General features: G+C 43.2%; 1 protein-coding gene across 4 annotated transcripts; it reads right to left on the bottom strand.

Moving 5' to 3' along the window:
• Nucleotides 1-211: 211 nt before the first annotated feature.
• LOC126248485 (UTP--glucose-1-phosphate uridylyltransferase-like) lies at nucleotides 212-214493 on the bottom strand. 4 transcript variants are annotated; one of them, XM_049949508.1, is made up of 11 exons: nucleotides 214459-214493; nucleotides 32677-32913; nucleotides 32384-32566; nucleotides 30795-31000; nucleotides 30645-30720; nucleotides 30406-30549; nucleotides 28408-28546; nucleotides 27724-27861; nucleotides 21717-21883; nucleotides 15696-15800; nucleotides 212-633 (listed from the first exon to the last, which is right to left on the bottom strand). In XM_049949508.1, exons 1-11 carry the CDS (start codon nucleotides 214477-214479, stop codon nucleotides 526-528), a joined length of 1524 nt encoding a protein of 507 aa, XP_049805465.1. In that variant the 5' UTR covers nucleotides 214480-214493; the 3' UTR covers nucleotides 212-525. The 4 variants fall into 4 exon arrangements, with proteins under 4 accessions (XP_049805465.1, XP_049805464.1, XP_049805463.1 ...); XM_049949507.1 differs by lacking the exon at nucleotides 214459-214493 and adding an exon at nucleotides 193191-193290; XM_049949506.1 differs by lacking the exon at nucleotides 214459-214493 and adding an exon at nucleotides 33209-33529.
• Nucleotides 214494-243793: the final 29300 nt, after the last annotated feature.

Genomic DNA, 243793 nt, shown 5'->3' with positions numbered 1-243793 from the left:
CAGTTACTTAAATGGTAAAGTAAAAATCATAAATATTTAGTTGACTCCGTTATGGATCACAACAGCAACAGATAAATAGGCTTCACTTTAAGTTCTTTCTACAACAAAATTCTAGGAAACTCTTAGTTGTTTTTCCAGCTATTGTCTTTCCCTCTTTTCTGTAAAAGAGAAAATACAAGTCTTTGCCTTAAAGTAAAATAGTTGCAAACAATTTTAATAAAATAATGCCCTTATTTTTATTTTGGTCTTCATTTATAAACAACAAAACAACAAATATTCAAAATTATGTATATATCATGAAATACTGTAACACAATATAGCAATTATTTTACTGTTACTGAACTAACAGCAGATTTGTATGTGCTTGGAAAGCATACTAAGACAACAATTTAAGCCACACACACACACGCACACACACACTTTAATTTACATACATCATGCATACTTCAGCCACTTTAAATTCTCTCACATTTTAACAATTATTAAATGAGTCTAATACATGTTTCTAGGTACATATATCTCCATCTAGTGATCTAAAATTCTCATATTTCCTGATACAATTTTATTTTCAAGTAAAGCTCCTGATGGGATATCAATCCTATCACCATGGTTTGCAATGATGATGACAGTGCCCTGAAATCAGACAGGAAAATTTGTTAAGGCAGTTTTAAGTAAATGGATTACAATAAAGAGCTTATACTGTAGTAATTTCAAAAGATAATACTATTAACATAAAATCATTCATAGCATGAATAATTAATTTTTTAACACAGTTGGCTGAAGATGTTCAGTAAAATGTATAAATTTCACATAAACTGCTTAACAGTTTTACTTGCCATCCAATTATGGAAAAGGTAATACACAAGACTGACAGGTAAGAAAAAACAGCTCTCTTCAGAGATCACAGTAATTTTTTAGTGAAAATAACATTGTGTAGGTTCCTAAATGTTCAACACTGCGAATTATTGATGTTCCACAACATCAAACATTAAAAAATTTTGACTGATAGCTGAATACATTAGGATTCCTTCTGTTTTTATAGCTAAATACAAACAAAATTATTTTGGCAAGGATATTAACTGAGGTATTAATATCGTATGGGAAGGGGTGTTGGCATTAGAAACTATGCCAATGTAAAACAGAAAATGCAGCAAAAACATACACAATTAGAGGTCATGATAGTAAAAAACAGGTACTAAAGCACAGACATTTTAGAAATGGAACAGCAACTTGGGATGTACTTTTGAAGCTTTTAGAATCACAAATAGCTAGAACAGAAAATTAACAATCATATGAGTTAAGATAGAATGCTAATCATCACTGACAGCAGGCACTGAGTGGCAGACAGGTGGAGTGTACAGTATTGGATATTACTGAGTGACAAATAAAGTTCTTAATCATATACACACAACTCACATCATATGGCCAACAGTGGCAACTTGTGTGAGAGTTTTTACATCTGATGAAAGACTTCGTCCAATAGCTGAATGATATCCAATAGTCTATTTTTAAATGTGGCTGTCTGTCATTCAACATCTCCTCTGTGTGGTGAGTTGCAATGTATATTAATTCATATTATTATTATTCCATTCAAGATTTTTCACTGTTAGAATAGAGAAGCTTCAGTACTGAATGAGACTGACTATCAAAGCAGAAAAAGAGCATATTATAAGACATTCAACAAGGCAGTTCTGTGATTGGATTTTTGTGTATTTAGTTAACTGTTGTAATATTATGAAAAGGAAAGTTGCCACTCAACCTATAACGGAGATGCTGAGTCACAGACAGGCAGATAGACACAACAAAAAGACTGTCACAATATAAGCTTTCAGCCAACAAGGCCTTTGTTGAAAATACCCTCCCCCCCCCCTCACACACACACACACACACACACACACACACACACACACACACACACACACACACACACACACAATTCACACACATGACTGCAGCCTCTGGCAGCTGAAGCCACGAGGCTGCAGTCACGTGTGTGTGAGTTGCGTTTGCTTGCACACACACGTGTGTGTGTGTGGGGGGGGGGGGGGGGTTGGTTGGTTGGTTGGTTGGTTGGTGGGTGGGTGAGTGGGTGGGTCGGTGGGTGGGCGCGCGTGGTGGGGTGTATGTGTGTGTGCATGTGCATGCGCACGTGCATCTATTTTCGACAAAGGCCTTGTTGGCTGAAAGCTTGTATTTTGATAGTCATTTTGTTGTGCCCATCTGCTATTCAGCAGATCCGCTATATGGTGAGTGGCAACTTTCCTTTTCATAATATTGTTACATTCCATCCTGGATTTTCCATTGTTTAGTTAACTGTTATCCATTACAAACATAGATGGAATTCCAAGACTGGAATACAATTTTAGCTACTAATACAATCACTGAAATCATTCACTTTCAATTTTTTGTTTAGTTACAAAACATAAATGGTTTGAAGTTGGTAACCACTCATATTCAGGTACTCAAAATAAGCATTTTTTTATTTATGTTTGTCCAAAGGGCTCATACTCAAGGTCATCCCACTGTGTTTCATGCACTGGTATGGCCATTAGCATGACCCCTAAACACATGCATATGTAAAACCCACATTTTCCAAACATCTGCAGATGTTTTACTATGAAACATATCCTTAATAGACAGAGTGGTGATAATAAATGGGAGGGGGTTGCATAGAGAGGGGGTTGTGTCAAGGTCCCATTTTGCCATGACACAGCCAAATTTCTAACACAGCCATAAGACTAAAATAAATCTGCTCCATGCAGACACTGATAACACTGTGCTTAATTGAAATACACTTAAGGCTAATAAGCAATTGATCCAACACCAATCTTGGCAAAGTATTTCGCTGTTGAGACAAGCATGAACTTCTAGGAAATGCATCATTCAATCCACAAAAAAACAGAAAATCTCAATTTAAATGCATTTCTATTCTGTAATTCATTATCAAAGATACAAAATATCAAACCTGTCTCATAGGGAATTAGATCACTCCTCTTATATTTGTGACTGCATTATTTGTGGATTCAATCATTCACTAAATTAATTTCACTGGCCAGTATACAAAAGCCACATTGTAGTCATGGAATATTAATAAGCATTGTTCCATGGTTCACATCTGCACCTTTTGCATACAGCTGACTTTACTTTAATAGTAGTATGGCTTGTGTGACACATCAATCCTGTTGCTTCATCATCCCAGTCACACAGATCACTCAGGTGGATAATATATTGTTGATGTGGTTACACTGTTTCAGTGCTGCTCTACTGTTCCTCTAACTTACACAAGTGTGTTGAGAACACTGCACTTCTGTGTGTGAATTACATTAATCATTCCATCTATTAGAATACCATTCAAAAATGGTTTGAAGTTAAAAGCTATTTCATGTCTTCAGTTTAGTAAAAATGCATAATTTATTACAGCACAACTGCTGCATATGTTGGTCGCATTTTTCCTTACTGAATCCACCACAAAGAGTATAATAGTTCTGAGAGAGGATATAAAATAATATTTTCAGTAATCTTCTACAACTTCTGCAAACTAGATTTTATGAAACATTTCTTTTTCTCTACCAGAACTGAAATTCTTGATAGATATATTACTAGGATTCTGATATCAATGAATTTTGTATTTTTTAGAAATTGTTGGAACACATGCCTCACAAACACCCGGGGAGAGCTGTACTATTCCAGAACCAAAAATATCACAATTTCATATTTGAAAAATTCAATGTCTGTTTCTCAATGGTTAACAATATTATGGAAACACACAGGCCACTATTTTATGAATCCCTTATGACTCATAATCAAGTTAAAATAATTTATAAATATCTTCAATGTCTCAAAAGATATCTGAACTGAAGAATTCCAAAGAACAGAGAGACTAGCACTGCCTGTTGCCTAATGGTGCTATACTAAACTACTACGAGAAACAGACAATATTTGCTCATGACCTATTGAACTGCTGTAGATGTCATGTGAATTATGCTATGGATGCTGTAGCTGGCATGCTGCAAAGTGCTGCAGTGAATATCTTAGCTCCGTGTGAACTGTCGCTTTTAGTATGTGCACCTGCCACACTCTCAAAAACAGACTCCTGTGGCCTTGATCTTATTAGGATGTGAGTAATCGAAAAATGGGTAGGATTTTTCAAGAAATAAGCTATTTTCTGGTTGTTTTGTTGTATGAACCATTTTCAGTCATTTCTCCTTGCTGAGATAATCAGAAGTCTGGTACAGACTTAAGTATGCAAATGTTTGACAGCTATGGGTTGCACTGTTTGTTTCTTTACTACATGTGTGACTAAGGTCACATAACTAAAATAGGTGTAGGCAGAAATTGAGCAGAACTGACATACAGAAATTTCTTTATACAACCAGTAGAAAAACTGCAAGAAAGGCAAACAACATTCATACAAAAGAGGACTAACCTATCCAACAGATGCAAGCACTTTAGGACACCAGCTACAGCTTCAAGTGTTTCTAAACAATAGCAATGTGAAGAAAATGTAAATTATACTGTCAATCTTTGTCAGAGTACTTTTTGAGTACTGATTCAAAATAATTTTGGTGCTTTCAAAAGAAAAAAAATTACTGTCCTACTCAGCACAGGTAGCAAAAGTTTACTATCACTCAGCAAGTAGTGATGCAGGAGCAGATAAAGCAAAATACAATCCAAGTGGTTTTTAATGACTATTGTACTGCATGGAACTGGGGACCTAGAAACAACGGAGAGGCTCCGTTTCCGCCGTAGCCCTCAGTGGTTCAGAACTCCACAATAGGCTACAGCAGTCCACTCACCCCACTGCCACCCCACACCAAACCCACGGTTATGGTGCTGTTTGGGCCCCAGTGGAGCAGTGTTGGGGCCACTTCTGTTCCTTATTTATGTAAATGATATTCTCTCTAGCATTACAGGGAGTTATAAGATATTTCTGTTTGCTGATGACACTAGGCTTGGTAGTAAAGGATGTTGTGCACAACATTGGCTCTGTTTCAAATAGTACACTTCATGCCATAAGTTCATGACTTGTAGAAAATAAACTAATGGTAAATGACAGTAAGATTCAGTTTCTACAATTTGTAATACACGATTCAACAAAACCCAACGTTTTAATTTCACAGAATGGACATAAGATAGTGAATCTGAACAGTTCAAATTTCTAGGTGTTCAGATAGATAGTAAACTGTCTTGTTCAAAGACTTAATGCTGCTATTTTTAGTATTCAAAAAGTATCTTAGGTAAGTGATCATTCAACACGAAAATTAGTCTACTTTGCTTATTTTCATTCACACATGTCATATGGTATTATATTTTGGGGTAACTCTTCCCATTCTCAAAGGATACTTTTGGCTCAGAAATGGGTTGGCCTCTCAATATATAAATTCTTTACTGTCATTTCTTGTTAACAGTATCAGTTTATTTCCAAGAGTTAGCAGCTTTAACTCAGTTAACACTAGGCAGAAATCTCACTTCTTTAACTCTTGTGCAGAAAGGTGTGCAGTATACTGCTGCATCCATTTTCAATAAGTTACCACAAGAATTCAAAAATCTTAGCAGTAATCCATGTGCTTTCAAATCGAAGCCGAAGAGTTTCCTCATGAGTCACTCCTTCCATTCTGTTGAGGAGTTGCTTGAAAAATTAAGCTGATTCCTATGTTATATTGTTGATTGTGTTTACTTAAACTTATGGCTTGACTTTTTTGGGTTCATAAACATTTTATTTCATCTGTTATTATTTTTATGTTGTAATTTCATGTACTGAAAGGTTTCATGAACTTGGAGATTTGCTCCTCAATATGGTCCTGCAGAACTAGACATGTAAATAAATAAATAAACAATATGTTACTAAAGCATTCATTACAAAGTCCCTGAATGTACTGCCCTGCAAGAAAGCTGTCACACTCAAATTACACTTGGAACTGAGAGCTGAATGAAACCCAAAGTAGAAAGCTCCAAAATATTTAACAAGGTATGGAATGTATATTGGAAAGACAGATTAGACACCACAGAATGGGGAGTGTTCATTGCAATCGACAAAAATATGGTGTCTATCTAGATTGCAACTTAGCCTGACTGCAAACTAGTGCATGAGTAACTGGCCTAGCAAATTAAAGTTAATCATTGGATCTTTTTAAAAGCCTTCTGACTTCACTGTAAAAGCTGTAGAATCATTTCATTCAAAATAAGTCTATTGTCAGTAGTGCAAAAGTATTCTAATCATGCAATATTAGCTGAAAGCAACTTTAAATCACTGACCAGAGACTGGAATGTCTGTAGATTCATTGTAGGTGGTATGGACAGAGAACATTATGGAGTAGTTCTGAATAAGTTTTCTAAAAACTGCATTGAGCAACTAGTTCAAAACACACACACACACACATAAAGGGAATTTTTCAGGCCTTGTAGCAACAGTCTTGATCTTATCTGCAGTGTCAGTACAGGGATTAGTTATCAACATGTCATCACATAGTGACAAAGGTTACTGAAGTTAATAAATCCATCAAGAATGCAAGAAGAGTATTTATGCCAGAAAAAGCAGATGTGCAGATGTTAGCATCATACTTAAACAATGAATGGACAATATTTAGTTCTGCTATAATGGACATAGAGGAATTACAGGTGAAGTTTGAACCAAATATAAATCATATTCTGGAGAAGTTTGTTTCAAGTAAGTGGATTAAGGCTGGAAGGCCCACTGTGGCTTAATAAGAAAATTTGGAAAAAGCTGAGGAAACAGACACTGTTGCACTATCATCGCAAAAAAGACCAGAGGAATGTCAACAGGCGAAAGTTAGTAGAATTTCATACATCTATGGTCAATCATCAAAGCATACAACAACTTATAGTCCTACATGAAATCACTAAGTGGGTCAAAGGATTCTATTAGTCACTCATTGCCCAGTCTGGTGCAGCAATGGAAGACAGCAAAAGAAAAGCTAATGTACTAAATTTTGTTTAAAAAAATCACTCATGCAGGAGAATCATTCAGGCATACTATTGTTTGACAGTCACACAGATTCCTGTGTGACACACATAGAAATAGGCATCCCTGGCATTAGGAAACACTGAAAGAGTCCATGGGAGTTTGCTGCCTGAGACTGCACTCAGTTCTTCATTGGAGTCAAAACACTGGGAGCCAGGCCAGCTTTTTAGGTGCATGAAGAGGTGAGAAACACTTTAATCCAAGTCTGGGTTGTAGAGGGTATATTAAAAAATGTCCTATTTCAAGTAATACAACAATTCTTGCATGTTAATGTGGCTTCTGCTATCATCATCACCATGTATATTCATACTACCACTTTTAAACAGACACACCAATTAAGCACAAGATCTTCAATCATTACACTCAGTCTGTAAAGGCCATAAATTTTGTGATAAGTGTTAACAGCACTGATATTTCTTGCCTCTAAAAATCATATTAAAAAACGATTTCACAGTTTGCAGGATTTTCAATTGCATTGCTAATTTTGAATGGTAGGCAAAAAAAACCAGCATGCTTTCATAATGACAAGTGAAGTAGTGTCAACAGAGATGACTAGCATGACCCAAAGAACTACACACCAGTTTCTTCAATCTCACTAGCGAACATTATGGCACAACCTATTTTCTGAAAAAAGAAATTTACTGACACTGCTATTAACTAGTCCAACAGAAATTGTTGCTCATGCACAAGAAACTCAACATATACTATGATTCTGAATCTGTCAAAAGATTTTTATACAATCAGCCATATTAGAGTTGCCTTCCCATTTGCGATGAGAAATTATTTGAATCATCACATTTTCAGTCCTGTCTCATTATACGTTGTTCATGGTTTTTAATTAAATTTGTCATATGTGAGGGTCTATTAGAGAGCCCACTTTAAACAACAGCCACATAAATAGTATACACTGAAGTGACAAAAGTCATAGGATACCTCCTAATATCAGACCAGATCTCCTTTTGCCCAGCATATTGCAGCAGTTTGATATGGCATTTACTCAACAACTCATTGGAAGTCCCCTGCAAAAATATTGAGCCATGCTGTCTCTATAACTGTCCATAATTGCAAAACTGTTACCGATGCATGATCCTGTGCATGAACTGATCGCTTGATTATGTTCTATAAATGTTCGGTGGGTGTCTAAATCGTTTGCTCAAATTGTCCAGTGTGTTCTTCAAACCAATTGAAAGCAATTGTGGCCTGGTGACATAGTGCATTATCATCCATAAAAATTCCATCATTGTTTGGAAACATGAGGTCCATGAAAGGCTGCAAATGGCCTCCAACTAGCCAAACATAAACATTTCCAGTCAATGATTGGTTCAGATGGACCAGAGAACCCTGTCCATTCCATGTGAACACAGCCCACACCATTATGGAGCCACCACCATTTTGCACAGTGTCTTGGTGACAACTTGGGTCCATGACTTTGTAGGGTCTGCACCACACTCAAACCCTACCATCAGCTCGTACCAACTGAAATTGGGACTCATCTCACCAGGCTAGGGTTTTCCAGTGACCAAGGGTCCATTTCATATGGTCATGATCCCAGGAAAGGCACTGCAGGCAATGTACTGCTGTTAGCAAAGGCACTCACTTTGGTCGTCTGCTGCCATAGCCCATTAACACCAAATTTCAGAGCAATATCCTGAAATATATGTTCATTGCACATCCCACATTGATTTCTATAGTTATTGCATGCAGTGTTGCTTCTCTGCTAGCACTGACAACTTTGTGCAGACGCCGCTACCCTCGTCCTCTAGGTGAAGGCTGTCGGCTACTGCATTCTCCAAGGTGGGAGGTAATAACTGAAATGTGGTATTCTCGGCACACTCTTGATGCTGGGGATCTCAGAATACTGAATTCCCCAATGATTTCTGAAATAGAATATCCCTTGCATCTAGTTCCAATGGCTGTTTTGTGTTCAAAGTCTGTTAATTTCCGTCATGCGGCCCTGATTATGCCAGAAACCTTTCACGAGAATCACCTGGGTACAAATGACAGTGCATTGCCTTTTTATACCTTACGTACATGATACTACTATCATATATGTATGTGTGTATCACTATCCCATGACTTTTGTCACCTCAGTGTATATTCCAGTATAACTTTCATTTTACAGAAATTGTTAATGTTATTTCACACACTGAGAACCTGTTTTGTGAATATTCTCATTCACATTTTCCTCTTAGTTTTTTTTTTTTTTTTTTTTTTTTTTATATACATGCATTAACAGATTAGGTGCTATAGGAAATACTTTTGCTAATAAAAGCTAATAGAGCCAAGTGTATCCACTGTCATAAATACAGATGTGTCAGCTCCATTTGTCTTCACTTAGCAAGACAAACATAAACTCACAGCTCATTTAAAGATAAGCTGTGGTGTGGCATATTATGGTAGTAAAATATGGAACAATTTGTCTAATTTTGGATACTTAAGCTTCTCCTTCACATCCTTATGCACAATTACTTCTCCTTCAAGGGGAAGATATAATTATAAATAAATCCATGGCACAGCCATGGGCACCCACTTGGCTCCCTCCTATGCCAAGCTGCTTATGGGCCACCTGGAAGAAACCTCCCTAGCGTCCCAAAACACCAAACCCTAGCTGAGGTTCACTATAGCCAACACATTCATCATATGAGAATCAACAAATGTATTGAGATTCAAGATCATTTTGATTTATTGTTCAATATCAGTTACACATGTTTAATTAGACTACATGTTTTGATCCATTAGGATCATCTTCAGATCTAAAACAAAGTAAAACTAAATATGAATTTAGCAGGAGGGATCTCGCTAAAATTATAGAACATATAGTTATGTAAAATTTCTCATTAAAATACTAATAGTGTAGATCAATGTGTATGTAAAATGTAAATGGAATAAAATAGTAAAATAATAAAATGGAGCAAGGGGTCTGAGAGCGGGGAAAGAAGGCAAAGGAAAGGAAGGAGGAATAGTGGCAGGGATGCTATGTGTTTAACAATAGAGGGTCTTATACTAAAATTGCCAAATGTCAATTATGTAAAAAAAGTTCCTGTTAAAATTTCAGACTGGATGTGTAAAACTGTAAAAGGGAATAAAATAGTAGATTATAGGAGTGGAAATAAAGCAGTGGAAACTGAATTAGTATTTTAAGATGAAAAAGTGTGAAACTTTGAAAGTATAAAACCATACGCCCTTGCTTTGAACACACAAAAAATAAAATTGTATAATATTTTTATTAAAATATTAAAAATTAGGCCTAGAACAATGGATGCTTAAATAGTGAAAGGCATAAAGATCATAAAACTAACAGAAGTGAAAGTATGTAGAAGACCTAGAACTTGATGAAGTCATTAACTATTAAAATTTTTAAAAAACATTGAAAGTAAGCTTGATGGTATATTCATGACCTGGACCTAGGAGCAAGGTACCCTATTATCATTCATCCACAGCCTTAACACCTTCACTCTCATTTACTTCACCTTGTCCTCCTACCTGGAGGTTGACCTCCACCTCTCTGATAGCTTCAACCATACATCTGTTCATATCAAGTCCACTCACCATCAACAGTACCTCCATTTTGACAGCTGTTATCCCTTCTGCACCAAAAAATTGCCTTCATATAGTATGTTTAGCCATGGACAGTGTCGCTGTAGTGGTGATAATTCCCTTTCCAAATTTGCTGAAGGTCTCACAAAGACCTTCATTTACAGATACTATCCCTAAAACTGAGCCCACAAATAGGTTTCCAGTGACATATCTTCACAACCACTAATCCTCTGACCACCCCAAGAACCAGCTTCAAAGGAGCACCCCATTTATCACCCAGTATCATCCCAGATGGAGCAACTGAACCTCCTTTGCCTTTGTTTTGACTATCTGTCATCTTGGCCAGAGATGAAGGACATTCTACACACAACCATTCCCATCCCTTCTAAAGCAATATTCTGCCATCTACCCAACCTACACAACATCCTGGCCAATTCCTATATCCTATATCACTTCCACTCTCAACCACTTGCCACAGGGGCCACAGCCTTGAGTTGGCAACACTGCGCCGACGCGGACTCTTCAAATATTTGCTGCACTAAATAATTATAAAAGGCATAGTTATTAAGCTATTTTTAAACGTTTATAGGTGTTATAAATATAATATAAGTGTTGTTAAATTAGTGGAAGTGTTAGTGAAGTGGTAAAGAACATTAAACGGGGTAAGAAGTTTATTTTCCTTCTCATGCCTACAGCACGGATTTTAGGCTTAATTCACGTGCACGTATCGTAAGTAAACAGTGACTTAAACTTATATGTAATCACCAGTTTTTTTATTGAGTACTCTTTCAATTTATTTATATCTGCCTGAATAGTTTCTAGGGTCCTTTGTTTATGTTTTAGTCAGTACTTAAATCAGTTTATATGATTTCTGTTTTTACCATGAGTGAGAAGTGTGTGACATGCCATAGGATCATTAGTTCCGGGGTAGGGTGTGATGGGTGCTGTAGTTTCTTTCATTGGGGCGAATCCAGTGGCGTGGGAAATGGGGACATAAATGAGGCTCACCAGTGGTATTGTAGGATCTGCAGTAGAGATAGGAAAATACTGGAACAGGAAGGGAAAATTGCAGCTCTTCAAGCTGACCTAGACAAGGCAAGGGAGGATCTGGACTGGTTAAAGAAGGAGAAGGGTGAACCGAGGTGGGAAGTGGCAACAGGTAATAGGGGGAACAGGCAAAGGAGAGCACCAGACAGCTTTGTCATAAATCTTGAAAACAGATTTGACCTGTTGCTTCAGTCAGAATCGGATGAGCCTCATGTAGCTGAAGCTGTAGAAAGGGCACAAGAAGCTTTCAAGGACTTGAAAAAGGTACAGAAATTTGTAAAGAGAAAGAAAGTCTGTTGTTAGGTAGTTCCCATGGTAGAGGGGTTGGCCAACTACTGCAGGAAAATCTAGGTCCAGAGTACTAGGTCACTAGTGCAGATCTGGGTCAGGTAACAGAGGATGTAGGTTCTTTATGCAAGGATTTCACAAAGGCAGATGCCATGGTTATAGTGGGTGGTCCGGGAAATAGCATTGGCAGAGACTCTGAATATTCCATAGAGAGTGATCTGGTGAAGATAGCATCAGCAACAAAGTATATGAGTGTGGCATTTGTGTCTGTGTTGAGACGCCATGATCGGCCTCATTTGAACTCTTCTGTAGGGAGGGTGAACTTGGAGTTGGAGTGGCTGCTTAGGACGGATATAGGGTCCCATGTTGGTTTGATTCCTGTGGATGCTATCGATAGGTGGGACTACACTAGGCATGGCCTTCACCTCAATAGGAAAGGTAAGGGAAAACTGTCTGGGTTGATTGCAGAAAACTTAAGGGGGGACACTGTCACGAGTGGTAAAATACCAGTGGTCACAGGTGTCGGAGGCATACCTTTTTTAGGATAGGGAAGGGGGAAAGAAAACGAGTTTTAAGAGAGATTGGGAGACACACTCAGTTTGAGAAAACAGATGAACAGGAGTCAGATTTTAGCATACAGCCTCCATTTAAACAATGTTTACCAGAAAGTAATCAGAAACTGCCAGTTCATCTTCGTCGAAGCAGTATGCAGTATCAGTTATCTTCATTACACCAGAACATTCTGGGACTCAGAAATAAAGTTGATGAACTACTCATTTGTATCGATGAAATGAATTCATCTAACCAAATTGACATAATCTGCCTCTCTGAACATCAAGTGACCACTGGTATAGATATGTTAGACATTTCAGGATTTAAGCTAGCTTCCTACTTCTGCAGAGTAGATGTGGATGGAGGAGGAGTTGCCACACTTATTAAAAACTGCCATAAATTCAAGAATATTGACATTAATAAATTCTGTTTAGAGCAGCATCTAGAAGCATGTGCAACTGAAGTAGAGTTCTATAACAGATCCTATATAATAGTAACTATTTACCGAGCACCTGCAGGAAATTATAATCTATTCATAAATCATCTAGAAGCTCTTTTGGATTATTTAACAGGAAGAAACAAAACAATTTTGATTGCAGATGATGTTAATACAGATTTTCTAATGCAATCTTCCAGTAAATATTCACTGCAGTTTTTATAGACAAATCAAAGGAACAAAATCATATCATAAAACCTGTAATAAATGGACTATCAGATCATGACATGCAGCTCCTTGTTTTAGATGTAAATTCTAAGCAGATTATCAAGACTGCTAAATCTGAGTACAGGAGAGTAGTCAATCAACCAAAAATTGAGTGTTTTAGAAAACTGCTCAAAGATATGAACTGGAAAGATGTTTATAGTGCTCATGACATGAATGAAAAATATAACACATTCATGAACAATGTCGGTACCATGTTTGGAAACTGTTTTCCTCTAAAAGTTACTCAAATTAAACAGAAGTCTATAATAAAACCATGAATCACACAAGGAATAAAGATTTCCTGTAAGACAAAAAGGAAAATGTATCTGTCGACCAAGAATAGCTGAATAGAAGGAATACTGTAAAATATTTAAAAAAAGTAATTCAGACATCTAAACAAATGCACTACGAGAAGATAGCAAAGTCAGGGAACAAAATAAAAACAATATGGGATATAGTGAAAGAGGAGACTGGTAGAACCAGAAACGAACAGGAGCAAATAGCTTTAAGGGTAGATGACACATTAGTAACCGATGGGCATAGTGTGTCTAATCTATTTAACTAGTACTTTATATCCATTACTGATAGAATGGGATTGTCAGGATCAGTAAATAATGCCCTTGAATATCTGAAACTAGCCTTTACAAATAGCTTCAGGTACATGAATATGTCACTCACTTCACCAAAAGAAATAACTTCCATAATAAAATCTTCAAAAACAAAGCATTCTAGTGGTTACAGTGAAATATCAACAAAGTTAATTAAGGCATGTTGTTGTGAGTTTAGTACAATTCTAAGTTACTTGTGTAACCAGTCAATTATAACTGGGACATTTCCTGACCGGCTAAAATATGCAGATGTTAAGCCTCTGTTCAAGAAAGGGGATAAAGAGATACCATCAAACTACAGACCGATTTCACTTTCGCCAGCATTCTCAAAAATTTTAGAAAAAGTAATGTACAGGCAGCTTCTCAACCATCTGACCACAAATAACATATTATCAAGAACACAGTTTGGATTTCTGAAGGGTTCTGATATCAAAAAGGCTATTTACACCTACAGTGAAAATGTACTTAATTCATTAAATAACAAGTTACAAGCAGCAGGTAAAAAAATTGACATGTTCCACATCCACGAGGATCTCCTCAACATGGATCTAGGGAACGAAAAACTAATCTAATCTGTGATTTGTCAAAGGCATTCGATTGTGTGAACCACAACATCCTTTTAAATAAATTAGAATCCTATCGTGTCACGGGGAGTGCTGCAAAATGGTTCAAGTCATACATCGCTAACAGGAAACAAAGGGTGTCAATAGTAGCCAACCCCTTCTACTCCATTGACGAATTTTTTAATAGAAACAAATGATTTATTGTATATATTCATATTATTAGTATTGTTATTTCAGCTTTTTTTTTTTTTTTTTTTTTTTTTTAAAAAGACATGTTCCACATCCATGAGGATCTCCTCAACATGGATCTATGGAACAAAAAACTAATCTAATCTAAAACCAGGAGCAAGACCTGCCTGATTCACCCACCCAAACGTCCAGAATCTACTCCTGTCACAGTCTTATCTCATCCCATTAGAGGCAGTGCATTCTCTGAAAGGAGTCATGTCATATACCAGTTCTGCTGCATTTTCTGCATAGTATTTTCAGTGGGCATGACCAACCAACTATCCATCAGAAGGTATTTCACTGCCTAAATGTGGCCAAGAGCAGAGTTAGCCACCCATTAGTGGAACGCACTGCTGAGGAAAATGTGCCAAAGTTCAATAGCTACTTTACAACCAGTACCATCTGGATCCTTCTGCCAACACCAGCTTTTCTGAACTATGAAGATGGGAGTTATCCATGAAACATATCCTTCATTCCTGGAATCCCCCTGATTTCAATTGCTGCTAACTCCTGCACCGATACCCACTACCTAACAGTCTCACCCCTTGCTCGTGTGTGTGTGTGTGTGTGTGTGTGTGTGTGTGTGTGTGTGTGTGTGTGTGTGTGTGTGTGTCTGTCTAAATTAGTTACATTCTACTGGAACTTTCCTCATCATTTAATTTCTTATGTTGTTAGATTATGATTGCAAATTTCCGTACTTAGGTCTGATTTCCTGTGATAAGGTGGGTGCAAAAAACTATAGTTCTTACAAAAGGCTCCCTTTTCCAACAAATGTTGTTATGTATTTAACAGTTTTAAATAAGCTTTTTGTTGTATAAATAGAATGTGGTGGGGGTTAACCCGACCTAAATCCAAAGGCTGATTTCATCATGACAGTCCTTTGCTAGGTACTATACTGATGGAAGTGTCCTTGTCATACTCTAGCCTTTGAACTGACTTACCCAGCCAGATAAAGGGGGCATATAGTTTAACGTGGACTCCAAAGCACCATGCGACTTGGAATTTTTCACATATACAAATCATCGCTAGAAGTGAAAAGAGTAGTAAGTGACACAAAAAAACCTTCTAACAATTAATTAAGTATTGAAACCAAATGCTATGGGTTTGTAATTTAACACTTACACACTTTTCCAAGGGGCCACAAATGTTTTATGAATTTACATATAAGAGTTTAACATGCATCTCACCTTCAGAGAAACTCCTCTTCCGAAAGTAACATCTCCAGAGACTGTCAAATGGTCCAGTTCAATTAAGTCTGGAATGTTGGCAAATCTTGAAAGAAATTCTTTAACCTGTTAATGAATATGAGATACAGTATAATTTACTATGTCCACCTTGACACAAAATTTGTAGCAAGAATAACTGTATACATATATAGCTCCAAATTAATCTTGTAAAGATGTAAAATATTTATCTAAGCATGAATTCTATCCACAGGTTGACTAGGAGCACAAATTTTATCTTTTTTAATTAAGTGATTAATTCTTGGGCCAATAGGAAAGTGAAACTGTACAAAGATACAATATCTGAAAATGTAGTAGAGTTGAATGTACCTATTTATGACAGTATCATTTGGACTAACCAACCCTGATATGAAATATACAGCTCTTTTCAGAAACTTCTTTTTGTTCTCTATTAATCCTATCTGCAAAGGTTCCCAGATTGGCTGTCAGTACTCAAGAATTATCTGAACAAGGTTTTTTCAAGGCTGAATTATATATCCTTGGGATTCTTATACTGTATTTGAGTCTGCCATCAACCTTTCCTCCATACTGAGGTTGAAGCTCACTCTTGTCTCCAGGTTTGCTTACAAATAAATGTGTTTTTGGATACATTCCACCTTAAGCAAACCCAATTTTTTTTCTTTTTACCCAGACAGTTTTGCTGAAGTTACAGCATCATCTGTGGGTTTTACATTTTCTTGCAATTAAATAACAGGAAAGTTGCACTTTAGCATCTGCACATATAGAATTCCAGTTTTTAAGAAAAGTATTCACAAATTTTAAAACAGACAATTTTTTTATATTTACCTTTTTAACACATGCTGTGGTTTTTATGGCTTTCTGTATTTTATGTTATAGCAGTTTTCTTTCACAGATTGTCATCTGCAACCATACAGAACTTAATGTACAAAACTATTTTTCACATAGGATGAAATAAGGTTAATCACAATGGTGTAACATTCCTTACTGTAAATAACCTTATACATTAAGCTCTCTAAGGTTGCAGATGACATACTGTGAAAGAAGAACAGCTAAAATGCAAACTATGTCACAAAAACCATGCCATGTGCTAACAAGATATACAGGATGTCCCAGGAGAAATGGTCAATATTCAGGAATATGACAGGAACACTCATCCGAAGCAAAAAACTTCATATGGACATATGTCCTATTCTGAATAGTTTCCAAGACAGAACACATTTGTTTTTGGGCTAGTGGCATGCACATATGAGTATGTTTCTTACCCACACAAGCTCTTTGACATTTTATTGTAGAACAATCCACCTCATTGCTTTCAACCTCGCTGCTCAGGATGTCTTTCTGCCATTAAACTAGCCTGTTGAATGAGTCATGAGTGAAGTAGTTTGAGGGACTGAGGGTGAAGCAGAAAGAATCATTGGTTAATTGTCTTTGTACACATGCTGGTGCTGGCTAAAATGTATACAGTGTCTGCTATGGTAGTGCTCCTGCTGCTGTCAAAGAACACTGTTGGTGCTTTCTGATACATTAAATTCCTGATCATAGAGTGTTCAGTAGAATTTTCAGCACATTGTGTGAAACAGGCATTATTTCATGTTCCCATTTTTCTTTTGGACATGTAGTTCAACAGCATGTGCAAGAATAGCAACATACTGTTGAAATGGTGCTGTGTGGTCCTACTACCAGCACATGGTGACTTTCTGTGCTGTATCAGTATCCCATGAACTTCTGTATGGTGAATATTACATGTGGAAAACTTGTACCCATTTCAAATACAGTGTGTCCACAATCTTCACATTGACAACAATGCTACAAGACTTGAATTATGTCACTGGTTAAATGAAAATCATTATTTGGTTCCATTAATAGTATTCACTGGGAAAGTCATGTTTATACAGAATGGAATCAACAAAACATGTTAATCATCAATGTTCATAGGAAAATCCACACTCTACAGTGGAAACCAATTTCCAAGTTAGTTTTTTATCAAAGTTTGGTGTGACATGATGGGAACATGTTCATAGGTCCAGTCAATTTAGAAAAGCAAATGATGGGGCAGAATTACCTTGAGAATGATCCTTTCACCAGGCGGACTACACTGTACTTACAGCATGATGAAACCCCTCCACATTTTACCAGACATGTGTGGGAACATCCCAACCACAATTACGATAACTGCTGCATTGATTGTTGTAGTACAAATCACTGACCATCAAGATCACTATACCTTACACCATATTTGTTTATAGGGGTTGAAGGTGTACAAACAAAAGGTGAATACATGAGATGAACTGCTTGGTCACATTATGGATACTGCTGCCTTCATTAGGGCATGTGCAGAGGCACTCCAACAAGCAACACCATACAGTCTCACAGGAGTTTAAAAATGTATTGTAGTTGATGGTGGGATAGTCGAACATTTATTGTAAACTGTATAATAGCTCTACTGTAACCTGTATGATAACGCTTAGAGGTGAACATGTTAAAAATACATATTTTTCAATTAACTTAATACTTTGTGAAACACATGTTGTAATGTTTACCAACTGTTGTATGTGTTTACATGTGTAAACCTGACAACATATTCAATAACGCAAAAAATAAAAAAAATGTACATTGAATCTGTTCCATCTCAGGAAACATCCAAAATAGGACATGTGTCCATCTGAAGTTTTTCTGCTTCAAATGATTGTTCCTGCCATATCCCTGAATACTGTTCATTCATCCTTAGATACCGTGTGTATAAAAAAGTTTTTTGTGTATTTTAAAATTTGTGAATACTTTTCTTAAAAACTGAAATACTACTGTATGTACAAATAGTAAAGAAAAAAATTATTTAATAGAAACAAAGTAGAAACTCACTGATGATGCTGTAACTTTAGTGGAAGATGTCTAGGTAAAAAGAAGAAAAAATTGTGTGCATGCCAGGAGCAGCCTACCCAAAAGCAAATTTCCTGTAGTTTTATGTGGTTTTAAAGAGGTATCATTGGAGAACATATGATAAATAGGAGGAAAAACATTTGTCAACATGTACACTTTAGCATTTTCTCCTGAAATGCCAGTAGTATATAGATGTTCTCTGACTACTCTGCACAGTCAGCTGGTGCTCTGACATCACAGTAGCAGTCAGCTATTATTCCACCTCCCATCCAAATTGTCTTCCTTCCATAATGCGAAGGAGCACTAAGACTCTTACAGTTGGTGCATCATGTAGCAATTCACTACTTTTACTACAACAGCAGAAAATCCTGCATGCATTACAAATTACAGAAGCAGTAGAGGTAAGCACACACCACATATTTGAGGATTTGACTGATCAACACACACATAAACTCTCTCTCCCTTTCTCAAATTCTTCTTACAATCTTTTACATTTTTTGCATCACAGGATACGTGATCAAGGATGGATGAATATCTCACTCCTCACTGGTGATGCTCCAAAAACGAACAGTAATACTGTGGATTGGCAGTCTGCCGTGGAGAAACATAATGCATTAGGATAACACCATCACAGTTGTACATGAGAACCACCATAACTTTAGACCACTCCATTCGCATCATCAACAGAACAGGCTCTTCTAACAGTATACTATGCCTTCTACATTGCTAGCAATGGGTTCTGCACAATGTTGGTGACTTCTTTTAAGGGCAGTAGCAGGCGCAAACATGTAACTCTTTTGTATTGGTTGTGAATAAATAGTTGCCACTATTTAAGTTCCAATCCTCGTATATCTCCTCTTGCAAGAGGATTTTTTATGTGTTCCTTTTGTATAATTTGTAATAATCCTACACATCCTAAATCCATGTGAATGTCTTGCTGTATTGGATTTATGGAATCTAAATCAAAAAGAAAAGAAAGAAAAACATGCATGGGCATTGATTTGCTTCAGATGAAGAGCTGCACGTCTTGGTACAATCATGGTTCTGTAGGCAACCACAACCATTTTTCCACACAGACATTGACCATCTTGTTTCACAGTGGGAAACAGTTTACTGACTTTTTTCCATCTGTCTCCTTTTCATTTGACTGCCCCTTATACTTTGTACAGTTGCACTAAAATGTTAATCATTTGCATATCAACACAAGAAGTTTACCTCATGCCGATTTGACATTTAGAGCATGACACCTTTGCAGTTCTTCAGTTTTAATGGCCATAAGTCTAAAATTGAATATTGTTACTATTGATACTGACCATACATATTACAAAACCAGCAATTATAGGTCTATAGAGATGGTTGGGCTTCCATATCTTCAGAAAGGAGCCAGAAGGCAGAGTATCTGTCTTGTAGCCTTGGAACATTTTTCACTGGTTGGTCAAACCTTCCAAACAGCTCCTTCATCTATTCAGTTATCCTAATTTTGTAAGAACTCCATAAAATTTTATAACTCTCCAGAAGTAATATCAGTACAGCTTCATACATCACCTTCTTCCTCAGAAACATCAAGCAATTGGCAGATTCCCAGTTGAATACCTTGCCTTAGATTATCACTTAAGTTTATTTAACTTCACAGCAGAATTGGGTATAAAACCTAAATTCCAAAGTGTCTGATCATTTACGACTGAGCTGAAAGTTTGCATCAAAAAAGTCAGTGCTTTCCATAGTTTATTTCTCATAAATACAAGGAGGTGGTTTATAGTTAAATGTTCATCAGTATCAAGGACACTAAAGACCAATACAAGTTTGCACTGGACAAGGATAATGAAGAACTTTTACCGTGGTCTTTTCAAAGGCATGATCCTAGCATTCACCTGAAATGATACTGAGGAATCACAAAATTTAAATCTGGAGGGCTACACAGATTTTAACACTGCTCTTCCTCAGTACACATGAGTTTCCTTAGCCACTCTATCACCTCTTTCAGTTGATATAATAATGTTGCATATGATGGAATGCTACTAACAATTAAAAAAGAAAAATTACATACAAATCACTGAATTCAGAGATGTAGAATTTGTAACAGTCTGTATCAACTTTCACTGTTTATATCAGACATCTAAAAGTTTCTACTGTGTAAAAACAGACTGTGTATAGTGGTTGTATAAAATTGCATGATATTAGCAGAAGGAATCACTCATGAGTTCCAAAGCACTACCAGCAGTCCAGCTAGCACAGTGATTGTGTGTAGGGAGTTAAAAAGAAAGAGGTACAATGGTTGAGCAACTACTCATAAGCAACACATTTCTGCAGCCAGTGGTAAGTGATGCTTGAGGTGGTCTAAGGAGTGACACCACTGGACAGTGGATAACTGGAAACAAGTGATCTGGAATGATAAATCACACTTCACCCTGTGGCATTCCAATGGAAGTATTTGGATTTGGTGATTGCTATAGAACATTACTTGCCATCATTTGTAGCATCTACAGTGAAATGTGGAGGAGATAGTATTATGGTATGGGGGTGTTTTTCATGGTAGGGTGTGTATTGTGTACAGTAGGGGAAGAGTTCAGAGATGAAGAGCGTCTGTATCAGCATGACAGTGCATCCTGTCATAGAGCAGTATATGTGAGGCAATGGTCTGTATACAATGACATTCCTGAAATGGACTAGCATGCCCAGAGTTCAGACGTGAACCCAATGGAACAACTTTGGGATGTGTTAGAATGCCAAGTTTGCTCCAGACTGCAGTGTCTATCACTACCTTCTCTGTCTTTGGCTCTTGAGGAAGAATGGGCTGTCATACCTCCACAGACATTCAGATACATTGTTGAAAGTGTCTGCAGCAGACTTCAAACTGTTATAAAGGCAAAGGGTTGAAACATCCCGTATTAATGTCTACTAATAGGTGTTCTGATACTTGGATCAGATTATGTCCATTCATTTTAGAATAGCTTAGACTGTTTCAGTACATTGAGTTACATGATTCATTATTTCATATTATTAGAAAAAAGTACTGAGGTTATAAGGAACAGACTACTGATTGAGTTTATAAGACAAAGTGTAAAGGAAATTGTATATTTTGTGAAGAGCTAGGTCAAAAAAATCAACATTCATGTATTTATTTACCTTTGCAAAATGATTTTCCCCAAGTTTCACAAGTGGAGTTGTTGGAAACATCCGTTGTGGACTCATCACAAGTGACCCATGATTTAAGCTGTACAGATTACTCATAACAAGCAACAAATCTGATGTTTTCTTCACAGGCAGGAAACGACTTCTGGGCACATTTATCCCTGTAACACACAAGTAAGCATAGACAACTAGATATGAATATTTGCATTAAAACCAATACATATCCAATGTTCTTTAACAATATGTTAAGGTGAGCTACAAGTTCTGTGAATGAAAGGTAGATGTTGCTGAAATATTTCCACTTTGACTTTGTAAGCTACTGCTATGCTGTGAACCAAGAGACATATTTAAATCATCAACTGTTAAAGTGTCTTGTGATCAGAATTTCCTAACATGGCTTTGCATTTGATCAATGGGAGTGGACAATTAAGCATTTATCAAAAGCAAATGAAAGGTGGTAGAATGTTTTTGTTTATGCTTCCATCAATAATTACATGGGCAGTATCAGAATTAAAATACAGCAAAACATTTCTTAAGGATGTTGTGCTAACAAATCTCCCATTTACTACAGGGGATGATCTGACAGGGATGATCCAGAATCTGTACTACCAAATTTTATCATTATGCTAGTTGTTTTGCCTAAGACGTTATACATTGTGAACTTAGATAAACTATAGTATCGTTGATAACTGCACGAGTTCCCTACCCTTTTACTAATGATCCACTAATATAAATCATGAAAGTGGCCTTACTCAAAACTGCTGGCTAAAATGAAGTTTGTTGCCTTCACATACAAAGTTTTAAAACAGGAGCAACCATATATTGGAACCAATGGATTGACTATTCACAATGAGTTAGCAATTAATAATGGTCAAATATACTTACATTCTGTTCATCAATTCATGGCTAGAGATATGTTTATTTCAGTTCAACATCTTCACTGCCAACTAAAATTTAATAAATTTTAGTATTTCTAATATTCATTTGTTTCTGCATAAGGTTTTGAAAACAATGTTTTCAGTTTTAAGTGTGGAAACAAAAAATACAGTGGTACTATAACAGAAATGAAATACATTTTGTGGTATGAGCCAGTCTGTTCTATGATAGTTATCTATCTGTTGACCCTACAAGGGGTGCTCAGTGTGGCTACCACACATTCTTACACATCCTTCGGCATTCCTCCCCAAAGAATCACAAACTCCTGCACATTATTGAGGAGTTCCCATAGACAGAGACCTAAAGGATTAAGGTAATATGAATGAGGAATCCATGTTACTTTACCCCCTTCACTAATACAACACTCATTAAATGTAGCTGTTAGGTACTGTCATACAAGACACAGAAAATGAGATGCCGTACCATAGTGCATAAACACCATCCATTGTCTTTGTGCAATGGTAATGTTTCCCAAAAGTGTAGGTAGCTTGTAGAATTGAAATTGACGATAAAAAGCATCAGTTAATGTGTCTGGTAACATATATGGCCCTATGAGTCTGTCACCCACAATTCTTGCCCACACATTAGTGAACCTCATGCCATGATTTCATGATCACTTAAGAATTTCCATCTTTGTAATAGATTTGGTACTAACTTTTAAATGAAAACAGGTTTCAATTTTTTTACTTGGTCCACTTCTTGGAGGATCATTTAACTTAAAATCTGTGGAAGAAACATTAGGCATATTTTTTCTTTTGTAAATATGCCTTTCATATTTTTGTTTTTATGACAAGTTCTACATCCTTGCAGATTTCCTCATTAGAGCTCTATGGAACAAAAAGTATATCTATCTATTTAGTGCAGTGATGGTTATAGAGGTAATTTGTGTTATATTCTGTACTTCAAAACCCACCACAGATGCTTGAAGCAGTTCAAGTTGGGTGATGGACATGGAATGTGGGGTATTAAAATTCACTTATGAATTCAGCAAATGGTGGCTGGGCATAAATAGTAGGGTGAACTGGGGCAGTGTCATCCAGAACAACAGTGCCCATGTTTGGGACCAATGAAAGTGCCACAGGACATACACCATCACCACAAGGCTGTAGTTCACATTGTAAGAAATCAGTTGTCACTTTTTGGGGACACAAAGGTTGTTGTTGTAGTGGTCTTTAGTCCTGAGACTGGTTTGATGCAGCTCTCCATGCTACTCTACCCAGTGCAAGCTTCTTCATCTCCCAGTACCTACTGCAACCTACATCCTTCTGAATCTGCTTAGTATATTCATCTCTTGGTCTCCCTCTATGATTTTTACCCTCCACGCTGCCCTCCAATACTAAATTGGTGAACCCTTGATACCTCAGAACACGTCCTACCAACGGATCCCTTCTTCTGGTCAAGTTGTGCCACAAATTTCTCTTCTCCCCAATCCTATTCAATACCTCCTCATTAGTTCAGCACTCTTCTGTAGCACCACATTTCAAAAGCTTCTATTCTCTTCTTGACCAAACTCCTTATCGTCCATGTTTCACTTCCATACATGGCTACACTCCATACAAATACTTTCAGAAACGACTTCCTGACACTTCAATCTATACTCAATGTTAACAAATTTCTCTTCTTCAGAAACGCTTTCCTTGCTATTGCCAGTCTACATTCTATATCCTCTCTACTCTGACCATCATCAGTTATTTTGCTCCCCAAATAGCAAAACTCCTTTACTACTTTAAGTGTCTCATTTCCTAACCTAATTCCCTCAGCATCACCCGACTTAATTCGACTACATTCCATGGTCATCGTTTTGCTTTTGTTGATGTTCATCTTATATCCTCCTTTCAAGACACTATCCATTCCATTCAACTGCTCTTCCAAGTCCTTTGCTGTCTCTGACAGAATTACAATGTCATCGGCGAACATCAAAGTTTTTATTTCTTCTCCATGAATTTTAATACCTACTCCGAATTTTTCTTTTGTTTCCTTCACTGCTTGCTCAATATACAGATTGAATAACATCAGGGAGAGGCTACAACCCGGTCTCACTCCCTTCCCAACCACTGCTTCCCTTTCATGTCCCTTGACTCTTATAACTGCCATCTGGTTTCTGTACAAATTGTAAATAGCCATCGCTCCCTGTATTTTACCCCTGACACCTTCAGAATTTGAAAGAGAGTATTCCAGTCAACATTGTCAAAAGCTTTCTGTAAGACTACAAATACTAGAAACATAGGTTTGCCTTTCCTTAATCTTTCTTCTAAGATAAGTCGTAGGGTCAGTATTGCCTCACGTGTTCCAATATTTCTATGGAATCCAAACTGATCTTCCCCAAGGTCGGCTTCTACTAGTTTTTCCATTCGTCTGTAAAGAATTCGCTTTAATATTTTGCAGGCGTGACTTATTACACTGATAGTTCGGTAATTTTCACATCTGTCAACACCTGCTTTCTTTGGGATTGGAATTATTATATTCTCCTTGAAGTCTGAGGGTATTTCACCTGTCTCATATATCTTGCTCACCAGATGGTAGAGTTTTGTCAGAACTGGCTCTCCCAAGGCTGTCAGGAGTTCTAATGGAATGTTGTCTACTCCCGGGTCCTTGTTTCGACTCAGGTCTTTCAGTGCTCTGTCAAACTCTTCACGCAGTATCGTATCTCCCATTTCATCTTCATATACATCCTCTTCCATTTCTATAATATTGTCCTCAAGTACATCGCCCTTGTATAGACCCTCTATACACTACTTCCACCTTTCTGCTTTCCCTTCTTTGCTTAGAACTGGGTTTCCATCTGAGCTCTTGATATTCATACAAGTGGTTCTCTTTTCTCCGAAGGTCTCTTTAATTTTCTTGTAGGCAGTATCTATCTTACCCCTCGTGGGATAATCCTCTACATCCTTACATTTGTCCTCTAGCCATCCCTGCTTAGCCATTTTGCACTTCCTGTCGATCTCATTTTTGAGACGTTTGTATTCTTTTTTGCCTGCTTCATTTACTGCATTTTTGTATTCTCTCTTTTCATCAGTTAAATTCATTATCTCTTCTGTTACCCAAGTATTTCTACTAGCTCTTGTCTTTTTACCTACTTGATCCTCTGCTGCCTTCACTACTTCATCCCTCAAAGCTACCCATTCTTCTTCTACTGTATTTTTCCCCCCATTCCTGTCAATTGTTCCCTTATGCTCTCCTTGAAACTCTGTACAACCTCTGGTTCTTTCAGTTTATCCAGGTCACATCTCCTTAAATTCCCACCTTTTTGCAGTTTCTTCAGTTTTAATCTACACTTCATAACCAATAGACTGTGGTCAGAGTCCACATCTGCCTCTGGAAATGTCTTATAATTTAAAACCTGTTTCCTAAATCTCTGTCTTACCATTATATAATCTATCTGAAACCTGTCAGTATCTCCAGGCTTCTTCCATGTATACAACCTTCTTTTATGATTCTTGAACCAAGTGTTAGCTATGATTAAGTTGTGCTCTGTGCAAAATTCTATCAGGCGGCTTCCTCTTTCATTTCTTCCTGCCAATCCATATCCACCTACTATGTTTCCTTCTCTCCCTTTTCCTACTACCGAATTCCAGTCACCCATGACTATTAAATTTTCGTCACCCTTCACTATCTGAATAATTTCTTTTATTTCATCATACATTTCTTCAATTTCTTCGTCATCTGCAGAGCTAGTTGGCGTATAAACTTGTACTACTGTGGTAGGTATGGGCTTCGTGTCTATGTTGGCCACAATAATGCATTCACTATGCTGTTTGTAGTAGCTTACCTGCACTCCTATTTTTTTATTCATTATTAAACCTGCTCCTGCATTACCCCTATTTGATTTTGTGTTTATAACCCTGTATTCGCCTAACCAAAAGTCTTGTTCCTCCTGCCACCAAACTTCACTAATTCCCACTATATCTAACTTTAACCTATCCATTTCCCTTTTTAAATTTTCGAACCTACCTGCCCGATTAAGGGATCTGACATTCCACGCTCTGATCCGTAGAACGCCAGTTTTCTTTCTCCTGATAACTGCGTCCTCCTGAGTAGTCTCCGCCTGGAGATCCAAATGGGGGACTATTTTACCTCCGGAATATTTTACCCAAGAGGACGCCATCATCATTTAACCATACAGTAAAGCTGCATGCCCTCAGGAAAAATTACGGCCGTAGTTTCCCCTTGCTTTCAGCCGTTCGCAGTACCAGCACAGTAAGGCTGTTTTGGTTAGTGTTACAAGGCCAGATCAGTCAATCATCCAGAATATTGCCCCTGCAACTACTGAGAAGGCTGCTGCCCCTCTTCAGGATCCACAAGTTTGTTTGGCCTCTCAACAGATACCCCTCCATTGTGGTTGCACCTACGGTACGGCTATCTGTATCGCTGAGGCACGCAAGCCTCCCCACTGACGGCAAGGTCCATGGTTCATGGGGGGGGGGGGGGGGGGACAAAGGTATTCTTTGATAAAATTGGTCAAACTGACAACAGTCTAACAATTTGTCCTCATAAAAAGCACGAGATGTCTCCCATTTTGTCTTACATACATTTGCTCATTTGTATAAATGGATAAATAACATACTGCCTAACATGCTGTATATTAACTTCCTTCACTGCGATAACGAAAGGAGAATTCTAGAACCCAATTCTCAGTATTACCACCTCATAAAGAAACAGAGTTCCCTTCATTCCATACTTGTCTGTTGAAGTTCTAAATCTAGCTAGGAGTAGGGCAGATAACTGTGCTTGTTGTGTTAAACTGTAAGTAACAGCAAATCCAGCATATGAACTCATTGATTGAGCAGTCAGTACAAATCACACTGGTATCAGAAAATTAAAGACTATCCAGTAATAATGATGCAAATAGGAGCTTCTGATAATATGAGCTGAATGTCCACTTTTAGCTACAAACTGTTACAAAAGTTATTTTAAACAGGCTTAGAAAGACATTAATACAGTTCACTGTCAAATGAAGATATTTGTCAAAGCATATAGTAGGCATGCAGAAAGTGCAGATTTGTGATAAAACACTGAAGGAGTAGTTGAAGCGTGTTGTACTTAAAAAAGATTAAAAATAAAGTACCTAAACCACCATCGAAGCACTTCATAGCTGCTCCCACAGCTGTTTCAAGCTGTATCACATTTAAACCATTATCTAGAGTTTTGTGATTTACTATAATTTCCATATTTAATGTCTTTTCCTCCACGACTCGGTCAATAGCTGAAAGAAATAAATCAACAAAATAGTATAGCAGTACTGACTTTAAAAAAGTCAACTAGAAGTGATATATACCAAAGATATTATGATGTGCAGGTATCACTTTTTTAAATTAGATATGAATGCTACATTGTATAAACTATTCTACTGCTATCATACTGGAGTTTTGAGCTCCGTTTGCATGCTTGCAGAAAAACAATAATAACTCAACTGTCAATACAGCTGTCATGAAATGTCATTGCAAAATAAACTTTCATAATTTGACGACGACATAAGTAACTATTCCAACAAAAATTTAACATATACTATAGCTCCAACAGCATCAAAGGAACAAACTTATAAAATAATGGCAGTAACTGAAACATCAATGTCACACAGCTATAAAGATCAGCTGATATAACGTGAAGATGGCAGTCATACTGGAATATGCCTAAAGTAATAAACAATGTAATCAAATACAGCAGCAACTTTGGTCTCATAATATAATGTGATAATGTTCTTACATGACACATAAAACGCAGCAGAATCAAACGAGTCCAAATTACATACCATCAAGTTTGATCCAAAGATTGTTTGTGTTAAAGAACTTGAAAGTCTTAACAGACTTAAAGTCATCTACATGCTCCTTTGGCACCTGAGCAATTTCAAGTAGACGCAGTTTGTCTTCATATTGGATCAGTGTACCACCCTACAAGGAAAAAAAAATTTTTTCAATAAATATGTTATCAATATTTCACTTATCACATCTCATTTTGTACAATTAATTTTTGACAGGAGTAAACAGCCATGTTTAATATTAATTAAGTTCCTAACAGTGCTTATTTACGAAACAATAAATCAGTCAATAACAAAAATTGTTGGTTTTGAAGTACATCTGTGCTGCTAACATACATTACAAACAGTCCGCTTATTTTTATATTTATGGCAGTATGTAAATTAAAAAAAGGAAACAGCTTCAGATTATGTTTCTTGTAGTCCACATTTAATAACAGTGGTTTGTAGCAGTATGAAAGTAAGATCATGTAATACATTATCTGGGAAATCAATCCTGTTTTTTAGATCACTCAGGAAACTACATTTCAAGTTAAATGCAGCAACAAATTCTTGCAGTAAAGTAAATAATATTGATGCTGCAAAGACAGTTATTCCTGCAGGTACTGGGATATATGTAAAATGTGTATTATAATACAGAAGTCTAAAATATCCTTTGTAATTTTTCTGTGCTAATGCTAACATGCTAGTTCTGTTTCATGACATCTTCCTTACAAACACTGAAAGACAGGTATTAGACAATAAAAAAAGAAATCTTTGCTTGCAATTAAAGCTGCTCTCTTAATTTTATTCTGAAAAAACTAAAAAGGACTAAAACATGTGATCTTGCCACTGTCTATATTTAAAGGGGGTGGTAAGATAGTGCATGTGATAGGTTAAAACATGAATAAAGTGATGTAATTGCTTACAGTTAATATACAAGTGGTATCAAATGACATCAGTAGTTGTAGGCCTATCTTTTACAACAGTGAAAGTTAGTTATTTGTCTCTGGCACACAGTGTAACTGTGCAGTACTTCAGGATGTCAAGAGAGAACATTAAGAGAATTTTCTCTTAATTCAGCACTTGAGAAATCTTTTCTGCAGAAAAGCAACATTGTAATTAAACAGAGCCATGAAGAAAAGAACCACATTAAAATATTTGATGCAACTATAGAATAATACAAGGAGATGCAAAAAGTAAGTTATACCATTGCACAACAAGAAAGACAAATTGTCAGAAGAGAGTACATGTTCAAGTTTTCCTGCAGAGACAGTTTCTCTGCAATACAGATAACAGGTGCAACACCATGTGGAAGTGAAATGGCATGACAACAGGAAACTTACTTCAAAGTTGACATATGCAGGACAGTATGGTTGTTGTGGGGAAACATACTGCAAGCAGATTAAAACTGAGCATATATGGAGCAAATACTATGCCACATCCAGCCACAGTGAAATAGTGCCAACAGTTAGGCTAAGTCTACACTGACCTAAGTCTGGAGAAGGAAAACCATCAACATTGATGATGGAAAACAATGCCCGAGCCATCAATGAACTGATTGACAGCAGTCTCAGATTTTCTGAGAAAGAGGACATTCACACAGTGGTTCCTGAATGGCTTCATGACCAAGGAGTGAACGTCTATTATCAACTGGTAGAATGTTCTGACTGTTGTTTACATAGACTTGGTGACTAAGTTGAAAAATAGAGCCAAGTATGTGTGTCACTTTTAAGTGTAGTGTAGCATTCAGTAAAAGTTACTTGGCCTGCCATATGTGTAACTTACAGTGTTTGTAAGGAAGATGTCATGAAACGGAACTAGCATGTTAGCATTAGCACAGAAAAATTACAAAGGATATTTTAGACTTCTGTATTATAATACACATTTTACATATATTCCAGATAATGTGCCCACAGAATTCAAAGTTTTCCAAGGGTAGAGACTGGCAGGTCTTTAAACTACATAATGTTCAAATGATGAGCCTGCAATTTCACACCAATTATATTTACATACCTTAACATCAGCTTTTGTTTTGTCTGTTACTTCCATAACAAACTCTGGAGTCTTCTTAGTTGGATGAAGGAGAAGATTCAATATATTGAGGTCTACTGTTGCTCCGAGGTTGTCAATATTTGAAACAAAACAGTACTCCCGACCCTTGCATAAGAAATTAATAGTTAATATGTACGCACTTTAATTTGATGACACATATATTGTTATTGTGGTACTGTATAAGTATACTTTTAAATTACCTGTTCAATAAATTTTTTTAAGAGACCTGAGTTTTTAAAACTTTCATAAAAGTCTCCATGTCCAGGTGGATACCACCTAAAACAAAAATAATTAACTTGTATGTAAATGCTGACACTGTCTGCAGAAATAATATATTGTATAACACTTACGCCTCAATGTCCACTTCTACATCACAGTTTTTTGCAACTGGTAGTAGAGAGTCCCTGTTAATCCGAGGGAAACAACTCTGATTGAATGTATAGATTTCAATTTGTAAGCCTTTGTATTTTCTAATTATTTTCAGAGTATCTTCATCAGTGTTGAAGGAATTCATGAGAACTAGAGGAACATTGGCCTTGTATGTTTTGTTGAGATGCTGAAAAAGGAAGTTTTATTAGGCCTACATTGTACATTCAATGTGTCTTAAAATAACTCTCAGTAAGTATAGTTCATTAACCATAACATTTTTATATATGAAAACATAAAAATCATTTATTTTCTGTGTGCTTATGAAAATTGGAATGAGTTTAACATCACCATATAAAGCCCTAAAGCTTTCTTCAAAAGTTCTGCCAATATTTCTCTCATGTGCAATACACTGAACCACTGCTTCCTACCTACCTAACTGGATTTTATATGTTCCTCCTACATTTTTATTGTATGTTTCTTCAATATAATTTACTATAACTTAGCCTGTAAGAAAGATATATGATTTTCACAACATACAGACACACTGTGTATACTATAATACCATATTAGCTAAGTTTGATCAAAGAAAACAAGAATCTTGTTGGTTATTAAAGTCATTACTTTTCATTTTTATTGGAGTTTATGTGATTTGTGATGACTGTTGCCTTTCAAATATCACTGTTAATGACAACATGCAGTCTACAGACAACCAGCTTATCAGTTATTGAGGAAAATGTAATTAACCACTCTGAACTGGCGTTTAAGGCATGTGAATCACAGACTCCTTCCCCCTCTAATACCCCTCACTAAAATTGGCAGATTAAAACTTTATGCTTTTCAGAGCCAGATATAATATGCTAACATACTTCTATTCTATGAAACATAATCTCTGCAGTCTATCTTCATCTTAGGCCAAAATAGTCTCCATAATCAGGCTATAAATTTAACTCCGAAGAACCAATACTTTCATTTCGTCATTGCATCATTCTTGTAGTTAGTAGTTCACATAGTTCTACGGGCTGTTAGTTATTGTAGTGGCCAAATATTATGGAAAAACAAAGGTAGGAAAAATTTTCAGAACAGTTTTTCCAAGACAACACTGTTATTAAATATGATAATTTTTTTTTCATTTCTTCACTATTGTAATATAACATTACAGTCTAAGGTCATGATTGATCACAGAAAATCCCATGGAAAACAATCATAGAAGAGAAGAAAAAGCTGGTCCTCACTCAATACCAGTGGCAGATAATTCATCACACAGCTCCACTCAAAAGTGTAATATCTGATATCTGTCATATATTAAACAAGCTAACTGTTAGAAAAAACATATGTTGTAACACATTTATTAACAAAGTTGTACACTCACTCATGAGGTAAGCTTCATTTTTTTGAGAAATGCAAATGCCCAAGAGACAAGAGGCAAATTGTGAATATATATATTAGAGAGAGAGAGAGAGAGAGAGAGAGAGAGAGAGAGAGAGATTTTTATAAATGAACAACAGTTACAGATTGTCTAGCAGGAAAATTAAACACAAATAAAAGAACTGGAATATGAAAATAACATTACCTCTATCTGCTGTACAGTCAGGTCAAGAAATGTCAGGTCACTTCTTACTGGAATCACAGATTTTGGTCCATGGCAACCCATTGAAGTACCAAGCCCACCATTCAGTTTGACGACAACCAATTTACCCAGCATATCGTGGACAACATCGGTTGATGGCTGAGATAGTGTGCTGTAGTCTCTAACCTGCAGCAGATAATGTCATTTTAATATTTAATGAATATCACAAGAGTTTTACCAAAACAACATTAAAGGAAACTAGCTACAGAGAAAGTATAACTGTAATACTGATTTACCGCATCTTCTGGCAGCTTTTCAATTCTATTCCAGTCGATTGAAGGGCCCTCTTCACTGAGAAATCTTTCAAAAAGCTTCTCAAACCCACTGAACTGCTTGCTTATGCCTGCTCTCTTGGCTTCAGGGGCAGTGCCGAGGAGCTTCTCAAATTCACTCTGAAGTTGAGTGAGAGCATCTCGTTTCGTCATTTCCTTGAACTCACGAGAGCCTGAGGGAGCTCTCTGGTGACCACGCACCTGTAATAGCAGATCCACGTTAATAAATTACAGCTGACATTAATAATATGCACTTTCCTAAATAACCATTCACTTTTTCTCACAAATTACTGATACAACTGTGTTAAGTTCTTTAATTTACCATAATCAATTTATGTGAAGCATAGTTAAGCCAGTCCTTACATAAAATTCTGTTTTGTGACAAATAATTTTTTGAGTTGTGGGATAAATGTTGAACTACTCTACAGATCATTCAAGTTTGGGGGGGGGGGGGGGGGGGAATTAGTGAAAAGTGTTATACACTTAATGTGAATACCTTGCAGAGTATGACATTATCTGTTACTGTTGATGGCAATGTATTAACTGAGTTCCATCCATTTGTTGCCTCTGGGTGTAAGACCATGGTGTGTCGTATGTCACTGTAATTAAACAATTGCAGGTGCAGTGCTTATTGTTTCACTTATGAAAAGTGAAACAATTACAGGTACAGGTGTTTCAACTGTTGCGAATGTATAAATTTGTTTATAACTCGTCGCGTTGCGCGAATGGAAGTAACGTGTGGTCGTTTCACAGGGGCAACAGCTTTTTAAATCCACCGGCCTTGCGTCTGGAGACGCACTGGAGCCGGAAAGCACCAGATGAGTATATGAGCGCTCCCCTCCACGCAACCTGCCGCCTGTGTTACGTCACAAATGACGATCAACTGCAGACGCGCGCACAAGTTCGTCGGCAAACTGCTTGCAGTTCGGTAGCCACTCATGAACACGTCTGCTGTCATTAATTGGAACAAGTGACAGAAACTAAATTGTTGTTTTCTCCGATTCCTGGCTTCCACAAAATACGTTAGAGTAAAGCAGGAAAACTGTACAGTGAAGTCTTTCACGAAAGATACACGCGCCGAAGTACGACTGGGTAGTCAACGTTTTAATTACTGTGTCGTACAGAAAAAATAAAGTTACCCAATTATTTTTTTGTTTGTTTGTTTGGAGGTACATTTCTGCAGCCCTGGTCAACTGAAATCACCACGCCACAGTACCGCAACAGCCGCTAGAAGAAAAAAATAACACAAGCCAAAGGTATTGATACAGTGTAGTAATTCGTTTTTGGTAGCAGCAGGAATGTTGCAGCTGTGTTAAACCAGTCCAGGCAGCTAAAGAAGTCATCTGGATTGACCTAATACAGTTAGAATATTTCCTGTGCCGCAGTAAACGAATTCTCACAAGAAACTGCACTTTATAAATGGTTTTGGCTAGATGCTTGCTGTGGTACTGTGTACTAGTGCTACAAATATGTATCTGCAGACGCGGTTCTAGGCGCTACAGTCTGGAACCGCGCGACCGCTACGGTCGCAGGTTCGAATCCTGCCTCGGGTATGGATGTGTGTGATGCCCTTAGGTTAGTTAGGTTTAAGTAGTTCTAAGTTCTAGGGGACTGATAACCTGCGAAGTTAAGTCCCGTAGTGCTCAGAGCAATTTTGTACTTGCAGACAACAAAGAATTAATTACGTAGCTTCAATATTTCGAGGTAGTAATTCGAACCTTATGACTACCGTAACTGGGCGGCGTTAACCAAAAAAATTACTTCGCTAATCGTTAATTCGTTACTAAATTAGTTAACTCCGTCAAACATTAAAGTGTTGCTTTACAGGAGACTTATAGGAAGTTAATCGTTAACTCGTCACTGCTAATTCGACAGAACACGTAATAATCTAAAATCTATACTGTTAAAATGATGTCTGCCTGTACATAAGGTTTTAAACGCCCAGTACAAGAAAGACTACACCACACTTCATAAAAATAAAAGATAATCTTATCTTTGTTGTCAAAATCATTGTTTAAAAGTAATGATTCGTACTCTCCAAGTACTCGTAGGTAAGTTAGTTTGAATTTCAATAAAAAAAGTATCTGCTTACCTAATGAGATGTCGTTTCAATCGAGTATGCTCCTCAATGACGCATCTGCCCAATGTTCTCCTCGAAATTGAACTTTTGCTGGTGTTTAAAGTTTTTATCGCCTTCTCAAACGACTTCGACTTGACGATTTGTAAACGGATCATGTTCACAACAAAAAAGTTTACTATGTGTTGGTACACACTAGGTCGATACTCGCCGCTGCTAATTTCTGCAATGCCAAATAGCTTTCCAATACTACTCTGTCGCATTCTTTTGACTGGATTACTGCTACTGCCTCCGCTGCCGATATCCGAATGGCCAAGACTGATTTTTCTTTTTGGCCTTCCTCGACCGGCCCCTGCCTTCATTGTTTCTTCAGGCTGTATACCGCGATTCATGTGCTCGCCTTATGTCTTCTTTCAAATTGTTAAGGCTCAAAGTGTGAACGCTAATTGTTGATATTTTTAGGCAAGCACAGTTTACTGTCGGAAAGTATTTGTTCTCCCTATCTGAATAAAAAATTAACCTAACCACCTAAACACGGCCACGGATTTTCATCAGCCGCAGAGCTAGAATCCGATTCCATGATCGTTTCCACAGTCAGTTCGCTAACAAAAAGTCGTTCTTAACGCGAACTCAGTAAACAAACAACAATAAACAAACAGTGCCTAATTATTCTCGCCCGTATTCGATTGCTTACATCGATCGCACGCATCCCGGCGTAGCCACACACCTACGTCACCCGTACTTGTCAGAACATGCTTTCGACAGGCGGTGCGGCGTCATTTTTGTCATAAATAGTAAGTACCTAATTAACGATTAACGGACTTACAGAATGTTAACGGAAGTTACAGGTTTTGTTAACTTTTTTTTAATTAACTTAAAAGTTAATCCGTTGCTCGAAAAGTTAACTTCGAAATTTAACCATTAACGATTTAACCGTCTTGTGCCCAGCTATGATGACTACCCCGTCGTATACACAGCACTTTTCGACGGAAGAAAGCAAAAAAATATAGCTAGAGCTTTAGAGATTATTGATTCCGATGTCGAAGTCATTGCAGATAGAGTTGGCGAGAGAGCCGCCATGGCCTGTTTATAAAACAATTACGGCATTTGTCTGAATAGGCGAAAGGAAATCACGATAGCCGGACCAATGTCAAAACCACTCCAATGCCACGATGGATGTCTAGAGTAAAAGATTATCAGTCACATACGTGCAAATTTAAAAATATGCCTGTTACTTGGTTTATTTCTTTATTTTTTGCAGATAGACAGAACTCTAATGATTCAAATTTGTAGCTATAGTAATGTATAAAAAGAATTTATTTCATTAAAGTAAATACGGTGGATTGGGAGGGAGGGTAGGACGCACAATCTAGATCTTTAGCTGTGGTCAGATGGTCAGGTCTGAATTAAGCATCAGAGCAAATTAATATTTTTGAAGCTGAAGATGTGATTGTTTTGATATTTGTCATTTTGTACTTATTTTGGGCATTTAATATTATGCAGATAATGTCGAAAGAGAGAGTTCATCTACATCTACATTTATACTCCGTAAGCCACCCAACGGTGTGTGGCGGAGGGCACTTTACGTGCCACTGTCATTGCCCCCCTTTCCTGTTCCAGTCGCGTATGGTTCGCGGGAAGCACGACTGCCGGAAAGCCTCCGTGCGCGCTCGAATCTCTCTAATTTTACATTCGTGATCTCCTCGGGAGTTCTAAGTTCTAGGGGACTGATGACCTAAGCAGTTAAGTCCCATAGTGCTCAGAGCCATTTGAACCAAGCTACACCGCGATGCAGAGCGCCTCTCTTGCAGAGTCTGCCGCTTGAGTTTGCTAAACATCTCCGTAACGCTATCACGCTTACCAAATAACCCTGTGACGAAACGCGCCGCTCTTCTTTGGATCTTCTCTATCTCCTCTGTCAACCCGACCTGGTACGGATCACACACTGATGAGCAATACTCAAGTATAGGTCGAACGAGTGTTTTGTAAGCCACCTCCTTTGTTCATGGACTACATTTTCTAAGGACTCTCACAATGAATCTCAACCTGGCACCCGCCTTACCAACAATTAATTTTATATGATCATTCCACTTCAAATCGTTCCGTACGCATACTCCCAGATATTTCTCAGGAGTAACTGCTACCAGTGTTTGTTCCGCTACCATATAATCATACAATAAAGGATCCTTATTTCTATGTAATCGCAATACATTACATTTGTCTTTGTTAAGGGTCAGTTGCCACTCCCTGTAGTTTGCTAGGTTCCAATAAAATGGAGAGAATGGCAGCCTCGATTCTTCAGTTCAGTGTCTCAACATCCGTGTCACCATGCTTGATTTTGAGAAAAGTAAAATTAGTGCATGTAATAGAGCTCGTCAGTAAACTGAACTTATTAATTTTTCAAAAACACATTTTTACATCGTCACGCTCATACTGGGAATGTCTAAAAATTCTTCTAATGGTTTAGCTAACAAGAAACTGTGCATCGTTTTCTTAAATAATTTGATTTGATGATTTTTTTTTTGGGGGGGGGGGTGTTTAGATAATTTGTTATACATCTACACTGCTGTATGCACATATCTGTTATTAGCTTTTCTAATATGTTTTGTATTAAGAGCAGAAAAATACAGGTTGTTGTATTATAATCATACCTTTGATTTACTGCAATTCATTTAGATGGTTCGGCAAGTGTGTGATTAACACTATCATGAATATGTAAACCAACTGCTGTTAAAATCTTATACTTAATGAACCGTGCCGTTCTAGGGGCTACAGTCTGGAACCGAGCGTCCGCTGCGGTCGCAGGTTCGAATCCTGCCTCGGGCATTGATGTGTGTGATGTCCTTAGGTTAGTTAGATTTAATTAGTTCTAAGTTCTAGGCGACTGATGACCTCAGAAGTTAAGTCGCATAGTGCTCAGAGCCATTTGAACCAACTTAATGAACAAGGGTTTACAGTGTCTTCTGTTGCCTACCTTTGCCATTATGCCCTCTTCTGAATCACAAGAATTCCATTTATTTTCTTGATCTTTTCTCAGAGTCAATCCCTGCCTTAAAACAGACTGAAAAAAGCAAAATACTCTGTGCTTGCCTATTAAAAAGTGATACAGTTCATAAGTTATTTCAGCAAATACATCATTCTTTGGCAACATAACTTTTCGTGTTCAATATGGGTGTTCCGTGGTCGTTTGTCAAGTATAATGTCTAAAAATTTTATATTTTGTTTTTCTATTTTTGCAGAGTTCGACAAACTGTGAGGTATTTAATATCTTATTCAGTTCTAGGTACTCACACACTCGCTGTTACATGATGCTTTGAAAGACTTTGGCCTGCGTTCGGCTAAGTGATGTGACTTGACTGCGGAATCAAGTCCGTCGGTCTACGTGAGTGTACAGTGCCCTTGGGATGCGCAACAGCTCCAGTGTAAGACAAAAAATTCAATAAAATGTAGCGTACAATGTCCAGGACCGAGATAAGAGAAGAAATATCATACACATTCCGGTACTGTTAAATAACCCCCTCTTTTAAAGTTTGCTGATTGCGAGCTTCCCCAACAACAGGGACCTGAGGAAAGTCATTCCCCTGTAATGTAACTTATCTGCCTTACAGCCAGACGTACATGCGTGCGTGGGCAAACAGTTAGTTACGTGTATAAGTTAAGACTTGCCTCAAGCAGAAAGTGAACCACATTCAAGCAACAGACAGTCGAGTGTGAAGGTTCTTTCCCCAACTTTTTCCTAGACTGCGGAATGGACTTTGACTCTCCGGTACAGGTCCCGCTATAGAAGGCGATAAAGTACACACTGAGAAGTGCGTGTCTTCGCCGACTGCTGCCTCAGCTGTGTTCTGACAGTTGATCCAGTGTGCAGCGTGCCGGAAGTGTAAGAGCACACGCCGTCCCGGGCTGCTTTTTCATCGTCCGCCGGCAGAAGTGTGTCATTTAAACATCAGCAGGCCGTCGTACGAGGTCACGTGACCTCTGGTTAAACGCTTCTCAAGATGCATCCTCATTCCTACTCGGCTAACATTTTTCTTCCCTGAAGAATCTTAAGTGCAAACATCAGGACGAGATGCCTCAAATTTGTTACATATGTTGGTTGTAGGTTGCGAGCAATGGGAAGTATGTAGCACGAACTTTTCTCCTTATGCGTCTTCTTATTCGCATATTACAGTATCGTAACTTATCTATGAAGACTAATGAGGGGACTCGTCAGTCTATGGGAAAAAGAAGAAGAAGAAGAAAAACAGAAACTGAAGGTGGCATGCACTAAGAAAATTAATGACGTTATTGAAAAAGATTTGCGGAGCTGGAATTCAGCAGGTGGCAGAATGCATGGCAGACTTAAAGGCATCTGGAAACACGTCACCAAAGAGAAATTACGAGAGAGAGGAAGAGTTTTTACGATTGACAGGAAGTATAGGGCACCCACTTCCATGCATCATCACTAAGAGTATAGTGGCTGTTCCGGTTAAACTTGCTGTTACACAACCTGATCTCAACGGATTCCTTGTTAACAGAATCCTAGTAAGTCTATGTATGGAGCAAGATCTTCGTCCTGTCAAACAAAATTTTATGATTGTTTGTGAGGCTGTGCTGAGCAACGCCCAGTATGTGGAGAGTTGGCGTAGGTTAACTGCAAAATATTGTGACACTGTACGTGTGGACTGACGAAGCCACTGCACTTTCAAGGAACGTTATAAGTGCTAGGAACCCTGACAGCAAGACTTACTTTCGTCGGGAACAGCATATCCTTTACCTTCTTGTATTGTTAAGGTGAGTGCCACGCTCGAGCATTTTAAAAGGACACTACCGATTTTGTTACTTGTCGTTTCCCAATCCGTCCTTGTGCTCCATCTCTGAAGACCTTGTCATCGACTGGACGTTAAACTCTAATCTTCCTACCCCCCCAAAATAATATTTCATTTATTATTCATATTTATGTGCACAACAGTAATATATTTTACTTGCAGAACATGTCTATTACGAGATTTTGAAATTTTATATCATTTTAAATAACACTTTCGTGGATCGAGGTTAGAAAATATTTCCACAAGAAATATTTGAAAGCTCCTCTAATGCTGTGTGACAACATTTGCCTTCTAATCTTTGTGAAAGTCTGAAAGAATTAGTATCTAGATCCTCAATATATGTTTATCATTTCCAAATAATAAGTTCTAGTTCAATACTGTTATCGAAATGAAACAACTACAATACGTACAAGGTGCATTCAAGTTCTAAGGCCTCTGACTTTTTTTCTCCGGACTGGAAAGAGATAGAAACATGCGCATTGTTTTAAAATGAAGCCGCGTTCATTGTCAATACGTCCCAGAGATGGCAGCACCGTACGGCAGATGGAATTTTACCGCCAGCGGCGAGAATGAGAACTGTTTTAAATACTTAAAATGGCGACGTTTTCCTTACTTGAACAGCGTGCAATCATTCGTTTTCTGAATTTGCGTGGTGTGAAACCAACTGAAATTCATCGACAGTTGAAGGAGACATGTGGTGATGGAGTTATGGATGTGTCGAAAGTGCGTTCGTGGGTGCGACAGTTTAATGAAGGCAGAACATCGTGTGACAACAAACCGAAACAACCTTGGGCTCGCACAAGCCAGTCTGACGACATGATCGAGAAAGTGGAGAGAATTGTTTTGGGGCATCGCCGAATGACTGTTGAACAGATCGCCTCCAGAGTTGGCATTTCTGTGGGTTCTGTGCACACAATCCTGCATGACGACCTGAAAATGCGAAAAGTGTCATCCGGGTGGGTGCCACGAATGCTGATGGACGACCACATGGCTGCCCGTGTGGCATGTTGCCAAGCAATGTTGACGCGCAACGACAGCATGAATGGGACTTTCTTTTCGTCGGTTGTGACAATGGATGAGACGTGGATGCCATTTTTCAATCCAGAAACAAAGCGCCAGTCAGCTCAATGGAAGCACACAGATTCACCGCCACCAAAAAAATTTCGGGTAACTGCCAGTGCTGAAAAAATGATGGTGTCCATGTTCTGGGACAGCGAGGGCGTAATCCTTACCCATTGCGTTCCAAAGGGCACTACGGTAACAGGTGCATCCTACGAAAATGTTTTGAAGAGCAAATTCCTTCCTGCACTGCAACAAAAACGTCCGGGAAGGGCTGCGCGTGTGCTGTTTCACCAAGACAACGCACCCACACATCAAGCTAACGTTACGCAACAGTTTCTTCGTGATAACAACTTTGAAGTGATTCCTCATGCTCCCTACTCACCTGACCTGGCTCCTAGTGACTTTTGGCTTTTTCCAACAATGAAAGACACTCTCCGTGGCCGCACATTCACCAGCCGTGCTGCTATTGCCTCAGCGATTTTCCAGTGGTCAAAACAGACTCCTAAAGAAGCCTTCGCCGCTGCCATGGAATCATGGCGTCAGCGTTGTGAAAAATATGTACGTCTGCAGGGCGATTACGTCGAGAAGTAACGCCAGTTTCATCGATTTCAGGTGAGTAGTTAATTAGAAAAAAAATCGGAGGCCTTAGAACTTGAATGCACCTCGTAGTTCTCAGCTAAGTCCAAGCAGAATCTTCCTGAGCATTACACATTTAACCTGAACATTCTAAAATGGAGGACCAACACATGGATTTTTTTCTGAAGAACGTACATTACAACAAATTATTAATAATTTATCATTCAAATGGACACGGAAAACTAGAGATTTCATTTTTTTTTTTTTTTTTTTTTTTTGCATAATCAGATATTAACGAAAGGACTTTTCGAGAAACTGATTCTGATAAATTTTGTATAGTAAAAAACGAACTTTGTGAGCTTTATCAATGGAAGGAATTATGTTGATGCCTATATCTAGTAGTTGTTTGTACACTGAAGAGCCAAAGCAACTGGTACACCTGCCTAATATCGTGTAGGGCACCGGCGAGCACGCAGAAGTGGCGCAACACGACGTGGCATGAACTCGACTAATGCCTGAAGTAGTGCTGGAGGGTATAGATACCATGAACCCTGCAGGGCTGTTCATAAATCCGTAAGAGTATGAGGGGTGGAGATCTCTTCTGAACACCACGTTGCGAGGCATTCGAGATATACTCAATAATGTTTATTTCACTCATCAACAGTCCAATGTCGGTGTTGACGGGCCAAGGCGACGCGTAAAGCTTTGTGTCGTGCAGTCATCAAGGATACACGAGTGGGCGTTCGGGTCTGAAAGCCCATATCGATGAAGTTTCGTTGAAAGGGTTCGCACGCTGACACTTGTTAATGGCCCAGCCTTGAAATCTAAAGCAATTTACGAGAGGGTTGCACTTCTGTCACATTGAACGATTCTCTTCAGTCGTCGTTGGTCCCGTTCTTGCAGGATCTTTTTCCGGCCGCAGCAACGTCGGAGATTTGATATTTTACCGGTCTCCTGATATTCACGTTACACTCGTGAAACGTCGTACGGGAGAATCCCCACTTCATCGATACCTCGGAGATGCTGTGTCGCATCGCTTGTGCGCCAACTATAACACCACGCTCAGACTCAGCTAAATGTTGATAGCCTGCAATTATAACAGCAGTAACCCATCTAACAACTGCGCCAGTAACTTGTTGTCTTATACAGGCGTCGCCGACCGCAGCGCCGTATTCTGCCTGTTTATATATCTCTGTACTTGAATACGCATGCCTATACCTGTTTCTTTGGCGCTTCAGTGTACGTAGGCACTGCAGTGGCCCCTATCGTGTGAAGGAGACCGTCAGGGTTAAGCCGAGAGCAGTCGGCGAAGAAAAAAGGTGGAAACGTGAAAGAAACTGCGATTAAGCCTCGTCAACCTCAAATGGAGCAAAATCAGCATGTGAATTAGTTTGAAAAGAGTGGTAAGTCTCTGGGAAATGGATTTTTCGTAACGTAACATTTCCGCACGTACAAGGCGTGTTATTATGGGAGTGGCGCGTTTGTGACCCCAGTGACAGGCAAGGCTCGTACGCAGTGTACGGGGTAGCAGGTACATACACGGGCCGATTTCTGCGACGGGCCTCGTTCTGCCAGTCCCGCGAGTTTTCGCCGAGCTGGTGGCTGCCGCGCTACTCCGAAAGAACGGCGCGCTCACGTCGGCTACCCCGCAAACATTCTCAAACTGTTTTAAGGAAACTATCCGGTAAAACCTCCCCCCATGAACCATGGACCTTGCCGTTGGTGGGGAGGCTTGCGTGCCTCAGCGATACAGATAGCCGTACCGTAGGTGCAACCACAACGGAGGCGTATCTGTTGAGAGGCCAGACAAACGTGTGGTTCCTGAAGAGGGGCAGCAGCCTTTTCAGTAGTTGCAAGGGCAACAGTCTGGATGATTGACTGATCTGGCCTTGTAACACTAACCAAAACAGCCTTGCTGTGCAGGTACTGCGAACGGCTGAAAGCAAGGGGAAGCTACGGCCGTAATTTTTCCCGAGGGCATGCAGCTTTACTGTATGGTTAAATGATGATGGCGTCCTCTTGGGTAAAATATTCCGGAGGTAAAATAGTCCCCCATTCGGATCTCCGGGCGGGGACTACTCAGGAGGAGGTCGTTATCAGGAAAAAGAAAACTGGCGTTCTACGGATCGGAGCGTGGAATGTCAGATCACTTAATCGGGCAGGTAGGTTAGAAATTTTAAAAAGGGAAATGGATAGGTTAAAGTTAGATATAGTGGGAATTAGTGAAGTTCGGTGGCAGGAGGAGCAAGACTTCTGGTCAGGTGACTACAGGGTTATAAACACAAAATCAAATAGGGGTAATGCAGGAGCAGGTTTAATAATGAATAGGAAAATAGGAATGCGGGAAAGCTACTACAAACAGCATAGCGAACGCATTATTGTTGCCAAGATAGATACGAAGCCCACACCTACTACAGTAGTACAAGTTTATATGCCAACTAGCTCTGCAGATGACGAAGAAATTGAAGAAATGTATGATGAAATAAAAGAAATTATTCAGATAGTGAAGGGTGACGAAAATTTAATAGTCATGGGTGACTGGAATTCGGTAGTAGGAAAAGGGAGAGAAGGAAACGTAGTAGGTGAATATGGATTGGGGCTAAGAAATGAAAGAGGAAGCCGCCTGGTAGAATTTTGCACAGAGCACATCTTAATCATAGCTAACACTTGGTTCAAGAATCATAAAAGAAGGTTGTATACATGGAAGAACCCTGGAGATACTAAAAGGTATCAGATAGATTATATAATGGTAAGACAGAGATTTAGGAACCAGGTTTTAAATTGTAAGACGTTTCCAGGGGCAGATGTGGACTCCGACCACAATCTATTGGTTATGACCTGTAGATTAAAAATGAAGAAACTGCAAAAAAGTGGGAATTTAAGGAGATGGGACCTGGATAAACTGAAAGAACCAGAGGTTGTACAGAGTTTCAAGGAGAGCATAAGGGAACAATTGACAGGAATGGGGGGAAAAATACAGTAGAAGAAGAATGGGTAGCTTTGAGGGATGAAGTAGTGAAGGCAGCAGAGGATCAAGTAGGTAAAAAGACGAGGGCTAGTAGAAATCCTTGGGTAACAGAAGAAATATTGAATTTAATTGATGAAAGGAGAAAATATAAAAATGCAGTAAATGAAGCAGGCAAAAAGGAATACAATCGTCTCAAAAATGAGATCGACAGGAAGTGCAAAATGGCTAAGCAGGGATGGCTAGAGGACAAATGCAAGGATGTAGAGGCTTATATCACTAGGTGTAAGATAGATACTGCCTACAGGAAAATTAAAGAGACCTTTGGAGAAAAGAGAACCACTTGTATGAACATCAAGAGCTCAGATGGAAACCCAGTTCTAAGCAAAGAAGGGAAAGCAGAAGGGTGGAAGGAGTATATAGAGGGTGTATACAAGGGCGATGTACTTGAGGACAATATTATAGAAATGGAAGAGGATGTATATGAAGATGAAATGGGAGATACGATACTGCGTGAAGAGTTTGACAGAGCACTGAAAGACCTGAGTCGAAACAAGGCCCGCGGAGTAGACAACATTCCATTGGAACTACTGACGGCTTTAGGAGAGCCAGTCCTGACAAAACTCTACCATCTGGTGAGGAAGATGTATGAGACAGGCGAAATACCCCCAGACTTCAAGAAGAATATAATAATTCCAATCCCAAAGAAAGCAGGTGTTGACAGATGTGAAAATTACCGAACAATCAGTTTAATAAGCCACAGCTGCAAAATACTAACACGAATTCTTCACAGACGAATGGAAAAACCAGTAGAAGCCGATCTCGGGAAAGATCAGTTTGGATTCCGTAGAAATATTGGAACGCGTGAGGCAATACTGACCTTACGACTTATTTTAGAAGAAAGATTAAGGAAAGGCAAACCTACGTTTCTAGCATTTGTAGACTTAGAGAAAGCTTTTGACAATGTTGACTGGAATACTCTCTTTCAAATTCTAAAGGTGGCAGGGGTAAAATACAGGGAGCGAAAGGCTATTTACAATTTGTGCAGAAACCAGATGGCAGTTATAACAGTCGAGGGACATGAAAGGGAAGCAGTTGTTGGGAAGGGAGTAAGACAGGGTTGTAGCCTCTCCCCGATGTTATTCAATCTGTATATTGAGCAAGCAGTAAAGGAAACAAAAGAAAAATTCAGAGTAGGTATTAAAATCCATGGACAAGAAATAAAAACTTTGAGGTTCGCCGATGACATTGTAATTCTGTCAGAGACAGGAAAGGACTTGGAAGAGCAGTTGAATGGAATGGATAGCGTCTTGAAAGGAGGATATAAGACGAACATCAACAAAAGCAAAACGAGGATAATGGAATGTAGTCGAATTAAGTCGGGTGATGCTGAGGAAATTAGGTTAGGAAATGAGACACTTAAAGTAGTAAAGGAGTTTTGCTATTTGGGGAGCAAAATAACTGATGATGGTCGAAGTAGAGAGGATATAAAATGTAGAATGGCAATGGCAAGGAAAGCGTTTCTGAAGAAGAGAAATTTGTTAACATCGAGTATAGATTTAAGTGTCAGGAAATCATTTCTGAAAGTATTTGTATGGAGTGTAGCCATGTATGGAAGTGAAACATGGACGATAAATAGTTTGGACAAGAAGAGAATAGAAGCTTTCGAAATGTGGTGCTGCAGAAGAATGCTGAAGATTAGATGGGTAGATCACATAACTAATGAGGAAGTATTGAATAGGATTGGGGAGAAGAGAAGTTTGTGGCACAACTTGACCAGAAGAAGGGATCGGTTGGTAGGACATGTTCTGAGGCATCAAGGGATCACCAATTTAGTATTGGAGAGCAGCGTGGAGGGTATAAATCGTAGAGGGAGACCAAGAGATGAATACAGTAAGCAGATTCAGAAGGATGTAGGTTGCAGTAGGTACTGGGAGATGAAGAAGCTTGCACAGGGTAGAGTAGCATGGAGTGCTGCATCAAACCAGTCTCAGGACTGAAGACCACAACAACAACATCCGGTAAAAAAAATGGTTTTTACGTCAGTTATGTCTTTATATGTCAGCTTCATCAGGAATTAAGTGCCTATCATATCCCTGATGGTCATAGTTATTGTGGTATTTCGCATATAAGTAACACACTGCGTAAAATTTGAAAATTTTGCAGTGAAAAATAGAGGCCGCTATGGATTTGTGTTTGGAGCATATTCGATCAAATGTTGCTGAGAGTGAAATTTAGCTAACATATTGAATTTTTCTTTAGACTTGGGAGCAGGTCCATCTATCACCAATCTAGAGAAAATTAATGTTATTATCACACTCATTTGGGACTGCGCACGCCAGCAATAAAGCTGAAATGAAACACTCTTAGCACCCCTCGTATTTCAGAAACGGTTGGAGATATCGAAACGAGATTTTGACAAATGACAGCACACAGAGGGAAGATTATTATGCCATTTGGTAGACAAGCGGAACTTCCTTATCTACAGCGATATACGGTAACTGCAGACATTTGAAATGGAATGATGTAGTTTTTACAAGTCATCGGAAGCAGGTGAAATGAGAATTAGGGTGGTTTTGCAGCAAGGTAAGCGAACAAATTACACGTTTTTATTTATACCGAGAACGTGCTTTTTCATAAGCTTTTGACCTGATTCGTCCTCAGTTCCTCGCATAATAAACCACTATTTCAGGATTCAGTCGCATTTGAAACTTCACTAGGATGTTATCGAGGTGACAGTGTGTCAACTTCGCTTTGTTCTGACGAAAGAAGCGAATTTTAACATGGCAACAAGAGAAATGTAGGTGATACTCAAAATTCGCCGTTGATGAGTGTGTGATTTTCAGGTTACAGAAAGTTGTAGTTGCTACAAGTGTAGTAAAAATTACCACATGGGAAAACTTATACAACACTCCCGTGAAATTCATTGTTTGCGAAAACTGATACATAAACGTTACACAAACTAGAAATTAAACAGTCGTCTGAATACCTTAATTCTTGTTTGTTCGGCAATAATTTTTGTTGCTAATGTAAAATATGGAGTATAAAGAGATGGCCCAAACATTTCTACACAGTATTTAAACCGTAGAACAAAGTGTTGTAGAAACTAACAACATTGCCAAAGAGAGAATATCTCAAAAACATGCACGCAGACACTGTTTACTGACGTGATCGAAAATCGGATAGAATATATCGTAAGTACCATCAACGTCTTTTGTATGGAACTGTTTTAGATGTAGAAAGCGAGCCAGATTGTAAAAACGTTCAATTACAGACCACTGATGAGGCTTTATTTCAATAAAATGGAACGCATTTGGTGAAAAAATACACATTTTCTTGTAGTTGCAAAGACAGATTTAAAACACCTTCAGTAATTTCTGAAATAATCTCAGAAAGGTGTAAGTCTCATGAAAGATGCGCAAAATGGGGGAGGGGGGAATGAGTTGTAAAAAGCAATACTATAGTGAGCGCCAATAAAATTTTGCCTATACCACGTTCATTATTATAGGGCATTACCCATAACTACACTACTGGCCATTAAAATTGCTACACCAAGAAGAAACGCTAATGATAAACGGGTATTCATTGGACAAATATATTATACTATAACAGACATGTGACTACATTTTCACGCAATTTGGGTGCATAGATCCGAAAAATCATTACCCAGAACAACCACCTCTGGCCGTAATAACGGCCTTGATACGTCTGGGCATTGAGTCAAACAGAACTTGGATGGCGTGTACAGGTACAGCTACCCATGCAGCTTCAACACGATACCACAGTTCATCAAGAGTAGTGACTGGCGTATTGTGACGAGCCAGTTGCTCGGCTACCATTGACCAGACGTTTTCAGTTGCTGAGATATCTGGAGAATGTGCTGGCCAGGGCAGTGGTCGACCATTTTCTGCATCCAGAAAGGGTCGTACAGGATCGGCAACATGCAATCGTGCATTATCTTACTGAAATGTATGGTTCCGCAGGGATCGAATGAAGAGGTGGAGCCACGGGTCGTAACACATCTGAAATGTAACGTCCACTGTTCAAAGTGCCGTCAATGTGAACAAGAGGTGACCGAGACGTGTAACCAATGGCACCCCATACCATCACGCCGGGTGATACGCCAGTATGACGATGACGAATACACGCTTCCAATGTGAGTTCACCGCAATGTCACCAAACACGGATGCGACCCTCATGATGCTGTAAACAGAACCTGGATTCATCCGAAAAAATGACGTTTTGCCATTCGTGCACCCAGGTTCGTCGTTGAGTATGCCATCTCAGGCGCTCCTGTCTGTGACGCAGCGTCAAGGGTAACCGCAGCCATGGTCTCCGAGCTGATAGTCCATGCTGCTGCAAACGTCGTCGAACTTTTCGTGGAGATGGTTGTTGTCTTGCAAATATCCCCATCTGTTGACTCAGTGATCGAGACGTGGCTGCACGATCCGTCACAGCCATGCGGATAAGATGCCTGTCATCTCGACTGCTAGTGATACGAGGCCGTTGGGATCCAACACGGCGTTCCGTATTACCGTCCTGAACCCATCGATTCCATATTCTGCTAACAGTCATTGGATCTCGACCAACGCGAGCAGCAGTGTTGCGATACGATAAACCGCAATCGCGATAGGCTACAATCCGACCTTTATCAAAGTCGGAAACGTGATGGTACGCATTTCTCCTCCTTACACGAGGCATCACAACAACGTTTCACCAGGCAACGCCGGTCAACTGCTGATTATGTATGAGAAATCGGTTGGAAAGTTTCCTCATGTCAGCACGTTGTAGGTGTTGCCACCGGCGCCAACCTTGTGTGAATGCTCTGAAAAGCTAATCATTTGCATATCACAGCATCTTCTTCCTGTCGGTTAAATTTCGCGTCTGCAGCACGTCATCTTCGTGGTGTAGCAATTTTAAGGCCAGTAGTGTATTTTATGTTCATTATTTTACTGGTATTACGAATTACTATACTTCCCAAAGACACAAACAGGCAGCGACTGCCACAGTTTTCGTCCTAACATTGTCCATACTCTCTCTCTCGAAGATATAAACAACTTTCAATGTGCGAAGATGTACTACAATAAATAAAACGCCGTTTTTTTGTTCAGAAGGCGAACCAAAGGCTGTGTTTTAGTACGACAACGCATAGAAGATGCAACAGGTCTATTAAAGAGAGCACCTACGCTGTTTGTCCATCCTCTTCTGGAGTACTGCTGCGCGGTATGGGATCCTTACAAGATAGGATTGACGGAGGCTATCGAAAAAGTTCAGAGAGGGCAGCTAGTTTTGTATTATCGCGAAATAGGGGAGAGAGTGTAACGGATGTGATAACCGAGTTGATGTGGCGATCATTAAAACAAAGGCATTTTTCGCTGCGGCCAGATCTTTTCGCAAAATTTCAGTCTACGACTTTCTCTTCCGTATGCGAAACCTAATGCGCCCATCTACATAGGGAGAAATGATAATCGTAATGAAATAAGAAAAATCAGAGATCGCACGGAAAGATTTAATTCATTTTTTCCCGCGCGCTGTTCGAGAGTGGAACGATGGAGAAAATGTCTGTCAGGCGCTTAAAGTATGAATTGCAGAGAAGTCATGTGGATATCGATGTTTTAATATGCCGGTGACATACAACGTATAAAGACATGAAGTAATGTGACGCAGAATTAAGATGACCGCTGGCCGCTGTGACAGAATGGTTCTAGGCACTTCAGCCCGGAACCGCGCTGCTGCTACGGTCGCAGGCTCGAATCCTGCCTCGGGCATGGATGTGTGTGATGCCCTTAGGTCAGTCTGGTTTAAGTAGTTCTAAGTCTGGGGGACTGATGACCTCAGATGTTAAGTCCCATAGTGCTTAGAGCCATTTGATCCATTTTAAGATGACTGTCGTTCGAACTTTTATCCAGCTATTTTGTTTTAATTTCTCCGCGACTATCTTAATCGCTTAGGAAACCGCCAGTATTGCCGACTGCGTTAAGTACTACGCTCGCTTGTAGAGGCAAGCATCCGGTACCGTTTGCTGTTTGAATTAACATACAATGGTGCGGGTTGCTGTCGACTTACTTCTAGTATTTAGCTAATAGTCCTAACATATTTAAGTGAATGTTAGACTGGTTCCGGAGATTGGTTTCAAGCACATGTTACACAAACATATAGAATACGAAAAACATGCGAACTACGATTACGTGACACACTAGAAAAGCTTCCTATCGGAGCTCATATGGTCGTGCTGCAGCAGGCTTGGAAAGTTCGTGACAAAGGGACAGGGGAACTGAATGGCGGAAACTAATTCAGTTAGTTGGTGAATTCGACACAAGTGGAAAAATTAGACCATGCAAGGAAAAAAGAAACGACAAGGAAACACGAGAACCTAACTCTCTCAAGGCAAATGATCAACTGTGTTTGTAGAAAGCTTTGATAAACTCCTTCCTGATATGTTCTGTGGTGTACGTCACCCATTTCATCTTGCCGGCTATGGAGAAACCCAAGCTTTATAGTGGAATTCGAACTGCCGTGTGACTTGCCACCTAACTGTTATTATCTCCATAGATGCGTAGTAATATGCTTCAGGGGATTAAACACTCTTTACATCTGTTGGAAAGTTTTTGTCAAATCAAATTTCGTTATTGTTGTTCATTTATTGATAAAATCAGAGAAATTTAAGAACGGCCCTACATATGGCGCCACGCATATGAAAAACAATCCAGAAATAAGTTGAGACTGATAAGCTTGTATAAGTTATCGGGCTATTATTCACATTTTCAGAATTTCGTAATCGTTTATATGCATAGACTGCCTGAATCGAATCAGCCGAATTTTTGCCTCTGTTACATTTCATTTGCTCTTCCTCGGAGGACGAATCGGTAGGAATGTTTACATTTCTTGGCCACCAAAGTCTTCGAACGTTAAAACCTTTAGATTCTTGCCTGTGGGAATGGTTGAAAGGGGAAGTCTACAATAAGAAAGTGAACAGATTCGGATTGTGAATAGTGTTGCCATCATAAAAGAACGCCAAGACGACTCAGAAGAGCTATACGTGACGTTGTCGAGAGAATTCGAAATTGCACTGAAATTGGAGCTGGAATTTATGAAAATCAACTTTGAAATTAATCACTAGCCTGTAGTAACATCATCTGAATTTCTTTCAGTTACACTATAACAGCTGAATATCTGAAATCAATAAAAACTGGACACATGTTTATGGAATGTTTCATTCGAATTTGTCTGTACTTCCACCGCCTAAAATATTTGCTGTTACTCCTGAAACACCCTACATAACAGCAGAGGAAAGCGTGTTATTAATCGGCTAGTACACATGAAGACGAGTATGTTTTGTCAGACAGACTCTAATTCGAGTGCTGCGCCTTTGTTTTCCTCCAACGTATGAACTGCATCACCCGACCAACCTACTGTCTAGCCCGGAACTGATAACACACACAACATGAACCACACAACCATACAGTTATAATGTTTATTTAGAACACCGAGACATTCCTGTAGTAATATGGTTGGGAGTACAATCTTTGTTGTACACCGTTAAACTAAAAATAAGTTTTAACCTTTTAGGAATACAGGGCAGAGGTCAGTGTGTGATTCCACTTCCGTCTAGGCCTTAAGGTATGTCTCCGGGGTTGGACAGGAATAAGGAAACACAGCGAGAGATGCATGCCTGAGCGTAAACGCAGATACTAGCCAAATCTACAGGTTGTTCACCACGAGCGGCACCTGTGCAATGCCCTCAATACGTTGCCAATGTCAATCGTGGTCAGAACAGTGTTCTGTGTAGTTGTGAATGCATTATGTCGCAGCTAAGTGAATTCGAACATGGGCACATTGTTGGTGCTCGTGTGGTAGGCGCTTCCGTAACCAAGGTAACCACGGTGGTTTTTCACTGTATTGAAGACTTTAAAGTGCACACACGGAAAGTGGAATTCCAAAAGCACTCATCAATGACGCAAATGCCCGTAAAAGGAAAAAGTCGTGCCGAACCTGGACTATGAAGCAATAGAAGACTGTCATTTTGTCGAATGAGTCTTTTTGTACACTGTTTTCAACTTCTGGCCGAGTTTACGTCCAAGAATAAAACATATCGGAGGTTTGGTGATTAATTAGGGAGCCATATCGTTGTAGTTCCTGGGCCCCATGGTTATTCTGCAAGGTCGCATTACTGTCAAGGATTATATGACCATTTTGGCTGTCGGATGCATCCCATGGTACAACGTTGATGCTGTGTTACCAGCTGACGGGGCCCCTGTTCACACAGCTCGCGTCGTCCAGGTCTGGTTGTGTGAACAAGAAGATGAATTCCCGCATCTCACCTGGTCAGCACAGTCACCAGATTACAATATTACTGATTCTTTATGGTCTACTTTGGAGAGAAGGATGCGTGATCATTATCCACCGTCATCATCGTTGCCTGAACTCGCAACGATTTTGCAGGAAGAATGGTAAAAGGTCCCACGTAAACCGTACAGGGCCTGTATTTATCCTTTCCGAAACGAGTGTAAGCTATTCTGAATGCCAAAGAGTTTATTGCACCGTATTAGGCTGGATAATGTGTGTATTTATGGCGTTTCCATATTGTTGTTCAACCCCTGTACATCTCGCTATAGATAGTGCTACGCGCGTGTCATAAAGAGCGTAACATTAACTAGAATTTGTTCCGTTAGCATATGGCAATAGCAGTGTAGCAGATATGAGCGCAGATGACTGACGAGATAAGAGGAGTTGTCGCTCAATAGTAAGCAGCGGTTCATCAATCTCGCTCCACATAGGCGCTGCGAGTTTCAAGTCTGGTTCCTCTGACTAGAATCTATTCGGACCTTACTGAACTGTAAATTGCAGACCCTCCGACAGGCCAGGGCACTGTCTAGCAGATAAAAAATAACTCTATCTGTACTACTTCTTACTGTCAGCGACCATGCCACATCGAATGCATCGGTTCTCGTCGGGTTCCTACTTTCACTAGGAAATGTCAATTTTTAATTTGATGGACTGCAAGAAATTCGTTGACTCGTTAAGGCTCATAAATTGCCACCAATCCGTACGAGCGACAGGATCAAAACATGGGACCGCGCTTTAAGTCGAAGCATTCACTACTTCTGTCGAAGATTTTAATACAATGTTCTTTGTGCAGACGTGCAGCCTCCTGCAACTGACGAAGCAGTCTTGGTAAAGCGGGCGTAGAGTTAAACGCTGAAAAATCATCAGTGAATAAGTAACACCGTCCATGAGCTTTCATTATGAATGACGGACCATTACTTGCTACTGAGAAGTTAAGACACGCCTGGAATACATAAGAGACAGCGCTATTTTGCTGAAATCGATACCTGATAAATGGTAAATACGCTTAGGGAAAATATCCTAAGAGGGCTGTGACATAAACGAAAGATGGTAGGCGTGATTCTACATCCGAAAGATGTCTGCTCATACACTACTGGCCATTAAAATTGCTACACCAAGAAGAAATGCAGATGATAAACGGGTATTCATTGGACAAATATATTATACTAGAACTAACATGTGACTATATTTTCACGCAATTTGGGTGCATAGATCCTGAGAAATCAGTATCCAGAACAACCACCTCTGGCCGTAATAATGGCCTTGATACGCCTGGGCATTGAGTCAAACGGAGCTTGGATGGCGTGTACAGGTACAGTTGCCCATGCAGCATCAACACAATACCACAGTTCATCAAGAGTAGAGACTGGCGTATTGCGACGAGCCAGTTGCTCGGCCACCATTGACTAGACGTTTTCAGTTGCTGAGAGATCTGGAGAATGTGCTGGCCAGGGCAGCACTCGAACATTTTCTGTATCCAGAAAGGCCCGTACAGGACCTGCAACATGCGGTCGTGCATTATCCTGCTGAAATGTAGGGTTTCGCAGGGATCGAATGAAGGGCAGAGCCACGGGTCGTAAGACATCTGAAATGTAACGTCCACTGTTCAAAGTTCCGTCAGTGCGAACAACAGGTGACCGAGAGGTGGAACCAATGGCACCCCCATACCATCGCGCCGGGTGATACACCAGTATGGCGATGACGAATACACGCTTCCAATGTGCGTTCACCGCGATGTCGCCATACACAGATGCGACCATCATGATGCTGTAAACAGAACCTGGATTCATCCGAAAAAATGACGTTTTGCCATTCGTGCACCCAGGTTCGTCATTGAGTACACCATCTCAGGCGCTCCTGTCTGTGATGCAGCGTCAAGGGTAACCGCAGCCATGGTCTCCGAGCTGGTAGTCCATGCTGCTGCAAACGTCGTCGAACTGTTCGTGCAGGTGGTTGTTGTCTTGCAAACGTCCCCATCTGTTGACTCAGGGATCGAGACGTGACTGCACCATCCGTTACAGCCATGCGGATAAGATGCCTGTCATCTCGACTGCTAGAGATACGAGGCCGTTGGGATCCAGCACGGCGTTCCGTATTACCCTCCTGAACCCACCGATTCCATATTCTGCTAATGGTCATTGGATCTCGACCAACGCGAGCAGCAATGTCGCGATACGACAAACCGCAATCGCGATAGGCTACAATCCGACCTTTATCAAAGTCGGAAACGTGATGGTAGGCATTTCTCCTCCTTACACAAGGCATCACGACAACGTTTCACCAGGCAACACCGGTCAACTGCTGTTTGTGTATGAGAAATCGGTTGGAAACTTTCCTCATGTCACCACCGGCGCCAACCTTGTGTGAATACTCTTTTCAGAGTGTCATTTGCATATCACAGCATCTTCTTCCTGTCGGTTAAATTTCACGTCTGTAGCACGTCATCTTCGTGGTGTAGCAATTTTAATGGCCAGTAGTGTATTTCGCGCTATTCACATAAGTGTGGCGCTGGTAGCGCCAATATGAGGATGTAAATCGGCTTTCCGTCAAATAAACGCTGTAACGCTCGTGAGCGTTAGTTGCCTTTGAGATTGGGCGTGGTGAGTTGATGTTAGTCAAGAATGCCTTTAAGGCACAAAGTCGCCATTATCTGAACTTCACTCAGTTTGAACGAGGTCGTGTAATAGGGCTACGAGAAGCTGGATGTTCCTTCTGCGATACTGCAGAAAGACTTGGCAGGAATGTAGCCGTTTTACATTATGCCTGACAGCGGTGGTCACGAGAATGTACGGTCACAAGAAGTCCGGCATCCAGACGGCCACGTGGTACTACCGAGAGAGAAGACCATCGTGTTCGGTGTATGGCCCTGACCCGTCGTATTGCATCTGCAGCAGCAATTTGAGCAGCAGTTGGGGTACAGTGCCACAGCGAACTGTTAGAAATTGATTATTTGAAGGGCAGCTACCAGCTAGACGTTCTGTAGCGAGCATTTAACTGAGCCCAAACTATCACAATTTGGTGTCAAGCGAGAGTTCATTGAAGGGCAGGTTGGAGGTCTGTTGTGTTTTATGGTGAAATCTGGTTCTGCCTGGGTACCAGTGATGGCCGTGTGTTGGTTAGGGGGAGGCCAGTTGAGGGCCTGTAACCAACCGGTCTGGGTGCTAGACACACTGGACCTAACACCTGGAGTTATGGTTTCGGGAGCCATTTCGTAAGACAGAAGCTACTCTAGTGGTTATCCCACGTACCCTATTTGTACATGAATGTGGTGATTCCTGTTGTGCTGCCATTCATTAACAACATTCAGGGAGTATTTTCCAACAGGATAACGCTCGCCCACATGCCACCGCGCGGGATTAGCCGAGCGGTCTGGGGCGCTGCAGTCATGGACTGTGCGGCTGGTCCCGGAGGAGGTTCGAGTCCTCCCTCGGGCATGGGTGTGTGTGTTTGTCCTTAGGATAATTTAGGTTAAGTTGTGTGTAAGCTTAGGGACTGATGACCTTAGCAGTTAAGTCCCATAAGATTTCATACACACACATGCCGCTGTTGTAACCCAACATGCTCTACAGAGTGTCGAGGTGCTGCCTTGGCCTGCTCGATCACCAGATTTGTCTCCAGTCGAGCACATATGGCACATTATCGGACGACAACTTCGGCTCATCCACAAACAACATTAACCGCCCTGACCAAGTGCAACAGGCATGGAACTCCATCCCACAAACTGACATCCGGCAGTTACACAACACAATGCAAGAACATTTTCATGTTTGCATTAAACTTTCTGGCGTTGATATCGGTTATTAATGTACCAGCATTTCACATTTGCAATGTCTTATCTCGAGCTTACATTAACCTGTGATCTTGTGATGTTAATCACTTAAATAAGTTACCTAGACAAATGTATTCTCATAGTTTCATTACACTACATTAATTTTTTTTTTGTTTGATGTTGCGATTTTTTCCGTCAATGTATTATAGAGACAACCGTTCAGTTATGAAATTAAGAGATAACATGATGTCTCCTAATAACGAATTTAGAGGTTTCGTGGAGCTTCTTCATGTCGAAAGAGACTTGATGATGTTTGGTTTGTGGCGGAAAGAGACTTGTCTGATGCTTCTGCATCATGTGAAAGTCTCGTGTAAGGACCATTACCGGGAAGTCAGGCTGTCGGGATGGAATTATACCTACAATACGGCTGTCAAGAACCTTTCCATAATCTAGAAGACAGGTAATATGACAGCTCGTCAAACACTTCCAAATCTTCCCCAGTGAGCTACCGTCAGCGACGCTACGGTAATTGCTGTGGCAAGAGCGCGCTTGCTTGACGTCCGGTTTCTCTGCAGTTAACAAGCACCGGAACTGTCTTGCATCTGCTGTTAATGGCGAGAGCTGGTCTTCGTTTAAAGTAGTACCAGAATCAAGCTATGAATTATGGAATTCGTGCGTTATGAACGGCAAATTATGCTACGTATTTATAATTTTTTTAACAGCGCCGAGATCACGACTTGAAATGTGCCTTTTTCTAGAGAAAGCACTGCTTGTTTCTGGAAGTGATCGACACACAGGAACCTAAACGACAGTATTGGGTGGGTAAAACTATAACGAGTAATCAGAGTGATCCTGGGATGCTCGTTAAAAATGTGAAAAACAAAGTAGAGGGGAAAGGGGACGTAAGGTAAGAGCTTCTAATGATACATATGTCCACGGCCGAAAATTAAGTCTCCTTCGCCATGTTGCTATGGCAGGTAAACAGCAGAACGTGTTTTACTATCTGTGCTGGATCTGTGTGTACAGTATACCATGCCATAATATTTAAGTGAATGATAATGTTGAGAGTACTTTTTCAATCACTTCCTACATATAGCACCGGACGATGTGGCCGAGCGGTTCTAGGCGCTTCAGTCCGGAACCGCGCTGCTGCTACGGTCGCAGGTTCGCATCCTGCCTTGAGCATGGATGCGTGTGATGTCCTAAGGTTAGTTAGGTTTGGATTAGATTGGATTAATTTGGGGGAAGAGACCAAACAGCGAGGTCATCGATCTCATCGGATTAGGGAAGGATGGGGAAGGAAGTCGGCCGTGCCCTGTGAAAGGAACCATCCCGGCATTGCCTGAAGCGACTTAGGGAAATCACGGAAAACCTAAATCAGGACGGCCGGACGCGGGACTGAACCGTCGTCCTCCCGAATGCGAGTCCAGTGTGGTAATCACTGCGCCACCTCGCTCGGTTTAGTTAGGTTTAAGTGGTTCAAAGTCTAGGGGACTGATGACCTTAGATGTTGAGTCCCATAGTACTTAAAGCCATTTTTTGAACCTATATGTAGCACAAGAAATAGGACTAAATAGTTCAGCTGAAAAACGTAAGACAATATATTAAAAATGTCATTCCACAAAACTTTCAGCAACTAGAAGTAGCAACAACACCCTTTAATGAAATTAATAGAATTCTAAAAAGACAAAAGCTGATGTAGTGTTGATGGAATTTCAAACAGAATTCTCAAAAGTTGCTCGAACTTAATAAGTAATGTCCTTCGTGATATATGCAATACATCACGTGGTATTTTTCCAGACAAGTTAAAATATGCAATTGTTAAACCTCTTCATAAGAAAGGTGAGACACAGATTTAAATAATTATCGTCCAGTTTCCTTATGGACATCTTTTTCCAAAATATTCGAAAAAATAATATAGACTATTCAACGATACACCCACACGTAAGTGGAAACAATTTACTTAGCACATCACAGTTTGGATTCCAGAAGGTCTGCTCTACTGAGAATGCTATTTATACATTCACTCATCAAATAGTACAAGTCTTAAATAACAAAATATCGCTATTTTGTATTTTTTGTGATCTTCTGCTTGTTTATATCATGGTACACTCTTAGAAACACTCAAGTTTCATTGAACTGATGGCTTTATGCATAGCTGGTTTGAATCATACTAAACAAACAGAATGCAAAAAGTTGAGCTGAATAATTCAAACAACGGACGGCTGGAAAATTTTGGTGACTTGGGAGAAACCACAAAGGAATTCCCGCAGGGTTCACCCCCCTCCCCCCTCCTTATATACGTGAATGGTCTTCCTCTTAACATTCAATAAGCAGAGTTGGTACTTTTTACAGACATACTAGTGTTGTTATCAATCCCATTAGCTAGAAACGAACAGAAGAGATTGTAAATGATATTTTGCAAATAATTATAAATTGCATCTCAGAAAACAGACTCTCCATAAATTTTGAAAAAAAGGACGTTACATCAATTTCTGTATAAGAAACATAGTAATATAAACTGATATAGCTCATGAGCACGAGTCAGTTAATAGGGTAGAATGCTACAAATTTGTTGAGTGTATATTGATGAAAACTTGAACTGGAAGAAGCATATTAGTGAGCTTCTCAAACAATGAAGTTCGGCTACTTTTGCTCTTCGTATAATTGCTAATTTTGGAAATAAACGAATCAGTCTAGTGATATATTTCGCATATTTCCACTCAATAAAATGATGAGGTATTGAATAGGATTGGGGAGAAGAGAATTTTGTGGCACAAGTTGACTATAAGAAGGGATCGGTTGGTAGGACATGTTCTGAGGCATCAAGGGATCACCAATTTAGTATTGGAGGGCAGCGTGGAGGGAAAAATCGTAGAGCGAGACCAAGAGACGAATACACTAAACAGATTCAGAAGGATGTAGGTTGGAGTAGGTACTGGGAGATGAAGAAGCTTGCACAGGATAGAGTATCATGGAGAGCTGCATCTAACCAGTCTCAGGACTGAAGACAACAACAACAACAACAACAAAGTCTTATGGAAGAATATTCGTAGAAACTCATCAGTTACAAACGAAGTATTGACTGCACAATAGCGCGCTGTAAGAATAACATGTGGTGTTCACCCACGGACGTCACTCTCTTCAAGGAGCTACGCATTTTAACTGCGCCAACGCAGTACACATACAGGATGAACTTTAATAAAACCGACAGACTGCATGGACAGATTCCGACTGGAAATGGAAGTAAAAAGATTCTGTGAATATGTGTCCGGAAATGCACTGTTGCTACGGTAGACGGCGCTGACGAATGACAGTTTATCTGACCACGTGCCGTGTGTTCCTTGTGTGTTGCAGGCTGTGTGACTGACGCAGCGTACAGTAAGCAGCAGAATGGTCCGGTATTCATGTCGGGAACAAGCCGAGATGGTGTTTGTGTACATCCAAGCAGATGAAAACGGTCGAAAGGAAGAACAGCTATACCAAAACAAGTACCCTCACAGACACCAACTACGTCACACAACATTTCAAACCTTTTTTGGACATTTCTGTGATCATGGGTCCTTTGAGACAGCCGAACGTGCAGGGAGGCTGCGGACTGCGCGTTCACCAGATTTGGAGGACCGGCTTCTACAGGATATTGAGACGAGCACTAGTACAAGCTCCAGGCAAGTGGCCTGTCAATATGGTGGAAGCCGAAGTACGATTATGTGTATCCTGCATGACAACCGCTGCTATCCCTATCACCTACAATCCCATGGAGGTCACTTTGAACTTCTGTTGTGACGTGGATGCGATGCAGCTCTGTACTGTGTTTCGGGACGATTTGTTGTCGTTGCACGCACATCGTCCATTTTCGGACACATGTTCATAGGACCTTTTTTCCACCGTTTCCAGTCAGGAATACGTCCCTGCAGTTTGTCGGTTTCATTAATGTTCACCCTATATTTGCTAATGAAATTATCACAATCTGGGAAGAACATTGATGTCCACGTCTATGTCACTAGAGGGAAAAATGAACTTTATCACCCATTATTAAAGCTGTCAGTGGCTCAGAAAGGAATTCAATATGCAGAAACAGACATTTTTATCATTTGCCCAATAACATATAATCTCTCACAGATAGCAGAGCAAGTTTTAAATTCAACTTGAAATCATTTATCCTAGACAACTTCTTCTGTTCCATTGACCAACAGTCGGAACAGCTAAAAGGCTAGGTTGTAGAGTTGCAGTCCTAGAAGTAGCATCAGCCTCCATAGCGCAGCAGTAGCGTTACCGCCTAGCACGCAAGATGGCCCGGGTTCGATTCTCAGCAGGGGACTGGGTGTTGTGTCTCCTTCGTCATCAACATGGGTTTAGAAAACATCGTTCTTGTGAAACACAACTAGCTCTTTATTCGCATTAACTGTTGAGTGCTACTGATCAGGGATTTCCGATCGAGTCCGTATTTCTGGATTTGCAGAAGGCTTTTGACACTGTACCACACAAGCGGCTTATAGTGAAATTGCGTGCTTAAGGAATATCGTCTCAGTTATGTGACTGGATTTGTGACTTCCTGTCAGAGAGGTCACAGTTCGTAGTAACTGACGGAAAGTCATCGAGCAAAACAGAAGTGATTTCTGGCGTTCCCCAGACCATTTGCTGTTCCTTATCTACACTCCTGGAAATTGAAATAAGAACACCGTGAATTCATTGTCCCAGGAAGGGGAAACTTTATTGACACATTCCTGGGGTCAGATACATCACATGATCACACTGACAGAACCACAGGCACATAGACACAGGCAACAGAGCATGCACAATGTCGGCACTAGTACAGTGTATATCCACCTTTCGCAGCAATGCAGGCTGCTATTCTCCCATGGAGACGATCGTAGAGATGCTGGATGTAGTCCTGTGGAACGGCTTGCCATGCCATTTCCACCTGGCGCCTCAGTTGGACCAGCGTTCGTGCTGGACGTGCAGACCGCGTGAGACGACGCTTCATCCAGTCCCAAACATGCTCAATGGGGGACAGATCCGGAGATCTTGCTGGCCAGGGTAGTTGACTTACACCTTCTAGAGCACGTTGGGTGGCACGGGATACATGCGGACGTGCATTGTCCTGTTGGAACAGCAAGTTCCCTTGCCGGTCTAGGAATGGTAGAACGATGGGTTCGATGACGGTTTGGATGTACCGTGCACTATTCAGTGTCCCCTCGACGATCACCAGTGGTGTACGGCCAGTGTAGGAGATCGCTCCCCACACCATGATGCAGGGTGTTGGCCCTGTGTGCCTCGGTCGTATGCAGTCCTGATTGTGGCGCTCACCTGCACGGCGCCAAACACGCATACGACCATCATTGGCACCAAGGCAGAAGCGACTCTCATCGCTGAAGACGACACGTCTCCATTCGTCCCTCCATTCACGCCTGTCGCGACACCACTGGAGGCGGGCTGCACGATGTTGGGGCGTGAGCGGAAGACGGCCTAACGGTGTGCGGGACCGTAGCCCAGCTTCATGGAGACGGTTGCGAATGGTCCTCGCCGATACCCCAGGAGCAACAGTGTCCCTAATTGCTGGGAAGTGGCGGTGCGGTCCCCTACGGCACTGCGTAGGATCCTACGGTCTTGGCGTGCATCCGTGCGTCGCTGCGGTCCGGTCCCAGGTCGACGGGCACTTGCACCTTCCGCCGACCACTGGCGACAACATCGATGTACTGTGGAGACCTCACGCCCCACGTGTTGAGCAATTCGGCGGTACGTCCACCCGGCCTCCCGCATGCCCACTATACGCCCTCGCTCAAAGTCCGTCAACTGCACATACGCTTCACGTCCACGCTGCCGCGGCATGCTACCAGTGTTAAAGACTGCGATGGAGCTCCGTATGCCACGGCAAACTGGCTGACACTGACGGCGGCGGTGCACAAATGCTGCGCAGCTAGCGCCATTCGACGGCCAACACCGCGGTTCCTGGTGTGTCCGCTGTGCCGTGCGTGTGATCATTGCTTGTACAGCCCTCTCGCAGTGTCCGGAGCAAGTATGGTGGGTCTGACACACCGGTGTCAATGTGTTCTTTTTTCCATTTTCAGGAGTGTATATAAACGATTTTAGAGACAATCTGTGCAGCCGTCTTAGGTTGTTTGCAGATGACGCTGTCGTTTATCGACTAATAAAGTCATCAGAAGATAAAAACAAATTGCAAAACGATTTAGAAGAGATGTCTGAACGGTTGCGAAAATGGACAGTTGACCATAAATAACGAAAAGTGTGAAGTCATCCACATGAATGCTAAAAGGAATCCGTTAAATTTCGGTTACACGACAAATCAGCCAAATACAAAGGCCGTAAATTCAACTAAATACCTAGGAATTACAATTACGAACAACTTAAATTGGAAGGAACACATAGAAAATGTTGTGGGGAAAGCTAACCAAACACTGCGTTTTATTGGCAGGAAACTTAGAAAATTTAGCAGATCTACTAAGGAGACTGCCTACACTACGCTTGTCCGGCCTCTTTTAGAATACTGCTGCGCAGTGTGGTATCCTTACCAGATAGGACTGAAGGAGTATATCGAAAAAGTTCAAAGAAGGGTAGCATGTTTTGTATTATCGCGAAATATGGGAGAGAGTGTCACTGAAATGATGCAGGATTTAGGTTGGACATCATTAAAAGAAAGACTTTTTCGTTGCCGCGGAATCTTATGACGAAATTCCAATCATCAACTTTCTCCTCTGAATGCGAAAATATTTTGTTCACACCGACCTACATAAGGAAAAACGATCACCACGATAAAATAAGGGCAATCAGAGCTCGTACAGTAAGATATAGGTGTTCGTTCTTTCCACGCGCTATACGAGATTGGAATAATAGAGAATTGTGAAGGTGGTTCGATGAACCCTCTTACAGGCACTTAAATGTGATTTGCAGAGTATCCATGTAGATGTAGATGTGGATCAGTAGCCTCATGAGTAGGTCTAAACAAACGTGTTCATTAATGTTAACACCAGTCATGTATACATATTCCGTAAACTGACTCGTTCTACATCATTTCGATAAAAGAATCTTTCAAATGATTTATGGAACATGTAACTCACTCGCTGACTTACTAACTAACTCTGCTAAAACCTCCTATAGCTAAGGTGACAAACACACGTAAATTGACATCGGATTAGAAAGTGGTGCACCATCAGTAGTTTACTACAGTGAGAACAAAGTAGTGCGGGTCGCTGCTTTACAGATGACGGTGGCAGAAAATACAGTGCCCAATATGTAGCGTAATTAAAATTATCTCCTCGTGATGAGATGGAGGAAAGGGAGCTGGCCAACACGTAGGGACAGTTTAAATCTATCTGAACTTGTTCCCGCGGAGAGGCGACCATTTTCCTCGTCTGCATGATAGCACTGGTATACGTTGGAACAAACTAAGGTCGTCCGACAGTCGGAATAGCTAAAAGGCTGGGCTGTAGAGTTTCAGTCTTGGCAGTAGCATCAGCAGCCCCATTCCCGACTCACCGACATGTCCAAGTACCCATACGACGCTTCCCAAGTGATACACCCAATTTTGGACCTGTCTCGATGTTCGGAAACAGCCAGTTGCCTATGAACATCCACATCGTCGCGTTGAATGTCCTTTTTACACCACCCTTTAAGAAGCGATTTTGCTTGAAAGATGGATCCAGATAGTGTGATCTTCCAGTCGGACTTCTTATTTCCACAAATTGAAAAGTACCTAAGAAAGAAGGCGAGAACATGAAAGGTCGATGACAGAACGAGACTGTAGGGCATTACGAGTCAAATACTTTAACATGAACTGTGCTTTATAAGGATCGCAACTACTCAGCTCCTGGACGCAATTCTAATTGCTTACGATGAAAAAGGTCCAGGACAACCCGATAGTGTCAGACTATTAGTATCATCAAACGGTGAAAGATTAAAAGAGGTTACTAAAACATAACTATACGTAAACTAAATATCTTTAGAAACCACTTTTTAGTCGCCCTGGTGAAGCCATGTATTTTTTCCTAATGCGTAAGATTCGATACAAATCGTAAACTAAATTACATCATCAAAACATATTTCGCACACCCTTCTCATTTCTTCGATACATACATGTTAACAATGATCCCTGCCCGTGTTTAAGCTGCTTATTTTGGTGATAAGTACCACTTAATGCACTTGTTTTCTCCACCACTGCAACTTTCGCAAGGATCTGCACTCCATTTATATTCACAACTTTCGTTAAGTGACTATCTAGTGATGAACCTGTCTTAGCTTCAGTCTTAGTTGAAATACAAAAGACATTTCACTGACAGCTTTTCCTTCGAGAATCATTTTAAAGTTAATATGAATGTTCAAAGCAGCAGATAACAAAGTCAACACCTTATTGACAAATAAAAGCTTATCGAAGTCAGATTGAGCGTAAGAGCAATGAGAACTATTTCGAAAGTATTATTCTGTCTATTGATATGAAGATATATTCTAAGAAGTTTTGGTTTTATGTTAAGTCAGTAAACTGCTTAAACTCGTCCATCCAATTGTTTGGCGATCATACTGCAAATGAAACGGTGGATGAATTAGAGAATGCCGAAATACCGAATTCGGTCATTCAAAATTGCTGCACTGATGGTGATAATGTTCCTTCTCCCAATCATAACACGAACACCAAAACATCGTATGTTGAGGTAAGTGATCATGGACAGAAAATCAACCAAAATTGCTCAACGGACGAAAGGTGAGTGGGCTTAATGGAGTACCTCTAACATCCTAGACTGCTCCCCTTCCAGTAGCAGTTTGTCATACATCGATGGAGCAATGTAGTGTTTCTAGCTATTGGAAAAAGACGCAGGCCATTCTCCCTTTCAACAAGGGTCGTCGGACAGGTGTGCAGGTAGTGATTTCGAGAAACATGGCTCTATTTGTTCGTCTTAAAAGTCCAGAAAGCAGTAAATAGCACGCTTAGGTTATTGCCATTTTACTTCACTTATGTAAGTCATTCGATACAATTTTGCGCCGTTGTGAAGAAAACACAATTTACGTAATATCTGAGCAGCTTTGTTATTGGATAGAAGAGTTCTATAAAACAAAACTTGGCACATCGTTTTTAACAGAGAGAAATAATACGATGTGAAAATAACTTCGCGCGAACCCCAAAGGAGCGGTGGAGGACAGTTACTCTACATTGTGGATAATGATGGAACTTCAATGAAGCCGTCTGCAAATGACGCTCTTTTATACGGGAAAAGTTGCGGAGCCAGACAATTGTAGCGAAAAATGCGAAGACCAGCAGAGGTTTGACGCTCTTTGTCCAAGGACCGGCTGTAGATCCGTGACAAACAATGGTAGCTGTTGAGCATAGACAGGTGGAAAGATCCGTTACTGTCCGATTAAGCGGTTGGTGATAAATCACAGAAAATAGTGACAGAAGTAAAATATCTATGTATCTGCGTCCGGAATCACCTAAAGTGGAACGATCACAAAAAAATTAGTTGTAGAAAAGGATGATGCTCCACTGAGGCTCATTGGAAGCTTCCTAATGAGATGTAGCTCATCCCCGAAAGAGGTAGTTTGCAAAACCCTCGTTCGGCTAGTGGTTGAGTACTCGTATTAAACGGTAGTCAGGGGCGTCTGTTCGGTACTATTAAAAAAAACGCCTAGTAAGGGTGAAAGTGTTTCTGAGATGCCCATCCTATTCCAGTGACAAACGCTACAAAATAGCGTCGTGTTACGTGTCGAGATTTATTGTTAAAACTTTAAAAGCGCAGAATATTCGAAAGACAGTCAGGCAACGTACTAAGGTCTTCCACATGTATCACGTGAAATGTTTACACTGGCTGACAAAAAGTTAAGCACTCAGAAGGTGAGGAGGAAACGAAATGACACTTCATGGGGTGAGAAACTGTGTGTTGTTATTTCAGTGATTACAAAATCAAGTCAATTTTACAAAGAACTTGGCAGTATGAGCCCACTTGTAAGTATGAGCCTGCTGTCCCTCTGGCCTGGATGTATGCACTGATCCAGTTAGAAAGCAGTTGCATCCTCTCCTGAGGCAAGCTGGCCCACAACAGGTACTTCATATCCTCGACACTACTGCTGGGACGGAGTTGATGTCCGAGCTGGTCCCACGCATCTTCTACTAGGGGCAGATATCCAAATCTCGGTAGCCACTGGAGTACTTCAACATCGTGCAAATAGATAGAGAGATTATACCATATGTGAATGAGCTTGTCCTGTTGTAAATTGGCATCACGGTACCGTAGCAAGAGACGTAGGACACGGGATATCTGTGACGCACCATTGTGCCACCGTAGTTCCCTCAGTCACTACCAGCTGTGACCTGAAGTCATACCCGATTGCTCCCCACATCACGACGCAAAGAGTAAGCCCGCCTTGTCTTTCCGAAACAATGGAAGAATGTGACATTTCTCGGGGTCGCCGTCATACTCACCGACGATGGTCAGCTGCGATTCATCGCTAAACACAATTCGATGTCACAATTTCCAGTCACGATACTACTCTCAAATGTTACACAACCATTTTCCCCAAAACATTCCCTTAACTGATATTAAAAGACAAGTCAAATCGGAATAATTTATCCCCAACAATAAATGAGGTGTCTACCGGTACCAGTGATTGCCAGTACTTAACTAACGTAGATTACATTTCTGTACTGATTAACATGTTGAAGAGGCCACTATGAAAGCATATTGTACTGGGCTGTATGCGAAGGAGCGCACTGCAGGCAGGCCACATTAGCGGGCCCCACCCTTACCTCGCCCGATAATGTGGCCTGCCTGCCTTGCGCTCCTTCGCATACAGCCCAGTACATGGGGAGGGCTCTCCAGGAGAATTCACGGAAGCGGCTCATCAACAGCTTGCTGCAAGACTCGACGCCACGCTGTCACATCAGCCGGTGCTTTGAAGTAGCCACCCCTGGACGCTACATGCCAGGAGTCACAATGCAGTGGTGTAGGGACACCAGTAGACCCTGTTATTAACAATCTGCATGTGGAAGGAGGAGATGTACAACTTTTGGCAAGGGCCAGACGAATGCTTCTGTGAACAGAACCATAGAACGGGGGGGGGGGGGGGGGGGGGGGGGCTGTACGAATCACACCGACCGCGATAGCACACCCTTGAGGGTGTGGGATGCTGCCAAGCTCAGCAGAGCCAGACAAAAATGTTTACCACTATGTAGGAGCCTCAATGACAGGATAATATAAATAATTTGTAAGTTAGAGAGAGAAAAGCACGCGGGCCGGGGAGGCCGAGCGGTTCTAGGCGCTACAGTCTGGAACCGCGCGACCGCTACGGTCGCAGGTTCGAATCCTGCCTCGGGCATGGATGTGTGTGATGTCCTTAGGTTAGTTAGGTTTAAGAAGTTCTAAGTTCTAGAGGAATGATGACCTCAGAAGTCAAGTCCCATAGTCCTCAGAGCAATTTGAGCCATTTAGAGAAAAGCACGGCTGTGCTACAGTGGTCAAACCTCATTGGCCATAGACAGAGAGAGGCAGAAGAGGACACAGCTTTTAGCATCCACTGTTAGGGAGCGTCTTGCTGGTTACCTGCCTGAAAGAGGAGTCACGTATGGAGACCAGCTTCTTTTAAGGCATCTTTTCACGTGTCAGCACTCGGAATATCTGTAGTTCAGCCAATCAAAATGAAGTGACGAACGAAAAGTTCTGAGATGCGAGTGTCGCTTTCAAAAAGCAGATGGTACATCTTCAGCGCAACTCATCAATCAACTATCTCTGCAGCCAGGCGCCTCTTTAAGGAAACTTGATGAGCTATGGACTTAGAAATTTTTCTCGCCGATTTGAACTTAGCCACAGATTCAAGTTGTTGATACGAAACCAATGACCGATTTTGTGGCCACTACAGTCTCCACCCGCAGATTAACATGGTGAGATCTAGTCGAGACAGCCAGACGAACAATAGGGACAGTCAAGTCATTTGCACCGAGTTTCAGTGATTTCAAGCTTCATTCTGAAGACTTGCTTGCAGTTTTACGATCAATATGGTTTGAACAGCGGCCGTAAATATCAACGAACACCCTTCTATAGCGCTATCTGCCTTTTAATACTAACCTTTCAGCAACCACAGTACACTTCACGAGTTTAACTGAGTTATCCTGATACGCATTTATTAGAGTCCGACCTCCAGTTCCTTTATCATACTTGCCAATATATTAGTTTAACATTGTCGATACTCGTCAGATCATTTATCATGCATCTTAATGTAATGAACGGAATTAGTTGTGATTCTTGTTGAAGTTTGTAGATTATGCATTCCTTGTTCATTATTTCGAGGGGCAACGATTTAATCACATCAAATCAACAGGGACACTTCGGATATCTCTATTTAACATCCTCCCAGCGTACAATCACGAAAAGCAGCCGATTGTGTTGTAGTGTTAATGGCAGCCTATGCGGACGGTTATTCCCTACTTTGTCTGCTGCTGGGCTCCGACCATTGGTGCAGGATGTCAAAACTGTTGTAGCACAATGCAGCAATCCTGCCTTAAGATGATAACATGTAGTCAACTGGAAACTTATCTTCACATTCCCATGAACAACTGGGCAACAGTGGTGTCAGCACATTTTGTTAGTGCAGCTTGCATACATTCAGGGGCAAACTTGCTTGATTTATGACTCTCTGACCCTCCCCTTACCTTATTCTGTTAACTGAATTATGACCCCCTGGGGGTTGATTTATGACCCCCTGCGGGTAATCTGCCCTCAGAAAGCCCCCACTCCTCCTCCCCACCCCTCTGGGAACATCCAAACCTCCCCCTTCCCCCTCGCTGACACAAGCACACCTTTCATATCAAATTAATTGACTAATTCATTAAATCAACAAATTAATTACCCATCCCCTCCTGGGAAATCCCCCAGCCCTTCCCCCCCTCCGCCATCTGGAAATTGGCGGGAAAAGGAAGGACCTCATGTCAGGAAATTCAAAACAATATGAATTACATAGCAAAGGATATACTGTTTATTTATAAAATCCAATTCACAGGAGTTGCTTCTCTCTGTTATTTGGTGGGAGGAGATCACCATTCTCTGCAGTTTGAGAAGATGAAGATCTTGTAAAATACTTCAAAAAGGAGTAATTAAATAGATCACATTTTGTTCTGATATCGCAAGGAATACCATCACAAAATTGATGTCAGCATAACTCATTGTACGTAATTACATTCTTAAAAATCTTTCAATCCGGTCTTCTCACCGACTGCTGGGCAGACGTGCTTTGAGCCACACCGGCCAGGACTCTGAGCGCTCAAGTGGCAGCGCCTCATGTATTACCATGCACCAGTATCTGAGAGGCCACACTACAATCCCTCAGGCCCCGTGACCACTATCAGCTGCCGCACTGCAAGACTTCTTGCAGTATTAACACACCCCAAGTCGATACTTCCTGTCATGTGCCACTGCTTGGGAGGATTCCAATCAACCTGTCCAACCCAGCAGACCACAGTGTCTCAGAATACTGTGCTCATTTTTCTTTGGCCATCCAGTAGCCAGGTCACCCCCACAACTACAGTCCCCTTTCTTTGTGGTGGTGTCCATTGTCCTCTCAAGTGGTTACTTCTGGTCCCTCATTCTATCAAATTGCTCGACTAATTAATGAAATCGATGTCCTGTGTGTGCAGCTGGTATTTCCTTGCATCCCATTAGTGGATACTAGAACTGATATATTTGGTGGGATTCAATCCCACAACTGCCCAGTTTACAAACATGTCCAGAATTTTCCCCCTTGCTTTCTGCTGGCGCATAATGACACACTTACGTCATTTTACAGGAGGTCCATTACGTTGGAGGTAGCTGAGAATTTTTAATTTCAGCTCAATTGAGTGCTACGTCCTTAAAAAATCTGCAGAGGGGTTGGATTGGTGAGTATGATCGCAGTACCAATATCAGAAACAATAAATCGATCAATTGGGAATTTTATGTTGTAACTGGAGTTTTGCAGCACTATATAATCCCTAAGTTTGATCTCTCGACTACAGCAGGATGAAGAAGGAGGAGGAAGGCTTAACCGAACGATAGGATAGTCACAATAATAAATACAACTACAGCACAGAGTGCAGTGCAATTTATTGAGAAGCGCTGAACGACAATCCTAGTAGCTGTGATGGCTAGATGCCTGAGATCACTGAAAACACTTGTAAATACTGCCCACTCACATCCCAGATGTCCATACCAAACTCCCCAGGCCAGAGGTCGTGTATTACTAGTTGATGCATTCCAATCACACACACTGGCAATTGCGACGAGCGCGCTGTCCACTGACTGACATGAGCTGCATCAACGCCATCTGTCGCCAGCAGGGACAACGTATCGTCTTGTGGGCACCGGTGAGGAGAGACCCACACCCGCACCAGCCTTGCCAGCAGCTGCATACCCACCCATGAATCCACACGCCTGCTGTACTGATCGCTCAGAAGTTGGAGAGAGACTGTAACCATGAAGTCAATCGATCACTTTACATGGAGGAAATAATCGTCAGGTGCCTTTATTTTGTACCCACTGCTCGCAACAGCCTTAAGCCAGAAATGTCAATTCGTTCTGGTCATCAGCTACTTCCTAGGAAACCAGCCACACATCACTGTAATTACAATTAAATATTACTACTGCACCACCAATCTGGCGACATTAGACAATGAGCAAAGTATCAGAAATACCTCCTCCTGATGACTGTGGCTCTGAAAATGTCAATATCTATATCCTCCTTATGTCTGGACACAATTTTCCACTTAAAATCTTTCATCGATGCGCTGAAATCGCGATGTTACATGTCAGATCCATACCTCCCTTACAACCAGACATATTTTCTTTGCACATGTTGGAACACTGACCACAGTAACAACACATACTTTATAAGCCCACCGTTCACAGCGAATCTACCACACATCCCCTACTAAGTATATTATTTCGCCAATAACTGAATGCTGGTGACACCAAACAGTACTGAGCGAAAATCCGTGATCGATGGACATGCTCCATTTGTTTTTCTTGCGAGCAGTGTTAGTGTGTCTTGGGAAGACAGATTTAATCGCCTTATAAGCGAGCAGATTGAGTAGGTGCTGCAGTCAGAAAAAGCCACTTGAGAGGCAGACGACACCACCACAAACAAAGGGGACCTCAATTGTGAGATGGCATGGGTACTGGATGGCCACAAAAAATGAGTGCTGTATTCTGAGACACTACTTTCTGCTGGTATGAACAGGTTGCTCAGAATTCTTCCAAGCAGTGGCACATGACAGGAAGTAGCCACTTGAGATGTGTTAATACCACGAGATGGCTTGTGGTGCAGTCATCTGGCCCCGAGTGATCGCAGTGTGGCCTCTCTGACACTGGCATGTGGTAATACGTGTGATGGCTCGCATGTGGGCGCTCAATGTCCTCGACAGTGCGGCTCCCGGCATGTCTAACCTGCAGTCAGTGCAATGACAAGATCGAAAGATTTTTAACATTGTAATTACGTGAGGTGAGTTATTTTGATATCGATTTTGTGATGGCTTATTTTCGATGTATTTTATGAGATCTGCATTTTCTCAAAAATAAAAGAACGAAGAGCCTTTCCCACCAAATAAAAGAGAGATCCAACCTCAATGAACCGAATTTTTATGAACAAACAGTATATTCTTTGCCAAGTAATTGACATTGTTTTGAATTTCCTGTCATGAGATCCTACCTCTTCAGCACAGATTGAGTCCTTTCCCCTCGCAGCGGGGAGGAAACTGCTGGGGGATAAACCCAGGAGGGGATAGGTAAATAAGTTATCAATTTAATTAATTAGTCAATTCATTTTGTATGAGAGATGTGATTATTCTGGGGGGGTGGGGAAGGTGGAGGTTTGGTGGTTTCCAGAGGGGTGGTGGAGGAAGGGGGAGGTATGGGGGCTTTCTCAGAAAGACGGATTGTTTCCACGGGTTCATAAATCAACCTCCAGAGGGTCGTAAATCAGTTAACATAAATGGTTAAGGGAAGTGGGAGGGGGTCATAAATCAATCAAGTTTGCCCCTGAACGTATGAAACCCACACTAGCAAATTGTGCTTACGCTGCCATTGCCCTACTACTCCCATGCAGTGCAACATTAGGCCACTGTCACATCCGAATGCTCCACAATTGCACAATTCGACCAGCAAGCCAAATGCAGATGCACAGTGAGCCCCTTTCAAACTCCGTGAGGTGTTGATAACGGTGTCCTTTATAATAATCACGCAAAATCTGATGCTGCTCACGCCACTTGTATATGGTGTCCCAAGAGGAGTAGTGAATATTCAGGGATATGACAGGAACGATCATTCGAAGCAAAAAAGTCTAGTAGATGTTGGCTCTAAAATGCATACTTTAAAAGCTATGAACATTTCTTCTTCTTCTTCTTCTTCTTCTTCTTCTTCTTCGATACAGTGAGACAAATTTCTTCTACAGCAAATTCTTTGCTTTCCATATTTTGAGAGGTGATGATATGGACCAAAACCAGGAGAAAATGTCCAGTAAACGTGGGCTCTAAAGTGCATATCTTAAGAGATGTGAGCATTTCTTCATCTTCACTACTGTGAAACACACGTGTTCTACTAACAAGTGCTAGTAGCTGTTAAGGTATGCGTTTTAGAGCCAAAGTTTACTAGATTTTTTTAATTCTAATTTTCGTTCTTGTCATATTCCTGAATAGTGACCATTCCTCCTCGGACACACTGCATGCCCTACCATTTCTGGTGACAACACTACACACGAAGAACACTAAAGCATTTTGGTGGCCGTTCTATTTGTCACAGGGAATTGTAACTCTAATCATTTACGTATCCGCCTATGGTGTGTACTTGTTCAAAGTTACATTGATGCCCGATCATGTCTTCTGGGTGGTTCACTTCTTTTGTCAAGCAGTAAACGACGGGAAAATCAGATAAATTCGAATCTGTATGAAGGATTACTGATAGTCATTCTTTTCATACACTACTGGTGAATGGAACAGCGACAGAGGTAAATGATAGTGGTGCATGAAGAAATCTCCCCCACACACTGTAAAGTGACCTATGGTGTATAGGTATAGATGCAGATCCAAATAAAGTAGTACCTCTATTCAGTAAAATGACTTTTTAATAGGGTTTTTCAGTTCGCCGGTACAGAATGATGTGACAATATAGTAAAACACTGGACTCACATTCACAGCTCGGTACGGCAGATACCAGACAGAGATTCATACGGAGAATCCAAAGCAAACATTATTCATTTACGAAATAAGCTCCTTATAATTCTTGAGTGCCGCTTATTAGTCGGGGATGCTTACCTGGTTGGATTAATAGAAGAGATAGACAAGATCCAAAGAAAGGATGCAAGTTTCGTCACAGGATCATATAGTAAACGCGAGAGTGTTACGGAAAATTCAACAAACTGACCCCTAGAATAGTAGGGCAATATATTACTTCCTAGCATATGCACTGTCCAGGCACGTTAATGTGATTACCTGTCAGAAGCCTCAATAATCACCTTTTGCAGCCTGGACCGCTGAGTGACGTGCAGGAATCGGTGTGCTGCTGGAGGTTACCGACAGGCATGTGGAGTCATGTGGACTCCAGTCCAGTGGCCACCTGCGCTAGGTTTCTCGGTTGAGAATCCATGGCGTGAAAAGCGCGATCGAGGTGGTCCCACAGATTCTCGCTTGGGTTTAAGTCCGGGGTTTAAATCCAGGGGAGCACGGTAAACACATCTTGATGCCCTTCGAATCACACACATACATTGCCTGCTGGTAGATGCCATCGTGTCAAGAAAAAAACAAATGGCTTGTGGCGGTGGACATGATCCCCAAGGATAGATGTACACTTGTACTGATACATTGTGCCCACTATAATGAAGAGATCACCCAGGGAATGCCACGAAAACACTTCCCAGACCGTAACGCACCCATTGGAAGCCTTTACCCTTCCGATTGTTGCAGGTATTTGCTTTCAGACGTTTCACGCCGTACACGCCAACGGCCCTCTGTCCGATGGAGCGAAAAAGTGATTCATCTGAAAAGGCCACATGTCGCCATTTAGTGGTAGTCCACTTGCGGTACTGGCGTGCAAATTCCAGCCTTCGTAGCCGATAAACAGGAGTCAGTATACGAGGTGCACGAACCAGACGCCTGCTGCGGAGGCCCATACGCAGCAACGTGCCCTGAACGGTCGTTGAGCAGACTGTTGGAAGCCCCTCGGTCCATCTGTGATGTCAACTGCTGCACATCTGTTCGTCCGTACCCATCTCCGCAGCCAACGTCCACCTCTGCACCACAGTTGCCTCGCCGCCCATTTTAGATAGCATCATTTTGCCACAATCACGTCGGCACGCAGAGAAATTACTAACTTAGCTGTTTCGGTAATGCTTCCACCCTTGGCCCAAAAACCCATGGTGATGCACTTTTGAACGTCAGATAAATCGTTCCTTTCCGCATTACGATAACGACTGCACTGATTGCTGCGTCCCCCGTCACGCTTTATATACCCTCCAATGCTAGTGCTGCCACCTGCCGTTGTGAGTGGTTACTGCACACTGACGTCGAACATAGACGGTGGTAACAATGTGACTGCACCGTCGACTTATTAGAGGCGACGTTTAGACAGAAGGAGAGAGTTTAGTGCAATTTTCGAGGGATCAACAACACTTCTTGAAGCCCTTAATAGAAAACTATGTCATCGCATATACTTTACTTAGTTTATATGGATAATAAGAGGAAGTGCTTTAAATGCATCGGATTATCTTGGTGCTCTCCGACTTTCGAGATTTATCCCAAGACTCGGTGTCGCAAAGCGCGAGAGTGCGGCCTGACTTGCAGCAGTGGCTTCGCATCTGGTGTTACGTAACGACGGGGCAGGCTGACGCCTAGCATATCCTGAAGGACGCTGCGCAACTGAGCTCGTAACGTTTAATGTTTGGATTCTCGCAGGCAGTATTTTCGCAGCGAGGACGTCGCCAAGTTCACAAGTTCTGCAAGCTGTCGTCGTAGACAGATCTTAACAACGAGCAACGAAACCACCACGAGGAGACACATACCAACGGAAATGGAAAGTGTTTCACTTTGACCGAACACTACCAAACTGATACTCTAGCATATTCATTCCTGTGGGTTATATTGATTAAACTTTCATCCTTATGAGAGATTATTTTCAATACAGAAAGAAGCATTCTTACAGATGAAGAATGATATGAGTAAATGATAGTTATAGGGTTTATGTGAAATCACTGGAGCTTTTAAGTTGGAGAATGCAACACAGCATGCCAAGAGCATGCAGCTTATCTTCATCTTTCGAATTTTGAGAAAGATCGAATCATCGACATGAGGAACATACAGTATGTCCAGTGTCTATTTTCAAAAGTTCATATCTCGAAAAACTATGATCGATACTCGAGTGTAACAAACGGTATATTTATCGAGAAAGCTGTAAGAATTATATACAGAACTTACAAGGAAGTTTAGAAATAGTATGAGAAACCTGTTAACAGATGGCGCTGTAATCGCAATACATAGTGCGCCGCAGATCAGAGTGGTCAGTTCCACCGTTGAAACGTGAACGGAGGTCGGCATACCGAAGGAAGAGATTGAAATCATATGTTCCATTGAACAACGAATTTTTCTTGTACTGGAAAACCACAGGTTAGAACACAGTCTTACGGCAACCAGGCGCAGTTTTCAGACACGGTTTAATGTTCCAAAAGGATCCGATGCGAAAACCGTTCCCAAACTCTTCGCCAAATTTCAACGGAAATGAAGCGTAGCTGATGATCTAGAGGGGACCTCCCCTCCATCTACCCCTCCTACCAACTTTGATCCTCCCACCCTTCTCCTGTGTTTGCTCCTCTGGGCACCCTCCCTCCCTTCTCTCCCTCTTCCCTCCCTCCTCTATTTCTCCCCACTCCTCCCCCGGGCTTCCCCTCCCCTGTCCCTCTCCTCCTGCCCCCATCTCCTCAGCCATTGGCGTCCTTGTTCTCCCCTCTCCCCCACCTCACCCTTGTTCCTCCCTTGGCAGGTCCCCGGACTCGCGCACGCTAAGTGGACGTTCGCGCGCCGGAGATCATCGCCATCAGTGTCTTGTGTGTGCCGTCGTGTTTAGTGTTCAGTGTTCACCGTCACACTCCATCGTTCACCAGTGCTATCGTCATCTTCAGTGTTTTTGCTTCGTGTCAACAGTTTGTAATGTGGATTGTCATCGAGTGTGAACAGCTTCATGTTTTTTTATGTTCATGTGTCTACTGTTTTTTCCTGCCGTTTTTCCAAGTGATGTATCTTCTCTGTTTATATCATTGTACTCTCTTCGGCTGAAGAGCGGCGTATTGTGCTGCTGCCATCCTACCTGTTTAAAAAAAAAAAAAAACTCTAGAGGGGAATGTTGGCCCCAGGCAAACTGCAGTTACTCATGTAAATGTCACCACGGTTTCTGGAACTACTCAGCAGTACCCAAGGAAATCTGACCGAAGAACTGCTGTAGAGACTGGTTTGAAGCGTTCCAGCGCACATAAAATACCGAGACAGAGCCTACAAATGTTTAGATTCTAAATCCAAAGCCAACAGGCCATACCCGTATGAGCAATGTGATAGAGAGCTGACTTTGCGAAACAAATTCTCATAATGATTGATAATGAAAGATTTGATGTTAGCTGCATCTGGTTCACAGATGTAGCACTCCTCCATCTGAACGGAGTCATGAATAAACAAAATTGGCGATTTTAGGGCTCCTAAAATTTGCATTTGTGTGAAGCAAAACCACTGTATTCTCCAAAGTTATTGTTTGAGCTACGGTATGCAACAGACGCATTACTGACCCTTTCTTAATGTGAGAAATGATCAGTAGTGAACGTTATGTTGCAATTTTGGAACAATTTGTTGTAGGATCGACCAGGCACTGACTGGTCCATGCATCAAACAGGTGGTTGTCTTTCGTCATGAATACTTCTGGTATAGAATAATTGTGATGGAATATTGCAAATTTACTGCCGCAGGTATGAACTGACCTCCATATTCGCCCCATCTGATCCCTTGTGACCACTTTTCGGGGGGCACATTGAAAGAAACCGTTTACCGGAACCGTATCACCACGCCGGACGAGCTTCAATTGGCGATCCGTGTGGCATGTGAATCCATTTCCGTTGAAAAATAGGATGTGATGGAAAACTTTACAGTTCGTTTGTGATGTGATTATAAAGACTGCTTGCAGGAGACGAGTTTAATTATTTATGCACACTGACATTGTATGAGCTGCACAGCATACAGCGCCATCTGCAAGCAGTTTTTAGAACTATTTCGGAACGTCTGTGTAAAATTCTCACAGATTTCACAATGAACATATAATTTTTTGGACTCGTCTATCGATCTTAGTTTTCGAGATATTTAATTTTGAAATCAGGGACTCCTTCGCTGGACACCCCGCACGAACATCATACCGACAGCTCGTACAGACAGTTGGCTGTAGGGCAATGACGAGATAGGTGCAGGTCAATAGTGTGGCAACAACAGTAGGACTGTACCACAAGAAGGTTTACAAATCATTGGACTGATGACGATGAAGAGATTAATGACAACAGCTGTAATCTGGGGAGAGGTTATAAGAAGTTTGTCAACATGCACCGGAACTGGAAACTGGTTTGAGATCTCAATTTGCCATGCGTCATTTACCGCTGACGCCACACCACAAACAACAGAGATTGACATCATATAGAACCAGAATCAACTGGGAACCTGAGTGGCAGTCTGTGATGTTCAGCGATGAGTCGCGCTTCTGTTTGTCATGGTCACATCGACGCCGTGTCCATACAGGATCTGGTGAAACTTGACAAGAAGCAGCGATTCTCAATACCCATATCTACATCTACATCCCTCCACAAGCCACCGTACTCTGCGTAATGGAAGATACCCTACACCTTTACGACTCGTTTCCTCGTCTCTGAACTGCTTCAATGTCTTCCTTCAGTCCGACCTGGTAGTACGGATCCCAAACACTCGAGCAGTACTAAAGAATAGGTCGGACCAGCGAGCGTCCTATATGCGGTCTCCTTTACAGGTGAACCACTCTTTCCTGTAATTCTCCCAATACACCGAAGTGTACCATTCGCCTTACCTATCACAGCAGGCTTCACATGCACGTTCCATTTTATATCGCTTTGCAGCGTTACGTCCAGATATTTAAACGACGTGACAGTGTCTAGCAGGACACTACTAATGCTGTAGCCTAACAATACAGGTATGTTTTTACTACTCATCCGCATAAACTTACATTTTTCTACATGTATGCCAGCTGCCATTCATCACACCAACAAAAAATTTTGTATAAGTCATCTTGTATCATCGTACAGTCACTCATCTCCGACACCTTTCCGTACACCGCAGCACCTTCTCAAAAAACCACAGACTGCTGCCCATCCTGTTCGCCAGATCATTTATGTATATACGAAGTAATAGCGGTCCTATCACACATCCATGGGGCATTCTTTACGATACCCTTGTCTCTGTTGCGCATTCGTCATCGAGAACAACATACTGGGTTCTGTTAACTACTTAACAAGTCTTCGAGCCACTCACATATCTGGGAACCTAATCCGCGTGCTAGTACCTTCGTTAAGAGTCTGCTGTGGGATATCATGTCAAATGCTCTACGGATATGTAGAAATGTGGAGTCTGCCTGCTGCCATTCATCCGTAATTCGCAGTACATCATCTGAGAAATGGGCAAGCTGAGTTTCGCACGAGCGATGCTTTCTAAAACTGTGCTGTTCACCGACATAAGATTTTCGGTCTATAGGAAATTTATTTTATTCGAACTCAGATTATGTCCTAGAATTCTGCAACCAACCGATGTTAAGGATATTGGTCTGTAATTTATCCGTCCAACTCCTCGAATCATGGTAACCCCGTTGGTATATCCTTCATGACAAGCGTACAAGACAGCATGATCCAGCAGGACCATGTATACCACACGATGCAGTACACATCACAGACACCTTGAGAACTGCATGGATCCTTGACTGGCCTGCCCGGACCTCTGATTTGTCACCCATAGAGGATATCTGGGATGGGAAAACATATACTTTGATACCGGACTCCAGCTCGCAGTCTTCATGAACTGACAGCGTGTGTTTCAGGCAGGGAGAGAAATTTCTAGAAAATGACATTAGAAGTCAGTCTGCTTCCATGCCACAGCGAATATAAGAGTGTATTCGAACCCGTGGGGTAATGCTTCATATTGATGTTGATGATATTGAACATCAGTTCCGAATTGTATGAAATCTTAATTACTTATTTAATACCCATTGTATGATCAACGTCTCCACAAAGTTAGATAAATATTGTTTTGGTGCTAGACGGAATAATACCTCCCATTTCCGTGAATTCATCTTCTTACTTGTGTACTTCGTGGTAAAAATACTGTTATAATGAGTGACAGCAAACGAGGCCATTATTAAAATGCAGAAGCCTAGATTTGTCGACAACAGATAAGAAAGGAAGGAAAGAAAGAATGAAGATTAGGGCTTAAAATCCCGTCGACGACACGGTGGTTAGAGGGGGAACACAAGCTCGGACGGGACAAAACACTAGGAAGATAATCGGCCGTCTGGTTTACAAAGGAACCAACCAGCATTCACTTGATCGATTTAGGGAAACTACGGAAAACTTTAATCAAGATAGCTGGACGTAGGTTTTAATCCCGCTACTTGCGACTAATAGTCAATTGTGCTAACCACCGCGCTACCTCACTTGCTGATAATTACAAAGTCATACAGATTACACACCATCACGAAAAATATGGAATCAAATATTGAAGGTACAGTTGATTTATAATGGAGTTCTACACGGACTATGATCTATGATAATTCAGCCACGGAGAAGCTGTCATATGGTTTACAAAATTAATGATCTTTTAAGCTTTTGATGAAGTGCTGGTACGAGGCTAGCCGATCCTAAACTGAAATGCCTTGAAGAGATATGTCTGTAAGAGGACGCTGCATAATGTCTCTAGTCTCACAGAACTTAGCGTCAGAGAATTTTGAAGTCCATCGGTTCGGGCGTCACATATTTATTTCTTTTCATAAATGTAGTAACTACCGATTATTACAAAGAGAACTTACGACGTACAACGGCTTCCCACTTTAACAGCTGAGACTTTTTTCCCAACAACTTGCCATTTTCGAGTAAGTACAAAAATTGTAAAGACTAAATGGTATAAAAGTGATAAATAATACACAGTAAGAAATCACTGTTTACTACAATAAATTCATACAACATGTTTCTGTGCTTGACATTTTACATTCACGCAGAACTTTTTCTTCATCTTGTCGTTTGGTGTTAAGCTGAGCAATGTTACCGTATTCTGGTAATAAACACTTTAGCACTGCTGTCGTCATCTACGGAAATGGAAGTCATCGTCATGTCAAAACATCACAGTGACCAATCTCAGATTTCTCAGAAGTAACACATGAGCCTGAAGATGAGGCATCCAGCCTCCGAGCGTGCTGTAAGAAATTACTGAATTCTGGTGTGAACTGTTACAACATACTGTTTGTTGTTTTACACAGTTGTGGTAGGTATGGCTTCATAAATGTCTGGCTTCCAATACCATTTTTCTGCAACACCCAAGCATAAAGATTTTCGGTTATCAAATAGGGGTGTTACAGACTCAGTGTTGCGAGGTGCTACATGCAGACGTGTACTCCTGTCGTTGAGAAAAACAAACATCATAATTCAACGCTTTATTTACAGTTGTGTACGGAACGTATAACCCATTGTACTGGTTGACAGCCATTGACTACCATCCACCATCCATGCTTCCTGTTCCTGTCGCTGAGTAGTGCACCGTCACGCAATTGTTTTCAACAGCGATGAATTATAATTCAGTGGGACAGCCCAGTGATACGCTGTGTTGTTCCCGAGTCACCTTCGTAACATTGCTGTGGAATATTTCCTAAGCAGTCATCTCACAGCACAAACAACTCTTACTTTCTTGTATGTCCTCGTAAGCAAGAAAGCGAAAATATTGAAATGGTATTTATTTTTTCTAGATTATTTATTTACACCTCTTGCTGTGTAGGATTTTTCGAGTCGAACGTTGATGCACGTGAAATGAGTCAACGCATTACATTACGTTCGCAGAGGTTACACAATAAATTACTCATACATACTTGAATTTCAGAACAGCATAGAATAACATAGCGCTTGATATCTTTCATACTACATTCTAGATTTTTAGGATGTGCTACCCTGGATGCCAGTGTGCATTTTGACCGTGGAAACTTGCACAGTGATTATGGAGAGGACTGGACTTCATCGGGAGAAGAGGGCTTTAGAATAATTCCATTCGAAAGGATACAGATTTTCCTTGATTTCTTTAAAATACTTCATGTTCGTTTAGCAACTAGTGCTTCGGCCCTTTTCATCTATATGTAAATGACACGTTAGCATCTAGATTTTCTTTCTTCCAGAGTACATGCAGTCATTTATTTAAAAGAGGACTTAGGACAGAAAACACAGTAGACTATCAGAACATTGAACACATGGTAGAAAAAGTAACACAGAAGCTATGATTAATCCTCATGTAAAAAAGGAAGTAGCAAAATAAGGTTTCGAGTTTACATGTAAGGGAAAATCCGACGTTCGCAGCTCACATTTTACACTCTAGCAGATACACTATTCAAAAATGGTTCAAATGGCTCTGAGCACTATGGGACTTAACATCTGTGGTCATCAGTCCCCCAGAACTACTTAAACCTAACTAGCCTAATGACATCACACACATTCATGCCCGAGGCAGGATTCGAACCTTCGACCGCAGTGGTCACGCGGTTCCAGACTGAAGCGCCTAGAACCGCACGGCCACACCGGCCGGCGATACACTATTAATAGAAATACGTGTAGCAGAGTAACGAACAATTCAGGCTTTCTCGAAGAGTTTGCCGATTTCGAAGTTCTTGAGTTTGCGGGTGATTTAATGTTGGCATTTAGACGACGATAATTCACCAAGTGACGAAGACAACTAGGGAAGTTGTAGAAATATAGTAAAAGAAAAATGTCAACATTTACTCGGACGCAATCTTAGAAAATTTGGAAGTCAGAATAACGCTGTTATATCAGCTTTGTTAGTTCAGAAAAAAGTAAATTTAAAATGAGCGTTGTTATTCTTTTTTTTATCTTTCGTTAAAAATTAACCATTATAGAAGTAAGTTTCTCAAAATGTACAGAATGTGAAAGTATAGGAAATGGAAATATCAAAATGAGAAAAATTAATACACTTTTATGAGTCGCTTTCACAAAATAATGGAATCGCCAGTTGGCAGAATAAACAGCATACTGTTTCAGCAAAGATTTGTTAATATAGAATGTCAAAAATTTACCAAGTACTTTTAATATGACGAGCCTTACGCATTAAATCTCAGAGAACACTGATCCGTTACATGACACAAAATTGTCACATGGATGTGTGTGATGTCCTTAGGTTAGTTAGGTTTAAGTAGTTCTAAGTTCTAGGGGACTGATGACCTCAGATGTTAAGTCCCATAGTGCTCAGAGCCATTTGAACAGAAGAAATTTGCTGTCAGATATGAGTTTTACGTGAAGGAGGCATCAGTGGTTCATAGGCGGACGTAAATGTTCAGTCCAAGATATACGAATTTTCACGATGAAGTGTGAAATGTGTGCCCGTCAAATGTTACAGAAGTCTGGCGGAAAGTACTGAGATAGTATTTTTGAGATAACACGTGTGCCACTATGACGACACTTACGCTTCCATGAAGATGGCGTAATTGCAGTTGTTGCCCGCTGGTTATCGTCACAGGTAAGAGATCTGCGAGGTGCGAGTATGAAAACGTTCTCCGATAATCGGAAATGGTCCGTGGGAAGAATAATTGTCGGTAAATCTCGGTATACACCATAACTTTCTGATTTATGGTGGTAGCGATTACGCATGCATGTAAAACGTTCTCGGAATTTCAACAGTAAGCAACTATTGTAGCAACTGTCACTTAAGTTTTTTGAGCACCTCCGTAAAGGTCTCGCGCCTACTGAACGATCTTGTGACGAAACGCACAACTCTTCGTCGTAATCTATCTTTTCTGTTAACAGAAATCGGTCGCACAGAAGTTTTATGGGCCGCATATTTCGTGAATGAATCGTATTTCTTTAAGATCCTTGCAACGAATGCCAATCGGGCATCTGTTGCCCTACAATTTGTGTTACGTGGCCAGTCCACTTTAGGTCTGTCCAGATGGTTACTTTTGGGTGTTTTACCGTTTTTACAGTTTCCAGTGATTTGTCACCAACAGTGGAATCGTGACAAATACTTTTCTGCACCAAAAATAAACCACTTACTGATAACGATAATGTAATATACAGGGTGACATTAATAAAATCGACAAACTGCAGGGATGGATTAGTGACTGGAAATGGAGGAAAAATGGTCCTATGAACATGTGTCCGGAAATGCATTGTTGCCATGGTAGATGGCGCTGACGAATGATAGTTCCTCTGACCACTTGCCGTATGCTCCTTGTGTGTTGCAGGTTGTGTGATTGACGCAACGTACTGTAACAACAGAATGGTCCGGTATTCATGTCGGGAACAAGCCGAGATGGTGTTTGTGTCCAGCCAAGTAGATGGAAACCGTCGAGAGGCAGCACGTCTATACCAAAACAAATACCCTCACAGACACCAACTACATCGCACAGCACTTCAAGCACTTTTTGTGCGTTTATGTGATCAAGGATCCTTTCAGACAGACGAACGTGCGGGGAGGCGGTGGACTGTGCGCACACCAGATTTGGATGACCAAGTTCAAAAGGATATTGAGGCGAACTCTAGTTCAGGCTCCATGCAAGTGCCCCGCCAACTTGGTGTAAGCCAAAGTACGATTACGTGTACTCTGCATGACAATTGCTACTATCCCTATCACCTCCAATCTCACGGAGGCCAATTTGAACATCAGTTGTGACGTGGTTGCGATGCAGCTCTGTTCTGTGTTCCGGGACGATTTGTTATCGTTGCACGCACACTGTCCATTTCCGGACACCCGTTCATAGGACCTTTTTCCCTCCATTTCCAGTCAGGGATTCGTCCCTGCAGTTTGTCGGTTTCATTAATTTTCACACTGTGTTGACGAACTGATTACTCAAAATTTACTAAACCATTTACGTGAATTACGCAACAATCCTCAGGCAGAGCATTCGACACAGAACTGTTCTGTTACTCTTCAGAACCGCACCTTTAATGTAGCTTTTAAAAATGTCTTGTCAGCTTGCTCTCGACGGAATGTACAGCGCCGCGTTAAGGACTATCGTCTCCAATGACTCCGTCTTCGATGGCACTATGGCACTGTAACCACTATCCTTCCTTCCTTTTAGCGTAAAGTCCCTGTGAGCTCCAACTATAGTCTCGTAAGTAGGTTTGTTAGATGGTACTAGTATAACTCAATCATAAAACTCGTTTATTTTTATACAGATATGCTACTGCTTCTGGGACCATTTGAAGAGACTATTGACGTTTAATATCCTGTCGAAGACATGGCATTTAGAGACAAATCACATATTCGGATATGACAAGAATTGTTTGGGAAACAGACCATATCCTTTTTAAGCGAACCATATAGCTATGTTTACTCCTCTCTCGCGTCGAACGCGTGTGCACTGGCTTACAAAATGCTCCCGCTGCTACAGTCTACTCAGTCTGTGTCACGAAACTTCGTAGCATATTCAAACTGTGTGCCGGACTGTGGCGCAATCCGAAATCTTGTATTCCGCGGGCACTGATCTTACCAAAGTCGGTAAGAGCATTTCCTGCAAAGATTGCCCCGGTCCGCAAACAGTTTCTGTCTGTCAGGAAGTTTCAAAACAGCGCTACAGATGGAAATGTTGATTCTTGAATCAAATTTTGCCGCTGAGTTCATCACCATGGCTAGTACAAACTCATCTTTCATTAAAATGCAAGCAGTTAAAGCCTGTAGGCAAAGAGGAACACTGAAATTTGTCGACGGCAGTGAATACCAAAAACCCGTGAACAGGTTTTGTCTGAAAACATGACACATATTCCTTGAAAACAGATAAAATGGTATCAGACCAGTGAAATACAGTACTCTGTAACGAGCCACTGAAGACAACAGGTTTCCTAAATTAAACTGCTCACAACTGTCTGAACAACATCTTGAAATTTGTCGCTTGAGTTCACATACCTACTGCACCACAAAACTGAATCGATTTTGAAGATGGCATACAGTACACATTAAAATTTTTGAAAACAAGCGCATGTTGGATACTGAGAATGTACGCTTTTTATCTTCTAAAACGATGCTACGGTATATGAAGTAATATTCCTGTTCGAAGATCTCAAGATCTCTTCGTGACTTCTCTTGAAAACTCAAAAGAGTACCGTATACTGCAAACGAACTGAGGAAAATGAGAAATTTTATTCACATAACAATCGTCTACTCACACCATTACGCACGGGACAAGAAATACTCGGAGCTGCCTACCAACGTAAAAATATAGCTTGCAGAGAAGTCTTTACGGCGTACACGCAATTTTGACTGTCGACAGAGTGCGATAAGCCTTTGTGTGGCGGCATGGAGTGTAGATTCCACGAAAGTGACGCGTACGAGGAAACTCAGTGACGTGTATACACCGCTAAGAGGAAACAACGACATACGCACCGGTGTAATGTTGCGTATAGTGCCTGTGACTGACAATCACTGCTGTAGACGAAAAGAGTCAGAAGATTTCCACTGTAGGCGAACTGAAGTCCCAGCCCGCTGTTCGTTGTCCACTGGCGGAACATGAATTAGTTGTACCGGGTTATTTCGGTGTTCCCACTTCCAGCGATAAAGAGGTTATCGACGAACTGTTCCGTCTAATTCTGTAGCAGACACTCCGTCTTGCCCCGTCTCGGAGATGGAAATTTTAGTACACCCCACTCCAAGCACACAAGCAAACAGGAGGCGTAAAGATCAAGAGTATTTTTAATCAAATTTGTAAGCTTTCAGCATATCTCTCTCTCTCAATGTGTGGCTTGACGCGAACGTCTGCAGCAATAACGTTTTTTAGAAGATGTTGTAAACTGCAAAGCACACTAACTTATTTGTAAAATAACACACTGGGGACGACATGTGATTGAAATAGCCGGCCGTTGTGGACGAGGGGTTCTAGGCGCTTCAGTCCGGAACCGCGCTGCTGCTGCGGTCGCAGGTTCGAATCCTGCCTCGGGCATGGATGTGTGTGATGTCCTTAGGTTAGTTAGGTTCAAGTAGTTCTAAGTCTAGGGGACGAGGGGTTCTAGGCGCTTCAGTCCGGAACCGCGCTGCTGCTGCGGTCGCAGGTTCGAATCCTGCCTCGGGCATGGATGTGTGTGATGTCCTTAGGTTAGTTAGGTTCAAGTAGTTCTAAGTCTATGGGGCTGATGATCTCAGATGTTAAGTCCCGTAGTACTTAGAGCCATTTGAACCATTTGTGATTGAAATAAACGTCATACCCCAAATTATGTACGTGAGAATACACAAAAAATATATAACACAACCGTAGACGATCTATGGCACCCATAATTCAATATGATACGAAGTCCTTCGCGTCCTAGAAAACAAAGTCATTAAATATTTATATGGAATGAAAGAGTCCTGGATACGTTTCTGACGGAACTACCTCCAAGAGTCCAACTTTTTTATCTGTGCATCATAGAGCGAACATACAGTGAGCAGCCAGAACATTTTGACTACCGACCAACTATCGATATAAACTCATCCAGGCAATGGCAGCGTCACCTGGTGAGGAATGACTGCTAGTCATACACACGCACGGTGCATGTAGTAACACTGAGCGTGCTGACCGCGTGTAGAATGGGGAAGGTGCTCGATCTCTCTCAGTCTGACAGACGGCAGATTGTGATTGCCCTGATTCTCGGTACGAGCATTTCGGAAACTGCATGACTTGTCGGGTGTTCGAGGAATGGTGTGGGAAGTGTCTTCAACACGTAACGAAACGAAGGTGAAACCACGTCCAGACGTCGTGGGGTTGGGAGCCCATCCCTCAGTACAGATGTCTGACTTCGTAAGCTGTGCAGACTGGTAAAGCAGGACAGGCAGCAAACTGTGATGGAACTAACATCATACTTTAGTGCTGCGCAGAGTACAAGTGTGTCTGAACACACAATGCACCAAACACTCCTAACTATGGGCCTCCGCAGCCGACGGCCTGACAATTACAACTGAAATGGGCACGTGACCATCGACACTGGACGTTGGCGCAGTGGCAGAGCGTTGCATGGTCTGATGAATCCCGAGATCTTCTTCATCATACCGATAGCAGGGAGCGAATCTGTCATCTTCCAGGGGAACAGCTCCTTGATACCTGTACTGCGGGGCGGAGCCAAAGTGGCGGCGGCTCCATTATGCTCTGGGGAACATTCACTTGAGGATCCATGGGTCCAGTGTAGCTCGTGCAAGGCACTGTGACGACCAAGGAGTATCGTACACTGGTTGCAGACCACGTACACCCCTTCATGACGGTTATGTTTCCCGACGGCAGTGACATTTTTCAACAAGACAATGCGCCCTGTCACGCAAGCACGCGCAAAACTTCCAAAACCACGTACTCTACCAGACTGAGAACTGATAGGAAAAATAAAAGAACGGGGGTAAGGATTAAAATAATACAGAAGAAAGCTGTGTTTGGTTGAACACTGGAATAAATAGGACGAGCACACCCCTGTGCATCACACTAAAATTTCCAGCCTAAAAGCGTAGGCCAGAGTCCAGACACATCATAATACCTTAAAAGCTTTTTTACCACACTCGTCTCCTCAGTAGCTAAAATAGAGGGCAGATCCACACCGAAATTCGTTTCCGTCCTCTCAACAAAATATAAAGTACACTCATTTAAAATGTAGTGAACAGTGATTTCTACGCCACAGGCGTCACAGGGTGAGGATCTTCTCTCCGGACTAAGAAGCCATGAGTAAGCAGACAGTGTCCAATTAGGAGGCATCTCGCCTGAGTGACCAACATGAGGAACGCTACGCCGGATAGTTGGCTTCACCAGATGCAGCTTATTGACCCTCACTGCCAGCCACTTTTGCTTCCACAATTGCACGGATCTCTGACGCAACAGTGAAACGACAGCCTGGAGGAGAAGGGCACACTGTCTCACGGTATATTACCTGCAGGCGACCCTGGCAGCTCTGTCTGCTTGTACATTTCCCAAATTTTCCATACGCCCTGATACCCAGCAGAAGGAAATCTCCTTCCATCGCTGTTGAAAGAAGTACAGTTGGTCATATGTGAGCTGGGCCAATTTCTCTGCAGGGTACAGTGCTACAAAGATTGTAGGGCACTAATGGAATCGGTGCAGATGGCAAACTGTTAGTCATGAAGACGTCTCATCCCCTCCGGTGCGTTCAGGATTTCACAGAGCTCAGGAATCATGCAGCATATCCACGAGTAAGGTGAATCCTGAAGATTCGGTGGTGAAACACTACTGAACAGCCAGTGGAATCACCTTGATTGGACTCATCAGTGAGCACAGCTTTAGAACTGTTATGCCTATCTAAAATGTAAATAAAATAGAGACAAGCATAGAATCTGGAGTGCAACCTTTCTTATACACGGAAGTGCCAAAGAAACTAGTACAGGCATGCGTATTCAAATACAGACATCTATAAACAGGCAGAATAGGAAGCTGCGATCGGCAACGCCTAAATAAGACAACAAGTGTCTGGCGCAGTTGTTAGATCCGTTATTGTTAGATCGGTTACTGCTGCTAAAATGGCAGGTTATCAAGATTTAAGTGAGTTTGAACGTGGTCTTGTAGCCGGCGCACGAGCGATGGGATACAGCATCTCCGAGGTAGCGATGAAGTGGGGATTTTCCCGTGCGACCATTTCACGAGAGTACCGTGAATATCAGGAATCCGGTAAAACATAGAATCTCCGCTGCCGTCGGAAAAAGATCCTGCAAGAACGGGAGCAAAGACGACTGAAGAGAATCGTTCAATATGACAGAAGTGCAAAAAATGGTTCAAATGGCTCTGAGCACTATGGGACGTAACACCTGAGGTCATCAGTCCCCTAGACTTAGAACTACTTAAACCTAACTAACCTAAAGACATCACACACATCCATGCCCGAGGCACGATTCGAAGCTGCGACCGTAGCAGCAGCGCGGTTCCGGGCTGAAGCGCCTAGAACCGCTTGGCCACAGCGGACGGCGACAGAAGTGCAATCAATCCGCAAATTGCTGCAGATTTCAATGCTGGGACATCAACAAGTGTCAGCGAAACATCATCGATACGGGCTTTCTGAGCCGAAGGCCTACTCGTGTACCCTTGATGACTGCAGGACACAAAGCTTTACCCCTCGCCTGGGCCCATCAACACCGACATTGGGTTGTGGATGACTGGAAACATTTTGACTGGTCGGACGAGTCTCGTTTCAAATTGTATGGAGTTGGTAGACATGTACGGGTATGGAAACAACGTCATGAGTCGATGGAACCTGCACGTCAGCAGTGGACTGTTCAAGTTGGTGGAGGGTCTGTAATGCTGTGGGTCGTGAACAGTGGGAGTGATGTGGGACCCCTGATACGTCTAGATACGATTCTAACAGGTGACACGTACTTAAGCATCCTGTCTGGTCACCTGCATGTCCATTGTGCATTCTGATGGACTTGGGCAATTCCAGCAAGACAATGCGTCACCACACACATCCAGAACTATTACAGAGTGGCTACAGGAACATTCTTCCGAGTTTAAACACTTCCGCTGGCCACCAATCTTCCCAGACATGAACATTATTGAACATATCTGGGATACCTTGCAACGTGCTGTTCAGAAGAGATCTCCATCCCCTCGTACTCTTACGGATTTATGGACAGCGCTGCAAGACTCACAGTGTCAATTTCCTCCAGCACTACTTCAGACATTAGAATTATGTTAATACCTTCAGCTGCTGACGGGCGTTGATGTATATCATCGGGAACAGGTGAAAATGTGTGCCCCGACCGGAACTCGAACCCGGGATTTCCTGATTACATGGCAGACGCTCTATCCATCTGAGCCACCGAGGGCACAGAGGACAGTGCGACTGCAGGGACTATCTCGCGCACGCCTCCCGCGAGACCCACATTCTCACCTTGTGTGTCCACACACTACATTCGTAGTGTCCCACCGCAACACACTCATTACTCGTGGAACATTCAGACATTGGTGGAGTTCATGCCACAGCGTGTTGCGGCACTTCTGCGTGCTCGTGGGTGCCCTACACTATATTAGGCAGGTGAGCCGCTCGGGATTAGCCGAGTTAAGTCCCATAAGGTTTCACACATATTTTAACATTTTTTTAGGCAGGTGTACCAGTTTATTTGGCTCTTCAATTTAATTCTTCATGTCTAAAGTAATTATGAGCCTATGGAGGAGCCAAGATGAAGATATGTTCCACCATTGGTATTACGCTTTAAAACCAGCCACATCCAACTCTGAAAGGCAATCTTTCAGAAGACTCCCATAGGGCCTCGTTGCTCGTTGTCGATTATGAAAAAGCCCGAGCAACGGTAGAGATGCAGGTGTGTTTGGTGCGGATATTGATTTATATGCCTGTCACATCATCAGGAGTAGTTGCCTGATGTGAAGCGATGGCTCACCAGCCTCATTCAGCACAGAGGCTGGGTATGAGGCTGGCGCTAAAGACCCTACTGCCCAGCGTAAGTCCTTCAAGGCGTACAATGCCCAGCATATTTAACACGTTCACGCTGGCGTGTTTCTCTCACTGTTTCTCGCCATCGGGTAGAGGTCGTGTGCAAATGCCTTGGGCTACTGTTGTAATATATTGAATTTTTAGTATTGAAACAACGACAGATCACATAAAATAATTTTGCACTAAATTAATCATAAATTATGAGATATTTTTTCAGAAAGCTCTCTCGTTGAAGAGTGACACAAAATTGTATACACAACTGTTCGTTGTACCTGGCTGATAGGTAATACATCATACGTTATTGTGTTGCTGGTAGCATAATTGGTAGAGTCTAGCGTAAGCCACCAGTAGTACACGCCACGCAATGGGAGGATCTAGCGCGAATCACCCGTGGTACACGCCAACACGAATGTGTTAAATAAGAGGGTGTTGCAGATCCATACACCATGCACCCATAATCGAACCGAGAACGCATGGCTCTGTAACACTGGAGCAGATACGTTTGGACTGCTGCCCATAAATTATCACTAAGATCTTTTAACATATTTAGTGCTTGGAGGGGCAGTCTTTTCAGGTCCCTAAGGCGTGACAGGTATGTAAGTTTAGAGTCAAATGTGAATCCCGCAAAGATCACCATGTCTTAAAAATTAATATCAGTGTCCGTCATAATCAACTCAGGAAACTTTAAGACAGACCATGAACGGTTAAAAAGAATGCTCAGACTTTTTCGGTTGAGAATTTTAAATCCCTCTTCTCCGCCCGTTTCTCCAACTGTCAAATAGTCAGTTGCAACTGTAGAGTAGTTGTTGCAAGGCTCGCGGAGGAACACAAGACAGAGAAGTCATCACCTAACACGAAGTAACTATTATTGTGGATATCCGCAGAAATATCTGTGGATACCCGAATCGGCGCAGTATTTAATCGGCAAAGTAACATGGAACCCTGAGCTCCAGCCACAGCGACGTGCGGAAACACACTGTTGCGTCTAACGATGTTGCAGAGTGCAGTGTTGCCACATCAAACGTCACAAATTATGTTGTGACATTTCAGCGGAATTACTACATACGTTTATGGGGCCTATTTCGACGTCCTTTATTACTGCAGATATCCGTGGATATTCGCACCAGCACAAACCTCCTGTTTCAAAACATAGTTACTCCCAGCAGACACGCTTGTTTGAATTTCAGAACAACAGCAGAGGTAATTGAGTATTACAGAAAAAGGACCAAAATCAGCTATTTTACTGATTTCCTTAATACGAGCAGCGTTCACTAAGTAACGCTATACGTGCTTTTTCTGAAAGCGACTTGGTTTTATTCAGGATTCCAATACACAATATTATTACCCTTTCTTTTGGGTCAAAATCGAATTTTTCCACATAATCTCTGTTCAGTGTGACGACCTTGCGCCACCCTACTGGCAGAGGCTGTTTGCCCGCATGGTATCGCTCTACTGATCGACGTCAGAGATAACTTCTAGCTGCTTCAGTAACACTCCCGCCCCCCCCCCCCGCCCCCCCATTGTCCATGTACTGCTTTTAGTGCAGTACATACACTACTGGCCATTAAAATTGCTACACCAAGAAGAAATGCAGATGATAAACGGGTATTTATTGGACAAATATATTATACTAGAACTGACATGTGATTACATTTTCACGCAATGTGGCTGCATAAATCCAGAGAAATCAGTACCCAGAACAACCACCTCTGACCATAATAACGGCCTTGATACGCCTGGGCATTGAGTCAAACAGAGCTTGGATGTCGTGTACAGGTACAGCTGCCCATGCAGGTTCAACACGATACCACAGTTCATCAAGAGTAGTGACAGGCGTATTGTGACGAGCCAGTTGCTCGGCTACCATTGACCAGACGTTTTCAATTGGTGAGAGATCTAGAGAATGTGCTGGCCAGGGCACCGGTCGAACATTTTCTGTATCCAGAAAGGCCCGTACAGGACCTGCAACATGCGGTCGTGCATTATCCTGCTGAAATGTAGGGTTTCGCAGGGATCGAATGAAGGGTAGAGCCACGGGTCGTAACACATCTGAAATGTAACGTCCACTGTTCAAAGTTCCGTCAGTGCGAACTAGAGGTGACCGAGACGTGTAACCAGTGGCACCCCATACCATCACGCCGGGTGATACGCCAGTATGGCTATGACGAATACACGCTTCCAATATGCGTTCACCGCGATGTCGCCAAAAACGGATGCGACCATCATGATGCTGTAAAAAGAGCCTGGATTCATCCGAAAAAATGACGTTTTGCCATTCGTGCACCCAGGTTCGTCGTTGACTACACCATCGCAGGCGCTCCTGTCTGTGATGCAGCGTCAAGGGTAACCGCAGCCATGGTATCCGAGCTGATAGTCCATGCTGCTGCAAACGTCGTCGAACTGTTCGTGCAGATGGTTGTTGTCTTGCAAACGTCCCCATCTGTTGACTCAGTGATCGAGACGTGACTGCACGATCCGTTACAGCCATGCGGATAAGATGCCTGTCATCTCGACTGCTCGTGATGCGAGGGATCCAGCACGGCGTTCCGTATTACCCTACTGAACCCACCGATTCCATATTCTGCTAACAATCATTGGATCTCGGCCAACGCGAGCAGCTATGTCGCGATACGATAAGCCGCAATCGCGATAGGCTGCAATCCGACCTTTATCAAAGTCGGAAACGTGATGGTACGCATATCTCCTCCTCACACGAGGCATCACAACAACGTTTCACCAGGCAACGCCGGTCAACTGCTGTTTGTGTATGAGAAATCGGTTGGAAACTTTCCTCATGTCAGCACGTTGTAGGTGTTGCCACTGGCGCCAACCTTGTATGAATGCTCTGAAAAGCTTATCATTTGCATATCACAGCATCTTCTTCCTGTCGGTTAGATTTCGCGTCTGTAGTAGCGCGTCATCTTCGTGGTGTAGCAATTTTAATGGTCAGTAGTGTACTTTATCGGGCCAAACAGACGGAAGTTGAAAGGTGTGAGATCCGGGCTGTAGGGTGGATGGGGAAGATCAGTCCGATAACGTTTTGTGAGCTCCTCTCGGGTGTGCAGACTTGGCTGAGGTCTCGTGTTACCATGGAGAAGGAGAAGTTCTTTTGCATTTTTTTGGTGACGAACACGCTGAAATTGTTTGTTTAATTTTCTGAGGGTAGCACAATACTCTTCAGAGTTGATAGTTTCAACATGAAGGCAGACGTCAAACAGAAAAACCCTCTCAGAGTCAAAAGAATGTCGGTATGAATCTACCGGCTGAGTACTTTTTCTTCGGAGGAGAGGTGTTGTGGCGACACTCCATGGATTGCCGTTTTGTTTCCAGTTCGAAGTGCTGAATCCACGTTTCATCGCCTGTGACGATGTTCGACAAAAATTGTCACGATCAGCCTCGTAACGCGCAAGCACTTCCGCACAGAGGGTTCTTCGTTACTCTTTATGGGTGGGTGTTAGGGGCGAGAAACCCAGCGGGCACAAGCCTTTGAGTACCCCAACTGGTTGACGAGTATATCAGCACTACCAACAGAGACGTTCAGATGAGCAGCAAGGTGTTTGTGATCTGTCGGTTATCTCGAATGAGAGGGTCCGCACGTTGCCACATTCCAGGAGTAACAGCTGCGTGCGGCCAGTCGGCACGTGGCAGATCGAACAGATCTGCGCGACATTGTTGTGATAATGACAGACGCCTCGCTAACGAAGCACCGTGTTTTTGTTCGCTGCCAGGTCTCCGTAGACATTCTGCAAGCGCCTATGAATATCTGCGATGGTTTTCCGCTATAACAAACTCAGTGACAGCTCTCTGCTTGGGATGCACCTTCATTACAGACGCCATTTTGAAGCTACGCATAGACACCTATCGCAATTTCATGAAACTATAGGGGCTGACGCGGGAATATTCCACGACGACCCACAATAAATTCTGCATTTTTTTAACCGAAACTGGCCGAGAAAAAGAATTGTTGCATTACTTATTGACAGCCCATCGTAGTTGCTCCATGATATTTGATATGACCGATCGAGGTGCAGTAGTGCTTAGCACACTGGACTCCCATTTGGAAGGATGACAGTTCATATTCGCCGCGCGATATTAGCCGAGCGGTCTCAGGCGCTGCAGTCATCGACTGTGCCGCTGGTCCCGGCGGAGGTTCGAGTCCTCCCTTGGGCATGGGTGTGTGTGTTTGTCCTTAGGATAATTTAGGTTAAGTAGTGTGTAAGCTTAGGGACTGATGATCTTAGCAGTTGAGTCCCATAAGATTTCACACACATTTGAACATTTGAACAGTTCATATTCCCGTCCGGACCCCCAGATTTAGGTTTTCCGTGATTTCTCTAAATCGCTCCAGGCAACTGGCGGAATTGCTGCTTTCCTTCCCCAGCCTTGAAACATTCGAAGCTTGTGCTCTGTATCTAATGACCGTGCTGTCGACAGGACGTTAAATTCTACTCTTCTTTCCTTTAACATAATTATCATCACTTTTGATATAGCGGATACCTCCGGCAGAGCAAGATGTATGCGGAAGTTAAAAGAGGACAGTTTAAAGGTGCGGCTAGTGGAGGCTGCTACATGACGCCTGTGGAACTGCAGAGCCACCGTGACTCGGCAACACTCCAGCGGCCGGTGCTCGCTGTTCCTGGAAAGGCTTACTGCGCAGGAGCGCACCGTATCTCCAGCCGATACGCACGAGGAATATTGCGAAATATTTTGAAACATTTGAGTAAAACAATGACAGAAATTACGGACGGCAAGTAAGTGTTGCGAAGTGCGGCACAAAACTAGACTCAATTAATGAAAGTTGCTACAACATTTTTCACATACGATTACTCAAATCATGTTACTGTTACTACTACTATTACTTTAACGCTGTTTTGGGGTTGGGGCCAAGATTGTGGTCATAATACTGCAGCAAACATCGTCATAGGCTATGAAGTTTATCAATTCTACTTCGTTTACTGTTTCTGAAAACGAATACTTCGAAGATTTTACTACAGTAAAATTGTTGAATATTCTTTACGTGATACAGTAAATGTATGTCGTAGATCAGAACACGGTAAATCAACCAGTAATCACTCCATAAAAGGATCGATGAGCTCCAGGCCGTGAAGGCCCAAGTGATGTCCACCGGGTGCCGTGTTATCCTCTGCCATGCGGATGCGGTATGGAGGAGCATCTGGTCAGCAGACCGCTCTCCCGGCCGTTTTGCAGACTTTCCAGACCGTAGAGCCGCTGCTGTTCGGTCAAAAATAGCTCCGCAATGGTCATCATGAGGCTGAGTGCGTCCCGTACCAGTCCTCCCACCGAGCAAAAATCCTTGGCAGTACCGGGAATCGAAACCGGAAACTCCTCAAGGCAGCCCTCTACGCTAGAAAATCAGCTACGGAGGCGAACGTAAGAGGATCAATACGTGGCTTGAACTGAACGATGAAGTCCAACGACTCCTTCAGAACAATTTCCTGAAATCTTACAATAGCGTCAGGAGTTCGCGCTTCCGCATAAACTGGTTATCAGAGGATCAGTGCAGTTATTCTGTATACCAGACGTTCGTCAGTGTGTGTTCCAATCAAAGCAGTGCAGGAACAAATGAGTTTATGGTGAGCTCAGCGACACCGTAACTGCACCAAAAAGGAATGGAGGAGAGTGGCCGGCCGCGGTGGTCTAGTGGTTCTAGGCGCGTAGTCCGGAACCGCGGGACTGCTACGGTCGCAGGTTCGAATCCTGCCTCGGGCATGGATGTGTGTGATGTCCTTAGGTTAGTTAGGTTTAAGTAGTTCTAAGTTCTAGGGGACTGATGACCGCAGATGTTAAGTCCCATAGTGCTCAGAGCCATTTGAACCATTTGGAGGAGAGTGCTCTTCACAGACGTATCGCGCTTCAGTTGACGGAATCATTGTCGCGACACGGTCATCTGAAGGAAAGGTGGTAGCCACTAGAATCACAGAAAAATTGTGGAAAGAGACCAATTGTTAGTGATGAGGGTCCGAGTATGTGGAACCATCACTGGCATATGCAGGTTCACATTTTCCTAGGTGGTCGGTGGAATATTGTTAACACCCACTAACGTACTACTGCGCAAATATGGGCCACTTTTTAGTTGATGGAGCCTTCTTCATCATGAATGACATTTCCCGTCTTCATCGATCTGCTCTGGTGGATGACTGTCTCGCAGGTGAAGCCGTGAAGGTAGTTACAGACTGGTATGTAAGGCCTGTGGCTCTGATTCCTGAGGAGCTTGTGTGGGAAGCAGTGAGGCGACGAACTGTAGCCCTCCAGCCGCCCACAAGGAGTCTATCAGACATCCATACAGCTAATGGGATCAACTACCATTAGAGCAAATGAATCACTTAACAGGAGTAACCACACTTCCTATTACCTTTTTTATCTGCATTGAAGAGGTTTTCGGGTTTTGTTACTTTGTTAAATATACGTATCTTTGGTTCCAGGACATTATCATTAATTGATTAGCACAGCAATGCTTGTTAATCGTGTTTTGAATGAGTTTCATCTTTAAACTTCCTGCCAGAGTTAAAGTATGTGCCAGTATTTGAAACTGTGACCTACACCTTTCGTGAGCAGGTGTTTTACCGACTGAGCTACCCAAGCACGACTCACGACCAGTCCTCACAGTTGTTTCTTCTGCCAGTAACTCATCTCCTACCTTCCTAACTTCACGGAAGTTGAAACATCCCGGACATTAAAACTGTGTGCCGCAAGGGGTCTCGAACCTATAACCCTTGCCTTTCGCGCGCAAGTGTTCTTGCAACTGAGCTACCCAAGTACGACTCAGGATTCGTCCTCACAGCTTTACAGGCCGGTAGAGCACTTGGCTGTGAAACGCAAAGGCCCCACGTTCTAGTACCAGTCCGCCATACAGTGTTAATCTACCATAAAGTTTCAAATCAGCACACACTCCGTTGCAGAGAGAGAGAGAAATTCTTTCTGGAGTTTCATCTTCTCTGAAACTCTACACCATCCTGTATAGGATACATATTCTCACGTTTTAATTAAGTTTATCTTCTGGATACAAATGCTTCCCCTTTTTTTCAATTGCTTTGAAATCTGATGTTCCTTCAGAAGACCTTTTACACACAAAAACAAATATTATGGCAAGTCATTAATCCTCATTTTCTTATGTTACCTTACGAATTGGCACGCCACTCTCTCACTTTAACAACTCTTTCAGTCAGATTAATATTCATATTTTAGGTCATGATCTCGGTGTTCCCCAGTACCGCATTTGGTAAATGTGGTTTATGACTTTTGTACACGAGGAAGTTTTTGGCAGAATATTCGTATAACTGCATGTATAGCCTGTAGAGATCTTGTATTCGAGGGGCCGTAGTGGAGCCGACGGAGAGCAGGGATGGAGATGGATTGAGTCCAGTGAACTAGCTGTGCGAGTGATTCCGGGATTATAACTGCAGAGGGACTTCGGACCGTGGCACTCCCCTCTCCCACATATGGTCGGAGAAGAAGGGCGAAGATTCAGAAAATATTTTACGTGGACCAGATGACAGTCGGTCGTGAAGGTGGCCAGTTCTACATCTACATACATACTCCGCAATCCACCATACGGTGCGTGGCGGAGGGTACCTCGTACCACAACTAGCATCTTCTCTCCCTGTTCCACTCCCAAACAGAACGAGGGAAAAATGACTGCCTGTGTGCTTCTGTACGAGCCCTAACCTCTCTTATCTTATCTTTGTGGTCTTTCGGCGAAATGTAAGTTGGCGGCAGTAAAATTGTACTGCAGTCAGCCTCAAATGCTGGTTCTCTAAATTTCTTCAGGAGCGATTCACGAAAAGAACGCCTCCTTTCCTCCAGAGACTCCCACCAGAGTTCCTGAAGCATTTCCGTAACACTCGCGTGATGATCAAACCTAACAGTAACAAATCTAGCAGCCCGCCTCTGAATTGCTTCTATGTCCTCCCTCAATCCGACCTGATAGGGATCCCAAACGCTCGAGCAGTACTCAAGAATAGGTCGTATTAGTGTTTTATAAGCGGTCTCCTTTACAGATGAACCACATCTTCCCAAAATTCTACCAATGAACCGAAGTCGACTATCCGCCTTCCCCACAACTGCCACTACATGCTTGTCCCACTTCATATCGCTCTGCAATGTTACGCCCAAATATTTAATCGACGTGACTGTGTCAAGCGCTACACTACAAATGGAGTATCCAAACATTACGGGCTTCTTTTTCCTATTCATCTGCATTAATTTACATTTATCTACATTTAGAGTTAGCTGCCATTCTTTACACCAATCACAAATCCTACAGTCATTCAACGACGACACCATCCCGTACACCACAGCATCATCAGCAAACAGCCGCACATTGCTATCCACCCTATCCAAAAGATCATTTATGTAGATAGAAAACAACAGTGCACCTACCACACTTCCCTGGGGCACTCCAGATGATACCCTCACCTCCGATGAACACTCACCATCGAGGACAACGTACTGGGTTCTATTACTTAAGAAGTCTTCGAGCCACCCACATATTTGGGAACCAATCCCATATGCTCGTACCGTAGTTAGGAGCCTGCAGCGGGGCACCGAATCAAACGCTTTCCGGAAGTCAGGGAATATGGCATCCGTCTGATACACTTCATCCATGGTTCGCAAGATATCATGTGAAAAAAGGGCGAGTTGCGTTTCGCAGGAGCGATGCTTTCTAAAGCCCTGCTGATGCATGGACAGCAACTTCTCTGTCTCAAGGAAATTCATTATATTCGAACTGAGAATATGTTCGAGAATCCTGCAACAAACCGATGTTAAGGATATTGGTCTGTAATTTTGAGGATCCGTCCTTCTACCCTTCTTATATACAGGTGGAAAGTGGGTATTGGAAGCCACTTAAGAAAGGCTGCTGTAATCTGAGCTTTTGTGCAAATGGTGGGGAGATCATAAAACACCGAACATTCTCATGTTAGAAGCTGGGACGATACGAACAGAGCGGCTGGTGCATGTGTTTAGTGGAGGCAAGACTGTAACTCACCTGACGCCAGGAAGTCGCCAAATTCTTTTGGCGAGTGGCAAAAACATATATTTCATGGGCACGACTATCTGAGTAGCTTAACAGACTTCTTTCAGAAATTGGAAATGGTCGACTCGGAAAGATTAGATCTTTCATAAATGAGGGACTGTGGTCCCACCCAGGTAGACTTTTTTTTTTTTCGAAACATGGCCTTGCTTACTGTGATAACGACGCCTCCCTAGTCTAAAATATTCTTTTTTCAGACAAGAGAGATTTTGAGTTGCTGACTGGCTCCCCTCAGGATATGCAAAACAGAGGCTTGCTTCCCCAGTGTGCGAACCTCTGTGCTGTGTCTGGATTGGCTACCAGGTCAACAGAACAGTCAAGAGGGAAGATTCTATGTGTAGAGGACAGTCCGATTGGTTTGTACAATGTGGAGGCAGATTCGTTTTTGCTAATTCGGCTCCAGTACCGAGTTACCGAGGCTGGGTGGAGAGTGGTTGTGATTCTTTGCTTTCTTCGTCCTCTGGTCCTCCCCTGGTGCAGAACTTCCGGTCTTTCCCCAGTGGGTGAGACTTGTGGTCTGTAACTTGCGGTGGACTAAGAGCCAGTGGCAATTCCCACTGTACCGACAGTGGAGTTGCATATCATCTCGGACATATCGTGTGTCACGAGGGTGAACTTATTCGGCCATCTGACGTTTGACAATTCAAGCACATGCACCGTCGTGCCTGTGAGTCAAATTGTTTTTCCAGACCAGCGAATTGGTGCACCTCACACTGAAATCTGCTGGGATTTCAGGGCTCTGATATGGAAGTCTCCCGCGTTCTAATGGTCAGAACGCCAGTCCGCGTAGTTTGCAAATTTTCGTGGATGCGTCAGAACCTTACAGCTGTCGCAGCGCGCCGCTCCCCGCCCTCAGCGCGCTTTTTCTGCTGCCGCCAGAATCAAGGTGAAAGGGTAAAATACTGCTGCACCGGCGTAGGGTCGTTAAATGATATTCACAGCTGCCTGTTCTCGGGTGCACCACGGTTTGTGGTGTATTTGGTCGTAGTTGATTCCATTCGAATAGAATTGTGCCTCGCAGTGGATTCACGTAAGCAAAGTCAGATTGTATTATAAAAGGGATTAATTCAGGGGAGAATTTGTATAGCTTCCACCCCAATCAATGCATTGCCAATCAAGCACCATCCCTTTTCTGACAGGTGTTTGACTTTTTTTGTTGTTGTAGTTACCAAAGGATTAATAAAACTTGTAATTATTTTTATAAACTTAAATACGCCACTGTTCTCATTCATACTCCCTCAACTATTCACTGTTTTTATTTTATTGTGGTGATACATGGATACACCAACAATTCAAGGTTCAGTCTTTTTAAATTAGTTAATTTGATTACTAATTTGAGTTCTGAAAGTGACCACAGACATAGGCAACAAAAGTGCCACGAGTAAATTCACTATTTTCCTATATCAAAATTAAGGGTGAAGCTCGCGATTTGAAGATTATTGAGAAAATAATACTTTTCTTGATATAAGGACATATATTTATGATTAAAGCAAGCGACAGCTTGCAAACTCACGGTGACATATCATTTTATATTCATCGTAGCAAACCAATGTGTATTACATGGAATGATTTACTGTGCTTAGGCTCTTCAGAAGCTTGTGCACGAGAACAGCAGAGTCAGGAAAAGTAACTGTTTAGCTGTGATGACAGTTCTAATGCATATGAATCAGACTTTGAGCAAGAAGAAAGCTGCTGAAAAAATGAACAGTGACATGACAGAATGCAAAACAAGTGTAATGCACCAGATGTTCCTGCAGACAGAATATTCAGATTCTTACTCATCTAGATTTACGATGTAGCCGTTTTTCGCTAATCATTTCAGGAAAAAACGCCCACTTGAGTCACATCTCAGTCTGAAAAGACCTAACGCTGTCAAAAACTCAAAGCTAGCAAAATTAATGATTAAAAGACGAGAAACACCGCATGCAGGGGAGAAATCAAGATGATTAGGTACACAGACTAGTCGCCGGCAGACCACACATATTAGAAGGCAGGCCCTCTCGCTAAGATCCCTTGGGTAACAGGAAAAAGCGAGATCGTAACAGACTATTGCCGTACGACAAAAAGCGTAATTCCAAGAAAGTCGGAGAGAACACGTTGTAACTTCGAAAGACAAAGTCGAGTTCCTCTACGCACAATGTTGTTGTCCTTGGCACCAAAACAGTTGGAACTTCACAAACAAAAAAAATGAAAATGGACTGGTTCGACGGCTCTGCGTATCTGCGCCGCATACTCTGACACGCCACAGTTTTGGTACCAAGGTCGCCGTGCGCAATATTGCTTATCGGTGACACGATAGTGATCATAGCTATTTCCGTGTAGAACAGGTGCTACGATATTTTCAAGCTTTGCTGTAGTAGAAACTTTGTTAACATCGATTCAAACACTTCCACAATTATAAGAATGGCACCCATATTTCTACAAATGGACGTATGAACTGCTAAACCAAAGACCATCATTACGAGCAGCACTGTAACTATGTCACATTCCGCTGAAAGGGTACCTCAAGGCTCCGTCCTTCCTTTACTCATCCACACATTCTGTGCGCTGTTGACATGATAGAACCGCTACCTCCCCTTCACCTGCACGAACGTACTAACTCCACTGTTTTCATAGTCATCTATGCTGTACTATCCTACCCTAAGCGCTGTCGGGGTGGGCTAGCACTTGGATGGGTCACCATCCGGTCTGCCCAACGCTGTTGGCAAGCGGGGTGCACTCAGCCCTTGTGAGGCAAACTGAGGAGCTATGGTACTTGATTGAGAAGTAGCGGCTCGGGTTTCGTAAACTGACGTGCTGCCGGGAGAGCGGTGTGTTGACCACATGCCCTTCCATATCCGCATCCAGTGACGCCTGTGGTTGAGGATGACACGGCAGTCGGTCGGTACCGTTGGGCCTTCATGGCCTGTTCTACGGTGTTTAGTTACCCTACCATACAGAAACATTTTCAATATTTCCAGTTAGATATTACTCAGCCTACCTAATGTTTCAACTGATGGCTCGTTAAATTAAACCCTTATGAAACACAAGCAATAATCAGTCACTAGCTGCTCCTGTAATTTTAAGTAGCCGTTTATAGCCACCAATCAAACTAATTAACATACCAAAACCCACTGGACTAACATTAGAATCTAAGCTAATACGAAACAAAAAAGGAGGAGGCAAGGTTAGGTTTAACACTGATGTCTTTCGAGAAGACAAAACCTGTATTTTGGTCAAGAATGGAGCAGGATATCGGTCACGGCTTTTTTCGAAAGAATAGGATATATGTGAAACGATTTCGATGAATAGTGAAAAGCAATCAATGAGGATGGGCCGGCCGCGGTGGTCTTGCGGTTCTAGGCGCGCAGTCCGGAACCGTGCGACTGCTACGGTCGCAGGTTCGAATCCTGCCTCGGGCATGGATGTTTGTGATGTCCTTAGGTTAGTTAGGTTTAAGTAGTTCTAAGTTCTAGGGGACTAATGACCACAGCAGTTGAGTCCCATAGTGCTCAGAGCCATTTGAACCATTTTTGAACCAATGAGGATGGACTATTGACGCAGAATTCTCATCCGCTACCCATCCGGCAGACAGGTTACAATTGACTAATACGGCGGTTAGCTGATCAGGGACTTACGTCCATCATAGATCGTTCATGCTTATAAAATCTTGAACCAATAAATTCTCACCTTCAAAAATTCCTTCTAGATATCAACTCCCACAAAAATTCATTAACTCGATCCCAGCTACTCCATCGTCTTCGTAGAATTTTTAATCCTGATTCACAGTTGCACTTATACTGACCGTACACTTACAATCGTTCCAAATCCTCTCCCAGCACAAACTTTGGGGCCAACATTTCTTCCTGATATTTACGGGTATTCCTCCTTCCCGCTATTACCCTACTGCTATACATCCGCCAGCAATATACACTGAAGAGCCAAAGAAACTGGCACACCTGCCTAATATCGTGTGGGGCCCCCGCGAGCACGCAGAAATGCCGCAACACGACGTGGCATGGACTCGACTAATGTCTGAAGTAGTACTGGAGGGAACTGATACCATGAACCATGCAGGGCTGCTCATAAATACGTAAGAGTACAAGGGGATGGAGATCTCTTCTGAACAGCACGTTGCAAGGCATCTCAGATATGTTCAATAATGTTCATGTCTGGTGAGTTTGATGGCCTGTGAAAGTGTTTAAAGTCAGAAGAGTATTCCTGGAGCCATTCTGTAGCAGTTGTGGACGTGCAGGGTGTCGCATTGTCCTGTTGGAATTGCCCAATGCCCAATTGCACAATGGACATGAATGGATGCAGGTGATCAGACAGGATGCTTACGTACGTTTCACCTGTCAGAGTCGTATCTAGACGTATCAGAGGTCCCTATCACTCCAACTGCATATGCCCCACACAATTACAGAGCCTCCACCAGCTTGAATAGTCCCCTGCTGACATGCAGGCTCCATGGATTCATAAGGTTGTTTCCATACCCGTACACTTCCATCCGTTCGATACAATCTGAAACGAGACTCGTCCGACCTGGCAACATGTTTCCAGTCATCAACAGTCCAATGTCTGTGTTTATGGGCCCAGGCGAGGCGTAAAGCTTTCTGTCCTGCAGTCATCAAGGGTACACGAGTATGTCTTCAGCTCCGAAGGCCCATATCGATGATGTTTCGTTGATGGTTCGCAGGCTGACACTAGTTGATGGCCCAGCATTGAAATCTGTAGCAATTTGTGGAAGGGTTGCATTTCTGTCACGTTGAACGATTTTCTTAAGTCGTCGTTGGTCCCGTTCTTGCAGGATCTACTTCCGGCCGCAGCGATGTCGGAGATTTGATGTTTTTCCGGATTCCTGATATTCACAGTACACTTGTGAAATAGTCGTACGGGGAATTTCCCACTTCATCGCTACCTCGGAGATGCTGTTTCCCATGGCTCGTGCTCCGACTGGAACACCACGTCAAACTCACTTAAATCTTGATAACCTGCCATTGTAGCAGCAGTAACCGATCTAACAACTGCGCCAGACACATGTTGTCTTATAGGCGATGCCGACTGCAGCGCCGTATTCTGCCTAATTACCTTTCTCTGTATTTGAATACGTAGTTTCTTTGGTGCTTCAGTGTAGCACCTCCTCGGTTTCCTTTTCTTTCTTCTGCAAAATAATAGTTGTTGGGGCTTGATGCAGTTACATGTGCTCCCATATTACACGTTTTCGTAACTACAAGCACTTCCAATTACACCCATCTCCACTCATCACGAAGTCCCAGTGCTGTCTCATTCACTACATCTCCAAATAAGTATTTTACTTTCCCGCTATTTAATACTTCTCATCCATTCCATTCGGTGCAGCTCTTTCTCAACCAACTTCACCGTTCAGCATTAGCCTCACGGATTGTATACGATGAAGGAGCAAAAATTCTTGGCCTAAGATAACACACACTGAGTAGCTTCAGACAAGAATCTCTAGCACAACCAAGGAAGAAAGCGGAATTTCCCAAGGAGACTGTGTTATGCGCTGCAGAATAAATATGGGTGCGTACTTGTGTGTGTGTGTGTGTGTGTGTGTGTGTGTGTGTGTGTGTGTGTGTGTGTATGTGTGTGTGTGTGTGTGTGTGTGTTGGGGGAGGGGGGGGGGAGGAAGGTGGGGCTGTGCCCGAAAAGCCTCACTACCGTTGTTTACAGACGATTCCTCAATTTTTAAAAACAGAATAGCAATAATGAAACTAACAAGGTGACTTTATGGATACCCCCTACAACGAACCGCAAAACAAAAGGCGATAAAACAAGCAAGAACGTGGCTTGCGTCACGTACCGCCACTTATAGCCTACTTGCAAGCCTTCCAAAACAGTTAAACAGCGTGAAAGCAGTAACAAACTGGAAGCATTTTATAAGAAGCACCATACGAAGGAAGATAATTAAAATATCTATGGACTCTCAAATTGCTGAGAATAATTCTACCACGTAACTTCAAGGGTCGGTTGAATGATGGGATAGGAGATGCAAGAGGAAGCAACACAGACAGCAACAAAAAGAATAAAAATGTAATTTAATTTTAGCGGAACTCAGTTTTCTGTGGCTGGAAATGAACTACGTAACATCATTAGTACGCTTATAAAACAGTTCAACGAGCCGCTATTTTCACATCGATCTTGTTAGCTGCTCGACTATTTTTTGTTCAGCTATGACCTGAGTCGTTTCTTAAGTGAAAATTTCAATAAATACGGTAAAAACCTGAGCTCTGTGTCTACATGATTTTGTATCTTTTAAATAAATAGGTTGAGCTAATGAAGTATACAGTGGATTTGTGCTCTCTTCAAGGAAGTTACTATAGGTGAGCACAACGCGTATTTCATAAATCCTAAACTAACTTGAGTGACGATTATCACTTTAATCACAAAAATGCACTGAACCGCGTACAGTACAGATCAACACAATGCTGGAGATATCTTCAGTACTGGGAGAACCAATAATCAGTAACCCCTGTTAGTTCCTCAGTAGTGCACAACGTGTTATTTACGATAATGGTAAAGGAAGTCTTCCTCGAAAGCATTGTCACGGAGAATTACATATAAATTGGTGTACGTGAGCCAACATCTGCCCTGAAATCTCAAATGTACAACTAAACCAGTTCAGATGTTTAATTGGTATTCTGAGTTCGCGCTAAGTGAACGGGTGAGATTGAACAATTTCAACGCGCACTTTAAGTACTCATTTACATTTCAGAAGCAAACGATTCTTGTTAGATGAATATTAAAAATGCACTGATGTAGGAGACCACATAAAAAGATTAGGTCGACGCAGACGTTCTTCCACATTCTTTAAACAACTTACAGAATCGCATTTACGTAAACAAGTAAGAAAATTAATTTGAACTGTAAGTTACTAAACACATACAAGATCCATTCGAGGCGACAGGAATATGTGGCACGCAAAAACTCTACGGAAGGCATACACCAGAATGACCAGACTGTCCGAAACCAAATTGTGGAGTACAAATAGCACTGAAGTCGATAGCAAACGTCGAATTCCACCGTTGTCGAACACGTGGTGACCGGAGCTATGAGCGTTTTAGTAACATACGAATTCAAATTAAAGTTAAAACGACCACACTTTTATTGAAAGAGGCCTGAAAATGACAAGCACCACAGCAGCTTTAACGGTCACGTTGTAAATCTAAGGAAACGTGTCCCGGATATAATCACTACATAGTACCAATGTTGAGCAGCACAAACAGCCGTCTCAGCAAAAGCGGACAGTCAATTTCTGAATTTGTAAGACCATTTGTTCTTGCAAACAGTACGAATTTGAACGTGAAGCACACAGGAGCCAAAGCTGCTCGAGGTTGATTACTTATTGATAACGAAGGGTATCTCTGGCGCACACTAACTCCAATAGTGCACTTCATCCTTTAAATATGGAAATTCGACTTTAGTTAGAAAGAAGTTTCAGTAATTTTGCCTCTGCTTCTAAGTTTCTCAGACACCCACCATATACCTGCATATTTATTTCCGTCTTTTGCCAAAACTAATTTCAACACTCGTGCAGCACCCCCCCCCCCCCCCCCACACAACCTCTCTCTCTCTCTCTCTCTCTCTCTCTCTCTCTCTCTGTGTGTGTGTGTGTGTGTGTGTGTGTGTGTAACATGGGTAACATGGCATGTTTATACTACAGCTCGCCGTATTCTCTTGAGCAAAAAGTGATTGTAGGAGAGTGTCTTATATAAAATGAAAGGAAAGCTATAGAGGAGAGGTTACAGCTTGATTCAACAAAGTCAGTAAAGTAAATCGGCCGTGACATTAACGAAAGAACCAATCCAGTATTCCTGAATCATAAAGTGAATCGCTGAAATATGAAAAAAAAACACGAAAAACCACTTTTAGACATGAAAATATTTGTGAAATATTCACGCAGACAGTGTTTTCTGGTGTACACGGGAAACAACCAACATCTGACGACGTTTATTTCGAATAAAATGAAAACCTTAAGAGCAATAAATAAATAATGCAATTTAGAAGCTGCATAGACCTTACAGTAATTCATATTTATGCAGCACCTTCGGATATCACGATCGCAAAAGTGAAGCATTTATGGATCATAAATCTAGAAATGAGGAAGAGAAACTGGAGCTGCTTAGAATATACACATGAAAAACCAAATGGCATTGATAGGTTGTGCTGTAATAGAACATAATAAGTAGGAGAAAGTTTGTAAGCCCAAGAAACGCTTGGAAATGCGCTAATTGGAAGATATAATGAAAGGAAAGGAAAATCGAGAGAACGACACACACACACACACGCACACACACACACACACACACACACACACACACACACACACACACACACACAGAGAGAGAGAGAGAGAGAGAGAGAGAGAGAGAGAGAGAGAGAATAGTTCTTCATACAAAACAGAATAACTGGAGACCATCTGTAAAGGTCCTAGCTTCCACAAAAAGGCCAAAAACTAATCAGGATGGGTGTAGGACAATTTATCAGAACACTCCTTTGTCAACCTGTCAATCGATTGGACCATTAAGCTGCAGAAATTCTTCAAGATCAGTAAAATTTATCAAACTGTGTTAATAGCATTTTGCTTGTAATTGTAAACATTGAATCAAAACGAAAAACAACTTATAGCAATTGACTTCTACTGTCTTGACAGACTTTCAGTACTGCAACGTCAGAGGAACCTGTTGACTATTTATGGATGAGCTCTCATTCGAAGTTTTGTCCTACAGTATTCAGAACATCAGAGGGTTCCGAGTCCCAATATAAACTTGGAGAACAGGAAGCCGTCTGGCCGGCCGAAGTGGTCGAGCGGTTCTAGCCGCTACAGTCTGGAACCGCGCGACCGCTACGGTCGCAGGTTCGAATCCTGTTTCGGGCATGGATGTGTGTGATGTCCTTAGGTTAGTTAGGTTTAAGTAGTTCTCAGTTCTAGGGGACTGATGACCTCAGAAGTTAAGTCCCATAGTGCTCAGAGCCATTTGAACCATTTTGAAGCCGTCTGAATGTTTTCCTTTCGAGCACATCTTTCGCACACACTTCTTTCACTTGTGCCTTAGTCCCTCAGATTTCACAGAGTTGGCATTGTTACAATAGGATTTGGCATGGTTAATTGAAAGGGGTGGCTGGATGCCCTTCCTGCCACCACCCCATACCCCCTGTGATGGAATCAGTGTACCCCAGCTGTCTGCGTCTAGTGTAAGCCATGAAATAGTGTGAACGTGTTTCAAATGTCTGCGAGTCGTGTAACTGAGGCGGAATTTGGGGACCAGCCCGATATTCACCTAGTGGGATGTGGAAAACCGCCTAAAAACAACATCCAGGCGGACTGGCACACTGGCCCACGCTGTTAACCCAGCCGGTAGCTTCGATCCGGGGCCAGGGCACCTACCCGACTCCACGAAGCAGCGCATTAGCGCTCTCTGCTACCCTGGTGGGTCAATCTGTCGCACCCACTAACGTACACAAATCATCTGCTCCATATTGTCGCATTGAATTAGTTCGCGCCTGCAAATAGGCAACCGAACGAATAGATTTGGAAAGCTGTTTGCTGAAGCGCCTTCCGCGGAAGTTCGTGTCAGTGACTTGACGTACTTAGGTTTGCTGCCCATATTGAGGACATGTGATACGAGTTAAAACCTTGGGGAGGTGTATTTGTTTATCGAAAGTCTTGTAGTTTTTGTACAGTCGTATTCTGAAACCCTGGATGTACTTATCAGTAACATTGTGTATGTAGTGTTTCATAGCAGCATTTGTAGGTTAACTGAATGTTCACTGAAGAGTAATACGAAGGTTAAATGAAACTATGGGCTGATGTGAAACACTGAACATCTAAATCCAAGCAACTCGTAAGATAATATTTACATTTAGCAAGTAACCATCATAATAATCATTTCCCTTGTAGGCCACTAACGATGCTTAACACTATCAGGAGAATCCTGTTTCGTTAAAAATGAAACTAAAATTCAGCTGAGTATAGTTATTCGTAACTACTACATAAATAGGATTGAAGAAACAATTTAAGAAAAATGGCCGCAGCTCTGAAGAGTATAATAAATATTTATTTCAAAAAATGGCTCTGAGCACTATGGGACTTAACATCTATGGTCATCAGTCCCCTAGAACTTAGAACTACTTAAACCTAACTAACCTAAGGACAGCACACAACACCCAGCCATCACGAGGCAGAGAAAATCCCTGACCCCGCCGGGAATCGAACCCGGGAACCCGGGCGTGGGAAGCGAGAACGCTACCGTATTTCATTTGTAATCATAAATTACAATAGGTCTGAGTTGCCATACCATGATAAATCCAAGTGATATTATTATGTGTCGTAAACCTGACAGTAACCGATACGTTTCGTTTTAAGAAGTGTAAAAGTGGAACTGATCGCAGGGGAAAAAAGCAGAAACACTAAGCTTTACTGTATCAACCCACAATGGAAGTTCTTCCGCAGTTCTAAACGTGAAAGACAGACCTGGTTAACGTTGCTAGAAACCCACCTTTTGGTTATCAATTATGACGCAAACGAAGCCTACAATAGTATGTTTGTTGGAAATTAGTGTGGACAGTTGAGTGTGAACCAGCTCACGGATTCAAACGGTCTGCCTTTCCAAGTACTTCATTAAATAGTTGGATGTTGTGCGATTTCACATAAGAGACAAACTTTCGTCAAATTCTGCAGGCAAACCTGAACCAGAATCTCCAAATCTGGGGGAGGATGCCTTCATCGTGCGTTCTGCAGCCCACTTTGCAACTGTCAATTATCAGCAGCACTTCAGTGCCACAAAAATGTCTATGTTGATTTTCTGAAAAATTGAGTATAGAGCTAAAAGAGGAGATAGGTAGGGACTGTTTACTTTTGACGACGTTACACGAATATTCAAATGAGGAATAATGTAATAAAATACATGATAGTTATAACTAAACTTTCTGCTACTTAAGACAGTGTTGACGAAAAGCTGTTTATCGTATGGGTATCCATCTTTATAGGAGTGATGCTCAGACTGTGCGCTGCAGAATTTGCGTTGTTAGTAGTGTTAGTGTCATGACTTGCCGTTAGGCGCTGCTACTGGTACGGCGACGTAGGGTTGAAACACAAGCATCACTGTGCAATGTGCATTACAGTTGCAGACAGTCAACATGGCATTGGAGAAGATGAGCAGGCTTTACTTGTAAAGTGTTTTAATCAAAACTTCAGCAAAAGTGCTGCTGCCCTGCGCGAGCATCGACGCATTAAATGAATAGTATGAGGTCCTCTTTCCGCACCGGGGTTGAAGACCATGATTCGGAAGTTCGAATTAACTGGCGATTTGCGAGTTGCTCTCGGGAGAAACCGACGGTCAATTGCACCACAAGTTGTTGAAGAAGTTACTGTTGCCATCTCTGAGAATGCTGGACGCAATGTGAGATCGTCAAGCAGTGCACGAGCTGTGTCAAGATGGCTGAACATTTCATGGTCCACCGTTTGGAAAGTGCCACGAACAGTTGTAAAACGATATCTCTAGTGTGGCTCCAATCAGTCGTGGATGCAGATGGTGGTGGTGGTTAGTGTTTAACGTCCCGTCGACAACGAGGTCATTAGAGACGGAGCGCAAGCTCGGGTTAGGAAAGATTGGGAAGGAAATCGGACGTGCCCTTTCAAAGGAACCATCCCGGCATTTGCCTGAAACGATTTAGGGAAATCACGGAAAACCTAAATCAGGATGGCCGGAGACGGGATTGAACCATCGCCCTCCCGAATGCGAGTCCAGTGTGCTAACCACTGCGCCACCTCGCTCGGTATGATGCAGATGGTCGTCACATAGAGCAACGTTTGTAACCTGGGACGTAAACATGGTACGCAATTAACAAATGTTACTCTCTCATGTGGAAATTAAAATTCTTTCATTTCTTTATTCGTTATTTCTCTTCTGCATGGCCTTGCAAATGTTTCCACAGTCTCATTGTCCTACTGTCAATCGTTTTTCATAGGGGCCCTCTCAAGTTGTGAAAGTTTAATTGTAGTCAACCTGTAACTCTTAATTTTTTGACTGAAGCGTCTCGTAAAAAAGGCGGGAAATGTTACACACGTTGTGGCCAACACCATGGTCAGCACACTGGACTCGCATTCGGGAAGACGACGGTTCAATCCCGCGTCAGGCCATCTTGATTTAGGTTTCCCGTGATTTCCATAAATCGCCTCACACAAGTGCCGGGATGGTTCCTTTGAAAGGGCACCGCCGACTTCCTTCTCCACCCTTCCCTAATCCGATGAGACCGATGACCTCGCAGTTGTCCGCCACTGGTAGCTGAGTGGTCAGGGCGACGGAATATCATACCTAACGGCCCGGGTTCGATTCCCGGCTGGTTCGGAGATTTTCTCTGCTCAGGGACTGGGTGTTGTGCTGTCCTTATCATCAACTGTTCAACTGTGCGTGAAATCTTATGGGACTTAACTGCTAAGGTCATCAGTCCCTAAGCTTACACACTGCTTAACCTAAATTATCCTAAGGACAAACACACACACCCATGCCCGAGGGAGGACTCGAACCTCCGCCGGGACCAGCCGCACAGTCCATGACTGCAGCGCCTAGACCGCTCGGCTAAACCCGCGCGGCTCCTTATCATCATCATCATTTCATCCCCATCGACACGCAAGTCGCCGAAGTGACGTCAACTCGAAAGACTTGCACCAGGCGAACGGTCTACCAGACGGGAGGCCCTAACCACACGGCATTTTCATTTATCTCGCAGTTTGGTCTCCTTCCCCCAAATCAACCCAACACATTGGTCCTCACCCTTCACACGATGTTGTAACAGCAGTAAGGAGTAAAGTATGTTGCACGACCAGCTGTATTTCTCTCGTGCATTTTGTGAAACTTTCTATTACATTAACAAGCGCTGTATCGCAGTAATCATCTTTCCAAGAGTTCGCGAAAGTAGTTACAAAAATACACCACTTCATTTAGAAACAGTAATTGTTTCGGTATCTCAGTCCAAATAAAGTTACGAAAATAAATCATACAGCTGACTACTCGTATCATGACGTACCATCGCTTAACGAAAACCTTGTTTCTATTATTGGGATTGGTGATGGAGTATTAGATACGCCGCAGTTATGCACTTCGTCGTGACAGAACCAAGTTTAAAATCGCGGTTTGTTTATGCCTCCTTTTGCCCACATTTAGAACTGTGAAAATAAGACCACAAGCATTACTCTGCCTTTTGCACAGGAATTTCTCTTCTTAATTTAAGTTTGCTGCTCTATAAGCGAAAAGTCGATTGTAATTTCACTCAATTCTGCCTCCTTCAAAAGCTTAACATCTATTGCATAAATGGGATCTCACGCTGTCAGTCATTTCATTTGAATTCGAAACACATCCTGCATTATTCAGTTCGCTGGCTAGAAGCAAGTGCCAATGTCGCTGCTCACACGCACATCCCATTACTACGCGTGTCACGTCGTCCCAACACTCGCGTCAAATCGGCAGAACGATTTACTAATTATCTTGAGTGTCACACTGTGTGGCTGTTCTCTTCTGTGGCTAGGTCCATTTCGCTTAGCAGCAAGAGCACACACACAACATTTCCTCTCGGCTTTCTATTCATTTAGAGTGCTTTAATTGTTTTTCAGGCCTCATTAGTTTTGTGGCGTAGTATTCATTACGTCCCACAACAGCAGCGGCTATCAGATGAAGAGAGAAAGACACATGGGTCTTTGGTCGTCGACTAAACTGTACTGAAACCATAACTGAAAGGTAGAATTACTGAAAACAGGGGCCGGCCGAAGTGGCCGCGCGGTTCTGGCGCTGCAGTCTGGAACCGCGAGACCGCTACGTCGCAGGTTCGAATCCTGCCTCGGGCATGGATGTGTGTGATGTCCTTAGGTTAGTTAGGTTTAACTAGTTCTAAGTTCTAGGGGACTAATGACCTCAGCAGTTGAGTCCCATAGTGCTCAGAGCCATTTGAACCATTTTGAACTGAAAACAGGTGCAAGTCGGAGAGTTTCTAGCAGGTTAAGAAAGGCTGAGGTCACGTCAAAACGAAGGAACTCGTCAGAAAGAAGGAAATTCTAATGTAGCAGGCGTCTCATCGTGCATGTGTCAGACATTACCTATTAAGGAATCTACGTTGATTGAGACAATATAGAGACCATAAAACTGAAAAGTTGAAAAGACAGTCAGTTGTAGGTAGATAGATTGATTGCCATACTATGAAAACATAAATTGATTGATACAATTCGAAAAAAATATAAAAATGCAAGTTTAGAGAAGGGCCATTTGACCAGCTTAAAGTACTTATATCAAATGTTATTGTGTGTGTGTGTGGGGGGGGGGGGGATGATTCATGTGTTATTTGAAGCATAAAGATACAGGTGCAACACATTTACTTACTTTACTTACTACATTGGTGAGTCAAACCTCATTGGTGATTTGCATCCACCTGCTCAAACGCATGTTGATCGATCTTTGGAACACAATGCAGGGGCGATTCTGCGTGACATGGATTCGACAAGCCTGTGGTATGTTTCCAGAGGTAGGTGGCACCAAATGTCGACGCACAGATCATGAAATTCCTGTAAATTAGGGTCACAGAAAGCTATGCAGGTGGTCCACAATAATGTTCACGTAGTACGCAGCTGTCAAAGACATCCTCGATTGCTACCACAGTTCTTTTGGAAGCCCAGGTAAACGTCTCAATACCATAATACTGTTTCCAATGGCCGCGTCCGTGGATGGTGCACGTTTCGAGCAGCCGTTCTCTCGGAATTCGGCGTATGCGAAGACGAATATCGGCCTGCTGTAACAAGAAGCGTTATTCATCCTGCCAGGCGACGTGTTTCCATTGAGGTATGATCCTATCTCGATGATCCCGAGCCCACTACAATCATGTTCGACGATGTCGTTGACTTAACACTGGAACACGTAGGCATAGCCTACTGCCGAGCCCGATGTCCAGCCATATGCGCTGAACTGTGTGCTTCGAAACACTTGGGCCTGCACCAGCACTGTACTCTGCCGTTAGAACTGCCGCTGATCGCCGTGTATGCTTCTTTACAGAGCGGGCAAGCCTCCGACTTCCACATTCTGCGAGGAGCCGTGGACGTCCAACACCTTGTCGCATACTCGTTGGTTCACCGTCTTCCAACCACTTTCGATAGATTTTTACGAGAGTAGCACGGCAGCAGTCAATTAGCTGCGCAGTTTCTGCTAAGATCGTTTCCAGAGACCGTGCCGTAATAATTTTCCCTTTCTCACATCGACTTATGACAGTTGGTTTCCTCATTTTCAGATCGTATTGTCCCTAGAATTATTCGTCTCCGTTCCCCTTATACATGGTGATTCTTATTAACTTTTAAAAACTTTTGAAGCGACTTAGATGACGCTGAGACAAGTAATTTAATACAAGACACATGGGACCGCAGGTGCCGGGAAATACCCCAAAATTGGATGAGAAATGTCACGTGATGTCAGCAGATGACGCACCTCGCCCGACGTACAGCAGTTGAGCCTATCGGTCTGTCACGCCTAGTCGTCCCGAGGCTAGTCTACTCATTCATGTCGGTGTGGCTCCAGGCCCACTTTAGCATGCGGAGCTCAGGGTTCGAGTCTTGCGTCGTCCGGCAGGCGTATTTGTTTCATTGAGTTACACCAGTTGTTGTCAAACTGCTGCCCGCGGGCCGCATGCGGTCCGAATGAAGTATTCGTACGGCCTGCGGCTCTCAGGCACATTTTATAATCATATCCGTCTAGCAATTAACAGCCGAATTCAAAAACATCAAGTGACATCAAGAGTTCTTAAGACTGTAGTTTTCCTACTAGATAAGAAACAAAAAATACTTACAGAGACGGTAACATTTTAAGAAGCGCTTAGTTTTAATTGACGCTGCTTAATTCGGCCGTGAGCTGACTAAAGTAGGGCACTGGCCTCAGCGGCGGAGGGGTTAGCAGTGTGGCCGCTGCGGGGTTAGAGGGGGAAGCTTTTATTGTTTGTCTGCCACTATTGACAACTCATGAGCGTGCCCGACTCAGCTGCTACGGTATGTTTTGACACCGAAAAACATGGACTCTTGAAGGAGCATGAAAGACACGGTCATCTTGAAATGCAGTGCATATTTGAAGCAAGGGATATGAAATTAAATTCAGGCTGTTGTAATAAACGCAATGAGTACATTCAAAACATGTAATAAAAAAATGTGTGTGAAACCTTATGGGACTTAACTGCTAAAGTCATCAGTCCCTAAGCTTACACACTACTTAACCTAAATTATCCTAAGGACAAACACACCTCTGCCCGAGGGAGGACTCGAACCTCCGCCGGGACCAGACGCACAGTCCATGGTTGCAGCGCCTCAGACTGCTCGGCGAAACATGTAATAAACTGTTATGGTTGTATATCGTATAGCGCATTTAAAAATAAGTAAAATTACTTTTATTAAACAATTAATCATCCGCTGACACAGACAACACGACATTTCGTGGGGCAATTACAATTCACACCTTTGGGAGCGCCGAGGGCGGCAGCATGGTGAAATACAGAACATGCCAAGTTATCGCGCCCTCACTGCAGCTGGTCTGTTGGGGGGTCAAATGGCTCTGAGCACTATGGGACTTAACTTCTGAGGTCATCAGTCCCCTAGAAATTAGAACTACTTAAACCTAACTAATCTAAGGACATCACACACATCCATGCCCGAGGGAGGATTCGAACCTGCGACCGTAGCGGTCGCGCGGTTCCAGACTGAAGCGCCTAGAACCGCTCGGCCACCTCGGCCGGCTTTACTGAGTCATATCGCCGCGAGACCGTGCATTCATACAGCGCAGGATGCCAATAACGAGTAATTTCAGCGCATTCGATCTCGGCCAGAACGTGGGTACCGGATGCTTGGGACATCTCCGTGGTCGTGCAGGCACTAAATTCTTCCTGTTAAGGGTATATCTCGAGTACCTCGATTAAAGAAAAATAGCCAGAGCAATTGTTTTGAGCCACAACATATTGACTATAGGGGGCGGCGTAGACAATCGAGAATTGCGCAGATAACCCGCCAATTCAATGCTAGGTGACAACACCCCGTAAGCAGTCATACATTCCAGAATCACCTCTTAGCCATGAGACCACCACGTGACGCGTAACAATTTTTGATAGCTCGAAGGGATAGTGATCAGACCTTTGGTCTTCTGCTTTCCACTGATTATTCTTCATTTTCCGTTCTATAATGTTCACCCACATAGAGTTCATTCCATGGCAGAAATGCTACAAGTTGAGAACAGAATACGAGTAGGAAGCTGTCCGGGACTGAATCCTATAGAACAGGTCTGGTATTCATTTGGGCGATGTAGTCAAGCTCCTCCAGATAATCCTATGATTGTACCAAAGCTGAATATTTCTCTTCAAGAAATCTAATAAAAATATCCTGAGAACGCATCGATAACGTTATTAAATATGTGCGGACAAGTTTTGCCCTTTCGCGGCCACTACACGACGAACTGGCGAAGGTGGGAAAGAGGAAGAAGAGGAGTGGTAACTACAACTCTTCAGTCCATCGTTGAACTGCTATTTTGGTGGTGTAGCCTAAGAAAATGACTCAACGACTTACGAACAACGTGGGAAGAATAAAGAAGAGCAGGGTAATACTGTCTAGCGGAGTAATACCGTTCACGGCTTTTTCCAGCCTCTTTGACGGAGTAACCAGCGTCGTAAGACGCTACCACACAGATCCATAATTGTGGGCAGCTTATAACGGCACGAGGTTGTTCGTAGTATCTCACTGATTTCAGATGTTTTTGCTAGAAAATCAACGGATCTGTAGTACAGAGGTAAGTGAAATATGTTATTAGTAACAATATGTGAAGTAATTTTGTTTAATTACACCTTTCTTGAGCTTGTTTTGAATACCGAAGAGATAGATTAAATGGTGGAGACTTTTAAAGTGAGCTTACGCAGAAAGCCTACATTTTCTACAGAACAGAGAGAAGACAATGCTAAGCATGTGTTATTGTTAGCCAAAGCCATTTTATGGGATGTCTTGGGTCTCAGCTTTTAACGGAGCGAAGTTAAGATTTTTACCTCTAACCTCTCCTCTGTGATGGAAATCCATACACTTGAAGCCTCCATGGTATATAATTTTGACGAGACTGGGATATCAGCAGTTAAAAAGACAAGTAAAAATTTAGCATCCAAATGAGCTAAACAAGCTGGCTCAGCAACAAACTGGGATCGTAGTAAGAACATCACAGTGTGCAGTGTAGTGACTGCCAAAGCGGCAAATGTGCCTCCCATGTTATTCACCTGCAGTTTAGGATGACTCCTGCTCTACAGAGAGGGGGCAGCAAATTCAATATATGACTGTAGCAGGAATGGTTGGATGACTGTGGATCCCTTTCCAAGGTGGCTCAAGCGCTTTGCTGATTTTACCAAGGCATCCAGGAGCTATACCGTTCTTTCTATTTTAGACTATCACACTGGCCATGTCTGCCTAGAAGCCTTCACTGTTAACTTGTTTAGATTGTCAATATTTCCTTCTGAAGAAGGCGTTTTTCTAAACGTTGAAGCCCTCGTAAAGGAGTTTTAAAAAACCTTCCACTTTGGAACTGATTGGCTGTTTACTATTTCTACCAGAAAACAACAGAATACACGGTGCGGCGCTTAAATCCAGACAAATGAAAGTTTTTTAAAGTAAATTTATTAAAACCAAATACAAACGAAAATGAAAATCCTTTTACATATAAGTAGTGGTATCTTTCAAGAGTAACCCTCTTCAGCTTCAATGACCTCCAAAGTTGTCCTGAAGTGATCGTACGCACTATCTAAAGCAGCGCTGTCCATATTCCCAAATGCTGCTTCGATAGCGGTGCATAGAGATGAGACATTAGGGTGCCTCGTCTTATTGGTAACTCTTTCGACTACGCTCCAAACACAGTAGTCAAGGTAGTTCAAATCCGGTCTATTAGGGGCCGGAACTCCTTTGACGAGAACATGTCAACGTTCTCCTAGAGCCAGTTTTGGACTAAATGGCTCGTATGAGGTCCTCCTCTGCCATCCGACGCATTGTTCGCTCGCTGAATTCAATACTGAGCCAACTTCCTCAGCGATTGCCCCGGGTCCTCCGAAAACAGCGCCTGAACCTTTCCGGAGACTGCCACAGTTCGTGAGACGCGTTTCCTCGAATGAGGTTTCCTCGCCGGATTGGTGGAACCTTCCCAGACTTCTCAGAAGCATTATACTTGGCCACAATATCGTAAACAGTTGATCTCGGGTACGCGAATAATAGAACTATTTCAGGGGGCGAACGCCCAGCGCGAAGACTTTCGATAATCGCGGCTCTTCAGTTGTGCTCCGGACTTGTCCGTAACATCTCGGCCATTTTTGAGGTTCTCACTGTTTACCAGACGCCTATGGCTTTCAAGAACGCCAGTTGTGACCTCCGGTGGAACTACGATATGGCGCGAAATTCAAATTGAAATTTGTCCATATTTAAGCGCCGCAACCTGTAGTAGTCTTTACCCTACCACCCTATTGCTCTCACAGGCTACAGCCTTTAGATGTGACTTCTGAGTAGCTTAAAGGGTTCTTTAATCACGAATATGACAATTTTATGAAGCCTAACCCCTATCAAAAAATAGCACCCTATGTCATTTGCCTTATCTTTAGCAAAGCCTTCACGTGAATTGCAAATATAGACAAGGTTGTTTCTGGTTTCAGTAAAACGGGAATTTTCCTTCTATATCCTGGCAAATTCACTAACTTCGTGCTTTTAGATACAGAAGAAGAGACATCTTCATTCCTAACAGTTGATGAGGACGACGACGCTAAAAATAATGAAAATAATAACACATTTGAGCCTTTTACTTCAAATACAGCGACTGATGTCCTGGACGATGTAAACGAACAGTTAAAAATTCAACCTAGAGTTGGATTACAAGCCAAAGTCCATTACCAGCCCTCTCAAACCGAAGAAAACCGCCACGCAATAGCATTCCTCAATTTTCAGTTTTACTTCTAACAGAGAAATTTTAAAAAATGTGCAGAGATTAAAGAAGCAAAATTAAGGAAGAAAGAAGAAAAATAATTATCTTTAGGAAAATCAAAGTTAAAAGCCAAAAGAAAGAGCAAGTTATGAAGCTTTGCATCTAAGATATGGCCTCAGCAATCTGACATTAAGAAAAGTGGACGGATTACATCTTTTGAGTCTTCATCATCCAAACTCTGCAGTGACGAAGAGATGGATGACGCTGACCCAAAAAAATTCGGAGAAATCGCTGTCGAAAGAGACAGGGGAACATTTGCTGATAATGATTCTGTTTGTCTACTCTGTGGAGTTTGGGATAAGCAGAGAACTGTGGTTTAGATGTGTATTTTGCAGTGGATGAGTGCATTCCGAGTGTAGTGGATGTGATGCTCCTGAGAAATATGTTTGTGACTATTGCCGTCTACGTTAGGTCCCAAATGTCAACCGAGAAAACTTGAGTTCACTTTGTTTATTTTGTTGTTTCCCTAGTAAGAGAATTTTAAATTTTTAGTCTCTATCTGGTGTTCAATAAGTAGTTATATTTGGCACTATTGCTTTATAAATAATTCTAATTTGTTCAACTGTTTTATTTTTACCCAGTGTTTGCCGTTTTATACAGTGTGGTCAGAAACAGTCTGAAAAGCTTGTAAGGGTGTTGCAGGATAGGCTGTGCTGAGAATTCATTGTTATGGAAAAACCGATACGTTGCGCCGTTTCCGAGTTAATTAGCACTGAAATCAGCCGATGAGGCCGTTGCGTGCACAGATTGAAGTACTCCGCCAGGCACAATAGTTTCAGTTGTTCTCATAGCGTAGATGAGAGCGCACGAGGTCAGTCTTCGGCTCGGGTACGATCCTTACTACGGTCCCACGTCAAATTTATGTATTGCTCTCTTGTTCGGTTTTAGGAAACCAAACGAAGAACACATCTGGCTGTCTCTGGTGGGCCGCTTGAATTTGCGAGTGCAGCGGCCAGATAGGGGAACTTCGGAAACAGCACAAAGTCTCGAATTCTTTTCTCAACAATTACTCCTTAGCACAGCCTGTCCTATAACAATTCTACGAGGTTTTCTGGCTGTTTCTGTCCACCCTGTATATTACATTGTATTACCCACCGTAGTACACGGTATTACCCTGACTCTTGCGTAAATATCGTGCATTTTTATAAAGTAACTGTAGAAATGTAAACAGATCTAGTATTCCAAACATCAAACCAGGAACTTGTAAAGAATTGATTGCTTGACAAAATAAGATGATTCACCATTTGATATGATTTCAGAAAATAGGAAATGTTTAGCAAATAGCTTAAGTGCATGGTATTACCCCGCTCTCCCCTTACCATGATTGCCTTACTGATGATCAATTATGTCTTGAAAATGACGTGGAGTACCAAAATAGTCATTTCGATACACTCGAATCGGAGAAGGGACAAGAAACAGCACACAGTATATTACACAACAATAGCATTATTAAATAAAATAATATTATGTTATGGTTGTTCTATTGATTTTCAGTCAGAAAACTGGTTTGATACACTTCTCCATGTTAGTCTATCCTGTACAAACTTCTTTATTTCCACGTAACTATTGCAGCCCACATTCACCCTAACATGCTTTTGGGCTTATTTTACAATTTTTAGCCCTACACTACCCTCCATTACCAAACTGACGACTCCTTGACGCCTCAGGATATGTGTTATCCCTCCAATCCCTTCTTTTCGTCAAGTTGTTCCACGACGCCCATTTCTCCGCAGTTCGACTGAGAACCACTGCATTTGTTACTGGATCTACTATTGGGTACTCTTCTGTAGCATATTTCAGAAGCTTCTGATCTCATAGTCTGACTATGGAAAATGAAATAGATCTGATAGCGAAAGAACAGATTTGGAAGAATATAGCATGCTTATCTGTCTGGCGAAAAGTTATGTAGTGAAACGTACAGCAAGTACCACAGCAGTCATACCCGTACACTTCAACTAGTAAGGAAATTGAAATAAAATAAAACAAAAACTTACACAAGTCGTGCGCCTTGAGCGATGTAGCGAAAACTGACGGCCAGTGTCGGTGGCTGGTGAACTAGTAACTGAGTCACCAGGGTCGCCAGTGCTCCTTATATATGGGTGGCTAGCTACTGGGAAACAATCGATAAGGCTTTCTTATCACTATCACCATCCACAGCGAAGGTGAGTACGCCGCCAAGACGCGAACTTCTAAAGAAATAACAGCTTTCTTTTCAGGACTCACGGGAGCAGGCCGGCCTCTCCCGAGAAGTGATTGCCCCATACGCTGTAAAAATGCCGTGAACGATGACGCTCCTAGTAGTTCCAGCATGAAGGCGCACAAGCTTTAGGGAAGCTTTGGAGTCAAAAATTGTAAAGTACGACAGCCAATATCAGGCACCACAGCCTACTATTCTACAAATAATCCATGTTATCGGTATGCAGATGGATACGATATCATGGGTCTTGAAGGCATGGATCTGTCGTCGCGGTGTTCCTGAGGATGACTGCAAGTATTGGTCCCAAAGCGATAAGCTCGTTGGAATTTCTGTTGTAAAGGGTTGGCATGACTGTCTACAGAATTGCGATAATATACGAATTTTCGGTCATACATATCCGCCGAAACTGGGCATAGTGACCTTCTTGGTCGTGGCCAAACCAAAGATTTATTATGATTCTTAACATCACAGAAACTGGCGGAACTGAGATACAACCGTAAACGGTTTCTAGGCTTCTCCAGTTTTGGTTGGTTGGCTCTGAGCACTATGCGACTTAACTTCTAAGGTCATCAGTCGCCTAGAAATTAGAACTAATTAAACCTAACTAACCTAAGAACATCACACACATCCATGCCCGAGGCAGGATTCGAACCTGCGACCGTAGCGGTCACGCGGTTCCAGACTGAAGCGCCTTTAACCGCACGGCCACACCGGCCGGCTCCAGTTTTGGTCCGGAACACTGATGTTGTAGTGTTATCTCAGAAAATGCTACAGTTACAAGTTATTCGCTCCTTGGAGAAATGCAGACCTAATAACCTATCAATATAGCATCAGTCCTCGCATGTCGCTAGTGGCTTTCAGCTGTTTTCGATTTATTAACATGCTGCCCCGTCTTTTATTGTCCGTAAACGCCCTATTAATCATCAAGGATATCTGGAAACACGAAAACCGCAAAATCATCAAGGATATCTGGAAACACGAAAACCGCAAAACTTATACGACACTATTTTCCTGGAAAGTGTACTACATCTCTCTACTTCATGTCATTTACTACTGCTTAACGTCTATTTTTCTGCAAGTAACTGACGAACGGACCTAATTTAAGTAGCATATACAAGGAGGGAGAGAACAGTATGGAATGACAGTACAAAAAAGTGCGCGCATACTACTAGAGAGTAGTCGCTATAATTCAGACCCCAGAATTAACCAGAAATAAGCAAATAAACTACAAGGCATAAATAATGATATAGGGTCTCAAAGGGCGAAAAACGACTTTTTGGTACTCAAATATAAAAATTTGTTGAAGGTAAATAGCTATCAAAAAGTAACTGGTATAATCGACCGCTGTAAATGGATGATAACTGTAGTAAGCGGAACATAATGGGAACGAATAAAATAGGCATCATAGATGAAATTCTTAGTAGTTTCTACTGCAGTTATAGAGTCAGAAGCTACTGTATGGAACGTCCCCTTTGAAAAATTATGAATGACTGTGCTGGTAAACTTCTATGTTATTGATTTTCAAACAGCTGAGCAAAACTTAACGTACTCAGACATTTCCCTCTTTACTTATTCTGATCACCACTAAACTGACACACAATATTTTTAGCGCAACGCAATCTGACTTTCAATAATCCCCACAAAAGAATGGTCCTGACTAATAATAACCTATACCTTTCATGAATCACTTACCTCACAAAAATCTTCGTTACTCGAACTACTGCAATACAGCGAGCGCCAATACTGCCAGCTAAATAAAAGATTCTAACTACTGAAGGCACTAACTACTGATAGGCATAGTTAGCAAATGAAAGATTTTGATAGAGAATAAACAATGTATTTACCTTAATAATGTTCAAAAGTCATCATGTATATGTCAATTCATGACCTCCATCTTTACAAATTTCCTTTTTCTGGCGGACATACGTCCAGGTCGTCCGCTTATAGCAACCTCTAAAAACTCTGGCGCTCTCTCTCCACATCCACCACTGCTGCCGGCTCACCTCCAACTGCACAACGCTAAGCGCTGTTCGCATCCAACTGTCCAACACTACAATAGCGAATATTCCAACAATGCCAACCAGCCACAGACTGCCCACAGCACAGTCAGTGATTTTCATACAGAGCGCTACGTGGCATTACCAACATAAAAACCTAAACAGCCTACTCACAACTGTAATGGAGACTAGAACAAATTTCCGAAGAGAGTTATGGGATACTGAAATTGTGCAACTATTTTAACTTTTGGGTCTAGACAACTGAACGTTGAGAATGTCTATGTATACTGATGGAATAGGCTGCATAACAAGAAAGTGTAAAACAGCGCACTTCTCACAATACTGTACATCAAATATTTGTGCCGTCCGCCGCTCGTATTTCTCAAGCTATACTTATCAAAGCACACCATGTACTTTGTTCAACACACTTGCAATATTGCATCAATTTCTGGTTGAAATGTTTTTCTTTGCAGCGGAGTGACTTCTAGAGTGAACCGAACGAGTAATTAAAACGGTGCAGCGAATCGAAATCAGAACCAGCAATACTGCCTTTTCTGGGAAGGGTTCTTCTAATTCAGCCCACCGAAGCTGCATCATGGATAGAAGCTCCGACCTGTCGCCATTCCACCGCCTCCTTTTCCTTCTCCTTCTTTTTCTCCCTTACATCAGAGCTGGAAATAATCTAATCCTTGACTTCAGATCTCGATCCATCCTCTACGTAGATCCCATACATCTTTCCTGTCCATTCGATTGCAGAGTTTCACTCATTTAGTTGATTACACGTATGTTCCACAGCTATAGCTACACTCTAAAAGTCACCTTACGGTGTTTGGTGGAGGGTACTTCGAGCATAGCTGTCGCTTCCCCACCTCCCTGTACCTGTCGTGAATGGTGCGCGTGGAGAAAGATTGTTGGTTAGCCTCCTTATGTTTTGTTTTCCTTCATGGGCTTTCCGCGATACAAACGTTGGAGAAAGCAATGTAATGATTAAATCTTAAAGTAATATGCACTGTCGGAATTTTATCAGGAAACAACATCGAGATGCACAGCGTATCTCTAGTAGCGTCTGCCAGGGAGATGGATGATAATTTGCGTAACGCTTCCGCACTTGCTACGTGAACATACGAATGACCGCGCTGCTCTTCTTTGAATATACTCTATTTTACTTATAAATATTATCTGGTAAGAACCCGAGACTGAAAAGCAATACTCTAGTATCGGCGAACGAATTTTTGCTCGCTGCATGCTTCCTAGGTGGACTGCACCTCTGTGACTATGTAAACACACAATAACAGTTCTTTTCCCCAATTCATACGCAACGCGATGCAGTTGTGTTTAAAATAGTTCAAATGGCTCTGAGCACTATAGGACTTGATATCTGAGGTCATCAGTTCCCTAGAACTTAGAACTACTTAAACCTAACTAACCTAAGGACATCACACACATCCATGTCCGAGGAAGGATTCGAACCTGCGACCGTAGCGGTCGCGCGGTTCCAGATTGAAGCGCCTAGAACCGCTCGGTCACAAAGGCCGGCTGCAGTTGCGTGTTTGAGCATATCGCTGCATTTTTGCAGCATTGCGACATCACTGTATACACCAGTATCAACCACTAACAACCTCGTGGAGCTTCCGCCGTTATCCACTAAATCACTCTGTTGAGGTGCACCGAAAGTGTCTTTTACATCTGAAGATTTCGCTCCTCTGAGAATGACAGGCTGTCTTCTGTTTGCTAGAAAGTCTTCAATCAAATCACACAGATTGTCTGATATTCTGTATTTAGTTGATTAGACGACAGTGCGTAATTGATCTAACGCCTTCCGCAAGTCGAGGATGCAATATCAACGTGGTCCCCGCTATTTACTGTTTTCTAGTTCTCGTGGACAGGGCACCCCGCTAGGTTTTTTGCGGCTCGTGTAAGCGTTCCTAGGCGTATCCCCTAATTTGTAATTTCAAACCATTTTTGGGTAAAGTCAGAAAATTTTAATGCAAAAAAATCAAGCAACGTCTTTTTTAATGCTTGCAGTGAACATAAATCTACAAATTACAGAATTTTACTACCTTTCTAGCTTTTTATAGATACGAAAACTTTTGTAATCCCGGTATTATCTAATGAGCAGGCTAACTGACTGTACTGAGATCATAGGTAATTCAATAAGCCCCTCTTGACCCATTGTAGTTCTAAAACGATTCGTAACTCTTGCTCAATGACCACTCTCCTTGGGCAGCAGGAACAAGCAAGGTGCGGAAAATCAGTAAGCTTACTACAACATTCGGAAGTACGTTATTAAAATTGACTTACGAATAGCACTGGGAAGGTAGACAGCGGGAAGTGGCTGCATGGATCTTTTATAACTGCAAGATTTCTCGTTTCAGATCCTACCTATTAACGTCTACGCTACACAAAAATGCCATGTTTTACAGGCGCTCTGATAGTATAGAATAGTTTAGGATTATGTAGTTCCATAAGAAACCAAATGTGTCCATGTTATCTTTTGCAGCGTGACTTATAGTTAAGTTTTCTTCAACTTTATCTGGGATAACATTGAAAACATTAGTTCAAAAATGTCCTCTGGGATCGGATTTAAATCATCTTCTGGTGTTTCATCTACAAAGCGTTTTCTTTTGCCTTTCCTTCTCTGTAAAGCGATTCGTTACGTTCAAGTCAGGTGATATTCCCGTATTTTCTGCTACCTTGCCAGCTATTTCTCTGCCTATTTAATTCTTCCACTAGCCTCTTAATAATGCCTCTTTCAACGTTTATTGTGGCTTATCTCTCTTTAACCACAGCGTTACGTTGTTTATTGCAGCTAATCATTTGTACCACAGTGAAGACAGCAAGACTCATTGAAATGATTTCAAATACTTGTGAATGCCCTTTAGTTAAGTACGCGCCTCCTCAGCCAAGTTAAATTCAACAGTAAGCTCAAGGGTCCCCTGTAATTCCGGCAAATGCTTAGCAAATGGATGCATGGTATCTACCCGCGGAGACGCTTTCGTATTCCATAGCCGGTGAAGGACCGATCCTATATTTTCTTTTCAAACTTTCCATCTTCAGGTACTAGAATGAAAAAAATTATATGTTTTCGAAACAACAACAAAAAAAGTGACAACTCAACTCTCTACAACATGTACGCCACAAACATTTAGTGTACGAGCAATGCATGGAGAAAAAAAAATTACCAATGGATTTTTTTTAGTGTATGCGCTTGAACTCTGATAGACGCCACTCACGTAGGTCCCGTTGTCATACCTCTGCCCACGAGATTCAGAAAATTCTAAGCCATAACGTTTCAGCTCATCGCAAGCTAATGAACAATGCGTTTCCTCCTTATTGTGAGGCTTCAACTTTTCTTAAATGCTCTTTCATAATTGGATCAAACTTCGACGGCTGAACTATCATTTAGCACATTATCTAATTTGCACCATTTCAAGTACGACGTTTTGTGATGAGTGCTGCTCTCATAGTCACTCACTTTTGTTTTTAGTTTTTCCAGCCTCTTGATAATGCCCAGCAGTATCCTAGAGCCTGATCGGACTTACGGACATTCGTGTGTCACGAAAACAAGCGGCAAGCAAAGCAATACAGTGATTGCTTTTTTTCCCTTCAAAGGAGCCAATCCCTTTTGAAATTCCCCCTTTTTAAAACGCGCTCAAACACATTCCAAAGGTTAATTGCTTTTTTCGGTCTTGCGGCAGCGTTTTAGGTTTTGCCCAGACCCTTGCTTCACAGCTTCTTCTACCTCTAAATTCTCGAAGTGCCTTTTTTTCACTCCACAAACCGATATCGAAATTTAAAAGTTTCTCATTCCCTGCCGATCTAACCGTTAAACCACGTTCAGTTTCTGGAATGCCGTCCGCTGTGGCCGAGCGGTTCTAGACGCTTCAGTCCGGAACCGCGCTGCTGCTACGGTCGCAGATTCGAATCCTGCCTCGGGCATGGATGTGTATGATGTCCTGTTAGTTAGGTTTAAGTAGTTCTAAGTCTAGGGGACTGATGACCTCCGATGTTAAGTACCATAGTGCTTAGAGCCATTTGAATCATTTTTTTTCTGGAATGATTTTGTCACTTATTATCTCTATCGCTTGCTCTAATACTATCACTTTCACTTTTTTCTGTGCACTCGTCCTCAAAGGAAACGCCACACTTCTGTCGTCTCTCTCTTGATCAACGTGGTCCGATTTATGCATCGCCGACGCAACAGATACTTCTAAATAACTACTCTCCCGCTAGTCAACATCTGAAAAATTTTGAAAAATGGCAGTAATTTTTGCACGAGAGGTTCGTTCGTAAGTACCTACACCATAACACCTTAACTAGTTATAAGCGGAATTGTCAAACCAACGACGTATCTTGTCTCGGGGAATCCTGAAACTGGTCACTATCAATTAAGGTAGCCTCAACGTCACCTCCACTTCCTTCTGAATCCCCAGACACTGCTGGTTTAGCGAGTGGCACGAAGGGTAACAGTGTCTGTTTCTTTTTCGCCACATTGTCTTTTTCAACTTTGCGTTTTCGTTTTTGATAACCTGATGAAGAACAGTAACACTTTCTTCCATTCGGATGATTCGTTTCCATTATAACATAGCGCTTAAAACTGTGTGGTGCAACGTTACAAAACCGTAACTTCCTACACAACCAGAAAATAACGGAGAGCATGCAGCAGGCTATTTAGTTCGACCGACTTCCGACTTCTGAGCACTACTTATGAGCAATGAAAAGCGAAAACACAAAACATAGTGCAAGATTTTAAAACTTGTGTTTGATTTCTATTTAGTTAGGACCGGAGTAATTTTTCCCCGCTTACCCCCCATGCGACCCTGCTCGTGGACGAACAGAGCGAGCTGGGTTTTACAGTAGCTGCGTCTACAGAATCCATGTCGATTTCTATACAGGAGATTTTTGGTCCTCAGAAAATTAATAATTTGCGAGAGTAAAGTGTGTTCGAAAATTCTACAACAAACTGACGTCACCGATGTATGCCAGTAGCTGTGTGCATCTGTTCAACGACCCTTCTTGTAAACGAGAATGACCTGTGCATTTGCCCAATGACCTTGAATGCTTACTTGCTTCAGTGACCTACGATAAACTGCTGCTAGAAGAGGAACATGTTCATTCCCATACTCTATGTAGAGTCGTGTAGGTATCCCATCACATCTTGACGCCTATCCTCTTTCCTTTGTTCACTATCTCGTGCTCACTCATCTGAATATATGTAATTTCGATGTTCGTGCGACTGCGGCCAGAAAGGATCAGTATTACACTTATCCTCAGCGAGACAATTCGGAAAACAGAATTCCGTATTTTGGCGTACACTATCATCCACCTTTTCCGTTTCATTGTGGTCACTGAGCGACTGGATACATGGTTTGATTCGTTTACTGACTTGAGGTATAAACAAAACTTCTAAAGATTTTATGTCAAATAGCTAGATAGAATTTTACTTTCGAACTCATTGAATACTTTATGTATGGCTTTCTTTATGTTTATATTGCCTTCGGCCCTTTTTTGTTTGTCTACAAGGATCCAGCAACATTTAATTCCTGTTGAAGTTTTCTTTGCTTGTGGAGAAACGTTTTAACATGCTGTTGAACCGCGGGTCTTTCTCATTCCTTACAACTTTACTCGACGCCTACCTATCGAAAACGTATTGTACTATAGTGTTGCAATTTTTCCATGTAAACTCAGCATTTTCAGTTTCAGGTTTTAATGCTTCATTTAGACAGCTTAGGTAATTTAAAACCTGTTCCTTGTCGCACTTGGTAATATCCCAACTTTCCTTAACATTTATTTGAATCAGTGATTCAGTATGATCCGCGCTGTACGTCAACTGGGTCTAAATTCTGTTGTTCAACATATGTGGAAGTTCCTCTTGTCAACTAGACAGTAACCTTTAACTATCCGAAGGCTCCTGTGAACCTTTTTTTTAAGAAGAGGCCCAGTTTTCTTATCCGTCTAGTAGTACTTAGTACTTTTAGCGTTGCGATTGCCTGATAGAAGTATGGCAGTGTACCCTTTCGGGTTCCATGCTTTAGAATGCGGCGTACTATAACACATATTCCACTACCAATTATCTCCTACCATTCCAAGTTTTGGAACCGAGCGACGTATCTTAGTGGTTAGCATACTGGACTCACATTCGGGAGGACGACGATTCATATCCGCTTCCGGCCATCGTGATTTACGTTTCACGTGATTTCGCTAAATCGCTTAAGAAAAATCCCGGGATGGTTCCTTTGGAATTGCACGGCCGATTTCTTTACCCACCTTTCACTAATCCGAGTTTGTGCTCCGTGGCTAATGACCTCGTTGTTGCCGGGACGTCAGAACCTAAATTTTCTTCCTTCCTTAATATTTCAACTTCAGTGGCAGAGACCAAGGCTGGTAATGTTTGAATACTCCATTAGTAGTGTACCGCTTGACACAGTCACGTCGATTAAATATTTGGGCGTAACATTGCAGTGCGATATGAAGTTGGACAAGCATGTAATGGCAGTTGTGGGGAAGGCGGATAGTCGTCTTCGGTTCATTGGTAGAATTTTGGGAAGATGTGGTTCATCTGTAAAGGAGACCGCTTATAAAACACTAATACGACCTATTATTGAGTACTGCTCGAGTGTTTGGGATCCCTATCAGGTCGGATTGAGGGAGGACATAGAAGCAATTCAAAGGCGGGCTGCTAGATTTGTTACTGGTAGGTTTGATCATCACGCCCATATAGTACTAGGGACAGAAAGTTGGCTGAAACCAGACGTAAACAGTAATGAAATTCTAAACTCAGATTGGAATGTATACCGCAGAGACAGGCTGGACAGTGAAGGGGAGGCGTGTTTATAGCGATAAGAAGTGCAATAGTATCGAAGGAAATTGACGGAGATCCGAAATGTGAAATGATTTGGGTGAAGGTCACGGTTAAAGCAGGCTCAGACATGGTAATTGGATGTCTCTATAGGCCCCCTAGCTCAGCAGCTGTTGTGACTGAGCACCTGAAGGATAATTTGGAAAATATTTCGAGTAGATTTCCCCACCATGTTAGAGTTCTGGGTAGAGATTTTAATTTGCCGGATGTAGACTGGGAGACTCAAACGTTCATAACGGGTGGCAGGGACAAAGAATCCAGTGAATTTTTTTTACGTGCTTTATCTGAAAACTACCTTGAGCAGTTAAACAGAGAACCGACTCGTGGCGATAACATATTAGACCTTCTGGTGACAAACAGACCCGAACTATTTGAAAAAGTTAACGCAGAACAGGGAATCAGCGATCATAAAGCGGTTGCGGCATCGATGATTTCAGCCGTAAATAGAAATATTAAAAAGGGTAGGATGATTTTTCTGTTTAGAAAAAGTGACAAAAAGCAGATTTCAGAGTACCTGTTGGCTCAAAAAAATGGCTCTGAGCACTATGGGACTCAACTGCTGAGGTCATAAGTCCCCTAGAACTTAGAACTACTTAAACCTAACTAACCTAAGGACATCACACACATCCATGCCCGAGGCAGGATTCGAACCTGCGACCGTAGCGGTCGCGCGGTTACAGACTGTAGCACCAGAACCGCTCGGCCACCAGCGGCCGGCACCTGTTGGCTCAACACAAAAGTTTTGTCTCAAGTACAGATAGTGTTGAGGATCAGTGAACAAAGTTCAAAACCATCGTACATTATGCGTTAGATGAGTATGTGCCAAGCAAGATCGTAAGAGATGGGAAAGAGCCACCGTGGTACAACAACCGAGTTAGAAAACTGCTGCGGAAGCAAAGGGAACTTCACAGCAAACATAAACATAGCCAAATCCTAGCAGACAAACAAAAATTACGCGAAGCGAAATGTAGTATGAGGAGGGCTATGCGAGAGGCGTTCAATGAATTCGAAAGTAAAGTTCTATGTACTGACTTGGCAGAAAATCCTAAGAAATTTTGGTCTTATGTCAAAGCGGTAGGTGGATCAAAACAAAATGTCCAGACACTCTGTGACCAAAATGGTACTTAAACAGAGGATGACAGACTAAAGGCCGAAATACTAAATGTCTTTTTCCAAAGTTGTTTCACAGAGGAAGACTGCACTGTAGTTCCTTCTCTAGATTGTCGCACAGATGACAAAATGGTAGATATCGAAATAGACGACAGAGGGATAGAGAAACAATTAAAATCGCTCAAAAGAGGAAAGTCCTCTGGACCTGATGGGATACCAGTTCGATTTTACACAGAGTACGCGAAGGAACTTGCCCGCCTTCTTGCAGCGGTGTACCGTAGGTCTCTAGAAGAGCGTAGCGTTCCAAAGGATTGGAAAAGGGCACAGGTCATCCCCGTTTTCAAGAAGGGACGTCGAACAGATGTGCAGAACTATCGACCTATATCTCTAACGTCGATCAGTTGTAGAATTTTGGAACACGTATTGTGTTCGAGTATAATGACTTCAAAAAAGGGCTCTGAGCACTATGGGACTCAAATGCTGTGGTCATTAGTCCCCTAGAACTTAGAACTACTTAAACCTAACTAACCTAAGGACATCACACACATCCATGCCCGAGGCAGGATTCGAACCTGCGACCGTAGCAGTCGCACGGTTCCTGACTGCGCGCCTAGTATAATGACTTCTCTGGAGACTAGAAATCTACTCTGTAGGAATCAGCATGGGTTTCGAAAAAGACGGTCATGTGAAACCCAGCTCGCGCTATTCGTTCACGAGACTCAGAGGGCCATAGACACGGGTTCCCAGATAGATGCCGTGTTTCTTGACTTCCGCAAGGCGTTCGATATAGTTCCCCACAGTCGTTTAATGAACAAAGTAAGAGCATATGGACTATCAGACCAGTTGTGTGATTGGATTGAGGAGTTCCTAGATAACAGGACGCAGCATGTCATTCTCAATGGAGAGAAGTCTTCCGAAGTAAGAGTGATTTCAGGTGTGCCGCAGGGGAGTGTCATAGGACCGTTGCTATTCACAATATACATAAATGACCTGGTGGATGACATCGGAAGTTCACTGAGGCTTTTTGCAGATGATGCTGTGGTGTATCGAGAGGTTGTAACAATGGAAAATTGTACTGAAATGCAGGAGGATCTGCAGCGAATTGACGCATGGTGCAGGGAATGGCAATTGAATCTCAATGTAGACAAGTGTAATGTGCTGCGAATACACAGAAAGAAAGATCCTTTATCATTTAGCTACAAAATAGCAGGTCAGCAACTGGAAGCAGTTAATACCATAAATTATCTGGGAGTACGCATTAGGAGTGATTTAAAATGGAATGATCATATAATGTTGATCGTCGGTAAAGCAGATGCCAGACTGAGATTCATTGGAAGAATCCTAAGGAAATGCAATCCGAAAACAAAGGAAGTAGGTTACAGTACACTTGTTCGCCCACGGCTTGAATACTGCTCAGCAGTGTGGGATCCGTACCAGATGGGGTTGATAGAAGATATAGAGAAGATCCAACGGAGAGCAGCGCGCTTCGTTACAGGATCATTTAGTAATCGCGAAAGCGTTACGGAGATGATAGATAAACTCCAGTGGAAGACTCTGCAGGAGAGACACTCAGTTGCTCGGTACGGTCTTTTGTCAAAGTTTCGAGAACATACCTTCACCGAAGAGTCAAGCAGTATATTGCTCCCTCCTACGTATATCTCGCGAAGAGACCATGAGGATAAATTCAGAGAGGTTAGAGCCCACACAGAGGCATACCGACAATCCTTCTTTCCACGAACAATACGAGACTGGAATAGAAGGGAGAACCGATAGAGGTACTCAAGGTACCCTCCGCCACACACCGTCAGGTGGCTTGCGGAGTATGGATGTAGATCTAGATGTAGATGCGAGTGTTACGGAAATGCTTCAGGAACTCGGGTGGGAGTCTCTGGGGGAAAGGAGGCGTTCTTTTCGTGAATCGCAACTGAGGAAATTTAGAGAACCAGCATTTGAGGCTGACTGCAGTACAATTTTACTGCCGCCAACTTATATTTCGCGGAAAGACCACAAAGATAAGATAAGAGAGATTAGGGCTCGTACAGAGGCATATAGGCAGTCATTTTTCTCTCGTTCTGTTTGGGAGTGGAACAGGGAGAGAAGATGCTAGTTGTGGTACGAGGTACCCTCCGCCACGCACCGTATGGTGGATTGCGGAGTATGTATATAGATGTAGATGCAGAGGTGGCTCAGTCCTTAAGACACTGGGCTGGCGTTCGGCATGATCACGGTTAAAATACCTGTCAGTTCGACTTGATTTAATCTTTCCTAAATCCAATAAATCCAAGTTCCTTAAGCCGGCGAAGCCGTTGTCTTCACTCACATTTCTCTAACTGAGGCAGTTTGTAGTCACTGATGACCACAACGTCGACGACATTTAAACACCTGCCTTTATTTATTTATTTATAATTATACAATGTTCAAATGTTCTTCTCTTCAGATCCCAACTGTTTCCTTACTGCTCGTCCCCTAGAAGTTGTTATCTACCTAGAAAATTTCCACCTTTTCGGAAATAAATTCGGAATCAAAATTACGTGATTAGATGGATTGCGGTATGTTTCTCATGCTATTTACGTCCAGAGATAGCTGTCTCGCTCCTATAGACAGAGTTAGCCAAATCAGATTAGGGCCTTAAGACTGTCTCTTACAACTGACCAGGAACAACACACACCAAAAAATATTAGTAAATGAAAAGCACTGTATTGCTTTTCATTTATTATAATATTGTTCTACCAGGAGTCGACGGAAGAATCGTAAAAAAATATTACTTAACACTAATAATAATAATTTGTATTATTAATAAAAATAAAAATTGCCAATAACAATAACGGAAGCATTAAGAATAATATTCATTAGTAGCCCTGTTTAATAGTATCAGAAGTGGAAGGGATGATGAAAGAAGAGAAGACTGAAATGAAAGCTGTAATCGCTGTAAGGAATGAATAGATTGTCAACAGAGGACTCTGTAAACAAAGGGGAGGGAGCAGTAGTAGGGGACGAGAGAGACCTGCAGACAAGTAAATGGTTGGTTGGTTTTTGGGGGAAGAGACCAAACAGCGAGGTCATCGGTCTCATCGGATTAGGGAAGGAAGTCGGCCGTGCCCTTTCAGAGGAACCATCCCGGCATTTGCCTGGAGTGATTTAGGGAAATCACGGAAAACCTAAATCAGGATGGCCGGACGCGGGATTGAACCGTCGTCCTCCCGAATGCGAGTCCAGTGTGCTAACCACTGCGCCACCTCGCTCGGTACAAGTAAATGGAAGAGATATTTATTGTGATAGAAGGTGCACCATTAACTTTATTTTGAAGTTTGAAATGATTTTAATTTATCTTTTATTTTGAGCAATATTGTTCCTGATACAAAAAGTAATTTAGAGAACATGACAGTGTTATGTAGTGGTGCAGAGAGGTTCTTACTTGACTGAGAACGAGTATTTCTCCTATGCTGTTCAGTTATTGCTGTAAGGATTGGAGATAAGTAAGAGGGAGTGCAATGATTGAGAGGGCGATAGAGCAAACATAGGGTACGATAATCTCAACGCTTATCGGCACGTTCGTGGGCAGGAGTGAGATGGTCGAAACTGTACGTCACACATGTATCGCACAAAAGCATTCATCGCCAGTTCCAGACGGCGTAAGCGTTCATACGAAAGTCCTGTGAGGATAGGATCACCATAACCAAGAATTCTGAATATTATTGACTCTATAAATTTCTTTTTAAGTTCGAGAGGGAATACTTTTTTATATCCCTGTAGTGAATGAAGTAACACTGACACCTACTTATATACTGCAGTTGTGTGTTCTGCCCAGTCTAAGAGATGATCTACAATTGTATCAGTGTTTTTTGCAGAAGAAGAAAAGGTTATTTCTGTGTCGTTTGTGATCAAGGGTAGAAGAGATTCTCTGAACTGAGGGGTAATAAGTCGTTTGTGAGCTACTACGACGCCATGCGTTTTAGATGCGTTCCAAACCTAGGTTCTCCGCCCACTCTGGTAAAGCAGATAAGTTAGCATTTACGTGCTGGACGGCTGTGCCCAGATTTGTTGGTCTTGCATTTAGGTATAAGTGAAGGTCGTCAGCGTGTAAATGGTATTTACAACGGGAGGAAACATTTGAAGCGTAATTAAAACAAAACGAAAAAAAATAATGGGCTCAATGCTGATCCTTGTGACACACCTGATACTACATTCCTCCATTGCGACCTTTTGTTCCAATCATTACACACTGTTGGCGAGAAGTAAGGAATGAGTGGAACCATTGTACAGCACTTCAAGAACATTTTGACTTGTGGGTTTAGTAAGCAGAATATCACAATCGACGCGTCGAAAGCTTTGCTGTAATCCAAAAAACACATCATAGTCGCTTCTTGTTTGTCCGTAGCTTGTTGCAGGTCGTCGGTCACTTTTATAATAGCAGCCGTCGAGCTGCGATTTCTTGCGGAAACCAGACTGGTATTCATCAAATAGGTTATTTGATGTTAAGTAATTTGTAAGCTGACCGTGAACTACGTAATTTACAGCTTTAGATTAATGCAAATGGGACAGTAGTCCGAGGATTCTTTGGTAGATTCCTTTTTGGATAATGGTTTTATTACTTCTGCTTCTAGGCTATTGGGAAGATTCTGGAGGTTAGAGAATGGTTAAAAATTCCGTTATTTTGGGGATCAGTTGATCATTTGCACTGAAATATTATCGTGACATGCAGCTGCCGAACGAATTCGTGCAGCTGACTTCCTGTCCGTATTAATGCTTAAATGATACAGAAAAAAATTCATTTGTACCAATCGATTGTTTTTGCTCTTGTGCAATGGGATAGCAAAGATGTCGGTGTGGCGAAGTACTCATTTAGATCCTCAATGGGAAATAGAGGTTTAGCTGTACATTTGGATTTGGCTATTCTTAGACCTCGTAGATTTTTCCACAAGACGAAGATCCTGTGAAAATCTTCAGGTAATGAGTGAGCGTACCTGAGTTTTGCATTTCTCACGGACTAACTCTGTTGCGTTGTTGCTTGGAGGCGAGATAGTTATGAGAGGTCGGGTGCCATTTATATTTCCTGTGCGCTGCGTCTCTGATACTCAATGTGTCTGAGGTGACATTTAGGACATGGTGCAAGTTTTCTCCTGACTGTGGCAGTTTTTACAGGATCGTGTTTGCCATAGAAAGTATTAAGTCTATTTGTGAAATAAGATACTTCATTGTTTATGTCGAAATTATTTCGTGTCATCACCTGTCAAGAAATGTCATAGGCGTCAGATGTAAGCTCAGACACAGTCATGCGCTTAAAATATCTAAGAACTGCCACTTGCGGTTTGTTCTTTAGGCATTGAAAGGAGCAAGTCATGAATATTACATCATGAACAGACAAGCAGGATGCAGAGATCTCATTAGTGTGAATTACTCTATTTGGAGACTTTGTTGCGAATATATCGGTAACGGTAGGACTTTCTGCTGTATGGCCCAGGCAGAAGCTGCGTAAGGTTTGAGCAGGAAAGTATACGCGTGAATGTTGATACGAAAGACTGTCCTTCAGAGAATCTATATATCTATCATCACCACTCGTGCAACCTGTAACTAAACCAATTTTCATGTTTGCTATGAACATTTAGTGATAATTTATTTTTATTGTGGGTTTTCTTTACACATTTATTTTACTTGGCTAAGAAATGTCGGTTGTCTAGTACAATAGAGAAGAAATATGCACTTCGTATTATACGTTGATCAAATTGTCCATATAATTTTAAACCATGGGAAGAGGAGGCGGTTTTCATTAGTGGACAGGTTTATACGAGAATCTCAGACGTTTTTTAAAAGTTTGGAGGTAGGTTACCACAAAGTAGCACATCAGGTTGCTAAGGAAAGCAAAATGGCTTAGTTTTAATATATATATATGTCCCACTCAGTCTTTCTTGGATTAAAAGTTAAAAAGAATACACTTCAGAACCTGTAATATGGTGACATCCAAACGTCAAGACCAAATGCCGTGTACACTTGTTCCTATGAAGAACGGGAAAACCGCTCCTGCACCCAGTCGAGACTAAAATATAGTAAATCTCATATTTACTCGTAGACATCTCGAGAGAAATTCTCTGAGTGTAGTAATTCACCTGTGTGATGGGCTTGTTTTAAGAAGTAAAACAATTACGGTAAACTGTAGATGCGTAAATGATGTTGAAATCGTTGCATAAAAGTACGCCACAAGCAAAGTATATCATTGCCACCATGCATTCACGGTGCTATTTACTAGTAAACTAAAGCCGAATTTCATCGCTGACCTTCAAATGGCTGTATCATTTGGCAAGAGATCACTGCCATAGGTAATGAACCCCCGTGGACTATTTTGTGGTGGGAGGTGAAAATCGCACGCGGCATCGCTATCTGAAACAACGGTAAACTGGCGCGGCACGACTTGAAGGGAGCTAGCGAAACACACAGCTGAAGAAAGTAAATCCCAGAGTACAGCTGTAATAGAATGCTGTGTGTCTCTCAACTAGATGCAAAACGAAAGCTGTGCACTTGATCACCTCACACTACACGAGCATGCGTGTACAAAGTTTGGGTTCCTTACTTTCGCTCTCTCTTCATTTCCCGTGATAAACAGAGGCCTTCGTGGTTCAAGTATGGAAATTCACCTCAGATACGGATGGATTTTAAGATGAACGATTTTGTGCGGTCTACATGCATTACCATGAGCTGGTTTTCTTGTCACTGGCCTCGCACGACGCTGATTGCAGAAGCAGGTGAGGTAAGTAATTGTGCATTGCTGTTCTCAATGTCGTCAAGTACCCGAAACCAATTAGCGGCATTATGGCGATGGTGACGTTTCATCCTAGTCTTCATCGCGCCACTTATCACTGTGAAGGACACTTCCTGAGCTCGTTAAGTTTGTCGCGGGCGAAAGCACGTCAGGACGTAAGAATAGTGTACACTGAAAGAGATAGAAGTACTTACGTCGCTCGCATATTTTTCACAGCTCGAACAGACCAGCAAACAAGCTCTGTTCTGAAGTTTAAAATTGTCCTTACTTTCATTTAACATTTAGGATCCACTGGCTACAATTAAGTACATCAAATTTTACTGTCTCTTAGTTACAATAGAAATATTATTCCATAGTGGAAACCTCAGGTAAACATTTGCGAATGTTCAGTCTTTTTTATCGTGTACAAGTACTGCCAACTGTTGGGCTCCACTGTAAAAATATCAATAAGTCAATGTTGCAGTGCGCAGCATCTTGTGACCGCCAGAGTAAACGGAAGTGGTTGGTTAGCTATTATTACCGTTATTTCGCATGGCAATTATTGAATGATCAGTTTATTTATTACAACTGTGAATATTTCAACATTAGTTATTTTAGTCCATAAAGAGAAGTTCAGGTCTGAAAGGGTTAACAATCAGTGCGTAGCGCTAGGTACCTATTTTGATTTCTCAGACTTTTTCTTATTCCTCTCCTTCTTTTAGTTTCATCGATGTTTATTCCTCTGCTACCCGTCTCCGTAGCTGAGGTCGCTAACGCACACCTGTGCGGCGGCGATCGACTTCGAGGTAAACCAGTTCGAATCTTGATGGTGGACGAAATTTTCACTGCCAGTTCTTGGCCGGCAAGAGTAGAAGAGGCGGTGTCGTAAAGTTCCTGATCACTTGCATTTGCGCAAATGTCCTGGACTAAATTCAAACGTCTCCGTAGTGTCTTATGAAGTATGGACATGTGACACTTGATAGTGATCCGTCAGTCGGATGGGGACATTAAACTCAGCGACAACCTTGGCGCTGTTCGAGACGAGTAGGCTATGTGTCGGCACCCAGTTTCAACCTGTTCCTTCTCTTCTCGTCATCATCATACAGCACAAACGTAACATTACACGATACACGTATCCATTACACACACATATACTCTACACGTACACATATGAAACTACTCCCACATATCTGTAGCGAAATGGGCCTGGAAGGAAGAACATACTGTCCTGAATCCACCCCGTGGAATATCCCAGGCTAAAATGCCAAACAACATTTACATTTACGGTTGTCTCTTGGAAGTTTCTTATGACAGTATTAATACAAATGGGTACCTCAGTACTTCGCCTTAAGTACAATGAAAGAGCAAACCTCAGAAATTACATTGGCCATATGAACTTCCGTACATTCTTGTGAAGTATCTACGAGCTGGTCAGTTTGGCTACAACACGTTGCACTCCCAGCCTAAAGAGCGTTGAGGGTTTTGTTCTACAAAAAACCGCCTAAGTCTTATTCAACCCTCAATACGGAATTCAAATGGTTCAAATGGCTCTGAGCACTATGGGACTCAACTGCTGAGGTCATTAGTCCCCTAGAACTTAGAACTAGTTAAACCTAACTAACCTAAGGACATCACAAACATCCATGCCCGAGGCAGGATTCGAACCTGCGACCGTAGCAGTCTTGCGGTTCCAGACTGCAGCGCCTTTAACCGCACGGCCACTTCGGCCGGCAATACGGAATTGTTCTATCTAGAAGTGACGGAAGAATCCATAAATAAAAAGCGTTCGTTAAATTTCCGTTTCAGTCATTTAATTTCGCGCGTCCAGTGGCTTCTCCAAGTAATTCTAACTAATTGCTTACATCGCTCCGCATTTAATAATAAAGTCAAGTCCTTCTTGACGTTTGTCGTATATGAGGAAACGCTCTTCTTCAAACGATCTCGCTGTCGAAACTCGTCCAAATAACAGAGTAAGATGGCATACTTTTTAGCACAATGAATTTCATTTTGACAGGAGACGGGTTCACATCTAGTCCTGCGTCCAGGTAAAAAATGTTGTGTAGTTTCTCTAAATCTCTTAAGGTAACTACTGACGAGATTTCTATCGAAAGGTCACAGACCCGAAATACAGCAACAGTAGTACTGAAAATTGTATGATATAATGTTTTCTTACAGTCGCTACACTCACTATTAGAGATGTTTATTAGTTCTAGAGAGGGAAGTGCCTAGCTACAGGCTAATGCAGAAACCGTTCCAAAATGTGATTTAGTATTTTTATATTTAAGGGTTTGACAGTGAGGAAAGCAATAGAGTCTTTTATAAAATAATTCTCGTAATCAGAAGTGAATGTACTCGACCTTTCTGATTACCATCATGAAAGCAATAAAATGGACAATTAAATAGCAGCACTAATACACCTCCAAGGAAAGGACAATAATCAGTCAGATTCTGAAGACAAGTCAGAAAGAATCTGGATTCTAACGATGGCTTTTAAGTCTCTTAGCGATGAGCCTCGCGAGCCAAATGGTTCAAATGGCTCTGAGCACTATGGGACTTAACATCTGAGGTCATCAGTCCCCTAGAACTTAGAACTACTTAAACCTAACTAACCTAAGGACATCACACACATCCATGCCCGAGGCAGGATTCGAACCTGCGACCGTAACAACGACGCGGTTCCGGACTAAAGCGCCTAGAACCGTTCGGCCACTCTGGCCGACAATCAGTACCTTCACTGCGCGATAACAACGGTGAAGTCACTGATGATAGTGCCGCTAAAGCAGAGTTATTAAACACGGTTTTCCGAAACTCCTTCTGTGGTGTCACCGCTAGACACCACACTTGCTAGGTGGTAACTTAAATCGGCCGCGGTCCTGTAGTACATGTCGGACCCGCGTGTCGCCACTGTGGGATCGCAAACCTAGCGCCACCACAAGGCAGGTCTCGAGAGACTGAGGAGACCTCGTCCCCAGTTGTACGGACAACATAGCTAGCGATTGGACGTGCTAAGCCTTGCTCTCATTTGCCGAGAGATAGACAGTAGAATAGCCCTCTGCTAAGTTAAATGGCGACCACCTAGCAAGGCGCCATTTGTATCAGTGCCAATAGCTTACGAGTATGCAGGAGAGATGTATTCCAACAAGAGAATAAAGTTAAGTATTAAAAAAAAGCTACGTATTTTTCTTTAGTGCATTTATAAGTCTCATGTTCCAGACTTCACGCCCGTCTGCGTTAGTCTTGCGTGCCCTATCGGCTACAGCATTGTGTCTTGGCTGTATGGTCTAGACACAACACCTTCACCAAAGAAGACGAAGTAAATATTCCTGAATTCCAATCAAGAACAACTGCCAAGATGAGAAACACAGAAGTAGATATCCTCGGCGTAGCAAAGCATCTTAAATCACTTAATAAAGACAAGGTATCCGGTCCAGATAGTGTTCCAGTCAGGTTCCTTTCAGAGTATGCTGACACAATAGCTCCATATTTAGCAATTATATAAAACCGCCCGCTCACAGTAAGATATGTACCTAAAGACTGGAAGATTGCTCAAGTCACACCAATACCCAAAAAGGGAAGTAGGAGTAATCCGCTGAATTATAGGCCCATTTCACTAACGTCGATTTGCAGTAGGGTTTTGGAACATATACTGTATTCGAACATTATGAAGTACCTCGAAAAAAACTATTTATTGACACATACTCAGCATGGATTCAGAAAATATCGCTCTTGTGAAACACAATTAGCTCTTTATACTCATGAAGTAATGAGTGCTATCGATAGGGGATGGCCGGCCGGTGTGGCCGAGCGGTTCTAGGCGCTACTGTCTGGAACCGCGCGACCGCTACGGTTGCAGGTTCGAATCTTGCCTCGGGCATGGATGTGTGTGACGTCCTTAGGTTAGTTAGGTTTAAGTAGTTCTAAGATCTAGCGGACTGATGACCTCAGAAGTTAAGTCCCATAGTGTTCAGAGCCATTTGAACCATTTTGATAGGGGATGTCAAATTGATAACGTACTTTTAGATTTCCAGAAGGCTTTCGACACCATTCCTCACAAGCGTCTTCTAGCCAAATTGCTGGCCTGTGGAATATCGCCTCAGTCATGCGACTGGATTCGTGATTTCCTGTCAGAAAGGTCACAGTTCGTAGTAATAGACGGAAAGTCATCGAGTAAAACAGAAGTAATATCCGGCGTTCCCCAAGTTAGTGTTGTAGGCACTCTATTATTCCTGATCTATATTAACGATATAGGAGACAATCTGAGTAACCGTCTTAGGTTGTTTGCAGATGACCAAAACTAATTGCAAAATGATTTAGATAAGATACCTGTATGGTGGAAAAGTGCAAATTGACCATGAATAAAGAAAATTGTGAAGTTATTCACATGAGTACTAAAATAAATTCGCTAAATTTCGGTTATGTCAAAAGTCACACAAATCTGAAGGCTGTAAATTCAACTAAATACTTAGGGATTACACTCACAAATAACCTAAATTGGAACGATTATATTGATAATGCTGTAGGTAGAGCAAAGCAAAGACTACGATTCATTGGCAGAACACTTAAAAGGTGTAACAGGTCTACTAAAGAGACTGCTTATACCACGCTTGTTCTCCCTATTCTGGAGTACTGCTGTGCGGTGTGGGATCCTCATCAGGTGGGACTGACGGATGACATTGAACACGTACAAAGAAGGGCAGATCGTTTTGTATTATCGCGAAAGAGGGGAGATAGTGCCACAAACATGATACGTGAATTGCAATGGCAGTCATTAAAACTAAGGCGTTTTTAGTTGCGACGGGATCTTCTCATGAAATTTCAATCACCAGTTTTCTCCCCCGATTGCGAAAACATTCTGTTGGCACCCACCTACATGGGGACAAATGATCGTCACGATAAAATAAGAGAATTCAGGGCTCGCACAAAAAAAATTTAAGTGCTCTTTTTTCCCGGACACCGTTCGAGAGTGGAACGGTAGAGAGACAGCTTGAAGGTGGTTCATTGAAACCTCTGCCAGGCACTTTATTGTAAATAGCAGAGTAATCACGTAGATGTAGATGTAGGCGAGATTGACTAGCGTGGAGAGCTGCATCAACCTAGTCTTTTGACTAAAGAAAACAACAACAACGACAGAAGATCGATTATGCTATTAATTTTTTAATATAATAAGCCTCACTACAGAAACACTACTGCAGTAATGTAATCGACTTGTGACATTGACAAGATACAAATTGCAGAATATGAGTAATCAACATAAAATATTCAGTGCTGAGATCGAAGGTGTGGAGCACAAATGGAAAAAATTCAAAAGCATCGTTCAGAATGCCTTAGATAAGTATGTTCCAAGCGAGGTCTTAAGGGATAGACCCACCGTGGTTTAACAGCTATGTTAGAAAACTGCAACATAAAAAACTAGAGTATCACAGATTCAAGAGAATTAGGCCTAGGAGACAAACAAAAGCTGAAAGAAGGAGAACAACGAGACAAGAATTCAATGTCTTTGAGTCGATTTGAGCAAAAACACTAAGGGGATTTGGTCTTACGTAAAACCAGTAAGAGGTTCGAAATCATTTATTCAGTCGCGCAGGGACCAAACTGGCAACTTAACGGAAGATAACAGAGAGAAGACGGAAATACCGACTGTTTCATAGCGGAAAGTCGTAGTACGGTCCCTCCTTCCAAATCATCGTACGAACGTGGAAAAGGCAGATATTGAGATAACTGATCGCGGAATGGAAAAGCAACTGAAATTGCTTAGTAGTGGAAAGGTATCAGGACCAGACGAGATATCCATGAGGATCTACAAAGATTAAACGAAAGAACTTGCTCCCCTTGTAGCAGCAGATTATCGTTCCTCTGTGGAGCAATGAAGGGAAACTAGCGACTGGAAAAAAAGCGCAGGTCATTCCACTTTCCAAGAAGGGTCGTAAGGAGAGATGCACAATACTATAAGCTTATATCACTGAAGTCAATCTGCTGTAGAATTACGGAACATGTTTTATACAGAAGAATTACGAAGTTTTTGGAGAACGAAAATCACCTCTGTAAAAATCTATTCCGTAACAGAGACCTGTTCGTAGAGAACGGCGCTGAGGTTGATGCCGTGTTCCTTGACTTCAGGATGGCATTTGACACCGTCCCTCACTGTCGTTTAGTGAAAGAAAGTACGAATTTACCGGGTACCGGACAAGATTTGCGACTGGATTCAGAACTTCCTTGCAGACAGAAGTCGATACTTTGATTTTAACGGAACAAAATCGACAGATGAAAAGGCAATTTTCGGAGTTCCCCCAGGAAGTGTTGTAGGACAGTTACTCTTTACAATATATATATAAATGAAAGTAGAAAGCGTCGGAAGCTTCTTAACACTGTTCGCAGATGATGGGTTTGTCTATAAGAAAGTACTGTCGATTTTGCGGAATGTCCTACAAAAAATTGAAGAATGGTGCACGTTTTGGCAGTTGGCCTTGAATGTAAATAAATGTAAGTACTGCTCATACATAGGAAAAGAAATCCACTAATTAGAATTATTCTATTGACTACAACATTCTGGAAACAGTATCTACGGCTAAACATTTAGGAGTAACTATCAAATGGCTCTGATCACTATGGGACTTAACATCTGAGGTCATCAGTCCCCTAGAACTTAGAACTACTTAAACCTAACTAACCTAAGGACATCACATACATCCATGACCGAGGCAGGATTCGAACCTGTGACCGTAGCGGTCGCGAGGTTCCGGACTGAAGCGCCTAGAACCGCTCGGCCACAGCGGCCGGCAGGAGTAACTATCCATGGCGACCTTAAGTGGAATGACCTTGTAAAGCAAATAGTAGGAAAAGTAGATGCCAGACGGAGATTCATAGCAAGAAGGTTCAGGAAATATAACTCATCCACGGTGCAAGTATCTTATAAGGAGCTTGTTCGACCAATTCTTAAGTAATATTCCTCGGTCAGGGATCCTTACCATGTAGGAATGGCAGGGGAGAGAGAGGGAGGGAGGAGGGAGAAGGGAGAGGGGAGAGAGAGAGAGAGAGAGAGAGAGAGAGAGAGGGTATCCAACGAAGAGCAGGGCGTTTCGTTACGGGATCGTTTGCTCGGCCTGAGAGCGTTACAAAGATGCTCAACAAACTCCATTGGCAGACTCTACAGAAGTATCGTGCATCACGGAGAGGTTAACTATTGAAAATTCGAAAGAGTACTTTCCGGAAAGAGACGGACAACATATTATTTCCTCCTACACACATCTCGGGAAATGACAACGATGAGAAAATTCGAGAAATTAGAGCTAATACAGAGGCTTACCGGCAATCGCTCTTCCGACGCGCCATTCGCGACTGGAACAGGTAAGCAGGGATCGGTTAGGCACTTCAGTCCGGAACAGCGCTGCTGCTACGGTCGCAGGTCCGAATCCTGCCTCGGGCATGGATGTGCGTCATGTCCTTAGGTTAGTTAGCTTTAAGTAGTTGTAATTCTAGGGGACTGATGGCCTCAGATGTTAAGTCCCATAGTGCTTGGACCCATTTGAACTTTTTTTTTTTTTTTTTAAATCGGTTAGTGGTACCAGAAATACGCTCTGCCACACCGTCAGGTGGCTTGCGAAGTATGCATTTACATGTAGATGTACGGTATGGTGTAATGTTAAAAACGAAATTCAGGTCAAGTGTTACAATTTTCGGAAGCGCGAATCAATTTCTTTTCTGGAAGGGTATCAGTAATTGGTAATTAAGGTACAGATGAAAATTAAAATCTAAATTTAATTTTAAACACTCACGTGTTCTCAAATATTTTTTTACAACAATGCTCGAAATTTCCTCCTACTACCTAACTACAACTGGCAATGGCAATGAAAGCGTTTCTGAAGAAGAGAAATTTGTTAACATCGAGTATTGATTTAAGTGTCAGGAAGTCATTCTGAAAGTATTTGTATGGAGTGTAGCCATGTATGGAAGTGAAACATGGACGCTAAATAGTTTGGACAAGAAGAGAATAGAAGCTTTCGAAATGTGGTGCTACAGAAGAATGCTGAAGATTAGATGGGTAGATCACATAACTAATGAGGAGGTATTGAATACAACTGGGGAGAAGAGGAGCTTGTGGCACAACTTGACTAGAAGAAGGGATCGGTTGGTAGGACATGTTCTGAGACATCGAGGGATCACCAATTTAGTATTGGAGGGCAGCGTGGAGGGTAAAAATCGTAGGGGGAGGCCAAGAGATGAATACACTAAGCAGATTCAGAAGGATGTAGGCTGCAGTAAGTACTGGGAGATGAAGAAGCTTGCACAGGATAGAGTAGCATGGAGAGCTGCATCAAACCAGTCTGAGGACTGAAGACCACAACAACAACAACAACAACCTAACTACAATGCTGGCATTCTCGAAGAAGTTTTAGGCTTATTCTCTCGAACATTCCTAGCGTGATGCGAATGATTGTCGGGGCCTCAAAAATTATTGTGACCAGTTCTTCAGGGTTCTCGAACTCCGCATGCTCTTTACGAATCAGTTTACCGTTTACTGGCTGTTAGCTCTGCAAAAGTGCATTTCTGACTTCTGGTTCTGGTAATTTTCGTCTTATTCGACGTTCACGACATAATGTGAAGTATGGAAGGTAGGAGATGAGATACTTCCTACAAACTCATGCTTATCTCGAAAAGTATGCGCTTCCGGGCCCATGTTTACTGGGATTTTTTTCTTGTTTCTACGAGTAATGCCTCCTTTCAAAGTATTCGGCACTTTTTTAAACAGACTGGAGAGCAAAGCAGCTAGGAATCACAAGTATGTGTCATTTCAGCCCAATTCGTCTCAATGTCCATCCACATCAGAGCCACGGTTGCTGCTAGATGTGGCAATTCTGTGCACTATTTTTTTCTATTTGTATGTTTAATAATTACCTACAAATTTTATCATGCATATTTCTTACTGTACTCTATACACACATTAAGTAAAATTTCATTATCTACTATCATCCCTGGCGTTCTAATTTTAATGGCCAGCAATGTCGATTTGTTTCTCGAGACATTACTACATTTAATCAGTTACTTTCTCTGTGAGATCTCTCATTAACACACGTTAGCAGAGCCTTCCCACAATAACCATTAGCTGCGAGAGCATTAATCAGCCAGACTGACGAGAACTATGCAGCTTTCTGAGCGCGCCGGCGTGGCGCTGCTACAGAACAATGAACTTGAAATCAGGAGAATCTGCACCCGGATTCTGGCGAGGCCGTCTGGATTTAGTTTGATGTGCTTTCTTATAGCGTCCCAGCTAATGTCCAATACTCTTCGTCACCTGCTCCTGTCTTCCGAGTGTTTCTCCAAGTAGTTCACGTTGACGACTCATTCAGTCAAGGTACTTCACATGTGGTTCAGGTCATCTTTCGAAAAATTGCCGTGGCTCAGATTTTTCTTAAAAAAAAAAAAAGAAACCTTAAGAGTACCGTCAACTACGGAACTATAAGTTCTTTATGTTTATTTCTTTACAAAATTTTAATATTCCGCAGTCTAAATGAACAGTATATACATTTAATGAGTTCTATTGGTTGATTAATCACACTGCAGGTATAATTACAGTATCAGTGAAACTCATGGTCAAAGAGCAGTTTCCTTGCAAAAATTCTACAGTAAAGTAAGACTTAGTGACTTACTGGCTTAAATGGCAAAAATGCGTGACTAAAAATCCTAATTTTTCCGGTATTTATAGTGATGTGCATTTCTGATAATTGCTTCTGACCGTGAACCAAGAAATACCGCTGTTCGAATTCAATAATCCGTAAAATATTCTGTCAGATGAATGGGTGATTCTCAGGTCGCGGGAAAGCAAGAGCGTATTACGTATCTGGTAAAGAACTATTTGTCCAATGTAATGCCAGATTAACTAACTTTGCAACTCCAGTGAAAAGGCTCTCAAACTGTCAATATGAAATGATATCGTAAGTTCACACGTATTGTGGTAGCAACAAAGACTGGATCATAATCAAACACAGTTGCACTCTCAGACTAACGTGTTGGAGGTCGCAATGAACGTTCATCAGGGAAGTGTGCCAGCCAATAGTTCTAACTCTCGTTAGAGGTAGCAACGATTATGGCCATCGCCTCCGACAGCACAGAAACCCGCCGATCAGAACTCTTAAGTAGAGCAACATAACTAGCAGCATGCAGAGTTTCCTTTCACCATAATGACGACGGCAGCACGACTAAGCACGAATTCCGTGAGCATCGAATGGGTTAAGATGACAATGATCCGTGATCGCAGCTCTTTGAAACTCTCTTGTCAAATGAAAGTTTCCAAAACCACTCATACGGACTTCGGAGACAATGGGATGGTGCATTTTACTGCTCAATGCGCAGGTCTCCCACGGGGTGCTACGGGTGAACAAATGGATGTACATAATCGGGGAATAAGTTCTTCTAATGCGCTGCAGTCATGGACTGTGCGGCTGATCCCGGCGGAGGTTGGAGTCCTCCCTCGGGCATGGGTGTGTGTGTGTGTTTGTCCTTAGGATAATTTAGGTTAAGTAGTGTGTAAGCTTGGGGACTGAAGACCTTAGCAGTTAAGTCCCATAAGATTTCACACACATTTGAACATTAAGTTCTTGTGCCACTCGCAGATAGAAAATGGCAGACGTCCTACGGTCCCATTAACTCTCATATTCAAATTCTCTACAGTAAAATATCTCCACCAAAGGCCTGAAAGTTACCAAGTTGACAAGTAGGATGCACTGACTCCCGTGTGTTTTTACGTACACGTATGTTGCTAAGAAAAGCATGTACCAATGTGAACCACTGACTATTAGTAGATGTGGCTTTCTTTTAATACTTCGATCCTCCAGTGGTGGTTCAATAAGCGATACTCGATGGCCAGTCCTGTCATCAGTACGAGGTTTCCTGCGGCATTTTACTCCCACGGCGTCAGTTTTCCCAGATTGGAGGCGCAATCTGTACACCCTTGATATGGTGGAATGTGAAAAGACCTCTGTGTGCACGATCTAGCATGTGGAGGGTTCCATGCGTCTGGCGACACCCCAGTCGCGAACCACTACTAACTCTTGCAGAGCCCTCGGCGACAGGAACGCGTTCTCGATCTCCATCGCAGCTCTCTCTAATTCAATTACTCGTAGGTTTAAGTCACGAAGAATGGCCATTTACGAAGGCTGGAACTTTAATAGTGGTAACTATTTGTTTACATCTTACACAAATGGATACATATTTCAATCTTTTGCCGTCCTTCAAAGTAGCACCAGCATTGTGCATAACCCGTCGCCAGCGATGTGGAAGTTGTAGAATAACCTTGTGTTGACAGTTTGAGCGGATCTGTCTATTGCCCGTCGAATCTCTGTAACAGTTATGAAGCGAATACCATGAAGTGCTTCTTTCAATTTAGGAATCACGACGAGGTTACAAGGGTTTAAGTCCGAGGAGTGGTGGTGGGTGCACTTCCCAGCCCCATCGATCGAATGAATCAGTCACAACTTGCGCTACATGCACCCGAGCCTTGTCCTGCAAAATTATGGGAGGCTCCTGCAGATATTGTCGCTGCTTCTTTCTCTAAGCTGTTCTTTTTCGTGAAGCAGCTCGCAACCAGCTTAGAGAAAGAACCGAGCGGCATTTTCTGCAGGACCCACTCATCATTTTTCACGACAATACTTGGGCGCATATGGCGCAAGTTGTGACTGATTTGTTCGATCGATGAAGCTGGGAAATGCTGTATCACCCACTCCACTCCCCGGAATTAAGCCTTTGTGACTTTAGCTCGATTACTAAGACGGAGGAAGCACTTCTTCCTGCCATTCGCTTCAGAACTGTTACAGAAATTTGTTGGGCTATAGACCGCTCTTCTCGGTCTATTAACACAACTGGCGCTGCTAAGGGTAACCTACGACTTCCATATCGCTGGCAACGGTTTACACACAACGCACATCGTTAGTGACTGGAGAATAGTAAACGTTTTAAATATTTATATATTTTGTATAAAGTGCAAAAAAAAACTATTTGCTACTATTCAAGTTCCAACCTTGGTATATAGGGAAAGGAAAAAGGCAGGGGAAAATTGAAGTCCCTATACTAAGTGGAGGGGTGTGGTGACAATGGAAGATATGTATCGCCGGCCGCGGTGGTCTAGCGGTTCTAGGCGCGCAGTCCGGAACCGCGCGACTGCTACGGTCGCAGGTTCGAATCCTGCCTCGGGCATGGATGTGTGTGATGTCCTTAGGTTAGTTAGGTTTAAGTAGTTCTAAGTTCTAGGGGACTGATGACCACAGATGTTAAGTCCCATAGTGCTCAGAACCATTTGAACCATTTTTGAAGATATGTATCACTTCCCTCGTGGGAATGTACCGTTCGCAAACAGTATATACAGGTTGGCCAGAAACAGTCTGAAAAGCTTCTAAGGATGTTGCAGGGTAGGTTGTGCTGAGAAATAATTGTTAAGAAAACATTCTATTCGTTGCACCGTTTCCGATTTAATTAGCATTGAAGTTAGCCAATAATGTCGTTGCGCGCGCAAATTCAAGCACCATGCATAGTGGTGCTGTCAAAAGTGTCGCCGCCCGGAGAGGCCGTGCGGTTCTAGGCGCTACAGTCTGGAACCGAGCGACCGCTCGGGTCGCAGGTTCGAATCCTGCCTCGGGCATGGATGTGTGTGATGTCCTTAGGTTAGTTAGGTTTAATTAGTTCTAAGTTCTAGGCGACTGATTACCTCAGAAATTAAGTCGCATAGTGCTCAAAGCCATCTGATCCATTTTTGAATCAAAAGTGTCCTTCGTTTGGTTTCCTCTAACCGAACAAGAGGGCGATACAATAACTGTACACTGGACGTTAGCAAGGTTCTCCTGTTTGGCCTAAGGGAACCAAAGAACATTTTTGGCAATACTGTCTCTGGCAGGTTGCTTGAATTTGCGCGTGCTGTGACCATTGGCTAACTTTAAAGTTAATTAAACTTAAAACGGCGCAACGTATCGAGTTTTTTTCTTAACAATTATTTCTCACCACAACCTACCCTGCGACAAACCTGCAAGCTTTTCAGATTGTTTCGGAGGACGCTGTACATAGTGTCACACGTTCAACAGGCTATTCAACCTATTGTCCTACATTATAGACCTGCTACCTTAAATCTGTAATAAAGGCATTCATTTTATAAATATGACGTATGGAAGTTACCTTGAGGTCAATGGCTCCGCATAATAGAGGCTTGCCAAACCCGTACAGACAACGAAAGATGGTGTTAGTAATATGACCCTTTCGCTCTTGGAGATGGGTTAGTTGAAATTCGTCTCGAGCTAAAATGCCAGAGAGAAGTAGATTATCATAGTGTCCATTGACATGCAGAGCACAGTCCATCGCGAATTCGCACCCGAGGGCAGACTGCCAATGCCTTTTCTGCCGAGTTGGCATGAATCGATTGCTGAAGCGCATTCAACGTATCATTCCAGAATTCTACTGCACCGAAGCTCGAATTCTGTTGCACATAACATGCTTGCACAAGGTAGTCACCGTGTCGTTTCTTCCTTAAAAAGGATTGACAGTGCCCTCACGTTCTCCCTATTGGTCCGTTTTGCCAGCAGCAGACATATATTTCCTCCCGTAGATCAAATTCTCGTCAGGGTGATGAGCGCCGCAATACAGGCGTCTCCACAAACTGTGACGCAGAAGTTAAATGCAACAATAGGTACAGGGTGGCACTCTCAATCACGGCTGCAACATTCACATGGTCGAATCACGTGATATTACCACCTGTTGGCGTCGATTTTCCAAGACTCATTTCTCCCTTATTTCTTGCTGCAACCGCTACATTAAATTCTCGTGCTACCCCACATCGTAAAATTGCGATGATTGTCGCTTATCATGAAGACTTTCACTACATACCTCAAATTTGACCTTTAAAAAGGCATATAAACGGTCACCAAGTCATCACAATGTAGTGGGCTTGCTGTTTGCGGCAATACTTTAACTATCGGTTCTTTCATCATCGATATTTATGATAACAGAAGCAAACCATTTTTTTCGTTGGTGTGGCTTGAATATTGCATTACATTTGGCTCGACTGCTTTTTTACGAGAGAGACATACAGATTGGTTCTAAAGACCCAGATCATGTCTTTTTGCAACTCTAGAAAGCCGTTATCTTCCACCAAGATAGTTAGCCATCCCCTTATGCACAACGACGTAATGGGAAACGTTCAACAGTACTCATACCCACGAGATCGTCATTACACTGTGCGTCAACAGTGTATAACGATGCTTCTCCTGCATGTGAATACAGGCTCCGGTTCAACAAACCTTCGTGTTAAAAAGACTAGTTCGATAGCTTTGTCCCACAAGATCCTGAATTACGAAACTGAAAACTACTATATCAGCAAATTTAGTAAATTTTAGTCATTACTTTCTAATATTGACCTGCGTGAGTACAGATCCTTCAACGCGATACTCATTAGATCTAACAGTCACAAATTTGATGTATTGTTCAAAAAATGGTTCAAATGGCTCTGAGCACTATGGGACTTAACATCTTAGGTCATCAGTCCCCTAGAACTTAGAACTACTTAAACCTAACTAACCTAAGGACATCACACACATCCATGCCCGAGGCAGGATTCGAATTTGCGACCGTAGCAGCAGCGGGGTTCCGTACTAGAACCGCTCGGCCCCAACGGCCGGTGTTCATAGTAGATGAAGTAGTTTAATTTTATTGTTAATTCTTTAGTTTTAGCTTGCTCCTTCAAAAATGGTTCAAATGTCTCTGAGCACTATGCGACCTAACTTCTGAGGTCATCAGTCGCCTAGAACTTAGAAGTAATTAAACCTAACTAACCTATGGACATCACACACATCCATGCCCGAGGCAGGATTCGAACCTGCGACCGTAGCGGTCGCTAGGCTCCAGACTGTAGCGCCTAGAACCGCACGGCCACTCCGGCCGGCCCTTACTCCTTACGTCCAGCTTATTGTGACTGAAACTATATCAATTTGATACACTTGTTATGGAACATCATTACTGTTACAGTTTACACTAATTCATCAAAAGAATCCGGATTTCTACTAGCGGACTTGAATGTGGGCTGCGTCCAACCTTTGCCTTATTGTGGCTTGTACTCTGCTGGGAACACTTTCAGTGAGGTGTATGAATGCCTGTAGAGGAATAACAATCCATTCACGTTCAAGAGCTAAAACAGAAGGCTGGGGTCTGGAGCAAAGCCGATGGAATTCCGTCAGATTCAGGTCGGGACTGTGGGAAGGCCAATCCATTTCAGGAATGTTACTGTACAAAAATATTGCTTCACAGATGGTCCTTTATGATATGTGCGCTGTCATGCTGATGCAAACAGTCGATGTCTCCAAACTGTTCCTCTACTGTACGCAGGACAAAATGCTGTAAAATGTGTTCGTACCCTTCCGTATTTAGTGTTTCTTTATGCGCAATAAGGGCACTACATCCTAACCATGAAACCCACCCCTACACCGAACACCACCTCCCCGTAGCTCCCTGATGGCACTACGCATGATGACAGGTAATGTTCCCCAGCCATTCACCAAACAGAAATCTTTCCATGGGATTGCCACAGTGTATAGCTCGATTCATCACTCGTTCCCAGTCATCCACAGTCCAGTGGCGTCGCTGTTTAATGAATCTCAACTGTCGCATAGCACTGACTGCAGAAATTTGTGGTTTGCCAGGTGCTGCTCACCCACTGCACTCTATTCTTCTTACTTCCTACGGACAGGCATTTTGCTAGTTAGATTTCTGGTAGCACGTTGTAACTCACGAGTGATACCTTGCGCTAATTTCGTGCGACTTTTTACAACCACCCTCTGTAATGTTGGACAGCCCCTGTCTGTCTTGTTTTACACTGAAGCTCCAAAGAAACTGGTACAGGCATGCGTATACAAATACAGAGATATGTAAATAGATAGAATGCGGCGCCGCGGTCGCAACGCCTATATACGACAACAAGTGTCTGGCGCAGTTGTTAGATCGGTTGCTGCTGCTACAATGGCAGGTTATCAAGATTTAAGTGAGTTTGAACGTGGTGTTATAGTCGGCGGACTTGCGATCGGACAAAACGTCTCCGTGGTAGCAATGAAGTGGGGATTTTCCCCGTACGACCATTTCAACAGTGTACCGTGAATATCAGGAATCCAGTAAAACATCAAATCCCTGATATCGCTGTGGCCGGAAGATCATCCTGCAAGAACGGGACTAACAACGACTGAAGATAATCGTTCAGTGTGACAAAATTGCAACCGTTCCTCAAATTGCTGCAGATTTCAATGCTGGGTCATCAGCAAGTGTCAGCGTACGAACCATTCAACGAAACATCATCGATACGGGCTTTCGGAGCTGAAGGCCCACTCATGTACCCCTGATGACTGCACGACACAAAGCTTTACGCCACGCGTGAGCCGGTCAGCACCCACATTGGACTGTTGGCGACTGGGAACATGTTGCCTGATCGGGCGAGTCTCGTTTCAAATTGTATCGAGCGGATGGACGTGTAGGGGTATGGAGACAACCACATGAATCCATGGACCCTGCATGTCAGCAAGGGACTGTTGAAGATGGTGGAGGCTCTGTGATGGTGAGGGGCGTGTCCAGTTGGAATGATATGGGACCCCTGATACGTCTAGATACGACTCTGGCAGGTGACACGTACGTAAGCATCCTGTCTGATCACGTGCATCCATTCATGTCCATTGTGCGTTCCAACGGACTTGGGCAATTCCAGCAGGGCAATGCGACACTCCACACGTCCAGAACTGCTCTAGGAACACTCTTCTGAGTTTAAACATTTCCGCTGACCACCAAACTACCCAGACATGAATATTATTGAATATACACTGCTGGCCACCGTAAATGCAACACCAAGAAAGACAAGAGGTAGCACAACAAAATTTATTTTGCAGATAACATGTTGACCAAGTATCAAATGATTACGTTTACAGACGTCTGTGGCATGTGGTTCCTGCCAGAATCAGTAGCCAGAGTAGCCGCCATTGTTGGAGATCACCGCTGCCACACGTCTCGGCATTGAGTCAAAGAGACGTTGGATGTGTTCCTGGGGTACAGCAGCCCAAGCAGCTTCCACACGTTGCCAAAGATCATCTGGTGTGGCAGCTGGGGATGTAATCTGGGTCACTCGTTTAGCAACCATGGACCACATGTTTTCTATCGGCGAAAGATCCGGAGAGCGAGCCGGCCAGCGAAGCAATTCAATCTGGTTATTGACGAAGAACCTTTGGACAATGCGTGCCACGTGTGGTCGCGCAATATCCTGTTGAAATATGGTTGTGGCCGAGCCCTGAAGGTAGGGAAGGACAACTGGCTCCAGCACCTCGGATATGTAGCGCTGGCTATTTAAAGTACCGGCAATGCGTACTAGAGGCGTGCGAGAGTAATATCCAATACCGCCCCATACCATAATACCCGGTGCAAGACCAGTGTGGCGGTGCATAATGCAGCTGTCCAGCATCCTCTCTCCACGGTGTCTCCACACTCGAATCCGACCATCGTGGTGCTGCAGACAGAAGCGTGCCTCGTCAGTAAAGACAACGTCATTCCATTCTGCCGTCCACATCCGTCTGTCATCACACCATTGGCGACGGAGACGTCTGTGGTTCTGCGTCAATGGTAGACGAAGCAATGGACGTCTTGCGGACAGACCACTCTGCTGTAAACGGCGTCGAATGGTACGCGCAGACACTGGATGATGCGTTACAGACGCAATGTGCTGTGCTATGGTTCGGGATGTCACTGAGCGATCCGTCACTGCCATGCGCACAATTTGCCTATCAGCACGTGCAGTGGTGCACCGAGGTGAATGCGATCGACCACGTCGGTCCGTCGTACCCTCCTGCATCCAACGGTCACATATCCGCATTAGAGTTGTTTGGTTTCGTCCAACACGACTAGCGATTTCTCTGTATGATAATCCACAATCTCGGTAAGCCACTATCCTTCCTCTGTCGAACTCGGATACTTGATCAAAAGATGTTCGCTGTTGTCTACGAGGCATAACTGATCGTCTTGTGAAATAACCACAAGGTAAACACACGTGCCGAACGTACACTCGTCGAAATCGCCAAGCCTTAAATGGCGCTATGAGGTGGCGCCACAGGCGCGCGTGATGTGCGTCTGCGCTGAAATTCTAATCAGTTGCATATCTCATCGCTGCAAATTCATGGTGTAAATTTCACTTGATTCGGATGCTTCCTTCAGGGTGTTGCATTTACGGTGGCCAGCAGTGTAGATGGGATGCCTTGCAATGTGCTGTTCAGAAGAGATGTCCACCCCTCGTGTTATTGCGGATTTACGGAAAGGCCTGCAGGATTCATGGTGTCAGTTCCCTCCAGCACTTCTTCAGACACTAATTGTATCCATTCCACGTCGTGTTGCAGCACTTCGACATGCTAGCGGGGGACCTACACGATATTAGACAGGTGTGCCAGTTTCTTTGGCTCTTCTGTGTAGTTTAGCTGTGATTGTTACTTCGCGTTTCCACTTCATAAACACGTCACCAGTAGTCAACGTTGCGGCTATAGAAGGGCCACTTTCCTTTAAACTTTATGGAAACCACAAGATGGCAGGGCGGGAATTTGAACACCGCTCCTCCCAAAGGGATTCTAGTCTTACGTCTTCACCATCTAGCTAGGAAGAGTCAGTGGGATAAACAACGTGTAGTAAAGTTGGTGAACCTTCGTTCCTAATACAGTCATCACACAAGCTAGCAGCACATGGTGAAGTTTCGCGATTTGGTGCAAAAGAATTGCCACTCTTCCATGTCATCGGAGGCAATCTAGAGAAAAGATCTTTAGCGCTCTATTCTTCACAACAGCAGAAAGAGTTTTTTACGCTGTGCAGCCAGTACAAATGTTTGCAAAATTGATCGTGGCTGCATTTGAGTCTAGCTACTGAAGAAGCGAGATGCACAGAATACCGTTGACTGTGGAACCATCAGGTAAATTGTTGTTTATGTTGCATCTGAATTACAGTGGTGAAACTGAGAGAACAAGAATAATGTTCCGTGTTAAAAGAATTTGGTGTCGAACGATGTAACGTACTCATACGCTTCCTCCCAAGCACTTCGGCTCTGAGGATTCCGCACAAATGTAATTACGTATGTTGATAGTTAATCTGTAGGTTTTGATGAGTGCGTTTTCGAATATTAAAATATATGACATAAATAGCCGTATCTTTTGATTGAGTCGGCTTAGAAGCCAACGCCGAGGGAACGTGTACCTTAGTATCTGACAAATTTCAACTTGATACCTCTGTCCTTTCCTGAGAAATAAAGTATGGAATCAATTACTGTTTCATCGGGACCGCAGCATTGTTTCGTGGTAAACATTTTTCCACTCTATTTTGCCTGTTCCCGTTCTCGTTGCTAGTTTTCTATCACGTCTCTGAATCGCGTCTGTCTGTAATCTGCAAGAGGCGTATCAAGCCAGTTTGTGTCGGCTGCTGCAACACCTTCTTCGGTTAGGTGATCGCCTCTGCAACTTTGGCACATGCGGTGTGCGCAAACCCGCTGACTTGCAAGAAGGCAGCCGAGCTGGGAAGCTCGCGGTCACAGCCTGTCGGCCAAGGACGGCGCCGCATTGCCCGCCAAGGTCGGCGCGTCTCTGCCGCGACGCAAGGAAAGCGGCTCGCGGCCATGACTGCAGATACTTAACCATGTCGCGAGCATATAGAGCAACGAGCCCTCTCCATCCGTACCACTTACGAAGTATTCGTTGAAGAAAAAGCGTGGATTGCATGAACTGTATTCGCAGCTATGAATACTGACAACCACCAACTGCACTACTGGCCATTAAAATTGCTACACCACGAAGATAACGTGCAACAGACACGAAATTAAACCGACAGGAAGAAGATGCTGTAATATGTAAATGATTAGCTTTTCAGAGCATTCACACAAGGTTGGCACCGGTGGCGACACTTACAACGTGCTGACATGAGGAAGGTTTCCAACCGATTTCTCATACACAAACACCAGTTGACCGGCGTTGCCTGGTGAAACGTTGTTGTGATGCCTCGTGTAAGGAGGAGAAATGCCTACCATCACGTTTCCGACTTTGATAAAGGTCGGTTTGTAGTCTATCGCGATTGCGGTTTATCGTATCGTGACATTGTTGCTCGCGTTGGTTGAGATCCAATGACTGTTAGCAGAATATTGAATCGGTGGGTTCAGGAGGGTAATACGGAATGCCGTGCTGGATCCCAACGGCCTCATATCACTAGTAGTCGAGATGACAGGCATCTTAAGCGTATGGCTGTTATGGATCGTGCAGCTACGTCTCGATCACTGAGTCAACAGATGGGGACGTTTGGAAGACGACAACCATCTGCACGAACAGTTCGACGACGTTTCCAGCAGCATGGACTATCAGCTCTGAGACCGTGGCTGCGGTTACCCTTGACGCTGCATCACAGACAGGAGCGCCTGCGATGGTGTACTCAACGACGAACCTGGGTGCACGAATGGCAAAACGCCATTTTTTTTCCAGATGAATCCAGGTTCTGTTTACAGCATCATGGTGGTCGCATCCGTGTTTGGCGACATCGCGGTGAACGCACATTGGAAGCGTGTATTTGTCATCGCCATACTGGCGTATCACCCGGCTTGATGGTATGGGGTGCCATTGGTTACACGTCTCTGTCACCTCTTGTTCGCATTGACTGCACTTTGAACAGTGGACGTTACATTTCAGATGTATTACGACCCGTGGCTCTACCCTTCATTCGATCCCTGCGAAACCCTACATTTCAGCAGGATAATGCACGACCGCATGTTGCAGGTCCTGTACGGTCCTTTCGGGATACTTAGGACAATCGAGAATGGGTAGTACATCACATTAATGATGAACTTTGTTACCTAAATTATTTATAGGTTTTGACTTTTGTGATGTTTTCCGATAATAATTAGTTAAGTAAAGATTTATAGGCCTAATGTTTACTGACAGAGATAATAAATTTTGAAAATATAAAAATTAGTGATTTACTGTTTGTTTATAAGATCAAAAAAAAAGGTTCAAATGGCTCTGAGCACTATGGGACTCAACTGCTGTGGTCATAAGTCCCCTAGAACTTAGAACTACTTAAACCTAACTAACCTAAGGACAGCACACAACACCCAGCCATCACGAGGCAGAGAAAATCCCTGACCCCGCCGGGAATCGAACCCGGGAACCCGGGCGTGGGAAGCGAGAACGCTACCGCACGACCACGAGATGCAGGCGTTTATAAGATCGATTACATTATTGGTAAAAGCAATAGAAAAATTATAAATGAAAACAGAAAATTCGCTTGCATAAAAAATGAAGACTAAAAACAATATCTCTAATGTAAACTTGTTTTCAGATCATTTGACTTAATAATTGTGATCAATAATTTTCATGGTACAAAGTCGATACTATGAAATATTTCGAAATGAATAATAAACATACTTTGGCAGAAAAATATTTTTTTGACAATTAGAAACATGCAGAGATACCTACCGATGATATATGTATATAATTTAAGTAAGAAATTTAAGCCAAGTCTGGCCAAAATTTACGAATATATTATATCGAACGTTTCCATTACATCCGAAAGATCTACATTTACTACACTGTATTACTAAACTTCCTGTGAGTTGCCGATTCTACTTGTGTGCTCATGAACCTTGTCGGATTTGTTATTAGCTGCAGATATTGTCAGCCTGTGAATGTGGGCGTTTTCCTGGCTGGAATGTCCTCTGCGACGACTAAGGTGCAAGCTCATCCACGTGAGCAGGCGCTCATGCACACAACTGAGAAGTAGCCTGCGTTCTCGTAGCGAGACTGAATACTGTAACTATCAAATCCTTCAAAAATAAACGAGAAATTTATCTATGCAAAAAAGCAGATAAAAATTCGCTTGACTCCTTCGTGAGAGACAAACTCCACTCCTTCCAGATCAACAATGTAACGGTTAGTGAAGACGTTAGTGTAGACCAGATGTGGCTCTAATTCATAGAAACAGTATCGACAGCAATTGAGAGATTTATACCAAATAAATTAACAAACAACGGAACTGATACCCCTTGGTACACAAAACAAGTCAGAACACTATTACAAAAACAACGAAACATTTAAACGAACGCAAAATCTCCAAGATTGACAATCTTCTAAATAAGCTCGAAATTTAGCGCGGACTTCAATGCGACATGCTTATAATAGTTTCCACAACGAAACTTTGTCTCGAAACATGCCAGACAATCAATAGAGGTTCTGGTCGTATGTAAAGTATGCTAGCCGCAAGGTAAACTACTGCCCATTAAAATTTCTACACCACGAAGATGACGTGCTACAGACGCGAAATTTAACCGACAGGAAGAAGATGCTGTGATATGCAAATGATAAGCTTTTCAGGTTGGCGCTGATGGCGACACCTACAACGTGCTGACATCAGGAAAGTTTCCAACCGATTTCTCATACACAAACACCAGTTGACCGGCGTTGCCTGGTGAAGCGTTATTGTGATGCCTCGTGTAAGGAGGAGAAATGCCTACCATCACGTTTCCGACTTTGATAAAGGTCGGATTGTAGCCTACCGCGATTGCGGTTTACCGTATCGCGACATTGCTGCTCGCGTTGGTCGAGATCCAATGACTGTTAGTAGAATATGGAATCGGTGGGTTCAGGAGGGTAATACGGAACGCCGTGCTGCACCCCAACGGCCTCGTATCACTAGTAGTCGAGATGACAGGCATCTTACCCGCATGGCTGTTCAAATGGTTCAAATGGCTCTGAGCACTATGGGACTCAACTGCTGTGGTCATAAGTCCCCTAGAACTTAGAACTACTTAAACCTAACTAATCTAAGGACAGCACACAACACCCAGCCATCACGAGGCAGAGAAAATCCCTGACCCCGCCGGGAATCGAACCCGGGAACCCGGGCGTGGGAAGCGAGAACGCATGGCTGTAACGGATCGTGCAGCCACGTCTCGATCCCTGAGTCTACAGATGGGGACGTTTGCAAGACGACAACCATCTGCACGAACAGTTCGACGTCGTTTGCAGCAGCATGGACTATCATCTCGGAGACCATGGCTGCGGTTACCCTTGACGCTGCATCACAGCCAGGAGCGACGAACGTGGGTGCACGAATGGCAAAACCTCATTTTTTCAGATGAATCCAGGTTCTGTTTACAGCATCATGATGGTCGCGTCCGTGTTTGGCGACATCGCGGTGAACGCACATTAGAAGCGTGTATTTGTCATCGCCATACTGGCGTATCACCCGGCGTGATGGTACGGGGTGCCATTGGTTACACGTCTCGGTCACACCCTGTTCGCTTTGACGGTACTTTGAACAGTGGACGTTACATTTCAGATGTGTTACGACCTGTGGCTCTACTCTTCAACGATCCCTGCGAAACCCTACGTTTCAGCAGGATAATGCACGACCGCATGTTGCAGGTCCTGTACGGTCCTTTCTGGATACAGAAAATGTTCGACTGCTGCCCTGGCCAGCACATTCTCCAGATCTCTCACCAATTGAAAACGTCTGGTCAATGGTGGCCGAGCAACTGGCTCGTCACAATACGCCAGTCACTACTGTGGATGAACTGTGGTATCGTGTTGAAGCTGCATGGGCAGCTGTACCTGTACACGCCATCCAAGCTCTGTTTGACTCAATGCCCAGGCGTATCAAGGCCGTTATTACGGTGAGAGGTGGTTGTTCTGGGTACTGATTTCTCAGGATCTATGCACCCGAATTGCGTGAAAATGTAATCACATGTGAGTTCTAGTATAATATATTTGTGCAATGAATACCCGTTTATCATCTGCATTTCTTCTTGGTGTAGCAATTTTAATGGCCAGTAGTGTACAATCAATGCCTTCTCTGCGTGATTGCGATGGAAATACTATCGATGACAGTTCTACTAAAGCAGAGTTACTAAACATAGCCTTCCAATATTCCTTCACCAAAAAAGACGAAGGAAATATTCCAGAATTCTAATCAAGATGATCTGCCAACATAACTTGAAAGTAGATATCCTCGGAGTACTGCAGCAACTTAAATCACTTAACAACAGCAAGTGTTCCAGACTGTATACCAGTTAGGACCCTTTCAGAGTATGCTAATGCGATAGCTCTATACTTAAAGATCATATACAACCGCTCGCTCGACGAAAGATCCGTACCTAAAGACTGGAAAGTTGCACAGGTCGCACAAATTATTCAAGAAAGGCAGTAGGAGTAGGCCCGTATCATTAACGTGATATTCAGCAGGATTTTGGAACATATATTGTATTCCAACATAATGAATTACCTAGAAGAGAACGGTCTATTGACATACAGTCGCCGGCTGCTGTGGACGAGCCGTTCTAGGCGCTGCAGTCCGGAACCGCGCCCCTGGTACGGTCGCAGGTTCGAATCCTGCCTTGGTAATGGATGTGTATGATGTCCTTAGGTTAGTTGGGTTTAAGTAGTTCTAAGTCTAGGGGACTGCTGACCTCAGATGTTAAGTCCCATAGTGCTTTGGGCCATTTGAACCATTTGAACACACAGTCAACATTGATTTAGAAAACATCGTTCTTGTGAAACACAACAAGCTCTTTACTCACACGAAGTGTTGAGTACTATTGACAAAGGATTTCAAATTTATTCCGTATTTCTAGATTTCCAGAAGGCTTTTGACACTGTACCTCACAAGCGGCCTGTAGTCGAATTGCGTGCTTATAGAATATCGTCTCAGTTCTGTGACTGGATTCGTGATTTTCTGTCAGAGAGATCACAGTTCGTATTAACTGACGGAAAGTCATCGAGTAAAACAGAAGTGATTTCTGGCGTTCCCCAAGGTAGTGTTATAGGTCCTCTGTTGTTCCTTGTCTGTATAAACGATTTAGGAGACAATCTGAGCAGCCGACTTACGTTGTAGATGATGTTGTCGTTTATCGTCTGCTAAAGTCATCAAAGATCAAATGAAATTGCAAAACAATTTAGAAAGGATATCTGTATGGTGTGAAAATTGGCAATGGACTCTAAATAATGAAACGTGTGAGGTCATCCATGTAAGTGTTTAAAAGAATCCGTTAAACTTCCGTTACACGATAAATCAGTCAAATCTACAGGCCATAAATTCAGCAAAATACCTAGGAGTTACAATTACAAACAACTTAAATTGGAAGGAACCCATAGAGAATGCTGAGGGGAAGGCGGACCAAAGGATGCTTTTTATCGTCAGAACACTTACAAGATGCAACAGATCTACCAAAGAGACTGCCGACACTAGGTTTGTCCGTCCTCTTTTGGAGTACTGCCGCATGGTGTGGGATCCTTACAAGATAGGATTAATGGAGTACACCGAGAAAGTTCAAAGAAGAGCAGAACGTTATGTATTGTCGAGAAATAGAGGAGAGAGTGTCACTTACATGATACAGAATTTGAGGTGGACATCATTGAAAAGAGAGCGTTTTCTGATGCGGCGGAATGGTTCAAATGGCTCTGAGCACTATGGGACTTAACGTCTAAGGTCATCAGTCCCCTAGAACTTAGAACTACTTAAACCTAACTAACCTAAGGACATCACACACATCCATCCCCGAGGCAGGATTCGAACCTGCGACCGGAGCGGTCGCGCGGTTCCAGACTGTAGCGACTAGAACTGCTCGACCATCCCGGCCGGCGATGCGGCGGTATCTTCTCACGAAATTTCAATCACCAGCTTTCTCCACCGAAACCGAAAATATTTTCTTGAGCAGACCTACATAGGGAGAAACGATCATTATAATAAAATAAGGGAAATCAGGAAGATATCGGGAAGATATGTGTGTTCGTTTTTTCCGCTAGCTGTTCGAGATTGGAATAGTAGAGAACTATTGTGAAGGTGGCTCGATGAACCCTCTGCCAGGCACTTAAGTGTGATTTGCAGAGGATCCATGGAGATGTAGATGTTGCACATAGCCTGTAATTTTCCTGGATCCTTTCCACTTTCGGGACTTATGGTTTCCATGCTACTTAATCTTCCGGAAGTTAGTTGAGGAATTTGCAAATTGATATTTGTGAATATATAAATGCTTTCACTAAAATGCTTTTGATTTGGGAGATTATGGTTCCAGCCCCAAATATCCGATCCCCTTTCGCCTCACACCCTTCAACCCGCGCCTGGAATTAAGACGACCAGGTTTTGAAAATAGGCGCCTAGTCGTGACTAAATCACCATCAAGTCAGATTAGATGACCTGAACGTGCCAACTGCACGTCTTATCGTAACGCATGAAGAGTTGGGCGATAGAATTTCGGTGATATCACGTACGAAGCGATGATATCCTCTGAACGCGCCACGAAAATCGAAAAACTGTCCAGCGCACGGAGGCTGACTGGAGAGTGGGCATCAGTCTGCCGTTGTAGTTAATTTCCACGCTTCTTACATGTCCGGAGGAACATTGCATCCTTTTTCTTAACAACACAAACACTGCAATATCATATTTATGAGCCGATACGAGGCACAGACTTTCCATTACGGGAGTTTCGGCGTGGCTGTGAGTCGTGCACCAACAGCCCAAGCGGTTAAGACGACCTCTCGAGTAAAGCGAGAAGTCCAGATTCGAGTCCTGGTACGGCACAAATTTTCAGTGTCGCCATTCTCTTATACACACTACTGGCCATTAAAATTGCTACACCAAGAAGAAATGCAGATGTTAAACGGGTATTCATTGGACAAATATATTATACTAGAACTGACATGTGGTTACATTTTCACGCAATTTGGGTGCGTAGATCCTGAGAAATCAGTACCCAGAACAACCACCTCTGGCCGTAATAACGCCCTTGATACGCCTGGACATTGAGTCAAACAGAGCTTGGATGGCGTGTACAGGTACAGCTGCCCATGCAGCTTCAACACGATACCCCAGTTCATCAAGAGAAGTGACTGGCGTATTGTTCATTTTATATGTACCGTATTTTGGTGCCAAGGGCATTGGACAGCTTCAGACAGGTTGAGATAGCTTTAGATATGGTTAGACAATTTCAAGTAGTCGTAATATAACATCAGATTGTTGAGCATGGCAGAGCTTTCTAGGACGACTCAAGTTCTTTGCATGGTGGAAGCCAGTTCCTTAACGTTATTTTGATGAAGAGTTTTTTTATATGATTACAAGTTGTGTTTCAAGCAAATAAAATTAGAAGAAGACGTACAAAGCCGGTCGCTGTGGCCGCGCGGTTCTAGGCGCTTCAGTCCGGAACCGCGCTGCTACTACGGTCGCAGGTTCGAATCCTGCCTCGGACATTGACGTGTGTGATGCCCTTAGGTTCGTTAGGTTTAAGTAGTTCTAAGTCTAGGGGACTGATGATCTCAGATGCGAAGTCCCATAGTGCTTAGAGCCATTTCAACCATTTTTTTTGAAGACGTACAACAACAACACAACGTTTGAGCTTGTGTCACTGAGATGAACCCAGGAGTAAATCTTTTTCTAGGAAGGAAGAAGCCCTGACACTGAGACGACCATTGCAAGATACTGTGTATTGTGTATTAAACCGGGGACCTGGAAACGACGAAGAGGCTTCGTCCCGCCATAGCCCTCAGTGGTTCAACAAGCCACAGCAGTCCACCCACCCCACCGTCGCTCCACACCGAACCCAGAGTTATTGTGCGGTTCGGCCCCCAGTGGACACCCCCCCTCCCCCTTCCCCTTCCCCTTCCCCTACACCTCCCCCCTCTCAACCCCCCCCCCCCCCCCGCTGTCACCCTCGGGAACTTCTCATATCAGACGAATGTAGACCCAAATGTTTGCGTGGCAGAGTAATTATGGTGTACGTGTATGTGGAGACAATGTTTGTGCAGCAATCGCCGACATAGTGTAACTGAGACGGAATAAGGGGAACCAGCCCGCATTCGCCGAGGTAGATGGAAAACCGCCTTAAAAACCATCCACAGGCTGGCCGGTACGCCGGACTTCCACACTAATCTGCCAGGCAGATTCGTGCTGCGGACCTTCCCGCTCGGGAAGCAGTGCATTAGACCAAGCGGCTAGCCGGGCGGGCTATTGCAAGATAAGTAAGACTTCTCTTCAAATATGATGCTTATTCTCTTCTATACAATTCTATACGTTGTGAAAACTGTCATGCAGTTAGTTACGACGTTAAGTAGGAATATTAACAGCTGTCAATATACAGTAAGTGAACAATAACAAGGGAAATGCGTCATAACAAAAAGGGGAAAACCCTCCATTAAGAAGTAAATGAGACTGACTTTCTCAAATGCAGATAGAAACGACTGAAATAAACATCATTCTCCTTCACTGACGCGCTCACACAGCCTTAGATGACTTGTGTTCACAATAGCTGTGCCAACAAGGAGACCAAAGGAGACCACACGTCAATCGGATTTTTTATTTTTTATATTTATGGCACGTGGAGTTCAGAACTCAAATATCAGTTGTCTAAAGCAGTTCAACGCATTTCTCAAAAATTCTTGAGAAATTCGGCATTGAAGTTATACGAGCAGTTTTATTGCCCAAAAGCAAGATTGTTTACAGGATGGGACATGTTTCTCTGTGCTAGAATGCTCGCTTGCTACTTCGGGGGCTTGGGTTCAATACCTGGTCGCAGCAAATTTTTAAACAAAGGTGTGTATTCTACGAGTATTTCTGTGAAGCGCAAAACGGATAAAGATGTTACGAATTTAATTTTTTATGTTTTTTAATTTAAATAATTTTATTAGCAATCTTATAATAGGTAGGTAATTGAGAATGAAATTTGCAACATAAAGTGGATTTCTGCGTGCAATACAGCCGTGCGTGTTTAAGTGCTGCTTATAGGACGGGGAGATGCGTCGGCCCCGGATCGAATCCGCCCGGCGAATTAAGATGAGGGTCAGTGTGCTGGCAAGAATGGATATGGTTTTTAAGCGGTTTTCCACATCGGACTAGGTGAATACCGTGCTGCTACACAAGTTCCACCTCAGTTACACAGTTCACAAACATTTAGAAAACGTTCACTCACTCTCACATGAAAAGTACTACACACAGGCAGTTGACGTACACATATTCCGTTCCCGGGGATAGCGGGGTGGCGACTAGAAGGTCATCCGGCCACCCCCTAAATTGTCCATTCTAAATTCGTTCACCACCATGTCGACCCTTTGCCGAAGCAGGACACAGGCACACGAAAAAGTAGAATATACAAAGTGGACCATTTTAATCCATAACGTGGAATAATAACTCGGGATGGAAATAAGATACAGCAAAATGTTTTAGATAAGAGTTTTACGAGACAAAGAGGATCACGCATTGCTACTAATGGCCATGACCTTGAACGTGATTTTCAAGGTGATTTGGAGGGTAAAGAGATTTTTTCTAAAATGGGGACCCTAATATTTGATTCAAGATTTGGAAACAGCGGCAAATTTAAGTATAAAATGATACATTATTCGAGACTTCCGGAAGGCGTTCGACACCGTTCAATACAAGTAATTTCTAATCAAATAGCGTGCCTATGGAGTATCGTCTCAGGTGTGTGAATGGATTCGTGATTTCATGTCAGAAAGGTCACAGTTCGTAATAATTGACGGAAAGTCATCGAATGAAACAGAAGTGATATCTGTTTTTCTTCAAGTAAGTTTTATAGGCTCTTTGCTGTTCCTAATCTATATGAAAGATTTAGGAGGCAATCTGAGCAGCCCTCCCAGAAAGTTTGTAGATAATGCTTCACTTACTGTCTAGTGAAGTCATCAGAAGATCAAAACCAATTAGACAAGATATCTGTATGGTGCGAAAAGTGGCAGTTAACTCTAAATAATGAAATGTGTGAGGCCATTCACATGAGTACTAAAAGTACTCCATTAAATTTCAGTCACATAATAAATCACACCAAATCTGAAGGCTGTTAGTTCAACTAAATACTTAGGGATTACAATTGCGAATAACTTAAATTGAAACGATCTCATGCGGAGAAAGCGGAACAGAGACTGTGTTTTATTACCACAATGCTAACAAGATGCAACACGTCTGCTAAAGAGACTGCCTACACTACGGTTGTCCATCCTCTTCTGGAATACTGCCGAGCGGTATGGGATCCTCACCAGATAGGACTGACGAAGGACACGGAAAAAAATTCAAAGAAGGGCAGCTCGTTTTGTACTATCGCGAAAGAGGTGAGAGGGTTTAACGGATATTATACGCGAGTTGGGTGGCTGTCATTAAAACAAAGACTTTTTCGTTGCGGCGAGCTCTTTTGATAAAATTTCATTCTCTGAAGTTCTCTTCCAAATGCGAAGATACTATGTTGACGCCTACCTACATAGGGAATAATGATCATGGTAGTAAAATAAGAGAAATCAGAGCTCGCAGGGCAAGATCTACGTATTTAGTGCTGTTCCAAAGTAGAACGGTAGAGAAAGTGTCTCCATGTGGTACGGTGAAGCCTCTGCCGGGCTCATACAGTAATTGTGAATTGCAGATCAGTCATGCATTCTGGATCGCCAATAGGGGAGAATGACGAATAAGTGGTACTACCTATTTAAAAGTTCAACGTAATATGGATGAGGCAATAGATAGAAAAAAACGCTTGTATATGTGGCGAAGCCATTTATGAATTTTGCACCACTATAATGCACCTGCTCACACTTCGTTGCTTGTTCCCAAATTTTTGGCCAAAAGCAATACTGTGATACCCCAGTCTCCAAATTCGCCAGACACAACCACATTTAACTTTTTTCTAATCCCAAAAATAAATAAAACCTTAAAGGTCCGTCGTTTTACAAGCATGAGTGAGATTTAAAACGCACTGGTGAGAGAGCTAAAAGCTATCCCAACGATTGAGTTCCAGAACTGTTTCGGGAATTGGAAAACGACTAGCTTGAGTGTACAGTATCTAATTGGGACTATTTTGAATGGGATAACATTGATGTAGACAAATAAATAAAATTCTCTAAAAAGCTCGTTATTTTCTTAACACACCTTTAATTTTTTTCCTTCCACATATTTCTCCTGCAATGATAAATAGGGTAAAAAATGATTTACGTATCGCGAAAGGAAACAGGGTTCAGGTTATATGTCCCGTTGATCTTGTGGTCACCAGAGGTTGAGTATTTGCTCAGTTGCAGAGGGATGGGGAAGGATATTGGCCGTGTCATTTGCCACGGAAACATCACTGCATTGATCTTAATCAGTTTATGGAAACGCCAAAAAACCTAAATCAGGTAGTGTAGACATGGATTTGAATTCCGCTCCTCTCAAATGCGAATCCAGTAGTTTAACATTTGCGCGTCCTCATTCGTGACAAATTTTAGATGGTCAAAATTAAACTCTTCTTTCTTCACTCACCCTAGATAGGAAAGCAACACACTCTATATGAAGAGTATACGTATTATGGGTCCCAGCTTTTAATGATCGCCGGCCGAAGTGGCCGTGCGGCTCTAGGCGCTGCAGTCTGGAACCGCGAGACCGTTCTATCGCAGGTTCGAATCCTGCCTCGGGCATGGATGTGTGTGATGTCCTTAGGTTAGTTAGGCTTAACTAGTTCTAAGTTCTAGGGGACTAATGACCTCAGCAGTTGAGTCCCATAGTGCTCAGAGCCATTTTTTTAATGATCATCGCTTTCATTAGAACCTCCAGGATGCAATACAGCTCACAAACATAGATAGCCTCGCGTACCAGTATTGTGCAGTCGCCGAAGAGTCGGTATAGGGCTTGATAAGGACAGCGAGTCATTGGCGAAACTATTACCAAAATACCACTAACACTGTAGCTGCAGTTCCACAATATCAGTAGACGATCGAATTAATACACACTCTCTGCACGAAAGTATCTGGACACCTATTAGTGGACATTAATAAGGAGTGTGTTCACCCGTCGCCTTTATGACGGCGTGGACTCTACAGGAGACACTTGCAATGACGTGTCTGAATGTCTGTGGAGGAATGAGAGCCCATTCATTATCAAGAGCTGAAACCAGAGGAGGAAGTAATGTTGAAAGCTGGGGTCTGGAACAGAGACTGACTCATCCCAAAGAAGTTCCATTGCATTCAAGTGGAGACTCTGGGCAGGCCAGTCCATTTCATCAATGTTGTCCACAAAGCTTTGCCCAACAAATGCTGCTTTATATCAGGGTGCGTTGTCATGCTGGTAAACAGTCACCGTCTCCAAATTGTTCCTCTACTGTATGCAGAACACAGTGCTATAAAATGTATTCACATCCTTCCATATTTAGGTGCTCTCTTGTGTGTTATATGCAGACCCCGCCCTAACTACGAAAAATACACTGAAGCGCCAAAGAAACTGGTATAGACATGCATATTTAAATACAGAGATGTGTAAACAGGCAGAATACGACGCTGCGGTCGGCAACGCCTATACAGCCTAAAACAAAAAGTGTCTGGCGCAGCTGTTAGATCCGTTACTGCTGCTACAATGTCAGGTTATCAAGTTTTAAGTGAATTTGATCGTGGTGTTATAGTCGGCACGGGTGACGGGACACAGCACCTCCGAGGTAGCGATGAAGTGGGAATTTTCCCATATGACCATTTCATCAATGTACCGTGAATATTAGGAATCCGGTAAAACATCAAATCTCCGACATCGTTGCGACCGGAAAAAGATCCTGCAAGAACGGGACCAACTACAACTGAAGAGAATCGTTCAACGTGACAGAAGTGCAACCCTTCCGCAAGTTGCTTCAGATTTCAATGCTGGCCCATCAACAAGTGTCAGAGTGCAAACCATTCAACGAAATATCATCGATATGGGCTTTCGGAGCCGAAGGCCCACTCGTGTACCCTTGATGACTGCATGACACAAAGCTTTATGCCTCGCCTGGGCCCGTCAACACCGACATTGGACTGCTGATGACAGGAAACATGTTGCCTGGTCGGACGAATCTCTTTTCAAATTCTATCTAGCGGATGGACGTGTAAGGGTATGGAGACAATCTCATGAATCTATGAACCCAGCATGTCAGCAGGAGACTGTTCAAGCTGGTGGAAGCTCTGTAATGGTGTGGTGCGTGTGCAGTTGGAGTTAAGTGAGACCCCTGACACGTCTAGATACGACTCTGACAGGTGATACGTGCGTAAGCATCCTATCTCATCACCTGCGTCCATTCACGTCCATTGTGCACTCCGACGGACTTGGGCAATACCAGCAGGACAATGCGACACTCCACACGTCCATAATTGCTACAGAGCGGCTCCAGGAACACTCCTCTGAGTTTAAACACTTCCGCTGGCCACCAGACTCCCCAGACACGAACATTATTGGGGCTATGTTGGATGCCTTGCAACGTGCTGTTCTGAAGAGATCGCCACCCCCTTGTACTTTTACGGATTTATGAACAGCCCTGCAGATTCATGGTGTCAGTTCCCTCCAGCACTCCTTCAGACAATAGTCAAGTTGATGCCACGTCGTGTTGAGGCACTTCTGCATGCTCGCGGGGGCCCTAAACTATATGTTTCTTTGGCTCTTCAGTGTACACCCATACCGTAACACTACTTCCTGTTTATTCCACTGTTGGTGCTACACATAATGGCACATAACGTTCTTGAGGCCATTCAGCAAACTCAATTCCTTTTATACGTTTGCCGCAGCGTACAACGAAATTCAACACTGCAAATTAGTCATTTCCGCTCATCCACTACCCAGTGGCGTCACTCTTTACGCCACCACAGACGACGCTTAGCACTGACCACAGGAAAGTGTTTCTTATGTGGAGCTGATCGACCAATGTTCCCCATTCTTCCTAATTCTCTGTGCACAGTCATTGTGCTAGCTTGGCTGCTGGTAGCACTTCGTAACTCACTAGTGATTTTTTTCGCTGGTTTCATGCGATTATCTTTACAGCCACAATCAACAATGGTCGACGGTCTCTATCCGTCAGTACAAGAGGTATGCCTGGTCTTGCAATAGCTGTGGTTATTCCTTCGCGTTTCCATTTCACAGTCAAATCACCAACAGTCGACTTGCGTAGCCTTAGAAGGGCTGCACGTCCCAAGTGGATTTCTCACTGTCGGTTAACCTCCAACGAGTAGTCCACGTTCAAAGTCGTTGAGTTCTCTTGACAGAACCAATTTGCTGTTGCCTCTGCTCTACTGCCAACATACACTGAAGAGCCACAGAAACTGGTACACCTGCCCCCGCGAGCACCCTGGAAATGGAAATAATCGTATGGTGTCAGTGGCCGGGAGTTCCCAGGCGGTAAGTTCGGCCGCCAAGTGCAACTCTTATTGAGTGCGACGCCACATTGGGCGACTTGCGCGTCGACAATAGGGATGAAATGATGATGACGACAACACAACACCCAGTCCCTGAGGGGAGAAAATTTCCCACCCCAGCCGGGAATCGAACCCGCCTTCGTGCGTCTCATCCCAACGGCGAGCACTCTGAAATGCCGCAACACGACGTGGCATGGGCTCGACTAATGTCTGAAGTAGCGCTAGAGGGAACTGACGACATGAATCCTGCAGGGCTGTCCATAAATCCGTAACAGTACGAGGGGGTGGAGATCTCTTCTGAACAGCACGTTGCAAGGCATCCCAGATATGCTCAATAATGTTCATTTCTGGGGAGTTTTTTGGCCATCGGAAGTGTTTATGGCTCTGAGCACTATGGGACTTAACATCTAAGGTCATCAGTCCCCTAGAACTTAGAACTACTTAAACCTAACTAACCTAAGGACATCACACATATCCATGCCCGAGGCAGGATTCGAACCTGCGACCGTAGCGGTCGCGCGGTTCCAGACTGATGCGCCTAGAACCGTTCGGCCAGCAGCGGCCGGCGGAAGTGTTTAAACTCAAAAGAATGTTCTGGAGACACTCATAGCAATTCTGGACAAGTGGGGTGTCGCGTTGCCCTGCTGGAATTACCCAAGTCCGTCGGAGTGCACAATGGACATGAATGCAGGCAGGTGATCAGAGAGGATGCTTACGTACGTGTCACCTGTCAGAGTCGTATCTAGACGTATCGGGGGTCCCATATCAATCCAACTGCACACGCCCCACACCATTACAGAGCCTCCAAAGCTTCAACAGTCCCCTGCTGACATGCAGGGTTCATGGATTCATGAGGTTGTCTCCATACCCGTACACGTCCATCCGCTCGATAGAATTTGAAAAGAGATTCGTCCGACCAGGCAACATGTTTCCAGTCATCAACAGTCCAATGTCAGTGTTGACGGGCCTAGGCGAGGCGTAAAGCTTTGTATCGTGCAGTCATCAAGGATACACTAGCGGGACTTCGGCTCAAATGGTTCAAATGGTTCTGAGCACTACGGGACTTAACATCTGAGGTCATCAGTCCCCTAGAACTTACAACTACTTAAACCTAACTAACTTAAGGACATCACACACATCCATGCCCGAGGCAGGATTCGAACCTGCGACCGTAGCGGTCGCGCGGTTCCAGACTGAAGCTCCTAGAACCGCTCGGCCACCACATGCCGGTGGGACTTCGGCTCCGAAAGCCCACAACGATGATGTTTCGCTGAACGGTTCGCACGCTGACATCTGTTGATGACCCAGCATTGAAATCTGCAACAATCTGCGGAAGGGTAGAACTTCTGTCACGTTGAACGGTTCTCTTCCGTCGTCGTTGGTAGCGTTCTTGCAGGATCTTTTCCGGTTGCAGCGATGTCGGAGATTTGATGTTTTTCCGAATTTCTGATATTCACGGTACACTCTTGAAATGGTCGTGTGAGAAAATCCGCACTTCATCGCTACGTCGGAGATGCTGTGTCCCATCGCTCATGCGCCGACTATAACACCACGTTCAAACTCACTTAAATCTTGAGAACGTGCCATTGTAAGAACAGTAACCGATCTAACAACTACGCCAGAAACTTGTTGTCTTATGTAGGCGTTGCCGACCGTGGCGCCGTAGTATGCCTGTTTACTTATCTCTGTATTTGAATGCGCATACATATACCAGTTTCTTTGGCGCTTCAGTGTAATACTCCCTGCCTCCTTTTAGGTGCGGGTCCGGCTCTCGTCACATCTATTTCTGAGCTTCACATTACTTAGGGGTGTTCGGATACTTTTGATGAGATAGTGTAGGTGGTAGGTCAAATAGCGAACGCTGAGTGTAGGCACTGATTGACAAGCAGTGCACGAACCGTCGTGGCCAACGCTATTCGGAGGAAGCTCACACAACAGGGCATACAACTGCGTGCTGACTTCACCTGCCTCGCAGGCTGCTGCTCACGGCAGCTATCCTGGGACACTCCTACTAAGTGACTAGTCATATTATTCTCTCACGGGTGTAGTGATGAGAAACTACGAACTGCGAAATCTTCCTTTATATCTGTCTTCGTTGTCACTGTGTGGCGTGGCGTCACGACCTATTTCACCCGTGCCAAACGTTCGTTGAAGAGATTGTCGCTCAGGGCCGTAAGGAGTGCGGCGTGACTGGCCAATGTCGGCGCAATCTGCTTCGCTAACGTGTGTTAGGCTGTCATGTAGTAGGGGTATGCGTAGGACATAATTCTTTCCGTGCAATATGGGGCTCAACAGTAAGTCCCGCTGTTTTGTACAACGTTTCAATAACAAATTTGAAGCCGGCCGAAGTGGCCGAGCGATTCTAGGCGCTTCAGTCTGGAACCGCGCGACCGCTACGGTCGCAGGTTCGAATCCTGCCTTGGGCATGGGTGTGTGTGATGTCCATAGGTTAGTTACGTTTAAGTAGTTCTAAGTCTAGGGGACTGATGACCTCAGATGTTAAGTCCCATAGCGCTCAGAGCGATTTGAACAAATTTGAAGACAACCTTTTCCATACGTAATCGAAAACAGTTCCCTTCATATACAATATTTTAATTTTTTTTCTTAAAGACTACGAGACAGAGTTTGTCAGCGGAATTTTTGTGAATGTCTGCCTGAAGAAGAGCAAAGGAGGTATACAGTAGTGTTGAGAATTTAACTGAAGCTATCTTAGAGCATACATTTTGCTTTAAGAAAATCTGGTTTGAGCCATTTCACGCATACTTCCTAGTAAAACGGGATGCTATGACCTCAAAACATTCTTTTTAGGGATCCATATCTCAATCGGTAAAATTGGACCCCTTATAGGGTCTCTGTCTGTTTGTCTGTCTGCCAAGTGAAGTCAATGTAGTAAAAAGATATGACCATATATGTCAGATATTTTCATACTCGCATACTCACTCATCAAAACCTATAGATGCTCTACTTCTGTACATGTCGGACCTGGTGGTCTAGTGGTAAAGCACGTGCGCGGAAATCTGGATGTAGCTGGACTGAATTTCAGTTCGACCACGGAGTTTCCAGTTTTCGTTTTAACCTAGCCTTCATCTCCCAACAATGCGTCTAGTCGCCAGAAACAACAAATGGTTCGGATTCCATGTTAAACTCTAGGTCCCCTTTACCTGGATGGAAAACTGTGGTAGGTTAGGATTGGATTGTTTTGGGGGAAGAGACCAAACAGCGAGGTCATCGGTCTCATCGGATTAGGAAAGAAAGTCGGCCGTGCCCTTTCAAAGGGTAGGTTAGGCCAAGCCATTAAGCAATACGAAAGTATCATCATGATCATGATCATCATAATCATATATATATATATATATATATATATATATATATATATATATATATATATATATATATAATTAAGTCTGTACAGTGTCCTCAGACCGCCAGTCCTACTCCCACTTATGTCGTTTTTATATGTTGTACAGCAACAAACTGCTAGTTTTTCATTGTAACTGTTCGTTTGTTATTTACCTAGCTGGGTGACGCAATGTTAAGACATTGGGCTTGCAACCGTAAGAACAGTGGTTCAGCTCCACATTTGGCCATCTAAGATTTGGATTTTTCGTGGTTTCCGTTAATCGTTTCAGGCCAGTTCCGTTGTCGAATGGTCGTCACACACTGACCTTCCTTCTTTTTTATTCATTGCTTATATTCCCCACGTACTTCAAAATGTTCTCATCACGTTTGCTACACATACGATAGTTTGATTTTTCATACGGAGTCTCTTATACAGGTTGACCAGAAATAGTCAGAAAATTATTTTTGAAAGCGTTACTGGAGTAAGTCAGCGATCAAAATAATTAATTTCAAACATTCTGAAAAGCGTGTGAGGGTGTTGCAGGGTAGGTTGTGCTGCGAAATAATTGCAACAGAAAAAAAAATCGATCCGTTGCACCGATCCGTTGCACTTATCCAATCAGCGCGTTGCGCACGTAAATTCAAGCGGCCTGACAGATACAATTAGTATCACTTCTTCTCATAGCCTAGATGATTGCGCACAAGACTGCTCAGCTTTTGGTTTGGGTTTGATACTTACTACCATCCCATGACCAATTTTTGTATCGCTCTCTTGTTTAGTTTTAGGAAACCGAATGAAGAACACCTTCGACGACGTCGTCTCCGGTAGGGCGCTTGTAATTGGGCGCGCAAGGGCCAGATTGGCTAACTTTAATGCTGACTAACTCGGGAACAGCTCAACGTATTGAATTTTTTTCTTAACAATTATTTCTCAGCACAGCCTACCCTGCAACACCCTTACTAGCTTTTCAGACTGTTTCTGACCACTGTGTATGCAGAAGTTTATTTATAGCTACCCCGCATATTCAGCTACAAGCATCTGATGCAGACGTTACACTTCGCCGAACACGTTAATGAAATTAACATCTCAAGTAGAGGATCAACAAACGTTTTTCAAGAAAACTGTAAAAAGATGAAAAACTAAATTTGTAAGATGTACCACCTGTTTTAAACAGGTCTATAATTTGGCAATAAATAAATAAAAATAAATAAATGAATAAATAACAAACATTACAGAACATAGAGAGATGAGGTCATTAACGCCCATAATTTTTGTAATTAGATGCAGATGAGAAACTCAGTGGGTCCACTTGCTTTCCAAGTGGAATTAAGGAAGGAAGGTGACCAACTCGCTCGGTAAATGCAATTAAAACTAATGGTAGAGTCCCACAGCTGATTTAATTTTTGTATATATACTTGGAGTGACGCCGTTATAACAACCAACTAAAGGCAGAGATTAGACTGGTTGGAAGTGACTCACTAATGATCTAGTGTCTGGAGCTAAGCTGTTTATAGTGTACTTGTATTCATGCTTACAGAATCAAGCGCCCTCATGTGTGCCGGAAAGTATCTGCTGTACGCTGTCGAGCATGCATTCACAACCAGATAACATTTCCTGTCAGCTTCCATTCAGAGAGTGTTCATTCCAGGAAGACTCAATTACAGGGGTAGACAAAAATATGGAAACACCGCGAGAAATGCATGCTTGAACATAAATGCAGATGCTAGTCAAGCCTGCAGGTTGCGCTGTTGAATTTGACAATGAACGGTTCCTGTGCAACGACCTCAATACGTGGCAAAGTGTCAGTTATGGCCATAACAGTGTTTTGTGTAGCTGTGAGCGCCCTCATGTGTACCGGAACGTATCTGCTGTACGCTGTCGGCCATGCATTCACAACCAGATAACATTTCCTGTCAGCTTCCAATCAGAGAGTGTTCATTCCAGGAAGACTCAATTACAGGGGTAGACAAAAATATGGAAACACCGCGAGAAATGCATGCTTGAACATAAATGCAGATGCTAGTCAAGCCTGCAGGTTGCGCTGTTGAATTTGACAATGAACGGTTCCTGTGCAACGACCTCAATACGTGGCAAAGTGTCAGTTATGGCCATAACAGTGTTTTGTGTAGCTGTGAGCGCCCTCATGTGTACCGGAACGTATCTGCTGTACGCTGTCGGCCATGCATTCACAACCAGATAACATTTCCTGTCAGCTTCCAATCAGAGAGTGTTCATTCCAGGAAGACTCAATTACAGGGGTAGACAAAAATATGGAAACACCGCGAGAAATGCATGCTTGAACATAAATGCAGATGCTAGTCAAGCCTGCAGGTTGCGCTGTTGAATTTGACAATGAACGGTTCCTGTGCAACGACCTCAATACGTGGCAAAGTGTCAGTTATGGCCATAACAGTGTTTTGTGTAGCTGTGAGCGCCCTCATGTGTACCGGAACGTATCTGCTGTACGCTGTCGGCCATGCATTCACAACCAGATAACATTTCCTGTCAGCTTCCAATCAGAGAGTGTTCATTCCAGGAAGACTCAATTACAGGGGTAGACAAAAATATGGAAACACCGCGAGAAATGCATGCTTGAACATAAATGCAGATGCTAGTCAAGCCTGCAGGTTGCGCTGTTGAATTTGACAATGAACGGTTCCTGTGCAACGACCTCAATACGTGGCAAAGTGTCAGTTATGGCCATAACAGTGTTTTGTGTAGCTGTGAGCGCCCTCATGTGTACCGGAACGTATCTGCTGTACGCTGTCGGCCATGCATTCACAACCAGATAACATTTCCTGTCAGCTTCCAATCAGAGAGTGTTCATTCCAGGAAGACTCAATTGCAGGGGTCATTATGTTGGAGATAAGTGAATTCGAATATGGGCAAACGTTGGTGCTCGTTTCCGTAATCAAGGTAGCCGGAGTGTTTGGTGTGTCAAGAGGCATCGTATCGATAATTTACTCTGTATGCATGGAAAGCGGAAAAACGTCAGCCAAGACACAACGCAGACTAAAGACCGTGTTGAGAGATCGTCACAGGCGGTATTTCGATGATGATTTTGGCGGCCATATCGTGGTATTCCATGGTCCCATGGTTACTGTGCCACGTCGCATTACTGCCAAGCATTTTGTGACCATTTTGACTTTTCAGGTCTATCCCACGGCAGAATGTTTGTTCCCCATTGTGATGCTGTCTTCCAAGGCGATACGGCCCCTGGTCACATAAGCTCACGTCGTCCGCGACTGATTTTGAGAGCACAAGGGTGAAGTGTTGCATCTTACCTTGTCCCAGATCGCAATATTATTGAGCCTTTGTGGTTTACTTTGAGGAAATGGGTGCGTGATCACTATCCACTTCCATCATCGGTACCTGAATTTATCACTATTTTGCAGGAAGAATGGTATGAGATTCCTTAGAAAACCGTACAGGACCTGTATTTATCGATTCCGAGATGAGTGGAAGCTTTTCTGAATACCAAATGTTTTCCTACGCCGTATTGGGAATGTTAATGTGTCGTTTTTTACGTCTTTCCATATTTTTGCCCACCACTTATACAGGGTGATTCAAAAAGAATACCACAACTTTAAAAATGTGTATTTAATGAAAGAAACATAATATAACCTTCTGTTATACATCATTACAAAGAGTATTTAAAAAGGTTTTTTTCACTCAAAAACAAGTTCAGAGATGTTCAATATGGCACCCTCCAGACACTCGAGCAATATCAACCCGATACTCCAACTCGTTCCACACTCTCTGTAGAATATCAGGTGTAACAGTTTGGATAGCTGCTGTTATTTCTCGTTTCAAATCATCAATGGTGGCTGGGAGAGGTGGCCGAAACACCATATCCTTAACATACCCCCATAAGAAAAAATCGCAGGGGGTAAGATCAGGGCTTCTTGGAGGCCAGTGATGAAGTGCTCTGTCACGGGCTGCCTGGCGGCCGATCCATCGCCTCGGGTAGTTGACGTTCAGACGATAAGGTTTCATAACTAACCTTTTTCGTAGGACTCTCCATACAGTTGATTGTGGAATTTGCAGCTCTCTGCTAGCTCTGCGAGTCGATTTTCCTCGGCTGCGAACAAATGCTTGCTGGATGCGTGCTACATTTTCATCACTCGTTCTCGGCCGTCCAGAACTTTTCCCTTTGCACAAACACCCATTCTCTGTAAACTGTTTATACCAACGTTTAATACACCACCTATCAGGAGGTTTAACACCATACTTCGTTCGAAATGCACGCTGAACAACTGTCGTCGATTCACTTCTGTCGTACTCAATAACACAAAAAGCTTTCTGTTGAGAGGTCGCCATCTTAGCATCAACTGACGCTGACGCCTAGTCAACAGCGCCTCAAGCGAACAAATGTACAACTAAATGAAACTTTATAGCTCCCTTAATTCGCCGACAGATAGTGCTTAGCTCTGCCTTTTGTCGTTGCAGAGTTTTAAATTCCTAAAGTTGTGGTATTCTTTTTGAATCACCCTGTATATATTATTGTATTTTTTCCATATTTTGTCCACCCTCTGTACATATTACTTCCTCCCACATACACCTTTCTTTCGTTAAATCGACTTGGTTTATATTTTACTACAAATCGGAAATTGCTGGGCCGGGTATGATTATGTCCGGACCCCTTCACTCTCTCCCCTGCCCTCTCCCCCTCTCATCCCACCCTCCCACCACTTCCCCGCTCTCCCACCTCTATACCCACTACCCCCTGTACCCAATTCTACCCCCACCCTAATCTATCCCCCCCCCCTCTGATTTGCCCCTTCATTGTTGTTGTTGTTGTTGTGGTCTTCAGTCCTGAGACTGGTTTGATGCAGCTCTCCATGCTACTCTATCCTGTGCAAGCTTCTTCATCTCCCAGTACCTACTGCAACCTACATCCTTCTGAATCTGCTTAGTGTATTCATCTCTTGGTCTCCCTCTACGATTTTTACCCTCCACACTGCCCTCCAATGCTAAATTTGTGATCCCTTGATGCCTCAGAACATGTCCTACCAACCGATCCCTTCTTCTAGTCAAGTTGTGCCACAAACTTCTCTTCTCCCCAATCCTATTCAATACCTCCTCATTAGTTACGTGATCTACCCACCTTATCTTCAGCATTCTTCTGTAGCACCACATTTCGAAAGCTTCTATTCTCTTCTTGTCCAAACTAGTTATCGTCCATGTTTCACTTCCATACATGGCTACACTCCATACAAATACTTTCAGAAACGACTTCCTGACACTTAAATCTATACTCGACGTTAACAAATTTCTCTTCTTCAGAAACGATTTCCTTGCCATTGCCAGTCTACATTTTATATCCTCTCTACTTCGACCATCATCAGTTATTTTACTCCCTACATTCCATTATCCTCGTTTTGCTTTTGTTGATGTTCATCTTATATGCTCCTTTCAAGACACTGTCCATTCCGTTCAACTGCTCTTCCAAGTCCTTTGCTGTCTCTGACAGAATTACAATGTCATCGGCGAACCTCAAAGTTTTTAATTCTTCTCCATGAATTTTAATACCTACTCCGAATTTTTCTTTTGTTTCCTTTACTGCTTGCTCAATATACAGATTGAATAACATCGGGGAGAGGCTACAACCCTGTCTCACTCCTTTCCCAACCACTGCTTTCCTTTCATGCCCCTCGACTCTTATAACTGCCACCTGGTTTCTGTACAAATTGTAAATAACCTTTCGCTCCCTCATGTTCTCTGAAAAAACCAGTATTTACTCAAATGATTTCATCAGACTTCGCTGCTGCAAAATGACAGAAACGTACGTTTTCATCACAAATTTAATCTCACACAATTCCTTTTATAAAATTTCTTCTATGAAAACCATCTAAAACACCTAAAATTAGCTCAAACTTGTTGCAACGGACAAAATATAATAAAATGCAGCACTAAAAGTAAGCTTATGACTCCTCCATACGACAATTTCGGTGTTCTGTATCCTGTGTGTGAAATCTACGGTGTAAATTGGCCAAAGTAAGCAGGAGGGCAAAACTGGACGTGGGAAGAGCGCCACTGTTTGTATTCACGAGCATGCTCGTTTGGTAAAGAGTTCTCCCTTGTGCTGCTATAAAGGATGAACGTGCCGAAAGTATACATTAGCAAGTCACTCTCATGTTTTAAAACGAAGCTGCATGAGATGCGTCAGAATAATTAAACAGAATGCGCAGATGAACAGCACACATATGATCTCCTGACAGCTATGTGCTGGAGACACCCCACCCGTGTCTCGATACACCACTCGCCCACCCTGAGCATAGATGGGCCTCATCAGTTTAAATACTCTTGGAGATACCATGTTAACAACCAGCAGCCCTAAATAGAGCCGTAAAAGAAAGATTAAAATTGAACAAAATGTGTAACATATGTTTATGTGGTGTCACCGCCAGACACCACACTTGCTAGGTGGTAGCCTTTAAATCGGCCTCGGTCCGTTAGTATACGTCGGACCTGCGTGTCGCCACTATCAGTGATTGCAAACCGAGCGCCGCCACACGGCAGGTCTAGTCTAGAGAAACTCCCTAGCACTCGCCGCAATTGTACAGCCGATTTTGCTAACGATGGTTCAGTGTCTACATACGCTCTCATTTGCAGAGACGACAGTTTAGCATAGCCTTCAGCTACGTCATTTGCTACGACTTAGCAAGGCGCCATATTCAGTTACTACGAATGTATTCTGAACAGATAATATTGTGAATCATGTACCGTCAAGATCGACGATCATTATTAATGGATTAAAGTTAAGTATCAAACTAATTACGTCCGCTTTCTGAATTATAATTCCTTGTCATGTTCCAGACCTCACGTCAGTATAGCTCTTCCCTCCTCACGCCAGACTGCGTGAGCTAAAACGCGTGCATTTCGGCCTCCACTAGTAACACGGTGTTGGCTCTTCTGCCAACACAACAGTTTAGACCGAATAGAGGATCGACCCTCATCACGCCACGAACAGGATACGATTGTGCGGTAAATTATATGAGAACTGCAATAACAATGTAAGTGTGCGTCATCAAGTAAATAAGTCGTCTGGTACAGAGCGAGTCTCTTGGCGACAATATTGGATGTTTGAGTGCCAGATGACATTTTTAAATCATTAATCCAAATGAAGAAAGGAAGATTAGTGTTTAACGTCCCTCCGATAAATGAGGTCATTAGAACAGAAAGAATACTTTTGATTGGACGAGGACTGAGCACAAAAGCAGCAGTGACCGAGTCCTAGAAAGCATCCTGAGTGATTTAGGGAAAATCCACACGTAGACTACTGCACGTGGATTTGAACCCTGCTTCTACCGAAAGGCCGGCCGGGGTGGCCAAGCGCTTCTAGGCGCTACAGTCTGGAACCGCGTGACCGCTGCGGTCGCAGGTTCGAATCCTGCCTCGGGCATGGATGTGTGTGATGTCCTTAGTTTAGTTAGGTTTAAGTAGTTATAAGTTCTAGGGGACTGATGACCTTAGAAGTTAAGTCCCATACAGCTCAGAGCCATTTGAACCATTTTTTCTACCGAAAATAAGCGTTTGAATCACTGCGCCAACTAGACCGGCACGTAAAATGGAATGGCCGTGTATGTTCAGCTGTGCAAAGCTTGCGGCAGCATTGGGTTGTCTCGCTAGTAGTTCAAAAAAATGGTTCAAATGGCTCTGAGCACTATGGGACTCAACATCTTAGGTCATAAGTCCCCTAGAACTTAGAACTACTTAAACCTAACTAACCTAAGGACATCACACACACCCATGCCCGAGGCAGGATTCGAACCTGCGACCGCAGCAGTCCCGCGGTTCCGGACTGCAGCGCCAGAACCGCTAGACCACCGCGGCCGGCTTCGCTAGTAGTTGAAAGCCTTTGCACGCACCTACTGAACTTGGCTACAGAGCGAGGTGACGCCGTGGTTCAGACGTTTAACTCATTTTTGGTGGACCATTCTTCATATCCACGTCCCGTTATTCCAATTAAAAATTTTCGTAATTTTACTATATCATAGCAGGCGAATGCAGGTTGATTGGTTAAACAAGTACCGCCAGTTTCTATGTAGCATCCACTTTCAATTGAAGTAGAGCTATATCTGTTCAACCTTTACGCTGAAGAGACATTAAACGCCAAACTTCCTTTTGAATGCGATCTCTGTGAAGTCAGACATTGCGTCCGATTGACATAGTTGGCGTAGTCCATGAATTACCATGGACCTGTTTACTGTCAGACTGAACCAACAGTAGAGATTGTGAGAGATGGAAACAGGCAGCTTTTGTAGGGATGCACAAATTCGGAAGCTTTACATATTGCTAAGAGGAAACATCACGGAAGAGCTTAACAAAATCATCTTTCTGATAAGTGTAAGAAACTGATGGGGACTACCGAAATCTGAAGTGTACTGTACGAAGGAACAGAGATGTAACATCAACGTTTAACATACTGTCGACCACACAGTCACTAAACACCGATTACCAACGAGGAGTGGATGATAACGGGAAAATAAATGGTTTTGGACTTTTTAAAGAACTTTCTTGTCATGCTCCTGGAGTGTTTTAAGGAAAACACGGAAAAAGTGAACCTGGATGGCCAAGGAGGGACTTTAACGGTTTTCCTCCCCAATGTGATTCCACTGCCTTAAGGAAGTACTCCTCTTTGAAAATTTCAAAATATCATTTTTTTGGTTAAGATGTGCTCTGAGACGTCTACTTTATTGTAGTGTTCATCCCAAGTTCTCCAAGAACACTGTTATCGAGCTACAAGGCGGTGTGACAGAAGATATCTCCGAAAATTATTCACAGTTTGGGAAAAAAAGTCGACATCGCGGCTAATATGGCCTAACAGGTATTAGGGAAATTATGAAAGTTCAAATCCTCCCTTTGGTCATCCAGCCTGTTAGAACTTCTACACAAAAACGGACGAAAAGCTTATCGATCGAGCAGAGCAGCGGATGACAGAAGCTGCCAAAGAGGCCCGCAGACCATTCTAGCCACGAAGAAGACGGAAGAGGACCTCCTTTTGGGTCTGTAAGGATTGCTGTATGGTCCAGGGATCGGTGACTGGAGGTATTTTTAATTTACCCACAAAAAAATGTGAACCAAAATTTTAAACGAGTTATTCTCAGAACGGTGTTTTTCAAATTAGCGAGAAACATAACTTGAAAACGATTTTGATTTGAATTTGATACCGATATATTAAGCTGATTCTCTACAAACACACGTAGCCGTTTTACGATATATTTAAAAGTCTGTTTTCAGTGCACGCTTTTGTTTCGATTTTTTGGGCGAAGAAAATTATATTTTGTTCAACACATCACCATTTTTGTTTGAACTTAATATTTTTCAGCTGTCCTATGTGTACTGATAGAAAATGTATTGAAAATGACTTATACAAAATTATTTTATTACAGGTTCAGTAGGAGGGCTTCGGGAATACCCGCCGACGACCACTGTTCCGGTGTCAAGGGGTCCTTCCACCTGGTGCAGCGGTTACAGGGAGCGTCCGAAGAGGAAACAATAATGATTTCTCAAAGGCAAAAGTGTAAGTAATAAAACTGTCATCGGATATAGCATTAATTTTTATTTAACTTAAAAAAAACCATAAAATCAGCTATTTTTCACGCGTTCAGAGAGAGCATCCCCTCCCCCCCCCCCCCACCAAACCACTGTGCCACCTAACTCGGTGCACACACACCAACCAATCAAGAGACATCTTTGTCAGATATTGTCACATCAGATGAAGAGCAGGCGGCAGGCCGGGGTGGCCGAGCGGTTCTAGGCGCTACAGTCTGGAACCGCGCGGCTGCTGCGGTCGCAGGTTCGAATCCTGCCTCGGGCATGGATGTGTGTGATGTCCTTAGGTTAGTTAGGTTTAAGTAGTTCTAAGTCCTAGGGGACTGATGACCTTAGAAGTTAAGTCCCATAGTGCTCAGAGCCATTTTGAAGAGCAGGCGTCTCTGACAGAAGCATCCATCTAAGCTTGATACAACTTGGTTGTTGTTGTCGTTGTTTTACGTTACACTACGGCTACAGGTATGAAATTCGGAAGTGACACCAGCTAGAGGAAATCCTCATGGTAGTCAGACATGGACACAGTTAGGTCGACTAAGACAGCATGGGTCGTGCGCTGCTACCGGCGACGCTTGCGGCAGGCAACACGACACTCCATCAGGTGGACCAGTCAGCATCCAGCCACTTAGAAGAAATCTGCCGGGCCTGCAGAGCTTAGGCAGTCTATGTTTACTTGATTGTACTTCACAATATGTGTGCCTGTCATAACAGTTCCAATGGCTGTGTTGCTACTCAGAAGCCACTGACCACAAGAATGGATGTGCTACGTCGCTCTTGATGGTGCAATCAACGCCCTCATCCTCTGTGGATAGACTTGATCGATACAAATACGACCGAAATATAGATTAGTGTGTTGAAACTACAGTGAACTGCGGTGGAGATAGTGTGAGACCTGTGTTTTATATCGTTTAAACTCAGAATATTAATTTTGGTTGACAGCAGAATCATCATAAGTGCTTATGAAAACATTTTAGGCAGTATCCTGCTTTCCACACTAGTACAACAGTTTGCATCCAAAACTATTCTACATCAGCAAAATAAGTGTCCCGTTCTCGAAACAAAACAAAAGCTACATCTTGGTACAAATAAAATAAGGTGGAGTTCTCAACTGAAAGCCCCGGTCTGCAGCCAAATGAACATCTTTTGTGGAGACCCTGGAGCTGTGGCTGTATTCCACATCAGTTCACCAAAAACCGCAGCAACAGCTATTCACCATGTTGCAAGAACGAGCGAGGTAAAGCCTCCATGCGGTGCATCGAAATTGCGAGGAATGCTAACTCCAAGTATGTGACACGGCAACAGACTGACGGTAACGGAAAGTGTTGCACCATCGACACCTTCACCGAATGTTACCGAATTGATCTTCCAGTTTTGCCTCTGTGATGTGTTCATCAAAATTTCATCCTTGTGCGAGCTTATTTCTTGTATTTTCAATTCATAAAATAACCTTTCCTACCGATAAGGAATGGTGTGAATACTTGATGGCTATTGTATGCGTCTAACGTTCCTGGAACCTTTCAGGCGGAGATGGCAACACACATTGCTTAGAGGACGTGCACGTGCAGCTTAGCACCAGCATTCGGACTTTGGGAAGGTTGAATAATCGGCGTGAGGAACATGTGAGCATCATACCGACACGCGAAAAGACTGATAATGACTTTAGCTCAAATCTAGGTGGAGGTTATAGACAGTGTCACCACGAAGGGTTGAGAACAGATTACTAAATGCTGGGTTGAGACCACGAATTGTGTCGTTTATCTTTGACGTCGTACCACAGACGACAGAGACTTGCATAGTGTAGAGCAAGAGTCAGCTGAAACAATTAGCGACTGTGGCCTTTAGCGATTAGTCTTGCTTTTAATTGTGGTGGTCAGATCGACGTAGCATTTCTGTAGACGACCTGGTAAAAGGTTAAGGGCCCTACATAACACGCGTGCGCGGCCTACACACATTCCGAACGACTTGACTCATCGATTACAGCGCCATAGTGGCAAAAGACGAACTTTCGCCGGGTGGTTGGCACAACGGTACGCGTGGCACAATTTGTTGAGTGAAGAGGTGGTATGGGCCGGATAAAGTGGTGGTGGGGGCCAGATAAGGTGTTGCGGGATTGGCTGTCGGGTTGTCATACCCTGACAATCTCCGGACAAGGAAGTTGGTCGGTCGGTTGGTTCAAATGGCTCTGAGCACTATGGGACTTAACATCTGAGGTCATCAGTCCCCTAGAACTTAGAACTACTTAAACCTAACGAACCTAAGGACATCACACACATCCATGCCCGAGGCAGGATTCGAACCTACGACCGTAGCAGTCACGCGGTTCCCGACTGAAGCACCTAGAACCGCTCGGCCACCGCGGCCTCGGTCGGTTGGCCAAAGTACTTACACACGTTCAGTTTGTCGTTCGGTCGGCAGGTCGGTTTTGTGTGTGTGTGTGTGTGTGTGTGTGTGTGTGTGTGTGTGTAGGGCCCTTTACAGGAAGTAGAGATTCTCGGGACTCATATCTGTCCAATTCCTTGAATCATGGTAAACTTGTTTTCATACCCTTCATGAGTATGGTACAAAATCGCATATTCCAGCAGTAAAATTCATTGCCCCACACTGCTGTCCACACCACATACGCCTTGAGAAATACACGCCCCCTTGACTGCCTGCACAGTAACCAAATCTGTCACCCACAGATATGTATGGAATGCGATCTGGAAACATACTTTTATACCAGCCTCTAGCCGATAAATTATACGAATTCACACCGTATGTGTTTCGGGCATGGCAAGAAATAGCTGAAGATGAAGGACATTCCGACTGGAATGAAGATTTAATCATTCAACACCCGCAATGTGATGAACATATACACGAAGTCTGTTAATTGGCGCTTCGTGGTGCAGTACTTTCCAGTTCCATCAATGTACAGGGTGTTTCACAATGTTCTGACGATTTAAAATGTGAATAACGTGCGCTAAAAGCAAGGTACAGCGATGGCGTCGCAATTCATTAGTAGTACGGAGTGTCAAATTTTATCCGATATACAAGTTAGTAACCATGTCATATTGGTCGAAGCACCATCATGCGTTCGCGGTGGAGTGCTATTTTCGCTACAACAAATCTGGCGTGCGCGTGCAACGTATCGCTCGTAAGCATTTCAAGATTCAGCCGCGATATCCAATTTCTGCTCGCGGACAATATTGAAATCAGTAAGAAACTTCGAGAAACTACCAGTGCATCGAATCGAAAGTCAAACGGCCCTCGGAAAACCGTCCGTACTTCTGAGAACATTGAACGTTTGCGTGGCAGTTTATCGGCAAGCACTCGTCGTTCGTTACGAAAACTTGGTTCCAACGAGATGGCGCGACATGTCACATATCCAACAAGACCTTGCAACTTCTCCGTGAAGCGTTTGATAACCGCATGATTTCCAAATCCGCTTCTGTCCAATGGCCGCCTCGCTTGCCGGATATAACCGTGCCAGACTTTTACCTATGGGGTTATTTGAAGGCGAAAGTGCACTCCGACCGGCCGAGAAACTTGCAACAGTTAAAAGATCGAATTCACGATGAAATTTCCAGAGTTCCTCCAGTAGTTACGAAAGATGTGTTCAGAAACGCCTCGAATATTGTGTAGCCGCAAATGGTCGTCGTTTGTCCGATGTAGTATTTCATTAGTGGATTTGAATAAATGTATTTTGTGTAAAATGTTCAGCTCTGTTTCGTGGCTAGTTTGTGTGTTATTCAAATCGGAAGTCTTCAAAACATTGTGAAACACCCTATAGTAGAAAAAGGTTTATATGCTATTAACTACATGGATTACATGGTTGGCACCACCAATAGTCTTATGACAGTGAACTGTATAGATACAGAAACTATGAATCTACTACAGTCATACTATATTACAAACACTTGTGCACCCCATCAGCGATACAATTGCACTTATGGTAAATTTATCGTTTTCAAATATCAGTTGTGACAGAAAATACGCCGGCCGAAGTGGCCGTGCGGTTAAAGGCGCTGCAGTCTGGAACCGCAAGACCGCTACGGTTGCAGGTTCGAATCCTGCCTCGGGCATGGATGTTTGTGATGTCCTTAGGTTAGTTAGGTTTAACTAGTTCTGAGTTCTAGGGGACTAATGACCTCAACAGTTGAGTCCCATAGTGCTCAGAACCATTTGAACCATTTTGAACAGAACATACGAAAGGAACAGTGGCGTCAAAAGAGGCTCTATTGGTGACCAAATCTTACGAATGAGTTACTTAGTTGTTCGTGCACCTTTGAGAATTTGGTAGTACAGAGGAAGTATGAAGTACTCTTTCCTACGCGCTTCACATAGTAGATGCAAAATAGTTTCTCCAAACGTAATTCTTACAAAATTGGTTACTATGACTTTACTCGGGAAAATTGGTTACCAAGACTTTACTCGGGCGCCAAGTGAAGAAATTGACACCTCCCTCGTGCGTTTTGTTATCGTTTGACAGACGACAGTAAATACAGCGTCTCAGAAAGTGATGTATGATATTTAAACGCGTGTAAAGTAACCACGCTTATTTATATTTCTCCACGCATCCACTGATATTAATTTAGGCCTATTGAGAGTTTACGCAGCCTACATTGGATCAGCGCAGTAAGAAGTTGTATGATGCGCTTCCAAAAAGACACACAAGACATCTGACATTCAGGGCGGTCATGCATGTCACGTATTTCACGGAACGAAGACTGTCCCCCAGCACATCCACGCAGCCGAGAAATTACAGCTGACGAACTGCGTGTGAAGCTCTGTGCTTTGTACCATGCCCATCTCACAGTCTGATTTGACTCTTTAAGAATTCGGTTTATTAAGGCAGATGAAAAATGGATAGCGAAAGCAGTTTTTAGTAGCGACAACGTCGAAGCAGTTGTGGAATAAGAGATGCTTACGTGCTGTTGGAGACCATTTTCTGTCAGTGTGAGTACTTTTTCTTCGTTGGAGAGAATTTATAACGAAATACTCAGAAGAAGCAGTTTCAAAGCTAAATTATTGTGCTGCCAGATAGCAGGTCTGATACTTTGTATTTGCTTCAGTTATAGTGATAAAAACACTGGTTTTAGAAAAAAGACGTAGGAAAATCATGAGTATTATTAAGTAAGAAGTAAATTTCACACGTAAAATGTATTTTACTGTAATTAATACGATACTATCAAGATATGGACGTCTATACACACAATATATAGATCAAATACCGTACTTTATTAATTAACTTATTTAACAGAGAAAGAACAGCTTAGTATTTCGTGCATACGTAAATGACTCTGAGCACTATGGGACTTAACTTCTGAGTTCATCAGTCCCCTAGAACTTAGAACAACTTAAACCTAACTAACCTAAGGACATAACAAACATCCATGCCCGAGGCAGGATTCGAACCTGCGACCGTAGCGGTCGCGCGGTTCCAGACTGTAGCGCCTAGAACCGCTCGGCCACCCCGGCCGGCCGTGCATACGTAAAAGAAGGAAGTCAGCGCACACCGCACTGAGGAGAACGTAGAGAGAAACAGGACTGCAGTTCTCAAATCAAATTTATGAAGCACTACGAAGAGATGAATACACCATTTACGAAGTGCTACAAGTTTTCACCAAACGAGGTGGTGCAATGATTAAGACACTCATCTCATATTAGGTCAAGACAAATGTCAGGTCATTCGTTTAGAAAGACCAACGCCAGTTTCCTTCCCCTTTTGCTCCTTCTGTGATGACCTTGTCGTAAAGGGGGTGTTAACCCCGAATCCTCCTTCCTCAGTATCCTGTAGGAAAGTGGTTCAAAAGAATGTGAATTCTGGATATTTTCGTAAACAAATCCATGGCCTATTTCCTCCTCATTCGTAACTAGTGCTCAGGGTGACCGGTCAGAACAGTACATTTGTGTGTGTATGGGGTGGGGGGAGGGGGGGAGAACTTTTGTACGATGGGATTATGCATGATTCTAGGAATCACAATCGACATACCTCATTCCAAGTGGTCTCGGCTTGATATTCTCCAAGCGAGTGAATGAACAGACGTGCACCGGTCGTCACAAGAGCCATTTTATCAAGGGTCCACATAAAATGGCAATATTTCTAAGCTGTTAAGGAATGGGGTGGCGCATAGATTAATATACCAATCTCGTATTCGGGAGGAATGCCGTTCATATCCCCGGGACATTCAGATTTATGCTTTCCATCTTTTCCTTAAATCATTTTAAGCCATGGTGATGGAGTTCCTCTGAATAAGCCACAAACAATTTCCTTCCCATTACTCGCCCTCTGTGTTTATTGACTGCATGATCGTCTTCTCCTCGTAGACCACACACATACATAAACGCGCGCGCGCGCGCGCACACACACACACACACACACACACACACACACACAGTACAAGCGAGGAGGAGAATGAGCCGCGAAGCTCCATATGACAGAAGAGCAATGACATAAGTCATTCCGAATGTATTAACAACGTATCATACTAAAATTTAAAGTATTTTTCTTGCTAGTTTTCCTCGCATCAGTCACACGAAAATATCACTCTTATATAATACTAAAACATTCACTCATTTGAGAATGGAACAACAACATAACTGGCTAGCCCCCAGCTGTTGCGAAACAAAAACAGCTCGAGGTAAGCGCTACGCATCTGCATAACAACTAACCGAACTGCCGGTCCACTAAACACGTATCTACTTGCAGAGGTGCTTTACGAACGAATATACGTAAACAGTAATACTACTGTGAAAATTCTACCACAGTAATGACACAGATAAATGCTACAAACTACATCCGTTACATGTAAGACGAAAGGACCCGTTTTCCGTAATAACATAGTTATTAGGCAATGCCGCTGCGTTAAAATCAGAGGAGGAATAGGTCATGGGTCCGTGATTCACATATGAAGACCATGTCTACTGAATGAAAACTAGTCCGTACCATATCTTCTTAATTAACAATACTGTACGTAAGCGCACACACACACACACACACACACACACACACACACACAGAGTGAGAGAGAGAGAGAGAGAGAGAGAGAGAGAGAGAGAGATGCGTATGTAGCCATGCAAGCGTAGTGTGTTTAACACGAGTTAAGGGGAGCGTTTCTTCAGTAGGTGACCTCTAGACTTAGAGGACATCATTACGTAATCAACTACAAACGTAGTCGTAGCAGCCATAAGAAGAGAGTGTTATGGTACGGTTTACCTGGGGCGGAGACAACTTGTCGGTCATGCTGCTGCTGTGACAGACCCACTGACAATGGCCGTTCGAACTGCTCGGCGGAAGCAGTGCCAACTGCCAAGCATGAAGGATATTCTTAGAGAGCGCTCGCCTGCGTTCATCCCGAGATCGTCTCCGTAGACCAAGGAGAGGCGCATCTCACGGTTAAGCGACGCTTCTCCAAGCTCGCGGGTGGCTCTAAACAGTGACGATCAGGCTAAAGGTTTGCTTTTCACTTCAGTTTCGTTCTGTGCTTTCAAACGTCTTGAAAAATTTTCGTGGGTAGACGTTAACATTTTCTTTAGACAGATTGACTATTACCTTTTTTCCTTGTGCCATTGGGAACTTAGTAGATAGATATTTGCGTTTTGTGGCAATTAGCGAGACAACACAATCACTAGCTGTTGATAAGCAAATTGTAAAACATAAAAATGTATCATCTCCGACCATGGGAGTTCAAATTTCCCATCCTTATAGAAACTCAGCACAGGAAGACAACTCATATGAATAATCCGCATAAAGTGCGAAAAAGCTGCGTACAGCGTGAGGAGCAATTAAGACAGTTACGTTTGTGTAAATACCGCATAATAGGTGCCCGTTCATGTGAAGTCGTATAGTATGTCGAACGAAATAGATTAAAACGAGAAGTTCGTCAGTAAACTAGACATGTCTGTATAAAGTGCATGACAGAGTACTTCCCGTAAGACCACGTATTAAAGTAACCAATCGTTTCATTCGTATAAGGAGTGCGGGAAGGATTACTGCTTTAATGCCTCAATGCGCGCTGCAATTACTCTAATCCCTTCGTGGTCTCTACGGGAACGACAATTAGGGTTCTGTAGTACATTCTTAGATTGCTCAGTTATAGTCCAGTTAACGAAGGAGAATTAGGGGAAAAATCGAGCAGTCGCAAATTTTTGTGCAGTACAAGGAGGGTGTGTCCTGAACAACGTCCTAAAAGTCCTGACCGGTAGGGTGTGAGCATTCGTGTGGGGATGGGTTTAAAGGTCACTTTTTATGTTTTTGTCGAATAACTCTCAACCACAGGCTCTACCGAAAATTTTTCGCAGTACAAAATTAAACTACAGTAAATACCCTACAAGAAAAGGTCGCATTTCGTATTTCTGTAGGACTAATAGCTTTCGCGTTCAGAGGATGGGAAAGTCGCAGAGTATTAAAAAAATTATTCTAACAACACAGAATTAATGTTTATTTTTAAATGAAATGGGTTAAAAACAAATATTAAATGTACGAGGGTTGACTGAAAAGTAATGCCTCCACCTTCGTAACCCTTCAACAGTTGGCAGCATTGGTATGCGGCAAATACTGGCTTGTTCCATAGCCTCTCCTCTACAGCTCTAGTTGGCTGGAAGCCTTAGCATTGAACGGTTGTGTTGTTGCAGTGTTAAGTATGGAACCCTGCACAGACGGTCGGTCAATGCGATTTAAACAACGTGCAGACATTGAATTCCTCACAGCAGAAGGTGTCATCCCAAAGGAGATTCACCAGAGAATGAAAGCAGTTTATGGTAATTGTGTTGATGTGAGTACTGTGCGTCGCTGGCCGAGTAAGTTTGAAGATGTTGAGGCGGACACATCTGACCTGCGTGACAAACGAAGAGTTGGACATCCTATGACAGCAACCACCGAGTTTCACAAGCAAAATGTTGACACATTGATTCAGGACGATCGTCGTATCACTCAGTGAGAAACTGCAAGCACAATCGTCATTTCATAAGAACGTGTGGGTCACATTATTGCTTTGCTTGGCTATCAGAAGATCTGTTCACGATGGGTACCCCGGATGATGACTCCTGAAATGAAAGCGCACAGACTTAAAATTTACCGGGAACTCCTCTCGCGATACGAGAATGAAGGTGACGCCTTTCTCCATTCAGTTGAGACAAGAGACGAAATGAGGACATCATTATGCTTCTGATGAAGACGTTGAGAGAACTGTGACACTGTGGTTGCGGAAACAGAGTGTCGACTTCTTTTGTGACGGCTTAAGAAAACTTTTTCATCATTGGCAGAAATGTATCCAATTGGCTCGTGATTATGTGGAAAAGTGAATATTGGTAATTAAAGATCACATTCTAAGGATTATTTCTGCGTTCGATTTATTAAAATATTCCCACCCAAACCCGGTTAACGAAGGTGGAGGCATTCATTCAACCTTCGTATGTACCACATCTAAGTGCAGTAGAGCCGCGTGAAGGGATAAATTGTATTCCGGGGGTATAACAGGATGGAGGGGGAGGTGCGTGGACTAAAGGTGCGAGGGGACGTAGGTCACCGGATTGTGTCCATGCACTTCCTTCCTTCATAGGTCTGTAAACTGAAAGTCGACCAGATAATTCCCCACTTTGTCTATCCCACTACGTCACAAGAAGAAACAACAGGATGTTTGACAAAGTTATATGGGTCCACCACAGCGTGCCTTATGAATCACTGGCGATGCAGTGCGTGCCGGCCGGTGTGGCCGAGCGGTTCTTGGCGCTTCAGTCTGGAACCGCGCGACCGCTACGGTCCCAGGTTCGAATCCTGCCTCGGGCATGGGTGTGTGTGATGTCCTTAGGTTAGTTATGTTTAAGTAGTTCTAAGTTTTAGGGGACTCATGACCTCAGATGTTAAGTCCCATAGTGCTCAGAGCCTTTTGAACTATTTGATGCAGTGCACAGCCATATCCGGGGAGTGTTTATTTTGCACAAATGCGGTAACACTACATGGAATGCAGATGTTGTTGTGGTCTTCAGTCCGAAGGCTGATTCGATGCAGCTCTCCATGATACTCTGTCCTGTGCAAGCCTCTTCATCTCCGAGTAACTACTGCAACCCACGTGCCTCTGAATCTGTTTACTGGATTCATCTCTTCCCTCCAGTACTAAATTGATGATCCCTTGATATCTCAGAACGCGTTCTACTAACCGATCCCTTCTTTTGGTCCCCAATTCTGTTCATTACCTCCTCATTAGTTATGTGATCTACCCATCTAATCTTCAGCATTCTTCTGTAGCACCATTCTTCAAATTCAAATGGTTCAAATGGCTCTGAGCACTATGGGACTTAACATCTATGGTCATCAGTCCCCTAGAACTCTACTTAAACATAACTAACCTAAGGACATCACACAACACCCAGTCATCACGAGGCAGAGAAAATCCCTGACCCCGCCGAGAATCGAACCCGGGAACCCGGACGTGGGAAGCGAGAACGCTACCACACGACCACGAGCTGCGGACCACCACATTTCAAAATCTTCTATTTTCTTCTTGTCTAAACTATTTATCGTCCATGTTTCACTTCCATACATGGCTACCCTCCATACAAATACTTTGAGAAAGGACTTACTGACGCTTACATCTGTACTCATCTCAACAAATTTCTCTTCGTCAGAAACTCTTTCCTTGCCATTCCCAGTCTGCATTTTATATGCAGATATCATTTACTAATAAGATTAACGCAGGTAATGTATATGGACATAATCTACGTGAATGTCTGCACACTATTCTACACTGCTAGGGGAGAAATTGATTCTTAGTGATCCCGTACGTCAGCTGTAATGTTCTTCAAGGGAAGACAATTTTTTCCATCATGAGCACTGCTTGCTTTTCAGTTTACGGACGGGGTATACCCCATCAACATTTCCTGCCCAGTTCTCTTATGTGAGTACACAAAATTCCTTCAATGATCTCGTGTTTGTATAGTGGAGTTATTTTCAGTTTACTGTGTCCCCATTTGCAGTTGTTAAGTGAGCCATTAAGTAAAAAAGCTCAGCAGCTAGAGCTGTCAACTGTCTACCTCGCCGAAAAACCTTTTCCAAGTGTAACATGCTGCCGATGTGTACAACAATAATAATCTACAGCTTAACCTATGCTGAAGTATCCGAATTTCTATTCACCCAGGTGGCCTACTTCTGTTGCAGTCTCCACTGTCACTTTCTGGAATACTTCTCACAGCATGAGAAGTATCAAATGCATCAACCCAGCCTCAACTTTCCCAAAGTCTGAGGATGCCCTGAAGCTTTAATTGTCGCCCTCTGTAACATAATTAGGCCACGTGGGTGTTATAGAAATTCAGATAATTCAGCATAGGGTAAGCAGTACATTATGGCAGATTACTGTAGTAGACTTTAACAAGAACAGTCGCATTCCATCAGATATATTCACACCCACCTTGGAAGACACACTGTGAATCTGTGGTAAGTGCCTTCACTAAGTGCAGCCCACTCAAGTGCCAGCAATTCATGAATGAAAAAGATTTATGCAGTCTGCTGTAACAGAATGAATGGTGAGAACTGTGCAGTAACTCTTTGTTAAATCATTAATTTACCAACAAGTGACTAACATATAATTACACAGCATCACTATACGCTGTCAACTATAGACAGCAGCGAGGTTCCACATTTACTAATCCAATCATTTTCCCATCAACACTATACAGAAAATGTCACAAACAAATTAAATATATAGGGATTTATTTTGTACAACAGCTCATTTAATAACTGTTAATAAGTACTCACTTAATAAACTGAAAAGAATTCCACTATATGAATACGAGCTCAGTGAAGTTATTTTGTCTAAACGCAAAAGGGAACAGGACAGGAAACCCTGGGCAGGTGTAGTCTCTAAACTAAAAGTGGACAGCGCATCTGGTGCCTTCCTGGGAAGAACACTACAACTGCCGTACAGATGACTAAGAATCAATTTCTCCTCTAGCAGTATTGAACAGTGTGCAGAGATTTACGTAGATTCTGTCCATATCCATGACCTGCGTTAATGCCGTTAGTAACTCATATCAGTATTATATGTAGTATTAATGCATTTGTGCAAAAGAAACTCCACGGGTGTGTCTGCGCACTGCATCGCCAGTGATTCATAAGGCACCCTGTGATGGACCCATATAACTTTCTGAAACATCCTGTTGTTTCTTCTTGTGACGTAGTGGGATAGATAGAGTGGGGGATCACCTGGTCGACCTTCAGTTTGCAGACCTATGAAGGACGGAAATGCATGAACACAACCTGGTGACCTACATTCCCTCGTACCTCTACACCACACATTTTTTCCCTCTACTCTGTTACACCTCCGGAATACAATTTCTCCCTTAATACCGCTCTGCTGCACTTATACGTGGTACATACGTTTAATATTTGTTTCTAACCCACTTCATTTAAAGATAAACGTTAATTTTATATCGCTAGAACAATATTTTGTAATAACTGCAATTTTTCCATCCTCAATGCGGAAAAAATTAGCCCAAGAGAAAAACTGAAAAGGGGATTTTTTTGTAGGAACATTAATTTAGTTTAATTTCTTACTGGAACACATTTTCGCCAGAAGCCGCGGTTTTTGAGTTATTCGAGAATAGCAAAAATTGACCTTTAAACCCACTCCTACTCCAACGCTCACACCCCAGTGCTCAGGATTTTTAGTATGTTGTTCAAGATACTCCCTCAAGCACCGTGCAAAAGTTTGCGGCTACCCTACTTTTTCCCCTAATCGATCTTTTTTGGTCTTCGTTGACTGGTCTATTATTGAAACTTCATAAGTAGATTTTTGGAGGTAGTTGAAGTCTATGTTCAAGTAAACAGCATTTTCTTGTCGGCTCTTCCGCGAGTCAAGCAAACCTGCGTCCATTCATTCATGCTGTCCTTCTTTAAATACGTTCAGTACCTCCTGCTAGTACAGTTTGGCTTGTGTCCCACACGCTTAAGCAGTGCTCTAAGATGTGACGTACGGTTTTTCTGTAAGAAATTTTATTTTTAACCTGAATGCATTCTCCGTGTACGCTACCAACGAACCTAAGTCTACTACCCTCTTCACCTACGATTGTGTCTATGTTATCATTCTACTGCATATTCTCTTAAATTGTTACAACAACATATTTGTACGAGATGAGTGATTCTAAACGTGTTTCATTGATGCTATAGTCAAAGTATAATATATTTTGTAGAGTGCTCAATTTTACAGTTCTGAACATTTGAAGCAAGCTGCCAGTCTTTGCGCCACAATGAAATCTTACCAAACTCTGACTGAATATTTATCCCTTTTTTCATATTGCACTTCATTATAGATAACTGCATCATCTGCGAAAAATCTGAGTTTATTGTTAATGTTGTCAGCCAGGTCATTAATATAAAATATGAATAGAAAAGCTCCGAACGCACTTCCCGGGGGAACGCTTGAAATTACAACTACAGCTGTCGATGTCTATCCATCCAGGATAACATGTAGAGTCCTCCCTACCAATAAATCATATATTTTATTTCATACAACACATGATGGTAATTCCTCTGATAAGCGTTGGTGTGGTACTGAGACAAATGCTTGTCGCAAGTAAACACCACGGCAATCCCCTCGTTATTTTGAACCATCACTATCAGGGTGTCGCATAAAAAAGTACTAATTGAGTTTCAAATGACTGAAGTTTACAAAAGCCATCACGGTTGACGTGAACGTTGTCATTCTATTGGCCCGCATCTCGTGGTCGTGCGGTAGCGTTCTCGCTTCCCACGCCCGGGTTTCCGGGTTCGATTCCCGGCGGGGTCAGGGATTTTCTCTGCCTCGTGATGGCTGGGTGTTGTGTGCTGTCCTTAGGTTAGTTAGGTTTAAGTAGTTCTAAGTTCTAGGGGACTTATGACCACAGCAGTTGAGTCCCACAGTGCTCAGAGCCATTTTTTTGTCATTCTATTCGGGATACGGTACTAAATAACTACTCAGTCAGTGACTCTGCGTTCAACTCATTTGTACATACAGGCTCTCTGGCAAAGCCTGCATGTCGCACTAAGAGAGGATATCATCCTTTGTAGTGTTTTGAAAAAGTTTCTTGCGAAAACTTGAGAGGCGTACTTTCCTTTCTTGAGGACTTAATCTTGGATTTAAGGATTTCCTGTTGCCACGGATGTGTGTTTGGATACTTGAATTTCTTGCGTAAGTCATCTTCGACGGGTAATTGTAAATTAACTTATAAACACAAGGGCACTTTTCTTATCCCATAGGTAGCATGTTTCTTACTTCCAGCGAAGAGACTTCTCAAGCGTACGTGGAATCTGAAGTTTGATGCGGTGTGCAAAAGACTGGTCGAATAATCCGGCAAAAATATAGGGAGAGGGGTCGCCCCACCTATATCTGTAGTTGTCCGTGCGTTGGCTTGAGTAGATTTAGGACTACCACAAAAAAACAAAATCATAGTGGTGGATTGGAATTTTAATAATGATAAACTGTCGTAAGTGCAGCCGAGGAAAAGGGTTATTTGTTTACTATAATAGAGGCACGTACTTTTTAATTTTTTGCTTATGAATTATTTTACAGTTCAACAATTTAGCTAATGCTACCTACAAACACGTCATACTACTTTGTAGTTGTTCTATGTAGCACATTTCGAGATCTGAAACTTCATGTTTAGCTACATTTTCTTACGTTTTCTGGTTTAGTGGTTACTTGTGCGATGTTTCTATCGTGTCTTGGTGATAGACATCTGAAATTAGCGAAGACAAATCAGAAAATGGCCATTGACAACATTAACAGTTAAATTCTAAATTAGAACGAACGCTTGTTTTCTCTCTAGAGGATAAGAGACAAACTAAATGTCAGCGGAAATACTTACTTGACAGCAATGCTGAACATAAAATGGAATCGCTCTCACGAGGGAAATTTAGGAAGACTATTGTATCTTATGCATGTTATATAGACAAGACAGTTCTTTGTTATAAGGATAATAAAGTCTGTGTGCTTTTACATTACAGTGTACATTAGTTTTAACTGGGATTTAAGCAATCTGCTACATCGTGGCTTTGCTAATCAGAAAGATCAATACAGTCTGACTAATGTAACTTATTTTTGACATTACACTTAGACTAGGATTCCGTCATCTCAATGGTAACACAAGCTCTGTTCAGAAACGCTGTGAAGTGAAGATGCTCAGTAACGTTAATGTATGTGCTTCCTATCCAACCGATGCCGAATAGCTGTCTATCTAAACTTCATGCGACGTATTGTGTTTCCCCTTTAGTACGAGTATTTCATTCGCTTACATTCCCCTTATCTTAATGCTTATCATCAAATATTGTCAATAACGCCGCTCAAATAATCACTAAACCAGAACAATAAACTGATTTCTACGTACAGAGATGAGACATTACGTGTTTTCAACGAGCCGCATGAAATTGATGCGATAAATTGAGACTGAGTATAGCGCAAAATTTGTTTTGTGCACTGTGTGACGTAACAACAGCAGAAAGTAGATAAACTTTTACTTTCAAAAACTATAGAGTAATGTTTTGCGCTGCAGTTTCTTCGAATGATACAAAGTAAGTTTAATACAAATTTCATGGTTGTGATGCGTGTATGAAATACTTTATCAGTATTTATGCTAAATAAATTAATATAAAAGTTTTGGGAAAGCTTAATGAAATTTCCTTTCCGCTGCCGAGGTCGCTGTCGCAGAAGTTAGGGTACTGGTCTCATATGCGGGAGGAACGGGGTCCGGATCCACGTCATGTCACCCAGATTTAAGCTATCCGTGGTTTCGGTATCTTTTAAGGAGAATGGCGGGATAGTTGCTTTGAAACTGCGCGGCAGGTTTTCTTCCTTTTACTGTGAGAGCCAAACTTATGATCCATCTCTAATGTCCTCGTCGTAGACGAGGCGTTAAAACATGATCTCTCCTTTTCGTTTCTTTCTGCTAGGTGTACTCTACTACAAACAAAAACCACCAATGGCTCCACATTACACTGTGCATCAGAATTAAATAAAGGTTTCTTTCGAAACCCGGTAATTGTTTCCCATTACGAAGCATAAGTTTTAAATTCGGCTCAAAGGTGCCTACAAACTACCTCTGTAATGGTTGCCCTGCGACGTCACCCATGGGCTCGACAACGCTTCAACGCGAAAAATAGGTCGCAGCTCAGAATTTCATCTGAAGTATAAGGTAGGATGTTTTTGTCACCAAATTGCACCACAACTGTACGCACCACCACCGTGGACATTTCAAATGGTGGGAAGGCATCGCATTCCCTCTTACCCACATTTCACTCCCTCCTTTGAACGTTTCTGCGACGGAGGTCATAACGGTGACACCAGCCTCGAAATCACACGGTTTGCTTAAGTGTGGTCGAGGAAAACATTTAAGACATAAAGCATAAAGCGTGTCAATGAAACCACCCCTTCCCTTGGGGTGTTGACTGCTGCACGGATGGCCGGTGTGGCCGAGAGGTTCTAGGCGATTCAGTCTGGAACAGCGCGACCGCTGCGGTCGCAGGTTCGAATCCTGCCTCGGGCATGGATGTGTGTGATGTTCTTAGGTTAGTTAGGTTTAAGTAGTTCTAAGTTCTAGGGGATTGATGACCTCAGACGTTAAGTCCCACAGCTCTAAGGGCCATTTGAACCATTTGAACTGCTGCACAATTCGCGATCGAAAACGACAGTACTCTGCGATGGGTAGCAGAACGACGTCCTGTTTACAACATTTGAAGCTGCTGACTTCCCTGGACTTTCATCCCCTCTCTAAGGACATTATGGAGCTGTATCCCCATTGAATGTGATCGTGCTCTTTTGGAGCGCAGCGCGACAACAATTTTGGCTCTCGTATACAGCATGGATCCAACAGGGACCGTTCAAAACCATTCGAGAAATTTGAACGTGATCTGAAGCAGCAAAGGGTTTTACGATTTTTTAGCCCTCCTATCTCACACCCTCCTGTAGCGTTATCACGGAGGGGTGCAACATTACCACATGCTTGAATACAGCGGCAAACGGTCCCTCTAAGAACCACCAGTTTGGCAGTACCCTCGGTGGCAAACGGTCACATCTACTGAAAATTTTAATAATCTACCTTTACAGAGAAGACCTGCGAAATAGTCCTATACGCCTGCAGGCAGACAACTGGCATCGAAGAGGTGACAAGTGGTTTCATTGACGACATTTATGTGGGCGATGGCGTTTCTGAAATCTTTTCTTCGGCCACCCATAACAGCATCGCGTGATTTCAATGCTGGTGTTACCTTCCTAACCTCCATCGCAGAGGCGTCAAAAGAAGGGGTGAAATGTGCATAATAAGGGGTTCAACGACCTTCCCATTGAGTGAGACGTCCACAATGGTGTTGGGCAGAATTGTGGTGAAATTTGGTGCCAATGTGACATGATTAACCCGCATTAAACGTCACATTAACTTCTGAACTGCGGCCTTTTTTCTGATATGTCGACACATTGCTGTTTGAAGCGTCGAGCCCGAGGGTGACGTAGCAGGGCTCCACGCTTTTGCACTAGTTCAGAGGAAGGTTGTAGACACTTTTGAGACAAATTTCAAAGCTCGGCGTCGCAATGGAAGGCAATTACGTGGTTTAGAAGAAGTGATCCTTTAATCCTGTTGTGCGGTGTAAATTCTGCAAATTTAGAAAAAGTGTGAAAAACATTTCTGTAGCTGTGTGTAACTGCTCGATGAAAGTAACTGAGTGTCATACACGTCTGTGACTGTAAAGATTGTTTAATCGTCAAACCCGAAAAAGGCAGAATGAATCACGTTGTACCACAGTTTGCCTCGTGATGACTGGGTGTTGTGTGATGTCCTTAGGTTAGTTAGGTTTAAGTAGTTCTAAGTTCTAGGGGACTGATGACCATAGATGTTAAGTCCCATAGTGCTCAGAGCCATTTGAACCATTTGTACCACAGTCCTGGATAAGATCACTGGTCAAAACAGTCAGGAGACTTTTGAAGAAATTCTGGTACTACCTGTTATTCGGGCAGCTTGAAGTATATCTGCTCATTATTAGCCGCGAGGGTAGCCGCGGGCGCCTTGCCACGGTTCGCACGGCTCCCCCCATGGGAGGTTCGAGTCCTCCCTCGGGCTTTGGTGTGTGTGTGTGTTGTTCTTAGCGTAAGTTATTTTAAATTAGATTAAGTAGTGTGTAGGCCTAGGGACCGGTGACCTCAGCAGTTTGGTCCCGTAATAACTTACAATAAATTTCCAAAATTTTTTGCTCATTATTACTGCAGTCATAGATAAGTCATTCTGGTCACCTGGACAAGTGACTGGCGAGTCCTGGACCTCTATGAATAATCGATGCGAGCCGCTAATATTTACTCAATACTAATAGTGTAGTTTTTCGCTATAAGAAGTATAGCGACCAAGTGGTAGAATAGGGATTGAGTAATCAGCTGGAAAGTAGTAAATACAGTTGTTGAGTTGCAAAGCGTAATTTCACGACTTTCCACTCTTTTTCAGACAACTGGGGGGTATTAGAGGAAAATAAGTGTGAAGTTATCCAAAAAGACTACAGTCGAAGATCACTGTTACACCTTTCTCATAGTCTGTTGAAGCGGACGGCAGCTGCAAAGCAAATACATCGGGTCATCGTCAATGGGCCGCAAAGCACGAAGTCATCTGTTATGAGCCCGTTAACGACGCGACAAAATCATTTCGGAAAATATTCGACGTAATAACGTTTTAGGTAAGTGCACACCAAACGCAGTCATGTTTTGTTCACATACTTGTCACTACTTGCTGTTAACACTAACAGCCTATGCTCTTATACAGCGTTATTGATAAGTACCTCATAGGTTTCAGAAGATCACTGCGTGAAATCTGCAAGACATACTGAAAACAGAACGTATCAGAGGACACAGCATCTCTCGATGTTCGTAACTCACATTACAGATGATCAATATGGGCGCCGTTCGTGATGCGGCAAACGTTAACAGAAGGGCGTGGCAGCAGAGTTCTTTGGAAATCTGTTAATTAGGTTACCTATCTGCCGGCGCAAACTGAGTCGATCCGACAGTAGGGAGAGGATGATATGTCTACGGCCCTACATGGTCTGACATGCCTGCCTCTTAGGGCAACCGCACGATGGCGCGTATTACTGATGGAAACTTGCAGAGCTGTGCTATTCACTGACGTATGTAATTTTTCTGTATGTCTTGTTGTTCTTGTGCTGTTGACGTCTGAAAGCCTGGAGGTACGTATGGAGAACCCTGTACTTGAAGAGGCTGTGAACATCGAAATATCGTGGAAACGAATTGATGTTGCGGACAAAAATTGGCATCATTTAACTACCGATCTCCTTATCATCCGAAACGGCTTTATGACAGTTCAGTGGTCTAGATCTTCCGGCCTTCGTTTGCTGATGCCACTGACTCTTTTTCGTTTTGATAAGCGACATACCCCAATTCCAGGGGACTCGTTTGGTAGACACTATGATACAAGGGGAGAATGAACTCTAATGCTGTTGTCAGTGTGCTCCCCGAACCCGTACTTGTCTGGGACTCTTATTGTAGCTAAGAAAGATACCTTCCTAAACTGTTCCACATTTCGAGTTCGCTCTTCTCAAGGAGTGGAAAATTGCTCTTCGGGAACTTATTAATAATTTCATTGGATCTGTTCTACGCAAATCGAATTCAATGTTGGCCTTTTGGTGTGATACTCCGCATTAAAGTGAGAATAACTACAGTTGATTTGGCTCATCACGAGTTATTTTAATGGTGAATAAATGTTTCTCTCTTGTCTTGAGATATATAAATTTGAACTTCAGAACACATTCATCAGTGCAGTATACAGGGTGTTTCAAAAAGATTAGTCCGATTTTACAAGACTATACATTCTGCACGAAAGAAGATAAAAATTTAGGGTAAATTTCAATTTACGCATAGGACTACTAAGTTTGCACTTTCAAAAGAACCATACGATGTTACAGGTTGCATACTTTACATACGTGCACGTGCAACCTTGGAGTATTTTGCACAGTTACGTTTAGAATCAAAGTTTTAATTTAACTTCCACAAATATTAAACGTGCTCTCTACTGGACACATTACAAACATCCGGAGGATGGTCAAACGATTCCCATACTTTTGGGAGCTTGTCTGGAAATACTGCATTCACAGCTGGTGCTGTGCAACAATCTAAGATGTTGGAAGACACATATACGGAGTATGTACAAACTCCCAAAGCAAAAAAAAGAAGCCACATACTGTGATGCCAGGCGAGATCAGTACACCCTTTAGGCTGTACGAGATGCAGTGCTGTACTCTCTACGAAAATTACACCGCACGGTTGTAGCTGAATTGCACCTGTTGGAACAGAGCCTTTAAAAGCCCTTTGTTGCTGCGTTTTACACCGCACAGTTGTAGCGGAATTGCACCTGTTGAAACAGAGACCGTAAAACGCCTTTTGTTGCTGCGTTAACGTCGTCTCGACACGACACACGTTGGTTAATGAACGAGCGAGCGAACAAGTTGCACCAGGATGATCCCTGCTGGCAGTCACGTCAACCTGCAACTTATAATAGGCTCAACAGTTGCGTAATTTGAAATTCATCCCAAATTTCTATTTTCATTGACGTAGAAGATACAGTCGAATTAACTCGCATGCATCTTTTTCAAACACCCTGTACTCATCTGATTATATCATACTCACAAGGGAACTGCTCCTACTCGCCATCACCGATTTCGTGCAAATTTATGGCATGTTCACGGCTTGACCAGAAATGAAAGTGACAGAAGAGGTAACTCCATGTGGAAAACCGTTTAGGGAAAAGAAAAAAACAAGTAGCACTTCTGGCGTAGATTGGACGAGGTATGAGCCATTTATGTTAGCGTGGTTCCTAGGCAATGGTTGGTGCAGCGGAAAGAGTACAGAACGTTAATCCGAGGATCGTGGGGCCGATTTCATTCGCGGACACTTTTTTATTTTCAGTTTTTCCATTACTTAGGTTGCAAATTAACCGAAAAGATATATTTTATTTATTGGCTTGGTTCAAATGGCTCTGAGCACTATGGGGCTTAACTTCGGAGGTCATCAGTCCCCTAGAACTTAGAACTACTTAAACCTAACTAACCTAAGAACACCACACACATCCATGCCCGAGGCAGGATTCGAACCTGCGACCGTAGCGGTCGCGCGGTTCCAGACTGTAGCGCCTAGAACCGCTCGGCCACTCTGGCCGGCTTTTATTTATTAATATTTTGTTAAAAGGCGTGAAAAGGAAAGGTAGACGAAAATTTGGGATAGCAAATAAATTTCCAAGAGTTGCAGCATCCACAAGGAATCCGCAAATAATTTCCAGGAAAGAATTGAAAGGCGTGCACGACAACTACGTATATAAAAGTAGCTGTTTTTATTATTTTACGTTTGATGATTAAAACGTTCTGGCATTACACTCATGGTAAACATGGGGAGCAGTAATTTTCTTTGCGTATTGCACACGTTATAAAGGCCATATTTTTAGAATTACAGTGTTGCTTTAATGTCCCTACAGAAAAACAAGCTTGGTTTACATTCATAAAACGTTTTCTCTCATCGGACACTGCAGCAAACCATGATTAATGCTGTTCCAAGGTCAAGCTGAAACAAATGGAATACGAACTTCTGTACGCTTTAATTACGATATCTCCTTGGAAAGTTACTTGCAAAGTTCTCGTGGACGTTATAAGTACAGTCCTTTCTTGGAAATTTATTTGCTATCCCATTTTTCCTTTGCCTTTCCTTTTCATGCCTTTTATGAAAATAATAATAAATTCAATATACTGAGTAGTAGTTCTGTTTATTTGCAGTGCAAATAACGCAAAAACTGAAAATAAAAAAGTATTTTCACAGGTACTCGATTCCACGACCCTCGAATTACTGTTCCGCACTGTTTCCGCTGCGCCAGCTGCTGCCTGGAACATAAATGGCTGGTGGCTCACCCGACCAGTGCCAAAAAGGATATTTTTTGTAAACGCTTGGCCATCTGAAGCTCTCTTTTGTGTCGCTTTCATTCCCGACCAAGCCCTGCAAACGCCATAAAATTTGGACGAAATTGGTGATGACGAGTAGACGCGGTCCCCTTCTCAGTTAAGTGTCGCTTTACACAACTGCTCTGTTGACCCGGTGGCAAAAATGTCCACAAGTGAGACAACGCCGCAGTGTTAGGTGCCATCAGTGAAAGGAGGATAGACTAGCGTTAGCGTCTCGCCGATGACGAGATCATTACAGACGGAGGACAAGCTCGGACTGAGGAAGGATTGGAAGAGGATTTGGAACCTTCCTTTTCGAAGGAAATATTCCATCATCTGTCTTAGAGAACGTCGGAAAACCATGGAAATCTTAAGTCTGGATGGCCGGATGGGAACTGAACTGATATTTTCATGGACACTTGTACGGTTTGCTAACCACTGCTCCACCCCGTTTGGAAGGTCCCATAAACACACTCCGCCGTAAACCATATCGAACCGTTCGACAAATAACAACCTCTGTATTTCTACTATTGCTGCGATTTGACTCAGGATAAGTGGTATTCATTAAATGTACAACGTATCCGACGATATATTAATGGAAAGGGAGATGAGGGTTTAGTGCCCCGTCTACGACGATGTGATCAGAGATGGAGTACAAGCTCGGACTGGACAAGAGTGGGACGTAGGAGCGCTATGATCTAACGTCCTGTCAGTGACCAGACAATTCAAGACGCAGCAAGATTTCGAATGGAAAATAATGGGAAAGAATATCAGGCGTACCGCTTTTGAAGAAAAAATCCCAATATACTCCTTAACTTATTTAAGGAAACCAAGGAGGCCTGCATCTGGATGGCCGCATAAGGACCAGAAGAGAATTTGAACACTGCGCCTCCCGACTGTGACCCAGATATTTTAACCACTTTGTTACCTTTCTGGGTATGAAGGACCAGTTGTTTGAGTACCGTTCCTGGGCAGAGAGCCATACTAAACGTATTCATGAATATCCTTTATACTGCTGAGAGACAAAGGCTCGGTTTTTTCACCCAGGGCGTTGGAGCTCACCTTCTCGAAAATGAAGATCTGATCACTATTTCAGCTTGGTGTGTTTAGATGTTGCAGTTGCACAATTATTGACTTTCCTTCGATGTCTTATTTCAAGAGGGTGGTGCGAAATGTCACGATGAAAAGTAATGAATGGCGTATGTGTGAGAATGTTTGGTAATAATTTCGTCTCAACATTCGAAAAATGTTTGATATCATGCTTCTTGAAGTGTAGGGTCAACATGGCTCGACCAAGTTCACCAGTTCACTATCCACTGGCCGGAACGTATTGGGGAGAGAACTAAGTAACTGTGACACTGGCAACCGCTCTTGCGCATGCCCCAGCAATGACACATTTCACTGGAGAAACAATAGACTTACAGTCTTGAGAAGGACACTTCATATCACGTATGATATTGCAGTGCCTGTGCATGCATGTCCGAAGGAACAGGCACTGCGGCGACAACAGCCGTTATTAAATACATGAAATGTATTCGCATTTGCGAATGTGGACAACCATCAGCTGAGTAATGGAATTACCTCAATGACAATTTTTACCAGACTGGGACTCGAATCCGAATTTCCCGGAGGAGAAGGAGGATTCAAATGGTTCAAATAGCTCTGAGCACTATGGGACTTAACTTCTAAGGTCATCAGTCCCCTAGAACGTAGAACTACTTAAACCTAACTAACCTAAGGACATCACACACATCCATGCCCGAGGCAGGATTCGAATCTGCGACCGTAGCGGTCACACGGTTCCAGACTGTAGCGCCTAGAACCGCACGGCCACCCAGGCCGGCGGAGAAGGAGGAGATTAGTGTTTAACGTCCCGTCGACAACGAGGTCATTAGAGGCGGAGTACAAGCTCGGATTAGGGAGGAAATCGGCCGTGCCCTTTCAAAGGAACCATCCCAGCATTTGCCTGAAACGATTTAGGGAAATCACAGGAAACCTAAATCAGGATGGCCGGAGTAGGGTTTGAACCGTCGTCCTCCCGAATGCGAGTCCAGTGTGCTAACCACTGCGCCACCTCGCTCGGTAGTGAATTTCCCGCTTAGCGCAAGTGGTCGCCTATCGATTCGGCTATACAAGCACGACTCATGGCCAGACACCAACTTCCATATGTCGTCAACCGTGTGGCTATAACCTGCGCTCGTACATTCTGTATACTTATTCCCATACAGGGGAAACATTTTAACTGATAGTCGCTTGTCCGGTGTCAACGATAATGCAGTGCCTTTGTTGTTCAGACGTACGATACGAAGTTCCTTCAGACATGCATGTAGTCGCCGCAGTGCCTGTTCCTTTGGACATGCGTGCCTGTCTCAAGGAACTTTGCATCGTACTTCTGAACAACACATGCACTGCAATATAGTATTTATCCGCCGACACCGGGCAAGTGACTTTCAATTAAAATGTCTCCTCTGTACGGCAATATGCATAACCAATGTACGAGTGGAGGTTGTACACACATGGCTGACGACATATGGAAACTTGGTTCTGACCGTGAGTTGTGCTCGGATAGTCTAATGGTAAGACGATCGCTCACGATAAGCAGGAAAAATGTGTTCGAGTACCGGTCCGGCACAAATTTTCAATGTCGTCTTTCCATTACACAGCTGATGGTTGTTCATATTCGCAAATGCGAATATATTTCGTGTACTTCATATCACAGTCCATCAGTACTGACAGTTTTCGGCTGTTCCGTTATATCTCTTAAAGCGGACGCTGCGATTGTTCCTTCAAGACCATCGCGATGTATTCCTTCTGCTCTCTTCACTGGAACTGAGTCCTCCCATGACCCCCAACATCCTCCCTGCTGAGAGGGATTTCCGCCGTACTGAAGTTAAGAAATAGAAAAGACGAAAGTTCTTTCTAAATGCATTTGCTGTATGTAGCCTCGCACAGAAGTGAAACGTGGAGGAAAACAGTTTAGGAAAGAGAACAATAGAAGCGTTTGAAATGTTTATTCAGCCGGCCGTTGTGGCCGAGCCGTTCTAGGCGCTTCAATCTGGAACCGCGCGACCGCTACGGTCGCAGGTTCTAATCCTGCCTCGGGCATGGATGTGTGTGATGTCCTTAGGTTAGTTAGGTTTAGGTAGTTCTAAGTTCTAAGGGACTTATGACCTCAGATGTTAAGTCCCATAGTGCTCAGAGCCAATGTCGTTATTCAGAATAATGCTGACGTTTGGAGGGCTAGGTCTCATAACTAAATGTAACGGTACTGATTCGAATAAGGGAGAAAAAAATTTGTGGCACAACTTAATGAACACTAGATTACTAAACCCTCGTAAAATTTACGATTGCAGTTGGTATTTCTTCACGGTTCCAGCCAATCTGGACACTTGAGCAACACGTGCTCTTGAGTACATTCATGGCAAACATGGTTGTTAACAATGCCTGAAACATTTATTGCCTGACTCCAACGGTTTGCTGACACTGATGCTCTTGTCGTAAATATTACAAGTGTTTAAAATGATGTGCCTGTTTTCTAATAGTCGCTTAGAATTTATCTTAATGCATCTTAGGTGAACTCTAAAAGATTCACAGTCAGAATAGTGTTAGTTTATATCACAATGGTCGTCTTCAATGCTAATCTCGTCTTTTGCTACTGAAATTAGCACAACATAGGCGGAGCTGAATTTGATTTTGACACTTGGCTCTGAGCACTATGGGACTTAACATCTGAGGTCATCAGTCCGCTAGAACTTAGAACTACTTAAACCTAACTGACCTAAGGACATCACACACATCCTTGCCCGAGGCAGGATTCGAACCTGCGACCGTAGCAGTCGCGCGGTTCCAAACTGAAGCGCTTTTGACACTAACATACGGGATGAATCGCTTGAAGAAGCTGCTAAAGACACAGACAGTGCAGAATTTAATGAAGAGGAATATTTTCTTGAAGAAGATAATGTTATGTGTACAGATGGCAGTGCTGTAGACCCAGACTTTGAAGCAGAAAATGAGCAGTAGGAGGATGAATTCTTGGGTGATCGCGGAAGAAATACCAATCCAGTCTTGCTTGGATTGTAATAATAGTATCTAAAGCAGAAGACTTTCTACACAATATATGTATAAAATACTCTTAGAGCTATAATAATTGTAATAATGTGTAAGTAGTGCAGAAAATAAATAACATTTTGAGCAGTAAAATTCTCATTATAGGGTATGAAAAAGGGCATTTTGTACGTAACATACAGTAAACCGGGACTATTTTCACCGATTTTCAGAGTCAAATGTGATTTTCATGACTATTTTCTAACTTCTGTGATATTTATGCTAGCGAACATAGGGGCTTGTGTCAAAGAATTATGTACTACTTAGTACAATAAATTTTCTAAAATGCAGAAGAAGTAATGGAAAATATTGTAGGTGGTCAACGTTAGCATGGATTTGGGGATACACTGAGCGGCCTGCACTTCACCCAAACCGTCAACTACCATTCCATTTGTTGTCGGTATTCCGAAAACACTTAAACTTCCTCATAATAAAAAATAACGTAGTACGGTACATTAATCAAACAGTATGATCCATCATAAAAATTATAAATTTAATGAAAGGTACTAGGACTGCGAACTACACACAAAGCTCCAAATTTAGTTGAGCATCATACCTTACATTTCATTCATCTTTAACCTAAATCCTCGTTTCAGAACATCTGGTGCAGTTAGAACTAAGGTTACCCATTCTTCATTTACTGAGTCAATATCTGGCACTTGTAGCCAGACAAACTTCATTACTTATTTCCAGAGATATTTGACATTATATGTTATACCTGAATCAGTGCCTGAACCATAACAGCTTGCAATTTGAGCAATATATGAGTGACATTTGTTTTCCTCAGTTGTACGCACACTAATAACTAAAAATTAGCCTTCATCTCTACATCGATGGTTAATGTTCGTATACCCTGGTTCCACAAGGTCATTGGCGTCAACACTGTTTAATAAATTGTGTATCTGTAATCCTGGGTAACAATGACCAGTGGTCATATTAACCCCAAAACAGAGAAATCATTCACATGACCTCAGATATCGTAATATGCTGGCTGACATACATGTGAACAAAAAGCTAATCAGTGGTCTTTTTTGAGAATTTATCGAGTAACGTACATAATATAGTTGAAAATATTGATGGCTTTGTAATTAAATGATATCGGTGGATTTTGCACAATTACATTTTAATACACTTTTTCGTATACAATTATAAGTTGCAACAGTTTCGACAGCTTTTGCGCAAGAAAATCAACACTACAAGATGCCATCGAGCGTATATTGATGGAACTTTACCACCAAACAGTATATACTAAACATCCAACTGAAAGCCACCAGACCCGGCCGAGGTGGCCGAGCGGTTCTAGGCGCTACAGTCTGGAACCGCGCGACCGCTACGGTCGCAGGTTCGAATCCTGCCTCGGGCATTGATGTGTTTGATGTCCTTAGGTTAGTTAGGTTTAAATAGTTCTAAGTTCTAGGGGACTGATGACCTCAGAAGTTAAGTCCCATAGTGCTCAGAGCCATTTTTTTTAAAGCCAGCAGAGTCCTGCAAAACTTTTAGTGGATGAGTGGTCAAAGTAACTACTGAGCTCAAAGCATACCCGGTTTACGGTACCATTTGATATCTAATAATTGCAATTAACTAGTGCATAACCTATAAATTACAACTCCCTTTGAATAAAATTTGGAGAAGTAAAATTTCCTATGGTTTAGTAGCAGTGTAACATTTTCCCTCCTTTAGTGCTCTAGGGTTAAATGTGAAGATCGGTTGATGGAATACGCTGAGGCACCATCAAGGAATCGTCAAATTATTGATGGACGGAAGTGTAGTGGGTTAAAAATGGAGACGGAGAACAAGGTATGACTATAGTAAGTAGGTGCAAATGGATGTAAGATGCAGTAGTTACAAATGGAAAGACTTGCACCGAACAGACTTCCGTGAAGAGCTGCATGATATCAGCCATTGGAATGGACATCATAACATCACCACAAAAAAGGCGCTTTCAACTGACACAGAGCTCGGAGAATTTATTTTGTACTGACGGGGGAATTACTGCAGCCAGCAGCTGAAATATGAGCTTATTCTCGGAAGCGACATTAGAAGTTGACTCTTCCAGTTTTCGCAGTGAAATTTCGTAACGCACATCTTCCCTTTCCTCCAGTGCTTTCGTACGTCACATTGTTCAGCATTTGTACAATAATCTTACCGTCGCCAGAAAAAATAGGTCGCTAACGCGACACCTCTTCTACACATCCGACCACTCTGACGGAACCGAACGAATGCATATTCACGGTACGCGACAGAACGCCGAGCGCCCGATTCGTCGACACCGAACACAGCCGTCGTCTGCCGACAGATAGGAAGAAAGCTGGCACGTTCACCTCAGATTCTTGTCGAAGGGAAAGAGAAGGCAGGAAAGAGAGGCGGAAGCTGCTTCCGGCCTGCGGCTTGACAGAGCGGGAGCGCTGGCAAAAGCGCGCGGCGGTGGTCCGCGACTCACCCGGCTCAGCAAGTAATCCATGACAGGCCGGCGTGTTGACTGACGCCGGGCGCGCCGCTACACTCCGCCGCGTCGCTTATCTGTCGCAGTCACGTGCTGGCCGCGGCTGATTACGGCTCGCGCTAGTGCTGCCGCACAATTAGTCGCGACCCGCAAATGCTCGCTTACCGCTGTGTTTACGCGCAACTCCGACGGTACCTTCACGCGGCCTCGTTTCTGCACTGCTGTCCATTACAACTACAAGACTACGAAATATAGCAAATAACGAAATTTTACTCATTGTATGTATACGCTGAGATGACAAAAGTCACGGGATGCCTCCTAATATCATGTCGGACACCCTTTTGCCCGGCGGAGTGCAGCAACTCGACGTGGCAAGGACTCAGCAAGTCGTTGGAAATCCCCTGCAGAAATATTGAGCCGTACAGCCTCTGTAGTTGTCCATAACTGCGAAAGTCTTGCCGGTGCAGGATTTTGTGCACGAACTGGTTCAAATGGCTCTGAGCACTATGGGACTCAACTGCTGTGGTCATTAGTCCCCTAGAACTTAGAACTACTTAAACCTAACTAACCTAAGGACATCACAAACATCCATGCCCGAGGCAGGATTCGAACCTGCGACCGTAGCAGTCGCACGGTTCCGGACTGCGCGCCTAGAACCGCGAGACCACCGCGGCCGGCTGCACGAACTGATCTCTCCATTATGTCCTACAAATGTTCGATGGGATTCATATCGGGCGATCTTTCTTTCTTTCACTTGCGCCTTGGTCCCGCAATGGCCGCAGGGTCGGCGTGGTCACAGCGGATATGGCAAGGTTAATTTAAAGGGGTGGCCGGATGCCCTTCCTGCCGCCACCCCATACCCCGCAGAACGGAATCAGTGTGCCCCAGCTGTCTGAGTCGAGTGTAAACCGTGAAACAGTGCGGGAGTGTTACAAATGTCTGCGTGTCGTGTAACTGAGGCGGGATGTGGGGACCAGCCCGGTATTCACCTATCGGGATGTGGAAAACCGCCAAAAAAACCACATCCAGGCTGGCCGACACATCAGACCATTTCGTTAATCCGCCGCGTGGGTTCGATCCGGGGTCGGTGCGCCTATCCGAATCCAGGAAGCAGCGCATTAGCGCTCTCTGCTAACCTGGCGGGTTGGATTCATGTCGGGCGATCTGGGTAGCAAAATCATTCATCCAAATTGTCCACAATGTTCTTCAAACAAATCGCGAACAATTGTGGCTCGGTGACATGGTGCATTGTAATCCATAAAAATTTTATCGATGTGTGGGAATATGTAATCCACGAATGGCTGCAAATTGTCTCCAAACCGCCGAACATAACCATTTCCAGTCCAGTCGGTTCAGCTGAACCAGAGGACGCAGTCCATTACATGTAAACGCAGCCCACATCAGTATGGAGCCACCACCAGCTTGCACAGTGCGCTGTTGACAACTTGGGTCCATGGCTTCGTAGGGTCTACGCATACTTGAACCCTACCACCAGCTCTTACCAACTGAAATCGGGACTCATCCGACTAGATCACGGTTTTCCAGTGGTCTAGGGTCCAAAAGATGTGATCACGAGCTCAGGAGAGGCGCTGTAGGCGATGTTGTGCTATTAGTAAAGGCACTAGCATACTTCGTCTGCTGCCATAGCCCATCAGCGCCAAGTTTCGCCGCACTGTCCTAACGGATACGTTCGTCGTACATCGCACATCGATTTCCGAAATTATTTCACGCAGTGTTGCTTATCTGTTAGCACTGGCCGGCCGCGGTGGTCTAGCGGTTCTGGCGCTGCAGTCCGGAACCGCGGGACTGCTACGGTCGCAGGTTCGAATCCTGCCTCGGGCGTGGGTATGTGTGATGTCCTTAGGTTAGTTAGGTTTAAGTAGTTCTAAGTTCTAGGGGACTTATGACCTAAGATGTTGAGTCCCATAGTGCTCAGAGCCATTTGAACCATTTGTTAGCACTGACAACTGTACACAAACGCCGCTGCTCTCGGTCGTTAAGTGAAGGCCGGCGGCCACTGCCTTGTCCGTGGTGGGAGGTAATGTCTGAAAATTTATATTCTCGGCACACTCTTTACACTGTCGATTTCGGAATGCTGAATTCCCTAACGATTTCCCAAATGGAATGTTCCATGCTTCTAGTTCCAGCTACCATTCAAATGGTTCAAATGGCTCTGAGTATTATGGGACTTAACATCTGAGGTCATCAGTCCCCTTGAACTTAGAACTACTTAAACCTAACTAACCTAAGGACATCACAGACATCCATGCCCGAGGAAGGATTCGAACCTGCGACCGTAGCGGTCGCGCGGTTCCACACTGAAGCGCCTAGAACCGCTCGGCCACTGCGGCCGGCAGCTACCATTCCGCGTTCAAAGTTGTTAATTCCAGTCTTGCGGCCATAATCAATTCGGAAACCTTTGCACATGAATCACCTGAGTATAAATGACAGCTCGAAAGCTTCTTCTGAATAGGTTGCTCCTGTTGGTCGTTTCAGTGCTGTATATTACCCGAAGATATTGCCTGCCGTACCGGATCTATGATCGTAAGTAGTACGGACTTCTAGGGATATTGGCTTTCTTCACGGGTTTGTTAGAGATATATTAATAGTAATAAATTCACATAGGCCTACTGCCTATCAAGCAGGGCCACGGCCCGCCTAAAGCGGTCGGCTTAACGCTTCGGCTGTCTGTGCACTCCTCTCGTCCAACGCAAATTCCCAACCTGTCGCACACTACTTAAGTAGCGCCGGCTGTCAACCATGCTCATTGCTCGCAGCATTTAGCACGATTCCTGCAAGAGGTCGGACCTAGGGTGCAGCTGCAATGATTACAGCTGATACGCCTTGACTACATTTCATAATACACTCCTGGAAATGGAAAAAAGAACACATTGACACCGGTGTGTCAGACCCACCATACTTGCTCCGGACACTGCGAGAGGGCTGTACAAGCAATGATCACACGCACGGCACAGCGGACACGCCAGGAACCGCGGTGTTGGCCGTCGAATGGCGCTAGCTGCGCAGCATTTGTGCACCGCCGCCGTCAGTGTCAGCCAGTTTGCCGTGGCATACGGAGCTCCATCGCAGTCTTTAACACTGGTAGCATGCCGCGACAGCGTGGAGGTGAACCGTATGTGCAGTTGACGGACTTTGAGCGAGGGCGTATAGTGGGCATGCGGGAGGCCGGGTGGACGTACCGCCGAATTGCTCAACACGTGGGGCGTGAGGTCTCCACAGTACATCGATGTTGTCGCCAGTGGTCGGCGGAAGGTGCACGTGCCCGTCGACCTGGGACCGGACCGCAGCGACGCACGGATGCACGCCAAGACCGTAGGATCCTACGCAGTGCCGTAGGGGACCGCACCGCCACTTCCCAGCAAATTAGGGACACTGTTGCTCCTGGGGTATAGGCGAGGACCATTCGCAACCGTCTCCATGAAGCTGGGCTACGGTCCCGCACACCGTTAGGCCGTCTTCCGCTCACGCCCCAACATCGTGCAGCCCGCCTCCAGTGGTGTCGCGACAGGCGTGAATGGAGGGACGAATGGAGACGTGTCGTCTTTAGCGATGAGAGTCGCTTCTGCCTTGGTGCCAATGATGGTCGTATGCGTGTTTGGCGCCGTGCAGGTGAGCGCCACAATCAGGACTGCATACGACCGAGGCACACAGGGCCAACACCCGGCATCATGGTGTGGGGAGCGATCTCCTACACTGGCCGTACACCACTGGTGATCGTCGAGGGGACACTGAATAGTGCACGGTACATCCAAACCGTCATCGAAGCCATCGTTCTACCATTCCTAGACCGGCAAGGGAACTTGCTGTTCCAACAGGACAATGCACGTCCGCATGTATCCCGTGCCACCCAACGTGCTCTAGAAGGTGTAAGTCAACTACCCTGGCCAGCAAGATCTCCGGATCTGTCCCCCATTGAGCATGTTTGGGACTGGATGAAGCGTCGTCTCACGCGGTCTGCACGTCTAGCACGAACGCTGGTCCAACTGAGGCGCCAGGTGGAAATGGCATGGCAAGCCGTTCCACAGGACTACATCCAGCATCTCTACGATCGTCTCCATGGGAGAATAGCAGCCTGCATTGCTGCGAAAGGTGGATATACACTGAGGTGTATATACCCATTGAGCATGTTTGGGACTGGATGAAGCGTCGTCTCACGCGGTCTGCACGTCCAGCACGAACGCTGGTCCAACTGAGGCGCCAGGTGGAAATGGCATGGCAAGCCGTTCCACAGGACTACATCCAGCATCTCTACGATCGTCTCCATGGGAGAATAGCAGCCTGCATTGCTGCGAAAGGTGGATATACACTGTACTAGTGCCGACATTGTGCATGCTCTGTTGCCTGTGTCTATGTGTTTGTGGTTCTGTCAGTGTGATCATGTGATGTATCTGACCCCAGGAATGTGTCAATAAAGTTTCCCCTTCCTGGGACAATGAATTCACGGTGTTCTTATTTCAATTTCCAGGAGTGTATATCCTCAGTGTGGATGCACCCTAGGTCCGACTTCTTGCAGGAATCCTGCTAATTCTGCGAGCAATGAGGATAGTGAATAGAGAGTGCTACATAAGAGGTGTGCGAAAGGTAGAGAATTTGCGTTGGACGTGAGGTGTGCTCGGATAGCTGAAGCATTGAGAAGACCGTTCGCATAAAGCGGGAAATCCGGTTTCGTGTACCGGTCCGACGCAAATTTTTACTTGTCGCCATTTAATTATTTCAATGCTTCCGTGCGGCTGGTATCGGTAATTCTCTTTCATCGTGTATACAGGGCGAACATTAATAAAATCGTCAAACTGCAGGGACGAATTCCTTACTGGAAATGGAGGAAAAAAGGTCTTATGAAAATGTGTCCAGAAACACGTCGTTCCCACGGTAGATAGCGCTGACGAATGACAGTTCCTCTGACGACGTGCCATGTGTACCTTGTTTGTTGAAGGCCGTGTGACTGACGTAGCGTTCTGCAAGCAGCAGAATGGTCCGGCATTCATGTCAGAAAGAAACCAAGATGGTGTTTGCGTATGGCTAAGTATATGGAAATGGTCGAGATGCAGCATGGCTGTACCAAATAAGTATCCTCACAGACGCCATCCACATCACACAATATTTCAAGCCCTTTTTGGGCGTGTGTGTGATCATGGGTCCTTTGAGACGGACGAACGTGAAGGGAGGTTGCGGACTGAGCGTACACCAGATTTGGAGGACTGGGTCTACGGGATATTAAGCTCCAGACAAGTGGCCCGCCAACGTGGTGTAAGCCGAAGTCCGATAATGCGTACCGTGCATTGTCGACCTCTACTATTGCTATCCCCTGCAACAAGTGCAAGGATTATCAGCAGCGGATTTCCCTATATGGGAAAGGATTTTGTCAGTGGTTATTGCACCAGAACATCCCAATTATGGGATTTCTGTCATCAGTCCCCTTTTTCCGACGAAGCAACCTTTACCAGAACTGGCATCATAAATCTGCATGATCGTCATCTGTGGACTACAGACAATCCTCGGGTAATGGTTGAGGCGTCTCTCAGGCATCGGTTCAGCATCAGTGTGCGGACAGGGATAGGCGGCAACCAAATTTTTTGACGATTATTATTCAACAACGCCTCGACGGAGGCACGTACTGTACTTCCTACGGAGTACTCTGCCTCCACTGCTTTTTAATGTACCTTTGGCAATACAACAGGCTATGTGGCTTCTGCATGACAGAGCACCACCCCACTTCAGCATTGCAGCTCGCCGACATCTCAACATCTTCACCGGACGATCGATAGAAGGCGGACGACCTGTAGCATCTGCTACATCACAGGACTTAAACCCTTTGGATTTTTACCTCTGGAGGCATCTGGAAAGCGTTGCGTATGCTGAATCAGTTCCTGATGTGCAGCCCCTTCCACAGCGTCTTGTCCGCCCCTGGTAGCTGAGTGGTCAGCGCGACGGAATCTCATACCTAACGGCCCGAATTCGATTCCCGGCTGGGTCGGAGATTTTATCCCCGCAGGGACTGGGTGTTGTGTTGTCCTTATCATCACCATTTCATCCCCATCGACATGCAAGTCGCCGAAGTGGCGTCCACTCGAAAGACTTGCACCAGGCGAACGGTCTACCCGACGAGAGGCCCTAACCACACGGCATTTCCAACAGCGTCTTCACGACGCCTGTGACGCTATACGGAGATAGGCCGGAACGTGCGAAAGAGTGCGGCAGTCCATGATGAGACGTGTGAACGCGTGCATTTTCATCGCATGGAGGCCACTTTGGCCATCTGTTGTGACACGGGTGCGATGCGGTTCTGTACTGTGTTCCGGGTTGATTTGTTGTCGTTCCAGACACATGTTCATAGAACCTTTTTTCCTCCATTTCCAGTTAGGAATCCGTCCCTGCAGTCTGTCGATTTTATTCATGTTCACCGTGTATACACAGCCGCGGAATCATGAATGTGTGTTGTCTGCTCTTTCGGATACTTCGCAAAGACAGACACCACACATATAACAGTAATTACAGTAATTTTAATTGCCGGAAGAGTAATCCGCAGTTAACTTCGTCGGAAAAATGATTAACCCAGTTTTTTTCGTTCTGTAGAAGCCAACTAATCGAAATGGCTCCATTTACAGGAGAAAAGTTGGTTGGTTGGTAGATATGGGGGAGGGGACCAAACAGTGAGGTCATCGATCCCATCGGATTAGGGAAGGATCGGGAAGGAAGTCGGCCGTGCCATTCAAAGGATCCATACTGCGCATTTGTCTGAAGCGATTTAGGGCAATCACGGAAAACCTAAATCAGGATGGTCGGACGCGGGTTTTGAACCGTCGTCCTCATGAATGTGAGTCCAGTTTGCTAACCACTGCGCCACCTCGCTCGGTGGGAGAAAAGTGAAACCTTGTGGTCATTTTAGTAAAGACTGTGCTTTCTAGACAAGAAATGCAGTTTTGTTTTGACAAATCGCAATTTTATTTAAATTGTTTTCTTCAGTCGATAAATCTTGTTTCTAAACTGCGATTCAAATCTGCCAAATTCGCTTCTACAGCCGTCATAAGCGACTATAAACATCTTATAAATGTAATAAATGCCAATCAGAGTGTCACGTTTGGTGAATAGGATGGCTGTTTGAACAACTCGTACTACAAATCTCTGAATTTTCCATTCCAAAGCACCTTTGAGAGCTGATGAGTTACCATGAAGCAACATGATTTTTTTTCTCCATTTGTGATCCATGCCTTACGTAATTTTTGTCAATTGGCGCAGAGTACATGTCGAGAATCGCTTTTTTATATTAGAAAATACTATCCATAACATTTCCAATAGGTGAAATTCAGTTCACTTTTTTGGTGTAGGATCACCAGCTTTCATTCACTGCATCGACGGCAATGCCGTGGTGGGCCCAGGTATCGCCCACAGCAACAACTGAGCGCACCCAATCGATTGGATTCTTTTTAAAATGGTCCACCCACTGCTGAGCAATTAGTTGCCGCATTTCGTTTTGATCAACGCTCAACCAGTGCGCAACCATCTTACGCATAGACTTCTCATAGTCAGTTCTTCATTTATATTATCTAACATTCTGCGTGGTGTCTGTTTGTTCTAAGTCGTGTCTCCCTACCACTTTCGCGCAACGACGCTCTGAGCGTGTTTTTTAGGGAATTGACTAGTTTGAACCTGGGACCTGTTGCTGGTAAGGAGACGCCAGACCACACATGACATGTAGAGTTCAGAAGAGTTCAGTGAGACTAGCGATGATATAATCAAATACTTAATGATTTCAGCGTCAGCTCCACTGTACTCCCTGTAAAAGAATCTTAATACTAACTAAATTTAGTGGAAGGGGTTCAAGGCTTTACTATTTTTGTTATCCGGTAAAATAACGTCGAAAAAGCAGTTAAGTTTACCATTGGAAATTTTATTCTACTCACAAAACATTGTTTATAAATTGCACTATTGATAAAAGGAAATGTTTTAATACAGGATGGTAAAAACCAACTGCATTCAACAAAAATGTGAACGAATATTCCCTCAATGGGTTTCCAAGTTCTACAATGGATCGAAGGATGACCTATGCCATATCACATCTATAATCTAGGTTTAAATTAAGTTTCACAAAAGAGAAAACTATCAAAATGGTCTACAGTGACCCTCAATTAATTTTAATTACTTATCTAACTTGTCGTAAATTACAGTGGCTGATGTGGCTTCCCAATAACTATATAACAGAAAAATCATCGCATTTCAGATTTTTACTTCAAGTGGCAAATGTGAACACCATGAGCTTTAATTGACGATCGACACTAGTATCACGCAAAAAGGGGGTGTAACAGATGAGACTTCTGCAGTTCTGAGTGAAGCTTTATGCGCTGTTATGCGGCATCGCGTGTGTTCATTACCTTGTCGGTGTTCGTCAGGGGGTGGCGGACAGCACAGCTCCGCTCACCTCGCCGTCTCGGAAGCAACTCCCTCCTAATTTCTCCTTACTACAATTTACCAAAGTTGGTTTAAAAAAACTATCTGGCTGTGTTTTCATCTGACCAATCAGGGTCTCAATGTTAACCTTAAGCTCCGCCTACAAAAATTCTGTCTATCCAATGAGAAACGTTATACTTTTCGTGGTGGGGCAATGTTTTTAAAGTTTGCAACGTAACAGAGATGCGAAAAAGTCTCACGCTAAAACTTGCGGCTGGCGGTGGCCCTTTTTGTGTTATCGTAATATCTATACTGTTCTTCTGGAGGGCTCTAGCTTTTAACATGGGCTGGGGGGTGGTCCTGACGTAACAGAGACGCGAAAAAGTCTCACGTTAAAACTTGCTGCTGGGGTGGTCCTAGCGGTTAGCTGGCAACGTGGGTGTCCGTCCCTTATCGTAGGGCCTTCCAGCTTAACACGGTTCTGCTCTCGGCTTCTGTTCTCGTTTCTCCCCTCGGATCTGCGTCTGTCTCACGGTGGGAAGGTATTCTTGTGTTAGTCTGTGGTATTCCATTTGCTCACTCGTTACTCGTATTACTTTGGTTAATTTAATGTCACGATTTATTCGGAGCTATGTGACATACTACTGGATTTGCTTATCATGTCAGGGTTTTCATGAAAGGTGTTGGATTTGCCTGACACCTTACAATTACACCATACACTTTCTTTAAATTGTGCCTGAAGAGAGCTGTTCCACACATCTCAACTCTCCAATCGTCTAATAAGCTATTCCGCTCTCTCTCTCAATGTTTACGTCTGTGGTTGCAGTATTCGAATGCCCTTCGTGAGTATCATCTTTAAGGCAAGTATGCCTTCAGTTCAATTCAACCTCCCATTTAGTAAATTGCTTAAACAATCGGACAGGTTTTCTCATAAACCGTCACCATCTTTAGACGAATTTCTGTGAGCGGTACACACCCCAAAATTAGTTTCATCCTTTGGTTTTTGATGCTCTAATCGCAGCCATGACTGCAGAACAAATTATGGGAACTGATTTTTTCCTGCGTCTAAGAGAGAGGCATGAAAACGACACATACTGTCACAAACTGTCTGACTAGATACTGAAGATCCTCCAAAGCCTAACATCTGGCGATTAAAAACTCAATAAAACATGACCTCACTGATGGCATAAGTATGTGGAAAAATGTGTGTGCATAAGGTGACATAAAAAGATTTTGCTGTATGTAAAAACAGATGGAATGCATTTCCTATAATGAATTTTATATTTGCGCGATATTGAATATTTTAGTTTTGAAGAAATTTCGCACGTCACAAGCTAGATAGAATCCACGTCATACTCTTTCTAAGAAAATGGACTTGTAACCCGAAACAGAGGTAGTGTAACATAATAAACTGGGAAATATAAGCACAAGTGTGTTTCCTAATGTAGTAGTTATTTTTATCGATGCTTGTGGAAGATACATCACCGAAAGCGATAAATGTGGCTAAAAAAGACTTTATATCACATATTATGTAGTGAAAAAAACTCACACAGTATGAAGCTCCCCACGCTGAAGTCAAAGCCTCTAGACGTCGTTACTGCGACTGAAAGCATGCCTGAGTATATTCTTGAGAATTCTTCCTTCTCGTTGTTTCTACGAGAGACCGCAAATGATCTACAGTAGTTCCTGGAGGACCGTGTGACGAAGAAATTGCCGACTAACTACAGTCCAGATGCTCAGTGGCCGACGTATTAGGTGAATGTGCAGACAAGGAAAGTAGTGACGCCTGTCGTTCTGCGAAGAAGGCTTGCACATTCTTCGCCGCAATGTGCAGTAGTAGTGTCTGTGTGTGTGTGTGTGGGGGGGGGGGGGAGGAAGTGAGAGAGAGGGATAGGACTTAATCTGCATCAACTGGGTGAACAACAGTACACACTTGTACGCATCACAACTGTATGCCTCAACCTCAAGCAGCTACGAGTGTATCTCGATGCCTACTTGTAAAGTTGCGATTGTTGACTGGACTGGATAGAGCAACTATAATGCTAACTCATTAGCTGCCAGCGTAGGGAAGAAATCCTCCTCTTCTGTCCGAAAAGCAAGCGCTTGACTACTCTCCGCGTTGCATCCATGATGTGGAAAAAACTCTCCCCGCCATCATCATCCTTACCGCCAGCCCCCTTTGTCGTAGCCACATTCATTATCTTCGCCTTCTGGCGCCATTGCCTGTTACCGCCGTCACAATTTTCATATCTCTGTCTTCGCGCCTCCATCGTCTCACTTCAACACATATACCTTTACCCAATATTCATTATACCTGCCGGTTCTTCCCACCTTTCCCCCACCTTTTACCTCTCGTTCCCCCTCCCCCCCCCCCCCCCCGTCATAACTCCACAACCGATAAGCAAGCCAGCCTTCTGTTTTTCAGCCACTAGTCCACCACCTTACATAGCAACACTGCCAGCAGTAACACAACTAGAGCTCTGCCATCTCCATCAGCCTCATCATAAGTACCATCAGCTAGTGTACAGCCCCCAGCTGTCACTCTTCACGCGGATCTCTAACCGTTTTATAACTTAATAAATCTCACTAAAAAGTCAGTTATCTCCAAAAACAATGTTCGAATATACGATCCCCACCTCTGTGTAACACAAACTATCCCATCTAACCTACTCCTATAAATGCAAATCTTAGCATCTTTTCATCGAATATGAATAAAGAATCGTCAACCGCACTATCGATGCACCACTACATGCAAACAGTTCATTAAGTCCCCCCCAGGGGGTCCAAATGGTTCAAATGGCTCTGAGCACTATGGGACTTAACTACCGTGGTCATCAGTCCCCTAGAACTTAGAACTACTTAAACCTAACTAACCTAAGGACATCACACACATCCACGCCCAAGGCAGGATTCGAACCTGCGACCGTAACGGTCGCGCGGTTCGAGACTGAAGCGCGTAGAACCACTCGGCCACCAGCGGCCGGCCAGGGGGTCCACAACTCTTTTGTGGATACGTGCGTGGCGAGCACGGGGCCCCGAGCCATTGCATCCTTCTTTCTCTCCAGGGCTGCATTTCCTTTCCCTTCCCCTCCTTTCCCCTCCTTGCTCCTTTCCCCTCGCCCTCTCCTCTCCCTCTCTTGGTGTCCTTGCTTATGTTGGCCCCCGCTATCCTCCTGGTTCTGTTGCTTTTCCAATTCGGCTTTGTTGCATAATCATCTACTCCTTTTGGCATTCCTTGGTCCCCCTCTGGGGTTTGACCTCCATTACAAAATTTTTCCTCCGTAATGTGAGCCATTTGGGGAAGAGCACCTTACCTAGTGTCTCCGACGTGCGCCCTCCTAGTACATTCCACCTTTTCTTTCACGTCGTTGTCTGATACTAGGGTGCATAGCCAGCACGGTAGCCAGCCCGTGTGGTGGGGTCGCTATGTACCCTTTTGGTTGAGCCCCCTGAACACACAGGGATCACACTTCTGATACCTGAGCTGTGACCTCCTCATGCATGCCTTGGAGTGGTTGCTCGTCATCCTGGAGCATCGGAACTCCCGGCAATGGCCGCCGTGCCAGACGGCCCTTGCTGTGGCTGGGTGGCGCCCATGAGGAGAGCCCCTGATCGGAGTGGGTTGTATCAGGGCGGACGCTATGCAAATGAAACGCATACGGGTCCAGAACTCTGGCCGTTCTTCTGCGGCCGTCTCTCTGCGTGGAACTGATTCCTCAACTGCTGCTTCTCTTGCCCCTTCGGCCTTCCCTTCCATGGCTACCACCTGGGAATAAGGTCAGGCCCGTCGGCTAGGGGCAAAACCTTTCCCCCGTTATCTAGTTTGCACCAGGACTGATGGAGATACTTTCACCAATGCCAAACCTTTATTCTTTGTGGAACACATTGAAGACAAGTTTGGCGAAGTGGACTCCCTGAGCAAGATGCGGTTGGGTTCATTGCTGATAAAAACTGCTTCAGCTGCCCAATCTGCGGCCCTTCGTGCCTGTACCCATCTTGGCACAATTCCTGTGTCCATTACCCCCCCCCCTAGTCTCTAAATATGGTACAAGGTGTGATTTTTCACAGGGACCTCATCCTTCAAACTGATGAGGAACTTCGGGACAATCTCGGACAGCGAGGTGTTCACTTTGTTTGGCGTGTTCAGAAGGGTCCTAAAGACAATCGTATTGATACTGGTGCCTTTATCCTGGCCTTTGAAGGGGATACCCTCCCTGAGAAAGTTAATATTATGCTCTATCGCTGTGATGTGAAGCCATACATCCCACCTCCTATGAGGTGTTTTAAGTGCTTGCGTTTTGGACACATGTCTTCCCGCTGTTCACAGGCCCCTCTCTGTGGTGACTGTGGACGTCCACTCCATGAGGGGAGTCCCTGTGTTCCCCCTCCTGTGTGTGTAAATTATCATGGTAGTCATTCTCCACGTTCACCAGATTGCCCAGTATATAAGAAGGAAAAAAAGATACAGGAGTATAAGTCCCTCGATCGTAAGAAATATGCACGACTTCACCCTGTGTCCATGACATCTAGTTACGCCTTGGTTACATCTACACCCCTTCCTCCCCCTTCCTTACCCCCATCCCAGACCCCTCTCCTCCCCCCCTCCCCTGCGGCTCCCACACCTTCTCCTCTGGGCGCTGCTCCCCCTCCCCAGCCGGAGAAGTGTCCCACTCCTTCGGCGTCTGCCGGTCAAGAGCGCCTCTCCCGGGATGCCCCTTCCCGGCACCTTCCAGGCCAAAGGTCTGCTGCCGCGCGACGACCGCGAGAGCCGCGGTCTGTCGGCCCCCAGGTCGCCCGGTCTCTTTCTGTTCCTGATCTTGCTGCAGCTGGCTCTTTTATGCCACACAGCCCTCCTCGATCTCAGCCTGAAAAGAAGAAGAAACATAAGTCCCGGGACAAAGAGCCTCTGCTGTCACCGGAGGTCCCTTCCCCGACTTCACAACCGGATTCTGACCTGTCGTTCATGGATGTCGCCCCCTCCTTGTCGGTGACGGGTGGGGACCCGGCGGTATGACTGGATTTAGCGTGTTCAGCCCCCATTTAAACCATCGTTCTGTGGTTCTCCAATGGAATTATAATGGATACTATCATCACCTTCCGGAATTGAAATCCCTTCTTTCGTCCTACTCTGCAGCTTGTGTGGTTCTCCAGGAATCTCATTTTACTGATGCTCACTCACCGACTCTCTGTGGGTTCCGTGTTTTCTGTCGAAATTGGGTCGGACCCCTGCGGGCTTCTGGTGGCGTTTGTACGTTGGTCCGTACAGACATTGCTAGCACGTGGATTCCTCCTCAAACTACATTGGAAGCGGTTGCTGTTAGGGTCCACTTAGACTCTGCGGTCATAGTTTGCAATCTTTATCTCCCTCCTGACAGGACTCTTACACCTGCTGCCTTAACTGCCCTTCTTCAGCAACTTCCTCCTCCCTTCCTCCTCCTTGGGGATTTTAATGCTCATCATCCCTTGTGGGGCAGTGCCTTTCCATCTAGATGAGGTCTTCTTATAGACCAATTTATTGCAGACCACGACCTGTGCCTTCTTAATGATGGCTCCCCTACTCATTTCAGTGCCGGTCATGGTACCTTTTTTGCCATTGATCTATCTCTTTCTTCTCCCTCTCTCCTCCCTTCATTACACTGGTCGCCACACGACGACCTTTGTGATAGTGACCATTTCCCGTTGATTATCACGCTCCCTTCCCGCTCCCCGATGGACAGGTTACCTCGTTGGTCTTTCCAACGCGCCGATTGGCCTCTATACACTGCACAGGTCGTGTTTTCTCCCTCTTTGTCGGGTTGTATTGATGATGTCCTACATGACGTGTCTGACGCGATTGTTCGCGCTGCTAGCCTTGCTGTCCCGCGCTCATCTGGACCATTTCGTCGCCGGCAAGTCCCATGGTGGAGTACGGCCATTGCCATTGCCATCCGTGATCGCCGTCGAGCGTTGCAACACTTTAAGAGGCACCCATCCGTAGCCAGCCTTACTACCTTTAAACGCCTCCGCGCTAAAGCCCGTTATTTAATCAAACAGAGCAAGCGGATATGTTGGGAACGATTCGTTTCTTCCCTTGGTTCTACTGTCCCTCTGTCATGGGTATGGGGTACACTTAACTCTCTCCAAGGTTGCCATCGGCAGTCCACCCTCCCAGGCCTTCACCTCCCAGATGGCATTTGTACGGACCCATTAGTTCTTGCAGAACATCTTGCGACCCATTTTGCAGTGGCATCAGCGTCAGCCTCCTATCCAGCTGCTTTCCTTCACCAAAACCAGCGAGCTGAAGTTTCCACCTTATGTTTCACCCCTTGCGAGTCAGAATCTTACAACGAACCTTTTACTGAATGGGAATTTCTTTCTGCTCTGTCTTCTTCTCATGATACCGCCCCTGGTCCAGATTCCATTCATAACCAACTGCTTCAACATCTCAGTGCTCCACAACAGCAACATCTTCTTCGGGTGTTTAACCGTATCTGGCTCCAGGGTGACTTCTCTTCTCAGTGGAGGGATAGCATTGTGGTTCCTGTCCTTAAGCCTGGTAAGAACCCCCTATCTGTTGACAGCTATCGGCCAATAAGTTTGACCAATGTTGTTTGTAAGTTACTTGAACGGATGGTAGCCCATCGGCTCAATTGGGTCCTCGAATCTCGGGATCTATTGTCCCCTTACCAGTGTGGCTTTCGAGAGGGACGGTCTCCAATCGATCATTTACTTCGCTTGGAATCCGCAGTTCGGCAGGCTTTTTCCCAGCGCCGCCATTTGGTTGCAGTGTTTTTTGACCTTCTCAAGGCCTATGACACGGCCTGGCGCCATCACATCTTACTTACCCTTCATCAGTGGGGTCTTCGGGGCCCACTCTTGATTTTTATCCGCCAGTTCCTGATCCATCTGTCATTCAGAGTTCGAGTTGGTACTGCTTTTAGTTCTCCACAGACCCAGGAGACGGGCATCCCACAGGGTTCTGTCTTGAGTGTCCTTCTTTTCCTCATTGCTATCGATGGACTGTGATGTGGGGCAGGAATTCTTCGTTCGGTCTGCCGCCAGTTGTGTTAGTTCATTTAGCGTTACCCAGGGTGCACCACGTGGAGGCGAACTAACTTTACACTTTACGGATGTTCTTAAGGTAGATGCTGTGGAGCCCCAAGTGGTGCCACAGAGCTTCTGCAATATGTTGTTGCGTGTTTTAAGTTTCGCTGCAGTTTTCGTCAGGTGTTCTTTGAATGTTAGTGTCATATCTAGGGTAACTTCAAGGTACTTTGGGTGTTTGTTGGGAAATTACTAAATCACAACAAACACCCAAAGTACCTTGGGGTTACCCTAGATAGGACACTAACATTCAAAGAACACCTGACGAAAACTGCAGCGAAACTTAAAACACGCAACAACATATTGCAGAAGCTCTGTGGCACCACTTGGGGCTCCACAGCATCTACCTTAAGAACATCCGCACTTGGCTTGGTGTATCCAGTGGCAGAATACTGTGCCCCAGTGTGGCTCAACAGCAAACACACACACATGGTAGATAGCCAACTTAATGCAACAATGCGTATTATATCAGGCACAATCAGGCCAACTCCTACAGTGTGGCTGCCCGTTCTCAGTAACATAGCCCCTCCAAACCTACGCCGTGAACACGCTCTGGTTAGAGAATTTCAAAAAATCATGACCAACCCTCAATTAAAAATCCATGAAGATACTCACGACATCCAAGGAAACCTACTCCGGTCTAGGCATCCTCCACTAAAGACCGCACAGGCTCTGCATCAAACCAACTTTAAAATAAATGACCGATGGAAAGAGGAATGGGAGAGCAGAACAGCAGTAACCTGCCACAGTATGCCATGCATCTTTAGTAAACCAAAAGGATTTGATTGCCCTCGCAAAGTTTGGTCAACTCTTAATCGCATCAGAACCAACTGTGGGAGATGCGCCGACTCCTTACACAGATGGGGTAAACTTCCTTCGGCCGCTTGCGACTGTGGCGCTGAGAGACAGACGGTCAAACACATCGTTCAGGAATGCCCACTAAGGGCATACGAGGGTGACCCACGGGATTTCCTAATGGCGACCCAAGAGGCAATCGACTATTTATTATCGAAGCTGGACGTCTGCTTGTGATTGCTCTTCTGTAGGTGTAAATTTACAATTGGCGGTGTTCTTACAGGGTGTTTCAAAAATGACCGGTATATTTGAAACGGCAATAAAAACTAAACGAGCAGCGATAGAAATACACCGTTTGTTGCAATATGCTTGGGACAACAGTACATTTTCAGGCAGACAAACTTTCGAAATTACAGTAGTTACAATTTTCAACAACAGATGGCGCTGCGGTCTGGGAAACTCTATAGTACGATATTTTCCACATATCCACCATGCGTAGCAATAATATGGCGTAGTCTCTGAATGAAATTACCCGAAACCTTTGACAACGTGTCTGGCGGAATGGCTTCACATGCAGATGAGATGTACTGCTTCAGCTGTTCAATTGTTTCTGGATTCTGGCGGTACACCTGGTCTTTCAAGTGTCCCCACAGAAAGAAATCACAGGGGTTCATGTCTGGCGAATAGGGAGGCCAATCCACGCCGCCTCCTGTATGTTTCGGATAGCCCAAAGCAATCACACGATCATCGAAATATTCATTCAGGAAATTAAAGACGTCGGCCGTGCGATGTGGCCGGGCACCATCTTGCATAAACCACGAGGTGTTCGCAGTGTCGTCTAAGGCAGTTTGTACCGCCACAAATTCCCGAAGAATGTCCAGATAGCGTGATGCAGTAATCGTTTCGGATCTGAAAAATGGGCCAATGATTCCTTTGGAAGAAATGGCGGCCCAGACCAGTACTTTTTGAGGATGCAGGGACGATGGGACTGCAACATGGGGCTTTTCGGTTCCCCATATGCGCCAGTTCTGTTTATTGACGAAGCCGTCCAGGTAAAAATAAGCTTCGTCAGTAAACCAAATGCTGCCCACATGCATATCGCCGTCATCAATCCTGTGCACTATATCGTTAGCGAATGTATCTCGTGCAGCGATGGTAGCGGCGCTGAGGGGTTGCCGCGTTTGAATTTTGTATGGATAGAGGTGTAAACTCTGGCGCATGAGACGATACGTGGACGTTGGCGTCATTTGGACCGCAGCTGCAACACGGCGAACGGAAACCCGAGGCCGCTGTTGGATCACCTGCTGCACTAGCTGCGCGTTGCCCTCTGTGGTTGCCGTACGCGGTCGCCCTACCTTTCCAGCACGTTCATCCGTCACGTTCCCAGTCCGTTGAAATTTTTCAAACAGATCCTTTATTGTATCGCTTTTCGGTCCTTTGGTTACATTAAACCTCCGTTGAAAACTTCGTCTTGTTGCAACAACACTGTGTTCTAGGCGGTGGAATTCCAACACCAGAAAAATCCTCTGTTCTAAGGAATAAACCATGTTGTCTACAGCACACTTGCACGTTGTGAACAGCACACGCTTACAGCATAAAGACGACGTACAGAATGGCGCACCCACAGACTGCGTTGTCGTCTATATCTTTCACATCACTTGCAGCGCCATATGTTGTTGAAAATTGTAACTACTGTAATTTCGAAAGTTTGTCCGCCTGAAAATGTACTGTTGTCCCAAGCATATTGCAACAAACGGTGTATTTCTATCGCTGCTCGTTTAGTTTTTATTGCGGTTTCAAATATACCGGTCATTTTTGAAACACCCTGTATATACAAACTGTTATTTATTGCTCTGTTTATACATATGTGATTTTTCTTAAATCGTGTTGTTTCTGTAATTTTTACTGTGATGTTATGAGCCATACGCTAAATAAATAAAATAAATAAATCGATGGACTTGTGGCCTCTGTCGGTCCCTTGGTCGCCCCTGCCCTGTATGTGGATGATTTCTGCATTTGGGTTAGTTCCTCCTCGATGGCATCTGCAGAACGGCAGCTCCAGGTAGCTATACGGCGTGCCTCTGCATTGACCCTCTCACACGGGTTTCAATTCTCTCCTTTAAAATAGCGGGTGGTCCACTTCTGTCGCCGTACTACGATCCACCCTGATCCAGAGCTCTATCTTGCTGCACAACGATTGCCTGTGGTCCCACAGTTTCGTTTCCTGGGTCTTCTTTTCTACAACAAGCTCACATGGCTGCCCCATATCAGACTCCTGAAGGTAGGATGTTTCCATAAACTCAATGTCCTTCGCTTCCTTGCCCACTCCTCTTGGGATGCGGACCGTTCCCTCCTCCTCCGTCTTTATCGTGCTCTAGTTCTGTCTCGTTTGGACTATGGTTGTCAGGTTTATGGTTCAGCTGCTCCTTCCACACTGCACGTGCTGGATCCAGTCCACCATCGTGGTATCCGTTTGGCCACCGGTGCCTTCCCTACTAGCCCTGTTGATAGTCTCCTGGTTGAAGCTGGGATCCCCCGCCCCCCCTTTCTGTTCGGCGGTCCCAGCTTCTGGTGTCTTATGCACTCACTATCCGTTCCTCTCCCACTCATCCTTCCTATTCTATCCTGTTCCCAGACCATGGACGTCGCCCACCCGACTCTCGCCCTCGGGCGGGTTTACCGGTTGGGTTCCGCCTTGCGTCTCCTTGCCGTGATTTTCAGCTTCCTTCTTTGTCCTGTCTTCCTCGCTCCCTCCCCTCCACCCCTCCTTGGTTAGTTCCTCGGCCTCGAATTCGGATGGATCTCCGCGGAGGTCCGAAAGATTCCATCCCCCCGGTAGTGTTCCGATCCTTTTTCCGCCAAATTTTATGGGAGTTTCGGGATGCTGTTGTTTTTTACACTGATGGCTCTAAATCTGCTGATCATGTTGGGTATGCCTTCACGTCCTCTGTTGGAGCGGAAAATCATCTGCTGCCTCCTACATGTGGGGTGTTTACTGCGGAATTGGTGGCAATTTCCCAGGCCCTTACCTTTATTAAACAGTCCCAAAACAACCGCGTTTTGTTATGTACGGACTCGATGAGTGACCTTCTTGCTAATGACCGGTGTTTTTCGCGCCATCCCTTGGTCTCTGCCATCCATGACCATCTCGCTGATATTCACCGTGCTGCTTGTTCCACTGACTTCCTTTGGGTCCCTGGCCATGTGGGTATCCCGGGTAATGCGCTCGCTGATCGTTTGGCTGGGGGAGCAGTCACTTACCCATTTTCAAAAATGGTTCAAATGGCTCTGAGCACTATGGGACTCAACTGTTGTGGTCATCAGTCCCCTAGAACTTAGAACTACTTAAACCTAACTAACCTAAGGACATCACACACATCCATGCCCGAGGCAGGATTCGAACCTGCGACCGTAGCAGTCGCACGGTTCCGGACTGCGCGCCTAGAACCGCGAGACCACCGCGGCCGGCTTACCCATTTTCTATAACCCCTCCTGCAGAGGATTTACGGCTTCACATCAAATCCCACTTCGCACAGTCATGGGCCAATTCTTGGAAGGCTACTCCCCTGTCTAATAAACTTCGAGCGATTAAGGTGACACCAGGCCCGTGGCGTTCTTCCTTTCCCCTCTCCCGAAAGGACTCGACCACACTGTGTCGTCTCCGCGTTGGCCATACCAGGCTGACCCATGGTTTTCTTTTGCGTGATGAGCCACCCCCACTTTGTGGTTATGGAGCCTTCCAGTCAGTAGCCCACATTTTGGTTGAATGCCCCCTTCTTTTGGCTCTGCGTGCTAAGTACAGACTCCCCCACACTTTACCTTTGATGTTGGCTGACGATTCCCGGATGGTCTCTCTGGTTCTTGGTTTCCTCCGGGAAAGTGGTTTTTATTCTCAGTTTTAAGGTTTTTAATCTCTCTGGTGTTGGGGCAGGGCGGTGAGTGTTTGGGTATCTCCCACTGTAAGCCGTGTTTGGAGATTCCCGATTCACTTCCCTGACCGAGATCCTCTTTTCTTCCCCTTTTACTCTGTTTTTACCTTTTTTTTAAGGACTGTTTAGTCTCCTTTTCCCATACGTATTTCTACATTCTAGCGGTTGCACCTTTTAAGTTACAGGTGGTCTTGCCTATGCTGCTTCAGCATAGCGTTGGGTTCGTTCTCTTGCCGACTTCCCTCATTTTGTTTTTACCAATGACTACATGACTGCCCTTTTACGTTTTTACCTTTTTCCGTTTTATTGTTCTGACTTTCATCAGATGTCCCATTAGCGGAATGGAGCATATTTGAAACAAGGGACTGATGACCTTGCTGTTTGGTCCCTTAAACCTCAAACAACCAACCAACCAACCAGTTCATTAAGTCACTCGCCCACCACCGAGAATACAAACCGTTTCATAACGACTATTCTCCAAAACATGGATCTGTTTGAGTGTCATAACCTCCTACGTTTTACACTGTAAGCCCGTCCTATACTTCACTTAATGCCCCAGTCACACACACGTAGAATCAATCCCATTTCACTTTCACCTCTCTAAACACTCTTATCTAATCCAAATCACATCCTGCTCTGCGCAGTATCTCTGTCCTCCTAAATTCACTACCTGCCATTAGCACGGAGAGATCCTATTCCATTACCCCAATCTCCGCAACACATTATTAAAAAATTCACTTCCTCAATCCATCCTCTCACGCCAGCTCCCATCCACATTTTTCCTCTTTTTTTCCAACGCTAAATTTCATTCCATCATAGTTTTTTTTTTCATCCAGAGATGGTAATCAAGCCACTGAAGACGGTCTTCAGTCGAACAGCAACAGGTCCAACATCGTCAGTAACATTACAACTTCAACTCCATTACTACCGCATACATCCATCGCCATATAAATAATTCTCAGCTTATCTCATGAAATTCGCAACTTTTTACCACCTTTTTCGATCCTTGTGTTCTGTAATGGCATTACGTGCAATACAACACGTACCACAACCACAGTCAGTTCAATCAAAATAGGAACATTCCTTGAAGCTGGTGATGACCTGTAGCATATCTTGAGTTATCGCTGATATTGTAGTCCACTTGCTCCACCACACAACCCGCTCACATATAAATGTAATTGGATCACAGTTGAACGAGGGAGAGTAGTATAGCTGTTTCCCTCGAACAGTTCTCTGAACAGCTACGGAGCGTGCACACCAAGTAGCGAGCTTAATGTCAGTACACATGCGTAGAATCACAGCATCCAAGGCCCTGTGCGATTGCTTGCTCCAGATTCTGGCTACTTCCTCATGCGCTCATCTCACTCGCCACGAACTGTCAGCTCCGATATCTTTGGTGCTTCTCCCAACTGTCATTCGTTAATCTCACATAGTATTTTCATCGTTACAGTATATGTTAATCGTATTTTTTGAGGCGACTTTGGCCGTACAACTTTTGAATTCTTTCTCACTGCTTTTGGAAAGCTCTTTATAATTCTAAGTTCTTTCATAGAGAACACACAGTCTCTTCTTAACTCCACCAAAATAAGCCTGTGGCAGATTTGATCTGACATATTAGTCAATATTTGCTACATTGTTACCAAACCACATGTATACTTTATCTGCACGATGTCTAAACCGATGTTACAGGAAGAACAAACATTACTAAATGCAAAACATGTGATTACCATGAAAGATTCAATAAAAGGTACTGATATATCATAATGAGCGTCAGCTATGCTGCCAAAGCTTCCTACCAATTGAGATAATGTAGTGGTACAGACATTAGACTTGCATTCTGGAGTAGAGTTCACATCCCCTACCATCCATATAGATTTAAGTTTTCCTTTTATTATCTATATCGATATAAAGGACGACGGAACGTGCTTTTTCAAAAAATCCACGACTTATTTCCTTACCCATTTTTCTCCAGCAAATCTAGTGCTCTGTACCATATGGCCTCTTGAAAGTTGTCGGTTAGAAACGTCTTTCACATTATGTATCACTCCGCAAGTTGCGAGTCACTCGCATGATGGAAAAACTACATCCTCCATGCTTTCGTCTGCTAGCACTGTCTTATCTTTGTTTAGGCAGCACATATGCAAGCAGTACCTTGAGAAAGCATAATCTTGTAAACCAATCAAGTTGCTAGGCTGTTATATGTGAGTTTGCTTGGCCCTCGTGTACGCAGACAAAGCTCACTTACTCTTTGTTCATTCTTCGTTACACTCAGAGCTGGAGATGCCAGTAATTTTAGCGAGAATTTTGTATGCTTGCTCTGCCTTGGCGTGATTACATTGTATATGGTTTTTCAGGTGCAGTTGTGTATCTATGTGCGCAATGTTAGGTTTCTTTATTTCTATTAGCGCTTTGTCTGAATATGAAAGGATCAATATAGGTCTTTCATTGAGTCATCCGTTGATATAGGTCAAATTTCACGTTACTTCACCACTCATTTAATTATATTACTGGGATCTGAAATTATATTGGGTTTTTATCTGCTTTTGTGAATGTGTGGTATTTGTACAATCAGGTGGGCCGATTGTCGACGTATGCATCTTTGGTTCAGGAATTTCCGTGTTTATTTTGAATAATAATTGAAATTAACTTTCAAATCTCTAATGAATTATTTTCTTCTGAAATCATCCTTAAGTTTACGAAATATTAGAGTCAGTAGCACATGTGCTCTGAATAGTAACAGGTACGAGTGAAATTCGCTATAAACGATCTTCTTTCAGCAAAATGCAAGCCACTATAAGCTGCCTTCACCACATGTAATATTTAATACTTATCCAGCCAATTTTCAGCCCAATGAGGGTAAGTCTCGCAATTCAGTCTTTTGGCACTGGGCACGTGAACTGCACGTGTCTTTTATATAAGAAACTTGAAGAACGTAGGTACAATTTTGTCTTATTTCATCACAATTTCATGAACAGTAGTCAGATTGCGTTTTCACTCATTCACAGGTCAAATCTTATAAAAAGAAGAATATTTCAAGGATATTAATATCGGAGTCATAGTCATTTCTTGGAGCTAAAAATGGCTAATAGGGAAGGCTTTCACTCTACATCATCTAGACGTTTAAATTTAGCACCTTTTCTTTTGTAGACACTTGTTTGGTCCCTGTATATCAACGCGCACATATTTTATTAATTCACAATTAAACAACCACAGAACAAAGTTAAAGTCCACAAAGTCTGAACGAGCTGGGTCGGTCTGAGCGAGTAACTTGATGATGGAAGAATACTACCAAAAAGTACCGTAAGCCCTGGCAAAGTTGTTAACAGCGTAGCAATTGATAGTCTGTACAGCAATCCGCAGTCCAGTCCAGTAGAGTGCAGCCAGGTTCCAGTAGCGCGTCATGAGGAAGATGTCAGCTGTGTTCAATCGGATACTGGTGTCAGTGGAGCTCCTGCAGCTGCTTATAAAGGCATTCTGTCCTCTTGGTGACAGTACCATGTGACTCACCGGGACTACCGCCTATCCTGAGTTACTATGCCCCACAACCTCTTTGACGCAATACGATAGCTTCTGTGAAGGAATTGATGTTGTTATCCTGACGAGATACAAGATTTTCTACCAAAGCTTTTTTGCCAGAAAGTGTGCAAGACTACACTGAACCTGTGCTTTGATTTGAAAGCCTACAGGCGACTTTGAGTTCACACCCTGACAGCAATCACTTTAACTAGTAAACCTTCCATATGACTACGTGGCCCATGCGTCTGCAAAATCGATTTTGCCCTTTGACTGTGTTTGATGTTGTTACCTTGCAGTAGAGGTTATTACATTTATCAAAATCTAAATGAGTTTGGGTGCCGAAATGATGTTAATGAAATCGTAGCTATGTCATTATTTTAGTCAATTGTTGATGGGTGATTAACATATCAACACAGATTTGATCTTTTGCGAAATATATGGCACAAGTTTATTGATTAAAAAATATCACAAACAGTAGATGTTAAGCGTGATGACAAATAAAACATGAACTGCTGGCAACAGAAACTGACACAGCAAACAGTTCACAGTCCACTGAGTGGCGACTGGTTGGAAAAGGGGCCAAACTGTTGAGATCGTCGGTCCCTAGACTCACACACTACTTAAACTAACCTAAACGAAATTATGCTAAGAAGAACACACACACACCCATTCCCGAGGGAGGACTCGAACCTTCGGCGGGAGGGGCCGCGCAATCCGTGATATGGCACCTCAAACCACGCAGCCACTCCGCGCGGCCTCAAAACATCGATAATGCAGTCTGAAAGACAGAATATACTTCGATAGATTCATTCTACGCAGAAGTTATACTACGTTGTACAGCTGAAAACAAGTGGCGAGACTGTGATTCTATTTGCCCTAACAAGCCGGAGCAGCAATATCGTACCCCTTTCTCGATGTGCAGCACTGTCTCGGGTGTCGGTCGTGGTTCAGGCATCTGCAGAGCAGCGATGTGCGGCACCTGTACTTCGTTATCACGGGCACGAAACATGCAAAGTCGCGGCTGGCGATCTATTAGACAGATCGCAAATACTCTCTAATGGAGCCCTAAAATCTCGGCATATTCCAGCATGCGACACTCCTGTTCGCTGGTTATACCACGGATCAGTTCGACTCAGTGTAATCAAGGAGATCAAATGTCAAAGCGGCAGACCTGTCACTAATAAGACCTGGCGGCGCAGCGAGTTGTCAGTGATGACAGGTGTAAACTGTCGGTACAGCTAGGTCCTCACCACAGACTCCCCTGTCAAGCACAGTGCTAGTGCAAAGTCACGCTCAAGACAAGCGCCCCGTGTGCAACCCCCTCATAACAAGAGTCAAGAACAGAATCCTGTCCAGACCAGAGTCTGAATCAGAAGCCCTAGTTTCTCGTCCCCTCGTTTTCCATCAAATCTCAGTAAACTCCATAAAAGCACTCACGTTACTGCCCTCACAAGGGTTTAGTGTCAATCACAACACTCCACGAGTTCCATGTCTCCCCTCCAACTCACCTGCTCTACCCTTTGGCCAATCCTAATCAAAGTTAACAATATTCTTGTCTTTTCTGGAGATGCAGGCAATCCCTGACTCGCAAATTCCCATGCAGAGAGGAGAAAACATTGTGCTCCCGGCTTGGTTTTGAGTTTACTTTTACGTCTAAAGTGAACAACACATTTATCATGGAGATCATTATCTGGACGGCCCGAACGATATAGTGTGTCTGACCAGGGGCCTTGTTTAAACTGAGAGAAGTGCTTTTGTGTCCAAACATAACCATTTCAGAGCCGTCATAAATGTTTCGTTCATTCTAAAATTGTTTCGAAGTCCACTCGCGAATTTTTATGGCTGCCTTCCCTATTCACAAAGGGCGTTTGCGACACTATCACAACGCCCTGGCCAGGCGAATTAGATTTCTTTCGCACACCTACCCCTGCCATGACTAGAGGCACCAACAGGTAAGTCCAAGGAGGTAGTTTTCCGCCTCTTCGGCCGAAAACATTGTCTGCACACTGGTGCGAGAAATTCTTGGGACCAGCTTTCTGTCCCCGGTAAGTGCTTCAAGATTTTCCTTTCCCTAATAGTTACACGTGGCATCCAAGCCCCAAACATCCACGGCAAGATTCTCTGTTAAATGACCAAACTGCCTACTATTTCTCAACTCCAGAAACATACCATTTGCCGGCCGAAGTGGCCGTGCGGTTAAAGGCGCTGCAGTCTGGAACCGCAAGACCGCTACGGTCGCAGGTTCGAATCCTGCCTCGGGCATGGATGTTTGTGATGTCCTTAGGTTAGTTAGGTTTAACTAGTTCTAAGTTCTAGGGGACTAATGACCTCAGCAGTTGAGTCCCATAGTGCTCAGAGCCATTTGAACCATACCATTTGAAGGAGAGAAAGGAGAGAAGGAGAGAAAGATCACTCATGTGTTAACATCGTACGTGTTCCCATCAACGCCTGCTCATACTGATAACTTTCTGTCGTCTCACAAAAATCTTGGGTGTAAAATCAACATTAAAGGGAGCCTCGAAAATGGAAAATAGTGAGAGAGTGACTCGTCCTCCCTCAAGTGTTAATTGTATATGTGTCACTACATCATTGGTAATGTCTTTGCTGACGTCCGCAGCTCGTGGTCTCGCGGTCGCGTTCTCGCTTCTCGAGCACGAGGTCCCGAGTTTGATTCTCGGCGGGGTCAGGGATTTTCACCTGCCTAGAGATGACTGGGTGTTTGTGTTGTCCTCGTCATTTCATGATCATTCATGAAAGTGGCGAGACTGGACTGAGCAAAGGTTGGGAAATCGTACGTGTGCTGATAACCGCGCAGTTGAGCGCCGCACAGACCAAACATCATCATCTTTGCTGACACAACGATCTGTCTAAATGTAGATTTCAGGTGGTTTATACCAGATGAATAAAGTAAAAGGCAGGGACAGCTCCCCATCTTCAACTCAGACATGTAATGGATACACAAACAGTAAAAAGGATAGGTCAGAATTAAAGTGAGATACAAGATATCTTCAAATTAGGTGGCTCTCTAATCTCCCACTCTTCTGTTTCCCCCTTTCTCTTTTCAGATTAACCTGTGGTAAGGAAAGCACTGTTACACTAGGAGTGCCTCCGGCCACAGAGTTCCATGCAGGAACTTATTACAGTAGGAATTCTGAAGTTAGTGAGTTGAACATCACACACGCATCAGCAAGGGTTAGGGACAACCTGGGAATCCTGCACGCTCTGTGAGAAGAGGTCTTTATAGAGCTGGTTTACCCCCTGCATTCCTCTGATCTGCGAGCGAAGTGTAATCGTATTTTATGGATGACTAATGAGCGCTTGCGAACTGAATGCCGACAGTAGCGTCATACACAGAGAAAAAAAATGGCTCTGAGCACTATGGTACTTAACTTCTGAGGTCATCAGTCCCCTAGACTTAGAACTACTTAAACCTAAGGACATCACACACATCCATGACCGAGGCGGGATTCGAACCTGCGACCGTAGCGGTCGCGCGATTCCAGGCTGTAGCGCCTAGAGCCGCTCGGCCACCCCGGCCGGCATACACAGAGAAATTTGTGATTTAATGTAAGACATCTTCACTCAGTAAAGAGCCATGGAACACTACACTGAAGTGACAAAAGTCATGGGATAGCGATATGCGCATATACAGAGGGCGTAGTATCGCATACACGAGGTGGAAAATGGCAGTGCATTGGCGGAGCTCTCATTTGTACTCGGGTGATACATGTGAAAAGGTTTCCGATGAGGCTATTGCCTCACGATGAGAATTAAGAGACTCTAAATGCAGAATGGTAATTGGAGCGTGGGACATCCCATTTCGGAAATCATTAGGGAATTCAATAGTCCAAGATACGCACCGTCAAGCATGTGCCAAGAATACCAAATTTCACGTATTACCTCCCACCAAGGGCAATTCAATGGCCGACGGCCTTCACTTACAGATCAAGTGTGGCGGCGTTTGCGTACAATTGTCAATGTTAACAGACAACCAACACTATGTGAAGTAACCGAAGAAATCAATGTTGGACATGCGACAAACGTATCCTTTAGGATAGTGCAGCTAAATTTGACAATAGTGGACTGAAGCAGCATACGAGCGACGCGAATGCCTTTGCTAATAGCAAAACAACGCCTGCACTATAGAGGCAGCATGATTCAGTATTTCTGCAGGGGACTTGCAACGACTTTTTTAGTCTATGTCACGTTGAGTTGATGCAGTACGCTGAACAAAAAGAGGTCCGACACGATGTTAGGAGTTATGCCATGACTTTTTCACCTTATTGTACTCTGCATACACGGAAGCACGAAGTATGATGAAATTACATTTAGGTTATTACATTATTAGTGAGACCCGCGAAGCTGATGCTACGGAACTGAATACTGGATATTTGGCTCAATTTTTGCAAGGAACAAACGAATGTCTTTTCAGAAATAATCTGACAGTTTTTTTTCTTTGGTCGTTATATGTTTAACAGCACTAAAGCCTGATTGCAGGCATTTCTTTACCTTGCCACAGGGTTTCATATCCACCCCCGCCGGGAATCGAACCCGGGAACCCGGGCGTGGGAAGCGAGAACGCTACCGCATGACCACGAGCTGCGGACTGGGGTCATGAGTTACATCGTCTTCTCTATATGATAATTAAGGAAATTGATAATATTCTCTCTTCAATAGATTATAATGAAGTAGTTAAAGTTTGTCACTAAATACGTTGCTATGGCAAGCTATAACAGTTTTATTGGGCCACTGAAGCTGACATCATTAAATCTCTTGAAAATATCTGCCAAGTAAAACGCGCCATTCTTTACTGCTTTTGGCTGTTGACACAGATTTGTCTCATTATTACAATTAAAAAATTGTATGACACTATCATACAATGCTGCAAAAAGAGTTAAAGATGTACCCTTTGACGTCCAACGAATTCCTGTGCGTAAAATAATATTGTAAAATCTTTATTGCTGACCCGGCAAAGCTATCGAGACATTCTACCATTTTTTTAACTCGATTTGATCTTGTTCAGTGCTCCAGTTATTAATTTAATGATGAATGGAGACTTGCACTTCGATGTTTTCCTACTAGACGTTGTGTGTGCGCCACACGGTAAATACATAAAGCATCTGGCACTTCTTCCCACATATAAGCAACAGATCCACAATAGCAATGAACTAGTCTTCTTTTTTTGGACGTTGGCTCACTATATTTTGTTTGAAGCTACAAGTATAGGCACTCTTTCACTCTCACTAATCTCACAGCGCATTTGCAAACAAAAGAGCCTGCGGCATATGTAGTCGTTTGCGCATGCCTCCACATGCCTCAAGCGCATCGTGAATTAGATTGCGCGAGCTGTTCTGGGGCGATGTTCTTTTCTTTGCGGTCGCACTATAGCGCAATTTAGTTTCTCTTCCGTAACATGAACTAAACTAACGTGCAGGCGATACAAATGGTATATTTTCTGAAATATAAATTATCATGGGGTATTTTATGAACACCTAATGAAAATGTTTTTAAAATCCCTACCGCCTACCATGAAAGCTGGAACGCCCACTAGTGGTCGGTAGAGACCAGGTTGACCACCACAGATGTAGATTTCAATGAGGGAA

This window comes from Schistocerca nitens, chromosome 3 (genome assembly GCF_023898315.1).
Source record: "Schistocerca nitens isolate TAMUIC-IGC-003100 chromosome 3, iqSchNite1.1, whole genome shotgun sequence".
Classification (NCBI taxonomy): Eukaryota; Metazoa; Arthropoda; class Insecta; order Orthoptera; family Acrididae; genus Schistocerca; species Schistocerca nitens.
Note: the sequence above shows the minus strand (reverse complement) of the source record. Positions and strands in the feature narration are given on the sequence as shown.

What these genes read in the sequence shown, in the direction of transcription:
- LOC126248485 (XM_049949504.1), bottom strand. Translation starts at nt 33,145, where the DNA reads ATGATCTGTAGAGTAGTTCAACATTTATCCCACAACTCAAAAAATTAT. An exon ending in AAAAGCTGCCAGAAGATGCG is followed by an intron (nt 32,567 to 32,676) that starts GTAAATCAGTAT and finishes TATCTGCTGCAG; the next exon opens with GTTAGAGACTACAGCACACT. An exon ending in TGACTGTACAGCAGATAGAG is followed by an intron (nt 31,001 to 32,383) that starts GTAATGTTATTT and finishes TTCCTTTTTCAG; the next exon opens with CATCTCAACAAAACATACAA.